The sequence below is a fragment of the Anastrepha obliqua genome, chromosome 3 (genome assembly GCF_027943255.1).
Source record: "Anastrepha obliqua isolate idAnaObli1 chromosome 3, idAnaObli1_1.0, whole genome shotgun sequence".
Lineage (NCBI taxonomy): Eukaryota > Metazoa > Arthropoda > Insecta > Diptera > Tephritidae > Anastrepha > Anastrepha obliqua.
The window spans coordinates 143,401,371-143,689,728 of record NC_072894.1 but is presented as its reverse complement, the minus strand read 5'-3'; the positions used below and the strand labels follow the sequence as shown (position 1 = coordinate 143,689,728).

At 37.4% G+C, this 288,358-nt stretch overlaps 2 protein-coding genes across 12 annotated transcripts; one reads left to right on the top strand and one right to left on the bottom strand.

The window, feature by feature from the left end:
• The first annotated feature begins 58,670 nt into the window (after nucleotides 1-58,670).
• LOC129240268 (transcription factor AP-2-epsilon) lies at nucleotides 58,671-175,311 on the top strand. 2 transcript variants are annotated; one of them, XM_054875962.1, is made up of 8 exons: nucleotides 58,671-58,727; nucleotides 136,274-136,504; nucleotides 139,360-139,527; nucleotides 148,167-148,374; nucleotides 168,249-168,438; nucleotides 168,513-168,777; nucleotides 174,924-175,091; nucleotides 175,156-175,311. In XM_054875962.1, exons 1-8 carry the CDS (start codon nucleotides 58,671-58,673, stop codon nucleotides 175,264-175,266), a joined length of 1,398 nt encoding a protein of 465 aa, XP_054731937.1. In that variant the 3' UTR covers nucleotides 175,267-175,311. The 2 variants fall into 2 exon arrangements, with proteins under 2 accessions (XP_054731937.1, XP_054731936.1); XM_054875961.1 differs by having other exon boundaries at nucleotides 139,342-139,527.
• On the bottom strand, nucleotides 121,409-279,301 carry LOC129240267 (IQ and AAA domain-containing protein 1-like). Of its 10 annotated transcripts, none has more exons than XR_008582055.1 (10): nucleotides 278,469-279,301; nucleotides 278,071-278,401; nucleotides 277,725-278,014; nucleotides 273,613-273,769; nucleotides 252,518-252,784; nucleotides 228,537-228,694; nucleotides 213,630-214,216; nucleotides 213,446-213,573; nucleotides 179,985-180,125; nucleotides 179,404-179,922 (listed from the first exon to the last, which is right to left on the bottom strand). XR_008582055.1 is itself a non-coding variant. In XM_054875959.1 (9 exons), exons 1-8 carry the CDS (start codon nucleotides 279,199-279,201, stop codon nucleotides 213,469-213,471), a joined length of 2,628 nt encoding a protein of 875 aa, XP_054731934.1. In that variant the 5' UTR covers nucleotides 279,202-279,301; the 3' UTR covers nucleotides 121,409-121,506; nucleotides 213,446-213,468. The 10 variants fall into 10 exon arrangements, 6 of the variants coding, with proteins under 6 accessions (XP_054731934.1, XP_054731930.1, XP_054731932.1 ...); XR_008582054.1 differs by having other exon boundaries at nucleotides 179,985-180,100; XM_054875959.1 differs by lacking the exons at nucleotides 179,404-179,922; nucleotides 179,985-180,125 and adding an exon at nucleotides 121,409-121,506.
• Nucleotides 279,302-288,358: the final 9,057 nt, after the last annotated feature.

The window sequence follows — 288,358 nt, the reverse complement described above, 5'->3', positions numbered from 1 at the left end:
CACGCGGGTAGTTTGATCACAAAACATATTTATATATTGGCATTAGAGTTGTGGAATTTTTCACACACACTCAATAAATCTTGAAATTAACGAGAAAATTATTCAGGCAAATTTTATATTCAACCTCTTCTTCTGGATTGGACACACCAATGCAAAAGATGTCTTCCCCTTTCTTTCCTACCTCCAGCAGATAACGCATCGAATATTTTCCGAGCTGGAGCTTTTGAATCCATTCGAACAACATGACCTAGATTATGCCCCATACAATAAGGCGGACAAGCTGAGAGACTTATTAAGTGTTAGTTGTGTCCATCGAGAGAGCACTTTACTACTCTATTGCCTGCTCAGTCCAAATTACAATAGCATTAGAAACTCACCGTTGGATTTCAAGGCTAACATAAATATCGGTGTTAATGTGGTTATAAGCGTAGTCACTTACTGACTCTGAGTCTAGGTACTTCGTATTGACCTAGGTTACCACCAGATCCATTCACTTTGCTTCTTTAACCAGCTTAGAAAAGGCAGAACTAAACGCACTGTAGTTAAGGTGCTGGAATTTCATTCCAGTATCTATCAGGGCTATTGTGAATAGAGGTAGCTACAGAAAAGTAATCCACAATTATTTTAGTTCCTGTGATTTGAATAGGACTGCGATTTAACTGTCTTGTTTTCTCGATCTACTAATTTATTTCTCTTCAAACACTTTAAGCCTTAAATGCAATTATAAGGAGATATGTATATTTATAGGCAGTAGGTCCACTAAAAAATTTGTGCTATTGCAAAGTACCTAACCCTGAATAGGTCTATATGTATCTGGCTATTAGTTTTTAAGGTACATTGTTTTGCACTACAATTTCTATTTCCATTCTGTATACTCTTTATAAAAGACTAAACGTCTTATATAAACACCTACATATCATAGATAACGCAGGTCTGCAAAACAATGGGTTCGGAATGTTCTATAAAAGTGTAGTGTCATTTCCGAAGTAATTTTTTGCGTAGAATCCGAGTCCGGGGTTTAAATTGCTCTATCACGTCAGGACTTTGAGATATCCTAACCTAAAAGTGCAAAAAACGCTGTTTTTGCCCATTTTTGAGGTTATGTAGCTACGAAGATTTTGCTCTTCATAAAAAAGTAGGCGTGATATTTTAAAGTCTTTCTCTTTTAAATGCCGTTGAGTTTGCTCAAATGTCTTAATTTTTCACTGAGATATCGCATTTTGAGGCTGTGCCAAACGAAAAATATGTATACGATTTTTGACTCGACAATTTTTTTGAAAAATATTTTCGATGAAATCAACCGAGGCATTTTTTCTTCAGCATGGAGAGAGTCCTTCTTCATTACTCTTTATAACAGCTATAGGTAGATCGAACGAATCTACAAAAATTACAAAAGTAAACGGGTAACTTACTCATTCGTTTGGATTGTCATTCGATCGCAAACTGGCAGTCGAAGCTTGTCGAATTGAAGGAAATTTTTAGATATGTAAGTAAATATATTATTGTATGTAAATCTGTGTATAATTAATATTTTAACTACTTTTATTAATAAAGGTCAAACAGCAATAAACTCAACTCCGCTCAAAAGAATGTACTGACGCAATCTATGAGCGAACATTCCGATTTAGCCAAAAATATGTCAAACTGCAAGCAGAGACAAACTACAGCAAACTAACTTTGGGAGGAGTTCGCAAGGCAATTGAATGCGATAGGAAAACCGATAGAGAACGCAAAGAAATTGTAAAAGGTGAGCTGTGATATATTTAATTAAAAACTTGGCGGCCGCGATAAACGAATGGATGTGTGACTACCATTCGGGAGTGCCCAGGCTTGAAACACAAATAATAGAAACAATATAACCGTTATAAAAATTTGCAAGCCCTTTACGCGTTTACGAACTGTCCGAGACATAATTGAATACTATCTCATACCTATCTGAACGTTTGTCCCCTCAGGCGGCGATGGCGCACACAGAATAGATTGTTTTTGTAAAGGGTGGTTACTTTTCAAGGGCCGATGTTGAATGTAAACCACATCTAAACATCAGGTTTTTTTCTGCATTTCATTTGACATTTTTCAATTTCAGACTAACTCAATTTGAACCATTGAAAGATACGTAATCGAGCAACGCGTTAAAGTTATTCAGGCTTATTATGAAAACGGGCCTTCAAATCAAAATGCATATCGCGCACTTCGTGATTTTTTTTGTCAATTTAATCGTCCAAATGTGCGTACAATCGGAAAAATTGTGCAAAAGTTTGAGCAAACCGGGTCTGTAGGAGATGTGAAAACACTAGTGCATGCTCGTACAGCTCGTACTACAGAAAATATTGCTGCTGTTCGCGATAGTGTGTTTGAAGAGCCGTCCACCTCAACTCGTCGTCGTTCCCAACAATTGCACCTCTCACGCTTGTAGTTGATGAACATTATGCATAAAGACTTGCATTTACACGGCCGGCGGCATCATTGGGCGGTATTTTTTCCAAAATGGGGCCGGTCAGGCAGTTACTGTGAATAATGTTCGCTTTCGTGAGATGAAAACGAACTTTTTATGGCCCGAATTGGAAGATATGGATGTGAACGATATGTGGTTTCAACAGGATGATGCCACTTGTCACACAGCTAACGAAACAATGGCTCTTCTGCGCGAAAAATTTGATGGTCGAATAATCTCACGTCGAGCCGATGTCCATTGGCCACCAAGATCATGTTAGTTGACACCGTTGGACTTCTTTCTTTGAGGTTATTTGAAAGAAAAGGTGTACGTCGATAAGCCAGCAACAATTCAAGAGCTAAAGGATGAGAATTTGGCACATTAACAGCATAGAACCTCAATTATGCCTCCGCGTCATCGAAAATTTGGACCATCGGATGGAAGTGTGACGCCGAAGCCGCGGCGACCATTTGGCCGATATTTTGTTTTATGCGTAATTGAGCCATATCAATATTGTCATAATAAAGAGAAATGACAATAATTTCTTAAAACAATTGTATCTTATTCAAAATCAACACCGGCCCTTGAAACTTAACCACCCTTTACAATATCCAATATCAAACAATGCGTCCACTTCCACGCAACGGTTTTGAAAAGGAGCACGATTATAAGAAAATTGGAATTGGGGCACACCTAAATCCTTTCACAAAATTTTCCACGTTGTTGAGTAACAGAGGCCCAATTACTGCGAACGGCGACGAATCGATAATTGATGGTCATCATTAACACACTCCACGTAAGCGTGTTGGTTGTTTGATGTCCAATAATGTAAATTTGGTTCTAAATTCAGTCACAATAGCTCGAATAGCCGCTTCAGTGGGTCGATTAAACTGACCATAAAATGAAAGAAACGCGCGATAAACTTTCTTAACAGAACACGCATTTTTATAATAAAATTCAATGATTTGCAAGCGTTGTTCGTTTGTAAGATGATTCATCGTTAAATTATAGACCAAACTGAAGATGTTTGACAGTGAAAGAAAACATGAAACGTACGTCAGCTGTTTAAACCAACTGTTTAAAAAGATAATAGCTAAAAAATCACCCGTTATATACAATCAGAAAGCTGGATAAAAGATGCAAAATTGCGTTTAACAAACCACAACCAGGCAAGGATGAATGTATACATACAAAAAGCCTTAAGTACTAGTGGATATATAAGGAATTAGATTGGTCATTTGTGGAGCAACATCAAAACGCACACCACAAATAGGAGGAGGAGTTCGACCAACCCCCAAAAAGGGTGTACGCGCGAATTATATATATATATATAGATTTGTCAAAAAGTCTAGTTTATTTAAAAAAATATGACTTAGAATCAAGCATGTGTATAATGAGGGCTAGAACAGATTTGACACAGAAAATAAAACTTGTTCAATGTGTAATTTAGGTGAGCTTGAAAATATAGCACAATTCCTTGCGCGCTGCCCAATATTAAGAGAATATAGAAAAGCCTTTTTCGGAAATTTTACCTTAAATGATTTACAACTGATTGAAATTCTCAATGGGGAAAATCACCATTGGGATAAACTTTTGCGTTTTATTAAATATGCCTTTAGATACAGAGATTACTTAATAAAAGAGTTTAACTGGTTTTAAAAACCGTTAACCGACTAATTGTTTTGCACGAAAAATAAATCGACAGACGACTCATGCCATTGTCGTTAAATTATTGTAAATATTTATTTTTCTTTATATTACAACAAGTAAATTTCAAATTTTGTATATTTTACTTTTACTTGCAATAAACTACCAGTAGTAGTTGTTTGTCCATTTAAAATTCGAAGAAAAGAAGAAAGTTTACGCGGATTTTGTCGACTTTAAAGTGGCGTTTGATAGAGTATCAAGAAACGCCTTGATATATAAGCTGTACCATATTGGCCTTGCAATGAAACTAATGAAGTTCATAGAGAATATATATAGCAATATAAAGAAAGTTATATGGAATGGCTCAGAAATCTTATATACATTCAAAACAAACTCAGGCGTCAAACAAGGATGCTTATTATCGCCTATACTATTTGCTCTTTACATAAACGACTTATAGTACATGAAAGCTTAGAGGCGGATTAAACATAGAAGGGAAAAATATTAGACTTCTAATGTATGCGGATGATATCATTTTGTTAGCGGATCACCCAGGTAAACTACAAGAGATGATTAATAACCCTGAAAGCTTCTGCAACCTGTGGAACCTTGAAGTAAACCGCTCAAAGTCTCAAATAATGGTGTTCAGAAAAGGTGGAAAACTTAGTAAGTCAAAAATACAGACTGTGTCTCGATATATTTGCTTAGGAGTGGAAATAACACCTCAGATGCATTTTAAAAAGCATGTTGAAAACAGAACAGCCGCAGTAAAAAATGGTATTAAAGCTTCGTGGACTTGTCTTTTAAAACGGAAAGAAATTTTAATTGAAGCTACATACATAAATAGAAACTTTTTCTTGATGTTTGTAATACGCAGCACAGATGTGGGGTTTTGCCTATGCCTACATCATACTTTTTTTGGAAACCGGCATGCAAGATAATCATTTGTTCACTTAAGAACCATTCCTTAAGTATATGGACAGAGTTTTGTTTCTGTACTCAGAAAATCGGCTGCCATATTCTTCTTCTTCTTAATTGGCGCGATAACCGCTTATGCGATTTTGGCCGAGTTCAACAGAGCGCCCCAGTCGATTCTTTCTCGTGCTAACCGGCGCCAGTTGGACACACCAAGTGAAGCCAAGTCCTTCTCCACCTGATCTTTCCAACGCAGAGGAGGCCTTCCTCTACTACGACCAGCTGGTACCGCTTCGAATACTTTCAGAGCCGGAGCGTTTGTATCCATTCGGACGACATGATCCAGCCAACGTAGCCGCTGGATCTTTATGGATCTCCAAGCTTCGCTTCATCGGCATGATGAGAGTCTTGTAAAGTGTTAGTTTTGTTCGTCGAGAGAGGACTTTACTACTCAATTGCCTACTTAGTTCAAAGTAGCACTTGTTGGCAAAAGAGATTCTACGTTGGATTTCTAGACTGACATTGTTATCGGTGTTAATGCTCTTTCCTAAGTATACCAATGCCTTTACAACCTCAAAATTATAACTATCAACAGTGACGTGAGTGCCGATACGTGAGTCCGCTTACTGTTTGTTTGATGACAGGAGGTACTTCGTTTTGTCCTCGTTCACCACCAGTCCCATTCGCTTTGCCTCTTTATCCAGTTTGGAGAAGGCAGAACTAACAGCGCGGTTGTTAAGGCCGATGATGTCGATATCATCGGCATACGCCAACAATTGTACGTTCTTATAAAAAATTGTGCCTGAGCGATTAAGTTCTGCGGCTCGTACGATGCTCTCCAACATCATGTTAAAGAAGTCACACGACAGCGAGTCACCCTGATTGAAACCTCCTTTGGTATCAAACGGCTCGGAGAGGTCCTTCCCAATTCTGACGGCGCTGCTCGTGTTGAGCAACGTCATCTTGCATAGCCGCATTCGTTTTGCGGGGATACGAAATTCAGGCATCGTGGCATACAGGAAAGTCCTTTTCGTACTGTCGAATGCACACTGATAAGGTCCAATCAGTTGATTGACGGTGGGCTTCAGCCTTTCACACAATACGCTCGCTAGAACCTTATAGGCGATATTTAGAAGACTAATCCCGCGGTAATTGGCACAGATTGCAGGATCGCCCTTCTTATGGATTGGGCAGAGCACACTTAAATTCCAATCAGCAGGCACGCTTTCATCCGTCCATATTTTGCATAGAAGCTGATGCATGCACCTTACCAGCACCTCACCGCCATGTTTGAATAGCTCAGCCGGCAGTCCGTCGGCGTCGGCGACCGCGGCTTTGTTGTTCTTTAGACGCGTTATCGCTATTCTCACCGCATCATGATCGGGTAGCGGAACGACAATTCCGTCGTCAACGATTGAGGTATCGGGATCTTCACATTCTCTGCCATATTAGCTGGCCAAAATTGTTATAGAGAAAGAAGTCTTCTGGATTAGAGGCTTAAAGAACTTGTTTAGTATTCTACTAAATAAAGGGTGGCGCAAAATTAAAAAAAAAATTGTTTTTGAATGACGGAAATCTTTATTTTGAACCTTAAGTGCTCCATTGCTTGTCTGTTTGTATGCTGCAGCTGTCTAGCTCACAAGAGTCAAATATGGTTGCCGTAGGACGATATTTGCAAATATTATATTATAAATCTTTCCATAATTGATTAATTTTGCGCCACCTGTTATTATTCCACATTTTCAGAACTCAAGAGGTAGAAATTCTTTCTTCTGATTGCATGCCAAAGAAGATTGGTTTCTTACAAGTGTAATTCCCAAATTGCTTAAAGGAGGATAATATCTGCAATACAAAATGATTAATAGGAAAAAAGGGTAATTTACTATGACAAAGAATCTAATTAAATTGTTTTTGTATGAATTTTTAATTAAGCACTTGCACAGATGTGTACGCCATATTTCAAATTAGAAATTGTCACGTACGAAACCGCACGCTGGTTTTTAACTCGCCGGGGCCTCTTGTTAGTGAACTATTCAATTGCAGCGTGACGCCAGGATAGCGAACAAGTAAAGAATACCTATTACATACATACATACATATATATCATGCCTACTTATATATACATATGTGTATGTACAGGGTGCGCCATTTACACCGTCGGTGTTTTAACATTGAATAGCTCCGACATGTTCCAACCGATATTCGCTATCATTTATTTCAGATTAGTTTTGAATAGAGCAACCCTTTTTCTTACTTACTACCCACAGAAAATATCTGGTATTGTTAAATCCGGTTTTAACATCGTTGGAGTGTGAACGCGATGGAATGGGATACTAGCAAGTGACAGCAGACGTGTACTCTAGGAAATTATTCACCCCACAGAAACTGTGTTGTTGGAAGACGCCGAATTCTTCCCATATTTCTACGATAAGCACGAACAACTTTCTAAATTGAACTACAATTTCGGCTCGTAATTTCGGCGTCTATTGATACGTAGCTAAAATAATACTGAATGCCATTTCAGAGGGCCTAAATGGCGCGTTCTTTACATCTACATATAAAGCACATACTCAATATGTATTATGTATGTAAATGATAACTACATATGTATAGCCATCTCAAGGTTTTGGAGATTCAAAATTAACTATACGAGGGGGGGGGGGGTTCAATTTGTATCCGTGTTAGAAAGGAAAACACCATTTTTTCAAACAAAAAATTTAGTTTTTAACATAGCCTCCTTTTAGAAAGATACACTTCTCCCAGCGCTCCGGCCATTTTTAACCCCTCAAAAAAAAAAAAGGATTTGTCGAACTCTCCAAAATACGCCTTTGTCTCAGCGATGACTTCCTCGTTTGAGGTAAATTTTTTCCCGCGAGCCATTTCTTCATATTAGAGAATAAGAAAAAGTCGCAGGGGGCCAGATTGGGTTAATACGGGGGTGCGGCAGCAGTTCATTACGCAATTCATGCAGTTTGGTGGCGGCAACTCCAGCGCTGGTGTGTTATCGTCATCATGACCTTTCCAGCCGATGGGACTGTCTTCACCTTCTTTGGAGCAGATTCACTGGGAGAAATCCATTGCTTTGATTGTTGCTTAGTTTCTGATGTGTAATGATGAATCCAGGTTTCATAAACGGATACAAATCGACTCAAAAATTCCTTCGGATCTCGCTTAAATTGCTCCAAAAACTGCCTTGAAGTTAACAGCCACATCCGCTTTTGTTGCTTGTGAGCATCACGGCACCCATCGGGCTGACAATTTTTTCATCGCCAACTTATTAATAATATGTAAAATATTAATTGACATTCCGGTCGACACACCAATGGCCTCTGTTACTTCGCGCACTTTTGTTCGTCGATTAGCGAGAACGATGTCATGGACTTTTTTAATGAGATCTGCGGCAACCACGTCCCCGGGCATCCTGATCGCTCCTCATCAAAAACGGATGTTCGACCATGTTTAAATTCGTTTAACTAATATCTAGCTGTGATCATATTTAGATGGCGAAGCATCTCCATCGACGGCATTTGCTTTTGCTTTTATCTCCTCGCATTTTTCCCATCTCAAAACAAAAAGCGAATTACCGAACGATACTGCTCTTTTTCCACCTTAGCGAAAATCACAAAACACGTTTTACTCAAATATCTGCCAAATCCAAACTAACTATCAATCAGTCTGAAATTTGTTTTGCCGTCGTTTGATAGATGGCAGCACACGATGCTAACACCAACTTCCCTCTGGAACGCCCTCTGCCATCAAACACGAGTACTTATTGAATCGCCCTCGTACATATACTTGTGTATTAGTTTGGAGAAAAAGAAATCCGTTATTTTCTCAGTAGATGGCTGTAGTGATCGATATCTCGTAAAGTATCGTTCAAAAAATCGAAAATTTAAAACATGCTTTTGCTGTTTCTTGTTTGTCCCATTCAGATGTGAGTTACAGGGTGTTAACAATGGAAATCAACAAAGAGAAAATTCGGTACATTTTACTTTTTTTTTTTTTGATAAAGGCGAAAATGCAAGTCAGGTCGCTGCAATTGTGAATGGCGTTTATAGTGCCGATACTGTAACAGCTAACTACGTGCAATTTTAGATTCGTTGATTCCGTTCAGGAACTATTGATTTAGTGTAGATAATTTAGGGCCGTTATCGATGGTACCCGCTTTTTATAGTTATCTGGTGAATCTAAAATTCTTCATAACACTTTCTCTCAAATAGATATTCGGAAGCTACCCAGAGGATACTTGGGCGAGCCCCGGAGTTGTGCGCTTCTTAGACCATATGCAGAAAAATCGAAAAAGAAAGCATTCCCCACTTGCGTGGACTTCTACACATGGAAACATCCTCCATCGCGTAAGTGGCTAAGCATCTAAATGTCATATCATACTTATTTCGCAGTGCTTATATCGACTTTAAACATTTTCCAAAAGATGGTGGAATAAGTTTTGATAGTGATTAAATAAATAGTATTAAATCAGGAAGTAATATCAATAAAAATAATAATAACAATATTTGTTAATAATAAAGATATAAATTAAAAAATAGACTTGCGTTCATTTACTTCATCTCTAAAATTAAGAGGTAAGAGAGAGTATTTATAAGACAAAAACTTAGCGTATAAATGGAACTTAGAGGCGAAGTCCTCACAATAAACGCTTAACTTTGTCAACTGAAATCATTCATTGCATTGTTTTCTCTCTACAAGAAGTATATATGTAAAAGACGTGTGCCAAAAGTTCGGACCAAATATGTTGTTAGTAAATGATTTATATTAATGGACGAATATCATGTTTCACGCGTATTCAAAGCTCGTTTTGACTGCAAAGCAAATTTGTCAGTGGGGGTCGGCACGCGCTGCAATTTCAGACAAGATTTCATACAAAAACCTTTAGTTCGCATGCACTGCTCTTCAGCTTCAGTTGGCTCAACGAAGATGGTGACGGCGACCAGCCGACGGTGCAACTAACCCATCGACAGACATGCGAAGTAGACTACATTAAAAGTAACAGCAATAAATCTTCAAGTTACGCTGAGAGTTAGTTCTTTATGCTTTAAATGTTGAGTACAATGCGAATTGAACTCGTAACTGACAATGCTCGGGCAAACAGAATAAACACGCGTAGAAGTAAGCTTACATTCATACTTGCGTATGTACATATGTACATATGGCACACATATGAACGTAGTCTTCTAGGTGGCAGCGCAACGAACCCCCATGGCTGGTGAATAACATCCCGCCGAGTACCACGCTCAGTATTTTTTAAAGATACCACAAAGTCAATGAAGTCTTTTAATTTCCTCTGCAGTGTTCGTATGCTCATTGATTGCTTGCTGAGATACCTAAACACTTGTTTAATAACAATATTAGCACAATAGTAACCAGCATCAGTCAAATATGCTTATATCACATACTTGATTTCTCAGCGCTGCTCATAAATATGAGTAGAAATAAGTTTGTACCTGTACATGCCTATGTATGTGTAATAAGTAGCGAATCAATCAACATATATACATACATACAGACATCTTCTTATAAACGACCATTAATACATATGTACACATGTATGTTAAACGGTTGTAATGATCACAAATAGATATTTTCTAGTGAAAACAAAGTACAAACATAGGAAATTTAGAAAGCCAGAGATATTGCAAATGAAATCCTTAGAATAAATCCTCTATTAATCATAATTAGCCGTTATGATGGGCCTTAGAGTTCGTTCCCATCTCCGATCGGCAGCTTATTTTTATGAGAAACTTTTTCAAGACATAAATACTTATAAGAGTCCTAGCTAATATCAATTCGTACCCTTATGCTTTCTTCTTATATATATACAAACACCCCTTTGCAAAATATATAAAACAGAATCAAATGTACCTGTAGTGTGGCACCTCAGCGAAAAAAAAATTTAAAAAAATCAGCGGTATTTTGTAGTCGCTCTTTATTGCTATATACTGAAATTCAATGGGCTAAATAACTGCAAAAGTTGACAAATTTGAAGAAATTTTAATTAATTTAGTACAAAGTCTGAAAATTTGGGCCATATGGTTTTTGCTGTAGTACATATAAGCTTTCTTCTTCTTCTTAAAAGAAGCCAGTCCCTTCCCCACTTCATCTTTCCAATGCAAAGGATTTCTTCCCCTTTCTTTGCTACCGCCAGCAGATAACGTATCGAATGCTTTCCGTTCAATCAAATTTGGCAAGTCATCGTTTAAAGTCAGAACAACGCTTCCAAATTGTCGAAATTTACTTTGAAAAAAAAAAGAAATAGATCTATTCGCGAAGTTCAAAGAGCACTGTGGGCATTAGCGTTCCTTATTTCTTTCGAAGTGAGGAAGGAGTTGCCGTTACGGTTAATGGCGAGCGTTATCGAGCCATGCTGATAGAATTTTCGTTTCCAAAAAAAAGTTTGCTTCGACGACATTTGGTTCCAACAAGACGGCGCAACTTGTCATACAGCACGTTTGACAATTGATTAATTACAACTTTCAAGCCACCATTAATGCCATACGGCCAGATATTGGAAAAAATAGTCAAAAATTAAACTAATCGAATGACCATTTAAGTCGTAGCCGCGCTGGACATAGGCCGTTTGCTGAGGTATTTCAACGAGCTGCTCCTGCGATTTGTTGTGTGCGTCTTAATGTTTTTTCACAAATGAAAGGACCTTTTATGAGGAGCTTTTTCATGTAAAGGACGAGCTCCAGTGGCAACTCAATGAGACTATTCAGCCCTAAGTGTGTCGGATGACAGCCACTCAACGTAACCCTACTTAACCTATCTTCTGAGATATCACAATATCAGTGTGGATTGCCAAACCAGATTAAACCAGCAAAAGTTTGCCTTAACTTTCTTCTAATTTTGTTGAAGAAGCTTAATAAGCTAATTGGTGTTTTGCTGAATTCCTGAATTTCTTGAAGGTAATATATGTCAAAATCGTTTGTTGGACCAGAAAAAATCCATGGTGCGCGTAAACTTCACTCGAAAAATTTATTCGCGTTACGTAAAGCATAATTTGAAAATCAACCGCTGTGTCTCAAGATCGTGACGGGCAACGATTTTTGGATCTGTGTTATGTACATATACGAGTATACTATACGCGTACATACGCGAGTTGTTGAACCAAAAAAAATACTGTATAGGTATTCCAAAGCGAGCCAAATCCAACAAAAGTTGTTTGACCGCAATACTCTTCGAATACGAGTTCCCAGTTTTTTTTTTGGAATACTTGCACCGTGCCACTAAACCAACCTACTTGGTGCTTTCCAATCCTAAGCTTACCTCAATTGGTGTGGAAAAGGGTTTCGACCTTCATAGACAATACTTTGGAAAAGAATACAACCATTTTCAGTTATAAACATTTCATAACATAAGTAGCAACCCTCGCATTGCCTTTTTGATTAGAGTAAATTCATTGTTCATCATTATACTCGTACACGTAATAAGACCAAACGATGGACATATAAACAAGATGCATTTCTGCATTCACAAAACAATGCCAATTAAATTCCAGAAAATTAATTGCATAATCGACACTAATTGCATAGAATCGCTAGAATAATGTTAATTGTACTGTACTATTGAACCATTTGACTATTTTATGAAATTTAAAAGGAATAAAATTAAAAATTATAAATTGTTAGAATTATTTTGCGTTTTAGGTTGGAGCGTGTGTAGCCAATATTTTTTATTTTTTAAATGTACAGAATACGAGACGTGACAAATAAAAAAACAGCGCTACGTGAGAATCTTCAAAGTTTTGGCCAATAAGGCGATTTATAACTGAGATGCTTACTCGGCTATAAAACCTTTACTGATTTATTTACAAAATCGAAGCGGCACTGCACTCGAAAGGGAATGCTGCATTCTAAACAGCTGGGTACTACGCATGCCTACTTCCTCTACATAACACATGGGCTGAAAAGTCCCATGCCTAACGTATAGATGGAACTAGTTTTACATTCACCTCTTTTCCAGTTACTTCTAACCCTAAAAACAGCTGTTAAAATGTCACGATATTCTATTAATAAGTTCGTGAGCTATTGTGCTAAGAGTGACGCTACTTTTGTTATTTTCAAAATAATGGATCGAAAAGAATTTGCAAAGTGTTATGGGGACTCCGCCCCATCAGAAACAACAACAAAACGATGGTTTGCTGACTTCAAACGTGGTCGTAGAGACACCGATGACGCACAACGCAGTGTGTTCAAAATCGTTTTGAATGATCGAAAAATGAAGTTGCGTGAGTTAGCTAACATCGTAAAGATATCAAAATAACGTGTTGCCTTTATATTGCATGAGCATTTGACTATAATAAAGCTCTGTTCAAAGTGGATGCCGCGTTCGCTCACTTTCCAGACAACGTACCGTACACAAGTCAATCAAAACAAATGCAAAACTACATGAAGTGAACTTCGAATTGCTCCCACATCCACCGTAATAGCCAGATTTGGCTTTCGCGAGTACTGGCTGTTCGCAGACCTGAGAAAAATGGTCGCCGGTAAGAAATTGCGCTCGGATGAAGAGGTTATCGCTGAAACTGAGGCAAAAGATAAATCGCTCTACGAAGTGGTATTGAAATGTTAGAGCGGCGCTGGAATGACTGCGTTGTTCTTGATAGAAATTACGTTAATGAGTAAAGCTAATTTTGGATAAAAATAAATGTGCTTCCTTTGTTAGGCACAACTTTTCAGCCCATGTGTTGTAGCAGTGTCCGTCTCGTTATTTAATAGCCACCCTTTGTATGTTAAGGAACTTCAATCTCTACCTTCTTTGCATTCCGGTTTTTAGTTGTATGTAATAAATCTTATTTTTGGAAAATATCCCCATCTTTACACAACTTATTCTTTTCTGTATATATCTAAAATAAGCTTAAAATCTAATATATATTAAGAGAAAAATGGCTTTCATTTCACAAAAGTCCATACAAGTTTCTTCAAGCTCGCTCAAAAAAAGTTATTTGAAATATTGCTCGCACCTAATCTTTAAATGATTTTTTTAAGTTTGATTTCATTTTCTTACACATTTTTTGCCAATCTTTTCATCTTAGGCCAGTTATGAATGCATGTATGTATTTATATAGTATAAATATGTACATACGAGTATACCTATATGGCGCTTACACACCGCATGGGCGACTTATGTAACGAAAATTACTGATTTGCTTTAAAATATTTATGAAATTACAATAAAATTCTAACTACAAATATCATCATCATCAGGTAGCGATTACAGCCTAGGGTGAGCATTAGCTTCATCGACAATCCTCTTCCAATCGGCACGGTTCATAACAATAGACCTCCAGCTCCTAACTTGTAGCTTTTTCAAGTCAGCTATGACTTGGTCAAGCCAGGTTAACCTTGGACGTCCTCGAGCCAAGGTCGTTAGAGTATTTGTTGTTAAAAAGAAATTTTTGAGGGTAGCTCTCCTCCATGCGCACATTATGTCCTAACCAACGAGGTCTTTGGGATTTAATGTATATAACGACATCTTCTCCCCAGCATAAGTTCAGCAACTCATCGTTGTAGCTTATTCGGCACGTTACATCGTTGCATCGGAGCATTTTTCGCTTCAACACTCATAGGCTTCTTTCGTCTTTGCTTGTCATTGTCCAGCACTCGCAGCCGTACGACAGCACAGGCAGTATTATTCACTGGTAGAGACGGAGTTTACATTCACGTGTTAGGAGCTTAGACTTCAGCAATTTTGCCGGTGCGTTATATGCTTTGTTCGCTGCCAATATTCTATCTTGTATCGCGTCATGACTTCTGTTGTAATTTTTTATTAACACTTCCAAATATTTGAACAGTTTAACTCCCTCAAAGGTAAATACCCCGATTTCGATGTTTTCAGGACTACTTTTGCACGGTTTTCAAAGCTGCAGAAGGTTTCAAATATACTTATATGTAATATATAAGTGTATATGTAGCTTTGTATATGTGGATATGTATAAGTAGATATCAAGCAACGTGGATAAAAACGAGCTCTTTCAGAATCGCAACCTAATTCTCTATTAATAATTGTTTTACATCGATGAGTACATATACACATACTTATGCAGAATTTCATTGAAGAATAATGATTAAAAATGTATTGCACATTTATAATATTTATATATATAAGTATACATGTAATATATTATATAAAATAGAACAATGAAATGTCATTTGAGCTCACCATTTACAATAAAAAAAAACATTATTCGGATAAGTAATTTGTAGTGTACATACTTATACTGCATATAAATTTGCATATCAAAGAAGATCAAGAGCTTACCGTCACTCTCCCTATTTACATATATACATAAGTATATGGCCAGTATATTTACTCTCTTCATGTTTGTATAAATACACACATATGTATTAATTTAGTTAGACTTTCGTATATGTAAGCTTAAGATTGTTAATTAATTATTTCCTCAGGGTCGCGTAAGTCTGATAAGTGTTAAGTTGTATTACATTTGCAAACTGTGCGTCCATGGAACTCCAAACGAGCGCCTGTTTTATGGGCATGTATGTAGGCACGTATAAATATTATGTATATGTGCGCCCACGCATAACTCTAGCTTTCAATCTTGATATCGCAGTACGTCCGCTTTGCCTTTGTTACTGTGGCAGATGCGTTGAAATTATAATGGTAAACGCATTTTTATGGGCGAACCAAGATTCACAGGTATTGAAATGACTTGATGTGAAAAGAAATATGCCCGGAAATACTATTTAGCGTTTTAAAAAATATTTCCGGAGATAAACACTTTTACGTTGATATATCCACATATGCATGTTTGAAAGCGCTAATTTGTAACATAAAACTGCATGAATACATATACTCATCCATTAAAAAAAGCAAGTTGAAGTGAATATGAACACTATGCTAGCTCTACGCTAACACTCGTGAAAAATATCTGCCGCTCGGAGTCGGCTTAAACTGTGGGTCCCTCCATTTGTGGAACTTCAAAACGCACGCCACAAATAGGAAGAAGAACAGCTCGGGCAAACACTTACAAAAGGATTGTAAGCGCCAATTATATATATACTCGTATATAGTTAAAGTGTTCACATTAATGCGTCATATCTGGTAAATATAATTTGAGTACGCTGATTGCAGTCGTAAGAACTGTCGTTATAACCGTAAGGGAATCGAGATACATATGTAGATATAGACATATATGTATGTATCAAGATGTTCTGAGTGATGAAAGAAGTCGATTTAGCCATCCGTTCTTTATCCAATGTATGCCAGTTTTGAAAAAGTCTGAAAGCGCCCACCGCCCATATAACGACAATTTTCAAAATTCAGAAAACGAGATATCTGAAATGATGAATCCTCAAAGTGAAATATAACGCAAGTGAACTTTGGAATGCTTGGCGGAGTCACTCCCACTTTTGGGTAAATGTGACCCAAGATTGGATCGCTGTAATTTTTCATGACCATATAACATCCGAGGATTATAACATATTGGGCGTAATGGAGCGTGAAACGAATATTTTTTCTCTGAAGGCTCCATTTAATGTCGTTATTGTCAATATGAATAAGGAGCGTTTGATTCGGCATGGAATCGTTTCCGGACTCAGAATGGAAATATTACTGAATGCTTTTATTGATATATAATAAGTTAATGTCGTGCTGCCGCAGAAAGAAAAGATCCTGCCTATAGAACCACACTGCGATCCGAAAGAAGAAACGGGAGGCCGAAATACGTGAGTGCGAGGAGATTGAGATGCTGACCAATAGGAACAACGCCCGAAAATTCTACCAGAAAGTTCAGCGGCTTACAGAAGGTTTTAAGACCGGGGCGTTTTCCTGTAAGAACAAAGACGGTGACCTAGTGACTGATATCGAGAGCATACTTAAATTGTGGAGGAAACACGTCTCGAACCTGCCAAATAGTGATAGCTGCGCATGTCACAGAGAATGTGAAGATCCCGATACACCAATCGTTGACGACGGAATTGTCGTTCCGCCAGCCGACCATGACGAGGTGAGAAAAGCGATAACGCGGCTAAAGAAAAACAACCGCGGCTGCTGACCGAGCACCGGTTGAGCTATTCAAACATGGCGGCGAGGAGCTGGTAAGGTGCATGCATTAGCTTCTATGCAAAATATGCTCGGATGAAAGAACACCTGCCTATTGGAATTTAAGTGTGTTCTGCCCAATCCATAACAAGGGTGGTCCTGCAATCTGTGCCAGTTACTCCGGGATTAGTCTTCTAAATATCGCCTATAAGGTTCTAGGGAGCGTATTGTGTGAAAGGCTGAAGCGTACCCTCAACCAACTGATTGGACCTTATCAGTGTGGCGTTAGACCTGGAAAGTCTACCATCGACCAAATATTCACAATACGCCAAATCTTGAAAAAGACCCATGAAAGGGAATCGACACACACAATCTTTTCGTCTGCATTCCACAGTACGAAAAGGAGTTACCTGTATGCCGCGATGTCTGAATTTGGTATCCCCACAAAACTAAAGCGGCTATGCAAAATGACTGGTAGTGAACGAGGACAAAACAAAGTACCTCGTGCTTTCAAACAAACAGTCGGCGCACTCGCGTATCGGCACTCACGTCACTGTTGATAGTTATAATTTTAAGGTTGTAAAGGCATTCGTGTATTTAGGAACCAGCATTAACACCGACAACAATGTCAGCCTAGAAATCCAACGCAGAATTTTTTTTGCCAACAAGTGCTACTTTGAACTAAGTAGGCAAATGAGTAGTAAAGTCCTCTCTCGACGTACAAAACTAACACTCTACAAGACTCTCATCATGTCTGTCCTAACGTATGGCACAGAAGCGGTACAACACCCGGTGAAGCGACGCTTGGAGTGTTTGAGAGAAAGATTCTGCGCAAGATTTTTGGACCTTTGCACGTTGGCAACGGCGAATATCGCAGGCGATGGAACGATGAGCTTTATGACGACACAGACATAGCGCAGCGAATAAAGATCCAGCGGCTACGTTGGCTGGGTCATGTCGTCCGAATGGATACAAACGCTCCGGCTCTGAAAGTACTCGATGCGGTACCAACTGGTGGTAGCAGAGGAAGATCAAGGCCTTCTCTGCGTTGGAAAGATCAGGTGGAGAAGGGCTTGGCTTCAACTGGGTGTCGGTTAGCACGAGAAAGGAACGACTGGCGCTTTCTTACACTCGGCCAAATCGCTTAAGCGGTTATCGCGCCAATTTAGAAGAAGAGAATAAGTTGATGTTGTGCAAAACATTCGTGAAGTTTCATTAAATTGTGTTCAAAATAAAAGCTAACTAGTCATACGCTCCCAGTATATACCTGGCTGTGCGCTTCTTCATGTACGAATCGAAAATATCGTATCGTTCATTCACCTGTTTTTTTCATTTCATACCAATCTAAAACAACAAAAAATATATTAATTTGTATGAACTGCAGAGATGATTATTATTATTATTGTTGGGGATAGAGCACTGCGACCGTGAAATCTATTGTGCCCTCTTCATTCTACGTCCGAGAGAAACTTTAGTGCAAATGATTTTTTTGCGTTTGTGCAATACATTAATACCAATTCCATGAAATTCTTCAATAACTGAACCATTCGTGTAAGTTGGTATCATAAATGGCATACACTCACCCAAATTTTTAAAGAGATAAACTCTGGTTGCATGCTGTCCCTTGGTATTGTGATTGCAGGATAGAAGATATTTTGCCACAAAAAGGATCATATTTTATTTCAAAATTTGTATTTTGATTTCTTTATTAAAATAATGAGATTTTATTTATAAACTTTAAGTTTTGTCTTACTTTTTTCCAATCTGTAATTAATCCTTATTTTCATTTCATTTGCTTTTCAACAATTTCAACAACTACCTCCTAGTTTTTACCATTTTCACTCTTTCGCCATGTTCGTCATATTCAGCTTATGATTGTAATTGAATTTTTCTGCATAGCAACATAGTTAGTGGATTTTTAAGGATATTCTCATTCTTGATTTGAAGTAAGCCGAAGTAATTTTTTATAACCACTTTAATAAAATTCCATGGCAGTCAGAGTAGCTTCAAAAATCTTCATTAAAATCCGAATATCCGGTTCATTTCGAGTTCTCATTCAGAACGTATTCAGAACTTTTATAAAATTGATTTACCATTGCTAATTGATCTTAACCGCATGCTTCTTGTACTCCACTACAAAAAAAAACTTGGTTGTTAACGTACTAGTGTAATTGGACGAAGTAAATGAGACAATGAGGATTGACCACATTTGAGGATTGTCCATATTTTCGATTCGGTCCGGACTTTTTAAGACGACTATTTATGTCATTTTCATTTAAAAGCCACATTCTTGTACGCATAAAATTCATTGGAAGCAAGCTTTTGTCCGTCCATATCATCGGGACGTAAGGCATACATTCAACTCTAATCATTTCAAACCAAGTTCAGTTAGTCAGGGGTTACATGAGTTTCGTACTTATAGATTAAAAAAACATATTTTCTGAAATTATGTATTGTAAATAATTGTATTCAAACATTTCAACTTATCGAAACCAAGTATTTGAAAATAATTTTATGAAATTTGCATTTAAAAATTTAGAAAATTTCGCTATTGAGACTCATTAAAATAATTCACGATAGTTTCGCCCGAAATTAAGCAAACAAAAATAATTCTTTAATAGATATTTAGTATATAATATTTTACTAATCTCAATCTACTTCATCTCTAATGGTCGAGAGCTATTAATTTATCTTGTCTTAGTTGTCTTGGTGGCCGCCGTAGATTTGAATCTCCATGAAACACCAAAATAAAGAAAAAATTTATTCTAATAGCGGTTGCCCCTCTGCAGGCAATGGCAAACCTCCGAGTGTATTTCTGCCATGTAAAAGCTCCTCATAAAAAAATATCTGTTGTTCGGAGTGGGCTTGAAATTGTACAATAGGTCCCTCCATTTGTGGAATAACCTAAAGACGCACACCACAAATAGGAGGAGGAGCTCGTTCAAACACCCAAAAAGGGTGCAAGCGCCAATTTTATATATATATACCTCACAGAAATATGTATATGTACAAGGGTATTTTCAAATGAAAAACTATAAAGAAGCAGCAGAAAGGTTCAACCAATAATTTTAATACATATTTAGGAAAAATAGGACCACAAAATTATACAACAAAAATTAAACTTGACTAAACTTATTATATTAAAAAAGAAATTAAAATAACTTCATATGAAATAAGTATACGTGCATTGGCCTTTCTTTACACATTTTTTCAACGTTTCTATAACTTTCGATTTTCTAATAATTAATATGTTTTCCATTTTGAGAAAGCATATCATTTATACGTTTAGGCATAGAGCCTGCCAAATTTTGAAGAGTGGAATTACCTATCTTATCCCACTTTTCCACTAAAGCAACCTTCAGGTCTTTGATTGTATCAAATTGCCGATCATTTTTATAGATACTGGCCGACAATATTCCCCAGAGGTCCTAAATTGGGTTTAAATCGGGACTTAGTGCTGGCCAATTCAGAACTGAAATTTTTCTTGACGATAGGAAGGCCTTAGTTAAACGAGCCTATGGATTGGGGCGTTGTCTTGCTGGATAACCCAGTCGCCTCCGTATATGTTTCCCGCAAACTCAATGAGAACATCCTCTTATATTTCAACATAGAATTATGCGTTGGTTCTTGTCGGAATAAAACAAATTGGAGACTTTCCACCATGTCCGAAAGCTGCCCAAATTATCAAAGACCTGCCATTGTGGTTCCGCTTATGGCGCGTTTGTGGTGGTTGCCTAAGGTCCCACCAATATTGAAAATATAAAAAGTTGAACTTTTTTTCGTCCGAAAATACAACGTTTCGGAATTCGTTAGCCCAAAATTTATATTTTCCGGCAAATGCTAAACGAGCCGTAATGTGGCGTGCTAATAGTCTTGGTACCAGCTCCGGCAAACAATATTTAAGTGCTCCATCCTCGACCAAAATTTGATGTATTCTTCTTCCTTGCAAGACATTTCTTTTTGAGCAGCAAGCCGACGAATTTCTCGTTTACATCTGCTGTCGATGTTAGTAGTCTGCCGCTTCGTTTGAGTTGACCATATGTTTCTGGATTTTTAGGAAAGTTGATGATGGTATTCCTATGCCGATTTACTCTAGCAGCAATTTCATTTGCCACTTTCATTTAGCCCTTTATTCAGACCACGCTCTTCATCGGATGTCTTCCACGTGGCATTCTACAGATTAACCCATCAATAAATCCATTATTATTTGTTCAAAAGAAGTAATCTATTTTACTTGCATTTTTCTTTATGATACCAATGTAAACAGTGGCGGATCCACGGGGGGGGGGGGGGGGGGGTTTTCGGGTCCGGACAATCCCCCCCCCCCCCCCCCCCCCCCTGGGGAATCATGCTCTAAAATTTTATGTTTCAATTCTGTATGAGTCAAGTTAAAAAAACAATATTTTTTTATATGCATTAGCAGTTTATTAGATTTTTCTTCCAGTTTTAATTTATTTTATAATAAAAACAATTATAATACGACGGACGCAATTCAAAATTTTGAATAATTACACAGGCCTGCGTAATTTCATTTTTGTCCAATTTCTAAAACAGCTACGAGTGTCTCTTGAAGTTTTTTTTGTGCTGAAAACGAATTTGATCCTGAAAATGCTCCAGCACGTCAGGACTTTTGGCAATTTGTGGTTAAATAGTCAAGAAATGCCGATTTTGAACATCTTTATGAATTTTTTTCGAGTAAGGTAAATTTTTTTTTTTTTTTCCACAACGGAATCGCAAAGTAATACTCTGTAGCTTTAAAATCCATTTTTTAAAAGACTTCTAGGATGAATGAAAAAAAAGTTATACTATTTTGAATTTAAGACTTTTAGACATGCAAATTCATTTTCTTAACGCCCTCTTTAATGGCGCAACAGATTCTTAGAAAACTATGTATGTTCGACATTGGTGTCGATGATTACAAATCTGATGTTAGTTTTTTAGCAACGGCTCTTTCTTGGTAACTTTCTTGCCGTTATATAGCAACACATGTTGTTAGAGAAAAGCGCAATTAACCGCCAATTATTCTTGTAATTTTGAATCAAAGTCCTTTACTATTTTTAGAATTTTTTTTACAAGATATCTAGAGCTATTAGTTTTTTCATCGGCTAGTCACGACATGCAGCGCGAATAATGCCATATTTTATTCACGAAATTGATTTTTAATAAAAACACCCCCCCCTTTATGAAATCCTGGATCCGCCACTGAATGTAAATAACACAAAATTTTTTGATAACTTGCTCTCTATGTTTGCCAAATGAATACTGATCTCTGATTGCACATATAGTTATTTCATATGAAAACCAAATCTCGCAACACAAATTTGTAATAACGATACTAAGAAGAATGACTAAAGAAGAATTTTGGAAGCGAATAGTTAAGTTGGACTGCAAATACAGACTTTGGCATATCAAGAAAGAGATCGGTATAAAAAACTGTTAACATATACTTATTTCTGTGAGGTATATGTAACCGACGTGTAATAAACTATCTTAACTCGATGAACCACTCAACATTGTAGTAATTCTTGGCTGGGTTTCATCTTATGTATCTTAACAAAATTCAAAATATTCAAAAAATTTAGTTGATACAGTTTAGGATTGTTTGGCAGTGGGGAGATATGATGAAAAACGCGTGCTTGGCTGAGTTAGACGGCTCTCGACAAGTTGAACAGGGATATCGATTTTAGACGACGGAAAAAAATTAAAATGTTTGGTATAATTTGCTACATTACCTGCTGAGAGGCGGTGGCTATTTGAAAAACCTTCGTAATCGGAATATGATGGTTTATTGTCGCAGTGTGTGCCGGGCCAGAGATCAACCGAATGCTAGTCAAGGACAAGCTCTCGCGGCTACTGCAGCATTCGACACTGTAGGTGCATTATTATATTTACGCATACGTATGTGAGAAGAGTTTTCGCAAATCGCTACAGGCTTCCATTTTAAAATTTGTTAGGCTTGCATATGGAGCAATAGTTTCATACGAGTATACATAGATTCCAATGTACATAAACTCACACTAATGTGGTACAAAGCACTGTTGGTTGGAGGGCTAATTTCAGCTTGGAATACATAAGTTACATACGGGCATACTAGATTTTGTAATCGTGATGAGAGCTAAACGAGAAAAGAGTTTTAAAGATGAATATATGCCGGGGGTGATAAGGAGCCAGCGAGACAACTGGTCGGAGCAAATGTAAAATTGTGCATCTGCAGCAGGCGGATGTTTGCTTTCTGTGCATGTGTTTGTAGTGCGGATAATGGTACGAATACTTGCATTTGTATATATGTATTTCATATGCGCCTGTATAGCATAAATGAAAAACAAAACATTTTGTGTTGCTGGTGTACGTTTTTAATCCGTTTGCTCTATCTGCGAATGCGAAAATGAAAAGTTAAGTTGAAGACGCAAACCAGTAGACGCATATTGCATTCTTACACAACTGTATATTAAGCAAAGTCTTATAGAAATACATAGCCAAATTTAAAAAACGGTGGCTTTTGCATTCTTTCAACTGATCGGTCTCTGTTGGGGTTCATGCCTCAGGCCTGAATGCGATCAGCGGAAACATCTGCATCTGCTCGTTATTAATGCGTACATACGTACGTATGTTGTATGAAGCCGACCAAAGCGGGGTTTGCATATTTTAATATCTTTTTACGTGCTATGTAATGTTTTAAAAATATAGAAACTAACTTTATTAATAAGCTTACACTTGTGCATTTATACATGTGCACGTAAACCATACTAGCTGAATTGAGGGCTTACTATACCTAGACTAAGTGGGCCTCGAAAAAATTACCACGATCAGTGACTCTACAGGATATAGTTCCCATTTTGCTGATATCTGATCATCCAGTAGTGTTGGAGATATATATCTCAGACTACCGAGATCGTCTATTTCTCTATTATGCATACTTTGTTCGATTATAAGCTGTCTAAATGAAGGAGTTATATTTCAAATCCATCTATCTGAACAACTATGTGATCTTATTTCACAGCCATTTTGGAAACAAGGTCAGATCGTATTTTAAGACTGCGATTTTAGCTACAAGTCAGGCCAACGTTTTCTGTAACATAATCTAACAAAAAGAGCAGTGTAATAAATAAGGATTTTTAAACAAACAAAAACTCCACAACACAAGATTTTAATTGATTAGCAGCGTAAAGCATCTCCATATTGCTACCACAAGATTTACAAGGGAAGCACAACGAAGGATTTTGGCAATTATTTTCGGAGACTTCGGCCAACTGTATATCTTCAGAGGGCGTTGCATTTCTTAAAAGCCCTTAAAAATTGTATGCACTGTAGTTAATATAAATTATTAGTTTAGTACATGAATATGACTCTAATAAAGTATGTACAGTAGAAGCCCGATAAGTGCAATACCGATAACTGCAATTTCGCGGAAAGTACAATTCGATTTTGAGTCCATAGAAAACTCGAAAAGAGCAATACAAAATTGCAATTTTCGGGCGCAAAAGAATTCTTGTTCGAAGAAATTTTTTACTTAATACGGCAATGTATTTGCGTTCATCACGCGCGAAGACACAGCTTTATAGCTATGCACAGTTATGGTTCTCGGAATTATTGCGACCAAAAACACTGTTCTCACGCTTTGTGATTTTTGATTTTTACAAATAACTGTAAAATTGTAGCGCTGATATCATAAAATATGGCATCGAATCGTTTGTGACATTCAACACGCGTTAGTTTCAAACTGGTTCTTGAGATTTAAACAATCGTTCGGAGTTTGAATCATTTTTTTTTTGCTTTCATCAAATAAAATCATGGGAAAAGTGAAAAAGAATCTACATTTTCTTACATTGAAAGAAAGAGATGAGATTCTCCAAAAAATTGAAAAAGGCGTTAAACAACGAGATCTTGCATTCGAATACAAAGTTGATTGCGCAACGATTTGCCGAATAAAAAAACAATCCCGTTCATTAAAAGAAAATGCATACAATTCATTTTCACTTGGAAATAAACGGAAAACTTTGCGGTTTGGCAATCATCCAGAGCTCGAGAAGCGTTTGTACCAGTTTTTCATGAATCAGCGGCGACGAAATGCTCCTGTTTCTAGCTTGATATTGAAAAGCAAAGCATTAAAAATATTTGATGAAATAAAAAAGGATGGAGAACAATTCAATGCAAGTGATGGATGGTTTTCGCGATTCAAGAAACGCTTCGGACTTCGCTATTTGACTGTTACTGATGAATCATTATCTTGTGATCCAGAAGCCATTGAGCTATTTAAGGAAAAATTGACGGCGAAAATCGCTGAAAAAGGATATGTAACATCACAAATATATAATGCTGATGAAACGGGGCTCTTTTGGAAACTTTTGCCAAATAAAACCTACGTTTCGAAAGATGAAAAGAGTGCTCCAGGCAACAAAGTTTCAAAAGATCGAATCAGTGTTCTTTTGCATGCAAATGGTGATGGCAGCCACAAAATAAAACCATTAACGACGGCAAATCTATGAATCCGCGTTGTTTTAAAAATTTTCGTCTACCGGTGAATTATGCTAGCAACAAGACTGCTTGGATGATGCGGGATATTTTCAAAAAGTGGTTCTTTTGATAATTTTGTCGAAGAAGTGAAAAAATTCGCCAAAGAAAATGATGTTCCACCCACAGCATTATTCTTGCTGGATCAAGCCCCATCTCATCCGCCCGAAGAAGAATTAGTTTGTGGTGAGATCGAAGTGATGTATTCTCCGGCCAATTGCACAGCGATTTTACAGCCAATGGATCAAGGTGTTATTAACTTGACAAAAATTCAATACAAAACATTGCTAATGGAAACCATAATTAGTGAAAAAGATTCTTCATTACATGAACTATTGAAGAAAATTGATTTGAAAACCGCCGTGATCATGTTGAGCCAAGCATGGGGGAAATTGCTCCCTGAAACGATCGCTAAATGCTGGAAAAGCGTATTGGGTACAAGCCCAACAGTTGACGCGATTATTGAATCTAATCCAGACGATATGCCATTGGATATCGAAATTGACGACCCCCTTCTTGTTGGAGGATTACAACGGTTAAATGAGATGGTCGAAAACTATGTGCGTGAAGCAGACACAGATGAAATCCGCAATTGGGTTTTGAATTAGGAATAGATGAAGGTGATAGTGAAGCCAATGAACCCGAAGATACTACTCAAGAAGAAACAACCGAAAAAGTCCAGCATGAATCGATTTTTGGCTGTGTCAATACAATTTTGAAATGGGGTGAACAGAACGATGTACTGTCATTCAATCAGATCGCTTGTTTGCATGATATCCGATCAAATGCACTTGAAAAGTGTTACGAGAAAACGCAATCGAAAATAACAAAGTTTTCCCAAAAAAAATAATTGAATTTTGGAGCACACACTCATATGTCCTTCCGCATTGATCTCTTTGTATTAATTTCAATAAATATGTGTTCATTTTTCTTGAATATCGACCTTTTGAGCTCATTAATTGCATTGAATAGAGTTAAAATATTTTTCCCTAGGTATTCCTCGATCCACAGGAGAAATTCGCAAAAGTGCAATTTTTCGCTAAGTGCACTCATTGCTGAAATTTTCCAATTGTACTTATCGGGCTTCTACTGTAATTTGATTTAAGGATGCTAAGGTAGTCTGTGCTGTATTAATGATATACAGTCCGAATTATGACAAAACGTCATGGAACATTTTGATATGCGAATGCCTTGCTGACAGTGGAGTCATGGTGGGAATTTAATAGACATAAAGTTTTATACATAAATGCTGAGATTAAAAAACACGTTGTAAGACAAAATAATTTAGACAATTTTGTTATGTTTTATATATAAAAGAAAATATGTGGTCTTATTGAAATACCCGATACTTGTGCTAGTATGAAAAATCAGGCTTATGATTCGAACCACCTGAAACCCGCATTGCCAAAGTATATATAAATGTGTCAGAATATATTCAAAAATCAGTTTAATGTTTAATAATTTTCTAAAGCTCTTCAATCCTTCTACTCTTGATAGTCGTAGAATAATGGTAAGAATAGTATTTATGTTCAAACTTTTTGCATTACTCGTCCTTTTTTTTCAAGTGGCTTTTTTTTCAGAGAATGCCTCATATGTAAGTGTTGGTATTTATAAATGAATAAATAAAAAAAAATACTCTTCACCATTTTCACACCTTTTTACCGGGCAGCACTGAACTTTTTGGTATAAAATGAAATTCCTTGCCTAAGTTCAATATTACATTAATTTATGTGCACACATATACTTACTATTGTATGTACAAAGCTGAGCTGTATTTAAAGCACATTCCTATTTATCATAAGAAAGTATATAAGACACCTTGGTATACCAAACGGCTTAGGCATCTAAAGAATCTGAAAAACAAATTTTCTAAACTGTATAAAAGGTCTGGCGACCCAATGCACTACTCAAAATTTCAACGCCATTTAAAAGAATTTAACTGTTTGAACAAGTTCTTATATAGAAATTACATCTTGGATTTCGAAAACAATATTATTTCGGATTCGAAGGCCTTTTGGCAATTCATCAAATCAAAAAAGTCTTGCTCAACGGTGCCAAACAATGTTTTTTATAATGGTACATGTGCAAATTCTGCCATAGAAACTGTCTCGCTGAGCCTCTTGCAATTATATTTAATAAATCGTTGTCCTCCGGTATCTTTGTTGATGACTGGAAATTTGCTTCCGTTTACTTCCGTGGAAATAAAAACGATGTTAGCAATTACAGACCGATTTCGAAGCTTTCGTCTGTCTCAAAACTTTTTGAGATAACAGTGAATGATAAGTTATATTTTGCTGTCAAAGGCCTAATATCCACCAACCAGCATGGTTTCGTTGCAAGTCGCTCCACTGTCACTAATTTGTCTATTTTCAATGATTGCTGCATTTCAGCCTTCCAGAACAGATCTAAAGTTGATACAATTTATACAGACTTCTCTAAAGCGTTTGACAAAGTATCGCACCGAATACTCTTGTCGAGGCTTGCATCATTGGGTATACACTCCACGTTTTTGTCGTGGATCAAATCATATTTGTCCAACAGGCACTGCGTTGTAGCCGTTGATAATACGACATCCCGTGCATTTACTGCGTCCTCTGGTGTCCCACAGGGAAGTATTCTATGACCCCTTCTCTTTATACTCTTTATTAACGATATTGGTTTTTGCTTTTCTTTTGCTGAACACTTGTTGTATGCTGATGATCTTAAAATATTTGAGGTGATTAACAGTGTTAGTGACTCTGAAAAGTTGCAAACCGACTTGCACAATGTCCGGAACTGGTGCTATTCAAACCGTTTGTCACTAAATAAATATAAGCAAATGCCTTCACGTAAAATATGCTAAATCAAACAAAACTTTGCATACTTCGTATAGTATTGCTGGCTTACCTTTGCAATCCGTTGAGGAAATTAAAGACTTAGGCGTTATTTTCGACTCTAAGCTGAATTTCACTAGCCATGTTAACCACGTCATAACACGATCATATTCGATGCTAGCATTCGCACGCCGAAATTGTTCTGCATTTACCAACCCACACACTCTCAAAACATTGTATTGTGATTTTGTTAGATCAACATTAGAGTATGCCGCTGTTATTTGGAGACTGTACCAAATAGGTCTGTCTAATCGGATTAAGAGAGTTCAGAAAGTCTTTCTTCGTTTTGCGCTCCGATCTTTAAACTTTTCTGAACCTTTACCATCGTACCGCTCACGATGTTTATTGATTGACTTAAAACCACTTGATAGCAGACGATCTATTCTATCGTGCTCATTTATCATTCGTATCATTTCTGGATCTATTGATTGTCCTTCCCTTTTAAGTAAAATTGAATTTAATATACCCAATATGAGGCTCCGACAGTACGAAACCTTTAAAATTGGCTTCTCGAGAACCAACTATGGAGTAAATGCTCCGATTCCTAGGGCATGTGCAGATTTAAATATGTTTTTCAATTCTTCTGGTGCTGATTTTACATGGCCGTATGGCATCTTAGTCACTCATCTGAAATCGTTTTTTTTCTTAGTAACAACTAAACTATTGTACATTAGCTTAATATAGTATGTAAGAATGTATCCATTCAAAGGCAATAAATAAATAAATAAATAAATATATTTAGCTGCTATATCCGATTTTTTTGCTGCGTGACTATCATTCGGATTGCATAGATTTGAATCCCCGTGAAGCACCAAAATGAAAGATAGGTTTATAGAAAGTGGTCGCCCATCGGCAAGCAATGGCAGGCCTCCGAGTGTATTTCTGCCATGAAAAAGCCAGAAAAATATCTGTCCTTCCTTTGTTTCGGATAAACACGTACATTTGTTTTTTTAATGCCGAATTTTTTTATTAAAATCTTTTGTTTCAGCACAGTTGGCGATTAAACACCGTCGCTTTGATATGATGATTGATTCGTGAATGAAGGACCTCAGGGTACATTGCTGCCCTGAAAGAGCATGTCATAAAATCTTACTTTGTGGAACTGAATCAAAAATAGGCCAAACGATGAGCAAAGTAGTGGCACATGTCAACAAAATAGCATTTGTTGAGAAAACTCAAACTGTGTGAATTGCAAAGCGATTGTTAGCGATTTATGTGAACAATTCATATACATCCATATCAATTTTTAATAGCTGCTAAGAATTCACAGTCACATACCTATCGCTTAAAAATTTTCATTTTATAATTTTAAGTGCCCTTTAAAAGCGGAAATTTATTAAATTCCATAATTTGCGTGTGATTTGTAGCCTTTTGTGAAGTGTTACTATTGAACAATTTGAGATCTCAGCTTAGGAGTCTTTGTATTTGAAAGAGCATTGTAAACGCTCGCAGTTCTAGACGTTAAGAACTTATTCACGCACTTACCTCTTGAAACATGGAACAAAACTGAGGACTACCTTTAAGGAAAAAGTTCAAAAGGAATTTACGCAATGCAACGGAAGGAGGAATAAAATTATTCGGAGCTTTTAATGCAATATTCAGCAAAAATTAGAAGGAAAACAGTTTATATTTCACAGAAAAACCATGTGTTAACAAGTTTACTTTAAGGCTGAGAAGAAACATAAATATATTTACAATTCCGTGTCCTATTTAGATCTTATACAGGGTGCGCCATCTTTTATGTCGGTATGTAAACGATGAATAACTTTGTCATTTACTAGACGATCGAGTTCAACATACATGTTTTCGTCAATTCAGTACATTTTCAACCATGGATCGCTTTACACCGAAACAACCGAAATCGACGCTATAAAACCCGAAATGCTTGACAAGGTGATGACAAACGCAGAAAAAAAATCGCAGTTTGTGATTGCTAATAAAGGTGGACACTTGATTGATATTATATTCAAAAAATAGTCTATGTAGATACTTCTCCATCTAGGACCACAGTTAGATATTGGTTAAACGAATTTAAACGTCATCCGCTTTTGATGAGGAGCGAACAGGACACCCGGCAGACGTGGTTACAGAGGAAATCATTCAAAAGGTCAACAACATGATTCTCACTAATCGACGAACAAAAGTGCGTGAAGTAACAGAAGCCATAGGTGTGTCCACCGAATGACATTTAATACTTTACATAATAAGTTGGCGCTGAAAAAATTGTCGGCCCGATTTAAGCGAGATCCGAACGAATTTTTGAGTCGAGTTGTCACCGTTGATCATTACACACCAGAAGCTAAGCAACAATCAAAGCAATGGATTTCTCCCAGTGAATCTGTTCCAAAGAAGGTGAAGACAGTCCCATCGGACGGAAAGGTCATGAGGAGATTCTTTATTTAAATTTGCTTTTCAAAAATGTTTGAAGAAAATGTGATAGATGCCATTGAAAACCGTAGATGAATATCATTCTTGAATTGTTCTTAAAGTACCCAAAAGTTTGGCGAAAAGAAAATAGAGAACAGAATGAAAAAAATCGTATCCCTACCGCTAAGCATGGAGAAGAAAATGCAATTGTTTGGGGGTGCATAGTTGCATCTGGAGTAGGAAAAATGGTTTTATTGATGATAAAATGGACAAACCTCTGTATTTAAACATTTTGAAGAATACTGTTTTTGTCGATCTAACTATACTTCGCGCATCCAAAATTTTCGTTAGCATGATTGGCGTTTTATTCTGTACATTTTTACTAATAAAAGAAAAAATCGCAATATGTTTCCACAGCTTCTAGTGGGTGCTTTTTTAAGAGCTACTGGAAAGTTGTTCAAAAAAAACACACGCAAAATTCAGAAAAATGCATGAAATTTTTATTTAAATCGATAGTACAGTCCATATAATTTAATGTTTGAAGATTATTTCATGCAAATGTTGACCGCCACTGCGCTTCAAATGGTTCATCCGCTTAGTCCAATTTTCCCATACTCTTTCCAATGTTTCGGCCGGTATCTCATATTTAAATGCTTTAATGTTGTCTTCCAATGCAATAATTGAAGTAGGCTTGTCTGAATAGACATGAGCTTTAGCATAGCCCTACAAAAAATAATCTAAAGGCGTTATATCGCACGATCTGGGTGGCCAATTGACAGGTCCCGAACGGGAAATAAAATGTTCACCGAACTCGCCTCTCAACAAGTCCATTATTACGCGTGCTGTGTGGCATGTGGCACCGTCTTGCTGAAACCACATGTCATGCAAGTCAAGCTCTTGCATTTTGGACAAAAAAAAGTTCGATATCAATTCACGGTAGCGCTCACGGTAGCCATTCACAGTTACGTTACGATTCGCAGCTTCTTTGAAGAAGTACGGTCCAATGATACCTCCAGCCCATAAACCGCACCAAACTGTGACCTTTTCTTGCAATTCTTCTGGCTGATCTTCACTCCAAAATCGACAATTCTAATTATTTACATTGATCCAAAAATGAGCTTCGTCGCTGAACACAATTTTTCGATAAAAAGAGCCCATTCACCAAAAATTCTGCGTTGCGGTAGGTCGTTCGACTTCAATTCTTGCACCAGCTGTATTTTGAAAGGCTTCACACCTAAATCCTTTCGCAAAATTTTCCACGTTGTTGAGTAACAGAGGCCTAATTGCTGCGAACGGCGACGAATCGATAATAGATGGTTTTTCAGTTCGCACTCTACGTAAGCGTGTTGGTGGTTTGATGTCCAATAATGTAAATTTGGTTATAAATTTAGTCACAATAGCTCGAATAGCCGCTTCAGTGGGTCGATTAAACTGACCATTAAATGGAAGAAGCGCGCGATAAACTTTCTTAACAGAATACGCATTTTTATAATAAAATTCAATGATTTGAAAGCGTTTGTAAGACGATTCATGGTTAAATTATTGATGATAATAGCTAAAAAATGACCCGTTAGTTGACATCATGGTTCAAAGATGTATTATGCATTATTGAGTATGGCTAATATCTCTGTTTCCTTTTCCTTTTACCAATCAGCTGATTGTTATGGCAGCGTTCAAAGCACCCATTTGGCCATACAGGTTTTCAAGCTTAAGCAAAGGAAACCTGCATTGCGTCAGCACCTCAAGATTAAAACCCATCTGTGTTTGTAAAATTTTGTTCAATTATTTGTAAGGTCATACTTTCTTTTATCTGAAGGCATGCTTTGGAAAAATATAAGTTTTTTCGCTAAAGCATCAAATGTATTAAAAATGTATTTAAATGTATAATATATTGTCTAGGCCAAAGCATAGCTAAATTTTCTCTTGTACCATTTCGAGGAAATTGAGATAATAGTTCATGACACAAAAAAGAAGGTTTTTTTTATTATAAAGCATATTTTAGCCTTTTCTCCCGGTGTAAACATTAAGCTAATACTGTAGTTTCCGGATATAAGGACCGCCTAAAATGCACAAGACTCGATGTTTATAAGCGGGAAGTGCTTGTATGAAAACTCTCGGTTACCGGTGTATCTGATTGAACAAAACGAACGATAACTTCTATTAAATTAAATAAATTTCCACTTAATACAAGAATAAATTAAAATTTCATGAATACATATAAACAATCTCAAGTGCACAGAAATTTTTGATCTCTGCCTCTGAGTTTCAGAGCTACCAGTCATGCTGAATTTTAGTTTTTACTTTTAAAAAAATGTGTTGGTTCTAAATAATGAAAAATAGTTATAAATTCGTTAGTTAAGTCTACTCAATATAAACCATATCATCATCTTAATCATAAATTTATTTGTAGGGATGAGTGCAAAATTAAATTTCACAGTTATACCCGTAAGCGCGAATATGCCCAATTTTTCGGTGCTTGTAGGAAAAACTGTATATGGGATTTAATACAATAATAAAATTTGCACACCGAAACAGGCTACACCAATTTTGAAGTTTTTCTCAAGCGCTTAGGATCCTTTAAAGATGATCGAAATGCAGACATGAGCAAATAAAATAAAATGGTGCTTAAAGCTTTTTAATTAATAAAGTATCAAATTGCATGGAGCAGTACTAAGTAAATGCCATTCACATTGATACAAATTAAAAAATTCTTTTAAAATTTCAAAAACTCTACACATGGTTTAAATAGGTCCCCTTTCAAAAAAAAAAGATATTCATACATATGTCAAATTTTGTGTGATTTCGTCGCATGTTTTGTACCCGCACTGCGCTGTAGATATGCAAACACGTACAAAATGGCAAAATTAATCACGCACTTTTGTTTTTGAGTAACTTTTTTATTTAATAAAAAAATGTTTTTGCGTGATGAAAATCTTTGTTTTTGACCCAGCTGTCTAGCTCACAAGTGTCAAATACGATTGACGTACGCTATTTGTAAAAATTATAAATCTTCCGATATATATGTATGTCCATATGAAGAATATTATAATTAAACGTCTATTATATATAAAGGGTCCTTCAAAAGTGGCGCCTAGATGTCAGTTGTGAATAATTCCTAGACGGTACCTTTTTTCATGTCATCTTTGGCATTTGTCAAGTAGATACAATTTTACGCCCGTTAAAATTATTTAAACTTATTATGAAAGCGGTCACTCTTTAGGAGCAACGTACAGCAAAATTCGTATTTGCTTTGGTGGAAATGATCATCCGGATGAGTCGACAATTTAACGGTTAGTGCAAAAATTTCAAGAAACTGATTCTGTCGAGGATAGGAAAAGAACTGGTAGAGCAAAAACTGGACGTTGTTACGGTGGACATTTAAATTATGCAATTTTTCACATATAATTGTAAAAAGCCGTATTTTGCATAGAAATAGTGAAACCTAAAAGAATCTAAATTTTTAAATAGTGTATTTGTTTTTCAAAGAAGCATTGAAAACATTGTACAAATAAATATCAAATGGGTTTATTGATAAGCGAGCTAATTAAACAACGAAAGGAAGCATATCGCTCCTGAAATGTATGAAAATTACAACCCCAAATACTAAAAGCAATGGCCCTTATTATGCGCAACATTCGATCTTCGACTGTAGTCGAAAGTGCTGATCGAACGAATTTTCATTTGGTATTATGGTGCTTATTCGTTGAAGAATAGGACTATTGTGAATTTCGATCGTTCGACGCATTTACAATAGATAATTTTTTCTCAGCTGATACAGCAAATCAAAATAAAAGAAAAACCGATTGTATTGAAATTCTTTGCTAACAACATTTTTAAAAGTAAAAAAAAGTATTTTTTGTGAAAATGAGTACAACGGAGTTGTGGTTCGACGATTTATCGGACGATGAAAGATTAGCGGAACTAGCTAGAAGTAGAAAACAGTTGAGGGGCGCATCCAACCCCCTAGAAATGGCTTCCACTGAGTATGTTTAGAATTTTCAAAATGTGTTGACGTACTTAATATTACACAAATTTTCTTACAGAATTTTAAAGAACTTTAGGTCATCTAAAGAGGCGTTTATGAACATACTGTCCAGTACAGAAAACCAGTTGCAGCAGTGCACCCAAGTCAAGAGCTCTTCACTATTCTCCAAAAAAAGCAACACAAATTATTAATGTGTGTGCAGCTTTGCACAACATTTGCTTGTTTTATAATGTTCAACTTCCGGATGAAGAGTTATCCGATGAGACCCTCAACGATGATGCTGAAGATATTGAAGTGGAACCAAATAACGGAGAATCAGAAAACATAAGAAATAAAATGCTTAGAATATTATAGAAAAATCTAAAAAGTATTAAATAGAAATCTTTACGCCACAGTTTCTGTTTTATTTTTGTTATAAATTTTCTTTATTCAATTATTCGTCATTCGAAAAAATATGTATTTCAGTTCCTCTACGTATTTCAGCCCAAACCTGCCAAGGGAAAATAAAAATGTATTTCTATAAACATCACAAAAAAAACCATTATTAACCTTAATCCATTTTGCTGCCGTTCTAACTGGTGCTCCCAAGCAATTCCCTTTTGCGAAATGTGGATTCTCTTCCATTAATGAAACTAGCCTTTCTAATTGCTGTTTGGTACTCACGACTTTCGACCTGCATAAAATTAACAAAATTAGTATATATTTATTATTTGGTTACTATAAAACCATAAATAATCGCAAACAACTTACATTTTAACAAGTTTACCCACAATACGCAACACAGTCGAAAGCAAAATTGCATTCGACTCTAAATTCGGTATTCAACGAAAATTTCGACAGGGCTGCACCGCTCATAATACCAAATTGACATTCGATTTTTGATCTTCGACAACCAACGAATATCGAAGATCGAATCTAACTCATAATAGGGGCCAATATCTCTATGTATCTTGCGTTTATTTTTTGCGTATATACTTATGTACAAACTCCTCAAAAGTGGTTCCAGCTAATTGACAAATATTTTGGAAAATTACAAACGGAATTTTGTTCTAAGTTTTAAATTCGCGAAAAAGGCTCTTAAAAGGAAATGGTAAAGAAGAGTACACTTTCTCACCAACTACAACAATTTAATAAACTAAATTTAGGACATTAGTTCAAAACTTTACTTTGAAGATTATTTGCAAAAGAAATTAACCAAGTAGCTCATACATATACTCACGAACATATGCTAAAAACTTTGTTTAAAAGTTTTTAACAAAAATTTGTAGAAGCAATCTAATAAATATATTACACTCCCAAAACGGACACTAAATATTAGATTAAAGAAACGAATTGTGGCAAACAGCGCAAAATGAACTCTTAGGCTTGCACAAAAATAAGTGCGTACTTTAGGTGCCAAGACAAATTAAAGAGGTAGCAGAAGTAGAGCAAAAACAGCAAAAACAACAATGACGAATGAAGAATGTCAAAATCTATGAACAAAGATTGACAGTTTAGAGGAATTTAAACAAAACTTTATGATTTAGAGACAATATAAATAAAAAAAAAAAAATTAAATCAGCTACTTTATTGTTACCACCTGTTTAATGTTTCTTGGGTAGGTATTCAATGCTTAGATTGTACTGGTTGTTGATGTTGATGCAACAGTGTAAAGCTTCCCTATAGAATTTTGAAGAATGCTGCTGTAATGAAAGGCTTTGGCCCAATATAAATCGAGGTCGTTCCGGTAACGTATAACCGACTTTTAACGGCATTAATTGGAGTCTTCAGAGAAGAAATCGTGTTATGAAGATACTTATTGCAGCGGATTAATGGCTAGGGAGTTAAGCGACTATAAGTTCAGTGTTATATGGTCATGGAAAATTACACCCATCCAATCTTGTGTCGTCATGGCTTTGTGTGAAAGAGCAGAGTCTTGTTGAAGGATATATAGGCTGTCACCGCGTACACTATCAGCTCAGTATTTTTTCTACTGTCTCTAGAACCTCGATACATGCAGCAGAATCCACTTGAAATCCTTGAGCAAAGAAGTGTGGTGGCATGATATGTCCTACACCTAAAACGATAAGAGGGGCTGGAAATTTCGTGTATTTAGTGCACAGTGGACGGAACAGTGGATTGTTCTTTCTGCGTTTGGTCTTGGTCGAAAAATTTTTCGTCAGAAAAAAAAAATAACCATAACTTCTGAGGCGCTTCAGTGTGTTTAATTTTGTTTAGAAGGCGGTTTCTCGAATTTGCTCCGACATAAGCTGTCTACTGTGCGTAACATAGGATTTATACCGGAGATCTTCATGGGCAATTGAACGGATAAGACCCTCAGAAACCTTAGGCTCCATCGCAAGTGCCCTTATTGTTTTGGAAGGGCCCTCGTCAATAATCGCTTTAACTTAATAAATAAATTCTATACATCGGATAGTACCAGAACCTTTATCGTGTTTTTTGAGCTTTGCAACAGATTCTGCATCGTTGTCTGATGCTTCCAATTCAAGACGAACAAGTGCCCATAGGTATTATAATTTTATTCACATAGCGGAATTATGTAACAATATATATTAAGGAATCGAGACGGATACACAAGATGCATACGGTAGCTAAGGACATGCATATGCATATGTGCCTATAACTTCCTGAAACCATTATTTTTCTTTTTGCTCTTTCTCAGATAAGTCCCCAATACCACTTAACTAAGGGGGAGTATTATATCAACTTCTTTGGCTATGTGTGATCAGCAAAATCTTAATAAAACTTAATGGAGGTGGGGTAAAAGTGGTGGCGTACGCTGATGATGTGGTGCTAATGGTGTCAGGACTGTGTCCAAATACGATCAGTGGGATCATCCAAAGGGCGTTAGGCGAGCTTAACTCTTGGGCCACAGGATGTGGCCTAAGTTTAAATCCGCGTAAAACAGAACTTATGCTTTTTACCACCAGATACAAGGTACCAAATTTTACCCTACCAAATATCAACGGACAAACTCTGTCACTATCAACCAGTGCAAAGTACTTAGGGGTAATTCTGGACTCCAAACTTAGCTGGAAGTTAAATGTCGAAGAACGCGTAAGGAAAGCAGAAATTGCTTTATATGCCTGCAAACGTATGCTTGGAAGAAGATGGGGTCTTCAACCTAAGCATACATTATGGCTGTATAAGGCGGTTATACGACCTATTTTATCGTATGGTTCGGTAGTTTGGTGGAAAGCTCTAGGGAGAGAGTACAATCCCAAATTACTCGGCAGAATACAAAGATCAGCCTGTGCAATAACGGTCGGTGCAATCAAATCATGTCCTAGAGAGGCTCTCAATGCACTGACACACGTTATTCCAATAGACCTACATATAAAGAAGACGGCAACCATGAGTGCATTTAGGTTAAATGAAGCAGGTCGCTGGAAATAAAAAACTTATGGTCACGCTACTCTATTATTGCAGCAAACTCAGTTAACCTCGGTGAGGACTGACTACATCGTCCCGACTGTAACATTCGATAGGAGTTTTGCCACACTCTTTCCATCTAAAAAAGAATGGAATAAGGGATTCTCTCTAAACAACTTCGATACGACAGTCTATACAGATGGCAGTAAAATGGATTGTGGTGTTGGAGCTGGTATATATTCTCATAGACTTGGAATTGAAAAATCTGTGCGTCTCCCTAATACCAGCAGCGTCGTCCAAGCGGAAGTACTAGCAATTGGGGAAGCCTGTAGGTTACTAATCGCAGATTTCTCTTTTAAGGGCAATATCGCTATTCTTTCGGATAGCCAAGCTGCAATCCAGGCGCTGGACGTGACTATACCAACCTCTAAAGTGGTGGAGCAAAAAAGGAATAGCCTCACCAACTTGAGTGAAAACCATAGAGTAAACTTAATTTGGGTCCCGGGACACCGGAACATAGAAGGTAACGAAAAAGCTGATGAACTGGCAAAGGGGGATCTGCCATGAATAGCGTTCTTGCAGTACCAATATTGACTCCACTAGGTGCGGTCAAGAATGCAATTCCCCCAAAATATCTTCGAATTGCAGATTGTAGATGGAGAGACCAGACGAAATGCAAAATCAGCAGAACGTTATGACCCACCTACAACCTCAAGCAATCGTCGACATTGATAAACATGAAACGACGGGACACCTGTAGACTTACGGCAGTCATAACTGGCTTCTGGTCTATCGGAGAACAAGCCGCCAAAATGGGCATCCCTCACACCACATACTGTCATAGTTGTAAACAACCGGAGAAAAGAGAAACAATCTTCCATTTCCTCTGTGAATGCCCTGCTCTATGGAAGGACAGAATGTTAACCCTGGGCAAACCGCTGTTCGAGAGTCTCGAGCAACTATCTGGCTTAGACGTCAACAACCTAATAAGGTTCCTAAGCCGCACAGACTGAATATATTCCTGCTGTAAATAACTGTTAAAGAGTTTGGTAACGAGGATGTGGCAACAAAATGGTGCAGAAGCGCTAGTTGGATTCTGGATGAATTACCACTCTAACCAACCAACCAACCAACCACTTAACTCAAGAAATGAAGTGACATACAGTTACCGTAGCTAGATGTGCAAATAAGACCAATTTAGATGGATCTGAAAGGAATACATTGCTTTCTACAACATTTTATGAGAGAAATGTGAAAATTAAGACATCAGTGGAAGTTTTGTTCAGCTAAGTTACAATTCGTTTGAAAACTTACGGGTACGACATCGAATGCTTTTGGAGCGGAAGCATTTGTATACATAGCAAGCAGATTTCACTAATTACCCTATATCCCGCTCACGTTAGAGCTCGTACTTCTCCCCGCACCGTCGCCTGCGATATTTCCCTTTCCTATTTCTAATTATAGCTGTTAAAAGCGGCATAAGTGCAGTTTTAAAGCTGCGTTGAGCGCCCGGAGAGCGTGAGCGGAATATGTTTCAAAAAGGAAAGAAAACAGAGGAAAATTATAAATAAAAACAAAAGAGAGTGCATCAAAAATAAAATAAAGGAGGTAGAACTAAATGCAAAGTGTAATACGGCTCAGTTCTATCCACAAATTTGTTAGGCACACAAACTGCTGTTTACCTTGCTGTGTTCATTGCATCAGCTTATCCAAATTTGTATTACAACTAATTCTCTCATTCATTTCCTATTTCTTATCTGAGACCGAAAAGTCGTGTATTTGATTCTATCCAACACCGTGTGAGAAGTAAAACTAAAATTGCTTGGAATATTGCGGCGTTTAAGATGGAAGAAATTAAAATCAACAAGCTTGAAGTTGCGGACGGTTGGATCTCATAGAAGTTCCAGATAAAGGTGGTACTCAGAGCTGGTGGCCTATGGGAACTTGTAAGTGGAGCTGTTAGGCAACCTGAAGCTGAAAGCAATAAAGATGATGCAAAGGCGCAGAAAATTCTGGTCGTTTGAATTGGCCTCTGATGCATGTTATAAGGTGTACGGGAAAATTCGAAATTGCTTAAGCTGTTATTGAAGGTTAACGACGTGGAAGCTGAGGCAAATTTTAGTGCGAAATCTAAGTCGCTGCAGCTTTGGCATGAACGCATGTGCAATCATGCTACAGACCATGTGAAGAGCGTACTAGCTCAACGAAGTATCATATTTCTTTTCATAGCAATGATTTTTTTTTTTTGAGGGATGTGTGTTCGGTAAACGGCCAGGTGCCATTTCATGAAAGCAAAAACAAAGCTTATTCGATAGGTGAGCTTGTCACACTGATTTATGTGGCCCTATGCAAGAAATTTCATACGGTGGTGTACGCTATATGTTGCTATTTCGAGAAGCAGAAACTGGAAAGCGAGTACAGTGCATCCGTTCCAATAACGGATTAGAGTTCGTCAACAAAAACGTGGCAGAAATATTTGATAGAAGAACAGTTGTTCATCAAAAATCAACACCATATACGGAAGCCGGGTTGCTAAGAGAAAGCAGTGTCTAGTAACAATTGTGAGCAGTGGAACCCAGTCATGGATGATAAGTTTACAAGTTTAATAACAAACCATACCTGGTCCCTATTAAGTTTACCTATAGGTAGAACAGCGATTTCTAACAGATGGGTCTGCAAAGTTAAGTGGAAAAGAAAGTGAATTTGAACGTTTTAAGGCACGTTTAGTCCCTCACGGGATCGAGATGTTCAAATCAGAAATTTACTCAGATGCTGGAGCATAGTAATCTAAAAGTCAGTGCAGAGGATCCATGCGTTTTTTTTTTGTTTTTTTTTTTTGAGAGTTTCAAAAGTGCGAAATTAGTTCTTGCTATTTACATTGAGGATGGCATCATAGCAGAGCAGTCAAATGACATTAAAGTTTTTGAATCGATCGATTACCTGGGTATGGAAATTGTCAACAAATCTGGGAAAATTTTTATTCGCCAACGATTGAAACGATTTGGAATGCTCAATGTCAAGCCTGTCACAACTCCCGCAGAAGGTGCAAATTTAAATACAGAGAGTAGTCAGTAAGTGCAGTACCCATGTCGAAAAGCTGTTGCATCTCTTATGTATTTGTCTACAGTGACACGGCCTGATCTTATTATGCGGTGTCGCATGCAAATCGTTTACTGGACACTTATGCCAGCGAACATATCGTCTTGATAAAGTGAATTTTCGGTATCTGCGAGGGAATCGCAGTGAAAGTATTTTATTGGAAAAAGTTAATAATTTGTATTTGACCTGCTTCAGTGATTCAGACTTTGCTGGTGATTTGGGGACAAGGCGATCAACTGGAAGTTATGCAGTCATGTTATGTGGCGGTCCTATTCCGTGGTCATCAAAAATTCAGCAAACGGTTGCATTCTCAACAACCGAAGCAGAGTACATGGCCGCTTGTGAGTCAGTAAAAGAACTAATTTGAGTTTGGCGAACTTTGTTTGGACAATCAAAGCGCAATTAAACTGGTGAAGAATCCACAATACTTCAAGAGGACCAAACATATTGAGTTCAAATTTCATTTCATCAAAGAGGTGTATGAGAAAAATGCCTTCACGCTCAAGTACGGGCCAACAAATACACACCTGGCGGATATTTTCACGAAGCCTCTAAAGAATTTAAATTGCAATAATTTAACTCACTCCTGAAAGTTTTTCATTTTTTGAAAGTGAATAATCTGATCAATGAAAGTGGAAGTATGATATTAGGCACACAAACAACTGTTTACCTCGCTGTGTTCATTGCATCAGCTTATTCAAATTTGTATTTCACACTCATATGTAGATAATAATAAATATTGTGTAATAAATTCTCCCATTCATTTTCTATTTCTCATTTGAAAGCGACAAGTCGTGTATTTGTCGGCTGGAAAGTGTAGGCCCCTCCATTTGTGGAACAATATCAAGACGCCCACCACAAATAGGAGGAGGAGCTCGGCCAAACACCCGAAAAGCGTGTACGCGCCAATTATATATGTATATATACAGGGTTGGCCATATTAAACTGACCCATGTGATTATTAAAAAAATATGGAAAAAGAAACATTTTTTTGTGTTTCATTGTGAAAAACAGTTAATTTAGTTCAAGGAGATTCGTTTACATCACTTTTTGAATATGATATCGCGCAAGTGGTCGCCCTTAGCACGTATTTGGATATGTACAGGGTTGGCCATATTAAACTGACCCATGTGATTATTAAAAAAATATGGAAAAAGAAACATTTTTTAGTGTTTCATTGTGAAAAACATTTAATTTAGTTCAAGGAGATTCGTTTACATCACTTTTTGAATATGATATCGCGCAAGTGGTCGCCCTTAGCTCGTATAGCGTAATGTGCCCGTTTTTCGGCGTTTTCCATAGTTTTGGCCAGCGTCTCGGCCGATATGGCGGCTATTTCCCGTCGGATATTGGCCTTAAGTGCGCCTAGTGTCTTTGGCTTGTTGACATAAACCTTAGATTTCAAATTACAGTAAAAAGTTATAGGGTTACTCAATGGGTCAGTTTAATATGGCCAACCCTGTATATATATTATATATTATTAATGACTACCAAAGCGGTTTTCGTAGAGTAAAATCAACAATCGACCAATGCTTTATTCTTAGCCAAATGTTTGTAAAACGTCCCTAATACGGGCTAGATATTCACTGCCTTTTCATTGATTTTAAATAAGCCTTCGGCAGAGTTAAAAGATATAGGATTCACCATGTTGTAATCGCAATGCTCACAAATACAAAAGCAAAAGTGATCATTCAAGGGAAGCTCACAGATTCTTTCTCTATTGACAAATGTAGGTGTAAAACAAGGTGAGGCTCTCTCAACTGTCATATTTAATTTGAAAGGAAGTCAACAAAGGAGGTACCTTGTTAATTAAAACAACCAAATATGTGCTTACGCAGATGACATTACTATTATCTCGAGGAATACGAACGATTTAAAAGAAACCTTTTTAAATAACGGGTGATTTTTTAGCTATTATCTTTTTAAACAGTTGGCTTAAACAGCTGACGCACGTTTCGTCTTTTGTCAAACATCTTCAGTTTGGTCTATAATTTAACCATGAATCGTCTCACAAACGAACAACGCTTGCCAATCATTGAATTTTATTATAAAAATGCGTGTTCTGTTAAGAAAGTTTAAGATCTACTTTTTCATCGAAAAATTGTGTTCAGCGACGAAGCTCATTTTTGGATTAATGGGTACGTAAATAAGCAGAATTGTCGATTTTGGAGTGAAGATCAGCCAGAAGTATTGCAAGAGCTACCAAGGTATCCAGAAAAGGTCACAGTTTGGTGCGGTTTATGGGCTGGAGGTATCATTGGACCGTACTTCTTCAAAGATGCTGCGAATCGTAACGTAACTGTGAATGGCTACCGTGAGCGCTACCGTGAGCGCTACCGTGAATTGATATCGAACTTTTTTTTGTCCAAAATGCAAGAGCTTGACTTGCATGACATGTGGTTTCAGCAAGACGGTGCCACATGCCACACAGCACGTGTAACAATGGACTTGTTGAGAGGCGAGTTCGGTGAACATTTTATTTCCCGTTCGGGACCTGTCAATTGGCCACCCAGTTCGTGCGATATAACGCCTTTAGATTAGTTTTTGTAGGGCTATGTTAAAGCTCATGTCTATTCAGACAAGCCTGCTTCAATTAACGCATTGGAAGACAACATTAAAGCATTTATATGTGAGATACCGACCGAAACATTGGAAAGAGTATGCCAAAATTGGACTAAGCGGATGAACCATTTGAAGCGCAGCACAGTGGTTCCGCCATGGGACATTGGATGAAAATAGTCATGTTAAAATTATGCAACAATATTTAGCTAAATGTTAGTTCATTAGTCATAGTAACTTAGAGTACAAAAGAAATTTCAACTGCACAAACAATTCACTTATAATTGTGCCTCCAAATTAAGAGAATTTTAAAAGTGATAGTTAGCGTGGTCTCCGCTCCGTACTTACGCAGTTCCGGGAAGTGTTATTTTTCTAAGCATTACTGTGTTTATGACCTGTTGTACAATGGAAATTCAAATTGAAGGTTTGTACGACATGTTAAACGTTTTGTTATCTTTTTTAATTATTATCTAATAGGTTTTCAGAACGTACTTTAAAATTAGCCGTTTATTTTTTATTATAAGAAGTTTGTAAAGTTTTAACTAAGTTCGCACGAATCTGCACAAATGAAACATACATTAAAATATTCTTACGTATGTCCTTTTTAAGGAAAAATAATTTCCAGCTGCGATGACCTGCGATTGCGCTTGATATAGGGTATAATCTGTACCTATGTGTAGGATTTTGAAAAATGTGATTCTACCAAGATTGCTAATAAAGATTTTTTTTGTTTTAGGTGTAAATTTGAAGTGTTCATTTACGCGCATGCATATTCTGGGCACGCGGTTATGTTACAATAGCATTAAAAATGATGTTGATAGATGTCGCCACGTACTGAAGAACATAATTCAAGCTTTACCAAACTCTGAGAATTTAACCTTAGAAGACGTTGAAAATCGTGTTTCTTGGACCTGTTCACGGATTTCTCGATACTGGAAAAAAGTGCAAAGATCAAAGACAAGGCTGTCTGCCAAGTACAGTAATTGGTTAACTGAAACCAAATTATGTGTGTTGAAAAAGCGGGAGTCGGGCGAGGTGACAAACTCTACGAATCCTTCTCCGAGCGAACACAGGCAGAGACCCAGAAAAGATTTTGACGATTGCAGCAAGAGGACAAAGCGTCGCAGGTTATCCGATCTAGCTAATGTTGATAGTTCCGTTATTCATGCAATACTAAGTAATTCAAAGCAATAAAATTCAAATTCTTTAGAATTCAATACGGACGAAGTTTTGTCTCTATTTATAGAAGCAAAACTCACCAAGCATCAGTATTTGTTATTAAGAGACTTTATTCATTCAAAATTGCCGCTTTACCATCTTATAAAAAAGTTCTTGACGCAAAAAAACGGTGTTACCCAACAGGAATTGGCGTTACAGAATCATCTGCCGAAATTAATTTACAATGTTTGTTGGACGTCACTTGCTCTCGAATTCTCGCATCTCAAAAACCAGTATTGGTGAATATATCTGCATCAAGTTGCACTGAGTATGAATTAGTAGGTAAATGGGGTTTCGATGGCAGCACTGGACAGCTGACCCAGATAAGATAATTTGAAAAAACCCTCGCCCATCCTCCACAAGGTTTTGTCGGCCTATACATTTTCAATTTGCTAAAGAAACTAAAGCTCTAGTTTTTTTGAATACTTTATTCATGTTTCTTATAGAATCGAATTTAAAAGGTGGCAAGCACGTTCATCTGAGGAAAAAGCACTTTTAGCTAAGAGAAAAGAATTCGTTCAGAGGGAGTTTAGAGAACAATTAGGCTTGATAGTTGACAAACCGCGAAGTGGAGGAAGTGGCACCTCTAATGATGGAAATACAGCACGAAAAGTTTTCCTTCATTCAACCATATCATCCGAAATCACAGGAATAGACAAACACGTTATAGACAGATGTAGTTATCTCCTACAATGCCTTTCATCTGGTTTTAAAATTAATTCGAATAAATTCAAAATATACGCACTAGACACTGCTAAAATTCTGGTTAGTAAATATTCATGGTATAATTTACCTGCATCAGTTCATAAAGTGCTCATTCATGGGTCGGCGGAGGTGATCGATCATTGATTATTATCAATTTGAGAATTATCAGAGGAGGCAGCTGAATCATGTAATAAATTAGTGAAACAATTCAGACGTGACAATACCAGAAAGCACTCAAGAACTGTAACTAACACGGATCTTTTGCACAGGCTTCTTCTTAATTCCGATCCATTTATATCTAGTCTACGAAAATGTAGAAAGAAATCTATGATGTCAAGAGAAGTGTTAGATTTATTGAGTTAAAAGTTTTATATTTCTAAGAACATTAACTTTTTTGGAAGTGAATATTTTATTGTTTTCATAAATAAGAATAAGTTAACTGGCATCAAAGTATACTTCATGCTCATCCTTTCGGAATTTAATGTTTTTTTTTCTATTATTGTTTATAATTTAAGATGCAAAACTTTAAACGAAACAAAAAAAATTTATATAAAAAATGTGTGTACTTAATTTTCCTTTGACTTTTTATATTTATTATATATTACTTTATTATATATTATTATTATTATTATATCTTATATATATTCTTATTATATATATATTACATGTAGTGGTGATTGAACTTTTGCAGTCAGGGATTGCATCAACGCCGCCAACAAAACGTATTATATCCACCTAAAATTGTCTCCAGCTCTTGTATAAAAGTATGGATGTGAGGTATGGACTCTTAAAGTTGCTGACTCCGCGCTGATTGCTGGTTGGTTAGTTAAAGTGGTAATTCATCCAGAATCCAACTAGCGCTTCCGAACCATTTTGTTGCCGCATCCTCTTGTTACCAACTTGTTTACCAGTTGTTTATAGCGTGATTATATCCCGTCTGTGCGGTTTAAGAAGCTTACCTTCAAGACGTCAACAACCTACGTCTAGGCCAAACAGTTGTTCGAGACTCGATCGATTACTTGAGGTTTGAATTAAACGATCTCACTTAGAACGAGATAGCTATGCGTTTTGTCATGTTACCCGTATGCCTGCTGACTGTGCCGTAGAAGAAAGCCATGACAGGAAAAGCACAGTGGAAAACGATCTCAAGGGTTTGAGAATACATAACTACGAAGCAAAAGCTCGAGATCGACCACTTTGGGGGAGCATTGTGAAGGAAGCTTTGATGCACGATGCTTTGAAAGAAGGGGAAGAAGGGGCCACACCCCGAATTTCGTACTTGGCTTCGAACACTACCAATCCTATTTCGGCGTCTCCCACTTGGATTTCAAAATCTCCAATAATTCGGATGTTTTGAGCATTTGCAACATTGAAGAAATGATAATTCTTATCCTTAACGTAATTAAGCGCCAACGCTTCTTGCTGGTACTACTCTTCCCATGTCTTTTGCAACTACGGGTAATCGAGTTCGGAATTTTCTTGAACATAATGAAATTATTGGCAAAAACAATATTTTTTTGTTGTGACGGCTGAAAGAAATTTTACACACAAAAAATGGGAAATATTTGGTCAGGATAAGTAAGAGGAAGTATGTTCAAGAAGTACGATGTCACATGAGCAATTAAATGTTTGTAAAATTTTATATGAGAACAAAGTAATGTAATATCATATATATATGTGCATATGTTCCTATTTATAAATCAGAATTAGGTAGATATCACCCTTGGTCAAAAGATAATTTTATAAACAATATTTGCATATTTTTCGCAATTTTCCAAGATATTAGTGCGTAAAGCAATTTTTACAAATTTGTCGCTACCCAAAAATTTGCTCCGCAATTATTTAATACAAAATTTGCAACTTATGGATGTGAAAAAATTGTAGTTAAATGTTATGAAAATCCTTAAAATAAAGTTTTTCTGCATATTAAGTTTTTCCGATAATTTTTAAAAATCTAGTTGAGTTTTAGGAATGTATTAGATATTTAGAAATCTACAGCTAATATTTTAAATTAAATTCGAATAACAATAAATCAACATCATAACGATTTTATATATGTATATATATAGGTGTGAATATGCGGTTTCAAGAAGCAGCAGTTGAATGTTTTTTGTACGAACGAAGTTATTTTATGAAGACGCATACACATGTACGTACATACATATGTATTATTGACCGTACATATTGTAGTTATATAAGCATACATACCTGTACCTCACGATGATGGTAATTGCCATACGTGGAACATACATTTGAATTTCATGTATGGGTGTAGTTAAATTTTTTGAAATAGCCAGGAGTAGAATTTTTATTGGCGTAAACTGTCAGGATTGCTTCGATTGTTCGTGCCAAAACCAGTTTAATACGCTTTTAAGTATATTGTTGTGCTACCCGGCAGCTAAACTCGTGATGTGCCGCGAGACTTCGTAGCTCCCACTAAAAGTGTGCATCAACGTGGTATTTGAATATTCGGACTCAATGTGAACTTTTCAGCCAAGATTACAGGCAGCGCTCATTCAGGTATTTATATCGTGATTATTGAAAGAGAGATATTCAATCTTCTCTACCAAGGCTCAAATTAGTGTGATTTCTCAAATTAGTTTCTCAATAATGCACTGTGATATTTTTTACAATACAGAATTGAAAGAAGTTGGTTTGCACTATATATATAATACGTGTACATAGGAAATTTGAACTTATGTTTGTATGTATGCATATCAATTGTATGTGCCAATCAAATCGTTTCTCCCCGATTCAATTGTTCTCTTTCAATTGCTTCTGCACGATAAAAGAAAAACATACTTGAGTATTGCAATCAGGCTTATGAGCACATTCATGTGAATGTATGTATGTAAATGTGTGGATACAAATGTATAAATGTGTGCAAGAAATGTTTCCAATTTAGAGTATTTCAGCCAAATTTGCAAAAGAGATTTTTTAGGAATTACTAATAAAGAAAGTACAAACACATATACATATGTAATAAGATGTTTCGCAGATTTCAAAATTTACTCTCCTATACAATACTTAATTTTTTCTTGTATCATGCCATAAGAGATTCAAAAATATTTTTTTGAGTTGAATATTGTAGAAGAATCATTTAAAGTGTAATGAATTGAGCGATACTGAGGCAAACGGTCGTTGCTATATACATATGTATATGTACCGAACGAATCACGAGAACAGGGAGTTTTTGAAATTCAAATTTTATTTTATGATTTGACTCTGAGCAGAAGAATCACTAACTCTCAAAAACTTAATCTTGAAGTTAACAAACTGGAGAACGCAATAACGGCAGCATTCGAAAACAGTTGCGAACTAGTTATGAAGAAGCGTGCCAGGATTGCTCCTTGGTGGAGTAAGGAGTTGAAAGTTCTTCAGAGGAAAGCCCGTCAGCTCTTCAATAGTGCTAAAGCAACCGGAGACTGGGACTCTTATAGAAGTGCCTTAACGGCGTACAATAAGGGGCTGAGAAAATCAAAGAGAGACTCATGGAGGAAGCACTGAAAGGAGATTGATCCCCTACCAGTGGCTACCAAACTTCAAAAGTCACTCAGCAAAGATCACTCAAATGGCCTTTCTACTCTCAAGTCCAGGTGTTGATAACATACACCCGCAAATATTCTCAGGATAAGCCTGGAATTAGGCATACTGCCTAAAAATTGGAGTAAAGGGTAGCTTTCATTCAGAAAGTAGGTCAAAAGTCTTTCGACCCATAAGCCTAACTTCTTTCCTGCTCAAAGCTACGGAAAAAATAATTGATCAATATGTTAGAGCTGCTTATCTTTGGGATTCGCCTCTCTATGCTGAACAATACGCTTACCAATCAGGCAAATCGACAAAAACTGCCATACATAGCTTAACGACCAAGGTCGAAAAGGCATTGGCTGGTAAGGAGATTGCCCTCTGTACATCGGCCTTCTGTACATTGCCCTCTACATCAGGGCTTTGCTGATGATTTAGTCATCATGGTAAGAGGCAAATTTAACTCTACTATAACTGATCGCATGCAACTAGCACTCGTCATTACGCAAAACTGGTGTCGGGAGAAAGGACTTTCGTTAAATCCGAACAAAACTTGTGTGGGACCCTTAACCCGAAGAAGGAAATTAAGTCTAGTGACCCTTAAACTAGGGAACGCCGACTTAGCTCTATTTGGGGACATGAAATATCTAGGAGTAATCCTTGATAAAACCTTGACCTGGAAAAATCACTTATCGTACATCACAAACAAAGCCTTGAGAGCAATATACGTATGCCAAAGGATTTATGGTAAAACATGGGATCTGCGGCCAAAGATGATGGTATGGTCTTATAAGACAATCATAGTGCCAATGATCACCTATGCCTCTCTGGTATGGTGGACAAAAGTAGACCAAACTAAGACTCAGATAACACTTAACAAGGTATACAGAATAGCTTGTCTGAGCGTAATAGGAGCAATGCGAACATTCTCCACAGTGGCTTTAGGAATGGTCATTGGACTCATTCCACTATATCTTGTAGCCAAAGAGATGGCAATCAGTTCAGCTCGAAGGCTTCCTAATCTATTCTATCGCAAAGAAGGCAATCTTACAGGACATGTAAGGATTCTGGGTTCAATCCTGAACTCTCCGTGTCTGACACTTCACGACAAGATGGAAAGGAAACTAGAATTCTCCAAAAAATTCAAACTGGTTATTAGTAACCGATCAGCGTGGAGGAACATTGAAATATTCCTAAAACAGGGCGCACAGTGGTTTACTAAGGGGTTCAAAATGGAAGACGGTAGTGCTGGGACTGGAATTGTCGGATCACATTCCAAAAAAACAATTGCAATGGGAAAAACCACTTCCATTTTCCAAGCGGAGGTCCACGCCTTAGAGGTGTGGGTCAGGGAATGTCTACGAAGCGCGGTGCCAGGATAAACATTCTCTCTGACAGTCAAGCAGCTCTAAAATCGCTTTATAGCTTCTCATTCAAATCAAGGTTGGTCTGGGAATGTTTTAAAATACCTCATCACCCTAGCATCAAGAAACTTTGTTCCCTTGATGTGGGTTCCGGGACATGAGGGGCACGAAGGGAATGAAATTGCGGACACTTTAGCGAAAAAGGGGGCAAACACTCCCTTCATAGGTCCTGAACCTTTCTGCGGAGTAAATAACAGCTTCAAAAGTGCTGTTCTACGTGAGCAGGAACAACGAGGCAATCGATTACTGAAGAGCCCAATAGGGCACGCGGCAATCGAAAAGACTCATAGATCTAGAACGGATAAAGGCAGAAGAAATCCTTAACTTAAGCAGAAAGGACATACAACTTTATACAGAACTACTAACAGGACACTGTAAACTTAGTTATCACATGAAAAAGATAAGTGTGATAGAAAACGATTCCTCTTCCAGCAGAACACGATCTAAGTGACAGTCCAGCAGTGGCACGACGCAGACTTAATAACCTGGGAAATGGGGCTATAAATCCAATCCTCCTGGTAGAAATTAAGCCTAAAGAAGTTTTAGGATTTATTAATAGCCTAAAACTGTTCTAGTAGGCTACATGGCTGCTCAATAGATCTATTCAGGTCGCAGTGCACAAACCAAACAACGGAAGATAGTTTTTTTTTTTATTTTTATGAGGAGCTTTTTCATGGCAGAAATACACTCGGAGGCTTGCCATTACCTGCCGAGGGGTGACCGCTATAAGAAAAAACGTTTTCTTCTTTTTGATCTTTCACCGAGATTCGAACCTCCGTTCTCTCTGAATTCTGAATGGTAGTCACGCACCAACCCATTTGGCTACGGCGGCCCCGTATCCATATACATATATGTCTTATATATATATATGCACATATATATTTACTTACATGTACCTTTGTATATAAGTGTATACAGACGTATAATATCCGTATGAATGATATGTAAATGGGCTTCAACTTACATATATGAAATTAAGTTAAGCTTTCCCATCCCTAACAGTATGGACAACACTGCAATCACTATGCTGTGTTGATTCGCTGCCGAAAGCCTGCAAAAGATGAAGCTCACGAACAACGTTGCTCTATAGACATCGTTCAAAATAAACGAAACAAAACGAAGAATAACGCCCAAGTTGCTTGCCTGATGCTTCAACCCTGGCCAGTAGCGCGAGCCAATGCCACCACCTCCCTTAAGGGCAAAATCGCTGTTACACTATGCCTGCAGTGCCCATACATTTGTGTGCAATGCAGACGCACACAACGATGTGCGTTTGTACTTAGGTGAACACAAGTCTTTATATATATACATATATGCTGTTTGAATGCATACACATACAGTAAGCAAGCAAGTTTGCTTATTTTTACGAAGGTATGGATGTGAATCTCTATTTGGGTATGTACCTCACGTTCGGCTTCGGTTCATGCTGATCGGTAGCCGGCGCGAAATATCTCGTAGCCGTGGCCGTGAGTGTTTTAGCCAAACTCCCTTGCATGTGTGTATGAGTTGTGCAGCTCCGTAGGCCTTCAATGTTTTAAATGCTGCAAGCATACTCAACTAACAATGCGAACGACCAGCCTTCTTTAACAGTAAGCAGCAGAGGGGCGTGGCTTGAGATCAAACTCTAACCGCTGTAGAATAACTAAGATTTTTGTTTATGCTACTAGCTGCTCATCATATATGCATCTGGAGAGGTCAATAATAAGAGATATATTAAGTTTTCTCTTTCGTTATTGCGCTATGATGTTACTCTTAAATTACATAGGTTGTGTGGGCAGCATTGTCGCGTTAAAGCGACAAAATTAACAATAAATTTAATAATATAGTATATCTAACTAATTTTCTTACATAAAACATATGTCTCTCTTTTTAAAGCTTAAAAAGACGTTCCCGTAATTTAGAAACATATCAGTGGCATGAAGGTAATTTTTGCTCTAAAGAGATGTTTTTAAAAATCATCGAAGTAGAAGGTCGCACCAAACCATTCACGGTTGAATCATCCACACTACGTATTACTAATTATGACTTTATAACACCTCATTTTAAATTAAAGTGTGAAACTTCAAATACAATTAAAACGATTTGAATTCAAATTTTGAATGACTTCGGAACCCAGAAATATGACGAGGGAGTGCAAACAAATATTAAAAGTCTCAGGAAAATTTTTATAAGAGTATTTTTAATTCTTTTAGTCAACAATTTTGGGAATGTAAGTACATATTGAGAAAGCATTGCTTTCATTTATAATAGATATCGTTCCCTTAATATAGAACAGTTCTAACTCATATTTTTGTTACTTTAAAAGATAAGGAGAAAATTTAATGTAAATTAGACCGTAACAAGGATACTTCTTTTAAGTATTTTTCAATATTTGTTTTACAATTAGTCGCAATATGAGTTAGGTTCTTCCTTTATTTATTTTTTCTTAATAAATCTGGAAATACATGATTTCTTACAGACTGCGACAAAAAAATGACGATAATAGTTCATATATTTCAGCAGCATATATGTATAACTTAGAGTGCAAGTGAGGTATGTAAAGAGTGATCAGATTGTACATAGGTACATTTTCCAATAGGGTTTTTTTGACAGATCACGCGTGACTACTGTCAAACTGACAAAATACATAATTTCTTTCAATATTCATTGGCATTTCATCATGAAAAAACTTACACCTCAACCACGTTTACAAATCGTAAACGTGTTACGAAAGTCGACGCCCTGTGAAAAGTGTTCATCGCACGCTCACGGCAACTTATGGTGTTCAGCGATGAGGCCCATGTTTGGCTAAATTGCTACGTCAATAACCAAATTGCCGTATTTAGGCTGAAGAGCAACCCGAAGACATTGAGAAACAGCCATTGCATCCATTGAAAACAACCGTTTGATGCGGCCTATGGGCTGGAGGAAACCTCTGCCGGTATTTCTTCAATGACGAGGCTGTCGCTAATGTAGAAGTTGATTGAGAATGTAGAAGTTGATTGATAAACGACTTTTTGATGCCGGAAATTCAAGCCCGTAATCTCCACAAGACGACGCTACTTTCAATACTGCCTGTGAAGCAATTTATCTACCGCCTCGGACCAGTGGATTGGCGACCAAAATTATGTGGTATCACACTTTTGGACTTTTAACAGCTCCGATTGAGGTATTGGAAGCCAACATTACTAAAGTTATTCGCAAGGTACCGACCGAAGGTGTTTACGGATGGACTAATTACGGCCGACATTTAAAAGGAGTTTTCATTGCTTTATTTTAATTTAAAATCTGAAACGTCTAAGTTGATCACCATTTACATAATACATTTAGGGTATATGAATTAATAAAGGCTGAACCAAAGCGCCGGATAAAGGCAAGTGTAAATAATCACTCCGAAATTATATATTTAATTTAAATGATTCAGACATTTTGTACGAAAAATTACATGCAGATCCGAAACGTCATTCAATTTCATGTGGTAGGGTATAACTGACTAGACTGTGATGGTTGCGCGTTTCCACGCAATGCGTATAAACGGTGATTTTTTAAGAGCTGTAGGAAAGTTTTTCAAAAAAACACACGTAAAGTTCAGAAAAATGCATGAAATTTTTATTTAAATCGATAGTAGAGTACATATAATTTAATTTTTGAAGATTATTTCATGCAAATTTTGACCGCGACTGCGCTTCAAATGGTCCATCCGCTTAGTCCAATTTTGGCATACTCTTTGTAATGTTTCGGCCAGTATCTCACATATAAATGCTGTAATGTTGTCTTCCAATGCGTTAATTGAAGCAGGCTTGTCTGAATAGACACGACCTTTAACATAGCCCCACAAAAATAATCTAAAGGCATTATATCGCACGATCTGGGTGGCCAATTGACAGGTCCCGAACGGGAAATAAAATATTCACCGAACTCGCATCTCAACAAGTCCATTGTTACGCGTGCTGTGTGGCATGTGGCACCGTCTAGCTGAACCTAGATGTCATGCAAGTCAAGCTCTACCATTTTGGGCAAAAAAAAGTTGAATATCATTTCACGGTAGCGCTCACGGCAGCCATTCACAGTTACGTTACCATTCGCAGCATCTTTAAAGAAGTACGGTCCAATGATACCTCCAGCCCATAAACCGCACCAAACTGTGACCTTTTCTTGCAATTCTTCTGGCTGATCTTCACTCCAAAATCGACAATTCTAATTATTTACGTACACATTGATCCAAAAATGAGCTTCGTCGCTGAACACAATTTTTCGATAAAAAAGTGGATCTTCAGCCAACTTTCCAAGAGCCCATTCACCAAAAGTTCTGCGTTGCGGTAGGTCGTTCGGCTTCAATTCTTGTACCAGCTGTATTTTGAAAGGCTTCTACCTAAATCCTTTCGCAAAATTTTCCACGTTGTTGAGTAACAGAGGCCCAATTGCTGCGAACGGCGACGAATCGATAATTGATGGTCATCATTAACACTGGCCGATACAGCTGCGATATTTTCTTCAGTTCGCACTCTACGTAAGCGTGTTGGTGGTTTGATGTCCAATAATGTAAATTCGGTTCTAAATTCAGTCACAATAGCTCGAATAGCCGCTTAGGTCGATTAAACTGACCATAAAATGGAAGAAGCGCGCGATAAACTTTCTTAACAGAATACGCATTTTTATAATAAAATTCAATGATTTGCAAGCGTTGTTCGTTTGTAAGACGATTCATGGATAAATTATAGACCAAACTGAAGATGTTTGACAGTGAAACAAAATGTTGACTTCGCACATGATTTTTTCGAGTAGCTGATTGTATAGCCATTTCATGTGTAAATATATTTCTGCTTCGTTGACGTTATTTGTTGTTATTTTGTAAAAGTTAATTTTTAAAGATGCACTTAGGAAAAAATGTATAGAAATTGCAGAAAAATTACTGACTCATTAAGTTTTTCATTAAAGTTTAAAATGTTTTAGTATTTCTTTAAAATGCATTTATTAATATGTTGCTTTCATTTCTTTATGTACGGATATTTTTTCTGGCTAGTGTCCATACTTAGGTCTTTTTTATTCGGTATATGTGTTCCTCAGAATTCGCATAAAAAAGTTCTTTTCTTCCATACAATGACAGGGGATGCGTTCCAGCATGTTCAAAAATCCCAATAAATTGCATAAAAATTCCAACGAGGCAATATTATGCAAAACAAATGATTTAATCTGCACTTCAACTCTTACTATTCCATTTCAAACTAAGAAAAATGATATTTGAAAATGATTTGATATAAGCATAAATTAATGAAATAAATTCGGAATACCAAAATAAATGTGGGAATTATGTCAGGATATTGAAGCAAATTAATTAATCACTGCTAATAAAGGGTGATCAATTTAGAGGTATCGAATTTTAAATTGAAATAAAACAACGAAAATACAAATTGATTCGGCAATCTTTATTATTTTTGTGTTCAACCATTCATGGCATTTATTTTTAAAGATAATCTCTTTCAAATGTTGGCCGCAACTGTGCCAATAGCAATCGATGCTTGAATAGTTTGTTTTGTATTTAGGGCTGTTCTTGATTCCGTTTGAGCTTGTGACCCTGGTGGATCTAAGAGACCGGCGGGAAATATTTTCCCATCAGCTTGCAGCAAGTCCTATACTTTTACTTTACTTTACTTCCTCAGCACTCTATTTGTAGTATATAATGTCAGAGACCTTAATAACTTCACAATGACAAATAGTGCTTCGACAACCATTTTTTCCTTAGTACTTTGAAAAAATACAAAAATTCTTAGCCGTGGCAGTTAACGCCTTTTGATTAGATTTCCATTTATCTCAATGAATGTGGAAATACAGTATTCATTAATTAAGAGCTTCTTAAGGCCTAAATAACATCCACCAGAGCCATAATCTTAAAGCTTATTGCGATTAGTCGTGACATATTTTCCTTACACATACGGATACTTTTCCACACCAATCAATTTTTCGTCTTCAAGAGGTTAAATTAGAATTAAATCATAACCAAAACCACATAAATCTGCTGATCAAATCAACGTATGGGCATTACTGTAATCGATTAGAATCGGCATGCCATAATGTCACGGCCATAACCGTAACCATTCAGACCAATTGAATTTTTGGTTTTCGCCGTAACCATAAACAGCTGATTGTTGATTTGCTGCATTGTGACATACATACATATAATGCCATTATAAATATAAATGAATTACAAATTTCCTCTTCACTGCTCATGTCGTTATCTTTTCTTTAATTTCTGCACTTTCGAAATGAGCAATGACCATTGAGTTATGGTTAAGGCCACGGTTAAGGTTATGGCGTTATGGAATGGCACCTCTAATTTAACATAGGATTCGACAGATATGGTTATGGCAATAGCGTTTGGTATGGCACCACTAATCAGAACAGTTGATTACTAGGCCTACCTGTTTTATACTGGGTGATAATTATTGTATTTACATACATACATACATATATAAGAGTACATGTTGTGAATGTGTTTAATTTAATTTCATAAGACAAAAGCTGCAATATCAATTAAATTTTATTACATTAAATTTTCATACGCCCCGCCCTGGGAAAGAACTTTCGGAAAATGTGTACTTAAAAAAAATGTTTTTAAACTATTGTTTTAATATTGCATGCACATTCCTTTATCAGGCGAAGGACATGTTATTATTTAAGCTTTCACTTTCCTCTCTGCATTACGGAATATGGTATTCTCTTTTATCAGCTGTATAAGAGATTACACGTCTCGCTCACTCTTCGCTTACAGAGCAGCAAAAGTTGTGATTCAAAACGCACCTGGAAAGGCATGCCAACAAACATATACTGCTTACCATATGTATGCATGTGTGTATATACGAAAGTGTGTATGAATTTAGGTAGTTGTATAATTGTACGATAAGTGAAACGAGGTAAAGAGATGGTTTCAACAAATGAGATTTTGCCTTGGGCAGAACGATACTGTCGAAAGAGCGAATACGGTTTCAGGCTACAGTTGCACACTTACTGGAAACGGCCACAAGCGAGACAACTGTTCTCGTGCCTTATCTTACTTATTGTACGTAGGTTTGTAGCAGCTACAAAAATGCCACGCGAATTAATGCTCACCCCGGTGCCTTGACTTGGCTCCCTTACATGAAGTAGACGGTTGGTAACTTTGTTGATGGAAGGGGCCAGCAAAACAATATGGAAACAACAATCGACAAAATGCAGCCAAGAGCTAGGCAACAGCATCTGCGTTCTCTGCTCGGCAGCCACTAAAGCAATAACAACGGCATCAGCAGCAGCCGGGACAGTAGTAGTAGTTGTTTACCTACATACCCTGAAGGTCTGTACGTCCAACCAGAAAATTTAGTTTCAGTCGAAAACTACCGTCTCTGGCTGCACAAGGGTAAATGTCGTTTTCGGGTTACTTCTGATATTCAACGCCAACCCATTGAAGTGCGGTGTGTTTTGTTTTTGTTTTAGTTTGCTTTTCCAAAAAGGACGCATAAAAAATGTTTCGATTGAAAATATGTTACATAAACAAAACATGCGACTAAAAAAATCAAAGCGCGTTAATTATTTAATTGCCTATGCATTTGTACATGAAATAAGCGATTAAAGCCCTCGCCGTAAATTGATCCAGTTTCAACAGTTCTCAAAGTCCAGTCGCCTACGGATAATACTTGTGTTTTTATAAATTTGTGTGGATGTCCCTTGACAAGTAGAATGCGGCATGCCAAAAGTATATTTTCATTTATATTTCGTCATAAATCAAAAAACCTATTCTGTAAAAGATAATACTAACTGAGTAATCTCCAACGGAGGATGTGTAATCTCAATATACATATGTATGTATATGTACTTATGTACATATGTATGCATGTATAATTGCCAATATGAATGATCGTACAGTTGCCTTTATAAGTGCCATTAGTGTATTGTAAAACTTAATAGAGGATAATATTCTTTGTACCTGTAAACAATATTTATATAACTGCAAAAGTGCTTAATTGTGTGTTCATTTGTTGTTTGTTAAAATTAAAATTTGGTTACAAATGCATATCCTACATCGAACCAGTGACCACCAGTTCGAGGACCAGAAATTCATGATGGTGAGTTTAAAAACATATAAAATCATTTGATAACTTTGCCTGCATGCCTACAAGCCTAGATTAATTGAGATTTCTTTGAAAAATACCCAGTTGTATTTTAGTCATTCCAATACCCAATGCTTCAAACCATGTATCAGGCACAAATGCAGATTTTTAATAAAGTTATGGCGGTTGTCGTAACCCAATGGATTTTTGCGCGCCCATTATTCGCTAGGCCCCGGGGTCGAAAAAACGGTGAGCATAAAACTATAGGTCCCTCCATTTGTGCAACAACATCACGATGACACCGTAAATTGGAGAACGGGTTCATTCCATCCAAGGCTGTCGGCTCCAGAACTGCAAAGTAATAGACACGAACACATACATAAATTTATTGTAAACAATTGTAAAACAAAGATATGGGCAGAAATTTGTGATATTTAATTTATGTTAACTACGATATAACTTCTTTTGTTTTTATACCTATATTAGCTGCTCAAACCCGGTGTCACCCACGCAAATTATAACATTAACTATAAGGATGAATTTCCAAATACTTTTATTGCAACACTTAATGATAAACTATACCCTTTGTCTTTCCGTCCAGAGATAAACCAAAACCGACTCTCGAGCACGCCATGGGCAAACAGGGCATTTCTAGGATTACTTCACACTCTTCTAACGATAGGTTTTGCGTTTTATTAATCGTCATAACGAACCGGAAACTGTACACGTATAAATGGATATGCCGAATTGTTTGGAATTCTCGGGATTAAAACATTTTCTTCTTCTTTCCGCCAATCCTTCCTATAAGGTTGTTCATTAATTCCTATTCAATTACACTATTTTGGCTGATTCAGGTTGCGCAATATGAGCTTTAAATCGTGTGGTGACATTCCGGCCTTAGCTGAATGAAACGAGTATGAAACGCCAAATTATAGAAAAAGTTCTTTCTAATACCGGTCGCCCACGGCGTTTCCAGGCAAACTTCCGAGTGTTTATCCGAAATGCTTTTTGGAAGGTTTTCATGAAGATATTTTTCGTAGAGAATGAGATTCGGAGGTTTGCCATTGCCATTCATTTTTCAAATGTTCATTTCTTCCTCCTTTGGCTAAATTTTCTTGTGGTTATGCTCGTCGTTTGTTCCTATAGGCTATAGCAACCATCCTTATGTCAACCGTGCTGAAATTAGGTAGAATATATGAATTAGCCACCCCCGTAGTCTCCCTCCTTAACGTGAGTAGAACTTCAGGTGTGGGCTGTTTAGAGCGGTGGAGATTTATTTGGAGGCCTTACACCCCATTAGGAACATTAGTGTGACCTTGGTTACTATTTCCACTCCCATGTTATTCTCTGCCTTCTTATTTATTTGGAAGGATCAGTTCATAACCATTAGCGTCAAGCTTCGTGCTCGTTTGAAACACTTCCCAATAAGGTATTTGTGTGATGTGAGGACAACTTTTCATGCTCTTGCCTGTCGTCATAGTTTCGGTCCCCAATATCACATGCTCTCGTTCGTTAGATACAGTTGGACCTTAATTGCTGCTCTGTACAGGTCGAGAACTTTTTGTCCAATTTTGATAGGCCTGGAAACTCTAGTAGTATAACAAAATCAAATCACTGAGCGGGCGGAGCGATGACATCGGGTAATATTCGTCGCAAAATTGTAACTTATTATTAATTAAGTTATAAGTATATGGTATTTCCCGAATATAAGTACCACCTAAAATACACATGGTTCGATGTTTATAAAAAGGAAGTGCTTATATGAAACTCCTCGGTTATAAGCATTACCGGCACATCTAATTGAACAATAACATTTCTTAAATTAAATAAATTTCCATTTAAAACAAGAATAAATTGAGATTTCATTAATATAAATATATGTCTTCGCAACAAATATCAAGTGCCCAGAGTTTATTGATCTCTGTCTTTGAGTTTCAGAGCTACCAGTTATACTGAATTTTGGTTCATTCGTTAGTTCTACATATTTACACTATGTATGAATTCGTTAGTTAGTAGCTTTAAAAGAGCCTGCCATTTTCGACTGAGTGTTTAATGCAGCGAGGAAGATAAACTCTACTCAATATTAACCATATCAACATCTTCACCATAAAATTATTTATAGGGATAAGTGCAAAATTAAATTTCAGTGCTATAAGCGGAACTTTGACCAATTTTTCGTTGCTTGTAATCGAGAAATAAAATACCATATATGTATTGATTTTCGCAAATAAATTGTGTTTGAATATTGACATGGCTTTCTCAAATTAAGAACAAAAAATAATACAGAAAAATGTGTTTAATAATTAAAGATAACGCTGCTCTTAAATTGTTTGCTTTTAAGTCGAATACTTGATAAAAATGTACTGAGTCGATGAGTCGGCGAAGATGCCTCAAAAACCCCGAACCTTCGAAAGAAATCTGCCGAAAATTTTATGAATGGCTCTTTTCCGTGCCTGAAAAACTTTCGAGGTAGATTAGTCGCGAAAACAAACTCGAAAACTCGTTCGTAAATTTCAGTTCTGTCTTTATATACGAATCTTCTTCGAACTACTTAAAAGAAACGGTAGCAAGATCTGGGTCCTTGGAAATTTCAGTTTACTTATTGTATAAAAATTTATTGGAGCGGGCGCCCAATGCAGTGATATCTTACGAGCAAAAAAGTGATTTCTTGTCGATAACAACTAATTGGCACGGGAATCTTTTCCAAGTACAAAATTACAATAATCGATGGAGAATTCGAATAGGACTTTTTGTGTGTTCTTCGTAAGGCAATTATCTGTCAACAGAACTCAATGCACACATCACTTGCAGAAGATTACAATGCAAATTAACCAGATATGAACGTTACTGCCAATGATTGACACCTTTGCGTATAATAGATATGTATGCACGAGTATGTAAACCACTATAAACGACCTATCAGCTGAATTCACGCAAAAACAATTACTGTCTGTTTGCAGGACTCATTTAAATGTATGTATATATGGATGTAAATAAATTTGTACACTTGAGTGTACGCTTCCTCTTGTGTGTATATGCTTAGGAAAAATTTTACATATTAATCTTACGAAAAAAAAAAACAAAAAACGTAGGAAGGCTAAATTTGGTCCGGACCGAACTTGATAAGCCCGCGCTTATTTTCCTAAAATTCAGTTTAGCATGGATGTTTATTTTTGGAATCCGGCAAACTAATAGGCAGAGAGATTTATAGTTTGTAGCATCAGAGGGATGGGCGGAAATTTATCCGATCTCTATAATAATTATGCCGAATTTAAATGAAATAGGATGCAATACTTGCACCAACTTAGGGAGAGTTTTATTAAGTCGATATCGGGCATTTAACCAAATATGTCGTGACACCAGCCATTTTTTCAACTTCTAATTAGGACGTATTTGTTTTCTATGATTTATTATTTGTATCCCATTTGAATAATTTTGGTTTTTTATAACAGAGATGTTATTCTTTTCTGAAAATTACCGTTATATGGGAATTGGACTTCGTTATTGGCCTATTGAGCTTGGATAAATAGCACTATGTGTACCAAGTTTCCTTGAAATATATGAATTTTTGCTCGAGTTTTCGTGCGCACGGATGGACGGACAGACATTGCCAAATCGACCCCACGATTATGAGAATTTCGGTATATATATGTCTTTGTCTGTATCTATCTCGATATCTTTATTATTTCCCCTTCCTAAGCTTGGAACACCTTTGAGCACAACTGTGTAATAAAATAAAGTGATGCTAGTCAAGTGGTGTTTGTTGGTATGACAATTATGCTCATTTTATCTTCATAACAACCAGATTAAGAATTGCTTTGAAATCAAGACATGTTCGAAACACTGTTACACTTGTCCCCGCTCTTTGCAGTTTTCATTTAATTTAATTTAAAGTTCCATTATTTAAAACAAATTCAATAATAAGTGCAATATCCATATATTCTGAGATTATGTGGAATATATATTAAATAACGGAAATAATCCTAACAAAGTAGTATGAAAATGCCTCCACTTGATCTCTTTTATGCCTAGAAAAAATTCTACGGAAAAGGAGGCGGCAAACAGCTCGCGATCATGTGTTAGAAAAAATATGGGCTGCTCCAATTCGTAATCTGTAGCATAAATTTGCAGTGCTAGAAAGCTGTAGGTGACGCGAAGGCAATTATTAATACCCGTGCGACGCTGTGTATACAATTTTGGGAAGTCTTTGTTGCTTCTAAGTCCATTAGCCATATTCTATAGTTAAGTTTGTGGTAAACGGAACTCGAATCTCTGTTGCAATAATTTCAAACTTTGGACAGGTTCTTAAAAACCTTTTCATCAGGAATATATCCATGCTGACTAACGGACACCCAGACATTTGCCAAAATTATTTTTTAAATTGTAATTTTTAATCGATTGCTTTGAGGATGAAACTGAATGCAAGTGGTATTTCAAAAGCTAGGAGTTCCCAGAAATTCCAGTTTTTTACTGCAGTTTTGATACTACACTACAAGAATGTGAAAAAATCCCGTGCAGATAAGTAATGTGGTGATATGATTGGCTTAATTCACCTACTATACGCCTGACCTCCAAATTCGCGATGGCGCCGACAATTTCAACAGATCTAATTTGCAGCTAATGCGTGAATAGAAAATTTACTGCTTACTTTATTAGGATTAGGAGCTCATGCTTCTGCTGACAATTCGCGAAGGTTTGCAATTAAGTTGCTTAGATCTGCTTTCAACTGTCTCATAATTTTTTGTTCTAAGGGATAGCGAACGTAACTATCGAGAGACATGACTGTTGCCGCATTGTAGTCCTCCATAGTAGTCTAGTCATTATAGTAAGTTCACCTCGGAATTACTTACTTTGAAATTTAATATTTGCGTACACCCTACCATATGTAGGTTTTGAGACAACTATTATAGTGTCAATATACAAGTATTTACGACTTACAGCTGGGTATCTCGAATTCCGAGATTCTTACCTAGTTTAAGCTTAAATGACTGAACTATAGCAGCTGATCAAACCTAGCGCCTTGGCTATGGTTGGTTAGAGTGGTGATTCAGCCAGAATCCAACTAGCGCTTCCGCACCATTTTGTTGCCACATCCTCGTTACCAAATTGTTTAACAGTTATTTGCAGCAGGACTATATCCAGTCTGTGCGGTTTAGGAACCTTATTAGGTTGTTGACGTCTAAGCCAGACAGTTGCTCGAGACTATCGAACAGCGGTTTGCCCAGGGTTAACATTCTGTCCTTCCATAGGGCAGGGCCTTGACTATACTTATACAAAAAAATTTGTGTATTGACTGGTAACAGAGCGAGTGCTCTCAAATACGCGGATCTCAGCTAAAGATCTCGTGTAGAAATTGCGGGGGCCATTTGCTTTCCAGCTCTAAGTCAGTTAGCAGTTTATCGAACCGAAGATCGGTACTATCAGAGATCCGCGCCAAAAATTGAGTTTTGAGGTTTTACTCTTAAAACGTCGGCAAGGCATCATGGAGAGGACAATATTATACTTTCCAACATTGGATGTGGTCTCGAACGATTAAAAAATTGCTTCGACTTGTGATATCTCAGTTCAGAAAGGGTGCATCTTACATTGCGATACAAGCTTGACCTCTGTTGTTAGCAACCCGAAATAAATTAGAATACTCATAAGGTATTTTCAGTGGCTTGTGATGTATCTATAGTTGTCTTGATTTAAAACTGAGAGATGCTAAAGAGGCTCGACTTAGTGAGGCTAAAATAAAAAAAGGGTTATAGAATTGTTTGTATTCAAACTTTTAGTTTTGCGCCCTTGTACGGCTTTTGTTTTACATAAATTAAGTGCACACCATGTTGTATAGTTTCAAATGCCGTCGAAAACACTATCATCGCCATTTTGGCGGAAACTACGGGAACGTCATATTCTGAATTTTGCTCACTGCTTTCTAAATCATTTTATGCAATATCACTTCACTTCACTTTCACTTAAATAACTTGTAGTCCCTAGTTCATAATCAAAATTAATAAATTCCCTGAATGCATGGAGTTAATTTGGCTTTTAAAGAATCGTATACAATGCTGGTATGCTTATTAATTCGAAGCTACTTACATATCACTGGTATACTTGGCGAAGTCAGGAAAAGCAAGAAAATACTTTTAGATAGTAGACTTAGCAATGTTTCGCCAAGCCATACTCGTATTCATTGCAACATTCATTTTGTTTTCCTCATTTTTCACTGCGCTTATTAGATAAGCTTATACAATAATGTAAATTGTAGCAAAAACACAAAACATCCATCGAGGATGACTGAATGAAAACATCAATAAAGTGAGAGAAAAGTTAATCAATAACCGTAAATTAACCATCAGAGAGCTGGCAGAGGGCTTGAACATTGCTTCGGGAGATTGTAGTTAATGATTTGGGTTTGCGCCGAGTTGCTGCAAAGTTGGTTCCAAAAGATCTGAATTTCTTGCAAAAAAGAGACCGAGTTGATACGAGTATCGCCAAGACATGATTTCCAAGGCTGAATCCGACCCAACGTTCATCAAACGCATGAGTACAATACGCAATCGAGACATCAGGTGAGTGAATGGAGAGCTCCGAATAAACCAAGCCCAAAAAAATTACGTCGTCTTTAGTCAAAAAAGAAAGCGTTGCGCACAATTTTTATGGATTACAACGGTATTATACACCAGGTATTACATGGCAAATTTCAGCGTGATATGTCCCATAGTTTGTGACTTTTTCCTGTTTCCCAAGCTCAAGTTGCCGCTCCGTGGAAAACATTTTGAGACAATTGAAGTCATAAAAGGGAATTCGAAGAACACACTCGAGCTTGACTTGTTTACAGTAGCACAGAAAACAAACTATGTGACATATCAAGCTGAAATTTGCCATGTAAGCTTATAACAGTCCTACCAAAAAACAAAAAATTTATTTTTGCCATATGTCATTCGCGGACCGTTTTATTGATACCGTCTCGTTCATATTTGAGCAGAAGTTACATTGTGACGAGCCTATTAGTTGTGTGCAATGTTATAGACTGCAGTGCGTTTTACTTTTGACAACGCACATTTCTCCGATTTGATTCTCTTTATACTATAACTCAACTTGACCTAAAAACAAATTTTTAGCATTATTTTCTTACATTTTGCGTACTGCTCCGTCACACTTTGCTGGCGGGAAATTAATTTCAAAATTTCATCGCATTCTTCCTTTCTCAATAATTTTTTCCAACAAATCACAAAACAAATTTTTGTAAACGTTTACAAAAATCTTCTACGTACTCATAAAACAATGGGTTTCTTCTATTCGCCATTTCCCCGCTCGCTATCTCTATGCTTAATTAACTTGACGAAAAATTTGCATACGAAAGCGACAGTAAAGTTATCGAGTAAGATCCGCCGCTGGCGAGTATGGTTATACCTCATTTGACTGGAAAAACGTACTGCCTTATGGTGCTCACAGTCACCAAGGTAAACGCAGGCCCGTGTCAGATGACACGATGAAACTAATGAAAGCCCCATGTAAATGAATTTTCACCATCCTTCCGTTCCGTAGTATTGTAGGATTTTGGATAGTTTCCATAGAATCGTGTCAGCTGATTGGCCTCTCATCACATAGTGTTGCCAAACAGTACATTTCGAAACCATTGACAAAATAAACTTAGAAAACTTATAATTTTTATTAAAATAACTTAAAAACAATGTGAATAATGTTAATTATATGTGACTGAACTATTTGCATTTGGTGGTTTTTGACTTTGGCATATTATGCAATGAAAAAATTTAACTGATAATGAAAAATTGTAACTGATAACGCCATTGCCTGCCGAGGTGCGACTGTTATTAGAAAAAACTTTTTCTTCATTTTGGTGTTGTACCGTGGTACATGTGCACATTTTTCTTATCTTCTATTTTCTATCCTCCTTAGAAACACTGGTATGTATTTTACGTGCAAATTAAACACAGCGAGAAAATGTCCCACCCGATCATGATCACAATACCAAAAGTAGTGAAAGTTTCCGTTTTGGCTATCCAGTTTAAGCCCAGCCGACGTTTTTTCATTCACTACAAAACCATCGAGGCGTGCACAAGTTTAAAAATTATAATGCGCTAAAACAAGTCAATGCGACAATAAGTATATATAGGGTGGGCCATGTAAAATTTGCTTTTTGAATCGGCTATAAAAAAAAACTAATCAAATTTTTTCAATCTTTTTTTTTAGTTTGAAGGCTGAACATTGTCATTTATGAATGCTTGAAAAATAAATTATAAATAATATGAATAACTAGTTTAGACAATATTTTATGAGCTCATTTTCGTGGTTTGTGATCTCGCTTAATATTAATAATTCTTTCTTTTTAGTGACTAGCAACATTAAAGAAATACATCGGAAAAAATAACTCAAGCCATATAAAAACTAATGCTCAATAAAATTTGAAACTGAAAATTAAATGGTTTGAAAAATAGCTGCTATGCAATTTTAAAATATCAAATAATATTTTCAATTAATCCATGTGTGCTTGAGAATGCCTTATTATATTATTATTAATTTTCGTAACCTAAAGTGTCGATTTCCAGCCATGCTGAGCGGTTCTCTTAAAATTAAAAACCATGGACTTCAAATAAATCGGTGCTGGGTTAAGAATTTTATGTGTAAAAAAGCATTTCCATCAAAAACACTCATCTTCGCAGTAGAAAAGTATTAGAATACATCAATCAAAGTAAGAATAAAATTCTGATTAAAATGCTTTTAGGAGTCGCGAATATAGTTATACGTATATAATTGTGTTCTTACCATATACTTGTACCGTAAACAAATAAACGTCGTTATACTAAAAGTCGGTAAGCAAAATTTTAATAGTTAAATTTACCAATTAGTTGGCGACTTAGTTGGCATTTAATTAGGAACATATGTACACATTTAATGTTATCATACAAATAGCAAATAAATTGAAACAAAATAATTAAAAAAATGAAAAATTTGGTCATGACATAACTTTATATACCTGGGAACATTTTGGTGAAATTCCATTTGGACCGGCTATTAATTTTTGGGAGCAAAAAAACTCTAGACAATGGGAGTTATAGCTTGTAGCATTAGAAGCACGGACGGATATTTTGCTCTAACATACAAAAAGTGGTCGTGGTTTTTATCCGATCTCAATACTATTAATGCCGAATCTATAAGTAAATAAACTAAAGAGCGATTTGTGTAGCAGGTTTAGGCGAGTTTTATTAAGTCGAAAATATAGTTTGCAGATTTCATAACCTATTGCAATATTACCTAACAATGTGAAAATTTGAACTTCAAAAACTTACAACCATAAACGATAAGAATATGTGTGTGTAAAAGATATATACAGCCAGCTCTGCTTTTATACGGTAGAAACGTTCGTTAGAAATGCGCGCAAAAAAATCGTGTAAAGAAATACATGCAACAGAGGTAAATTTGGAGATATGTTAGGTTCCACAACTTTGAAAAATCGTGTAAGATTAATAAAATTGTAAATATTTTCCCAAAAAGCCATGTAAAAGAAGAAATACTGCAATATGTATTCCATAATTATTTTTAAAACAAAACCAATTTAATTTTATTATAAAAACAACTTAAATTAGTGTACAGTGAAAATTCAATCCATAAGCACAAAATATAAAAATTCATATTCAAATAAGGGGGAAAAATCAAGTCTGCAGCTATTCATCCCTACTATATAACAAGCGTCCGCGTTTATTACGGACTGTACCAAAAATGATATCATCAGTAGGTACCATATGTCAGATGCTATGTCAGATATTTCCAACCCATCTGTATTCAAATTATCATTTTTTCGTTGTAAGTCTATTATAAGCCATTGTTTTGTACTTTCTTCCGTTGGGAATACAAGGTGGCGCAAAATTAATCAGCCTAGGTCAATCACATTTGACACTTGTGAACTAGACAGTTCAGTATACAAACAGAAAAGCAATGGAGAGTGTAAAGGTCACTTAATGATTTCCATCCCTAAAAATTATTTATTTTATTCAGTAAAAAAATTATTCATAAACAAAATTGGATGATTAATTTCGCGCCACATTGTACAATACTTGTTGTCCAGCTAGACGCGACCTAAAGATCACATTGAAATTTTGAGGCTCAGTTGGACTTGGTTAGTTCCAAAATGTACTTATTGCTAATATCTAACACGGAAAATGTTAAACGTAATAAAACATCCTTTTGGAATTATGTTTTGTTTAGAAAAACATTTTGCATTTAGAAATTCGTGCATGAACAAAAATTTCGTGTAAAAAATATTTGTAATAACAGTATTATAATAACATAAAATTTATAATATATGATAACAGTGTTATTTCAAAACGATGTTAAGAGAGAGTTGTGTGTACAATTAAAAGCAAGTCTAGAAGAGTTAATCTATTTGAAAATGTACATATTTATTACAAAATAAGCAAAAAACTCAAGGTATAATTGTTTTAAATCAAAAGGTTAAAATTCACAGCGTAGCGAAATTTTTTAGGCTTTCGATCAATTAATATGTCAGACCATACACAGATGTAATTTGAATAATTTTGCATATTTGTCCGATGTTGGAGGACTTTATGGGAAAATTGCAGCACCAAGCAAAACAGGGTATTTTTTACTACGCAACTTCTGCTCTGTTTTTTACCAAATTGCGTTTGCATCCCACATAATGCCACTGCACGCAAACCGCTCAATTCCCATAAATTATATTCGGCAACGCATCACGCGACTCAATCTTTTGATTGCCACTTTTTATATTTACTAACTGCTTGTTTATTACGTTTGTGGGCGATGACTTTTGCTTTGTTGCTTAAGTTATTTTTTCTTTCTTTTATACGTTTATGGCAAAATTACCTACATAGAATGAATTCTTGATGCTGGAGACTTACGGCGTGCAGTTTAAATTCCTAACAATTTTTCTGAGAACCGAAAAGGGATACCGTATAATTTGACTAATTGAATGGGGGTGGATTTTATTCGCACACATGCAAGTGCCCTGTTAACCGTATGAGTGTCTACACAACAACAAAACATAGAGCACATGTGTGTGTATGAAAGTAACAATTTATAAAGGATGGGATTGCACGCATTTGACTTAGAAAGCAAAACAATATGCAACAGTATTTTCAGTTAAGTTAAACAATTAAAGAAGTGTCTAAATTGGGCTGAATCGAACTTTTTGCTTTTTCAGTAAACTTGGGATAGACCTTTAAACTTTTAAAGACCTTTTACTTTTACTGCAAATGAGTAGTAAAGTCCTCTCTCGACGAAAAAAACGAACACTCTATAAAGCTCTCATCATGCCCGTCCTAACGTATGGCGTCACTTGGAATGTTTGAGAGAAAGATTCTGCGAAAGATTTTTGAACCTTTGCACGTTGGGGACGGCGAGTATCGCAGGCGATGGAACCACATAGAGATAGCGAATAAAGATCCAGCAGCTACGTAGTCTGGGTCATATCGTCCGAATGGAAACAAACGCTCCGGCTCTGAAAGTATTCGACGCGGTACCAACTGGTGGTTGCAGAGGAAGAGGAAGGCTTACTCTACGTTGAAAAGATCAAGTGGAGAAGGGCATGTCTTAATTTGGTGTTTCCAACTGGCGCCGGTTAGCAAAAGAAAGAACCGCTGCCGCGCACCCGATCAAATCGTGTAAGCGGTTATCGCACCAATCAAGAAGAAGAAAAACTTTGGTAAAAATATACTCATTTTTTATATTTATACAGTTCGCTTTGAAAAACTCAATGAAATTTGTGATGTGGTATAAGCAAGGTTGGACATTTTTGCACTACCACTAAATTCCATTACCACTGTCTATTCAGTGGTAGTTAAAATGCTAAATCCATTATAACTGAAAATTTAGTGATAATCAAACAAAAATTAACTATCACTAAGCTTTCAGTGATGCATTTTCAATAAACTTTGAGTGGTACATACATCCATATATATGTATATGGGCAATATCACTGGCTTATAAGGAAAAGCTGCCAAGTCCAATTCTCAGCAAACGTTAAGACGTGTCATTTTTTTTAGAATTTGCCGCGGTAACGGATGCCCGTCGTAAGAGGCGGCTAAAATCTACACCTCAGCCTGTTATATACTATATACAGTAGAAGCCCGATAAGTACAATTGGAAAATTTCAGCAATGATTGCACTTAGCGAAAAATTGCACTTTTGCGAATTTCTCCTGTGGATCGAGGAATACCTAGGGAAAAATATTTTAACTCTATTCAATGCAATTAATGAGCTCAAAAGGTCGATATTCAAGAAAAATGAACACATATTTATTGAAATTAATACGAAGAGATCAATGCGGAAGGGCATATGAGTGTGTGCTCCAAAATTCAATTATTTTTTTTGGAAAAGCTTTGTTATTTTCGATTGCGTTTTCTCGTAACACTTTTCAAGTGCTTTTGATCGGATATCATGCAAACAAGCGATCTGATTGAATGACAGTACATCGTTCTGTTCACCCCATTTCAAAATTGTATTGACACAGCCAAAAATCGATTCATGCTGGACTTTTTCGGTTGTTTCTTCTTGAGTAGTATCTTCGGGTTCATTGGCTTCACTATCACCTTCATCTATTCCTAATTCCAAAACCCAATTGCGGATTTCATCTGTGTCTGCTTCACCCACATAGTTTTCGACCATCTCATTTAACCGTTGTAATCCTCCAACAAGAAGGGGGTCGTCAATTTCGATATCCAATGGCATATCGTCTGGATTAGATTCAATAATCGCGTCAACTGTTGGGCTTGTACCCAATACGCTTTTCCAGCATTTAGCGATCGTTTCAGGGAGCAATTTCCCCCATGCTTGGCTCAACATGATCACGGCGGTTTTCAAATCAATTTTCTTCAATAGTTCATGTAATGAAGAATCTTTTTCACTAATTATGGTTTCCATTAGCAATGTTTTGTATTGAATTTTTGTCAAGTTAATAACACCAATTGGCCGGAAAAAAACATCACTTCCATCTCACCACAAACTAATTCTTCTTCGGGCGGATGAGATGGGGCTTGATCCAGCAAGAGTAATGCTGTGGGTGGAACATCATTTTCTTTGGCGAATTTTTTCACTTCTTCGACAAAATTATCAAAAGAACCACTTTTTGAAAATATCCCGCATCATCCAAGCAGTCTTGTTGCTAGCATAATTCACCGGTAGACGAAAATTTTTAAAACAACGCAGATTCATAGATTTGCCGATCGTTAATGGTTTTATTTTTGGCTGCCATCACCATTTGCACACAAAAGAACACTGATTCGATCTTTTGAAACTTTGTTGCCTGGAGCACTCTTTTCATCTTTCGAAGCGTAGGTTTTATTTGGCAAAAGTTTCCAAAAGAGCCCCGTTTCATCAGCATTATATATTTGTGATGTTACATATCCTTTTTCAGCGATTTTCGCCGTCAATTTTTCCTTAAATGGCTCAATGGTTTCTGGATCACAAGATAATGATTCACCAGTCACAGTCAAATAGCGAAGTCCGAAGCGTTTCTTGAATCGCGAAAACCATCCATCACTTGCATTGAATTATTCTCCATCCTTTTTATTTCATCAAATATTTTTAATGCTTTGCTTTTCAATATCAAGCTAGAAACAGGAGCATTTCGTCGCCGCTGATTCATGAAAAACTGGTACAAACGCTTCTCGAGCTCTGGATGATGCAAGATCTCGTTGTTTAACGCCTTTTTCAATTTTTTGGAGAATCTCATCTCTTTCTTTCAATGTAAGAAAATGTAGATTCTTTTTCACTTTTCCCATGATTTTATTTGATGAAAGCAAAAAAAAAATGATTCAAACTCCGAACGATTGTTTAAATCTCAAGAACCAGTTTGAAACTAACGCGTGTTGAATGTCACAAACGATTCGATGCCATATTTTATGATATCAGCGCTACAATCTTACAGTTATTTGTAAAAATCAAAAATCACAAAGCCTGAGAACAGTGTTTTTGGTCGCAATAATTCCGAGAACTATAACTGTGCATAGCTATAAAGCTGTGTCTTCGCGCGTGATGAACGCAAATACATTGCCGTATTAAGTAAAAAATTTCTTCGAACAAGAATTCTTTTGCGCCCGAAAATTGCAATTTTTTATTGCTCTTTTCGAGTTTTCTATGGACTCAAAATCGAATTGTACTTTCCGCGAAATTGCAGTTATCGGTATTGCACTTATCGGGCTTCTACTGTATCTATATAATTGGCGCGTACACCCTTGTTTGGGTGTTTGGCCGAGCTCGTCCTCCTATTTGTGGTGTGCGTCTTGATGTTGTTCCACAGCCTGTTAGTTATGAGTTAATCTCAGCGATAACAGACTGAGCGAAAAAATTACAGAAACGGTCGTCATTGGCGCGTCCAACTACCTGGCGGTGCATCAGAATATGTTCATGAGTTTGAATTCTGATGATTTCAAATTTACTTGCTGTGCTTGTGTGTCATTCCGCATTTGTGATTTAGTCCCACGTGTAAGTGATTGTGATATAACAGAGACTCGATCTGCTTGCGTGCATATTCTTTTGATAGTCCCCTCCTATACCCAGGCAAGGTCGGTTGTAGCAAGTAACTTACCGCGGTATGCTGCTGCCGTACCTCTCTTCCACTCGGGAGATATCCGCCGCGGGTGTAGGGTGATAAAGTCTGCCGATGAGTTCTCTAAGGGTGAGTTCTCAATGCCTGGGAGGGGCTCTCGCTTGAGCTCATCCCTGCTGCGGAGATCCCTAGGAGACCAGCTTCCTCCAGCCTAAAGCTTCAGGATGGCCAAACTTAAGATCTTTCCCACGTCTGGTGCTCCGGATGGCAACATGACCTCTAGAGTAGACACTACGATCTTTTTTATGTCCAGTCGGAAGGTAAGTCTAGGGCTTGTATTCGCGTTAGGAATGCTATAAATGCCTTTCTGATCTCGTTTGGGAGGAGGTTCATGATATCACACTTTCAACTAATTCGCCTGCCATTAGGGTGATAATTGGAAAGTTTCCCGAGAAATTCCTCTTCGGAACACAGGTTGATCCTTTTCGAAATCAATTTCGCACGGGAAATCATATCTCTCTACAAGAACCCTAAAAGAACTGACTGGTCTCTGTTTGAAGAGGTGTACTTTTTCCTACTCATCCATTGGTCAACTGGACAAGCAAGTGAGACACTTAGAGCGATCTTATCAGATGGCCTTCAAAGTGGCTTGTCCAGTATCTTTTGGCAAGAAGGACTTTCCTCCCTGGGGTGGAGCCAGACGCTGACCGACTTGAAAGAGAAGGTTAGGAGGGTTTTCAATGAATGCTACCAAACTAAAAACTTTTAAACTTACCGTGTAATTTGGAATGAATACAAAAAAGCCATTAAATATGCGAAACCTAACTAATGGACGGAATCCGTGAAGCATTGTGCCAAACTAAGCAAGATCCTTTCAAGGGGCCACTCCTGCAGAACTCTTGTGAAAAGGGAAGATAGGGAGTGGGCTAAATCAGCCGAAGAATCATTGAATATCCTGGTAAGCAATCATTTCCCGGAAAATTCTATTACCCCACGTGCCACTGTCGACTCGACTCGACTGGTAGGGCTACTCGATGTTACCCTGAAATATATCTTGTCGGCTGACAGAATCATGTGGGCAATCAATAGTTTCTCTCCTTTTAAATCTCCTGCCACAAGTCGTGCTGTGGATATGCAACGTAGTGGTTCTGCCAATTTTGACGTATGAATGCCTGGTTTAGTGGGAAGCTCTTCGGAAGGGCTATAGTATCACTAAACTTGTGAGGGTGCAAAGGAATGCATGTATTGGCATCATTGGAGCATGTAAAACTTGTCCAATTATTGCCTTGAATGCCGTTTTGTACTTACTTCCCATCGACTTTTATGTTCTTTCCATCGCAGCTTAAAGTGCAATCAGGTTGAAGGAGATTGGTCTCTGGAGGAAATCTCTCAAGGGACATAGTAGCATTTTTGGGCAGTTAACACCGTATTTCTCCAAACTTCGGACAGATCTCTCCATCCGCAAACTGAAGTTTGAGGGTCGTGCTAGGGCAATCTTCCCAAATAGGTAAGATAGGATAGAAGGGGAAATCTGCGCCGAAGCTTGCATCTCTGTCTTCACTGACGACTTGGGAGTCGGAGCGGGGGTTTTCTCTAAATCTGCCAATTTATCTATGCCTTATACTGCCGAATATCCCTTAAACTGCCGAATACTGCTAGTGTTTTTCAAGCAGAAGGCTTTGCGATCGCGGGAGATATCAACATTTTCTACGAAAGTCAAGCCGCGATCAAGGTTTTAACGAACAAGCTTTTAACAAACTAGTAAACTCCTGTAAGAAGAATATCAAATCTCTTGGGTATGCATGTAACATTTCTCTAATCTGGATTCCAGGACATAGGAACATCGGGGAAATAAAATTGCTGATGAGCTTGCCAGGAAGGGGACTGAATTGGCCTCACGGCCCTCGTACCCGGTCATCGGCATGCCCCTGACAGTTGTTAAAGGGGAAATGCATATATTATTTCTCAGGAAAGCACAGGAAAAATGGACCTCCACTTCTTCATGCGCTATTTGAAAAACCCATTGGCCCCAGTACAATATATGAACGGCTCAAAAAGTCTTAGGGATTACACGCCATTCAATTTCCAAACTCGTAGCTGTGTTTACCGATCACTGGACGATCGGCACACGCGCAGAAAAGCTAGGTTTGCCATTTAACCCCCATTGCAGAAGCTGTGGGGGCCTTTCAGAGAAGGAGTCTGTTGAGCACTTTCGCTGTAAATATCCGATTTTGGCAGCTAGACGATTAAGTTTACTTGGTGCACCTTTCTTCGACAGCCTGGGGCAGTGCGCCAACCTAAATCCCATCAATCTTCCCGATTACATCAATGATACTAAAATAGATTATGGAAGTGACAATTCATTGACTGATTCTTCGAGTCTAAACCTGGTTCGAGTAAAATAATTCGAGTTAATGCAACGACGGAAATGACCAAGTGTGTACGTACAATCAGTGTTTTTAAAATACAACACACCTCTGCCTTTCCCTACGCCAGTGGAAAGGCTTTTTCCCCTTGTCGGAATTGTCAAAACGTCGACAAAACTAAATCTCACTGACACTACTCAAAATTATGGCTTATTTTGAAAACATTTTCTTTCTGCTTTACTTCATATAGTCTTACTTTTATTCTTCAAGAAGGTGTGTTATGTTATTGAAAAATGTTAATTATCACTAAAGATTGTCACTGTCACTAAGTATTTAGTGGTAGTGCATTTTTTTTCACTATCACTAAATATTCAGTGATAATAAAATTCGTGTTTTAACTACCACTGCATTTATTTTTTAGTGCATTTTGCCCAACCTTGGGCATAGGTGATACGTGCAAAAGTTTCAAATATTTCAAATCGTTCTTAAATAAACGCTAAATATTTTCTATATTTTTTGTTCCATTTGAGCTGAAACAGCCTAACAAGTTTCAAAACAATTTTTCGTTGCGCTAAAATTTTGCTTAATTTTGTATATTGTCAAGTATTATTTTTCACAACCACATAATAAAGATTGAATCGAAAAAACTAATAAACGAAATGAAAGAATATCCAGGAAATTTGTATAAAAGTTTTATTGATTACACTAGTTTACAATTTTTCACTTTCAAAAATGGTCCTCGACCAAAAGGCATTTTTTAAACTAATTTGAGGTCGCTGAAACCAAAAATGAATTTTATTTTTTTTTTCAAAGAAAGGTTTTCGAGATATTCGCAAAAACCCTGTTTTTTGGGCAATAGTGTAGTTAGTACCTGCAATCTCGAAAATAGTGCGCACCATTTCTTTGAAGTGCATAAATTTCGAAAGGCACACATATAACCTACATGGCAATATATAATTCGTGTCAATGGAAGTCGTAGTTTTTGCAAAACAGGTGGTGAAAGTAAAAAAAAGGCATTTTTGTCGTTTTTTACTAAATTATCAAAGTTTATTAACTTTTTTCTGAAACAAACAATTTTTTTATATCGACATAAGATAGGTTTTCTGAATTTGAAGTCTAAGTTTGTCTGAATCGACGAAAAATTGTAGAAGTTATGACCCATAAAGTCAACACGTGTGATTTTGCAGCTTTTGACTTGGCTATGTTTGAAAAAAAAAAAAAATTCATTTTTGGTTTCAGCGACCTCAAATTATTATAGTTTAAAAAACGCCTTTTGGTCGAGGACCATTTTTGGTGTAAACTAGTGTTATTTAAGTCGAAGAATTTAAAGTGTTTGAATGGGTGTTCCTTCTTTCAATACCTTCTTGGTATGAAGTACCTACGAGCTAATTTAATGTTTGTATTGGGAAACAGGAGAGATCTAAGTATCAATGGCAGTGCTGAGTTTGATGAACTAACTTGCGTTAAAGTATAGGTCTCTTAGAATCGAATAAGATAGTGGTTAAATAGTCAGAAATTAGCTGAAGAAAGATGGGTACGGATTTTTAAGCATTTTACATAGAATAACATAACTTGTAAAAATAGGAAATTGAAATGAGTATTTGCTTACTACGGTCAAATGCTTCAACAGAAAGAATTTTATCTTATCTAATACTAATGTTTGGGCACAAGAAAAGATGCAGGTGTATTAAAAAAATCCATAATCTGATAAAAAAAATTATGTTCTGAATTATTGGATACTACTTTGTAACATGAATTTCAATTAAATATGTGTTTGTATAAGCTGAATATGTGATATGATCTCATACTCATATATGTATGTTTGAATTACATTTATGTATAAAATGCAACAAAATTCTTCAATTTAAATTTTGAAAATAGTTAAAAATAAATAGTTAAAACTAAAAAATAGTTAATAATTTTAGAAAAATCAACGTAGAAGAACTATTTAAACCAATTGCCAGGAGTTTGGCAATACTGTACTCTAGGCCCTGTATCGTATGTAAGAAGCAAAAGGAAGACTTATCCTCAAAAAAATCCAGTAACTGCAGCGGTAATTATACTGCAAACTGTAGAGTTAATCAAATCACAGCAATCAATAATGATGCCCCAAATATTCCCAATCCAACCGCAAACGTATTCTAAACGCGAATAGTCTAAATGCTAAGACAGCATAACTTCCTGTAAGGGAAATCCCACAATGTATCTAGAGAGGAGGAGCTCGGCCAAACATCCAACAAAATACCTGACATATGCTGCATCCAGATACCTGACATATGCTATGACATCTGTGTGCTCGCATACAAGCTGTTCGACCTCAAATTGCTGACACAAGCCATGCAGGAGAAATTGAGACCAACCGGCCTCAAAGTCAACGTCGGAAAAACGAAAGCGATGCATCTCAATGACACCATATCTAAATCGTTGACAAATTATAATACCTTGGCATCCCCGTTCCACTGTGGCAAAACAAAACTATCAGCCTTCACACCAAGCTGCGCATCTTTTTCTCTAACGTCAAATACATTCTATTATACAGATATACTCTACAGTTCCACCACCAGGAAGTAACTGTGAAGATCAGGAAGCATCTGCCAACGTTCATAAATCGCTGCCTTCGTCGAATTTTGCGAATTTTCTGCCTCCGAACAATAACCAACGCCGATTTGTTGGCGTAACCTTACCAGGTCGACGCATCATCAGAAATCAAAAAAGGGAAATGGCTAAAGAAAAATGACAATATCGCTAAACAAGCGTTGCGTTGGAATTCATTTCAACAAACTAGTACAGCAATTCGCAGACCACGTACTACCTGGCGGCGCTCAACGGAAGCTGAAATGAAATATCTTGAATTATCATGGAACGAACTAAGATCCCTAGCACAAAACAGAAAAAAACCACAGATCAGCAAGGTCAACCAAACGAAGCGTCTTTCCTTCGCAAAAAAGCATTTAAGCAAGGGAATAGATTTCTGGGAAAAAGTTATCTTCTCTGATGAAAGAAAATTTTTCATATATGTATAAATCAGACGGACGTGTTTTAACGTGGAGAAAGCAGGGCGATGCATTAGCAGAGAAGCATATACAAACAACTGTGAAACTCGGTGGTGCTGGAGTCATGGTATGGGGATGCATGTCGGCGGCTGGTGTCGGAGAGCTCGTCTTTATCGATGAAATAATGGACAAAGGACTTTATTTGAATATCTTCAAAGAAAATCTCCAAAAAAAGTGCTCAAAAGCTTGGCATTGAATCAGACTATTATTTTCAATATGACAATGACCCCAAGCACACCGCAGAAATAGTTCGCTTGTGGGTCTTGTACAACACTCCCCATACCTTGAAAACTCCGCCACAGTCACCCAACCTGAATCCAATAGAACATTTATGGGACCATTTAGATCGGCGCATTCGGGAGCATCACGTTACCTAAAAAAATATGCTTAAGCAAACGCTGCTACAGGAATGGCAGAAAATAAGCCCAGATGTTACCAGAAAACTGGCTCATTCAAGGCAGAAACGATTGCAACCTGTCACCAAAAATAACGGCAAACACACATCATACTAAAATAATATAAGCACTTAAATTGATTAAGTACTTTATTAAATGACGGTGACTTTTGTCCACCAGAAATGCACACAGAAATCGAAACAGAATTTAAATAAATAATAGTTTTCGTTAAATATACTACACTATATACTATTATGTTCTGGGCGCGGGAGATGTTATAATCTTCTAGATACTAACTGACGGTGACTTTTGTCCATCAGTGTATATACCTATAAAATGAGACTTTTTTTAATTTCAAACGTTTATTAACAAAAAATGGTTACAATTTTAATCTTCAAAATAATAGCCATCGCTAGCGACACATTTTTCCCATCTCTCAGGCAATTTGTGGATGCCGCGCCAAAAAATTGACCGTCTTTGGCCGCAAACCAATCATCGAGCCATTTTTTGGTTTCTTCGTGAGAATTGAAGCGCTGCTCGGAAAGTGCGTGGCACATCGATGCAAACAAATGATAATCAGAAGGCGTCAAGTCTGGTGAGTAAGCCGCATGCACCAGCGGTGCCCAATTGTACGTCTCCACCAATTCCCGGGTCGCACTTGTTCGATGTGGCGGTGCATTGTCATCAAGAAAAATTACTTTGTGACGTCGATCGGCATATTCTGGGCGTTTTCGGTGTATTGCACTGTTCAAATCGGCCAATTGTTGTTGGTAGCGTGCACCGTCAACTATTTCACCTGGTTTTAATAGCTCGTACCAAATCATACCACGCTGGTCCCAGAAAACACACGGCATTGCCTTGCGGCCGAAGCGATTTGGTTTGGCCGTTGTTTTTGGCTTGGCGATGCAAAAAATACTTCCTTTTGAACCGGGAAAGCAGCATTTCACAAGTGGTTTTTTGATGTCCGCAAATCGTAGTTTGAAGGCACGAAATTTTTAAGAGCGACAAAAATGCATTATTGAACTGAATATTGTTGACAGATGACAGACGAAAAAAACAAGACATTTGGGAAGGTTTAAAAATACTCCTAGCAACATCTATGGACTAATAGCTGAATATATATATGTATATAGGTCCCTCCATTTGTGGAACAACATCAAGACGCATACCACAAATAGGAGGGGGAGCTCGGCCAAACACCGAAGAAGGATGTACGCGCTAATTATATACATATATATGTGTATATATATAATATATATATATTTATACGAGTATGTCCAACCTAAGTTGGTCGAATAACTTTTCTAAGATCTCTGTTACAAATCTTCCTTACGTCAATATGTTTTCGGATTAAGCCACTTTTTGGAGTTAATACCTTTAATATTATTGTTATATAAATATCCCGTGGGTTGTAATTGCCAATGCTCGCATTGTTCAAATTCTTTAATGAATATTTGCTCCACCTTAACCGTTTCTTTTATTTTATTCATTTTATTTAAAGGAATTAATTTATTTTTGTGACATGTAAATATTTAATACGTTTATTTTGCATATCAAAAGAATGAATTCAATTCAGAAATAAAGATCCAAACACTTGGATTTTGACAATCCAATTCTATAAACTGAATTGTAATTTCCTGCCTTCATAAAGAATTGTGTTTTAGAATCGGCTCTAATTACAAAAATAAATTTGGTTTTTGAAGGAGCCTTGGTATCTCGAATCAGCTAAATACAACTACAGGAATGAAAATTAATTAATCGCAGTGAAAACAGGAACGTGCGTTAGGCTCGTGCCTTTCGTACGCATTTTCGTCCGCGATTGCACAAAAAACATCCCTGCAAGAAAAAGGCAAGCTAAATTTTGCATATACAAAATTCACTACTTTCCAAAAAATACGCGTACGCCCAAATTAAATAGGTTTGATGAACATGCACTCTTACTGTTTATTCATTTGTAATAACCTACAAGAATCTCCCGATTCCAACATTTCGATGGAAGCTTAGGATTTACATATGTAACGAAGTACCGCCTGGGACATATTATATGTATGTTTGAATCTTTATAAGAGCATTACTGGCCATACGTATATATGTATATGCGTATGTATAGATGAGAATTTGCCCTTACGATTTTTAGTCAGACACGAGTTCGAAGGGAGAGGCTCACTGCAATAGCATTGGTTTGAATACACACATGTGCACGCGTTCGTATTTTTGTGCAAAAGTATCTTAAAGAGTACGAAAATATAGAATGTAATGGCCGTACTGGGCTTTTAACTGAAAGTTTACACGCAGTAGGCATTCATGTTGGCTTTGGCATTTTGGTGGTGAAGTCATTGAATGCATTTATGAATGAATTTTACTACTTCATTAAAAGTTGTTCATGTTGCATCATCTGACTGAAAAGAAATCGTGAAGACTGCCCGGTGAAATCACAATAAACAAAAATCGATTATCATCTTCTTAGTTATTCTCGCTTTAATTCTGGCTTTCTGTTATGACTATTGTATAGTTAGTCTGAAATATTTCTGTAGATGCATGCACGCGTACATACATATGTATGTGTGTAGCTTTGGGTATACGTTCAAACGCGTACATGCACTTAAACGAGTATACACATATCCATGTAAGGGTGTGCGTACATACTAAATGCATATATGTACATACATCTTTGTATGAATATTGCAGATTGGTAAAATTTGTGCAGTATGCAAAGCTTGCAAGGCATCTCGACAAGAGCCCAAGAGTTAATTTATAGCCAGATATGAAAGTATCCTTTGAAATCAACTGCCTAGGAAACGGGACTCGGCAATTGCGGAACTAACATCCAAACACTGCAACTTAGTAAAGAGAATGAAAAATAAGAATAAAACACATATCATACATACATATGTAAGCAGGTACCTTTTGCTAATATGAATGAGTTCGATTTCCTGCTCAGCAGAACGAAATAATCAAAAATGAGAATCCATATCTATCAAAGATGTGGGTGCATACTTACGCTATTTCGGCCGGAAGTAATTTGTTGGCCAAAATTCATTTATGTACAACTGCATTTTTACCTTTTAGAACGTGGAATAAATTCAGTTAAATATAAGTTTGAAATATATTCGAAGTGCCATAACCAAACCCACTTATGTACATATGTATATAATATATTACTTATATATTCATATTTCGACTGGTTTATATGCACGGAAGAGTAAATTCTCATCACCGTTAATAAAGTATTCAATAAAGTGTAAAAGCTAAAAATAAATTTCATGTGACCACATTTGCAGCGATCGATTCTTTTGAGCCTTTTTTTCCTCACATCGGCCGGGCTATTGGTAATTTTGCCCACGATATTTTTCTTTAGCCCTTCTAACTAAATATCGGTAATTTAAATCATCACTTCTTAAGTAAATTTGCAAAATTAGGAGGTGGTTTTTCATATTAATGTGAACGGTCATACAGAAATTAAGGGTGCATTTAAAATACAAAATTCTTATGGTTCTATTGAAAACGCTTCTACTTTGAAACAAATAATTTTTTATTAATATTTACAATAAATGTGGTTTTTGTGTCAAAAAAGCACATAATGAAATAATAGAGTCGATTGAACTTTTCTACGAAATGAACAAAAGATATAAAACATCCCACAATATGTGTGTAAATAATCGAAACATCATATTTCAATTACAAGAGGATTACTGATTCAAAAGGAGCGCTAAAGTAAAATAATGTGTGTACTTTTAATATTGAACTAATAAATCAGCTTGGCATGAAACATCTCGTGTAATTTAGGCAACTACATGTACCATAGACAGGTGCGCTCTATAATAACTATTAGGCGCCTTCGATTCGCCATGCGTTTAGTAGCCCACACACGACGAACATGCGTCTGTTCACCATCTGTGGGCATGTTCGCCAAAAATCAAAAAAATTTGATTTCCACCGAGCGCCCCGCGCACATGTTCATCGTTTCTGGTGTGGTGCGTGAACATTTATTAAAAACAAAACCAACTTTCTCATTTTGCGTTGATGCTTGAAATGTGCACATCGACGGTAAAAAATGAGCTTGAGCCAGAAGTTAATAGTTCAGTTAGTTGAGTGCCAAATAAAAAATGAAGAATATAAAAAAATCGAAGAAATCAGAGTATGGCTTTAGTGCAGAAATCATTGCTGAATATGTTTCTACTAATATTAAGCCGAGGCAGTAAGGTGAAATATTTATCAAGAATTTCAAGTCCTCGTAACTTTGTCCTGAGGCACCGAATCTTAACGTAACCTCCGTTGAAGTAATCGTGTCTCGCATTAATGTATTTTTTACAGTAGCGGGCGTTACCAAATCGAGAATGTAGTTATAACATAACTCTCCGCGTACATGCACAAAACATTTATATAATTTCTAAGACATGGTATGTTTCTTCGTTTGCTCGTTTTGCTTTCGCTCCGCTTTCGCGAGCATGTTCGTCGTCTGCAGCCTACTTTAAAGAAGATGGCAATAGTAAGAGATATGTTTATGGTAGGCCTCTTCTTTTTGCCAAGCGCTAATAAGTGGCGCATAAATGAAGCAACTGGTATAACTGAAGATCTATTGGCAACTCGGGAATAGAGCTGCCATAAATTACATGTGTTTGTAAGGCAGTGCGTTATACCAGTTTAATGAGCTATAGCCATACTCGCTAGCGGCGAATCTTGCTCGATAACTTTGTTGTTACTTTCACATGCAAATTTTTCGTGAAGTGAGAGAGAGTCCAGAGATAGCGAGCAGGTAATATGCGAATCAAAGACGCCTATAGTTACTTTACAACACTGGTGTAATTTGTTTGGTCTGTTTGTATGCTTTACTTCGAAATAAAATCTTTGATAAATACAGTACCTCCTCGATAAACGCGGAACCCTAATTTTCTCGAAGTCATCAATTGTAACTTTGGGTGCGTTTCTAACACATACATAACTGTTGTACAACGCTCCGGCTGAGATGCGGTACCAGCTGGTGGTAGCAGAGGAAGAGGAAAGCCTCCTCTGCGTTGAAAAAATCAGGTGGAGAAGGTCTTGGCTTCACTTGGTGTGTCCAACTGGCCGGTTAGCACGGTAGATAAACGACTGGCGCGCTTTGTTAAACTCGGCCAAAATCGCATAAGCGGTTATCGTGCCAATTAAGAAGAAGAAGTTCGTGGGAACATATGTAGCATGAACGGCGTACTATTTTTCTTTCAGCTGATGAAGCTATTGCCAACATGTCAAGTTTGCTAGAATATTTTATGATAGAAAAATTGCATGAAATCTACAACCGTTGAGCTGAGCCGAACTACACAACTGTGCGTTGCACAACAGTCATGTGTTAGAAACGCACCCAATGGGTCAATTGATGATTTCGAGAAAATTATGGTTTCGCATTTATCGAGGAGGTACTGCATTTATCAAAGATTTTATCTATAGTATATTATTATTTTAAAACATGGCGCTTATTCTGACTAAACTACAATATGTACAGATATGAAATATATAGCAAAAGAAAGGTTTTGATGAGCATATTTCCCGAAAATTATAAAAATTAAAATTGGTTAATTTGTTCATGAAATATTTGCGTGTAAAGTTATCAAAATTTTCATATTGATAACAGCGATGTCTATGCAAAGCGGGATGACACACAAATATACGCATATATATGAGTACATTTGCTTTGTTTCGCTCTCTTTCTAATGAGCACAGCATTGTATACATTTGGATTCTCAATAATTGTTTTATTTTTTTCTCTTTACTAATAAATATGTATTCATGAACATAGTCCCAACGGGTGCTGCGATTTTTTTTCAAAATTTTGTTGTGATGGCAATAATTGGTATGAATTGACAATTGACTTGAAATTTGTCAATTCACTTAAAACAACGGTAACAGTGCAAATTAGAAAGAGTTTTGGACAGATGCGAAATAGAATTTATTTTAAGAAAAAAGTACATCCATATTTAATTTTAAAATATGCCTAGAGGACGACCAAGAAGAGTTCGTAGAAGAGTTCCTACTTTAAGTGGAGGAATAGAGCAGGTAAGTAAGTGATAAATGTTTGAATGTCACGTATTGGATATGATTGGTAGAAGCATCCGCTTTTGTTTTCGTTCATATATGGTACAATTGAACTACAATATATTGCAAAACTCAAAATTTTAAATAGTTTTAAAAGATGAGGAGAGAAGGACAAATTAGTTATTTATTTGATACTATTTCTAAGGTAAACTGTATTTGGGCTATCCTAGACAAATTTTATAGTAATAGACGATGCCCAACATCATTTAAAAGAACACTATTACCCATCAAATCGACGAACTTTTTGACGCAGATATACATTTTTAAGTGTTTTTTTTTTCTTTGTATGGTACTCTATGTGTGTACATGTATGTATATTTTTATGTATGCAGCCATTATCAAATCATATATGAATATGAGCTTTGAAAATTTTTTTTACCATTCTTCTAAAATTTTTTAAAACGTAAAGATATGTGAAAAAAATTTTTACTTTTGCAAATCCAAGAAATTTTACGAATGGCAAAAAAAAATTGTATAATTGTGTTGGTGAATGGCACACGACTTATCATAAAACAAATGCATCCGAATTGTTTGCACACGGAAGTGTTATGCGGAGAGGCTCAGGGAAGGCGATTTCGATTGCCTCGTATAAATTTGCAGCCGAGCGAAACCATACTTCCTTTTACGTTGAAACGCCGCCAATTTCCCATTAGAATAGCCTTCGCCATAACAATGAATAAGGCCCAGGGGCAAACATTATCAAGGGTGGGGCTTCATTTAAAGGAGGATTGCTTTGCTCACGGCCAACTTTATGTTGCGTTAAGCCGGGTTAAATCCTGGGAAAATATTGTATACGAGTTCAAATGGGCAATAACGAAAACTTGACGTTGAATGTAGTTTATAATGAAGTATTTAACTGAAAAAAATTGTAAAAATGTTATATGCATAAGTTCTTACATATTACATACGAATAAAAATATACACTTTTCTAATCATCAAACTTTTAATATATAAAAGTGTCACATATGCTGTTTACTTTCCGTGGGAAAAAAGCCCACCCGATTTTCGGGGGTTACATACTAGTTTCGAATTATATAAAAACAGACCACACAAATGACACAGTGCCGTGAAGTAACTATAGGCGTCTTTGATTTGCCTATTACCTGCTCGCTATCTCTGGACTCTGCTCACTTTATGATAAATTTGCATGTAAAAGTAACAACAAAGTTATCGAGCAAGATTAGCCGCGATCGAGTAATGCTGAAAACAGTGACCGACGTACGCAATCCCTTACCGCAGCCCCTAACGAGCACAAAACTGAGTAAATCTCATTTCGTGGGGAACAACTGCGTTCTTTTAGTTACATATTTACACAATACATCGGTTTGTGTGTGTATGTGTTTGGTTGTATCTACACAATGTTGCCAAAGATATTTTTGCTTACACACTTTTTCACACATCCGCGTTATCAATTACAATTTTTCATTGTTTAATGAACCAAAGCCAAAAACCAACAAATGCAAATAGTTCATTTACCCGACTTTGGTTAAGGTCTGTGGTGCTTCTATTCTTGATGTAATTTTTATCTTTTCGGTATAGTGAATGGCTTGAGCGTCATTGTTTAGGAGTTATCTGAAAACAAGAACTCTCCAGAACGTAGTCGAAAATGCAGTTCAAGTGACTAGGGCGCTATCTAGCGATCACAATGAAGAACCGCAGTGGTGGCATCTGGTGGGAAAATTTGTCACTGGTAAAAAGAACGTAAATTCACAACAAACTATAAAAATCTTAGATGATCCAAGGCCGTACATTAATAGCAAATAATCCAAATGGAATTACAAATTGGCTTAAAGGGCAAGGGTGCAGCTCCCAGATGCCTCACATTCTTATTTAATTGCTTAAATCATGTTCATACATATGTTGTAAATACGCAGGTATGTGAACGTATGCGAAGTAAAGGGTTTTTCAATAAGGGCGGGTAGATGTTGAAATGGAATAAAACATTCTGTGTGTGAGTTATTGACAAAATTATTTTTTTATTTGAAAGGCGCATATATGTATGCCATTAAGTGTGGAATATGACATCATTCAAATGCCCGCCTCGGCTTCTTACGGTGGAACGGATCCGGGTGGTCCAATTTTCAATGACTCTTCCGCATAGATCCGGCTGAATTTGAGCGATGGCCTATGTTATGTTCACCTTTAGATTCGATCGATCCGGTCGATTGTGGTTTATTTGCATAGACCTGAGACTTCAAGAAACCCCACAGGAAAAAGTCTAGCGGGGTCAAATCGCATGACCTTGGTGGCCAATTCACATCACCCCTGCGAGAGATAACCTTACCCTCAAATCGTTCATGCAGAATGTCAATCGTGGCGTTTGCTGTGTGGCACGTAGCGCCGTCCTGCTGGAACCACATGTCTAGATCCATATGGTTCAATATGGGCCATAAGAAATTGGTTATCATCGTTGTGTAGCGCTCGCTGTTGACGGTGACCGCCTCACCAACGTCGTTTTCAAAAAAGTACGGACCAATGACGCCGCCGGTCCAAAATCCACACCAAACGGTAACTTTTTGAGGATACATTATCACCTGATGAACCTCGTGTGGATTGGTGTCGTCCCATATACGGCAATTTTGTTTGTTAACACAGCCATTCATCCAAAAATGCGCCTCGTCACTAAAGATGATTTTTCGCCCAAAACTGGGGTTCTCTTCCAAACGTGAACGTGCTTTCAATCGTGTAACTTGCCATGATGATTTGGCATAAACAACTGAATAATAAACAAAAGATTTGACAGATGTCACCAAAACAAAATGGCTGCCACAGGGAGCCAAAATCGACTCGCGCCAATTGAAAAACCCTTTAGTTAACCATTTAATGCTCGAAACTGCGTAAAAGGGGTGAAAAGCCGTAACGTTTGATTATTTGAGCTTTATTTTGTAGAATTTTTTGAAATTTGCACATTGCCTAAAGTTGGGGTCGCCCGTCTCGAAAATAAACCGCAAAAATTGAATTCCTCAAAATACTACTAAATATTCAAATAAAAAAATCGTTTGTGACTTACCACATCTAAATTTTAATCAAAATATTATAAATGGTATGTTTGTTTTTAAAAATATAATACTTTTGTCCAATATATTAAATTAGCTTGGGGAAAAATAAATCCATTATCTTCTCGGTAGATGGCCGAGTGGTCGATACCTTACGAGATATGCAATTTAAAGTTTATGCCCGTTATCAAGGTGATATTCCACACCAAAAACAATATTTTGCTGTTTTTTGTGAGTTACAAGGTGTTAACAATGAAAGTCAACAAAGAGAAAATTCGGTACATTTTACAGTTTTTCTTTGATAAAAGTGAAAATGCAAACCAACTCACTGAAATTGTCAATATTGCCGATACTGTAACGTTCAATTTTGGTTTCATCGATTCCGTTCAGACATTTTTGATGCTAAGGAAAACGCCGATAAAATCACAGAAGTAATCGAAATTGACCGGCATCTTAGTAGTCGTAGCATCGCCTAAGAGCTAAAGATCAACTATGTATAGTATAAAACAGTTTTAAACCATTTGCTCATTTTTTCCCCCAAAGTTGATGTCAATTCATATTTACTGTACAGGTCAAAACTATTTATTTTAGATCTCTTTACTTGAACATCATCTCAGCACTCGTCTGCTGTTGCATGTGCTGTTTCTATCACAACCTTTCTGACTTTGGCAGATTTTACTTTTAATTCAGAAATTAAAGTTCTCTCAAAAAAGCTACCACTGTAAAGAGCGTTTCCTCAAATAGACGGATTACTTCCGTATTTAAGAAATTTCGTCGCCTTCAGTGATTGCCTTTACAAGTTCTTTGAGTTGAGTGATTCAGCGAAGTTGGTTGAATGAGAAATTTGGTAAATTTATTTCGAAAGCATTACAATAAATATGTTTCTTTGTTCAAAATAAATATGCAATATTTGTGAGAATTCGGGTACATTCCATCTAAAAAGTACATAATTATTATAGTTTTATAATTTAGAGTGAGACTATTTTTTATAATTCGTTAATTAAGAAAAGTGCAATAATATTTTCCTAATATATACATAGAACCTGTGAAGTATAGCCTTAGTCTATAGACCACCTTTAAGGTCATTGCTGTATGTTCTTTATTTATTTGTTTAAAAATCTCATTTTTTAGTCTGTAAGCAAATATTGTGAACTTCTTCTATATTATTCTTATACATATGTAGATGTTTCTTTGACAGACAGAATCATTATATTTCAAATGTAGAAGTCGCTAAGAGTAATTTACCTACTTGCGAGGGGAAACTACTCCAAAAGCATACTAGTATTATTAAAAATAAACTTCATTAAACTGAAACGAACCACAGTTAATTCGTTACATATAATATATGTAATTAAGCACGCCATACCCCATCAATAATTTTGCGGGATATAGAAGTGAAGAAAGAGGATAGTAAATGGATATGAAAAATTAAAAGTTTTCAATATTAATATACATATACATATTTTGTTTCTATTAATCAAATTAATTATCAATTAACATATTTCCATTTTCGTCGCCTCAGTCATCAGCTTTAAAAACGTTGTGTGTCCTTTGCACAAATGGGGGAATAGCTCTGGACTTTTTTTTCAAAAAGTCGTGGAACCCTGTACAGGAAATGTGAAATTACATTTCACCTGAGAATCGCTTCTACTGATCGAAAGATGCATCTGCTTATTGAAGAGTGAGTTTCGTTGGCATGCGAAATAAACAGTTTTACTCTATGAGCATTCGAAAGTAACGGAAATTATATACCCTTGCATAATAATCCACAATAAACTTGTGAAGTATTGCAAGTGGAACATTTTTTCGATGCTGATGATATCCAAAGTCCTGCACAACTATGCCGAATGATCTCTTATCCCTTGGTGAAATTGCACGAAAGCCTTTGGGTAAACACTGTAAAGAACTACAGAGGAAATTCGTTAAATACTTATAAATAACAACTTTTTTACTGGAGTATTGCAACAAGCGTGAATTTTTAATTCATATCTTTTTGCACCTTTAGGATGTATGTTATTTTATTCCGCTTTGGATTCCTTTTCCTTTGAAATATTAAATTTAAAGCGTACACTGCGTGCATACGCATATGTGCCGAATACACCACTGCGTTGCATCAAAAATCTTTTCCCAATAAGAACAAGACATATTGTCAGTGCCCATCACTATAAACCTTCGAACAATACTCATTACAAAAGTCCCACGAACCAAATGGCTCAATAAATTAATCAAAAGACGTTTAGCCACTTCACGCTATTGCGAGCTAACAAAATTTACGAGCTCATATAAATAAATATGTAACTAGCTCACCCAGAATCTCGTTATTCTTGCTTACTTACTCTCTCTAGGCCAATCAACGATGTTTAAACTTTTTTATAACCCATTCATTTATTTATGAATTAGAAAATAAGCTTGCTGACCTCAAGATTAAGTTAGGTTGCCCCATATGTCAACTAGGAGACACATATGTATGTATATGCTCAAAGCCCATTAGGATACTGCGTGAGGAACTTGAACTTATCTCTCCTAAAACCAGTGCGAACCGTTCAGACGGCCGTTGATATATCGTGTTGAGATCTTCCAACTCATTGTCGACCCAAAATGGTAAATATGGGTCTGTATTCCTCATCTAGACACCCTCTGCAGAAGCAATGCTCTCCGTTATTTTGGCTCAACAAAGATTCTGTGCGTTTAGCACTCAAAGTCGGCTAGATGCAGGTGCAGGTCCGTTAACTCCATTTTTCTTCGCTTTCCTTATAACTTTTTCAAAAATAAATAGCGTGCATACCTGTAAAGGTATCCCTATATCATAGCCTGTATACTCATCAGTTATTTGGTGCCGAGTTTCGCTACTTCATCTACCCTACCGTTCCCCCTAGATGTCATAATAACCAGGAACCTATGTTACTTGTGGGTGAAATGATTCAGCTATCATGTTAAGAGATATGCAGCTTCCAATGATATAGAGGTTGTCGACAGCTTTATGAGAGATTTTTCCGCTGATTTTTATTTCTTAAAAGTGATATTATCGCCTTCAGGGTGCTGCCTGTGAGTGTTTGATCCGGATCTTGAAGTATTTCTTCGATTTTTCATTATTTCCTTTCAGCTATTGAATCTGGTTTCCCTAGAAAAAAATCAAATCGCAGGGACCCATATAAGGAGAATTCGATGGCTGTTGGATGGTATTCGTTTTGTTCATGGTCAAAAATTCACGGATAATTATAGCCGAGTGCGACAGTGCGTTATCATGGTGCAAAATCCATGAACTGTTTTCCCATAAATCTTTTCTTTTTTGGCGAATTACTTCATGTAAACGTATCCTAATGCCCAACTAATAGTCCTTATTAAAGATGAGACCTTCTGGCAAAAAATCAGGATGTACAATAACGTAAGCATCGCTTTCTTTTTTTAATGAAAACCTCACCTCAATCACATGATGACTGGATTGCGTGTCGTACTCATTGCTGTTATAATATCATCAGCGTATGTAATTCCTCCAATATGTTCAAGTTCCTGGCTGCCAGCGCAGAAGTGGTCAGATTACTTCGCCCTAAGGTGTAAGACCGGACATTTCTTTATTAATGTTTCGCCTAATATTGCGATAATCATTCGCCCGATTGGCCGACTAGCGCACTGTTCACTCCCATCTTCGTAAGAAATGTTGTAATTGTCTCAGGGGATAAGTTATTGAATGAAAGCTCAGTGTCTTAAAAGACAGGACGGGTATACGAGTATTCTGGGATTACAGTGAGGTGATTTCTCAATTGTGTCATGCTGTGGATGCTGGGAAGGTTATAACTTGCTGCTAATCCTTCTTCTGATATGCGCGTTCAACAATCACTCCAGCGTTTTTAGTGGGAAATATTAGAGACTAATCCGCCTGAAGTCTTTCGGTATCGTATGTGTGGATTTTCCTCCTTTACAAATAAAACCCACTCTTATCTCAACCCATATCTTGGGGCTTGACTAAGTTGGATTGCTGCCTTAAAAATAGACGTGAGTCTAGGTGCAATCATATCTATAGTATGTTACAGATCAGCGGAAATAATTTTATCTGCCTATGGCGATTTGTAAGATTGAAAGCTGTTAGAAAGTCTATTGGGGTTGGTTGGTTTAAGTGGTGATTCGTCCAGAATCCAACTAGCGCTGCCGCGCCATTTTGCTGCCACATCCTCGTTACCAACCTGGTTACCAGTTTTTATAGCATGACTATATCCAGACTGTGCGTTATCAGGTTGTTGACATCTAAGCCAGAGAGTTGTTCGAGACTCCCGAATAATGGTTTGGCCAGGGTTAACATTCTGTCCTTCCATAGGGCAGGGCATTCACAGAGGAAATGGAAGGTTGTTTCCTGTTATGACTGCCGTTAGTCTCCAGGTGTCTCGTCGTTTCATGTTTATCAATGTTGACGATTCCTTAAGGTTGCAGGTGGGCCATAACATTCTGCTAATTTTGCATTTCGTTTGGTCTCTCCATCGCGATTCGGAGATATTTTAAGGAAATTGTATTATGGACTACACCTAACGGTGTGAATACCGATTCTGCCAGATCGTTATTCATGGCAGATCCCCTTCTTGCCAGTTCATCAGCTTTTGTCCCGGGAAGCAGATTAAGGGAACTTTATGGTTTTCACTCAAGGTGGTAAGGCTATTCCTGCTTTGCTCCACCAATTTAGAAGTTGTTGTCGCTATCCGAAAGAAAGCGATATTGCCCTTAAAAGAGAAATCTGCGACTGGTAACCTACAATTGGGGAATTGCCACTACTTCCGCCTGAAAGACACTGCAGGCATTAGGCAGACGGACAGATTTTTCAATTTTCAGTCTATGAGAATATATACCAGCTCCAACACCACAATTCATTTTACTATCATCTGTATAGACTGTAGTTTCGAAGTTGTTTATTGAGAATCCCCTATTCCATTCCTCCCTAGATGGAAAGAGAGTGGCAAAACTCCTATGAATGTTTCCGTCGGGACGATGTAGTCAGTCCTCATGGAGCTATACTGGGTTTGCCGCAGTAATATACTTTTATTAGGGGAATTCCCATTGAAATCTTTAAAAAAGTGTTCTGCTGTCTCCGTTTCAAAAGCAACTATAAAAATGATATAGCTCTCCTTCATAAGATAGCCAGGGTTACTAGGTCTCATTAATAATACTTTCCCGAGTCTGCTGGAACCCGAAGTACTTTCTACCTTTTGACAGAAGAGGATATTTTAGCCGCCTTTATGGCATTCTTAAATCTGTGTTGGCAGTCCTTATACGCATCCCAGGACCTCCTAACTCTATTATATTTAGTTCTGCGTTGCCTTCTCAGGTTTGCTATATTTGTTTTCACCGACCGCTGAAATGCTACAGTTGAGTTGAGCTGTAGCTCTGTGTTAGTTTGGTATGTCGCAACAGAGAAGTTTTTGGCTAATATTGTTTGAAACACTCTCCAGTTTTCGTTTGCGGCTTACAAACGGCTTGCACAGCTTTAAGCAGAATATGCCCAAACGCAATTCATAAAATCGTCAATCGATTATGAATACATTCCGTCAAAAAAGTACCGCGAATTGTTCAATAAAACGCAAAATAATTATTTAATCATCAAAATTTATAGTGTCGCCTTTAAAATAGGCTCCATTCGAAGCAATACACATTAGTGCAGTCATCGAATCACCTTTTAAACGCGTTGAAAGAGATCTTCTTCAGCTCCTTCAGTGAATGCTCTTTAATGCCCACTATCGACTCAACTCGGCGTCCGCGAACGCAATTTAAGTTTTGGGAGGAGGAAAAAGTCACAGGGGGCTAAATCCGGTGAATTTGTCGAGTTTTAGGTCAAAAAAGTGTTCACAATATGAATCTTATGAGACGGTGCGTTATCATAGTGCAAGATCCATGAGTTTTCTTTCCACAAATTGGGCCGTTTCCTACACACATTCTCTCTCAAACGTTACATAGCTTCCAAATAATATTCTCTATATACCGTAGAACCATTTGGAACGAATTTCGAGTGTACAATACGAGCAGCTCATGTGGGTGGCGCCATTTAGCCGGCTGTTGACTGGTTTGCATCTCAAACTCATATACCCACGTGTCATCATCTCTTATGATGCGCTGGATAAACGCTGGGTCCGAATTCACTTTCTCAAGCATGTCTTCAGCCACCTTCTTCCGATGAATTTTTTGAAAGAAATTCAACTCTCTTGGAACGAGTCGATCAGCCATGCGTCTCATGTCCAATTGATGGTATAGAAGTATTCAGTAGCGAAGCTAATTGACGCTTCACACCTTCCGGCAGCAGTAATATTTAAAGCCTAGAAAAATCAGGCTTTCTGTTTGATACTTATCACTAATTAATTGCCGCAAGAAAGTTTGTTTCTTGGGTATAATTTCATCAGAGGCTCAATAAAACTAGCTTCATATATGTATGCTAATATCTTATTTGGAATATATATTTTTCGAAAATATTTTAACTAATACCAAATCTGAAATTTCAAAATTTTAAGGATTATATCGGAATATAAGCATATTTGTATTTCCAAACTTCAAAAATTATTTGAAACTGCATGCATCTACTATTTATGCTTTCATAAACATAGATATGTACGTACTTGTACAATATAACTTTTACATTAGAATTTGCTTGAAATCCTTTGTATTTAAACGTGAATACATATGAATATGTTCGATATTAGACTTAAACATAATAAATAAACAGCTTCAAGTACTCACTTCTGTTTATGCATAATCATATGTACCCACACTTGTACATACTTACGTACATACAATGGATGTGTGTAAAAATACCCAAGTTTGGAGTCAAAGCACTTTTAATGACAATTGATCATAGGCAAGTGGATAAAATTTCATTTGAATGCCAAATAAAATGACATGTACATGCATACATAAATGCGTATGTAATAGATAAGTAAAGTATTTGTGGGTTAAAACTGGATTCGCGCAATTAAGCTGAGCCGGCGAAATAGAAAAAATCTCGTAGTGCCACCTCAAAACCTTTTCTTCCAATATAAATTACGGGAGTATTGACCAGTGTTAATTTCATTCGGAATTTCAGCATATTCATGCCGAACAATAGAAACCTAACGTACGAATACTTGTCGGTAAAAAACAGTTGGCAAAAAAAAACATATTTACACACATATGTATGCATACATGCGTAAAAATAATGAAATGGGCGTTAAAGAAAAGAAATCTTAAGTGGAAGGGTCAAGCTAAATAAACTGAAATTTCGCTTTAGCATTACAAAACTTATAGCTAAAAAGATAACAACACAACTCTTTATTGGATTCTATTAAGCTATTTCTAATGGCTGCGTATGGCGAAAATAAATTGCTATATTCTAGTTGTACCTGATCGTATCCCATATCACACACCAAAACTGCGACGGCGACGTATTATGCACATACACACAATTAGGTACCTAAGTTATGTAATTCGAATGCTGCCAATTCGTAAGGTTAGCGAAAATAACCAACTCAGAGTCTGAGAGAATGTATGTGTTTTATTTAAAAGTCCAAAAAATAAACAGGTTTACGCTAATAAATATTCCATTTGATGTTAGTGAATGACAAGATAATCCAAAGTAATCAATCAAAATTATTTTAATTTGTGAACCACAGTAAATTCAAAGAAAATACAACATCACACATGTGCAAACGTAATTATGTAGATATATTTATTAGGTCTGGCCTACTTATGTGTGTTTATCAGCAAGATAATATATTATAATATATTCTTATACGGACAAATAATGAAACGATTTGAGAGAATAATCAAAAATCGGTTTTCAGCGAGCAAATTAAAAAAAATTATAAATAAGGTGTTCAAAATATTTTGAAATCCAACGTAAATGCAACCTTAAATTGAACTTAGATAGACGAGGTAGAAAAGTGTTATTAATTTTATATTTGAACGGTTATAATAAATACTTTTGGCCTTCAACTTTTTCAACGAAGATGACTTGAATGCTGTGCATGTATATATGTATGTATGAAGGTTCAAATACTTAATTACTCAAAAATAAATATATAGTACTCTTATTTGCATCACTTTTACATGAACCTCAAAAATGAATTGACCATTTTATAAAGTGTATCACAAAAAGGAAAAACATAAACATCTAATCAAGTAATGCAATAAGAAATAACAGTGAATAAATGAGGTAAAAAAAAAATAGAAAAATCAGACTGCTTTGGTTAATTATTGTTATGATTCAAAATTCAGTAAGCAAGATAATATTTCACAACATTGCTCGCGAGTAATGGCCTTCGCACACGGGTCGTATCGTCATGGGCATTACGTTATTTTTTAATGTAGCGACGATGTCCGCACACAATACAACTAGCTATCGTAAAAGTACGAGGTTTCAATATGTCGAGCGATGAGAGGAATTTATTTTTTGGTATTATCTTCTTCATCGGAGGAGAAATAAATGACAAAGGAGGCACTGGGTGCATCCATACATTAGGAATAACTCAAACAGCAGATTATTCATTGCCAGAAGGGAGTTACAAGAGGATGATTACACATTTCAGACTTTTGCTAACACAAATGATTACAATGATTATAAATTTCAGACATTTTTCAGAATTTTTAAGGAGCTTGTAAAAATTTTGTAGCCGACTGTTCAAAAACAAAATACTAACACTGAAAATCAAAAACAAACTACAAACGTATAGGATATTTGACGAATCCGCTGTACGATAAGCGTCATGCTGCATACGACGAGTACGCATAGCTGACGACTCGTGAGCGGTTTGCCATTTGAACCGAAGTGTGCGGCAACGAAGCGAATGCCTCGCGTACATTTCGTCGCCTACGTTACGCTGACGATACAACCCGTGTGCGAAGGCCTTAAAGCGACTTATTTCATCCTCGGAGGTACTGAATGTAGTTGTTTAAACTTGCTTTCAACTGCTATAGAATTAAAAAAACTATCTTTTAGATTTATAAAAGCTCTAGACTCCCACGTATGGGTTATGGCCATTCTGGTCCAGCATAGTTCGTTGAAATATAGACAGATCGGTTTGCCCTAATGTTTATATACATATATGCATACATACACATACAAGTATTTATGTATGTATTGTATATTCGCCTTAAATTTAAACCTTTGCGATAACTGTCTACTGGTATTAAAAACTCTAGAGAGTTAAATCAATTAACTTAGTTTTTCTACGGTTGGTTACACAATATTCTTTTGTAAATAAGAAAACAAAAACAATAAATTTACATATTAGTTTACCAGTAGAGATCGCTCATTAAGAGGTTAATAATCTAAAACTATTCGTTCTGTGTTTGAATTTAATAAAATACGTTTTTTACACAATTTATTTTAGAGTTTCACATTTGGCTATATGATAAAGTCCACTGCCTAATATAATAAATTTAAAATAGAATAAAATTAAAATAATGTATTGAAAAAACTGAATTGAAATCAAATAATTCTTGGACCATTAATTTTTGTTAACGAAAACAATTAAGGGTAATTATGATTGAGCTCGTAAAGGTGGAAATTCTTTATTGGCAATTTTTATTTTGTAAAAGTTTTCAAATAACGTACTATGATAATAACGGCCTTAATCGAAATAGCCTTCAATATTTTAGACTACAGCTTTGTAGCTAAAAATAGCACAAACAATTCCTGGAATTATACAAATACAAACGATTACATATAAGCAAGCACACAAATATGTATATATATGCTCTTTAATGGTATCAACTCGGAAAGGAATAAGATTAATAAGATATCTACTCAATGCTTACTTACATTATAGCCGCCAAATAAGACAAGAGCACGTATCTTTTCAATAGTTATTTAGATTTAGAAAATGCAACTATATATATACAATTTACAATTGACAACATTATCAATGAACAGTTAGCAGGCGGCATGTTTTTGTACCACCAGCGAAAGGCACAGGAATCGATGCTGAACTGAGCTGCTTCACAAAAATGCACCACTACATTTTTATGCACAAACATACTCGTATAAGCTTTCTGAAGAGTTTCACGTTTGAAAATAGTTAAATTGAATATGTTGCTTTGTATGTATGAATCCCTCCATAATTCTAAATTAAAATTTACAACTTTGGAATTTTGATAAAATTTTGCTTTAACTTTTTTGTTTTTAATTAGTACAGTAAAGCGTATTTTTATCACAGTTAAATAAAATACAATACGCATTGGTTGAGTTCCAATAATAATTTTACACTCATCAAAGGATTTCGAGCCGGATAAGAATCAGCTTCTATTTGTGATGGATATATTCAATGTCACTTTTAGCTAGGTATAACGGACATTTTGTTATGGGTAACTCTAAACATTAGACGGAAAACATTTAAAATCACGTATACATTTACATATTGTTAGTTCAGGTGCTGATGTCTGTTCTGTTTCTATGCCGTGCTACCAAGTTCTTAAGCGGATTTATGTACGTACATTGTTTGGAGATCGAACATAACATAAACTGACTCTTTTCGACAGCCATTATGGAAGTAGCGACTGTGATGATAATTTTAAAACGATTGAACTGAAAATTTAATTTTTAAACGAAAGCCTCTGGTAGTACCCAAACTTTAATATCTTCGAAAATGGTCAAGATTAACAAGATTTTATTCTTATTAAAATGCAAAGTTACTCAATTGGATATGATTTTTTAAAGACTTTTCAAAGTGCTGATAAATACTCGTGCATCTATAGTTCGAGGGAGAATCATAAATATTGCTTTTAGGAATCGGAATAATATTAGCAATTTTCATTGGTTTGGAAAAGTAGAAGAAGTTACGGCAAAATTGATGATACGTATAAATTAGGGAAGAACGTACGGGAGAGATTAGTTTTAATTTTAAGTATGGGTATTTTATTTTTCGTACACTAACCTGGACAGGGCGTTTCACAGAATCCAAAATCTGCAGGAACGCATTGACAACCACTCCCAGTAAAATTGGTAAACAACGGCTATGAAGGCGATGCATAAGTCTCAAATGAATATATTGAATGTTAAAATAATTCATATTTATTGTAAAAAGCAAACAATTTTATGGAAATTAACACACATAATATTTCCAGTCTTCTTCGACATGCGATGAGTTTGGTTGTCAGAATTATTGTCCACAATTAGAGGTTAAGTTATGTAAGCTATGACCGTCAGCACACAGCAACAATTATATTTGCTAAATTTAGCAGGCAACCACTATCTGCCCAAAACAGTGAGAGAAGTGAAATTTTGACAAGGTTTCTTACTATTTGTTGAAAAGCTTATACAGTTTAGAGTTCCAATATAGTATGACACGTTTACCTAATCCTTTTAGACTGCATTTTATTGCTCTCTATGCGATGCATCTCGTATAACTGGCATTTTTCACTGCTTTTAAAATGTTTCCATTTCTTTTATTTGCTGACGACGCTCAGATTTATTTTTCACGCCCTATTTACCTTGGCGAAGACTTAGTTTGCAGACAGAATGAAAATCTGAGCCACAACAAATTGTATTTACTTAATCGTGACCAAAGCACAAGTACTAACTATGTCGCACGACTTTTTTAAGCTGAGTAATTTATCTCTAATTGTGTTGAATGAGACAGAGATCAAATTGCATTCAATAGTGACTAACCTTGAATTAATGAATGAACTCACTCTAAGAAATATATGGCACACTGTCTACCGATCAATTTAAAACATAACTTAGTAAAACACCTCATGGTTCCTCATATTCCTTGACTAATAATCTATATTGTGAATCTAAAAGTAAATAAATCTTACCCAACTAGCAGCTTCATCACACTTCGTTTTATACGAAATCATTCTTCAAAATCCTTGATTATTCGTAATATTTTACTCCTATTTAAAATAACAAGATATCTTTAACCAGGCCATCTTTTTAGGAAAATGAACTTTGTACCATCATCTCTCATCCATAATATCATTGTCGAAAAATATAAATCACCAACGGCCTCCAGATAGAGCTTTAAAATAAAAAGTATTAAATTAAGGTGATTCAAAGAGTCAGTTACATATCTACACATCTCGTAAAATTTTGCAAATTTTGGTTTTGTCGATTCCGTTCAGGCATTTAGGATGTTAAAAAAATGTCGATAAAATGACAGAAATAATCGAAGTGTACCGGCATGTTAGTTGCAATGCCCAGGAGCAAAAGATCAACCATAAAACAGTTTTAAACCATTTACGCAAAAATAATGGATTTCTTTTTCCCCAAACTAATATATAACATGTTTCATAAACCATGCACCTTTCTCTCTTTATTTCCCTCTTTTATATTAGTTCCTATTAATATTGTATCTAATGCTTGTAATATATATATATATATAATATATATAATATTATATATATATATATATATATATATATATATAATATATATATAATTGGCGCGTACACCCTTTTTGGGTGTTTGACCGAGCTCCTCCTCCTATTTGTGGTGTGCGTCATGATGTTGTTCCACATATGGAGGGACCTACAGTTTCAAGCCGACTCCGAACGGCAGATATTTTTATGAGGAGCTTTTTCATGGCAGAAATACACTCGGAGGGTTTGCCATTGCCTGCCGAGTGGCGATCGCTATTAGAAAAATGTTTTTATTAATTTTGGTTTCTCCGAGATTCGAACCAACGTTCTCTCTGTGCATTCCGAATGGTAATCACGCACCAACCCATTCGGCTACGGCGGCCGCTTGTAATACAATACATAAAATCCACTTTTTAATATAAATTTAAGATTTTTTATTTTAATTTTTAAATCTGTGCAATGAAAATACATAAAAGTGCGTTAATTTTTGAGACAAATAATAGAATACAGGAAGACATAAAATAATTTAATGTTAGACACTTTTGTGGAGTATTAAAATTAATAATAATTTATTTGTATTTTTATTCTCCTGTAGAAGGCTCAACTGTGATGATTAGAATAGATCTAGTTCGTACACATGTTCGACTTTTTATTTTTGATTCTCAAGTACATATTTTTTACCAATCCAATCAAGCTAGCCCAATCTAACCTATTCTGCTCTTTAATCCTGATACTGAGTCGGATGTCACGAGAACTCAGCCACCTGCTATATCTAGTCAAATAATTATTTATTTATTCGTCTTATGATGTTTTATACGTCCATGCATATATTCATATATTCATTCATACACACATGTTTATGCAGATATACTTTCACATTCATAAAAGTATTGCAACATCCCAAACGCCTTATTAGGAGCACAATGCTAGTCCCCGGCGAGTTCTTTAAACGAACTTGTTTTTCTGCATACACGATTCGTGAAGGCAAAACTATATTGTCAAATTACTGTCAATCCTATTTTCATATAAACCACGTATACAAATGTATGTATGTATGTACATATATAATATAACATTTATGTAGAATTACTATGCATAAATAAAATCAGAGTGTACATTCTGTCAAAAAAGTACCGGGAATTGTTCAATAAAACGCAAAATAGTTGTATAAATAACAAAATTTATTTTGTCGCCTTTAAAATAGGCTCCATTCGAAGCAATATACATATGCCACCGATTAGTCCAGTCAACAAAGCACCTTTTAAACGCGTTTGAAGAGATCTTTTTCAGCTCCTTCAGCGAATGCTATTTAATGGCCTCTATCGATCAAATCGGCGTCCGCGGAGTGGGGTAAGGAAAAAGTCCAAGGGAGCTAAATCCGGTGAATACGGTGGTCGTTCGATGATATTTGTCAAGTTCTTGGTCAGAAAAGTGTTCACAATATGAGCCTTGTGAGACGATGGTTTATCATGGTGCAAGATCCATGATTTTTTTTCCACAAATTGGGCCTTTCTTACGCACATTCTCTCTCAAACTTCGCATAACTTCCAAATAATATTCTTTATTTACCGTATAACCATTTGGAACGAATTCCGAGCGCATAACACGAGTCGCATGACTTTCACTTTTGACCGACTTTGACGTAGTTTTTTGGGTTTCGGTTCATGTGAATAGCGCCATTCAGCCGTCTGTTGACTGGTTTGCATGTCAAACTCATATACCCACGTCTCATCATTCGTGAGACACGCCAAGGTTACGAGCTACCCCCTGAAACTTAAATGATGGTTTTCCATTTCACCATTTTTCCTTGATTTTGTCGACGTTTTCATCCGTTGAGGACGTTGATGAACGACCAGATCGGAGCTAATCTTCCATGACTTCTGGGCCCTCTACAAAAGCCATATACCACTCGTAGACTAGTGTTTTTGGTAAATCACACATTTTCAACGAGACAAATTCTTTGTTCGATATTTCTATCCATAGAGAAAATCGCAGAGCACACATGCGGTTGACGGATATAATTAAATCCCAAAAACAAGCCAATTGACAGATCACGTTCAAACTCTGCGACACTATAGAGGACAATTGTACCAACATTCCAGCAAAAAAAATTTAGACATATGTGTAATGCGCGCTTTTTAAATGAACGGTTTTTTATTATTTTGACAGAATGTATGCTGGTGAATTGTTTGGTGCAAGCTTATGATTTTTTGTGCGTTTTATTAGGTCTGAACTATTTTAAGGATTACCGTTAATATATCTTCTTGATTGGCTCGGTAATCGCTTAAGCGATTTTGACCAAAATTAAGAAATCGCGTCAAGTGAAGCGAAGCTCTTCATCATATTATTTCACAGCCCCTCGACGCCATAAATGAGTAGTCGGTTCCCGCGGTTTTGTTGTTCTTTAGTCTCGCTGTTGCTATTGGCACTTCGTCATCGTCGGGCAGCGGAGCAACTTGGGAACGATTTGGCAATAGTGGTACTAACCTTTTCTCTAAGATCCTCTGGTGTTATCATTTAGTAGATGAAAGAAGTGTTTTCTGATTGTTATTACAGGAAATCGAAACCGAATTTTCTAGAGCATTTTCGGACGTTTTTCCCATCAGAAAGCACGTGAGTAACGCCAGCTCACGCTAATGTATTTCGGTTGCCCGTTGTTAATTCCGATAATATGTTTATCTTTTTTTCACAACAGCCGGTAGTACTTATTCTGGGCTCTCGTTGCGCTTGATCCCTGTGTGGCCTTATAGGCAGCGTCTGTTCTTTCTACGGTAGCGTGGCTTTCCTCTTCGTACCAGTTGATTTTCTGGATCTTCGAAATCCGATTTATTTTCATGTGACGCTTTGCAGAGAGCTTGCATGTCGGCTTGTTACTGTTAGAATATCTACTCGTATATGTTTTTCCCGACCGCTAAATTGATAGAGATGCTCGTAACTTAATATTATATTGATATTTTTTACACAACTCTGTTCTAACTCTCTAAATTTAACTTACCATGGAACAATTTCCCATATGCCACAGATGCTCTGTTTCCAAAACTTACTCCTTCAGTATTTTTTTTTTTTTTTTTTGCTTAGAAGTCGTGGTGTGTGTCTTTATATATGTATATTTATGCATCTTAACCTACATTTCACATTACTCCGTTTATGATTAGTTAAGAAAATTTTAGTTCTAAAATTTTTTTACTCATTCATTCATACTATCGTCATAATTGTAGTTTGAAGCTTTTCTAAATTAAGGTGACCATACTTACGGATAGCCATTCTGCAATCCACGTACTGGATTCGGCTACTACAACCTCTAAACTGGTGGAACAAAGTAGGAATAGCCTTACCACCTTGAGTGAAAACCATAAAGTTACCTTAATCTAGGTCCCGGGACATCGGAACATTGAAGGCAACGAAAAAGCAAATGAACTGACAAGAGGGGGATTTGCCATGAATAACGTTCTTGCAGAATCGGTATTCACACCGTTGGATGCAATCAAGAATACAATTTCCTCAAAATGCGTCCGAATCGCGGTTCGAAAATGGAGAGACCAGACGATATGCAAAATTAGCAAAACGTTATGGCCCACCCACAACCTTAAGCAATCGTCAACATTGATAAACATGAAACGACGGGACGCCTGGAGACTCACGGCAGTCATAACTGGCTTTTGGTCTGTCGGGGAACAAGCAGCCAAAATGGGCATACCTCACAACACACACTGTCACAGTTGTAAACAACCAGAGAAAAAGGAAACGATTTTCCATTTCCGATGTGAATGCCCTGCCATATGGAAGGAGCGAATGTCAACCATGAGCAAACCACTATTCGAGAGTCTCGAACCACTGTCTATCAACCACATAATAAGGTTCCTAAGCCGCACGGACTGGATGTAGTCAGGCCGTAATTACCCATTAAACAAGTTGGTAGCGAGGATTTTGGATTCTAGAGGAATCACTACTTTAACCACTACTATAATTGTAACTCAAGGCTAATTCAAATGCCGATTAAAATAATGCTAATTTAACATTTTTTTAACTTACGACGCATGTAATTCTTGTCGCCTGACTACATATTGTCATTGTACTTGTTGGGCTATGCAAATTACCTGGGTTTTGCTTATCAATTTTGCTTGTCAATTATCTTCTAAAATTATTTATTTTATTGGTGCTTTCTCCAGAAAAGGAGAAGGATTAATAAATAAGTTTTTAGTTTCATATTATTTAAAGCCGTAATTCCGAAAATTGTAATATCTTTTAAGTATCTTAAATAGTTTATTAACATCTTGAATTTCATTTAAACAAACTTATGTGGAAAAAAACGTTATGACGGTTCACAAATGTATACGTACATAAGTATGTATACACCCATATGTAAACAAGAATTCCAAATAAGGAATGTAAGCACACAATCGGTGTGGGGGAGCCATGAGTTCCGTATCAGTTTCCTGGATTTGGGCGAGTTTAAAGAAAACGGTTCATAATGGTTTCCTACAGGATGCAAAATGCCATTTTGATAATACATATTATCACTGTTCGTTTTAAGTGCGTATGTTTGCGCTGAGATTGTTTGGCTATTGTTAAATAAAAATGCATTGAATTTTACCAAATTCCTTTTGTTAAGTATTGGTAATGTTCATACATATGTAGATCTCCTTTATGGGCGAAATCTTGTTTTTTAAATTACTTCAAACCAAATAAATATGTATATCAATATTTACTTTGCAACATTCCCAAAGCGGCGTTTGAAAGTGGGATTTACTAAGGATTACAAAGGATCACTAAATATGCATATACAACATCATAACTGTCAACTTTAATAAGTGTATTTTACATTTTAGTTTTTTATTGTATAATTTTATTATATATTTATGTATGTAAATCTCTATTGTGACAGACAAACTGGTACATATCTACAACTTGTATTTCTCTGACGTCCATTAAGTTCAACTAATCTTCCTGCTTATAAATTTATTTTTTTCTTTTCTAAATTCCATCATGATTATGTCCACGAGTGTGCCATCGGATTTCCCAAAACTTCAGCAGCTTAAAAAATCTTATAAATGTACATACGAGGGCGCTTCAATAAGTACCCGTGTTAGAGATTTTTTCAACAATTTTTTGTTTTTATTTTTCAACATAGTTCCCTTTCAGAAAGATAACTTCTCCCAACTCTCCGGCCATTTTTTAACCCCTCCAAAAAATAGGGTTTGCCAAACTCTCCAAAATATGCCTCTGCCTCGGCGGTGACTTCCTCGTTTCCCGCGAGCCATTCTTTCATGTTAGGGAATAAGAAAAAGTCGCACAGAGCCAGATCGGGTGAATACGGGGGGTGCAGCAGCAATTCATTACCTGATTCATACAACTTGGCAGCGACCACTCCGGATGAATGTGCACCTTCTTTTCCGCCAAATGCGCCCGTGTCTCCTTCAATTTTTTGTGAAAACGGTCCAATAACTCACTGCAGTATTATCCAGTGATCGTTCTTCCCTTTTCTAAAAAATCCATGAGAATGACGCCGTTCGCATCCAAAAAAAATCGTCGCCATGACCTTCTGAAGCAGATTCACTAGGAGAAATCCATTGCTTTGATTGTTGCTTAGTTTGTGGTGTGTAACGATGAATCCAGGTTTCATCAACAGAGACAACTCGACGCAAAAATTCCACATCCGCTTGTAGCCCCATGCGGCCGACAATTTTTTTATCTCTAACTTATTATGAAAAATATTAATTGCCGTTCCGGTCGAAACACCTATGCCCTCTGTTACTTCGCGCACATTCGTTCGTCAATCAGCGAGATTCATGTCGTGGAATTTTTGAATGATTTATTCGGTAATTTGTTTTACCGTCGTTTGTTAGATGGCAGCACACGATGCTAACACCAACTTCCCGCAGGAACGCCCTGTGTCATCAAACACTGGTACTTATTGAACCGCTCTCGTATGTATATATTTTTCTTTTAACTCTTATTAGAGCATAAGGCGGCAACTACGCCTCTTCGCCAATGTACACGATTTTGAGGTACATACATATATATCCCAAATCGTTCCCCGTAAGACCAAGAGAGTTCATTTCAGCTTCAGCGTCTCAAGGTGTACGTGGACTACCCATTCCTCGGTCAGCTTGTTGGAAGGGGTTGAAACACAGGGCCTGCCTAGCGACATTGTCAACACTTTTTCTAAGCGTATGGCCTACCCATTGCCATTTCCACAAAGACGTGAGGATGCCAAAAGGTGAAATAACTTTGCTAATCCTACACTCAACATTTACCTCAAAGTAGTCTTCGAAGGTGGCCATACAGCCAAGGTTGAAAAATTTCTCTACACTTTCATACTGTTGTGCGCCTACTACAACTACCTCATTGAGCCCCTCTGTTTTTACAGCGTTAATCTAGGCCGGTAAGCTAAGCTTTTCCTGCGCAGCTTGAGTAAGCAGTTTCAGGTCGCAAAGTTCATAAGCAGATATGATCCCCAGGTACCGGAGAAAGTCCCTGCGGAGCAGCTTGCCGCCCATCGGACGCTTGCCCAGGTGGCGGATCGGGTAATGCCCTGTAGATATGCGATGTAGGTGGGAAATAAAATATCACCCGCACACACCTACTTGGAGGTACAGACAAACATCCTTTCACCAAATCTGAAATTGACTTATCGAAATATTTTCTATAGTACATATTTATGTATGTTACAACAACTCCTCTACTCGCTATATGTATGTAGATTAATCGGTTTTGCTCACAGACCTACACATATGGGCATATTACATAAATTTGTCTTTCTATTTCTATTGGCATAATTACATACTTATTTCTGTTTTCTTTGTCAATATAATATAAAATATAAAATATACTTATATATATTTACTGTACACTCGTATACATACATGCAGCCATGGACAGATAAATAGCACAAATGTGAACCTTATATGTTAAGTTAAGTTTTTAGTACGAACTCTACTTTGATCAAATAAATTTGTTTGTTTACATTTATTACCGTTATTAAGCTCACATTTATAGGAGGAATTTACCGCTTTTTTTCGATGGAGTTTTTTGCGTTCTATTTTATTTATGCTTATTGCTGTTTTGAAGTGGACACAAAAATAGCACATTTTAACTTGTGCAGCGGAGAGTAAAACTTTAATATTGTTTCAGCGATTTTTAGTATAATTTTTTGTTTCTTAAATAAAATTGTAAAGTAATTACTAAAAATGGGACTTGCAAAACATTGCACGCCGAAGAAAAGAGCTCTTATATACCTCAAGAGTCAAAACACAAAAAGCTATGCAGAAATAGCTGAAATGATGATGTGCTCTCTGAAAATGGTTTATAATGCTCTTAATTTAGTTAAGAAAGATTCATCCTATCCAAGCAAAAAAACGGAAAGAAAACCAAAGCGGCGAAAAACTGATGTTAATGTGGATAGAGCTATAATATGCAAGAGCAAAGCAGATCCTTTTAAGTCGGCACGGCAAATAATGCTTGAAATAAACCAAGAATCTGGTCTACAGGTGTCCAAGCTTGTAGGAAGGCGACTTAACGAAGCCCAGCTGTTTGGCCGCATAAGCAGGAAAAAACCACTCCTTTCAAAAAGACATATCAAATACCGACTTGCCTTTGCAAAAGCCCACAAAGACAAATCTATTCAGTTTTGAAAAAACATACTTTGGACCGACGAAACCAAAATAAATAGGATGGAACTAGATGAGAAAACTATTATACGGCGTCCAAAAATCAAACCCTAAATTCTAGGTCCACAAAAAAGACGATTAAACACGGCGTCGGACACATCATGGTTTGGGGAGCTTTTTCCTGGCATGGTCTTGGACCAATTGTTCGCGTGGTTGGTAAAATGGATAGATTTCAGTATCTGGATGTACTCCAGAATAAGATGGATCCATTTGTGTTTGAGTTTAAATTGGACATTTATGCAGGACAATGATCCAAAGCATACTGCAAAGACAGTGAAGCAATGGCTCAGAAGAGAAAAATTACAATAATGTACTGGATTGGCCAGCGCGGAACCCTGATCTTAATCTTATAGAAAATTTGGAATGAAGTTAAGGTCAAAATCCCTAAAAAAAATTTTAAAATGTTGATGATTTGTGGGCCGCAGTTGAGGAGGCTTGGTACTCGATTCCAAAGGAAAGATGCCACAAGCTAGTAAAAAGCATGGATCGACGGCTTGAAGAAGTAATCAAAATCGGTGGATATAGTGCAAAATACTAATCTGGTAAAACTATATTATTATTTAACTATCTGATTTGTTTACTATTTTTTTCTTTTATTTGCATTTTTTTTTGGATGTATATACTATTTATGTGTCCAGGAGGTTTCGTAAGTTTTTAACGTCTCGTAAATTAAATCAGGACTGAAATTCTTTTTGACCATTTTTTTTTGTTTTAAAGTGGCAGTAAATAAGTTTATTTATGTTGCATTTTTCCCAATAAAAAATAATTACTTAAAAACATATTCAACTCTTTGCTTTCAAAGTCTAAATTTGCTATTTATGATATATGACCATGGTTGTATATATAATTGGCGCGTACACCCTTTTTGGGTGTTTGGCCGAGCTCCACCTCCTATTTGTGGTTTGCGTCTTGATGTTGTTCCACAAATGGAGGGACCTACAGTTTTAAGCCGACTCAAAACGGCAGATATTTTTTATGAAGAGCTTTTTTATGGCAGAAATACTTTGTCGCTACCTACCGGGAGGCGACCGCTATTAAAAAAACTTTTTGTCATATTAGTGTTTCATGTATTGAGATTCGAACCTACGCACTTCCAAATGACAGTGCCAGATGATGATACCAACTGCTAGTGTAGGTATATTGATGAGCTATTTATATTCATTCGTTCTAGACCAATATTGTCGAGTTATCTCACAAATGGGCTCCATGGACCATCTACTGTATGTGATGCAGGCCGACTTGATCCAGGGCTTGTTTGAGAATAAAGGGGGTGCCCACATATTAGGCAACGTTAACCGATTTAAAATCAGTTTGCTTCCTGCCAGCTCGTCCACGATGCAATTTTTAGGAATGTATCTATGTCTAGGGATCACGACAATACTTGTTGTATAGCGTTTAGCCAGCTCATTTAGAATAGCTCTAAATTCAAATACTACTTTAAATTTGATTAATAATGTAAAGTCTCTAGCAGCTTGAATGTCAGAGTAAAAAGGGATCGGTTGTCTTGAAACGGATCAGTCCCTAATCAAAACCGGTGCCTCTTTATAACTTTTAACTCAGCTTTAAAGGCGCTACAGTAGTCTGGTTGTCATAGGATTCAGCATCAGAACTTCCCGACTGATTATTTAGTATTAAGCCGTCAGTGAAGATAGCCAGATAGCTGGTTTAAGGTGCTTACCGTTTTCCAATTCACACCTTTCTGGAATTCGTGTGGAAACTAATTTTCAAAACATAATTTGGGACCAGTGTAATCAATTTCGACTCTTCAAACCTGAAATATTTTCCAGGCATTAATTCGGTATGCGTTAAAATTAACCCGGAATTCGCCATAGATACATATACATGAGAGAATATCTAATAGGAACCTTCGTAGGGGTAGAAAGCAGCGCTCCCGTGTTAAGCATGCATATTGCCTTTGTCCTTTGACCCTGTAAATGAACATGGGCCTTACAACCCCAGTGTATGTACAACCCCGCCCGCAGTTTTAAGCAGTTATTTCATATTTGAAAAGCAAGTATTTTATATTTGTTTCGGAACAGCATAATTTTTTGTTTTGAGGGGTTGATATTAATTCACCATCTGGTACAAACTCACTCAGAACATGGAGAAGCTTACAATCGGAGCAGAGCACATCACACTCGGCAAATTTTTTGAAGAATATATAAAGGATACGGATACTAAGCTAAAAGCAAAGCTAGAATCACTGACGTCTAATTTATCATTTATATAAAAAAAATTATCGATATAACTTAAAAAAAATTAAGCTAATTCCACCTAGATTTATTGATTCTTCCACTGTGTAATGTACTAAGGTGGTAAGGTTAGTTAAAGATTTGATTCGATGTCGGCTCAGAAAATTCGCACAAATAAGAAATAATACAAGTATGACACTAATACATATATATTCTTTTTTACATTATGCTTAACTATATTTCATTTTATATCCACATCTGAAAAGTTTAGTCTCTGAATTCTCTGAACTAAAGCATATGGTTTATTTACTGAGTCCCTTATAATTAACTTAAGTTTAACAGTAAGTTTAAAAAACAAGACTTGACAGCCTCTTGATTGGCCCGTCATAGCGCATGAGAATTTTTACGCGCCATGGCGCTGCTGATAAGTATCTTGCATTGTACTCTTTGTGTGATATCCATGTTAGTATAACAGGTAGTTATCCAAAGATGTCTAGTTGTACAGCAATATTTTTAGTAGCCGTAGTGGCATTTAAGGTCAGACGGCCACTAAGTTGGTTGTCTTGAGCACAGAAAATCAAGTCTGTTTTGTATGGCGATAATGGTATTATAATTTTTCGGCGGCCCCCGTAGCCGAATGGGAGCGATCGCTATTAGAAAAAACTTGTTCTATTATTTTATATTCATGCACGGAGATTCGAACTTACGCACTTTCGAATCGAGGCGGTGGAACACAACATGTTTCACATCTTCGAGCAATATGGTTAAGCTGCCAGCCCGATAATGGTGAAAGCATCCATGTCCAGTCAGCAACTGTGTTAGGTAAAAGTCAACCTCTCCAAATCTAAGTCGCAAGCTCAAAGTCGGGATGAGCTCGTGTGTCCAGTGACCAGTGGAGGATGAGTCCCATCTTCGTTGCCATAAATAAAGCGTTGAGCTTCGTTGCTTTAGTTTCTGCTCCCTTGAAGGTATTGCGCCTGGTCTGTCAAACAGGTGAAGTAATTCGCGTGCACGTATGCCCATAGGAATTCTCCCAGCTGTATTCGCGTTTTCGGATTGGGTGGCTTGTCTTGTACTTACATACTTGTTTGTGAGATGTGGTTTTGTTTTTTTATAAAATCATTAAATAGTCATCGGGTTCTGTAAAAATCTTTTAAGATCTAATCTTTGTTGGTTAACACCATAAGCCTATTAAGTTTTAAATTACATACTTTTTTTATTAGTTACTGATTGCGTACTGATTTAGTAATGAAGTTCTGGATCATACCTTGCATTTTTCAAATTTCATTGTGTGAGATTACGAGTCATTAATTCTACTCCCTTATTGGAAGTTATGCTTGTGTTAGCATACTATATAGAGTATAGTATGAATGCATTTTTAATGCAATTTATTGCTGCTGATATTTTTTGTGAATCGGTGAAGCAAGTAGGTTGTAAATATTTAAATGCTTGTAAAACATCGGCAAATATTTAGGCAAGATTAAAAATTAGAAGATAAGAATGAAAGAAAATGAAAATCCTAGGAACGTATTTCTATAAATGGACTAAAAAGTAGAAAATAATTTTTTCTAGATGCATAGAATTAGCCATTTTTGATATTTATAAAAATTTATGATATTGATCAAATTAAAAACGTGAAAAAAACACTCAAACAGATTTGGCTCACAGCATGTGCTCAGAAAGGAAAATTCAATAAATTGACTGCTAAAAAATTTAAATAATTTTGCTCCTACCAACCGTTTCAACTACAGTAGCAAATTCATATATTCGTACACATATGCATGTACGAGAAAGTCTGTGCTATTCATAGTTGCCGTTCTGTCAAATTACAAGAAGCAGCGCGCGCGGTTGTAGCTAATGGCAGTTTGCTTTCAGCACAAAATACCCGAATATACGAGTCGATGAACGCCACGAACTATTAACGAGACGGGATTATTGGTCGTTTGCAAGCCAACATAGGCGGGATAAGCGGACAAGCTGTCATGTACTTACCGTCGCGCGCGTACTCACAATTCTTCCATAGTTTTTCTTCCACCTTGTTATAGAATTGGTAGCTTTTTCAAATTGCAAAATACGCGTTTGCGTCATTTGCGCACCTATGGCTCTTTCTCGTAACTGAACGGTGTAAGAAGACAAATCTTTTTAAAGCACTTTTATTCACAGTTGCCGCGTAACTCGTGATGGTAGAATCGTGTCGCATATTTCCTCTTTGTGAGATGATTTAGATCTGTGCGATATTTACAAATATTAAATGGTGGTGGTTACTTGTGTGTTAAAAGATTAATGTGAACACTAAATGTTTCCATAAGTGATCGAATAACAATTATCCATCATAAAGTGCGTTAGATATAAAAAATACGTACATACGTGCATACATGTATGTAAATGTGGGCAATCATTGTTTGAGTCAATTTTTTGTGTAAAATTACATATTAAAGGTGAATTAAAAATACAGATTTTAGTATTTGTAACAAAAAATGTGAATATGACCTTAGCCTATATCGATATGCCAACAGTAATAGATGCTCAGGTAACAACTTAAAATTAATAACCTATTAATAAATATGTACATGTTTTAATTGTGTATACATATATGTGTTAATAGATGTTCCAAGTGGCATGACCTGCCCCTTATTTCTGATACATATGCACATACAGTGGCTCAATACACTTTTGTACATTTACAATACATTTTTGTAAGAAATGCAAGTTAAATGTTTTTATTTTTATATTTTTCTATGGGGTATTCAAATAGGATTTTAAAAATAGTAATGATAATTTCCTAAGTTTAGGACTGGTAGCGGTAGACTAATCACCTCCCCTGTCAGAAATCAAATAGATTAACGTAACCAACGCAAGACAAACGTCTTGTCGAGGCCCTAAGCTCACGAGAGGAGTGAACAAGGAAAAATGATAATAATAATTTACAAATCCATTACCTCCCTGCAATAAAAAATTAATCATGCAGCATTCGCAAAATTGGTGTCAAAAAATAAATCGGGCATCTGGCATTATTGCCATTGTTTGGCACTTTAAAACGGGGAATCGCACAATTAATTTGCTCTGGGTAGAACAGTGCAAAGAAAGGACCAAACGTAATAAGTTAAAATAAAATTTCATTCGTGTTTTGTTGAATAAAAGTCCAAATTATAAACATGGGTAAACAGCGTGGACAAAACTCAATTGAAGTCAGAAATTATTAGTAATCGTGAAAAAACCGCGTTCGGCTGTATACGACGTTACAAAGAAACAAAATCCGTAGGAAATAAGAAGAAATCGAGACGAACAAAACTGTTCTCGAATGCAGATGAACGGTGAAGAGTGCAACAAATTAAGAAAAACCCAAATTTGAGCGCTCCTAAGCTAGCAACAGAAGTCGCCCAACACCTTAATATTAATTAACTGCAACCCCAAAAGTATACGTAAACACCTCTACAATCTAAAGTACTTGAAACACTTCTACAAGCTCCAAACATCAATGTATTGTAATTGAACATCTGTGGGCTCATTTCGAAAACCAAGTGAAAAAGCTTTATTATTAGAAACAAGAAAGACCTAGAAGATGCTTTTAAAGAAGAGTGTATGCAAGAAAGCTGGTCGAATCCATCCAAGAAGAGTGAATGCTGTGAGAAAAAATAAAGGCCTATCGCAGGCCCGTACGCACGGGGGAGGGGGAGGGGCTTTGCGGGGTTCAACACGAAACCAAAATTGCACCTTACAGTATCGTTGGCTGTTATAGTATCGGCACCATAAACACCATTTACAATATCAAAGAAAAACTGTAAAATTTACTGTATTTTCTCTTTGTGGACCGCCATTGTTAACACCCTGTAACTCACAACTAAATCGAACAAACAGCAAACGAATTTTTTAGTGTGAAATGTCCTTGACGGCGAGCATAAACTTTAAATTATTCGATCGATGCTTTACGAGATATCGATCACTACAGCCATCTGAGCACAATTTTTCGCCGTCAAGGACATTTCACACTAAAAAATTCGTTTGTTGTTTTTCTTTTACCAGCAACGATATTTAATTTCGACATTATAAAAAGTAACAAATTTTCACAAAGTTAGTAATTTTATGCAAATATATAATTATATGTACGATCAAGTGTCTGCAATCCCCTGTCAGCTGTTACGATCAAACTAATGAGAAGCCCATGTCACATAAATGAAAAATTCCTTCCTTCCGTATCGTAGATTTTATTTCACGATATTTCAAAAATCCCGTAATACCCTGTCAGCTGATTGCTCTCTCACCACACAATGTTGCCAAGCAGTACATTTCGAAATCATTTACAAAATAAACTTCGAAAAATTATAATTTTTGTTAAAATAAAATTAACTAAAAACACTGTAGAATAATGTTAATTGTAGATAAATGAACTATTTGCATTTGTTGGTTTTTGGCTTTGGTTTATTAAACAATGAAAAATTGTAACTGATAACACGGATGTGTGAAAAAGTGTGTAAGCAAAAATATTAATGGCAACATTGTGTAGATACAACCAAACACATACACACACAAACCGATGTATTGTGTAAATATGTAATTAAAAGAACGCAGTTGTTCTCAGGGGATGAGTTTTTGTGTTCGTTAGGGGCTGCGGTAAGGGACTGCGTACGGTGTTCACTGTTTTCAGCATTAGGCTACATCATTCTTCGCTTCAGTCCTCTGTTCGTTCTTATAATCCTGTGTTCGTCAGTTCGCAGTGTTACATTTCGTTACGTTAAATTGTTAAAAGGTGTGTCCGCTCCTCGTTGTCTTACGTCTGTGTCACTCCTACATACGGGCTTCCTGACTCAGGATTCGACCCGAATTCTGGGTGCCATGGTTTGATGTATTTTGCCGCCGTTGAGGTTAAATTGGCCCTCTACTTCATCAAGTTTCTGCACTTTATAACGTCCATGCGGTAACTTTTCTATAATTTTATATTGTCCCAAATGTTTCTTTTTCAATTTTAGGTTTGTACCGAATTGGGTGCGTTTTATGACCACTAAGTCGTTGACGTTATAATTCACACCTTCTTGTCGTTTACGGTTATAACTTCGACGGTTTTCTTCTTGAATGGCAGAAATGTTTTGCTTAGCTAGTCGTCGAATTTCTTTGCGGTCAAACTCGACCGATTCAATGGCTTCACTTTCCATTATTTCGTCTAATCGTGGTGATTCTGCACGTCTCATGTCACAACCTGTCAAGAGTTTAAACGGCGCTATCTTAGTGCCTCTCGAGGCCGAATTGTTGATATATTGTTTAATTTTACCAATGTGCCTATACCACTGGTGCGGATTGTTTCTGACAGCTTTTCTGGCATGGGTATCACGATTATGTGTATTCGCTCTACCTGACCATTTCCTCTTGGCACTCCCGTTGTAGTGAGTAAATGCTAAACTTGATTTTGCTTGCAGTAATCCTCAAAGGCGTGCGTAGTAAAGGTGCAGCCTCTGTCGGTTACGATCCTCTTCGGATTTCCAAACGTGGCTTCCTGCTTTTATAATCGATCTATTACCGCATCTGCACCTGCATCCTTTGTGGGATAAAGCCACACAAATTGTGAAAAAGCATCTGCGACTACGAGGATATAATTATATAGCTTGCGCGTCATCGTGAGTGGGCCAACATGGTCTATATGAAACGTTAACAGTGGCTTATCTTCCTTATCAATAGGTACTAGTAAGCCATTTTTTTTACCGGTTTTCGAATTCACTAAAATGCAAGCGATGCAACTATTCACCGTTTCTGCAACCTTAGCTTCCAGACGAGGTTCGTAGAATCCTTCTCAACTAAGTATTTAATCGATTTCACAGAGAAGTGTCCCTGCCGATGTGCAATCTCAATTATTTCTCTCTCCATTTGTGACGGTACCACGATGAGCTGTCGAGTTGTCTTTGTAGAGAATGTCATTATGAATGTAAAAATCGTCGTGGATGCTTGCTTCTAAAATTTTCCTGACGGCCTTCGTCCACATGTCTTTCATCTGCGCTTCTGTAAGCCGATGCTTCAACGAATCTTCCATCATCATACACGAAATTCTCTACGGGCGTCCACGTGCCTCATCTGCATTCCTCGTCGATGTTGAATTCTATAGCTATATTCCTGAAGATACATCGCCCATCGTGCTATTCGCAAAGGTACATCTCGCTTCTGTAATCGTGAAAGCGTTACAGTCAGTAACAATTTTAAACTGCGTACATAGCACATACACACGCCACTTTTTAAGCCCTTCTACTATGGCGAGTACCTCCAGCTCGTAAGAATGGTATTTTTTTTGGAGTCCTTTTGGAGAAGAATACCTCGTAACCGAACATAAAGGCATCGGTATGAATTTCAGTCAGTGGTTTTGGATTAAACATTGCGAGCGCTGGTGCTTTAATAAGGGCTGACTTCAGCTCTTGGACCACAAGTAAATGTTCGTCGCCCATTCGAAACTCCGCGTCCTTCTTCAGCATATCCGATAAGGGTTTTGTAATCAAAGCATAGTTTCCAATAAAGCGACAGAAATAGGACATCAGACCCAAAAATCTTTGTAGTGCCTTCTTTGTCTGCGGTACGGGAATATTCTTTACGGCTCTTTTTTTTTCTTCACTGGGGCTAATAGTTCCATTCTCTACCGTATATCCTAAAAACTGTATCTTCTTCCGAAGAAATTGACATTTTCCCCATTTTATCATCAAACCCTTGTCGGCCGCTAGCCGTAGTACCTTTTCAAGCTTCTCTAAACTCTCTTTCTCAGTTTTCGCTGGGATTACCAAGTCGTCTATATAAGCAACAACTGTTCCATCTTATATACTCTTTCAATATAGCGGAAAAATACAGCGGGTGAATTGCATATGCCGAAAGGTACGTATTGAAATTCGAATTGTCCGATATGAGTCACGAATGCCTTGTATTTAGGAGAACTTTCATCTACGGGCACATGGAGAAACCTGTTGGCCAAGTCCAAGGTCGTAAATACATTTGCTTCCCTAAGCTTTTCAAGGGCGTCGTCGATTAAAGTCAAGGGAAATTTTCGCGAACGATTTTCTGGTTTAATCTACGATAGTCGCAGCAAAGTCTTTTCGTACCATTTTTCTTAGATGCGAGTTCTACAGGCAATGCATAGACCGAACAACTAGGACGTATTATGCCCTCATCTAACCACTGTGCTACTTGCATTTGACAAACCATCATTACGGGGGGACGCCTCCGACGCATAATCACTAACCTGCATATTAACTTGTTTTTAAACTCGACACCGCCATCACGCACTAAGATATCGAAATGTTTGAAAATTGAAGTACCTAGAATTACTTCGTAGCTAATGTCGTTTGTTTGCACCACACCGTTAGCTTAACAACACTTTTGTCTACTTGTACCTCTATCTCAAAACTACCCATCCTTGATATTTTTGCTGCACCGATCCCAAATAGTTGCCGTCGCTCCGGAGTTAGCTATAGGGATTTACCCAATTTGTTGAATGTGTCGCATCGCATAAGACACAAGCTACAAGAGCTTGTATTTCGATATTGCAAATTGTGACCTTCTTTAGTTTCAACTTTGAACTTAAAACTTCACCAATTGAATTTACGTGACCCGCCTCCCGCTTTGTTCTGCTGCCCATTGCTACTTTACACTCAAAATATCTATGACCCATCTGTTGGCACTTAAAACAATTGAATTGTTAATGTGGACAATATTTTGGTAAGTGCGAATATTCGCTACATTTGAAACATCTTTTCCCGTTTTTTGATGACGCCGAGGAACTACTAGTTTCTGGTTTAGTTTTATTGAGCACCTCTTTGTTTTTAGGGTTGTCAGCTTTTGGGTCCTGTCTTATCTTCTCGTAAATTACTAATTGCTCTTTAATTTCCCTTACGGTTTTTGCTTGATAGAGTACAGACTTGCTAAATTTAGATCCAGGGATCCCATCTATAAAATATTCGAGCAAACATTCTTCATCTAAACAAATCGCTTTTCCTATCTAGATTAAGGCAAATAAGTATTCACAATACGATTCGCTATGCTTCTTATGTCTTTTCCCCAATGTCTTATGCACGTCTGCTGGCGACGACTTACTACCACACTCGTTAGCGAGGGCCAATTTTAAAGAATTCCAATCACGCAACCAAAAGTTACAAAAAGTTTGGCTGCAAATCTTAACAAATGTTTAGCGTAAATGAATTTATGTATTTCATTCCAATTAACTATTTCTGCATTTTTTTCTATCTGCTCAATCCATTTCTTTACGTCGGACATAGCAGCCCCATCAAACGTTGAAAGACTTTCTTCTATATATCTGAATGTAAAATACGCACAGCTTACATGAGAAAATTCCCGGACCGTTTGATTTGATTGTATATCAGCATCTTCGTCCTCATCGTCGTCACCGCCGTCAATCAGGCCTAGATGTTGGAGAAGTCTTTCCCTAAGTTCGTGTTTGCGTCCGACTACTCCTAGTCCCATCTCTCTTACATTTTTAAAATAGCGTCAGCGTCGAGGTCACTCATTCTAATAATTTTTAAATAAATGATATTGAATACGAATAACAATTTTAAATTGAATCTTATAAAATTGAAGTGAAATATGTGAATGGTAAATATGCAAGTATAGTAAGTACATCAACAATCGATTTAAACCTACACGCTTATTTATAAACAAAACATTTGTATCGAATTATGCTTTTTGACAGGTAAGAGACAAATTAAAATTTTCGCTCAATAGTGCACACGTATTTGGATATACATATGTAAAAGCGTTTGTATACGCATTTGTATAAATTTACATTAATCAAAGTAAATGTTTGGCCTTCTTTCGACTTACACGCTGTTTGTTTTGGTCGCTGACACAACTTATTTGTCTCGCTTTTACCTTCTTCTCTCTGCTTATCGCCTCGAACTCCGTCAACCTTTCTTCTTCTAGTTTACCTTCTCTTCGTCTTTCTTCTTAAACGCCTTCCTTCCTGAACTTCGTCTTCGTTCGTTAAAATTTGAAAATGGTTTTGTCGCTGCTGAAGTTAGCCGCACTGGCGTTGCTTTGAAATCGCTGCCAATAGGAACCGCTATCCTTATTGTTGAGCTCTGTTGGTACAAGCCGGTACCTGTCATATGCGCAATTACGCGACGAATACTGCTTTATCCAAGAACGATGCTTGCCACTTACCGCCAATTTCAGCACAAATACGGCAATTAATTTCGGCTGAGCCAGCAATGAATTTTGTTGTTGCAGTAGTTCTTAGCCTTTCAGCAGCCCGAATTAACGTTTTATGTCGTCAAGACACTCCGAATGAATTGTGTTGAAAAATATAATATTTGCTCGTCTCTAAAGCCGTTACTATCCCGGACGAGCCCCCAAATGTAAGATTTTTCTTTTACCAGCAACGATATTTATTTTCGATATTATAAAAAGTAACAAATTTTCACAAAGTTAGTAATTTTATGCAAATATAAATATAATTATATGCACGATCAAGTGTCTGCAATGGTTGGTACCAATTTACCGATTGACTCTTAGGCTACATCATTCTTCGCTTCAGTCCTCTGTTCGTTCTTATACTCCTGTGCTCGTCAGTTCGCAGTGTTGCATTTCGTTACTTTAAATTGTTAAAAAGTGTGTCCGCTCCTCGTTCTCTTACGTACGTCTGTCACTCCTACATATATATATTATATATATATGTATATAAATACATATATATATAATTGGCGCGTACACCCTTTTTGGGTGTTTAGCCGAGCTCCTCCTCCTATTTGTGGTGTACGTCTTGATGTTGTTCCACAAATGGAGGGACCTACAGTTTTAAGCCGACCCCGAACGGCAGATATTTTTCTGAGGAGCTTTTTTATGTTAGAAATACACTCGAAGGTTTGCCATTGCCTACCGAGGGGTGACCGCTATTAGAAAAAGCTTTTTCTTTATTTTGGTGTTTCACGGAGATTCGAGCCTACGTTCCCTCCGAATTCCGAATGGTAGTCACGCACCAATTCATTCGGCTACGACGGCTACATATATAATATATAGTATGATTGACGCTTTCATCCTTTGTTCGCTGTTTGACCGAGTTTCTCCTCCTATTTTGCTTGATTTTCTTCCTCAAAATAGAGGGGCCAACAGTTTTATGCAGCCACCGAACGGTAGATGGTTTCTTATAAGGAGCTGTTTTCTAAATTTATGAGCTTTAACTATCTCAAGGCATCTCTCACTTCACACTTTGGTTTACGTAGGCAATGCATTACCTTTCAAAATTATTTCCCTAGGCGCATTGTCTTCCCTCTAAAAATTTTCCATAAACATTTTGTCTACCTATATTTACATCTAAAAAACCAGAATACCCTCATGCTTCAAGCGTTATTCTGCAAGCGGTAAATTCTCAAGAACTCCCATATCTTTTAACCCCGCTTTCTACAACGTCGGGTATGCAGCATTTGCAAAATTGGCCAAAAAATGCTCTCTTTTACTCGTTTTTCTCTTTTTTATCTTTCCTTACTGAAAACAATTTCAGATTTTAACCTTTGGTCAAAAAGAACAATATAAGATTACCTCCGCTTAATATAATATAAAACGTAAGCCAATTAAAAACTCTATCAAAGGATGCCTTTCCGATGCTAAAATTAAAGAGACAATCTTTGTGGGACTACAAATTCTTTGATTTTGAGCTTAAAAATTATTGGAGAGCTATTGAATCTGCTGCTTATACCCATGTACTTCTTTTCGCATGATGCTAACTGAGATCTCTGGCAATAAAAAGCGCAAAGTAAACTTGAGGAAAAATTATTATTTTTGGGATATGAAGTAAAATCAGTGTTATATGTTTATTTATATTGCGAGAGAAAATATATCTTTATCTCTTCTTATCTTCGCATTTGGATTTCTTCGCTGAAAATCTCGAAGCTTAAAGTGATTACATCGTAAAAGATTCCATCGACAACTGAAAAGAAGGTGCGAAAAGAATGATGTGCGAGTATTGTTGTTTTTCACGAGAGCGAAAAGTTCTGTAACTAACCAAAGAAAAAGAGAATTTTTAGATTTATATTATAAAATTACATATGTAGTTTTATTGACATTTGCGTTTATGTATCTGTATAAGTTTTCGGTTAATGCCGTATATCTTTTAAATATATTTGGTTTTTATAAATAAAAAATAATAAAACATTTAAATAGATTTGTATTGTTCTTTTTAGAACTTTGAAGGGATGTTGACATTTGATCTTTCAAGTTTGATACTTGCATTTTTATGTCCTAGAAACAATTTTGAAAAGATGTTATTAATATGTAGTTTCGTAATTCAAATTTATTACTATAAGTAATTTGTTACTAGGAAAACCAAGTATTATTAGTGTTCCCATTGGAGGATTTCTATTTGTATCTTAAATTTTTTCTATTATAGATATGTTAGTTTTATGAAATGAGTACAAAAATGTTGCAAAGTCAGTTGCGAATATATTCCTAAAATGCAAGTCGGACAATTTTAATATTTTTACAGTTTTAATTTTTTTTTTTTAACTTTGTAAGTACATATGTATATTGAAAACGCTTAATTTTTTTTTTAATGGAAGTGAAAACTAAAGGCAGAAAATTTGGTTGCCTTAAATTTGATATATCACTTGGTTGGATCGGTTGACGGATTATCCAAGTATGATCTAACGTTTTTTCTTTATTCAAACACCGTTAGTTAACGATATTTCGAAAACTACATGATAGAAGAAAAGTACTCTGCGAGCATTGCGCCGCCCAAACAGACTAATATATGTACTTTACATATTGTTGAATGACTGTTGCTTCGATCAAATTCTGTATTAATTTTTTGATGGTCGGTCTGGTGCCCACCACATTTTTTGTGGATTTAAAATTCGTAATAGCACCACGGGGATGATCAAATTTTTGATGTCAATTTGTACGGTTGCATTCCTGAAAGCTCCATCGAATTCCGAATCTCGGTTCATCTTTACCCAATTAAAAGTCCACTTAGCGTTAGCATAAAATTTGTTAGATCATTTGCATCAGATTACTGTCCTTGCACCAAGTCTCTGTTTTGCATGGCGTTTCTATCTCTTAACGATGCCGCCATACTAAGTTGATAAAGATCTTTAGTATTGATTGATATGCACACGTTCTCAATCAATGTCAGAGCTTAATTGAAAATTGCATGCGAGTATTTCTGATTTGGATCGGATGCTCGTTCCTGCTTTGCAAATGCGATGCGGTTCCCACAGTTCTTTAGGATTTGAAGGTGTGCATATTGTTAAAATGATCTCAAACGGAGCTCGTATTTGCTTTGACTGAGTGAGTGTTGCGTCAGCGTTGTAATCCTTAATATATAATAATACTTGTATCTGGTGACTGAAGTAAACACTTCCCTAAGTATTTAACAATACATGTGGCGGTAGTAGACGCTACAAGATTCCCTTCAGACTCATCCCAAATATAATTATCAGACTCGTGAGTAATGATATTATAAATAGTGAAATTATGCACCTGTAATTTCATTTTATAATATGAGGCACTAGCATTTGTTTGGGGAATCAGTTTCACTGCTTGCATATCCATGCATAAGCACACTTCTTGGCACTTGGCACTTTCGATATCGTTTTCTTTGTCTTTTCTCATTTCATTGATTTGTGATCTATGACTATTATATTGTTCCTCAGTTATGTTTTTTGCCTCAAATGATACACAAATATCACACATATCGTTCCTTGGTTTAAACAATGAAATATTTTGTTGTTTTATGGTAAGCATAAATTTTGGATACGATACTGGTAAAATTTCATCGTCATTATTACCATCGCATTCTTCACAATATAGTTTATAAAGTTGGTTGTATGATTTAATATCTGTTTGTAAATAATTTTTTGTACTGTATTGTCTTCGGTAATGGGATTCAAGTTTTGGAATACTGTTTAACCATTTATTTAAAAAGTTAAGGCGCTTTTCGTATTTTTTAGCATTTTTCGACGTTCCTTTTGGCGGAGCAATATCTAATTGCGTGTGTTTTAAAATGTTCGAATCTACCCAATTTCTTATCATTTTTTCATTTATTCCAAGAGTTGACATAGGCATTTGCCGGCAAAATTGGATACGAGTAGCTTTTGCTTTCAAATAATACCGTTTAGATAGCGATCGCCTCGAAAATGTGTTACGGTTTCGTACTTTTTCTTCTAATTCTACTTGACTTATTACATAAATCTTTTTTCTTTCTACGACATGTTTCAAAATCTATCAAATATTTCTTGGCATATGTTTTCATCATATTGGGAGCAATGACCCAATGTGCTTTTTTCACAATATTTAGACTGACATCTTAAGCCCATTTTTCGAGGATTCTTTTCACACACAATTCCCTTATTAAGACGGTCATTTCAGATTTTGCCGGTCATTCGGTTATTGTAATTTAAATATGTTTTATTCACCGTTTTTTTAACACTGACTTATCAAATTTAGTTTCGTTAATCATTTTTAGAGATTTTTAGTTTAAATTATTGTAAATAAACTCCAACTCAGTAAAGCCTCTTAGAAACATACACAAGAAAAACTAACTGTTAATACAGAGTTGCAAAAAACCTTATCGTCAATACTTTTCGTCAGCAACTGATAAACAAAAAAAACTTATCAATAAGAACACACACAATGGCATGGCATGCTATGCCTATTGTGTTTGTTGTTTATTATTTCTCTAAAGGCATAAGTTACAGTTTTGGTTGGCAAATTTGTTACGCTTGCACTTAGGGCTTTTCGAACTTTGTTTATACCACCGTCATTATTGGTTGTTGGATTATAAAATTTTAAAGGAACATGTATTATGATACGGTACATGATAATCAACTAAAAAGTCGATTTTGAATTTTTTGTAACTTAGGGCTTTTTTGAATTCATATGACGTTTTGTACAACTATCTTCACGAACTTGTGCCCAAAGATAAACAAAAATCAGCTGAATAACGCTCGTCCTTACTTTTTGTAGACCGTAGAAAATGCCATACATTTGCTTGTTCTTTTCAGTGATGTGTGGTCAGTTTGAGCAAAGAAAACGAAAATTTGACAGCTCTAGCACAAAGCGGAATGAAGGCGATATTATTGCAAGAAAAGAAAACGACATTAATTTAAATACGTATGTATGTAATGAAACTGAATGTCTTTTATTAATAAATCATAATCAGCATGCGCAACTACGGCATTATTATGACTTCTAACTAAGTCGGCAACGGCAGCATCTTTTGTGGCTTAAAAATAAAACATGACGGACCTTTTCATGTGGAAATTTGTCCAACTGCATTCATATGTATATATACTTAATATTTATATATTTTTTGTAATAAGAGTCAATGTTTTTTGACATACCTACATACATATGTAAATATGTATCAATGTAATATGAGTTTGTGTTTCTAAAGTACTGTACTTTTAATAAACTGATAACAGATGTGATAAACTTAAAGAATTCGCGTTGTAAAATTGATACGTAAAGGTTTATCTACCTTTAAAAAAATTTACATTACGCACACTGCACAGATGTCTTTATTGCGAGCATTGGCGATCAGTGTCCTTTAATAGGTCGCCATCAAGTCCAACCGGTATAGTATAAAACGATAAATTACGAAAACAACATGTTTTTCATGTCTACTCAATTTAATCACTTATAAAGAATTATATTTACATTTGAAATTTTTCGTTGCTCAAGTGTGTAGAGTTCCATGATGAAATGTATACTAATGAAGTTTACAAATGACAAGCGAAAAATAAAAAATATTGCGTCGTTCGCCCTCCCTATCGGAAAAAAGTTGAAGCGCACCTATTGAACAACCCTATATTATACATATTTCATCCGAAAAATTTTTGGACAAACATACGTATGGGCTTGTTTAGGAAGCCCGCGTATAGACGGTATCCAAAAATCATGGGACACTGAAAGCTTACACCATTTCTTATTTATTCATATATTAATCCATCGCCTTTACCGCAAATATCTATTGCAGAGACAGTCTCCTTTGATGATGAAGGTCCCACTTGGAACTACTTTGCAAACAGTGCAATCCATTCTCAGATAATGATGAAGATTAGAAAATGTAAAACTTTAATTCTTTTCAATAGAATAAAATTAATTAAGTTTGCATAAGAATTTTTTTTTTAAGATACGAAGTAATTCATCAAGCAGCCTAGTTCTTTTAATTTCTGCAAACCTTTTTATGCGGGTTTAATTTAATTTTAACTCGTTGTTTTAGTTTTATGTGATTTTAAAAAACTACGGAACGCATCCTTATTTTTCAAGGCAAATGAAGTCTTTTTTATATGAGTTTTTTTATGTGCATTTTCTGTAGAACGTATCCAAACAATTGCAAATAAAAGCCGCCTAGACCAAGGGAAGAAACGAAGTTGAAAAAATCCTTTTGCATTAGACTTAATAAAACGCTAGAGGAAAGTACTAATAAAGTGTTTCGTTCGAAATATGTTGGAAAAACATAACCATGGGCGACTTGCGCGAAGAAGCCCTTTATTAGGAACAAAAGCGCCCGCATGAAATTTGCCCCTGAATATACATAAGTGTAGTACACATACGGACATTGAATTTGGTGTGTGTTCGAAATTAATTGATTTAACGAATATTTCGATATTTTAATTCAAATAAATCTTGACAGTAGTAGGCAATGCATTTGAAATGTCAAAATATCACCGCTCGTACATATAACTTTACTAACGAAAACCCGCCCGTTCCGCTGGTCGTCTTTAAAAAAATCTAGATTAATTAATTAAATTAAGCCGAAAAATACTGTGTGTATTTTATAAAAATTCTCGCGCATGAATAGTAATGAAAGAAGTTTTAAATAGTAATAGCAATTAAAAAACGTTTGATGTGATTTACTTTATTACTTTTTTTATTGTAATGCTCTTTGGTATACAATATTCTTCGTTTTTCCATGCGTTGTTGAATAAATGAACAATACCGATGGCTTACCAACTCTTGAGCATGAAACATAAAGTTGGCCATGAGAAAAACATGGGTATTCTAAATCAATACCACAAATTGATAAAATTTGGCCTTGTGACTTATTAATAGTAATCGCGAATGCAAGGCGAACAGGAAATTGAAGACGTTTGAATTCAAATGGCATATCCGATGGTATCATTGGTATTCGCGGTATTAAAACGTCTTCACCAGAGTATTTTCCTTTCAAAATTGTTGCTTCAATGACGTTATTCATCAATCTCTTAACTGTTAATAGAGTGCCATTACATAGTCGTGGTTGATTTATGTTCCTCAACATAATAATCAGTTCTAATATTTTCAAGTTTAGCATGTGTGGCGGTAATCCAGGTAAATCAAAGGAATTCAAAAATTCAGTGGGATAATTTACAATATCATCTTGATTTATAACAGCGTCAACGGATCGATATGTTTGTTCTGGACTTGGTATGTTAGCCAAAATAGCCGCATTCATTTCATTCACATCTTTATTTTTGCCAGCCATGATGGCTCGTTCACTAAGCCAATCATGATTTTTGTAATTCTGAGGCAAATTTGATAAAAATACTTTGAATTAACTGTTCTTTCGTTTGACTTATTTGACAAAAGTTTGGTTGTAAAGTCATTAAGCCAGTTAAATTATCGACATTATCCCTGCGAAAAAGCAGAGAAGGAGAAGAGAACTGTTCTATTCCCCCCCGCTTTAACCCAGCTATGTGTTCAGGTGCAAATTACTTTTTTGCGTGAAGTCTGATATAAAATAAGTTCTATTTACTCTTCTTAAATTTATATAAACTTTTCCAGGCGAAGTAAAAAAACTGACATATATTTGCTTCACCGTATATTTGTGAGTACACAGGTAATACGTAAATATATGAATGATATAGGTAATATCTCATATTAGCATAACCTTTCTGCAAAAAATTAAGGAAACGATCACCAATCACGCCGGCAATGATACAATGAATTTTTCACTATAGCTGACTTCAGATTAACGTTTATATAATAAGCGTATATGTAGCATTTTAAAATTTGTTTACAATTTTTTTTTTAATTGTTAATAATAAGTGGTCTTCCTCTTCCTCTTCCTCTTCCTGTAGCTATTCCTTTTCCTCTTCCATCTCCAGCTCCATCTCCTTTCTTTATCCCGGAAACGGGCAGTAAAAATTACTTCACTTAAAAGCTTTCATCAACAGCTTCCATCTGATACCCATATTGTACAAACACATCCAAGGGTACCTTGGTCCACCTTTTCGGCTATATCTCGAGACCCTGGTAACTCAGAGATCTAAAAACTGCTCTGTATTAAAGCACTCATCAGTAGCTTTGATTTGATACCCACAATGTAAAAACACATCCTAGGGTTACCCGGGTCCTCGTTTTGGCCTTCGGCAGCGCCACCTGGTAGTGAGTGGAATCAATAAACATATTATACTAACCTTCACCGTGGAAAAATATATATATATACCAAATTTCATAATAATCGGTCCAGACACACACGACCAAAATGTATTCAATTCTAATGAATGCTATGTGCGGTACAAAAAATACGTGCGGCAAATAGCAAAAACACACTCAGTTAACTGGCGCACCGCACACACACGCGTTATCGGATTTCAACCAAACTTCACAGAAACCTTTGCCAAAGCAACACCAACAATGTGTGAAACTTTCATTCTTTTCCTTACACGCGTTGCTGAGATTACCGGAGACAAATGCACACTTTTTTCGGCTTAATTTTTATATATAACTAGCGTACCCTCGCCCGCTTCGCTAGGCGATAAATTCAATGATTTGCTGAAAGAGAATAAAATTAATACGAAACAAAGCAAATTCTTTGATACAATTTCATTTGAACTTTATTGTAACACTTTTTGGTAGACAACGTTTTTGGTTTTTTCATCTTTCGCGTGAATAATGACGATGGTTTGCCAACTCGTGAGCAAGCTACATACAATTGTCCATGAGAAAAAATTGGGTATTCTAAATTAATACCGCACATTTGTAGAGACTGTCCTTGCGCCTTATTAATTCGGCGAATAGGGAACTGCAAACGTTTGAAATCGAATGGTAAATCCACCGGAATCAGTGGAATTCAGGGTATCAAATTGTCTTCTCCTTTGTACTTCCCTTTCAAAATTGTTGCTTCGATAACGTTACCCATTAGCTTCTTCACAGCGAGTCTGGTACCGTTGCAAAGTCGGGGCACATTACTATTAAAAAAAAAAAATAAATAAATAATTGGCGCGTACACTTCTGTTAGGTGTTTGGCCGAGCTCCTCCTCCTATTTGTGGTGTGCGTCTTGATGTTGTTCCACAAATGATGTTGTTCCACAGTTTCAAGCCGACTCCGAACGGCAGATATTTTTATGAGGAGCTTTTTCATGGTAGAGATACACTCGGAGGTTTGCCATTGCCTGCCGAGGGGCGACCGCTATTAGAAAAATGTTTTTATTAATTTTGCTTTCACCGAGATTCGAACTAACGACCTCTCTGTGAATTCCGAATGGTAATCACGCACCAACTCATTTGGCTACGGCGGCCGCGCCATTATTGCGCAGCATAATAATCGGTGCTCCAATTTTTAATCGTAAATTATGAGGTGGTAAGCCTGGCAAATCGAGTGAGTTTAAGAATTCAGTTGGATAATTTACGACCTCATCTTGATCAGTAATAGTGTCCATTGACTTATACGCAACTATGTCACCAGGTATTTGATCTACAATAGCTGAATTTATATCATTGACGTCCTTATTTTTCCCAGCTAAAATTGCTCTTTCGCTGAGTCAATCATGGTTTTTGTAATGTTGAACTATGTTTGGAAATACACTCTGTATCAATGCCTCTTTAGACTGTGCAAAAGTGCAGAAATTGTTAGGCAATGTTATCATTCCTGTTGTTTTTGAAAAAAGGTTTATTTTTTTTTGGTTAAAAAGTGTTTTTTGAAGTTTTGAAAAACACTTCGCTCTAACAAATTTCTTCTCAGTTAATTGCTGAAAATTAAATATTTTGAAAAAACTATTTTTTTTAATTTAACGTTTTTGAGAAAATTTTGTTCTTGAAAAAATTTCATACTTTTGTAAAAGTTTAAATTGATTTGTTAAAAAAGATTTTTTTACGCTTTGAAAAACACCCCCTCGAAAAAATGTATTCTCTATTAATAGTGGAATATGAAATGCTTTGAAAACACCTTTTTTTTTTTTAATTTTGTTTGGTATTCAGAAAATTTTGTTTTGAAAAAGTTTCATACCCTTGAAAAAGTTTTATTTTATTTTCTTTGTTTAAAATTTTAGAAAATTTTTTTTTTGTAATTTTAGAAAAACACCTCTTCGAAGAAATTTCTTTTATCTTTTTGAGGAAAATTTGGTTTTGAAAAAATTTCATGCTTTCGAAATTTTTTTATTTTACTTTATTTCTTCAAAATTTTTGAAAACAATTTTTTTTATAATTTTCGAAAAACACCCCTTTGAAAAAATGTTTTCTATGTGTCATAGTGGTATTCCATTAACTTTTAGGATTATAGTCAAATACTTACAAATATCTGCGCTTTCACAAATAGCAACAATAAACAAATTTCCTCAAAACCAAAAAATGTACTTTTTTTCTAAAAAAAATTCTAAACAAACAACGTAATAAATTTAGAATTTTGTGTTCACGAAAAAACAGTATTGTTTTTATTGTATTAACTGAAAACCAAAATGTTGCAAAAAATCAAAACAAAACAAAATTATATTTTTGTGTTCATTTGGTCCATATGTTCCATAAAAAGTTGATATGGTAAATAATATGCAGGGCCTGATACACGCAAATTTCCATTGACCATTATAGTGACAAAATTATCGATCACCAATTCCAACAGGATTTCAAAATCAGAGTTGGAATGAGTTGTTGTGTGGTGTACTTCTGAAAAAATGAGAAATAAACAAAATAAATCTAAAAATTCGAATTCTAACTTTATCTTGTGTATGTTCTTATTACCTTTGAATTTTTCCAATGAAGCACCATTCATTTTAAATTTTCCAAGCATTTTTTTTATAATTTCGCGTTTCTTTCCTTTTTCATTCGATTCCAACATTTGTTCATAGCCGAAAACATCGTTTGCAAACGCATTCATTTCCATATAGAATTGGTCAAAGAAAGCATTGCTCAATTGAATTGAAACATTATTTTCATAAATACTTAGGACCTTAACTAATGCACCTTGGTACATACCTAACGCAGATATTCATCGCGACCTTGACATCGATACTATTGATGAAACAATACAAAGCGCTAGCAGAAGACACATAAATAGACTATTAACGCATACAAATCCTATGATGAGAAGACTACCAAATAAAGAAAAATCTACCCAAAGTCGGCTTAACCGTCAAACACCAATCAATTGTCAACTAATCGTATATGTCATTGTTTGTTAACCACTTGTTTTTAAATAATATGTATATATTTCTTCTAAATGAGCTTGGGGGCATTGGCCCTTCAATATCACTCTCATTCCATCTTTTTGTAAATCAAATTACTTATTGTCTAACGACAGGTGTAATATTTTATGGAAGAAATAAAAAAAAAAAAAAATTCATTCGAATCATTTGAAATTTCTGTATACAATAACGAAAAATTCAAAAAAAAGTTGTACACATAAAATGAATGTCGATTCGAAACTTACTTTAATCTAAGAATCGAGCAAGTTTTGTTTTGTACAATATTTTGATTTTTTCTTTTTTTATATGAAGAAAATATTTAAAAGAAATTTTTTTTTTGCTAAAAACCTTCCCCTAGTGGATCCCTATAATATGAAAAAAAGAATGAATAAAATTGGCCTCGTATCGGCCCAAAAAAATGCGTACAAACGAACATCATTTCATTTTTATATATATAGATATATAGATAGATGAAGCAAAAATCATGATTCAATTATACAAGGTTAAGTAAAGTTTGACAACTGATTTCGGATGCTACTTAATCCATTGATTCAATTTGGAAGCAAGGGAAAAAAGGGCATAAGTTTATCCCCTTTCTGAAAATGTAGTAAAAAGTTAAAAAAGGTCGTTGTAAGCCATAGAATAATTTTATGTTATTTTATAAGTGGTACCTAATTATTTATATTATTAACTTAACTATTCCCATGGATTTGTGTCATATATGTATGTATTTTGACCATGCATCGGATTGGAATCTATATGTGCCATTCGTAAACCTACACTGAAGTAATAAATAAAAGAACTTGAGAATAGTGGAAACTCTTAACAAGGAAAAACCACTTTTATTTCGTCACGTCCGCTAATCATACATTTGATTTTTTAACGAGATTACCTGCAAAGTTAGAAGTATAAAATCTGTGTTAAAAAAAGATAAATTTATATACAGTCACTCACATTCAAAGTCAGGCAGATGCATACGAAAACTTCTAGACATAATATCTATGTTTTGATGAAAGAAAACACGTTCTACCTTTTTCTGTTTTTTCACAAAAATTGTTTTATTTAAAAACAACAAAAAAAATATATTCCAAGTTGCTTTATAAAATGTTAATGTATAAAAAACTGAAAAAGGCCACTTCTCTGTCTCACATTTAAAGTCGGGCAAACCATGTTTTGCAAATGTGCATACCGTTATTTCTAAATTTTCTATACTTGTATTAAAAGTTATTGTTCATTGTTGCCTTGTCAATCATTGGGTGAGTTTATAAAAGTATTTTGCAAAATGCCGCGTAATGGTAAACAGTCTACATTGGAGGAACGCAAAATAGTAATTCAACTGCACTTAGACGGAAAATCTGAGCGAGCAATATCGAAATTGATAAAAAAAAGCAAGTCAACAGTGCAAGATATTATTGCTAGATACAATGAAAATGGTTTCATTGCAAATAAGCATCGTGGAACCCGTCCAAAGAAGCTTTCCTCCAAAGATGAGAGCATGGTGCTAAGGGAAGTGAAGAAAAATCCATTCATTTCTGCTCCAAAATTAACTGCGCTGGTTAAAGAAGCTTCTGGGGTGGAGGTAAATCCCGAAACAATAAGAAGACTTCTTATTGTTTCGGGATTTTCACGGCCGAGTTGCGCGGAAGAAGCCCCTAATAAGCAAGAAAAACCAAAATGACCGGCTTGTTTTTACTCGCCAATATATGGCTAAGGATTTCGATTTTTGGAGCACTGTAAGTGGGGGAAAAAATAACAATTTCATGATTTTAATATTCATTCTTTAGGTATTATTTACTGACGAAAGTAAATTTAATTTATTTGGATGTGATGGAAGGGGTAAAGTGTGGCGCAAACCGAACAAGGAGCTGGAAGGCAAGAATTTAAGAAAAAACGGTTAAACACGGTGGTGGATCTGTAATGGTTTGGGGATGCATGGCGGCGTCAGGAGTTGGAAAATTGCATTTCATTGATGGAATAATGAATAAACACGTTTATTTAACAATTTTGAAACAAAATTTTAAAGAAAGCGTGAGAAAACTAGGCATCGAAAGTAGTTTTCAATTCTACCAGGACACCGATCACAAACATTCCTCATATTATATGACGTCAAGAGCTGGTTGTTATATAACTGTCCCCTGCACAAAGTCCCGACCTAAATGCCATTGAGCATTTGTGGGATGAATTAGGTCGCCGGATGCAGGAAAGGCAGTGTACATCAATTCAACTCTTGAAAATTGCTCTGCAGGAAGAATGGAATAAAATAAGCCCTGATGTTTGCAAAAAGTTAGTCGAATCGATGCCAAGCCGGCTACAAGCTGTTGAAAAGCAAAAAGGTGGAGCAACGAAGTATTAATTTTGCGTTGTGTACAAATTTTTCCACACCTGTGTATATAAATTTTAAGCAGTTATTAACAAAAAATCAGATTGATAATCTGCAACAAAAGACTTACCTAAATGTGGCTATGTAGCAGCTATTAATCAATGTAATTTTCACAGAACTTTCAATAGAATTGAAAGATGCGAAAGTCTAAGCGAAATGGAATAGGCAAAACAATATTGCCTGCTAACTTTTTCAGCAAAAATTTTAATTTCTACGCTTTTGAGTACTTTTTCTTTAGAATTTGCTCTGAAATAAAAAGTAGCTTTTCCAAGAGGACAACACGGATTTATTAAGTAGCTTCAAGATGGCTAACACAGGGTGAAAATTAGGCTACTTACATCACCTTTAATTATTGCTTCATGAGCAAAAATATACTTCAATTTATTTGTGGGCGAAACAAGTCGGCGATGCCATTGAAATAGGTGTAACTGGCATAATATTCAAATCATATAACTGATTTTGATGGGTGAGAAATGCAAATTTAAAGAAGAGGAAAAAAGTTTCACTCTTTCGTGCATCATGGCGAGGACCGGAAGGTGAACGGAAGGGGCGAAATATTCTTTCGAGCGATGAAACCAAAATAAATTTGTTTGGAAATGATGCCAGCAGAAACGAGGATGTGGCAACAAAATGGTGCGGAACACTTTAACCACGACTTTAACCAACCAACCGATGCCAACAGAACTAGGTTGTTCAATAATTTTTATGTTCGTTTTGTTTTTGTTTTGTGATGTTTCATTTCAATCTGCCAATTCATTCTTTGTTTACAACCCATTTAGAATTGACGCGTCACAATATTTTCAGTAGAAAAAAAAATCAAGTATCGTTCGTCCAGAGGTAAATTGCATGTTTTAGCATCCACGGGTAGACATTTTTTTCAGTATTTCTCCATACCAATGAGTAATTTCTAGGCCACTATCGTTTTCGTTAACTAATTTACATCTGGTCGTCCTCCAAAGAAAATAAAGATTTGTTAATGGGTTTCCTTATGTCGTATAGAAAATAAGCACAAAGCGAGCTATGTTATGCTGCTTGGCAATGACAATAAAAATAAAGTGTGCTGTTGGTTGTCAATTTGGTTGACGTTTGTGTAGCAAAACATCGAAACTAAGTTGCCAACCATATTTGTCGTCTATACCTAACTTTAAAAACGTTTTCCATATACATACATACATACAGGGCCGTAGAGAGCATATCCGGGCCCCGGGGGAAAATTGCAAATGCGGGCCCTTTCCAATTATGTCTAATTCAGTATACGGCGCACGGTCGATAACGTGAACGCTCTAAAGCGTGAACACCCCAAAACGTGAACAGACATTTTTGTGCATTGACTACTCTAAAACGTGAACAAACCCGAAAGGCTCTATAACATGAACAATAAACGTTAAAATTATTAGAATGTAGTTTACATTGATCTCAAATAATTCTGGAATTGGGAATCCCATATACTGTTGCTATTGGGAAGAAATATACTGTTGCTAAATCAACAATTTGTAACATTAAAGCGAAAAAGCATGTGATTTTAAAATGTGTAAGCAAAACGTATTGTGGACCTAGAAATAGAAAAACACTGCGTTCTTCAGAGTTGCCCAAAATGGAGAGAGCTCTTTATCGTTGGTTTATCCGAATGCGAGATAAAAACTGGCCAGTAAGTGCTCTAATGTTGAAAGAAAAGGCAAAAACACTGCATGCAAAATTTAAAGAAAATAAAGCAAAGTTCTTCGCTAGGGATGGATGGCTCCAAGGATTCAAGAAGAGGTACGGTATTCGTCTTCCTAAAATATCAGGCGAAAAACGGTCTTCGCAACCTCAGCTAGTAGATCCGTTAAAAAAAAAACTTAAAGCTTAAATGGCCGAATTGGAGTTGTGCAACGATGAGTAATATAATGCTGATGAGTCGGGGTTATTCTGGAGACTTTTGCCAGAGAAAACGTACGCGTCAAGTTTGGAAAAGAGAGCCCCAGGGGTAAAGTCCGAGAAGCGAATCACGTTTTTATGCTGTTCAAATGCCACTGGATCTCACAAGCTTAAGCTTTTGGTAATTGGAAAGACGAAGAATCCACGCTGCTTTAAAAACTTTCAGTGTCCCAACGACTATAAGAGCTCGAAATCCGTCTGGATGACGTTGGCGATTTTCAAGCAATGGTTTTATGAGTCATTTGTTCCACAGGTGAATATTCCTTTTAAGTTTTGTCCGATTTTTAAGGTTAACTGGTTGTTTTTTAAGGTTACATCGTTTTTAAAGGAGAAAGCCTTATCAATTAAAGCTCTCCTCATAATCGACAATGCTCCTTCTCGCCCAAATGAAGCTGAACTAACAACGGAGAATGGGCAAATTTCGACAATGTTTATGCCACCAAACGTTACTCCCCTCATTCAACCGGTGGATCAGAATGCAATAAAAATCACTAAGTTGCATTACAGAAACAGCCTTCTATATAATTTCAATAGCAGCGACAAAGTCTGATTTGCTCGAGTCGTTGAAAAAAATTAACTTAAAAACAGCTATAAATCTTTTGGATGCGGCTTGGTTTCGTGTTGGTGATGCAACATTAGCTAAGTGCTGTAACAGTATTTTAAATTTTGCGGTAAACAATAATGATCTCGAAGATAATGTTCCGTTGGCGTTTTTAAAAGAAAAATGGGAAGCTGAACTTCGCACCTTGATGAGCAACACCGTCGATCTCCTTAGTAGTTTAAATCCTGAGGTTCATTCGTGTTCGCAGATATGCTCAAAGATATATGTATGTGGGTTACTGAAAAAACTTTTTTATTAAAAATTTCAGATTAAATTCACGTTACCAGCCATTCATGAATGGAACGAAGATATCGAGGAGGGCAATGCAGATGACGATCATCAACAATAAGACGGTTAAGGGAGAAAGCTTCAAGTTTTAGAAAAACCGAAGATACAAAAAAGGATGACTGATTTTTTTAAATACAACCATCGTATGACTTAATTTTCAATTAATATGTAACGAAAAGAAGAATAAAATGTGAATTTAAATGTGAAAAAATATATTTACCTAGTCTTTTTGGGCATTCCAAAACGAGAACACTTTTGTTAACGGACCCGGGGTAAAAAGCCCTCGATCCCCCCGCCCTCTCGTCGGGCCTGCATACATATATATATATATATCTCGATTTTGGACGAAAGGACCAACATTATAAATTAATGCAAACAGTTTTTATTCTTATACTATAATAATTATAATAAAATTTCTAACTATATTAACTTCTATTCCAGGAACGCCTGACTAGTCATGGCAGCTTGGGATTGTCAAGCAGTAGCCCAGCATATACTACACACACAGGCGGCCACAGTGGACGTGGAGGGCCTTCTTCTGGGCATGGCAGTCATGGCAGCACCCATGGGTCCGCAGCAACAATGCATCATCAATCATTACAATCAGATTTCCAACCGCCCTATTTTCCTCCACCCTTCCATCATACAACTCAAAGTCCGCCCCAACAACAGGTAATACAAGTACTTATTATTTGTTATATAACAGATATGAATTTATCTTTTCCTCGGGCAACAGTATATGAAAATAAGCTGCTAAAAACACACAAGTATTTAAAATTGCAGTATTACGAAAACTCCTACAAACGCGATTGAAAAGAAACTTTTACGATAGGTTTAGGTTTAAACATTTCAGCAAACTTTAAAGTATGTGAGTCCTGAATGTTCTCAACATGGCTTTACTTAAACCTAATTTACTAGCTCAAAAAAAAATAAATTTAGTATCCACAATTTAGGCATTTTTGATATTTTGGGAAAATCGCAACTATTTGGAAAATCGTAACGAAAAAATTTGAAAATTCGTAAAAAATATTAAATAGCTTTTTATTTAATTATATTCGTTAGTTGTGTGCGGTGGTTGGCATATATTTAGTATGATATCATATTCTTTAAAAACAAAGTTCACTTGCATTGCTGGTATGTTGTTCAAAGGTATCAGAACTTATAGCGTATTCGTTCCAACAAAATGCCGATTTTCCTACTCTTCTAAATAAAGCTCGATCTGTGTGATAGTCGCTGGTTTTTTACTTCGTGCACTTGGTACTTGGTACTTTTCCATACAAAAAACTCAATTTCTTGCTGCATATATGCTATAGTACTGTGTCCGGCATTCGAAGTGTAACTAATTACAAAGGCAATAAATTTATTTTGGCAAATTACTTTTATTCAATTCGAAGTAAAACATGTGTGAAAATAATAAAAAATTAAGAATCAATTTACTTTTGCTCGATCTGACCACCTTATGCCTTGACTACGACCTTGAGACGGTCCAGAAAGGAATCGCAAGCTGCCCGAATGTGACTTGCAGGTATTTTGGCCAACTCCCGGACAATGGTTTTTTTTAGCGCCTCGAGGCTGGTGAATCTTTTAGTTCGAACCTTGCTCGAAGTGCATCAAAAAGGTCATAAATTTAGTTTGGAAAAATACTTTTATTCAATTGAAACTAAAAAATGTTTGAAAATAATACAAAATTAAGAATTAATTTACTTTTGTTCGATATGACCACCTTTTGCCTGGACTATGGCCTTGAATGTGATTTGCTGGTATTTTAGCCCACTCGCGGACAATGGCCTTTTTCAGCGCCTCGAGAGTTATGAATCTTCTAGTTCGGACCGTGCTCTCCAAAATGGCCCAACGACAATAATCCATCGGATTCACGTCTGGTGAATTTGACAGCTATTGTGTGGACGTTATGCTTTTTACCCATTCTTGGTTCACTCGACCTTTATGACACGATGTCGTGTCCTGTTGAAACGTCCATGGTCTGCCACCGAAATGTTTGTCTGCCCACGGCTTCAAAACAACCTCCAGAAGACTTTCCGGATAATATTTCGCATTTACCTTGACGCCAGGCTCGATGACAACGATTGGAGAGTGCCCATCTGCGGATACAGCGGCCCAAACCATTATCTGTGGCGGGTGCTGCCTCCTGGTGGTCAATCGATGGCTCAAATTCTCGTATGAACGGTCGGTCAAATAAACCCTATCGTTTTTGGAGTTTACGAATTGCTCAATTTGAAAACACAATGTTCGGAAATTGACTGCTTTCGGTCAAGCGAAGCAACTCCTTCGCTCTCTCAAGTCTGACTTGTATCTGCTTTGGTGTGAGATCATACACTTTTTGGATCTTGAAGACTTTTGATGACCACCTCAATGACGTTTCGCAATACTATCAGTATCATTGTAACGAGTAATGGTGCGATTAGCAAAAACTTTAGCCAAATATGATGCAAACTCACTATTACGTTTGAAACCCATTACTGATTTTCTTTTTTCGCGTTTCTACGGCAAAATGCTTCCACGCGCTTTTAGACAATACTCTGGACTGTCATTTATCCAATTAACAGTGCATATGCTCGTGCTTCAGCTACGGGAGCGCTACATATGTATGTAATATAGTAAGGCTCCTTGGCACGTAAGGCCCGCTGGTAAAGCACTTTCTTGGTTTCATATAATTTTTGCCTAGGCGGTTACTAAAAACTTACAATTTTACATAATTTGAACTCAGTGGATTGGAGCTGTTTTGGTGTTTGTGCTTTATATTGGTGTTTGGCCGAGCTCCTCCTCCTATTTGTGGCGCGCGATTCGATATTATTCCGTTTGAAACCGATTCCAAACGGCAGATTATTTTTATGAAAATAATAATAGGTATATGTATTTAGGAGCAGCCGTATGTGGAAATGTTCAAAGTATATGAGATTTCCTGAAAATAAAATCTGGGCAAAATGTTCCATAGTTTCATACGTTAAATAATCTTTTTTCTAACTTTAAAAAATGCAATATACAAAAGTTTCCATTTTTTTTTAAATGGAATATAATGGTAGTATTAAAAATACCTTCACGATCGTTTTTAATTAAATTAAGAATCACAAATTATTTATATATTAATGGAATTTCAGTAAAACTTTATATGCAACGTTTGCATTCGCCTCCAAATACGCGCTCAATAAAAACCCACTCACTTATGTATGTAATTGTATATTATACCAATCTGAAATATCTTGCAAACCAAATTACAGCGTACTGAGGTGGCCGCTAAAAGTATTCTTTTTGATTTATAGAACTTTTTGCTATTATAAAACTTTGTTTTGTCTCGCGGGATGATCCAATTTTAGTATAATGGAAACAATTTCGTTGTAATGACTGTATTAAAAACATTTTCGTAAATTAATTTCTGAAACAACACAAGAGATTAAGCGCGGAAGGTAAAAATGGGTAGTACCACTGTTAATTCAACTACTTTTATATTTAAAAATAAATCGACATTACATAAATAATCTAATATAGATTAGGTACCTGCATATTTACAGAACCATGGAGCTTTAGAATATTTGGGTACAGATCCCTATGGGCAGCCGTTATCATCATTACACCACGCTCCGCTGCATCATTATAATCAACTTGCGGGCTTGCGATCAACTCAAGATCAGCTTGGTATACACAGATCTCATAGAGAAGCAGAACTTCAAGGGCATGTGGTAAGTAAAGATGATAATTATTATGAGAAGATTTAATACTGCGCCATGAAAGATCACCTGCGGTCCCTTCATGGATTCAACCTACAGTGCCCTGTTAGATTTTCTGTGTTGTAAAATTATTTTTATATAATTCCATATATACATATATAGTTGGCGTTTTTGGGTGTTTCGCCGAGCTCCTCCTCTTATTTGTGGTACGTGTTGATGTTTTCAACAAATAAGGGGAACTACCGTTTTACGCCGCCTCCGAACGGCAGATATTTTTTGGTTTTTTTATGTGGAGAATTTCGATGGTAGAAATACCTATACTCAGAGGTTTATCATTATTTGCCGAGGAGCGACCGCTATTAAAAAAAACTTTTTCTATCAATTGGTGTTTCGTGCGAGCGGTTTCGAATCTGTGCATTTCCGAATGGTAGCACGCATCAACCCAGTAATTCCTGTGGGCATATGACACAATAATGACAAATATTACATAAAAACAACTTCCGTATAAGAGTTATTTTTGAAGCGTAGTTATTGACGTGGCCTCTTCTCCTGATCAAGAGTTATTTTCCAACTTTAATTGTATACTTTCCTCCATAACTAGTATGAGTGATGAAAATCTAATATAGTATTTCGTCGTCGAATAGTTATTTTCTATATTTTATTTTTCATGCTGTCCCGTAATTGTTATATGGTCTATTCATAACAGTTTTAACTGATTTCCCTTTACGATGATTCAATCAGGCATTTTTTGCTACTTGTGAATTTATAAGGGGGATTCACCATTTGTTGCAAAATACAATAACAAGAAATGCAAAAATGCTATACTAAAATATGAAAGCGTTCGACAGCACTCTAGTTGCAAAAACCCGCTAAAATACGTATAGAAATAATTGGCAAAATCGCTTATGAATCTTCTCTCGGTTTCGCAATTTGTGTCACAGCAGTAAATCCAATCATTTGGTGTAATTGGTAGCAGAAATAAATAACAGTCAAATTGCGCAACGGAGTGGCACTTTCTCTGTTTTTTTTAAATTCTGATAAATGTAAGGAAATAATCTTTCAGTTAGCTGAGGCTTAATCGCACGTGATTTTAATCCGGAGACAAAACGTTTGAATAGAATTTCCTACAAACTTCTTACCCTTCTTCTCTAATTTAAAATTTAAAAATATTTATTCTAACGTTTTTAGAACAACGCCAAAATTTTTCGTTGATAAGTTAAGAGTCAGCTCACTTAAAACAGTTATAACTGACCTGCAAAATTATACTAGGCAATTGAACGAATTACGTGGAAAGCAACAACAGAAAATAACTAGAAGATAACTTTAAACGAAATTTTGGAAGGTAGTTTGTAAATTCTAGTTAAACGTTAAGCTGCTGGAAACACAAATAAAATGAAGCAACTAAGTAGAATCGGCCGCCGCAGCCGAATGGGTTGGTGCGTGACTCCGATTCGATATTCGAAGAGAACCAAGGTTCGAATCTGGGCGAAACACCAAAATAAAAAAAAAAAACGTTTTTTCTAATAGCGGTCGCCGCTCGGCAGACGATGGCAAACCTCCGAATGTATTTCTTCTTTGAAAAAGCTCCTCATAAAAAATATCTGCCGTAGAATAAAAAAATAAATATTTTCCAAAGAATCTTCAGAAGACTAATTTTGTTTTGTTCTTCGTTCAGGAATTTTACCAACAGATCATATATTTTGAGAGATAACACCAGTCAAATACATAAAATACAATACAAGTACTTTTTTACTAAATAAAAATAAATTATTTTGAGTGACGGAAATCTGTGGGAACGGGTTTTCACTCCATTGCTTGTTTATTTGTATACGACAGCTGTCCAGTTCACAAGTGTCAAATATGATTGACGTACGATGCTATTTTCAAAAAATATAGATTCTCCGATAGAGTAATTAATTTTGTGCCACCTTGTGCAAACCGTTTTGAACACACCTAGTGTAATAGTTATGAACAAAGTAAAAAATTTAAATTTGATCGCGGACAAGTTGTTCTTAACATTCTCTATTAAGATACCACGTTTTGTTTAAATTCTAAAAACCCAGCAAATTATTCAGTTCTATTTTCAGCCCCTGTCATCTACTTTGTTAAAGATAAGTGTTGGTGCGCAGTGTTAGATGCAAGCTAATTGTTTTTAGTCCGACCACTCCAATTCCAATTTATAGCCTTATAGACTTAGAGCAGTACTTACGACACATTGATTTCCCATAGTCTCTATGGGTGTACTATTTGAGATCATGTTCATTGGCTCAGTGGATGTTGTGTAAAGAGCTCTACTGATGGAAGCCCTTGGTTCCATTACCTTAAACAAGCTGCCTTTTTTAACGACTTGCAACGTGCCTAGTCCTTTAGCTCCTTCACCCTCAAACTTCGTCCAAAGCGCATATTCATACAATATTTCTCCAATACCATGTGCCCTTCAAAGAATACAATTTCCTCTTCATTCTTAATAATTGGAAATAAGAAATAGTGCAAGAGTAGGTTAAGTGAGGAAATGATGCAAAAAAAATTGCTGTCGTGAATGAAACAAAGACATCCTACTATGTAAAGGGTGTTTTTTTAGAGGTTAGGTTTTCAAGTTCGTAGATGGTCTTTTAGACAGCTGTCACTTGATTTATGCTCAGTTTGGTTTGCCTTACTTATGGTTGAATGGGTATGTCAATAAGCAAAATTGTCGCATTTGGAGTGAACATAATCCACAAGCCATTGCTGAGACGCCGTTACATCCTCAAAAAGTCACTGTTTGGTGTGCTCTATGGGCAGAGGGAATCATTGGTCCATATTTCTTTAAAAATGAAGCCGGCCATAATGTTACAGTCAAAGGAGAGCGCTATAGAGCCATGATTAATGACTTTTTCGTGCCTGAATTGGACGATGTTGATGTGGACGACCTTTGATTCCAACAAGACGGCGCTACATGCCATACAGCCAACGCAACAATCGATTTATTGAAGGAAACTTTTGGTGAGCGCATTATCTCGCGCCGTGGACCTGTGGCGTGGCCTCCAAGATCGTGCGATATAACACCGCTGGACTATTTCTTGTGGGGCTATGTGAAGTCGCTTGTCTACGCAGATAAGCCCGAGACGATTGATGTCTTGGAAGAGAATATTCGGCGCGTTATTGCTGACATACGGCCCCAATTGCTGTAAAAAGTGGTCGAAAATTGGGCCTCTCGGCTGGAATTTATTCGAGCCAGCCGCGGCGGCCACTTGCCCGAAATCATTTTTAAAACATAATGGCAAACCCTTATCTTTATAATAAAGCTAAATTCTTGGCCATAAAACCTAACCTCTAAAAAAACACCCTTTATTTAATGCTAATTAGATGTTATAAATAAAAGCAAACTTTCTTTAAAAAGCTTTTACCGATAACTCATTACGTAATTCAACAAAACAAACGTAAAACTTTAATTGTAATTGCCAGTAGAATAACAGCAAAAGAATTCAAGCGAGCACGTGTAAATATTGATCTCATAATGTTTAATTGTAGATGTTACATTCTTTTGATACGGAAAAACTTGTCAAAAATCACTACCTGAGCAGATAAAATATTTTAGCAGGTCGAATATGGTAAATACGGAGATGTCTACAAATTTATACTTTTTGTTAACAAAATCGTATGAATAATTATTTCAAAGCAGAAACGGTGGTAAGAGCATAGATTTTTTAAAAGCAAAATTGCAGGCCTCAAACAAAGGAGCAATCAGGTGGTAGGCAATTATATACGCGGGAAAAAATATGGATACCGCAGTAAATACGTAACTTTCGTAAGAACGAGACAAACTGTTTATGTTTCTTCTTCTTTGTACTGCCAAAACAGTAGTTTACGAGTATTTAGTTTATTTCTGCTGCTAATACTGCTATAGCCATAAAAATGGTCGAGATACTGAGCTGGCTTACCAAAGGAAACACGCTAAGCGATCGGTGATTTTTTTGCTGTGATGCTTTCGTAAATTTCAATGACCATTTTCCCTCTGTGCACTCTAGTTGTGAATTTGATCTTGTCCAAGTTTCATGTGAAATGTTATGGTTGACGATTCATTAATTTTTTTAACATCTAACATTTTTTTATAATTTTTCGGTAAACTTTTAAACGTACGCTTTCGAAATGACAGCAAATAAAAAAAATAAAAAATAAAATAAAATGAAATGTAGCGGCGTAGGCAAATAAATAATATTCATACTTAGTAATACTGGGCCATAGGTTGTGGATAATGATACGACCTTCAGATATGAAGGGAGCTGTGAGTGGGCAAGAATAATGGGAGTGTGGTCTTGCCTTAAAATATAATAAGTACTTCAAAAAATCCACAACGCCCGATAATCCTACCGACAAGGCGAACAAATGCCGCTTTCAAATAAGCATTCTGCCTGATTCCCCATCACAGCGTGGAAAATGCTACTCCTCCCGAGCTATACCTAAGGTGGCAGCCCCTATTTACGAGGGTAAGGATTCTTGCCAAACAACTTATTAATCCGAAATGACATTATTACTGAAACCAATAAATCGTATAATTTAAAAAATCACACGTTAAATCGACAACCCACTGTAGAACTTCTGAAAATAGAGATACGTCCTTACTTATTTTTAACACACTTTTATTACGTCGGGTTGTATGTATGTATGTATGTATGTATGTATGTATGTAACGGAATCTTTGAGTTTAATTTTCACTGGCTTCTAAAAATCTGATCGACTTGAAATTTTGCACACCTATCAAGGACCGATGACAATGCAATAATTTGATAAAAGTTTTCCATTATCCTTATTAGGATTGCCAGGATTAATATTTTCTTTTTTTACCTGTGGGCAAAAAGTAAGGTGAATTTGGTTGTAAAATGAAAAATCTTTATTTATTCTTGTAAATCAGTTTCATCCCCTTCAAAACAATCCCCTCTCGATGAAATACACTTATGCCAACGATTTTTCCAATCCCCGAAACCATTTCCGGTATAGCCATCAGCACCTTCTTCGATTCAGCTTTTATCTCCTCAATCGAGTCGAAACGCGTTCCCCGGAGTGGTCTCTTGAGTTTTGGGAATAGCCAGAAGTCACACGGAGCCAAATCAGGCGAATACGGTGGTTGCGGAACGATATGCGTGGAATTTTTGGCGAAATGGTCACGAAGAACGAGTGCAGTGTGAGACGGTGCATTATCGTGATGCAAAAACCAAGAGTTGTTTGCCTATAATTCTGGTTTTTTTAGATGAATTGCTTCACGTAAACGACGCATAACGCATTTTTGTTAATCGAACTAAAAAGTAGAAAATAAAAAATAGTTTAAAAAAACTAAAAAACACGCTTTTATTGCCAATCGAACTAAAAAGTATAAAATAAATTTTAATGACAAAGAGACCTATAATGAAGTAATAGCATATCGAATGATCAGTCATAGTCAACTACCTCAGAACAGAATTATAACAAAAATTAAGATACAAATAGAATAATTCAAATTAGAGTTAAAAGCGTGGGATGCTTGATATAGTAAATATTACAATCATTCTATTGGCAACTACCTATGTACAGAAGGTTATGAAAGTGAAGCAAAATGCATCCCACGCTTTTAATTCTAATTTGAATTATTCTATTTGTATCTTAATTTTTGTTATAATTCTGTTCTGAGGTAGTTGACTATGACTGATCATTCGATATGCTATTACTTCATTATAGGTCTCTTTGTCATTAAAATTTATTTTATACTTTTTAGTTCGATTGGCAATAAAAGCGTGTTTTTTAGTTTTTTTAAGCTATTTTTTATTGTATTACAGAAGCAAAGAAATGTGCGACCTTTCAATACGAATGTAACTTTTTTATTTTACACACAGCAAATGGGAACGGGTATTTCAAATAAATATACGATATAGTTTTTCCAGGGGCAGGTAGGTTTATATTTTCTAAAGTTCTTCCCCTATGGAAATTTATAAACAGCGATCACTAAGATCAGGTGGAGAAGGACTTGGCTTCACTTGGTGCGTCCAACTGGTGCCGGTTAGCACGAGAAAGAAACGACTGGCGCGCGTTGTTAAACTCGGCCAAAATCGCGTAAGCGGTTATCACGCCAATTAAGAAGAAGAAGATCACCACAGCATTCAAAAATCATGGTGATTAAAAAATCGCAATCGCTTAGTTCACTGATAGTGGAAAATCAGTTTATCGCTCATTACTAGTATTTTATGTGTAGTAGGAATACACTCGAAGATTTGTCATTGCCTGCCTGGTGCTCACGTATTGCATAAGTGCGCTAATTATAAGTGAGAATTTAAAGTAATTAAGAAATGTTTTTCTTGTCCCTGCTAAATATAAGAGAAGAGATATTTCCAATATAATTTCGCTACCAAGAAGTTACGTTGGTGTGAGAACACGCCTTACATCGTGAATACCGCTATCTTTGTTTGGCAGTCGCATTTTATGCTGCAAGAAAACATTCCAACCAAAATACTTGCAATATTTTTACCTACTCCATTTTAAGGATCATACTTATTAACAAGTTATTTACGGAATTTCCTTTGGGGTAAGTAACTTTGCCTAATTCGAGGCAGAACCACTTCGTTGTATCGCCGCTTATAATACCAAAACAGTTAGCTACTTAAGCGGGATTGGTTGATAAAGCACTTTTAGCAACCCTTAATCTTAAGCACAAGTTTGTTATTACTATTTTTTAGTAAAATTCCTCCACCGAATATTACAAAAGTAGGTATTTACTTCCACAAACGTTCATATATATATATTATATAAATATGTATGTTAAAACTCATAAGCGAAAATGTGTGTATGTATGTATGTATGTTATGCACAATACGTATTTATGAATGCGAGCTTTATTTAAGAAAATACAGAAACGAAACAAAGAAACAGGGGTTAAAAATTGCAAATTTACCTTAAATATGAAAAATTGTTATGCGAAAATTATAAGATTTCAGTATACATATGTATAGTATTTAAAAATTAATACTTTTTTTTTGGTGGGTGAGTTAGGGTTCAAAATCCATTCGCACTTACAGTGACCGTCGTCTACTGCGTCGAAGGATGTGGCCACTAAAACAATCCCTTTTTTCCTTCTGGGGAAACACTCTTCCCGGGACTACTTTCTGCATTACTTGAAGACCCATCTCTGGGTTCACCGTATCTGTAGCCAGCTTTCGAACCTTATCCTCAATAGGATCCTGCTTCGTTCTAAATTGTTCAATACCGTAAGATAGCAGCTCAGCATTGTAAAGCGTTTATTTCGAACATACATGCATACTCGTATATGTAGCAACGGTCGGCCGCGTGCTGTGTGATGACAACTGTACTTACCACTTGGTAACTAGAATGCCGAAGCTTCTGCGTCGTCCTCAAACCAGCTTCCTTTGGCGATTTGCCCGTACTGCTCGCTGATGTTGATCGCATCTAGCTCTCTCTCGACAGCTATCTGTTCGAGCAGAACGTCTGCTGTGCGACTTTTATGCATGTTTGCCTGGAGTACTCTCGTCACTTCTTAGCTAGAGGGCATCTCCTTGACCCTGGCAGGTGGTCGGTGAGGTCGCGTTTCCAGTCTATGCAATTAGTGGCTGCTCTGCAGTCTTTTATTTTTTACCCTGGTTTCCCGCATCTGATGCAGGTTTACCTTCTACCAGGGCCAGTGCAGTTTGCTTGTGTTTGCCCTATCCCAAAGCAACAATAACATCTCTTTATTTCTTCGCATACTCGCAAATTTCGGAAAATAAACTTTTGGTTAGAGTTTTGATGATAAGATAAACAATTTCCAGGGTGTTCGGTGCAGAATTAGGAATTAAAAGTTAAATTGAAAAGTATTATGCTACAAATTACTATTGCAAAAATTATTTCCTTTAAATTTTGATCGGTACGCCGGATAAACTCTTGGAATCTGGCTTCCTTACTCTGTGCCTTTCGCTGGAGAAGTGATGTCGAAATGACATTAACCTCGCGACGATATTTTCTTTTAGTGCTAAGATAGTCGCTGAATTTGATTAATAGCCTTTACTTTTGAAGTACTCCCACAGAAAAAAGTCCATAGGGCTAAGATATGGCGACCAGAATATGTAACCAAAACGGCTTATTTGTTTGTTGGAAAAGAAATCACGCAGCACCTCCATGAGTTCTCTGGCTTTGTAAGGCGTGGCGTCACCTTGGTGAAACCATGTTGGTGTACTGAAGAAAGGATGTTCTCGCATTATTGGCAGAAAATAATCGTTCAGCATGGGCGTTGGACGGCCATTGTAGCCGAATGGGTTGGGCGGGACTATCTTGCGATAGTGCACAAGTTCGAAACGCCGGGAACCAACAGGACTTGTCCCGGAACTCACCTTGAAACGTTTTTAATATGAACGAAATTCAATACGGAAGCTTTTTAAATATACCATGAAATAAAACCATTTAAAATTTAAGATAAACGGATTTTAGAAAACACAATTCACTAATACTAATGCGATCAAATGAAAGACAGTGCACACAAACCCGAAAAAGAAATCGTTCTTTCATTTGATACCCATATTTCAGAAATGTATGACATTGGCTTCTAAACCCCTATTAGGGATTCGCAGGCATCCGATTAAACCGCAATTTCGACATAACCTAATATTTATATATCAAATTACAAAAATAATTATAATATATTCAATTGGTTTCAGGCACAGCTGTCTCATGGCTTTCCATATACAGACAGAAGAGCTGAATATGGGAGCACAATATCAGGAGGAGCCACACATGGCGGTCGGTTAGCTCATGAGCATGATCCCTTAGCCTTACATCAAGCACTTCAAAATGCTGTTGATGATGTCCAAAATCCCGGCATAGATGACAACGTTGCATTTATGGCGGACCTACCTCTAATCAAAAGTAAGTAATATGTAAAATAATATAATTTTTTTCCTGGAACTTCTACGTATTAGAATTTGCTTGAATTTTTTCCTATTTTTAAAACACAATATAAATATACTCATGCACGAAGTACTTTGGATCTAAATACTTATAAAGGGGTTAAAGAGTTGTTTAAAGATGTAGAACTTTTTCCAACTTAAACGCAAGAAACGGAACATCTAATGAAATAAGAATTATTATTATACCACGTTTCTATAACTGGTCTAGAAAGTAGAACATAGTTTCTGTTATACTCATAGAATTAGTCTGATAAGTTTTGATTTTAAATGTTAACAATAGTCATTATAAACAATTTATGAGATTTAAAATGAAAAAGTTGGGCGCTCGGAATTGGGTGATGTAATTCATCAACACTTTAATTGGATTTAAATAAATCATTCAAGATTCAAACTAAGTATATATACAGTCTGTGTCAGAAGAAAAGAACAAGTTTTTTTCATGTAACTTCAAGATATTTTCGTTCTGCTTTTTACATAATAGTCCCACTCAAGGGCTACGACGCCAGTGCTAACTCAGGTTAGTGTCGTGCGAAACTTTCCCGTAAACGCAACCAAACAAAAATGAGTGAGAAGGCGGTATTTTTATACAAAAAATTATGCAAAGTGATTAAAAAATCAAAAAAGTTTGTTGTGATGTGGAATCAGCGGTATAAGGTGTACAAAATATTGATGACTTTTCCGAGCGCGGCTTGAGCGAGGGACGACAAAAAACGGGATAAAGTGATCGTCCAAATGTTAAATACGAGTATATATATTTTATACTGTATGAATAATCGCGGTTTCTTTTTTCTGACACAGACTATAAGTGGTATAACGCGCATCGACTACCAACTTGCGATCGATATTAAGCGGTGAGCTTTGGGTATACCTAAGACTTTGTTATTGCTTTCATTGGCGACAATCACATATCCTGGGATGCCTCGCCTTCTCACATTAGCTCGCTCTTCAACGGGCGTTTGGGAGCTACCTAGAGGATACTTGGGTAAAGCAAGGAAGTTGTGAGCTGCTTGGAAGAATCGATCTGACCACACCCAAGTGAATGGCAATCAAAAGCTTTCCACACTTGCGTGGACTTCTTACACACGGAACCATTCTCCTCTGGTGGTAAAAGAGGACAAAACGAAGTACCTCCTGTCATCAAACAAACAATCAGCGCACTCGCGTATCGATCCATACCGCAACCTCCTTAGGAACCAGCGTTAATACCGATAATAATGCCAGCCTTAGGTAAGATAGATTACCAACAAGTGCTACTTTGGACTAAGTAGGCAATTGAGTAGTAAATTCCTTTCTCGAACAAAACTAACCCTGTACAAGTCTCTAATCATGCCCGTCCTATTGTATGGCGCAGAAATTTGGACGATCACAACATCCGATGAGACGTCCCTTAGAATGTTTGAGAGGAAATTCTGCGGAAGATTTTTGCACCTTTGCACGCTAGCAGCGGCGAGTATCGCAGGCAATGGAATGATGAGCTGTATGAACTTTACGACGATATAGACATAGTGCAACGAATAAAAATCGAGCGGCTACGTTGGCTGGGTCATGTCGTTCGAATGGATATAAAAACTCCGGCTCTGAAAGTATTTAACGCGATATCAGCTGGTGGTTGCAGAGGAAGAGGATGGCCTCCTCTACTTTGGAAAGATCAGGTGGAGAAGGACTGGGTTTCACTTGGTTATAGATATATCACATTTCATATAATTTTCTACTTTCTAGTCTTATCTTACATTTACCTATGTTTTACGTGCATGGAAATAGTTATGTACCGACTTGCTTCACCAATTCACGAAAATATGAGCAGCATTTACGGTTGACATTATTAGAACGCTTAAAATCAAGTTTAAGTAATAGTGATGCGGAAATTGAGTATAGGTAGGTAGGTGGAAGTGGCAGTTGGTCTTTTAATCAACCTATACTTAGACCGTTAGCGATCCATTGGGATACAACAGTAGCAGGTTACCACTACTACTCGTCCATCCATTTTGTTTTAAGAGCGAACCCATTGATCTGACTGAGACTTATACCCCTAATTTCATAGGAATCATTCAAAAAAGATGACCCAAAGTATCTAAACCACCTGGTAGGCCACGTAGGGCAGTGACAAAGAAGATATCTGACAGACTTCTCTCCATTTTTGTAGCTTCTGCAATAGTCGAAATGAGGTACATTCAATTTTTGAGCATGTCGACCTAGGAGACAGTGGCCTGTGATGAAACTGAGCATTGCGCCATTCAGCAGTGGAACGAGAAATTATCAAAAAATGCGTAAATTGTGTTTGCGTCAAATCACTGTACAACCATATTCGCTCACCAATTGCAAGCCTTATCTATGTGTATATTATAATTTATGATTTTACGAATTTATTCGATGAAGCCTAAAACCAACAAATATTGAATTGCAGCCTGGGTTCAAACTAAATGCGTTGTTGGTGCTCTACAATAAAAAGTTTCAACTGGTATATTGTCAGTGCGAGCGAGAGTGCTTAACATTTCATATGTATTATCTAAGGCCCTCCAAAAGGGAGACTTCGTTTGGCTGAAATAAAGAAAACCTGGGGAGACTCACGGCCATAGCGAAATCTGTAAACAAACAAGTGCACTATGTAAAACGATGTGAAATTCAAAATCAGACATATGTACGATAGATACTCGTAAATTCACCATTAACAAAAAATACTTCACTACCTTATTAATGTACTCCATGCAATGCTCTCCTTTTCTTTATAAAGGTAATAGTGTAAAGTTTCGCGTGTTCAAATATAAGAAAACACAGAAATTAAAATACAACCCGGTTAAAAAATGTCCACAAAGGCACATTCGATATCTTTTCTTTGTAAATTTTTGTTTAGAATCAATGGTGTTATTTTTCCACAAAATTGGCTGATACTTTGATATCTGGAGGAAGGAGGAGGGGAAAACACACCTGGTGTTTTCGAGGTACGATTTGTGCATCATATTTCACAGGTATTGTTTAAGAGAACCCCTAGCGATCTTCGCACATTTCTAATTGGCATAATTATGTTTAAACAAACGCCCCAAAAATATTTCGTTTGTTCATATTCATATAACAAGGCTCGTGTTCATTGGTACATTCATCCCTGTGCCTAATGTTTCATCATATCGTTACAGCAGCTATGTTGGAATGCACAGCCATACTAATATACAAAACATGCATACATATGTATATGTTTTGCACAAGTAGGTATTTATACGCTTATTACTTGTGCAATACTCATATAATTACAGCAAATCAGAATTTTGTCAAAAAATGTTCTCAGCAAGAGCCTGATTGATATTTTTCATAAAAAATGAAATTGAGTTCATTTAGTATAAATTGTATCTATATTAAGTGTATAAATGCGTATTTCTCTTTTTCCGAAATCCTAAAACAGAGATTTATTGAAATCGGCAACTAGATCCATACATATACCATACACAAGTATATGCACCTAAAACCAATGCACACAAAACTTGTCATCGCGATATCTTATTTGCAACTAACGTTGTTATACGAGTACGGCTGTGAACTCTACGCTAAAACTGATCGTGAATGAATAAATAAAAAACTCAATGTGATGTATAATAACATTGCCAGGTATATACGTACATATGTGTAACCTCGATATCAGTCGACAATATATTGAAGTTCAAGTGTCTTATAATGATTCACAAAATCATAGTCTCTGAAAAGTAACCGCATTTCAAAAATTGACTTCATATTTCTCAATCATCACGATTACAACAACTTTGCACTGCAATATCTGAACGTCAGTTTAACGTCTATATTGTTCGCATATTAGAACAAACTACCCCTTAAACTCAGGGCTACTAAAGATACATTGCACTTTAAAATAACAGTACTTATAGACTATGCACAGTAAAGGATAATTGGTACTGGGTAAGGCTTTCTCAAGTGGGCCACATAATTACCAAAGTGAATGTTTTGCGATGGAATTCAGCCAGCACTGAGTTCTATCATCCAGAAGCATAAGGGAAACTGCACTTCCGCTGAAGCAAGCAATTATCGCCAGTAAAAAGGCAAAATGGGAGGAACTTCGAAGAGATCTAAATAGCAACCCTTGGGGTCTGGGCTATAAAATTGTAATGGGGAAACTAAACGCCAACTCCACAGCCGTATATCTAGACAGTGATGTTATCATCAAAATAGTGGGCAGACTGTTCCCCACGAACCCTATGATGTGTGGGAACCGAGACCCCCAAGGCGACGAGATGCTTCCACCCTTCACCGAGGAAAAACTTAAAACCGCGGGAAGAAGCCTCAAAAGAAACAAAGCTCCAAGCCCAGATGGCATCCCAGCTGAGGCTCTCAAACTTGTGGCTGAAAGCCGACCAGATGTGATGCTCGATGTTTACAATGCATGCATCGCTCAAGGCATCTTCCCTAAGCTGTGGAAAAAACAGAAACTGATGCTGATCAGTGAGGGTAAGGGTAATCCAGCGCAACCGTCAGCTTGGTCCGCTTGTCCGCTTTGCATGCTGGACAGCGCCGGCAAATTGCTTGAGAAACTCATACAGCGCAGGCTTGCAGAGTATGTTGAGAGTGCAGGAGAATTATCAGCAAGGCAATACGGTTTCCGACGTGGGAAATCAACCCTTGGCGCAATAGAGGAGGTGGTAAGCAGCGCTCAAGGCAGACGCCACTTCCCGAACCGCATCACCGTCCTGGCAACGTTTGATGTACGAAACGCCTTTAACAGCCTACGATGGATAGACATTACTACGAGAAAGGTTTCGAATACCTGCATACCTGCTAAGGATTCTCCAGAGCTACCTGAGTGAGCGTGAACTGCTGTACGACACACCAGATGGACAGAAAACAAAAGCGATAACGTCTGGCGCAGCTCAAGGATCTATTCTCGGCCCCATTCTCTGGAATCTGAGCTATGATGAGATATTGAGCATAGAAATGCTAGAAGATACATATCTAGTGGGATACGCGGACGATGTAGCGGCAGCCATACCAGCTCGGGACACTGAGGACGCTAGAAGGAAGCTGAATCAAGTCATGATAACGACGCAAATACGGCTTGATTACCACGGCCTGGAACTCGCCAAACATTAGACCGAAGTCATCTTAATGACACGAAGTCACATGCCACTCGAGGTCAGCATGCAAATAAGCAACACGTCCTTAGTGACCCAAAAAGTAGTGAAATACTTAGGTATTCAACTTGACTGCAGGCTTACTTTCTAGGCCCAGATACGGCATGTGGCTACCAAAGCAGCAAAGATTACGGTTATGCTAAGTAAATTAATGGCAAGCATCGGTGGGCCAACACAGAGCAAAAGAAAGCTAATTATGTCGCCCACAAGCTCAATTCTCCTGTACGGCAGGGAAGTATGGGGAATTGCGCTAAACTGCAAAGCGATGCGCAATGTACTAGAGGCTGTGCAACGAACAGCTGCACTTAGAGTTGCCTCAGCCTACCGCACTGTCTCAGGCGCAGCAATTTTCGTGATCAGAGGGCAGATACCCGTCGACCTCATGGTCCGGGAAGGAATGGATTCGTGGGACTCCAAGAAGAAACACGTCATCACTAGCTTCTCAGAACGGAGAGGCCAAACTATACTGCGGTAGCCACTGGGACACTGGGACACTGAACCGAGAGCAGATGGATGGCGAAACTTATTCCATCAATTGACAAATGGGTCCAAAGGAACTTCGGCGAAGTGAACTACTTCTTAACTCAGTTCCTCTCGGGCCACGGCTACTTCCGAAGATAAATATACCGCATGGGCAAGGTAACCGATTCCAAGTGCTTATACTGCGAAGCGGTGACGCTGAACACACATTTTTTAGTTGTAATAGATGGCTCGCGGAAAGAAATACTCTGAGGGAGCAGATTGATGACATCGCACCGAGCAACATAATCAGCAAAATGCTCGAACGCGAGGACAGCTGGAACGCGGTAAAGAAATACATCGAGAACATACAACGGAAAGAAAGATCGACCTCGACACAGTGCAACAAAGTGAAGCCGCACAGATAGAGACACAAGAAGACGAGCCTATAGCATAAAACCTGGCTTTCTTATAGACCTAAAATCCACAAATCCAAATCTGACAAATTGAACCCTATTGTGCTCAAACTTTACTAGAACATCTGTAAAAAATTTGGGTACACACCATCGTTTCATCGATACGAAAGCAGCTTTAGAAAAAAACCGTCGGTAACTCACTAAACGGCTGTGTGAAATTTTCTTATCTTTTCTAAACTAGTTAAAGATGGGAAGTGCATGAAAAGAAGGCGAAACATTTTATGTCAATTCACGGTTTAAAATGTAATTTCGGGGAAATAAACGAATCCGTTTACCAGCCCTCAAATACAAAAGATAACACCGTTCAGCTTCTATTCTCAGTACATTATTTTATAAAACTGCAAGCAAAAATTTTCTTATATATAAACACGAACGTACACTTTCTGGTACATTCAACTAAAAAAAATATTTCCTTCTTCTTCATTGGCGCGCGATTTTGGCCGAGTGTAACAAAGAGCGCGTTCCTTTCTCGTGCTAACTGGCGCCAGTTGGACACACCAAGTGAAACCAAGTCCAGCCAGTCACCTTGTCTAAGGGTTCTACTTAATTCCCATCTGTTGTTTTGAGTGCTCAAATTTTCGTTAGAGTAGCGGGAATGTAAAAACATTCGTAACTTTGTACATTATTTGCCAAAAGACATAGTGAATAGCACAGTAAATATTATTATATTGAAGCGAATTTTCTTGATAACCTATAAATAATTTTAATTTGATTGCCACGAGGTTTATCTTTGAAATTAACATCCGCATTTTGTGGCAAAGAAAGGGAATACTCTTACCCTTAGCCATCTTCTAACGATTCGTTGATTAATCCAATTACTTTTCTTATCAGAATTTCTTAAACAAAATAATAGCTCGGCATCTTTGTTATTACCAATGTTGCAAAATTTAATACTTCATAATTTTTTGTTTAAAAGAATTGATGTTATACAGGGTGGGCCATATAGACATGTCAAATGTGTTCATAATTTACTTAAAGGTTTGACATTTACGAAAGTCTGAGTCTTATTCTGCATTTCTGATTTTCACACCGGTGGCTACGTCAATAAGCAAAATTGTCGCATTTGGGGCTCAGAAAATCCAAACGTTACTGTAGAGGAGCAAATGCATCCACAACGAGTCACTGTTTGGTGCGGTTTTTGGTCTGGCGGCATCATCGGGCCATTTTTTTTTCGAAAATGAGCGCGGAGCCGCGGTTAAGGTAAATGGCGAGCGTTACCGTGACATGCTCAACGAGTGGTTTCCGTTGGACTATTTTTTGTGGAGAGCCGTTAAGGACAAATGCTATACGAACCATCCAGAGACGATTGATGCTTTAAAACACGAAATCGAAGTTGCCATTCATGAAATTGGAGCCCAGACAATTGAAAATCTGCTTAAAAATTGGGTTGATCGAATGGCCTACTGCAAAGCCAGTCGTGGCAATCATTGGAACGATATTATTTTTCATTAATAAATGACAATATTCAATCTTCAAAAACGAAAAAGTTTGAAAAAATATTGATTAGTTTTTTTTTATAGCCTAAAAAAAAGCAAATTATACATGGTCTACCCTGTATTATAATATATTAACATATCAAAATTTCTATTAAATATTGCTTTGAATCTTATAATACGTTCACATATAAGTAGATGATCTACTTTTTCGCGCTTACCTCAAAATACGTAATTAAAAAGCCCGATTCCCCACACAAAATTTTTTTCCCCAAAATCTGAGATTATAAAATAATCCTAGTTAATAACAATACTTTTCGACATACAACAATGTGTTTTCTGTGTTATCGATAATTATTATCACGAATGTAAGGAGAAACATCAAAATAAAAACTAAATGAAATAGATGCCGGCAAAGAGGACGTAAGTTGGCCGTGGTTATGTTTTAAAAAAGTACTCCTCATCAACTGCAACGCACTTATACCAATATTTGATCCAGCTCTCGAATCATTTATGGAGCTCTATTTTCGGTATAGCCATCAGAGTCGTCATCGATTTTCCCATTATTTCCTTTCAATTGTTAAAATTGGTTCCCCGTAGTAGTTTTTTCACTCGATAAAACAGAAAGAAAATTGCAGCGAGTCATATCAGGTGAATTCGATGGCTGTTGGATGGTGTTCGTTTTGTTCTTGGTCAGAAATTCAAAATAATGATAGCCGAGTGCGGCAGTGCGTCATCATGGTGCAAAATCCACAAGTCCTTTCTTAATCGGCAAATTGCTTCACGTAAACATCTTATAACGTCCAAATAATAGCACTTAACTGTCTGATCTTTAGGCAAAAATTCGGGTGTAGAATACCTTTATAATCCATAAAAACCGTGAGCATCGCTCTCTTTTTTGACTGAAAAGCACGTGATTTTTTTGGTCTTGGTTCATTCGGAGCTCTTCATTCACTCGCCTGATGTCTGGATTGTGTGTCGTATTCATAAGCCCACGTCTCGTTTCCAGTAATGATGCGTTTGATTTTGGGTCGGATTCAGCCTCGGAAATCATACATTTGGCGATATCAACGCGGTCGTATTTTTACATGAAATTCAGCATGTAGCATGCAGCAACACGGTGCAAACCCAAATCATTAATTACAATGTCTTAAATGGATCCATAAGTATTGTTCAAGATCTCTGCAAGCTCTCTGGTGGTTAATTCCATTTTATTAATGTTTTCATTAGTTTTCGATGTCGGCAGCCTGCTACTACGTTCATCATCCTCAATGGACTCTCCATCTCTTCTGAAGCGGTTATGCCACTTGTAAACGGGTTTTTTTTTAGAGCATCGTTACCGAAACAGTTTCCCAATATTTCACTTTTTACGAAAAATGTAATATTTTGGTTATTCCGGGAACTTTAGTACGCGTCTTAATGTTTTTCCACAAATGGAGGTACTTTCAGTTTTATGCCGCTTTCGAACGGCACATGGTTTTCTATGAAAAGCTTTTTCATGGTAGAAATACATTACCCTGCCGAGTGGTGTTTCGTGCCTAGAATTTCAAACAGAGCACTACCGAGTGGGAGTCACGCACTAAAGCATTCGGCCACAAGCAGAAATCAACAAACTTTCTGAAAGGAAAACTAAAATAAGTCTAAGGGATCTCGACCAAGCGGTCTATTGCGGTCACTATCTCATCGATCCACTCTTGTGACTGATTTTTGACGTGATAACGTCTTATAATTCGATTTAACAGGCTGCACGCACGAAAAAATGTGTCGTTACCTTGCTCATTAGTGTTACCTTGCTCATGTGTCGTTACCTTGCTCATTGCATTGAATGAACTGCAAGCGAAAGCGCGGAGAGAACGACAAAGCAAACAAAGCAAACGAACGTCAACGTTCGACATCTTGCTCTCTCCTACTTAAGTGAGCGTATATGTGTATGTATATGCGCATATGTACATATATAATATAATCTATACTAATATTATAAAGAGGAAAACTTTGTTTGTTTGGGCTCAAAAACTACTGGACCGATTTTAAAAATTCTTTCACCATTCGAAAACTACATTATCCAAGAGTAACATGGATTACATTTTATTTTGGAAAAAAATAGGGTTCCGCAAGATATTTGGATTTTTCGGACACAAACTGAAAAAAATCTTATGTATAAAAAAAAGTCAACTTTTTGTGTGTGTTCGCTAACCGGCCGTGTCTGCACCGAATTAAACCAAACTTCCACACATTGCTAAGAAGGTATTGAAGATGGTTTCCGTATAGTTTGGATACCTATTGATGACTAGGGTCTCGAAATATATGCCAAAACGTGGACCCGCCGTGTCTTTGCACCGAATTAAACCAAACTTACACACATTGTTAAGGAGGTATTGAAGATGGTTTCCGTATAGTTTGGATACCTATTGGTAGATAGGGTCTCGAGATATAGGTCAAAACGTGGACCCGGGTAACCTTCGGATGTGTATGTACAATATGGGTATCAAATGGAAGCTGTTCGTGAATGCTTTAGTTCAGAGTATTTCCATCCGCTCCGTGACTAGGGTCTCGAGATAGAGACCAAAACGTGGACCCTAGAATGTGTTTGTACAATATGGATATCAAATGAAAGCTGTTGATAAGTGCTTTAATACGGGGTCATTTTCATACCTATTGATGACTAGGGTCTCGAAATATATGCCGAAACGTGGACCCGCCGTGTCTTTGAACCGAATTAAACCAAACTTACACACATTGTTAAGTAAGTATTGAAGATGATTTCCGTATAGTTTGAATACCTATTGGTAGATAGGGTCTCGAGATATAGGTCAAAACGTGGACCCGGGTAACCTTCGGACGTGTATGTACAATATGGGTATCAAATGAAAGCTGTTGGTGAATGCTTTAGTTCAGAGTATTTTTCATGCCGCTCCGTGACTAGGGTCTCAAGATAGAGACCAAAACGTGGACCCTAGAATGTGTTTGTACAATATGGATATCAAATGAAAGCTGTTGATAAGTGCTTTAATACGGGGTAATTTTCATACCTATTGATGACTAGGGTCTCGAAATATATGCCAAAACGTGGACCCGCCGTGTCTTTGAACCGAATTAAACCAAACTTACACACATTGTTAAGTAGGTATTGAAGATGATTTCCGTATAGTTTGAATACCTATTGGTAGATAGGGTCTCGAGATATAGGTCAAAACGTGGACCCGGGTAACCTTCGGACGTGTATGTACAATATGGATATCAAATTGAAGCTGTTGGTGAATGCCTTAGTACAGAGTATTTTTCATGCCGCTACGTGACTGGGATCTCGAGATATAGGTCAAAACGTGGACCCGGGTAACCTTTGGTTGTGTATGTACAATATGGGTATCAAATGAAAGCTGTTGATAAGTGCTTTAATACGGGGTAATTTTCATACCTATTGATGACTAGGGTCTCGAAATATATGCCAAAACGTGGACCCGCCGTGTCTTTGCACCGAATTAAACCAAACTTATTCACATTGTTAAGTAAGTATTGAAAATGGGTTTCGTAAAGTTTGGTTGTAATTCGGAGCAGTGGCAACGGGTACAGCGTTCTTTTGAGCCAGCCATAATGTCGCTTACTTTTTTAACGCTTGGGGCGGAACTGAACTGTCAAATTGACAGTGTGAGTTACAATGTGTCAATATTTCTTTCTGATTTGGATGCCATAAGGAAAAAACGTAAGTGCAACATGTAAAAATTGTTTGTGAATTTTTTTGGAGTGGATTTTGGAACAGTGAATAATTTCTTACGAAATTTGAGAATTTAATGTGAAATCCGAATGAAATTATGTGTTCGTGGAAAAAACAATTTTTTTCGTTTTTTTTTTTGAAAAATATAAATGGATAATGGTTAAAAAAGCTCCAATGCTTAATAAAACATATAAATTGAAACGAAAAATTCATGGATGATCAGGAAAAAAGACGATTGTTTATTCATATGCGTTGATTTGAAATTTAAAAACAATCTTCTTTTTTCCTGATTTTCAATTTATATTTTATATTTACTCAAAAACAAATAGAAAAACAAAAAATATTGTTTATGCCAAAGCGCTTGAATAAAGAATAAAGAAATAAATAATATGAAAATCATATATTTTCTGTTCTAAACCATATCTATTCTATTTTAGTGTGCCCAGCGAAGGGGGCCGGGTTTGCTAGTATATAATATAAATTCACGTATTTGTATTTGCATATGCCTTCTTATTGATTATTATTAATTTGATTTACTTGAAGAATTTAAAATAAAACCAAGTTTGTTAATAATACCTGTTGTTTTAATGTTATTATTATTTTTTGACGTGATAACGTCTTATAATTCTATGTAGCCGGCTGCACGCACCAAAAAATGCGTCGTTACCTTGCTTGAACAGCATGTTACCTTATGTTATGTTATGTTATGTTATGTTATGTTATGTTATGTTATGTTATGTTATGTTATGTTATGTTATGTTATGTTATGTTATGTTATGTTATGTTATGTTATGTTATGTTAAAGTATATTATGTTATGTTAATGTTAACTCATTCTCTATATCCATACAAAATATCTATCAAACAAATAAAATTAAAATTTTCTTTTGAAAAATGCAACCATTCAATCAGTATTTTCTTATGACGTTATCACGTTAAACTATCGTCAGTAAACCGACTTTACAGACAACCTCTTTTTTTTTGACTAGAAATCGCATTTTAACCATCAATCACTCACCGTATTCTCCTGATATGGCTCCTTGTGACTTCTAAAAGTTTTGCGTCCGTAGAGGCCATCCAAAAGGCTTGTACCGGCATCCTAAAGGACATTCCGGTCAATGGCCTGAAAAACTCTTTCGAAAAGCTTTTAGATCGAGCAGAACAGTGTATCGAGGCCAGGGGGGACTATTTTGAATAAATCAACTCGAAGTTATCAGAACCAAGCTCCTGTCGTTTCTTTTTTAGCTGAGTCTTGTTTATTTTGGACTTCACCTTGTATATAAATTCCTTGCCAAATTGTTAAATAGCATACTTAATGCCAACAGACAGATGAATAAAATAAATGGGAGAAAAAACAATTATCTGTAAGAATTGTAAAATTATAAAATTAGGAAGATGGTGCGTGTGCGTTTCAACAACTGACCAAGTTTTCTTGCTTAAAACAAGAGGTCGATAAAGTCCACCGCTCTAAAATCCCTACAGTTTTAGCAAAACTGAGCATCAGCGGCAAACAGACTAATTTGGTTAGCGCCACCCTGACAAACACTACAGGAAAAGTAGTAGTCCACCAGTCCGTCTCGCTTCCCTTTGACATTTCCTGTGAAGTTAAACAAGGCGATTCTCTCTCTCTACAACTGTTTTCAACTTGCTACTGCATTATGCAATTAAAGATGAGGTAAAATGTGGAAATCTCTTTAACCATATGGGCTAACCATTGCATATACTGCTGACATCGTGATAATCGTGCGAACTAATAAATACCTGGCCGAACTTTGTCGCAACATCGAGAAAGGTGTTGAAACCGTAGGACTAGAAATAAATCCAGAAAAAAGCAAATATCATAAGATTCCACGCAAGCTGCAGGGAATACAGCCAGAAACATGCTAATCGGCACTTACCGCTTCTAGGGTAACGACACAATACAAAGCAGGATTGGAGCAGGAAACAGAGCATACTATATTTGGCTCATACCAAACTATTAAAATCTAAACTTCTTACAAGAGATTGCAAATTACGTCTATACCATTCTACAATACGACCAGTTCATGCGTACGGCTACGAAGGCTGAAAATGACTTCTAAAAATGAATCGTGTCTAAGAGTATTCGAACGAAAAGTGCTGCGAAGGGTGTTTGGTCCGTTACGACTACAAGACGGCATCTACCGGATGCGCTACAATGAAGAATTTCTGCAGCTATGTAATGGCGAAAACATCGTGAAATGCGTCAAGTCCCAAAGACTGCGATGGTTGAGTCATATTACTTGCATGAGAGATGACTGCCCCCAGAAATCAATGGTGTCATACAATCCCGTAGCGCCTAAAGTGCGAGCACGTCCAAAACTAATGGAAACAAATCTTTAATGAAGACATGGAAACGAATTTTTAACGAAGCTAAAGCTCACCTTTAGCTGTAAAGCTTCCCAATGATGATGATGATGATGATGATGATGATAATGATGCTTATGCATATTCAGGGGCTCTGAATTTCTACTTCACATTTGGCTCTGTTGTTGCGTATCGAAGAGGCAATGTGCTCTCAACGTAGTCAATAGTCTTGCCCTTACCTCTCCTGTCACTCAGCAAACGGATTGTTTAATTTTCTTTACACTTGCACTCTGGCACGAATACTAAGGTACAACTACAGACTGCGCTAGTTGAATTACAATACTTCGGATGAATACAGATGCTTGCTTGGGTTTTACAAACAACTGTAAAGCCTCATATAAATAACGTATGTGATGAGAAATCATAAGTACTCCCACACACAAGGCCACGATAATGCTAGATTGAATGTCTAAAAAATTGTATGATCACATTACCCCAAATATTTGGCTTCCTAGCTCTCACGATGTCAACCCTTTGGATTATTACGTGTGAGGCGTTGTTGAAAGGGAGACAAGCAAACATCCTTGCAACACAATAACATATCTACTGTATCTACAACCACAGTAATAACAAATATAGACGAAGGCCACGTAATGCAATGAATCCATTCGTGCCGCTTTATGTATAATCTTTCCCTCTCGACTGACTTGTTTATATAAGTAGGTCGTTGGACGTTTGCATCCCTTATTTCAGTAGGGGTAGGAGTGAAATGAAAATTATAGGCGAATCTCTAAGTCGACATTGCTTCAAACTTTTCCAGATAATTATTAGAGAAAAGCTTAATTACGCTACTAAATTAATTTCTGTGCGTGTTCTGTTAAGAAAGTTTATCGCGCGCTCTTTCCATTTTATGGTAAGTTTAATCGACCCACTGATGGGGCTATTCGAACTATTGTGACTAAATTTAGAACTAAATTTACATTATTGGACATCGAACCACCAACACGCTTACGTAGAGTGCGAACTGAATAAAATATCGCAGCTGTATCGACCAGTGTTAATGATGACCATCAATTATCGATTCGTCGCCGTTCGCAGCAATTGGGCCTCTGTTACTCAACAACGTGGACAATTTTGCGAAAGGATTTGGGTGTGAGGGCCTTTCAAAATACAGCTGGTGCAAGAATTGAAGCCGAAGAATTGACCTACCGCAACGCAGAATTTTTGGTGAATAGGCTCTTGGAAAGTTGACCGAAGATCCAATTTTTTATCGAAAAATTGTGTTCAGCGACGAAGCTCATTTTGGATCAAAGGGTACGTAAATAAGCAGAATTGTCGATTTTGGAGTGAAGATCAGGCAGAAGAATTGCAAGAGCTACCAATGTATCCAGAAAAGGTCACAGTTTGGTGCGGTTTATGGGCTGGAGGTATCATTGGACCGTACTTCTTCAAAGATGCTGCGAATCGTAACGTAACTGTGAATGGCTACCGTGAGCGCTACCGTGAATTGATATCGAACTTTTTTTTGCCCAAAATGCAAGAGCTTGACTTGCATGACATGTGGTTTCAGCAAGACGGTGCCACATGCCTCACAGCACGCGTAACAATGGACTTGTTGAGAGGCGAGGTCGGTGAACATTTTATTTCACGTTAGGGACCTGTCAATTGGCCACCCAGATCGTGCGATATAACGCCTTTAGATTATTTTTTGTGGGGCTATGTTAAAGCTCATGTCTATTCAGACAAGCCTGCTTCAATTAACGCATTGGAAGACAACATTAAAGCATTTATATATGAGATACTGGCCGAAACGTTGGAAAGAGTATGCGAAAATTGGACTAAGCGGATGAACCATTTGAAACGCAGTCGCGGTCAACATTTGCATGAAATAATCTTCAAACATTAAATTATATGGACTGTACTATCGATTTAAATAAAAATTTCATAAATTTTTCTGAATTTTTCGTGTGTTTTTTTTGAAAAAATTTCCTATAGCTCTTAAAAAATCACCCGTTCGTTAAACAAAGATGTTTCAAAGTCAACAAGAGAGTACTGTGTTTCCAACCTATTTGTATCTTCATTCAATTAAAGCAATCTATTGTGGTCTTCCACCGACCATATGCGAGCATAACATTCGTCCTTCACGGCACTTCACAAAAAAGTGGAACGGTGTCAAATCGCAGCTCTGAGGTGGCTAATTGAAAGCACCGAGATGGCGATAACACGGTTATTGAACTTGGTGCAAAAAAGAGCAATTGTGCTGTCTGACATGCACCTGCTAGAACTGCCAACAAAAAATTGGTTTTCATTTCGCTTTGTCAGAATATAGTATATGAATTTGACTTCTTTTTAATAAACGCATTGTTTGGTCTACGCTAACAATGACTCTGGAAATAAGTTTGCAATATCTCCCAATCTTGTGCAAGCGTGAAACGATTCATTTCGCTCCGCGGGGGTTTAGGGGTTACATTTAATAGAACATTGACATGGAGCAACCACATCTTTATTGCCATAGGCAGAGTTTATGGTATGCTCCGAAATTTATGGACTATTCAACAATTTACACTGGTAAATATTCGACTGCTACTAGCTAAAACGTACTTGTTACCAACGTTACTGTATGGTTGTGAGTTATATACTATAGGTACTCTTTGTGATGGTGTGTGCTGTAGTAAGCTTAATGTTTTGTATAACAACATTGCAAGATGCGTTTACTGTAAAAAACATTATGACCACTTTTCTGTTTTTGCTTCCGTATCTTTTGAAGATTTGATCGGGTTTCAATGTTTGTTTTACTCCAGAAAATCATAAACACTCAGGAACCCAGATAACTCAAAGATCGACTTATGTTTTCAAAGTCTTGCCGATCGTTAAACTTAGTTCCGGTGAAATACGGTTGTTTGGTGACTGAACGTCAATACTTTGTGGTCTCTGTCCATCTTTGGAATATTTTACCTCATAAAATTAAACGTATCAAAGAAAGCTCGTGCTTCAAACATAAATTGCTTCGCTACCTTGCGAAAAATTCTTGATTGTACTGAAATGACTCATTATTCCAATCTATTCTAATTAATCCCTACTCCTACTACTATTATTTTTACCTTACTTTCCGTTTTTAATACATTCTCCAACTCCAACTTCTTTACCACTAACTGTAATTTTAATTTTAATTTTGATTTTATTGTAAAATCTTTTATCTGCGATTTCTTAAGGGGTAACAACACTGTACACGCGTAAAATAAACACGATTTTTAAAGAATTTTTTTGTACAGAAGGAAAGGGAAAGGAATCACTTTGATTTGGGAAGTTATTACTTATATACTAAAATACAAAACTACAAAGTTTGATCGAAAAATTTTACAAAATGGCGGCATTGGAGGCATTTTTGTAATGTGGTTTCTCTTGAAGGAGCTCCGCGGCACGCAGCACAGAGGGTGCAAATTTTAATCTGGAACAAATAAACATTTTTTTTCTTAATCTAGATAAAAATAGCTAGAGAAACACGTAGGGAATTTAAAAAATATTTATTTTTGTGGAATTAGCAAGCATTTGAAGGAAAAAACTCTATTTTGGACTAAAAAAACGGCACTTAAATAATTATAACAATCGTTTAAATTAATCTATCGAAAAACCCCTACGCTCTTCTCTTAAGAAGGTTATTATACAGACGTAGTGAAAAACCTGATTAAAAATATTAAAAATTGTTTGAGTTATGCTGCGTGCCAATTTCAGAAAACGTGTTTTGAGAAAAACGCATTTGAAGTACGGAAATTTGGAAAAGTCGTTAGGTAGCAGTCACTAACGCTTGGTTAAAAGCTTAAAATATTTATGAAATAAACTTCGGTAACGTATAAAACTTTTTGTTCTGTATTTTAAAAGGTTCAAAGAATTTTTTAAGCTTATAAAAAAAAATCAATTTTTTGAAATTTCTACAGTGGTGTTACCCCTTAAGGTCAATCATTGTAAAAATCACCCATAATTGTATGTTTGACTTTAATACTAAATAAGTAAATAAATAAGTACCTAACAAAATCGATAAATATTTCTGTTATGCTTATAAGGATCTAAAAAATCTGAACTGTTTCGACGTACAAATACTAACATGTAGTAGAGGTTTAACATTACTATATACAGGGCCCGGCATTCGAAGTGTAACCAACTTCAGACCGCTCGCGCATGCCAGTGTATCAGCAGTCTCTTGATTAGCTAAATGACAGTCCAGAGTATTATTTACAAGCGCTCGGAAGCATTATGCCGAGGGTAAACGCGAAAAAAACAAATCAGTAATGGATTTCAAACGTAATAGTGTGATTGCATTATATTTGGCTGGAAAATCAACACCAGCGATTGTTCGTGAGCTCGAGCATCTTAAAGTGAACCAATTAAAAAGGCCATAAATTTAGTTTCTAAAATTACTTTTATTCAATTCAAAGTAAAAGATGTGTGAAAATAATACAAAATTAAGAATCAATTTACTTTTGTTCGATATGAGAACCTTTTGACATGACTAAGGCCTTGAGACGGTCCAAAAACGAGTCGCAATCTGCCCGAATGTGACATGCAGGTATTTTGGCCCATTCGCAGACAATGGCTTTTAGTTCGGACCTTGCTCTCCAAAATGGCTCAAAGAGAATAAACCATGGGATTCGCGTCTGGTGAATTTGAGTGCCATTTTGTGGACGTTATGAAATTCGGAATGTTGTTTTTTAGCCATTATTGGTTCACTCGACCTTTGTGAGATGGTGCTGAGTCCTATTGAAATGTCAATGGTGTGCTACCGAAATGTTTGTCTGCCCACGGCTTCAAAGTAACCTCCAGAATACTTTCGCGATAACATTTCTCATTTACCTTGACGCCAAGTTAGATTAATACGATTGGAGAGCGCCCATCTGCGGTTACAGGCCCAAACCATTATCTGTAGCGGGTGCTGTCTCCTGGTGGTCAATCGATGGCTCAAATTCTCGTATGAACGGTCGGTCAAATAAACCCTATCGTTTTGGGAGTTTACGAATTGGTCGCACCATTACTCGTTGATACTGGCAGCATCACGAAACGTCATGGAGGTGGTCAAAAAGTGAAGAAGCGACTTGAGCGAAATCCCCGACGAAGTACCAATCAAATGGCGACAGAACTGAAAATATCGAGCGTAGCATCCGCCACATACTGAAAAATGATCTCAAAGTCAAGCCGTACAAGACCCAAAAGGTGCATGGTTTCACACCAAAGCAGGTACAAGTCAGACTTGAGAGAGCGAAGGAGTTGCTTCGCTTGACCGAAAGCAGTCAATTTCCGAACATTGTGTTTTCTGACGAGAAAATTTTTCAAATTGAGCAATTCGTAAACTCCCAAAATGATACGGTTTATTTGACCGACCGTTCATACGAGAATTTGAGCCATCGATTGACCACCAGGAGGCAGCACCCGCTACAGATAATGGTTTGGGCCGCTGTATCCGCAGATGGGCACTCTCCAATCGTATTCATCGAACTTGGCGTCAAGGTAAATGAGAAATGTTATCGCGAAAGTATTCTGGAGGTTACTTTGAAGCCGTGGGCAGTCAAACATTTCGGTAGCACACCATTGCCATTTCAATAGGACTCAGCACCATCTCACAAAGGTCGAGTGAACCAAGAATGGCTAGAAAACAACATTCCGAATTTCATAACGTCCACAAAATGGCACTCAAATTCACCAGACGCGAATCCCATGGATTATTCTCTTTGAGCCAATTTGGAGAGCAAGGTCCGAACTAAAAGCCATTGTCTGCGAGTGGGCCAAAATACCTGCATGTCACATTCGGGCAGATTGCGACTCGTTTTTGGACCGTCTCAAGGCCATAGTCATGTCAAAAGGTTCTCATATCGAACAAAAGTAAATTGATTCTTAATTTTGTATTATTTTCACACATCTTTTACTTTGAATTGAATAAAAGTAATTTTAGAAACTAAATTTATGGCCTTTTTAATTGGTTACACTTCGAGTGGCGGACCCTGTAAATTGTGTGGGTTGCAAACGTGAATTTTTAATCGAAAAATACTCCTAAATCTTTAGCTTTGTTAACAAACTTCAGAAATTTTATAAGTTGCACTTAAATTATTAAACTGGGAAAAGTTTTTTCGAAACACCATTTAGAAACTAATAGAAACTCTGCCATACAGGCTAACTAATATTTCTATAAACAAGCTATTTAACCAATAGTGATTTAAGTTGTGGTTTTCTTGCAAGGGAGCTCGCATATATAGATACACATATATTTATGTAAGTGAGTACTTTAAATCAAACCTTTATTTACCTTCTGCCTAGGCATTAAAAGTGGGAAAGAAATTGGAAGCATTGGATCTGGTTCGCCCAGTGAAGTATTCTGCGCCGTTCCAGGACGACTTAGCCTCCTTTCCAGCACGTCCAAGTACAAAGTAACCATTGCCGAGGTTCAAAGAAGGTTATCTCCTCCAGAATGTTTAAATGCTTCTCTATTAGGAGGAGTTCTTCGAAGGTTACTAATATAAATTAAAATTTAATAATATAACAAAATTGGCATATAAATATTTATGTTATATTATTTAACAGGGCTAAGAGTAAGAACGGTGGACGACTACTAAGAGAAAAACTGGAAAAAATTGGTTTGAATTTGCCTGCGGGAAGACGAAAGGCCGCCAATGTTACGCTACTTACGTCGTTAGTAGAAGGAGAGGCAACTCACTTGGCGAAAGATTTTCATTTTGTTTGCGAAACTGAATTTCCAGCCCGCCAGCTTGCCGAATATGTTATAAGGCATCAAACAGAACCGCAGGATTCATATCGCAGAAAAGAACTTCTTATACATTCGCAACAGGTAAATCTATGTATAAATAGAATTTAATGCCCGAAAACTTGCATATCGAGATATATTCTTGCTTATTGCTTACACGATCAAGTTTTCGGGCAATTTGTCTTTCAATTCCCAATTCACTCACACTTTTTTTATCAATTCGTTCAAGAAAATAGAGGGTTTTTCGCAAATTTTTACACAAGCACAACTTCAGCGAAGCGAGACTTTCCAATTGAACTAACTAAATAGTCCAATCATCTGGTAGTTTGACCTGGAAAGTTTTGCCGGAGTTTCGAAAATGGAGTTTGGGATGCTCCTTTCGAATTTCAACTTTGCCACCTCCTATCTGCGAAACAGTTTTTTTACAATATCTCCATTCCGACGCATTTTATGAGAAAAACATATGTACACAAAATTAAACCAGGAAAGATTTCCTACATTTTATGTTATTACGATTTTAACATGATAACGTCTTATAATTCGATTTAGCCGGCTGCAAAAAATGCAAAAAATGCGTCGTTATCTTGCTCATTCGTCGTAATATCGCTCAATCGTCGTTATCTTGCTCATTCCTCGTTATCTTGCTCATGCGTCGTTACCTTGCTTGAACTGCAAGCGAGAGCGCGGAACGAACGACCAAGAGCACAATCGGCCCCCGCGTTCGGCAACGTTCGACATCTGGCTCTCTCCTAAATTCACATATTTGGATTTGCATATGCCTTCTTCCTGTGTGCATGGTAATGAACCATTTCTCTGTTGAGAATAGGAGATGATATGAAAAGTAGAGAATGGAAGGGGGTGTTTCGAGTGTAATGTGTCTTGAAAAAGGTAAATCGATGATGTTGCCTCTTAGTGTTGTTGACTTATTAACGTCTGATGCACATATCTTTCATGAATTTGATAAAAGTTTCGTCATTTTTCACCTTTGTGTAAATGTAATTTGACCTATTCCATTGCGATTCCATTTACCTCCTCTATATCCATACAAAATATCTATCAAACAAATAAAATTAAAATTTTGTTTTGAAAATTGCAACCATTACATCATTATTTTCTTATGACGTTGTCACGTTAAAGTATCGTCAGTAAACCGACTTTACAGACAACCTCTTTTTTTGTAAAATCAATAGTTTTTGGCGTATCAGCGCCACAAAGTACATTTTAATATGCGTTTTCGAAAAAAAACTCATTTCCACACCACCTGTAGGTAGAGTAAGCGGCGCGTTTTTTTTTTATCGTGGTGTCCCCTGTAGGCATAACTACTTCCGAAGCCACACGAATGCTACCGAGGTCTTGAATCTTTTTGGTTTTCAAGCCCGTATAGTTTTTTTTTTCACAAATGTTTTTAATGCAATGGTACCTAAACTACCAACGACTACTGCAGACGGCATTTGTTTTAATCGTGGAATTATAGGTGTTATAGGTGTTACACAATGGATGCCGCCCATGGCATGGAAAGTGTTGTTACCATGTAATGTTTGCGTATTGAAATCAGCGTTGTCAAAAACAAATTGAGAAAATGCGTTATCATCAATGTTTAACGGTGCGCGCATAATAGCTGAAACTTCGAACAATATTGCTTCGGTGTATGAAGAGCAAAATCCAAGATATGATAATACATGTATTAATCGCCAAGATCCATACTTATGAAATAAAAATGCAGCTAGTCCAATCTGAACTCTTGATATAAAAGATTTTGACCTTACTGCTGCAATTATAAAATGGGCGAGAGCTTTTTTTCTTCCATTTCTCAAGGGACTCTCGTTTGTTTTTTAAAATCACTCTATCTAAGAAAATGCGTAGAGTTTCACGTATATCGGACTCAGAGTCTTGAAAAAAATTATCTGATGGAGGATAATGCTTTGTCGCATAGATTGTAGAGTGAATATCTTTTCGGCTGCTGTCATCAATTTAGGCTGCTGTCTTTACAATACGCCTTCTGCTTTGTCATCACTTTTTTGATTGTACCAGGCTTCCATTAATAGCTTAAGTCCTGTATTTCGGAAACAAACCACCTACAGGTGAAAACAACATCCCATCACCAGCATTGAACGAAATCATCGTGGCTCTCAAAAAGCTGCGAAATGGAAAGGCAAGCGGTGAAGACTCTACAGGGTTTAATTGAAAAGTAATGACCCTTATTTTTTTTAAGCAGTTTTATTAAACATTTTGGCATATACAACTATCAAAATAGGACCCTTGAGCGTCAATACACCGCTGGTAGCGGTCCTTCCACTGCAGGAAACATTTTTTAAATTCATCCGCCGGAATCGCGTTCAATTCGGTTGTCACAGTTTTTTGGATCGCCTCGATGGAGTCGAAACGCCTCCCCTTCAGCTTTCTTTTCAGGCGCGGAAACAAGAAGAAGTCCGGAGGGGACAGGTCTGGGCTGTAGGGAGGATGGGGAAGCACCGGAACCCCCATCTTGACCAATGCAGAGGTGCAGAGGGAGGCGGTGTGCGCCGGCGCATTGTCGTGTTGACGAGGTCGGGCCGAACCCGGGCAACGCTGTTTTTCAACCGAAGGAGCACTGACTCCTTGTGGACGATGCCTCGAGAGTCGAAAAAGATCATCAAAGATCAGCTGCATTTTCGACACCGCAAAATACTAACACACTTTTAAAATAGCTTTCACATGTGGGAGCTTATACTTTTGAAGCACTGCGGCATTTTAAGTATTTCACAGTTATGTTCACATGTAGCGGTGGTTCAACTTTTGCAGTCAGGGATCGCATCAACGCTGCTAACAAAACGTATTATGTCCACCTTAACTTGTTCCAGTCCCGGCTCTTGTCTTAAGATAGCTATGAACAAGACCCTCATCCGACCAATCTTAGCATATGAATGTGAGGTATGGACTCTTAAAGTTGCTGACTGCGCGCTGATTGCTGGCATGGAAAGAAAAATTTTAAGAAAATGTTTTGGCCCTTTAAAAATAGACGATGAACGATTCGAACAAAACGATCTCACTCACAACGAAATATCTGTGCGTTTTGTTAAGACGAAGTGCATAAGATGGCTAGGTCATGTTACCTGTATGACAGGAAAGCTAATGGGCGTAAAGACCAAAGGCAGACCGAGGAACCGATGGATAGACGCAGTGGACTATGATCCCAAGAATTCGGGAATACGAAACTACGAAGCAAAAGCTCAAGATCGCTCGCGTTGTATTGCTGTGAAGAAAGAAGTATATGTATAATATAAAGTTCGGTTCTGTCTGAACTTGAACTAAGTGGAAATTTCTCCATGCTCAAGATATTATGACTCATGCCACCGACAAATGTTTTCTTAAAAAATGTATTGGACATTTTGTAGGGTGCATTATACAACGGATTTTTAAATAGGATAAAGATTTTGTGTTTAAATACAAACGATCCCCTAATTTTTTGCATGATCAGCCTTTCGAGTGGAAGGTTATTTAAAGCTTCATGTTGCGAACTCTAGTAGAAAAGATGGAGGGGGACCCTTTGCTTAAAACATGCAAGATAAACTACATAGTTCGACCTAATCCATTCAAATGTTGCCAGACGAAAACAACGCATAGGCCAAGGTCCGCGGTGATGAAATAACGAAAGTCCAGAGGATTTTCTATCTGCCGGTCAGCTTGGGTACTAAACTTGGAGTACACACTACCTGATGGCCGCGCGCTAGATTGCTTGTAAGATCTCTGAAGGTTATTTAAAAGTTAAAAAAAGGAATGACACAATTGAAGTTACTTAAAAGCTGGGTTAATTCTGTGAAAGAATAGTGGATAACACGTTAATAGAATTAAGTGCAGTATTTGATAACAATATTAGATTTTCTAAAATTGAGAAATGCAAATTTACAATTAAAGCGCGCACATCCTACAAAATTAATTTTGTGGTGAAATGCCTATAGACACAAGCCTCCGTGCGGAAATAAAATCATTTACTCATGAACCAATCTGCAGTAAAAGGTATACATACCTAGCGTACATAAGGGATCATGTTGAAAATCAAGTTAATGCATTTTTTTACTTACTGAAGAGGTTATGCGACTATCTAAAGGTCCTTATATATTTAGATGACACCCATGGTTGAAAGGGATAAGGTTGTGACAAAGTTCGTCTAGCTCACATACTCAAGGATGGTCAAAAGAACAACCATAATGCCTGCCAAGAAAGCCAGGTAAAACGCCTAAACGTCTGAATGGCTTCCACATAATGTTCAATTCGACAACGTAAACATAACAAACTATAACCAATCCTACTGAAATACGAGTGACTCCAGAACTGTAGAAGACTGCTAGTAGTGCAATCGTTTTTTGATTGCAATTAACATTGACTGCATATATGTACGAGGTGTGTTCAAAACGTTTCGCGAACTTTGAATTTTCACAAGTTACGTATATTCGAACTTCAATTTTTTTGTGGCGATATGTTTGTACTCATGTCTCTCACTCTCGCCGACGAGTTCGGTCATTTTGAATGTTTAGTTAATTGTTGACAGCTGCTTTGCTTGCACGTGTTTCGGCTCCTCTTCGATTTTTACCTATTCGAAAAGATGGATCAAAAAACCTATATCAAAAATGAGATTAAGTGCGTGGATGCATTCCGAATGTTGACTGTGTCATGCGGAGAAGCTACTTTGGTACAAAGCAATGTTTATCGGTGGTACAAAATGTTCTCAGAAGGCCGAGAAGATGCGAACGACGAAAAGCGTGCCGGACGCCCGAACACTTTAACAACAAACGAAAAAATTTATGAAGTGAAGAAAATGGTATTGGCCAATCGTCGAATCACCCTTAGAGAAGTTGCTCAGGACTTAGATATATCGATTGACTCGTGCCATTCCATTTTTTCAATGATTTGAACATGAGACGAGTTGCCGCAAAGTTCGTACCAAAACTGATCAATTTCGACCAAAAGCAGCATCGCATTGCTAATGAGATGTTGAACTCTGTCCACGACAACCCAAATTTGCTCCAGAGGGTCATAACTGGTGACGAATCGTGAGTTTATGGTTATGACGTGGAAACCAAAGCTCAATCATCTCAATGGAAGCTGCCGCACGAACCAAGACCGAAAAAAGCGCGCCAAGTTCGGTCGAATGTAAAAGTTTTGCTTACCGTTTTCTTCGATTGCAGGGGCGTTGTGAGTTGCCATGAGTTCTTGCCACAGGGTAAAACGGTCAACAAGGAATAAAACCTACAATTTATGCACAATTTGCGCGAAGCAGTCCGCCAGAAACGCCCGGATTTGTGGAAGAACAAAAACTGGCTCTTGCATCACGATAACGCCCCTGCTCACACATCGTTGCTTGTGCACGACTTTTTGGCAAAAAAAAAACACTCTAATGATGCCACAGCCACCGTACTCCCCGATCTGGCCCCTGTGACTTTTTCTTGTTCCCAAAACTGAAGAAGCCCATGAAAGGACGACGCTACGCTACGATTGACGAGATAAAGACGGCATCGAAGGAGGAGCTGAACAAAATAAAAAAAATATCTTTTCAAGTGCTTCGAAGATTGAAAAAAACGTTGGCACAAGTGTATAATATCTCATGGGGACTACTTTGAAAGGAAAAAATAGATATTAATGAATAAATAAATAATTTTTGAAGAAACACATAATTCGCGATACTTTTTGAACGCACCTCGTATATAGATTTTAAAAATTACTTTTTGACATTGATTTTGTAAGTGTATGAAAATGAATAAATGTATGATAATTTGTTTTTGTTTTACTTATTGAAATAAAAAAGGAAGATATTTCTGTTCAGTAAGCTTTTGAAAATACTCCCGATACTTTATGAAGATAGATTTTAACCGTGCGAATTTATATATTCATGACTGCCTATCACACGAGTCGTAATGTCATTATTGTTTTAATTACATGCAACAGTGCACCTCTGGGAAGCGAATGTGGGGTGGTAAACATTTTATGCAAATATTCAATCTTTGAGACCACGGCGGTGGTGAGAGAGTTTAATTCAGAACTGTCGGAACCTTTTATAATACAATAAAATACAAATAAAATATAAAATCATCGACTCTTATTTAAAATCTAAGGCCTTTGTTTTTTCAATGCATTACAATAAATATCCTTTAGCTTTCATATCACATGGCCACTTAATGTTGTTTTCACATGGAATTTAACATAGTATTCGCTTATTTATTATGTGTACTATAAAAATCCATTATAACTTACAGATAACAAAAGAACTAATGCAAATACTCAGCCAAGACCGCACAACCCATTACGGTACTAGATCACAACATTTGCTAGAACCATCAATGCAGCGCCACCTTACGCACTTCTCTTTAATTACTCATGGATTTGGGTCACCAGCCATAATGGCCGTACTGCACGCTCTCCAGGTAAGTCATAATGTTGGAAAATAGTTTAGCAAGACTTCTAAAAAAATTTCTCTCTTATTTTCAGGCCTTTCTTAACGAATCACTAAATTATTTAGATAAATTGTACCCTGCAAACAGTGGAGGCATGGTATCTTCCTCTCTTGATAAAAATAAAATTGATAGTGATAAGAAATGATAGGATGGGCTTGCTTTATTTTATTAAACACAAAAAAAAAACGTTTTAAACGAAGCTAAATATGTAAGTTTATATATATAAATATATAAGTTTTTATTAGGCATAGAAAAAAGTATATGCCTCATTGAGAAATATAAATAACCTACATAGTTTGTATTCGAAGCCTAATTTTAATCTATGTATATATCTATGTTTATTTGCGTATAACAGGTATGTGTGTAAGCAATTAGCTTTATGTATGTTTGTACATGGATATGCGATTGAGTGTGTATGAATGTATCTGCATTAGACTTGTCGTCAGTATTCCAGGTTTTCGATTTTAATTTCAAATGCTATGTGTTTTTTCGTGCCATGTAATTATGAAGGGGTTTTCAGTAACAACGACATATTTTCAATATTAAAGAACGAAACAAAATATGTGAGATAACAGCAAATGTAGTGTGATGCATAGAACGTTGCTATTATTGGATTGACTTTTTCCTACAATTTGATTTATCCTACCAGATTTTGGATCGAAATTGGCTGCAAGACTTTCAGCGGGCAGAAATTCTGTAAAAAAAACTTGCCTATCAATTTTAAGACATGATTATAGAACGCCGAAAAACGAGGTACTCATAAAAAATGGTATAGGTTTTATTTTAATGTAATCCTCAAACCTCAATTTGAATATATAATAACAAAATACGAGTATTGCTTAGTCTATTTCGACACCGTATGAATCTATATAATAGTTAGCAAAATCCGCTGTTTAATGAATGCCGAGTCAAAATTGGGCACTACTTCACTGCTATTAACTTCAAATTGCGCACTTTTTCCATCCGTGGTTTCTTTTTTCCGGTTATAAATCTAAAATGGATAAAATAGATACTAAACAAATTTGTTTTAAAAAATATTTAATCCTCTCCAGCCCATAAGTTAGATATTATATAATATCCCCACAGGTACAATAATATTTCACCCATTCAATGCTCCACGACGAAAGTTCGAGTTTTATTGTTATTTTTTTCACATATTTAAAGAGTTTAAAATTTTACAAGTAACATAAAAACATAAGTTATTTAAAAGTAATAGGAGTTAAGTATTTGCAAATTTAGCAGTAATAGTTTTGTTCTCACCGCTGATGAAATTTTCGCAAGATTTGCATGAAGAATATGCATCTAGCTCTAGATGGCAGTACTCGTTTTCTTCAACCAAAATTTTTAGCGAGACTTTAGTTGCGAATACTAATTGTGCAGGTGAGCTGGCAGAAAGCGTCTCCTCTATCTAATCATTTTCTACGTATTATCTCCAACAAGAACGCATTATCTCCTCTTATACATTTTATGGGCTTGCCACAATGGGTCTATTGCGTCCGTTGCGGCAACGAATTTGACTGACAGCAGAATAGATTATATGTATTTGAGTCGAAAGCGCCACATACGTGCCGTACGCCATGACGGATTGCTCAAAAACTGGCAACATTCTATTTCTGTTTAAAAAAGAACAATTTCAAGTAATTGCAATATCAAAGTAATAGCAGAAAATAAATGCAATTCAAATTAATTGAGCTAATTGAAATGCACTCTTTTCTTTTCGATACAAGCTTGAAAGAGTAGAGAAAATGCTAGGCTTAACCAAATTGTCCTGAAAAATGAATGATGAATGTGCGTCCCTATCTTGAAGTTATAGTCGCACCCACCGTCTAGGACTACCATCAACCATCGTTATCGGAGTCCAAACACCACCTATTGCAGACGAAGAACTCCAGCTTCCTCGAGAGTCCCGCGTAATCTTGGCACAATTACGTTCTGGATATTGTAGTAGGTTAAATTCCTATGTATCGAGAATCGACCCCGACATACCCAATATATGTTCAGCATATGAAGGCACACCGCACAACACTAACCACCTATTCACATGCCCCATCAAACCTACTCACCTAGCACCCCTCTCCCTCTGGACCCAACCTGTCGAAACAGCACATTTTCTAGGCCTGGCAGGGTTTAGTAAACTTCTACAACAACAACCATTCATTTTATCAAAACCCTCGTTCCATAAGCATTAGGGTGTCCGTTATTTACCAATTTCTACAACAAAAAGTGATGAATTTTTTCAGAAATATTAGTTGATTAGATACTGTCAATGGACAAATGTTTGAATAATTTTTACTTGGCTCTGGTCCATTGATTATTTTTTTATATAAACGTGAGAAGTTTACTACAACAATAATAATTTTGCTGCAAAAGTGAAAATGTCTGAAATTTACACACAGTTCAACTTTAACTTCGATTAACTTTTAAAGGAGTAAAGTTATCGAAAAATTTTAAGAGATCTGTTTTGTAGAGAGTTAAAATTGCCATCAGAATATGTGTTTTTCATAGCTGTAAATTAGCATACTAGAGAAAAAAAAAGTTTATTCCAAAAAGTAGAAAAATCCCATGTAATTTATATGGGAAATATATCGTGTTTGGGGCAAGGTTTATTCTGAATATTAAGAGCTGATTTTGATCTGATAATTTTTCTTAGACGGAAAACTACAATAAAAGTTTAGGGGGCGTCGCAAAAAAAATAATTAAATTGGTAAATAACGGACACCCTAATAAGCATTAACTTTAAAATTTATTTCATTCCAACAAAAACCTGCTTACACACACACTTTCACGATAAGAACATCTGTTTATATGCGGCAATACTTTCATTGTGGCACCACGGTCGTTTTAGACGTCACGTCAGTCAAATGCGTTGCCGCAACGGACGCATTGTGACAGACCTATTAGTTGCATTCCAGCAATCGGTAGCTTTTCTTTTGAAGCAGTAATTTGCAAATAACTGATCTTAGATGTAAACATCTACTTTTGTTTTATTTAAAAATGAATCTGCCGGCAATTTTCTTTCGCCAAGTAATACTTTTTGTCGTGGTGGAAGTTCCTGAATTAAACTGGGCGCTGTAATCTTTTAAATTAGGCAAACATGTTTTATTTGTTCACTGTCCCAATCAAAGTATACTGATTCCTATTCTGAATTCCTATCCTAAGTTAACTTCTGTGTAAGTTCAAACGTGGTAAAGAGCCTGTTATTTTTATGAATGTTGTTTGAAACATTGTAAAGCAACAAATGGGTTTCTCTTTTATGTCATTCTATAGATTTGCAAGAGATTCCCCATTCCCATAAAATCATAAGTCCAATATAGCGCTAACCTTCTTTATTGGTTTTATCGGTAATCCTTTGTAGCAATGATGAAATGAGGTGTCATTCAGGTGTCGAATGCTACGTATTGTTATATGACAAATTTCACCTAAAGACTATTTGTGTAAATTTTAAAACAGCTGTCATGTTGATGTACATGAAATTGTGAGGTTATTATAAAAAGAGGAGTCCAATTAAAACAAATACAATGGATTTCAGCTGTTTTTAGAAAGGTGTACAGAAATTATACTGTCCCAAGCTCCAAAATGGGTGCAAAATTACCGGGTTGAGAATTAAAATATTTTTCATCGATACCATTTTTAATACATATTATCATATAACTAAGCCTACTGGAAATTATTGATTTCAACCAAATAATTCATTTCATTATGTATGCAGTTCGTACCTAACGTGAACAACTGTTCCCTCTTCACTTATTTTCTTTTTTCACTCCTAATATGCGCATATGCCCAGATTAAATATGAAGTAAAATTGAATCACAATTCAGTCTCTGGCGTAACAAGAATTTGCAGCTTTTTCAGGATTACCTACCACGTGTTTACTTTTTTGATATACACTTTTTGAAATACACTTGTATTGTTTTTATCAACAGTGATTAATTTTCATTTTTATTTCTTGCTGATAAGTTTGATTTTATCTCGAAGAAATATTGTTTTTTCTACCTCTGTTACGAGGGGAGGTCAAACAGTTCACGGAAGATTTGAAATAACCTTTCCTGTTCAATATAATTTTCTTCTTACCTAAATACACACCTATTATCTTTTCAGCTATTTCAATAAGTTATTTATTCCAAAAAAATATTTTAGGACTCCAAATTTGGTTCTTCGGAGTTCTTTTTCTTTTTTCAAAGAAATGATTATCTAACGGGGCAGCCGCAACATGATTATATAATAGTAAACCGGTATATTGGCGTGCACAAAAAACAAAAAAAAAAACCTTGAAGGAATTATAAGCTTATTATTTCTTTAATGACATTTTTTAGTTTCTCTTAACGAACAGCGTAGTGTTCTACATGGTTTTAACACCCTCTTCTTTGTAATCGACGAATAAGATGCCATCTAATTCGGACATTTGCAATTACAATACATAAATTTACTCCTCTTCAAACTAGAGTTTGGTAGCATTAATACAATTTTTTTTTAAATAAATACTTTACTATCGCATAACACTACTTAAATTTTATCTGTCAAATGGTCTGAAGGGATTTTTCAGCTTGAATTGATTTCTCATAAAATTTCAGAAAGCGATAAAGAAGTAAACTAATATCTCAAATTCAACCAAAAGCGGCACAAATATCCCAGCCCACAAGTAGGGTAGCACTTTTAATGTAAATTTAAATGTTCGTGTGGTTTTGATGCATAAAAACGGTTTATATGATACCAGGAACAGCATCAGTAAGTGATACAAGGAAAGGTTTAAAATGATTGCGTTCTTTGATCTGTTGCTTGGATCTTTGGAGATGAACCATATCTGAAAAAAGTTGCAAGTTGCTTTATTAATTGTAAGTTCTGAATAATGAACAATCATCTTACCAGAAGTGTTTTGTACAGAGAAAAGAAAACCCACTTGGCATACAAATTCTCCTTTTAATTCTTTGCGGTTATCTGAATTCGAATAGGGGAACTATGTATTACGAAAACTGCAGAAACTGGAAATCAGTAAAGCCCATTTTGCTGATGAATAGTCATTTTGTTCTCAATGAGTAAAAAATAAATTGTAACTTTCATATTCATAGTGGGTTCTAGCAAAGTTTGTGAAAATATATTATATTATATTATATATTGTATAGGTATATGCATATGATGATGAGAACGCAATTGAGATATGGAACTTCAGACTTCTAAATTTGTATATTGAACAATCAATCTAACGTGTGAACATATGTATTATATGTAAAAGCAAGCACACGTTTTATGTGCAAATATGTATGTTTGTATACATATATATTATATATTTTCTTAACTACATTCATAAATTCTCATGTGCATGCGCTCTTACACATAGTATTGTATAATATTTATAAGTTGTACATGCGGTTTCTAGTGTAAGTACGTACATACATATTATATAATATGCAGTTTTTATTTATGCTCATTAGCGAAAATTCTTTAAATTATAAGTATCATAAATACTATATGTCCATGTGAATGCATAGCTAAATTCTAAATTACAAATTTTCAAATAGTTTGATAAGTAGTAAATATGGAATATATCGTACTTAATGTATCTTATAATAAGAAATCACAGTTGGAACACTGGCCTAGCATGCTATATTTCAAATTATTGCATATTTATCATAGTGATCTATATAGGAATTTTTAGATATAAATTATCTTCAATTACATTTTACAAACAAATAAATATATTAATGTTTTCAAACGAATTTGTAGTTTAATATCAAAAATGGAATGAATGAAACAGCAAGAGAGGAAATTATTGGTCGTCACTTAGTCAAAAGTCATGTAGCTCAAAACCTTCTGGCCTTTGGTCAAGTATCTTCTATTGATTCTTCACTGATTGTGAGGTTTTAGTACAGGTTATTAATACTTGAGGGTAAAAAACAAAGTTTCAAAGAGTTGCTAACAAACGCTTCGGCTGTAACTTATTTATAGATTAGAATCAAATGTGAGGACTCTCAGAAACAACAAGTTCAAAGAAAAATATCAAACTAAAACCTAGACTTAGGTGGAATACATTAACACAACAGTGCTGATACGTAACCGTCGCATCGTTACCGTTTTCTATTCCTTGGCAATGCCTCACTCATAATAAACGGAGTTAGCCTAATTCTATCATTACAAGCAAATCGAACTTTAAACTATTGGATTCAATATCAGATCCCTTTCATACCGTGGCATTAAACTGTGCATCGCTGATTTTAATGCTGAAAATGGCAATAATAACATAAATTTGGACTCTTTCACGAACTGACAAGTATAAAAATGGTGGCAAATTGGTTGACACAGAAACTACTATTTAGTAGGGGAATTCAAATTAATACACAAAAAATCACAAATATACTTTGAAGTCCCCGATGGATTTTATTCTAAGCATTGTTATCATTTTGTTGATCCAAGGCTCCTAATTGATTTCAGAACGAATCCTGGTACATATGTAAACAGCGGTCGTATAGGACTTATTCGGTAAGATAAAATTGTGACGTATTTGTAAACCATGATTTTTGAAAGTAAATTAGGCTGTGGTTATGCAAGCGGACATTTGTTCAGCGAAAACGAAATGTTTTTACTATGTTTATCGAGTTTTGCTATAGTTTAGTTTCAGCATTGCTTTTCTTTCCTTATGGCGACACTAATTGTATATACCCGTATACTAGTCACAAAACAAGTAAAAGTGAATAACAAAAAATTCAGTATTAACCGCGCGGTAAGCGAATATGCAAAAAATGTTGTATTTTGATCAGAAGATCACAGATCTCCCTCCTCGTGTTCGGTGCAATAACAATTGCCCAGTGTTAATGAAATAAAATTTAAGCATGGCACGGCCTTATTCGTAAGAGCAAGCATAGTCACTCTTGTTCCGCAAAAACGTGCAAATTCAACTTAATTACATTTTTTGTGAATGAATTTAACAGGTCAGGCGAAGAAGATTTTGCTTTAGGATATTTGAAACTGTTTGTAAGAATCTGGTTAGACATGGAACAGCAATTCACTGCCGGGCGCAAAACAAAATATTTTCTCTGGGGCAAATGTGTAGAAGAGACCCCGAAAGGGAAGCCCTACTTTACCATGAGAAAATGGCAAGTGTTCAGGTAATCACATATAAGCACATCAATCAAAAAAAAACCTATTAAGCAGACTCAACTGAAAAGTGTGGGTATTCTTTGATGATTTCAACGAGATTTCTGGTATCCGCTATTCAATTAATCCATCTCAAGAGAATATGAAATCTTCCTTGGAACACCATAAACGGAGAAAGTACACACTAAAATTGAGTGATGATTCATTTGAAGTGGTTGGTATAAAAAGGCGTAAGGTAAACTCCGCTACTGAGATGTTGAAATTTCTAAAGTCGAAGAACAAAATGAGCAAGTTCGTCATTAGCAGTTGATGGCATTAGAGCGCGAAAAACTATAAACGGATGTTCTGGACAAATTTGTTTTTATTATTTTTAGTATTAAAAACTGTATCTCATTTTTTGTTTTGTGCTTCTGTTTTCAGTTTTACACAAGTCTGTATATACACTGTAAATGTATAAATGACTACAACTTCTAAGAAGCAAATCACGTTGTCAAATTATTACGCATGTGTACACCAACGGAATCGTTATAGGGTCATCAGCCCTATTACACGGCAGTTTACATATTACTTCCATCATCAAAAGTTTATTCAAGGCTTAAAAGGATATCCTCAGTATTTCTAATATTGTATAGGCTAGTATTATATTTGACATGTTTTTTTAATACTTACATACATTATAATATAAAAAAGTATATAATTAAGGATTTTAAACTTTGCTGTTAAAATCCTAAAAGCATGTTCCATATGAGTTCCAGTTGAACGCATGCATCATATGTAGTAATTAAATTATCTTTGTGGACAGCTGAGATTAGCATTTTACCTATCTATGGAGTCATGATAGATATCGGGTAGGTAGAATGACAATTTTAAATTTACTTGACTAGCCATGTTCGCTTAAAATATGTGGCTGTTCTTCCAGACATTCACATCATGACAACTTACTGGATAACCGGGGAATACATCCAGGAGACGAAGTTTACTATCACAATTTACGTAGGTATATAAATATAAATTTGCATAATTGGTATAAACCATTTAAGTGAGTGGCTGTTCGGAAGTACATGCATTAAATCTCAATTTTATTTCGCTTTTCAAACAACAACAAACGGTATCAACGATTTTAAAAAATATTTTGTGTGCTGTTCTCCTGGACATATTGAAACGATCGCAGAGTCGTCGAAACGTTATGTTGGTGTTTATTCTATTATATAATAATCTCAAACTTTGAAAATAACTCTTTTAAATTATATATATTATTCGCGAACTTATTTAACTATGTTTATAATAAATTTATTCGCTATTTTTTTATCCGAAAACGCAATTATTTATTGCACATAGTCAAAAAAAGTATCACTCAACTCAATAGCAAAGTTTCGTATTGAAATATGTTGTAAACCTTTACATTTTAGTAGGCCGAAAAATTTAAAAATTGATTGGTGAAGCCCATGATAAAAACATAGTAAGATAGAACCGTATTCTCAGTTCGTCGACTATAACTCAATTTTTGGAGTTTGCCAGCATTATAAGGTCTTTCACATTGGTATATGAGATAACCATTTTCGATTTTTCATAAAAACCCTTTCATTGTGTTTGGCAACAATAGCAATCAACGGCACTATTCGTTGGTTCATTTCACACCGTGGCATTTCCCCATATGACCCAACTATTCAAATTTGTATAGTACGCTAAAACAGCGCACTGTAGGCAAAATAAGCTAAATAAAACTGTTTGATGAAGTCAGAAAATGGCGTAAACTGAGCCCAAGTATAATAAAATAAATTAAATTATGAGTAATTGTTAAAATTATAATTGTAAGCTCATGTACATATGGCAATGCTTCTTTCATCAATCTGTATTCAACCCTGCGTGGCTTCTCCGCGCTTTTATGTAAACTAGTAGTTAAGTTACTGCGAATAAACCAACACCATCGGTTCATTGCGACTAAAATAAACCAACAAATGGTTATGGGCCCAGTCCATCGCGATCGGTGTTAATAATTGCTTGGGGACTAGAAAACGTCCGTGTGAAAAAATTCGAAGTGACTAAAAAATTAAAAGTTTGAAAAAATTAAAAGTGACTAAAACTTAATTTGTGCTACATATATTTTTGTAAATTTTGCAAAGCAAAATGAGTGTCGTCCACCAAATTGAGAAGCTTGGTGAAGACAATTACGACGTGTGGTGCATGACCATGCGCAGTGTGCTGATAACGGCTGATTTGTGGCAAGTGATCACCGAGGCAAAGCCTGTGGCAGCAAATGATGCAGAATCCGCGAAGTGGGACACGGCAGTCCAAAAGGCGTTAGCGTGCCTTATATTAAACATAAAACCGACGCAGTTGATGCACATAAAAGCGTGTACAACTGCAGCCGACGCATGGAAAAAATTGCGTGAGGTCCATTTGCCAACGAGACCAGTGCGAAAAGTACAGCTTTACCAAAAGCTCCTACGGGTAAGGATGCAGGAAGGAGATGACGTAACACAGTACGTCAAAACATTTGTCGATATAGTAGACAAATTGGCTGAGTTGGATATTAAAATAAGTGATGAACTCAAAGTAATTATGCTTTTGTCAAGCCTACCAAATTCCTTTGAAAATTTTGTTGTTGCTATTGAAACACGCGATAGTTTGCCGCTATTCGAAACGGTAAAATTTAAATTGCTAGAAGAAGGGGTGCGAAAGGCAGACATGTATGAACGCGAAAGTTCGGTCGCTTCGGTATATGCACATACGCCAGCGCCCACGCCAGCGCAAACGCAAACGCCAACGCAGCAAAGCAGGCTTCGAAAAGCAAACGGTTCTTATAACGAATGTGAAAAACGGAACAGTAAGCAACAATTCAGGGGCAAGTGTTTTTATTGTAACAGGGTAGGGCATCGCGCAAGTGAGTGTCGCAAGAAAGCGACAGCGCAAGTTGAACATTCCAGAAAAATAGAACAGTCAAATTGTTTGATGCATGTGAGTGTCGCGAAAATAAGAAAACATACCTGGTGTATCGATAGTGGCGCAACGATGCATATGTGTTGTAACAAAGACTTATTCGCATCATTTAGTGAAAAATATACTTCAGTTAAATTGGCAGCTGATAAATATGTCGAATCACCCGGTATAGGTACGGTTATATTAAAGACAAATAATGCAAAAGTCGAAATGCATGACGTTTTGTATGTGCCTTCGCTGCAAATGAATTTCGTGTCGGTCAGTAAAGCAGCACAAAAAGAAAATTTTATTACATTTAGTGATAAAGAAGCGCAAATAAAAAACAAATACGGCAAAATAGTGTTACGGGCAGCGCAGGAACGAAATTTGTATTTGTATACAAATCACTTAGAAAATAGTGCGGTTCACATGTTAAGTGATTTAACAAACGTAAAAAAATGGCATACTCGTTTTGGCCACTTAAATTTTCAAAGTTTAAAACTATTAAGTAAAAAACAACTTGTACAAGGTATGGACATAGAGAGTGTGCCTGTGGATATTAACTGTGACACGTGCAATCAGGCAAAAATCTGTGCGTTACCATTTCCTACCATAGGAAAGCGTGTAACAAAAAGTGTACTTGAACTTGTGCATAGTGATGTTTGTGGACCAATGAATGTAAAATCAATAGGCGGAAATCGCTATTTCGTCACATTTATTGATGACTATTCACGAAAAATTTACGTTTATTTTATGCGTGCCAAGAGTGAAGTGTTCGAAAAATTTAAACTTTTCAAAAGCTATGTTGAACTGCAAACGGGCCAAAAAATAAAATGTTTGCGTAGTGATAATGGCACCGAATATATGAACAATAACTTTAAAATTTTTTTGAACAATTGTGGAATAAAGAAACAAAATACTGTTCCGTACACACCTCAGCAAAACGGTGTTGCTGAACGCGCAAATCGAACCATAGTAGAAATGGCTAAAAGTTTACTAATTCATGCTAAACTGGAAGAGTTTTTATGGGCTGAAGCCGTGCTTACAGCCGCATATATACGCAACAGGTGTCCAACAAAGGTATTAAATCAGTGCACACCTTTCGAAATGTGGAAGGGTCGCAAAGCGTCGGTGAAGCATCTTCGAGTTTTTGGTTCACGTGTGTTTGCCCTAGACAAAAACAGAACGGGCAAATTCAATGCTAAGGGAAAGGAGTATATTTTCGTAGGCTACTCCATTGCAGCAAAAGCTTATCGCTTGTACGATCGAGAAAAACGTCTAGTGATAGAGCGCAGGGATGTCAAATTTGTTGAAGGTGAGTTCGAAAATACAACTACTAAAAAATGCAACATATTAGACAGAAATGATGATTTCGTGACAAACATTATTCGTCTTGAGTCACAAACGCCTTCAGAAGAGCAAACAACATCCATTCAAGATACACCCGATGATGAGCTGAGTGTTGAGACACATAACGAGTACGGCGACTCCGACGAAGAGAGGGAGGAGTTTGCTAGCGCGAACGATGATGATCAAAACAATGTTGGTCGACGTGGTCCAGGGCGACCTAAAATATTGCGTAAGGGTACACTAGGGAGACCCAAAAAGGTGTACAATATGCTAAATAATCTAAACTGTGCAGATGACATAGAGACACCACAAACATTAGCAGAAGCATTGCAGAGCCAATATTCGAATAATTGGCAAGAGTCGATGCAGTCGGAGTACAACGCACTTCTAGCAAACGACACGTGGGATTTAGTCGACCTACCTGCCGGGGAAAAAGCAATTGGTTCGAAATGGGTATTTCGAATCAAGAGAAACAAGGATGGTGAAATCGAAAGATTTAAGTCTAGATTGGTCGCGAAAGGTTGCGGGCAACAATTAGGTGTAAACTACTGGGAAACATTCTCTCCTGTTATACGCTATGAAACCATCCGAATGCTGTTCGCTATAGCTGCAGAAAAACAGTTATACATGCACCAGATTGACATCTCTAACGCATATTTGAACAGCAGACTAGTTGAAGACGTCTACATGAAGCAACCACAAAATTTTGTCAGTGCGGTACATCCTAATAAGGTTCTTAAGCTAAACAAAGCCATTTATGGGCTTAAGCAATCTGGCCGCGCGTGGAACAGCACTCTAGATGAAGTTTTGCAAAGCATAGGCTTCAAAAGGTGCAAACTCGAGGCGTGTCTATACGTTAAGTTCAGTCAGCAGCAAAGCAGCTACATCGCAGTTTACGTCGACGATTTGATAATCATCTCACCAAGCGAAAACGAAATCAGCGCGATTAAGAAGAAGATATCATCCAAATTTGAAATGCACGATGGCGGTCCTATCTCGTATTTCCTTGGGTTAGAAATACAACGAGACAGCAAACGAGGTTCTGTGTCACTATGCCAGAAAACGTATATCAGAAACCTTTTAGACACATATGGCATGCAAAACTGTCGAGCTGTTGCAACACCGCTCGATCCCGGTTTCCATGTTGGTTGTAATGATGATAGCTGTGTTAAGGTAAATGTTACGCAATATCAATCATTAATTGGTTCTCTCATCTATTTAGCAATTTTGAGTCGACCTGACATTTTGCACGCAGTTAGCAAATTGTCGCAGCGCAACACAAATCCACACGCTGAGCACGAGGCTGCAGCGAAACACATCTTACGATACCTATCCGGTACTATAAATCTGAACATCGTTTATTGCAAAACAGGCGAACCAGCGCGAGGTTTCGCAGACGCCGATTGGGCAAATGATCAGCTGGATAGAAAATCCTACTCTGGCTACGCTTTCTTTCTTGGAGGCAGCGCGTTTTCCTGGTCTTCAGCAAAGCAAAGTGTTGTTGCATTGAGCAGCACAGAAGCAGAATACGTTGCCCTCTCCGTAGCCGCAAAAGAAGCGGTGTACCTACGCAGATTGTTAGCTGAAATAAGATGGTCACAAGAAGAGCCAATGGTCATCTATGGCGACAACATAAGTGCACAGCATATTTCTACAAATCCTGTTCACCATAAACGTACAAAGCACATAGACATTAAGTATCATTTTATAAGAGAAAAAGTTGCAAATAACGAAATTGAATTAAAATATGTTTCCACAAATAAAAATGTTGCAGATGTATTAACTAAGAACTTATGTAAACAAAAGCATTGTTGCTTCGTAAAATTACTTGGTTTAAATTAAAATGTACCTAAAAAGTTATGTAAACAAAAGCATTGCAGACTACTTGATTCGAATTGAAATGTATTTTTAGTTCACGTACATATTAGCTTAAGAAGAAGTGTTAAAATTATAATTGTAAGCTCATGTACATCTGGCAATGCTTCTTTCATCAATCTGTATTCAACCCTGCGTGGCTTCTCCGCGCTTTTATGTAAACTAGTAGTTAAGTTACTGCGAATAAACCAACACCATCGGTTCATTGCGGCTAAAATAAACCAACAGTAATGTATACGATATTTTAGTTTGCAATAAAACAATCTACCCACATTTTATCAATCGTACGTAAAAAATTAGAAGTCATGCGAGGTTTTTTTTTAAGTAAGGTGAATTTTCAAATTCGACTTTCGATTGGATTTCAGCGAAGTTTGTCCCACATTGCTGAATTTTGACCAAAAATAACATCACATGAGCATTGCTCAGGAATTGTTGAAGGACGTCAACGATGATCCATATTTGCTTTAAAGGGTCATAACTGGTGACAAATCATGGGTATATGGTCATGAAATCGAAAAAAAGCCCAATCGTCCGAATGGAAGAGTCCATGAGAGCCAAGAGTCGATAGCAGAAAATCACTGAACACGCAAAACACTTGTCTTATTTATGCGTCTCACAAACAAACTAAACATGCTAAAACCGTGAACATACATATCTTCTAGACGAGAGTATATATCTATACTAATATTATAAAGAGGAAAACTTTGTTTGTTTGTTTGTTTGTTTGTAACGAATAGGCTCAAAAACTACTGGACCGATTTTAAAAATTCTTTCACCATTCGAAAACTACATTATCCACGAGTAACATGGATTACATTTTATTTTGGAAAAAAATAGGGTTCCGTAAGATATTTCGATTTTTCGGACACAAACTGAAAAAAATCTTATATACAAAATAAAGTCAACTTTTTGTGTGTGTTCGCTAACCGGCCGTGTCTACACCGAATTAAACCAAACTTCCACACATTGTTAAGAAGGTATTGAAGATGGTTTCCGTATAGTTTGGATACCTATTGGTGGATAGGGCTCGAGATATAGGTCAAAACGTGGACCCGGGTAACCTTCGGATGTGTATGTACAATATGGGTATCAAATGGAAGCTGTTGGTGAATGCTTTAGTACAGAGTATTTTTCATGCCGCTCCGTGACTGGGGTCTCGAGACATAGGTCAAAACGTGGACCCGGGTAACCTTCGGATGTGTATGTACAATATGGGTATCAAATGGAAGCTGTTGGTGAATGCTTTAGTTCAGAGTATTTCCATCCGCTCCGTGACTAGGGTCTCGAGATAGAGACCAAAACGTGGACCCTAGAATGTGTTTGTACAATATGGATATCAAATGAAAGCTGTTGATAAGTGCTTTAATACGGGGTAATTTTCATACCTATTGATGACTAGGGTCTGGAAATATATGCCAAAACGTGGACCCGCCGTGTCTTTGAACCGAATTAAACCAAACTTACACACATTGTTAAGTAGGTATTGAAGATGATTTCCGTATAGTTTGAATACCTATTGGTAGATAGGGTCTCGAGATATAGATCAAAACGTGGACCCGGGTAACCTTCGGACGTGTATGTACAATATGGGTATCAAATGGAAGCTATTAGTGAATGCTTTAGTTCAGAGTATTTTTCATGCCGCTCCGTGACTAGGGTCTCGAGATAGAGACCAAAACGTGGAGCCTAGAATGTGTTTGTACAATATGGATATCAAATTGAAGCTGTTGGTGAATGCCTTAGTACAGAGTATTTTTCATGCCGCTACGTGACTGGGGTCTCGAGATATAGGTCAAAACGTGGACCCGGGTAACCTTTGGTTGTGTATCTACAATATGGTGAACGTGCACAGACTACATGACTCCGTACTTTAGTTGGGAAAGAAGGCATGAAGTCTGTCCATAGAACTTTTTACATTTATACAGACGGCTCTAAAACTTCAGATGGAGTGGGAGCGGGTATTTACTGCTCAAAACTAGGGATAATGCAGGCTATCAAGCTGCCAGACCACAGCAGTATTTTCCAAGCGGAACTTTTTGCTGTGGGGAAAGCGGCGGAGCTAGCCTACACTAGAACAAGAAAGAACTCAACAATTAATATATCCGTGGACAGTCAAGCAGCAATAAAAGCAATAAGCTCATATTGTATTAACTCCAAAAATGTTCGACGGAGCAGCGAGGCCATAGAAAGGCTAGCCGCAAACAGTAGGCTGCATATCTATTGGGTACCTGGTCACAAAGGCATTATGGGGAACGAAATAGTAGATGAGATAGCAAAAAGTGCTGTTGGACTACATGAAAATGCGAGTGGAACCTAGGTGGACTAATCTGACCACATGCAAAACAGCAAAAGTCATGTGTAGAACTAACGAAAAAAACTGACTCAATTCGTACTTACGCTCTCGCGAAAGGACTGCAGAACTATCATAGGTATGCTTACAGGTCATAATCTATTGGCTGCACATGCGTACAAGATAGGGACTGCTAACACGGACAAATGCAGGAAATGCAGGAAATGCAGAGAGGATGTTAAGAAAATTTTAGAACACCTTCCATGCGTTTGCCGGCATTATTAAAAACGCGTTTAAAATGCCTGGGAGCCCCATTGTTTGAGGGTCTGGAGGACGTCTCAAAAGCGGATCTCCCAGCGCTGCTTAGATTAGCCAACAGCGCTGACATCCTGCATGATGTCTACTTTCGGTATTCATAGAGGTCGGTCTCCATCTGGTATCGCTAGAGACGAAAAGGTCTATGCGACCTTTAGCTTAGCTTGTATGTATATATATACATATATAAAGGGTCCGCCATATAGTATAACTTTACGGAATTAAAAATGCTATAAAAAAGAAACTACTCAATATTTTACCAAATTGTATTTTTTATTTTGAAGTACAATCCTTCCGGTGAATGATGGAACACAACTGCATCAGCTGCCAAACCAATTGGACTTTGTACGGCGTCATACCAAGGTCTTTACGCAAAATTCGTCTCAATGATGTCTCCGAAATGTCCAATTGTTGAGAACGACGGTGAACTGATGTTCCTGGTGATTCACGAACACTCTCGGCCACAGCAGCAATATTTTCGGGTGTACGCACGGTTTTTGGTCGGTCACGCGTTGGTTTGTCAATAAGCAACCCAGTTTCTCTTACTTTTTTCGCAAAGTAACGCACATACGCTTCATTCAGTGCTTTTCTTCTTCCCATTGTCGTACGTAATTTTCGTACACATTCTGCAAAATTACCATGATTTTCAAAGTAATGTCGCAATATTTCCCAGCGTTCTTTGAGCGTATACACAACCGTTCAGCGGAAGAATAAAACTAATTTTCTGTCAAATCAGATGACAGCTAAGTGTTACCATTCTTCACATAATACCTAGTTCAAATCCGTAACGATAGATGGCGGGCCCAGTATATATAATTGACGCGTACACCCTTTTTGGGTGTTTGGTCGAGCTCCTCCTCCTATTTGTGGTGTGCGTCTTAATGTTGTTCCACAAATGGGGGGACTACAGTTTGTAGCTGACTCCGAACGGCAGATATTTTCATGAGGAGCAGAAATACACTCGGAGGTTTGCCATTGCCTGCCGAAGGGCGACCGCTATTAGAAAAATGTTTTTCTTAATTTTGGTGTTTCACCGAGACTCGAACCAACGTTCTCTCTGTGAACTCCGAATGGTTATTACGCACCAACCCATTCGGCTGCAGCGGCCGCCGAGAGTACCAACATAAAAAAAACTAACCGAAAGTCGAATTTACGTAGCCACCGAAATTTGAAAATTCACCTTACTTCTTGAACAAACCTCGTATGATATGGTATACCGCTGACCGCTTGTATGTATTTATTGCTCAGATAATTCTTTAAATTCTTCATTAATAACCTGAACTGTGATTGCAAAACAAAATAAGAATAGATGGAAAATATTATATATCAACGAAGTTCCATCCAATACTCTTCAATACAATAATGGACCAAATAATAAAAGAAGTCAAGTCATTAGATGGGTATCGTCTTAATAACATGAGCATACCAATTTTATGTAATGCAGATGATGCCATATTAATTGCGGACTCTGAAGACAATTTGCAAAGATTACTACATAAGTTTGTAGTTACAACCAAACAGTTTAATATTGAGGTCTCCAGAGAAAAAAACAAAAAAGTTTAGTACAATAGTTGCCAAGAATGCGATCAGATGCCAACTTGAAATAGAAAGGACGATAATAGAGCAAGTTATGAAATTTAAATACCTGGGGATATAAATATCTAGTGACCGCGACATTATTAAGGAAGTCAGAGAGAAATGTATGCAGGGCGCAAGTATTGCAGGTTGCATTAGGGATTTTGTATGGTGGAACAAATATATGACCACTGAAAGCAAGACGCGTATATACAAGACTGTAGTAAGACCAATCCTGACCTATGGAGCCGAAGCACGAGCTGAAAACGCAAAAACAAAATAGCTACTGCGTACAGCTGAAATGTAAGTTTTACGATCCATCGTAGGAAAAACACGTCTTGACTGCATTAGAAACGAGGTCATTCGTGACGAAACTGGCGTAAATGACGTAGTGAAGTTTATAAGAACAAGAAGACAAGCTTGGAATGATCACGTTTCTAGAGCTAGATGGCACGAAAGCTGGATTTCGACATCAGCGGAATGACAATAACATTTCGTCATTTTGAATTTTAATAATACTTTTTAATTTATAACTATGTAATTGTGTGTAGAAAAACAGGTGAAAACCTATAATAAAAGAATAAGAAGAAGAAAATAATTCTTTAATGTAGAGTAGTGTTATCATAGATAACTTGTAAGCGGTTCCCGGGTTTGAAATTCCGTTATTATGTTACGTGATGGAAAAGCATAATGAGCCTTTTGGATGGCTTCTTATCTTCTTGAGGGTACTGCTGGCGGTATGGTTCGTCTTATGCATGTAGTGTGACAATACGTTGCGCACAACTTATGCCGAAGGTCATTGCGCGCATGACGTACACAAGGACCTATTGCTGGCTTTGTTTTACCATAAGAATCGTTGTGTATGCATGTCCTCCGCTCGGATGTTCAATCTGTGAAATACTTCGGGGATTTCGAAGTCCACCACCAAGCCAAACTTAATATAACAGCGGTAAGCAGAAAGTCATTTAAACACACTCCGAGAGATTTTATTGCTGCATCTCAAACGAGTTTATTTTATTGGCAAGTACTAAGTGAGTTAGGAATGATTTCATTCACAAATAATATATTAAATACAAATAGTTAAGTAAATTCTACGTATAATCGTGCAGGGTTGAACAAATCCAAACATATTTTAAGAATACCAAAAGATAAACATATTTAAAAAAAAAACAAAAGATAAACATATGTATTTTAAGAATAACAAAAAATAAACATATTTTAAGAAAAACAAGAGATAAACATGTTTTTCCTAAACAGCAAAAAAGAAACTAATATATAGGGTGGGCCATGTAAAATTTGCTTTTTGAATCGGCTATAAAAAAAAACTAATCAATATTTTTTCAAACTTTTTTTTTATTTTGAACATTGAACATTTTCATTTATGAATGAAAAATAATATCGTTCAAATGACTGCTACGACGGGCTTTACAGTAGGCCATTCGATCAACCCAATGTTTAAGCACATTTTCGATTGTTTGGGCTCCAATTTCATGAATGACAACTTCGATTTCGTGTTTTAAAGCATCAATCGTCTCTAGATGGTTGGCATAGCATTTTTCCTTAACGGCTCCCCACAAAAAATAGTCCAACGCGCTTAAATCACAGCTCCGAGGCGGCCAATTGATATCGGAATTCACAAACGGTAGCCAAAAGTTCGAGTGTAACTTTGGCAGTGTGACAAGTTGCACCGTCGTGTTGAAACCAAATGTCGTCCATGTCATCCTATTCAATTTTTGGAAACAAAAACTCGTTGAGCATGTCACGGTAACGCTCGCCATTTACTGCAACCGCGGAAGAAGAAGAAGACTCACCACTTTGGAAATAGGTTTTCAATATTTCCCAATTTTGTTCAAGAGTATAGCGTCCCATTACGTAAATGTCAAACCTTTAAGTAAATTATGAACACATTTGACATTTCATTTGTGTTACCATTCTCAAAAAAATAGGTGGTTCAAAAAGCAAACGCTATATGGCCCACCCTGTACCAGTACTGTACCTAAAACAGTAAGATGAGGTATAAGTATAAATACGACTGTCAAACATGTTGGCAGTCAGTTCAGTATTAAGATAGTGTTAAGAACTACCCTAAAATTAAGTTCATAAAAATAAATTTTTATATTTTTCCAAAGACACGCAAGTCTTTAACTATCTTCCAAGTCTTTAACTGGCGATCCTGCCAGGAATATCATATACATTGATGCTCCAGTGAGCGGACCAAAAAAAATAGTCATCCTTGTCGCAGCAAGGGCATACATACATAATCCTTCATAATAAAGGACAAAATCTTGTGTAAAAAAATAAAGGCTGTAAGGAAAATAAGTGAAAATACAGTGAACAAAGAAATAAAAAATTTAGTGATAGAAAAACTATTCGTGTTTCTTCCATTAAAAAAATAAAAACAGTGATCTAATTCTCATAGAAAGAAGCAGATGAGAAAATCTTTGGAGAAACATAATAAACTTAATACACGAAGAAATTTGGATACCATTGACGTTATGGAATAAATCGACGTGAACACCATGATTCAGCAGATGGCAAATTTGCAAGTAATGCTCCAGAGTATCCAAGCAGAAAATACAACATTAAGAGCCCGGATAGATCAAATCCAAGTGAAACCAGCGATGATTCCACAAACAGTAGAACGATTGGAACCAGTCAACATAACTTATACCAATCCAACCGATGTCAACCGGGATGTTTTTAAAGCACTACCGGTATTTGACGGCAACATTTCCAAATTCCACTTATGGATGGAATTAGTAATGATAGGGATCCCAACAGATACGTAGTAGCTCTATCAATTATAGAAACTAAAATACAAGGTGCAGCAGCTGACGTGTTGACCAACCATAACACAATCTTTAATTTTGTTGCAATCAGGAATAGATTGGAATATGCCTATGCTGATCAACGACCTTTATATGTGTTGCAGGACGAGATGAAGAGACTCACACAAGGTAAGAAGCGGTAAGAGTGTTTAAGGATGGAATGAATAACTCATATATTCGTTCCACCCTATACGGAAATCCTATAAGGGATTTAGAGCATGCATTTGCAGTAGCCCGTACCATAGAGCACGATGACGAACATCGAAAGTTATGTCTACGCTATGCACAACAGAGCATTCATTCAACCAACAATAAACACTACTATGAGAAACAACATCACCAAAGACGTCCCATGTATCAGCAGAAATACAACTATAACCAGCCGCCATCACAATTACCAAAACCAGAACCCATGGACACAACGTCTGGAAACACATCATTCAAGCAACCAACTCAGCATCAAACCATTACTACGACATGAATAGAAACAATACAAATTGGAAAAGACCACGAGGTAACAGTGGCCAGTCCACCAATCAATACCAACAACCAAAACTCATGTGGAACAACAACTTAACATCCGAAGAAGACAACTCTAGCACAATTGTAGAGACAGGTAGACAAAATCATTTAATAATTAGGTATTTAAACTAATAAACGGGTTGCCCACTATAGTAATGAATGATGGGAAAGTAAATTATAGATACAGATGCAACCCATAACTAGGTTCAGAAAACTTTAAAATTTAATATAATGCATGGTAATTCTATAATTGATACGAAATAAACTATTAAGTTTATGAATGAAGATTTAGATTTTTTTGAGGTAGATAAGATAAATGGATTTGATTTGATACTAGGATGGAACGGAATAGAGAAATTGAATGTGGTTATACATTTGAACTAGATGGCATTGGAGGTGTTAAGAAAGTCGGAAATTAGGTAAAAAAATATGCAAATTACACTATAGGGATAGACACGTATAGAGCAGAAATCGATAGGTTAATGAAGGACAATAATGTCATAGGACCGTTACCCTTCACAACAAGGATTGAAGCTAGCATACGGACAGATACAAAGGAGCCTATCTGGACCAAACAATATACAAGTAATATAAATGACGTAGAATTTGTAAATAAGGAAATTGACAAATTATTGAAAGAGGGAATAATACGAAAAAGCTACAACCCATACAATTCACCCATGCTAACCGTACATAAGAAAGGTATAGATGAGAGCGGAAACCCCAAAAGACGTGTGGTTATAGATTTTAGATTTAATTAAATTTAAAAAAAATAAAATAAATAATTGGCGCGTACACTTCTGTTAGGTGTTTGGCCGAGCTCCTCCTCCTATTTGTGGTGTGCGTCTTGATGTTGTTCCACAAATGGAGGGACCTACAGTTTCAAGCCGACTCCGAACGGCAGATATTTTTATGAGGAGCTTTTTCATGGCAGAAATACACTCGGAGGTTTGCCATTGCCTGCCGAGGGGCGACCGCTATTAGAAAAATGTTTTTATTAATTATGCTTTCACCGAGATTCGAACCAACGACCTCTCTGTGAATTCCGAATGGTAATCACGCACCAACCCATTCGGCTACGGCGGCCGCCAAACGGCCATAGAAGCCATAAATAAACTGAAAAACTGCTTAAAGGAGCAGGTGGAATTATATCAGCCAAATTATGAGAAAGCTTTTGAGCTCACTACAAACGTCTCCAATATAGCCATTGGAGCTGTATTGAGTCAAAATAAAAATCCAATTTATTTTTTATCACGAAAACTCAGTACCACAGAACAAAATTATAGTACCAACGCTATTATATGGTCGCTACAAAAATTACGAAATTACATATACGGCAAGCCGACTTAACCATATATACCGACCATCAATCGCTTACTTACGTCATATCGTATAGGAATCCGAATCATAAACTAAGGAGATGGAATAAAAAATAGTTTAAAAAAACTAAAAAACACGCTTTTATTGCTAATCGAACTAAAAAGAAAATAAATTTTAATGACAAAGAGACCTATAATGAAGTAATAGCATATCGAACGATCAGTCATAGTCAACTACCTCAGAACAGAATTATAACAAAAATTAAGATACAAATAGAATAATTCAAATTAGAATTAAAAGCGTGGGGTGCATTTTGCTTCACTTTCATAACCTTCTGTACATAGGTAGTTGCCAATAGAATGATTGTAATATTTACTATATCAAGCATCCCACGCTTTTAACTCTAATTTGAATTATTCTATTTGTACCTTAATTTTTGTTATAATTCTGTTCTGAGGTAGTTGACTATGACTGATCGTTCGATATGCTATTACTTCATTATAGGTCTCTTTGTCATTAAAATTTATTTTCTACTTTTTAGTTCGATTAGCAAAAAAGCGTGTTTTTTAGTTTCTTTAAACTATTTTTTGTTTATTATGAATGAAAATTATTGTTATCATTGCAGTCAGTGAATAAATGATTCGATATATTCGTGTTATATTTAATTCCTTTCTTATCGACTGTGAGTCTAAAGCTATGCAGTTATCGGCCGTGATAAAGAAGTAATCGGGATGAAGAACTTATTTCGTGGAGGGAGCTTGAGAAACTGATTTACAAGAATAAAAAAAGATTTTTCATTTTACAACCAAATTCACCTTACTTTTTGCTCACAGGTAAAAAAAAGAAAATATTAATCCTGGCAATCCTAATAAGGATAATGGAAAACTTTTATCGAATTATTGCATTGTCATCGGTCCTTGATAGGTGTGCAAAATTTCAAGTCGATCAGATTTTTAGAAGCCAGTGAAAATTAAACTCAAAGATTCCGTTACATGCATACATACATACATACATACACACATACATACATACATACATACATACATACATACAACCCGACCTAATAAAAGTGTGTTAAAAATATTATCGAAGATTATGGAGCAAAAGTCGTGTATAAACCAGGCGCACAGAATGTTATAGCTGACGCCTTATCACGACAAATAATTATCACATCTTCTATAGGTACTGTACACTCATCTGACCGCCAACCGCAAAATGCGTACGGTATCCAAATAGAATTGATACCAAACGCACAAAAGAATGAGACAAGTTCGCGTATCATATTTCAAAGTAAAATATGTCAAACAATAACCTTTACTGACGAAAATTATCTGATATCCGAATTAAAAAGGTTTTTGCAGCCGAAAAAAATTGCAGCAATACATACAACAGATGAGGATTTATTTAGATACGGACAAATTATAAAAAACACGTTCACAGATATAAAATTCGTATATACACCAAATAAACTCGAAGACATAACACAACCAGATAGACAGTTAGAATTAGTTAAACAAACACACGAGCGAGCACACAGTGGATACAAAAATAATGTAAATAATGTTGTATTGTATGTATTAGAACAATACTATTGGCCGAACATAAAACAACAATGCAAAGCATAAGTGGTAAAAAGTGCACAGCTTGTCTTTACGGCAAATACGAACGGAATCCCACAAGAGAACCATTAAAAGAATCAGACGTACCATCACAACCAGGGGAATACATACATTTAGATATTTATTTTAATAAACACAAAACATATTTAGTAGCAATAGATAAATTCTCAAAATACATACCTATCAGACAATTAAACTCAAAAACCGAAATGGACAAAAGAGTAGAAGAAATTCTTATCAACAATTTTCCGAACTGTAAACGACTCATGACAGATAACGAAAGTTTTCTGAATACACCAATGTTAAAACAAATGTGTATAAAATACAATATCAACAAAATACAGACACCAATAAATAGATCAAAGGCAAACGGTCAGGTAGAATGAACGCACTATTCCATATCAGAGTTGGCAAGAATAGTAAAACTAAAGAATTCAACATCAGCAACCGAGGAGCTATTTGTAGCTGTAAAGGAATTGTACAACACAACCCATACCGTCACAGAAAAAAAAACCAAAAAACCATTTTAACCTAATAACATACAGCAAGGAAGACATGGTAAACAAATTAAAAGACGCATAGGAGAAAACATTACAACGTCTAAACCAGGGAACTAGACACCGAACTTTCAAATCAGGAGACCGGATATTGGTGTTAAGGACTAACATCAGAAGTAAAAGCGACAGTCGTTACAAAAAGTACGTAGTGCAGGAAGATCGTGAGGACTCGATTTTGACTAAGGAGGGAAAAGTTATTCACAAAGACAACGGAAAAAATTACACAGTTACAGAAGACGACAATGAATTACTTGATATTACTAGCCATGTTCATCATAATCGCAATTCAAGCAGAAGAAGGCATCTAAATAATAACCATAACTAACAAGAAATATACTCTAACTAGAACCGACGACGCATATTTATTTGACGAATTCACATTTTTATTCTACGTAACTAACACCGCGTTACACACATTTTGTCCTATGAACCAAATATACTTTTTCGGAAAGGGGATAAAAAATAAAAATACACGTGTATCGGCGATTTTCATGTACACGTCACAATTTTTTTTTTGTATTTTATAACTTTAAACGAGCAATTCTTGTATGCATATCTGTATAGCCACACGATCTTAGGATTAGCTTAACGGATTTGAATGAAATTGGGCACACAGATAGTGTATTACATTTCTAGACTTTTCACCTAGGTGTTGCCACTGACAATGTTTCACAGGGTTGCCACCTGTTCGACATAAAAAAAAAAATTGCATGAGATATGCCGATGTGGGTATCAAAACAAAGGTATTTCCCTCCGCATTACAATAGAGATATAAAACCCCGAATTTTTTTATTAATTTTATTATATTAAAATTAAAAATTGTTACATTAAAAATTTTAATGCTTTTAAAGAAACTTAGGCCTTTTATTTTTGCGTATGTAAGCATTTGTGTCAGTATCGCGACAAATAGACCAACAGTATTCGCCAAGCATATGCGTAATGTCTTGTCCTTTAAAGCGCTTTTCAATAGCCGCAATGTCCTGATGGAACCTTTCGCCTAGTTCATCGCTACAAGCTCCTAAATCACCAGGGAAACAATCTAAATGATGGAAATGGATCTTTAGCGACATTAATATGCCCATTTCGCCATATGCCGAAATCATTTCTGCAACAATATTTTTATAATTGTCAGCTCGTTTGTTGTCAAGAAACTGCTCAATAACGGCAACTGTGCCTTTCCATGCACGTTGTTCAAAATTCATAACTTGCAACTATTTTTTTTATCTGCGGACTACTGAAAACACCTTAAATTATACACATCATTAAAAAAATAAAATTACTAAAAGCCTTCGTAAAAAAAATACCTGCATTCTCTTTGCGCCGCTCAGTTTTGGAAAAATATTACGCAAACTTGCAATCGCCTCGCCCTCACGATCCAGTTTTTTAACAAAATTTGATACGACACCAAGCTTAAGGTGTAGTGATGGCAAAATGATTTGAGATGGCTGCACTAATAGTAGATTTTCTATACTTTCTACGCCTACTTTGTAGCATGTTCGCGGCTTCCACTTAAATTCAGTGTAATGCTAATCTCTTTTGCGACCTTCCCCTGTACACAAAAAGCACTGGTGGATTGGAAATCCACGCTTAACACCCATGAGTAATCCGACCACTTTTAGATCGCAGCATATTTTCCAATTATGCTCTTGGTAGTTCATCAGCTGTAATATTAATTTCATGCCTTCGTATGTTTCTTTTTTTAGAAAAAAAACAATTCAAGAAAATCTGAGAATTGATAAAAAAAATTTTAACATAATAAAAACATTTCCACGAGTCTGCCTGCAGAAATTCAGCGCGATTGGATTACGGAAAAAGGGTTAAAAATTGATCCAAAGTTTTTCACACTGGCGGACTACGAGCTCTATATTTTATACATAAAAAAAAATTCTGACGTGTACATGAAAATCGCCGATACACGTGTTATTTTTTCTCCCCTTTCCGAAAAAGTATATTTGGTTCATAGGACAGAAAAAAAGTTCGTTTTTGTAACGCAGTGTAATTGACAAAAAATTACCACATCATACGAACAAATATTTAATAAGAACTAAAAATCCTAACATTGCTATTTACAAATATCCTATCATAAATAATCATTGTAGACTATTTAAATTCACACCACTTAGAACTAAGCAGGTAAAAATTTTCACCGATAAGGAAATTGCCCTTTGCAATAATATTTACACTATAATGAAAACTGTAAAAATTATTGAGGTAAGAACAAGGAACAAACATTAATGCGGTATAAATCCGGACGATTTAATATAGGAAGAGGAGAGTTAAGGAATGATTTCCTTCACAAATAATAAATTAATCATGCAAGGCTGAACAATTCCAAACACATTTTAAGAATAACAAAAGATAAACATATTTTAAGAAAAATAAGTGGTTTTTTCTAAACAGCAAACAAAGAAACTAATATACAAGTCGTGTACCTAGAACAGTGAGATGGCGTATAAGTATAAATACGACTGTCAAATATGTTGGCAGTCAGTTCAGTATTAACCCTAGAACACACACCCGGGTACAAATGTATCCACTTCAACTTTGAACTTTTGACTACTTATACTAATGTTAATTACTTTGTTTCTTTCACAAATTTTTATAACATTGTATTTCGTACATTTATCTTTAATACCATATACATACTATATACCATTTTTGTCTTGCAATATTTCTTCAAAATCATGTTTGATTATTTCTTTGTTTCTCTTAACTTACTCTTATTAAAATATTCTTAAAAGTAATGTTACTCGTTAGTGGTATTTTTCTTCTTCTTCTTAATTGGCGCTATAACCGCTTACACGATTTTGGCCGAGTTTAACAAAGCGCGCCAGTCGTTTCTTTCTCGTGCTAACCGGCGCCAGTTGGACACACCAAGTGAAGCCAAGTCCTTCTCCACCTGATCTTTCCAACGCAGTGGAGGCCTTCCTCTTCCTCTGCTACCACCAGCTGGTACCGCATCGAATACTTTCAAAGCCGGAGCGTTTGTATCCATTCGGACGACATGACCCAGCCAACGTAGCCGCTGGATCTTTATTCGCTGCGCTATGTCTATGTCGTCGTAAAGCTCATACAGCTCATCGTTCCATCGTCTGCGATATTCGCCGTTGCCAACGTGCAAAGGTCCAAAAATCTTACGCAGAATCTTTCTCTCGAACACTCCAAGCGTCGCTTCATCGGATGTTGTCATCGTCCAAGCTTCTGCGCCATACGTTAGGACGGGCATGATGAGAGTCTTGTAGAGTGTTAGTTTTGTTCGTCGAGAGAGGACTTTACTACTCAATTGCCTACTTAGTCCAAAGTAGCACTTGTTGGCAAGAGAGATTCTACGTTGGATTTCAAGGCTGACATTGTTATCGGTGTTAATGCTGGTTCCTAAATACACGAAGTCTTTTACAACCTCGAAATTATAACTGTCTACAGTGACGTGGGTGCCGATACGCGAGTGCGCCGACTGTTTGTTTGAAGACAGGAGGTACTTCGTTTTGTCCTCGTTCACCACCAAACCCATTCGCTTTGCCTCTTTATCCAGTTTGGAGAAGGCAGAACTAACAGCGCGGTTGTTAAGGCCGATGATGTCAATATCATCGGCATACGCCAACAATTGTACGCTCTTATAAAAAATTGTGCCTGAGCGATTAAGTTCTGCGGCTCGTACGATGCTCTCCAACATCAGGTTAAAGAAGTCACACGACAGCGAGTCACCCTGTCTGAAACCTCGTTTGGTATCAAACGGCTCGGAGAGGTCCTTCCCAATTCTGACGGCGCTACTGGTGTTGAGCAACGTCATCTTACATAGCCGTATTAGTTTTGCGGGGATACCAAATTCAGACATAGCGGCATACAGGTAACTCCTTTCCGTACTGTCGAATGCAGCTTTGAAATCGACGAAAAGGTGGTGTGTGTCGATTCTCCTTTCATGGGTCTTTTCCAAGATTTGGCGTATTGAGAATATTTGGTCGATGGTAGACTTTCCAGGTCTGAAGCCACACTGATAAGGTCCAATCAGTTGGTTGACGGTCGGCTTCAGCCTTTCACACAATACGCTCGCTAGAACCTTATAGGCGATATTTAGAAGACTAATCCCGCGGTAATTGGCACAAATTGCAGGATCGCCCTTCTTATGGATTGGGCAGAGCACACTTAAATTCCAATCGGCAGGCATGCTTTCATCCGACCATATTTTGCATAGGAGCTGATGCATGCACCTTACCAGCTCCTCGCCGCCATGTTTGAATAGCTCAGCCGGCAGTCCGTCGGCGCCAGCGGCTTTGTTGTTCTTTAGCCGTGATATTGCTATTCTCACCTCGTCATGGTCGGGTAACGGAACGACAATTCCGTCGTCAACGATTGGGGTATCGGGATCTTCACTTTCTCGGTGACATGCGCAGCTGTCACTGTTCAATAGGTTCGAGAAGTGTTCCCTCCATAATTTAAGATTGCTCTGTACGTCAGTCACCAGTTCGCCGTCTTTGTTCTTACAGGAAAACGCCCCGGTCTTGAAACCTTCTGTAAGCCGCCGAACTTTCTGGTAGAATTTTCGGGCGTTGTTCCTGTTGGCCAGCATCTCAAGCTCTTCGCACTCACGTATTTCGGCCTCTCGTTTCTTCTTTCGGATAATACGTCTCTCTTCCTTTTTCAGCTCTCTGTAGCGATCCCACATGGCTCGCGTTGCGCCCGATCGCAGCGTGGCTCTATAGGCGGCATCCTTTCTTTCTGCGGCAGCATGACATTCCTCGTCGTACCAATTGTTTTTTCGGGCTCGCCGGAATCCGATTTCTTCTTCGGCGGCGGTACGTAGAGAACGAGAAATGTTGCTCCATTGTTCGTGGATGCCGGTTTGTTGGGCAGTGCTCTCCGAGAGCAGGAGTGAAAGTCGAGTGACGAATCTTCTGGCTGTCTGTTGTGATTGCAGCTTTTCGATGTCGAACATTCTTTGCGTAGGTATATATACGTTTTTTGCTGCACAGAGGCGGGTGCGCAGTTTGGCTGCAACAAGGTAGTGATCCGAGTCAATGTTGGGTCCTCGGATCGTACGTACATCTAATACACTAGAAGCGTGTCTTCCATCTATCACAACATGATCGATCTGGTTTCGTGTTTTTCGATCAGGAGACAGCCAGGTGGCTTGGTGAATCTTCTTATGCTGGAATCTGGTGCTGCAGACTACCATGTTTCGAGCCCCGGCGAAGTCGATCAGCCTCTGTCCGTTACCGGATGTTTCGTTGTGCAGGCTGAATTTTCCGACTGTGGGACCAAAAATTCCCTCCTTGCCCACCCTGGCGTTGAAGTCGCCAAGCACGATTTTTATGTCGTGGCGGGGGCAGCGCTCATAGGAACGTTCCAGGCGCTCATAGAAAGAATCTTTGGTCGCATCGTCCTTCTCTTCCGTCGGGGCGTGGGCGCAAATTAGCGATATGTTAAAAAAAAAAAACGTGCTTTGATGCGGATTGTTGCGAGACGCTCGTCCACCGGAGTGAACGACAGTACTTGGCGACGAAGTCTCTCTCCCACAACAAATCCGACACCGAATTTGCGCTCCTTTACATGGCAGCTGTAGTAGACGTCGCAAGGTCCTATGGTTTTCTTTCCTTGCCCCGTCCATCGCATCTCTTGGATGGCAGTGATGTCAGCCTTTACTCTCACGAGGACATCAACCAGCCGGGCAGAGGCACCTTCCCCATTAAGGGACCGGACATTCCAGGTGCATGCCCTCAAATCATAGTCCTTAGTTCGTTTGCAGGGGTCGTCATCAGTATAGGGAGGTCTCATCCGAGGCTTTTTTAAAGTTTTCATTGGGGGGGATTTTTAAGTGGCGGGTCCCAAACCCAACGCACAACCAGCTATCCTGGAATGTTTCGCCTTCTCACTTTAGCTCACTCCCGAACGGGTGTTCGGAAGCTACCCAGAGGATACGTGGGCTAATCCCGGCCGTTGTGAGCTGCTTGAACCATATGCAGAAGAATCGTCCTGGCCATTCCCAAGTGAATGGCGATCAGTAACTTTCCCCACTTGCGTGGACTTCTACACATGGAACCATCCTCCAAGTGGTATTTTTACCAAGTACAAAATTCTTGATTCTTTACTTATTACATTAACTTTTGCATAGTCGAATGCTTCTTCAATTGATGCGAATCGCATTTTTTCTTCTTTTAATTTCGTAATTGCTATTTCAATTTCTCTTTTATTCAATAATGTTGTATTAATGATTCCAATTTTTGCCCATTGAATGGCATACTTTATATTTATTAATTCTTCTTTGATAATTCTTATTATACTTTCGAGATTCAGTGTTATTTTACTTATTACATAAGTATCTCTTCTTATCGAGTTTAGTAACTGATTTCATAGCTTGGTTAAATTGTTAATTCTTGCGTTAAAAACTTCATTAATTATTACTTGTTCATTATTGTACATTTAAATCATTATTTAAAATTTGTGGTGAAACATGGCACATTGACTATGCCAATGGAGAGCCGAGTGAGTTTGAGCGATACACCGTCATCGAAACGATCCGAAACAACTGAATAAGTTGTGGAGGATGTGGAGATGGCGGACAATCCCTCAGTAGACTCAGATGGATCTCTGGTACCGAGTAAGTCTTTGACAACGGTCAAACCTGGTGCGAATTAGGTAAGTACCGGTAAAAAGACTGAAGTTATTGGAGATTCGAACGCAGGAGTTGATCTAATCTGCAAGGCAGATCAAACGAAGAAAACAGAAGGCGAAGAAAACCGAGGCATTAGCTAAGGTAAGTACTCAAGCTCCGTCAACTTCGACACCTGTAATGGAAACGGGAAAGCGTGGCAGAATAGAGGGTTCCTCTGTAACGTTGCATTCTTCCGGAAACGAAACGGAGTCTGTCCCAACGACCGGGAAGAGGAGAAAGGCAAAGAAGAGGAAATTCGAGAAGCGGAATTCAGAAATGCCTGCATCCTCGACCCAATCCAAGGCAGACAAACGTTTGCCTGACAAGGCGAAGGCTAAGGGGCCTCAAATGTCTAATGACATTCTTCTGTCAACGTCTGGCGAATTATTCGCGAGAATGGCAGCAAAGGCAATGACGGTGCAGATACATACCGACAAACAAGACGGTCTACTGTCCAAAGGGCAACAAGACTATCTTAACAGCTATCTTTGGAAAACTATCAGTGAGTCGAAAGACGCGCCGACTTTCGAGGGGAAAAGCGTGGTGGACGGCATCGTAAAGGTGCACTGTTCCAATGCTTTTTCCCGAGAATGGCTAGAAAAAGAGATAGCAAAGATTCCAGCCTGCGAAAACAGCAAGTTTATTCTTGTTGAGAGTAGCAAAGAAAGGCTGGTACGAGCGAGTGTCTGGATTCCGGGTCCTTCCTGTAGTTCAGCAGAACTCCTCACACGCATCCGTGTTCAGAACAAAGATCTTGACACGACTCTCTGGAGAGTATACTGCTGAAGTCGAAGTACGGGTGCCGTCCTAACCTACATCTGTGGCGAATCCATTTCCGTTTCCAGGATAAGGTGGAGGACAAAGCGTCAATATACTCTGTCTCATGACTGAAGTAATATTTACGCAGCATAGCAAAGCGTCTACGGCTCTCTTGTGCCGTAGGCATGCAAAACTACAAACAAACCCACACATAATACTAATACAAGAACCATGCGTATGTCACAAACGTATCTGTGGTCTAGGTGCTATGTCGTGGGGACAAATACTTCATTGTGAAGGAAATGTGAGACCGCGAGCATGTATTATCATGCCGAGGTTGATCGAACACACGATGTTAAAAGAGCTATGTTCCGGAGATATCGTTGTTGCAAATATAAAGTACTTGAAAAGTGGGAACCGTGTCGAAGCTATCATAGTTTCGGCCTACCTACCCTACGACTCTTTACAGCCAAAGAGGTGGCTAGAGAAGTGGTCAAGTATGCAGAATGTAATACTCTGGGGCTAATAGTGGGATGTGATGCAAATTCACAGAACATTGTATGGGGAAGCAGCAAATGCAACCCTAGAGATCTCAAGTTACTGGATTTTATCCTGTCATCCGATTTGGTCATTCAAAACACTGGTAACAAACCAACTTTTGTGACCACAAGGAGACAAGAGGTGATTGATTTAACACTTACCAATAGGTCAGTTGGAAATCAAATCAACCGATGGCGAGTTTCGGAAGAGGACTCTCTCTCTGATTATCGTCATATCGAATTCTGACTGGGAATTGATACAATATCAATACCTTCCGGTAGGAATCCCCGAAATGTGGACTGGGACAGGTACGGTGAGCTTGTAACCGAGCGATTACCAAACCTGAAAAAACTCAAATCAGCAGAAATGATTGAAGATGCTACTAAGAAATTCGAAGGTACTTTAATCAATTGCTTTGAGGAACTGTGCCCACTCAGGCAAATCAGACAAGGGAAAGCGGTTCCTTGGTGGAACCCTGAACTGTCGAAGCTTCGTGTACGGTCCAGAAAACTTCTTAATAAGGCCTTAAAGACCCTAACAGAAGAGGACTGGGTTACTCATCGACTTACACAGAGAGAATATAAGAAAATAGTACGAAAGCCAAACTCGAATCCTATAGAAATTTCTGCAGTAACGTCGAAGAAATGAAGGAAACAGTGACACTTTGGAAGGTCCTTCATCTAGATCGCTCAGTAAGGCTGGATTCCATTCGAAAACCTGATGGTTCGCACACCATTTCCAAATCGGAAACGTTTAATGCTCTACTCGAAACCCATTTTCCGGGTAGTCGAACTCTCTCTGAAGTAGCATGAACAATAACGGTAGCAATGGTGGGACCTCTAGGTACAGCTGGTATATTGGTAGTCGGATAGTGACAAAAGAATCGATAAGGTCTTCCTTGCCTTCCTTTGAGGACTTTAAGTCACCTGGACCTGACGGAATATATCCAGCAATGCTTAAAAAAGGAGGAGACAGGCTGATTGAGGCCCTGAAAAGGATCTTCACAGCCTGTCTTGCATTTGGTTATATACCATCCCAATGGTGACGCGTAAGAGTAGTATTTATTCCGAAACCAGGAAAAGATGACTATTCCCTAGCAAAAAGTTTTAGACCAATCAGTTTGACACCGTTCGTGTTGAAAAGTCTAGAACGAGTGGTGGAGAAACATATATTCGAGTGGGGGTATTGCCGAGAAGTTCACTTAGTAGAAATCAACACGCTTACCAGAGTGGAAAATCATGTGAATCTGCCTTACACGATCTTGTTAGCAAGATTGAAGCCGGGCTGGAAGCTGACGAATACACAATGGGCGTGTTCGTGGACATTGAGGGGGCTTTTGATAATGCCACTTTCGGCTCGATATGTTCTTCTGCCGAACGACACGGAGTTAATCAAACCATTGTAAAATGGATGTATTCCATGCTCTCTGAGAGGCTGTTAACCGCTGGTGAAAGCAGTGACGAACTAATCACAGTCAGGGCTGCTGTGGCCTTTCGTCGTAAACTCTCTGCAGGAACTCGGTTTTCATGTCCAAGCATATGCGGACGATGTCTGTGCGCTAACATCGGATAAATCCCTAACGAGGCTTTGCACGAAAGTGCAGAGGATTCTTGACAAAATCGATTACTGGTGCATGAGACAAGGTCTTTCCGTTAATACAAACAAAACAACCATAGCCTTGTTTACGAGAAAACGGAAATTGGAATGGGCTCAGTCTTCCAACACTGAAAGGTGTGACACTTGGTCTTTCCGATGAAGTTAAATATCTAGGAGTAATCTTGGATAAGAAGCTGACTTGGGAGACACACGTTTCACTGAAGGTGAATCGTGCATTGAAGATTTTTCAGCAATGCCGTAGAGCCTTTGGCAAAACTTGGGGTCTGAAACCTGCTGTGATCCTATATATACATAGCACTTATCAGACCAATCACCACTTACGCTTCTGTGGTCTGGTGGCGACGGAGCATGGTTAAGTCCACAATCCGGGAACTATACAGCCTACAAAGATGTGTATGTTTATGCATCACGGGTGCCATGAGTACAACCTCTGGTGATGCCCTAAATGTCTGAAGATACAACAGGAAGCAACAAATGTGATGTGTAGATTCCATAAATATGGTTTCTGGCACGAAGACGGAACTTCGGGACACAGAGAAATCTTTAAGTTTCTATCTGAGCAGTATCCACTGTTTTTGGCACCTAAAGACGACCTGATACCCACAGTTTCATTTGGAAGGTAATTTAATGTCAGATGAGCAATGAAGCAATCCAGAATGCATGCAGGGGGGTTTGACGGATAATTTCTTTACCGATGGGTTCATGAATAAAATAGGGTCTGGAGTCGGATGGTACTTAAACGATAGTAATAAGTATCACTATGCTATGGGGGAAACAGCAACTGTTTTCTGAAGGCCCTGGAGAACGCGAAGCCAACCTCAAAGATTGTTCAAGAATGTAAGAAGAAGCTTAATTCTGTCGCAAGACAAAAAAGGCTTGTACTTATTAGGGTTCCAGGACACTCCGGTGTTCAAGGAAACGATGAATTGGCCAACGGTGGATCAGCGGTGCCTCCACAGGGGACAGAGTCAATAATCGGAATCAGTTCCGCTGGAATCATGAAGTGGATCAGCGATTATGCAGGCAATCTACATAAAAAGCGAACAGAAAACTGTCAAACTTTCTACTGAAACTTAGAAGAAAAGTCGTTCGGTTGATGGTCGGTATCATTACAGGACACAACCCATGAGGTCAGCATATGACCACCATTGGAATCACTGAGGAGCCAGCCTGTCATGCTTGGAGGAGGCGGATAGCACTGAGCACTTTCTCTGCAAGTTCCCTGCCTTTGCTAGAGCACGGCTACGAGTTTTGGGTTCCGATGTCATGAGAATGAGTAATATTCAATGTCTAAAACTGGAGGATATTTACAGATTTGCCAAAGAATCTGGAGAATTCTCACAGGACTAACTATCTCTATCTCTGTCTCTATTCTTTCCTATCTCTTTCTCTGATACTTTTCTCCTTCCCTCCTTGACTATCTACACCCTTTCCAGAGCTTTAAATACAATGGGCTCTTTAGCCTGAGTGTTTAAGGAGCCATCAAATCTCCTGGCGCTCCTTGGCTCGACCTTTTCAAATTTCAATTTCAAACTCTTTTCCTCCATGCTCTTTTCCACGAATCAGCGAGTGTAAAGCAGTTTCTGTAGATTTGCCTTTTATGAAGGCGTATTGTGCCGGGGAGAACCTGCTGATTGGTATGACGCCCAGTAAACACTCATCGATAATCCTTTATAGAATTTTTAGGAGGAGAAACGTGAGGCTTATATGTCTGAAGACTTTAGGACTAGTGTGTGAGTATCTGCCTGCCTTAGGTATGAAGGAGACTTTCGTCTCCCTCCAACTTAGCGGAATGTACCCTCTATTCAAGATGCTTCTAACAATGGCAGTAATGAACGGAAAGTTTACAACCAATGATTGCTGTAACTCTTCTGGATAAATACGATCTAGTCCTGGTGATTTATACGGGCCAAAATACCAGTAGCCCATTCAGTTTTCTCATTTGAAACCATTAGATTTCCTACATTTGTGCGTGTAGGGGGAGACCTAAAGATTTCTTACTTGACGAGCTCCATGTATTTCCAGGACCCTTGAAATAGCCCAGGCTACATGATGTCTTTGCAAGTATTCTTCTTAATCTAGCTGCTTCTGTAGTTTCTTCAATTCTCTTAGTTTTGTCAGAATTGGCGTTGCGAAGTTCCAACTGGTTTTTTGAGGATTTTTAAGTCAAGCTTTGTAGGCTAACCAGTCTTCGGACCTTCTTGTGGCCTTGGCCAAATTGAAAAGAGTCCTATCGGATTTTCGTAACAAGGTTATTTGTTTTGTCCACCTAAATGGTTTTGTCTTTCTTCTTTGGGGTACAACCGGGCACCCAGCTTCTAGAGAACAATTCATGGCTTTTGTTACCTGATTAACCAATCCGACCAGTTCACCGACCAGTTCACCGTACGTGGTGGTTGGATATCTCTGGCAATAAAGCCCTTAATTTGATATTGTATAGTTAGTCTAATACTAAAAAGATAAAGCCGACTTTACTCTTAAGTACATCATAGTCGGTTTAGCGAATCGTTCTTCCAATAGCCAACTTTGCTCGAATTTCTATTATTTTCAAAAAATATAATATATTACTCAATACTGCCGGGTACGCGTTTTGACAATTACCCAGCTTATTGTAAACTGCAATCCGAACAGTTCCATGTCTTATTTTATGGTAAATTCAAATAGAAGAACTCAACCAAAACTGAAATTACTGTGCACATACATTCTGTCAAAAATGTACCGGGAATCGTTCAATTAAACGCATAATAATTGTTTAATCATCAAAATTTATTTTGTCGCCTTCAAAATAGGCTCTATTCATCCACATATGCCAACGATCAGGAAAGTCATCAAAGCACTTTTAAACGCGTTTGAAGAGAACTCCTTCAGCTCCTTCACCGAATTCTTCTTAATGTCCTCTATTGACTCAAAGCGGGGCCCGTGGAGTGGCAATTTAAATTTTGGGAAAAGGAAAAGTCACAGGGGGCTAAACCTGGTGAATACGGTGGTTGTTCGATGATATTTGTCAAGTTTTTGAGTAAAAAACTGTTCACAATATGAATCTTGTGAGACGGTGCGTTATCGTGGTGCAAGACCCATGTGCTTTCTTTCCACAAATTGGGCCTTCCTACACACATTCTCTCTCAAACGTCGCATAACTTCCAAATAATATTCTCTATGTACCGCAGAACCATTTGGAACGAATTCCGAGTGCACAACACCATGATAATCAAAGAAAACGACTTTGACGTGGTTTTTTGGATTTCGGCTCATGTGGATACCCCCAATCAAGCGCCTGTTGACTGGTTTGCATGTCAAACTCATACACTCATGTCTCATTACCTGTTATGATGCGATGGATAAACGTTGGATCCGAATTCACTTGCTCAAGCATGTCTTCAGCCACCTTCTCCCGATGAATGTTTTGAAAGAAATTCAACAAATTCCCTTAAACTTAAATGATGGTTTTCCAGCACCATTTCCTTGACTTTGTCGACGTTTTCATGCGTTGAAGACGTTAATGGGCCACCAGATCGGGGCAAATCTTCCACGACTTCTCGACCCTCGGCAAAGGCCTTAACCACTCGTAGACCCGTGTTTTTGACAAGGCCTACTCGCCATGAACTTTCTGCAACATTTTCATCGATTCAGAACACGAAATCCCGTTCAAAAAAGAAAATTTTAAGACAAATTCTTTGCATAGTGAAAATCACAGAGCACACCTGTAGTTGACTGATGTAGTTAAATGCCAAAAATAAGCTAATTCACTGATCACGCTGAAACTCTGGGACACTATATAAGACAGTTGTACCATCATTCCAGCAAAAAAAATTTAGACATAGTATTTGTAACGCGCGCTTTTTAACCGAACAATGCCCGATATTTTTTTGACAGCATGTATATATTGTAAACTAGTTTTAACCCGCGGCCCCGCTCGCGTAGAAGTAGTTTTGAGGGATTTAGGATATTTATATAAAAGAATTATAAACAATAATTTCACAGAAAATAATTTTTCATTAATAACCATAATATTACAATACCCGGCATTCGTTGCTATGCCTCGTTGAATAAAATCAAAACAACCAGTCAGAAAAATATCAATCAAAATTATTTGTATTAATTTTCTATCTCAAACCGTTTTTGAACTTTGCATTTGGGTCATAGTTGAACAGCTTATGCGGATTATGAAGTCTAGAGTGTGCTATAAATAGTGGGAAATAGGAAAAACTAAGATTTTTTAGATTAAATTTAAGCACATATTCGATTATTAGTGACGAATGAGAGTGGTGGCGCGGCCTGGGAGCTGTGGGAAGGGAATTCCATCATATAATAACCTTCATTGGGTGAAAGTATGAATGCATAAAAATTTTTACGTCATTTGGTGTTGTCGTTTCGTAGTGATAATTTGTTTTAATCTAATTAAACAAGCGTTCTTAATTTTATCTTCCACGGAATTTTTTAAAAGCTCCTCACCACATGAATAACTTAATTCTTGATCGTAGCATACTTATCCTTATGTACCTATATTTATGTGCGCATGAAAATCATCTTCGCTTCTGATTTTTTTGTTCTTTTTTCTTCAAAAACTTCCTTCTTACAATACATAGCTTGTTGGCTCTTTGATACCATTTCAGAAACTTCTCCAGTAACTAGAAAAAAGTCAATCTTGAACTCTGTTATACCAAACAAATACGTATGCACGTACCTTCTCTTCAGGAGGGAATATTGGTGGGTTTCTACCAATAAAATGTTCTATGAATTCGAAAGGATTTAAAGGTGCTGATTTCAATTTCATGCGCCGTCGGACATTTAAAGTTTCAGCTACATTATCCGTTATATCGCCAGAGTTGTAATTTTGCAAAACTTTTGCCAGTGCAGAATAAACATAATCATCGACGGAATCTTCGCCAGCGAAATTTGTTAAAAGTTCTAGCCAAAGCAAAAGACTGGTGCCATAATCACATTTAGGTATCAATAAAACCTTTTGAAAAATTCGTTTCATTTTTGGTTTTGCAGACCAAGGGGCATCAGTCGTACCCAAAAGCAATATCTTATCCTCTTTTTTTATTGGTTTTAATATCTTAGTGGATATTGCTTTTTGAAGTAATCGAGGATTTAAATATTCTTGATCTTTTGGGACCTTTTTCCAAAATATTCTGTGTACATCTTGTATGAAAATTATAGTTGGCTGGAAAGCTTTAGCAACTTTCATAATTACGTGCATTAAGTAATTCAAGTCTTTATTGCCAAAAGCCTGGGTTTTTTCTGGACTAAGATTCATAAACACCGCATCTGCATCATATAAAAATATATTATATGTGTATTTATATATGAGTAAATAAATAAATATTATATATATATATATATAATTGGTGCGTACACCCTTTTTGTGTGTTTGGCGAAGCTCCTCCTCCTATTTGTGGGGTGCGTCTTGATGTTGTTCCACAAATGGAGGGACCTACAGTTTCAAGCCGATTCTGAACAGCATATATTTTTCTGAGGAGCTTTTGCAGGGCTGAAATACACTCGGAGGTTTGCCATTGCCTGCCGAGGGTCAACCGCTTTTAGAAAAAAATTTTCCTGCATTTTGGTCTTTCACCGAGATTCGAACCAACGTTCTCTCCCTCAAATCCGAATCCGAACCCATTCGGTTACGGCGGGTCAAAATACATATCGAAGTTGAGCTTGTGCTTAACTACTACATTGCGTAACTTACCTTACCATGAAAAAGTTTATCATAAGCCATCTTCCATTCAATATACACACACAAATACATATGCATGCTTATAGAAGTGCCTATGTCCAGTTTGAAACACCTATTTAGCACAACCGCTTAATTTTAGGATTACCACATCACAGGAACTGAGAAGGGATATCTAGGTTTCTAGGTGAATGTAAACTTTTCTCGCCACCAAGGCAAATTAACGTCCGATTACTTATGAGTTCCCAAGGTTTCTTTCACTTATTTGCCTTCAAAGATTTTGAAACTAACACATGGGCTGAATAGTCCCGGGCCTAACACATAGAAGGCACTAGTTTTATTATTCACCTCTTTTCCAGTTAATTCTAACCCTAAAGACAGCTGTTAAAATTTTATGATATTCTATACATAAGTTCGTGAATTATTGGCTAAGAGAGAACCCATTTTTGTTATTTTATTGTTATTTATTTGTTATTAATTCTTGTTATTAATTCTACAATGCTTCTTGATGGGTAAAAATACCGTTCAAGCGAAGCCATGGCTTGAAAAGTGTTATGGGGACTCCGCTCCATCAGAAACAGCAACAAAACGATGGTTTGCTGACTTCAAACGTTGTCGTAGAGACACCGATGATGCACAACGCAGTGGGTGTCCAAAGACGTCGGTAAGACCAGAAAACATTAAACAAAAGGTACAAAATCGTTTTGAATCATCGAAAAGTTAAGTTGCGTGGGTTAGCTGACATCGTAAGGATATCAAAAGAACGTGTTGACTTTATATTGCATAATCATTTTACTATGAGATAGCTCTGTTCAAAATGGGTGCGGCATTTGCTTACTGTTTTGTTTCATCAAGACAACGTGTAACTAGCCAATCAAAACAATGGCAAAGCTACATGAATTGAACTTCGAATTGCTTCCACATCCACCGTATTCACCAGATTTGGCTCCTAATGACTACTCGCTAATCGCAGACCTAATAAATGCTCGCCGATAAGAAATTTTGCTCGAATGAAGAGGCTTTCGCTGAAACTGAGGCCAATTTCGAGGCAAAAGATAAATTGTTCTACAAAAGTAATATTGAAATTTTAGAGTGGCGCTGGAATGATTGCGCTGTTCTTGATGGAAATTACGTTGATGAGAAAAGCTAATTTTGAAAAGCAAAACGTGGTTTCTTTGTTCGTGTCATTTTTTGTCGGGTAGTTTTTAGCTGCATGAGAACTATCGCATTCGATATCTATGGTTTGGCAGCTGATAATGGCAAACTGTGTTAACATTACTGTTCAGTAAGGTTTGCCAAGCCCTCATGAATCGTTTAACGCCAGAACAACGCCTCCAAATTGTGGAAATTTACTTTGAAGAAAAAAAAAAAATCTGTTCGCGAAGTTCGTAGAGCACGTAGGGCGGCAACATTGGTCTTTATTTCTTTCGAAATGAGGAAGGAGCTGCTCACAGTTAGCAGTTAGCAGACGAACGCTATCGAGCCATGCTGACTAAATTTTTGTTTCCAATAATTAACTAGCTAAACTTCGACCACATTTGATTCGAACAAGACGGCACATCTTGCCATAGATCGCGCTTAACAATCGATTTATTGCATTTTTCAAGTCACCATTAATGCCATTATGCCAGATTTATTGGAGAAAGTAGTAAAAAATTGGACTCCAAGAATGTATAGTAGCTCGTAATCGCGGCGGACAAACGCCGGATATCATATTCAAAAAATAAATGCCATGAAATTATCCACTAGATTATAATAAAAAGATTATTCGCTATGTTTTATGCGTATAACTAGAACGCGTAAAATGAAGAGTGTGACCGCCCAAAAGTCGATTTTAGAGAATTGGCGTTATAAAAGGGAAGTACCATTGTATGATATGTAATAAAAATGTAATTCATAAACGATGAACGACTAAAGCTGCACTATTATTATTATATGTTTAAGGTTTGTAATTTAAAATTTTTTTTTTCAATAATTTGAATGCACTATAGTAATTTTGATCTACCATTAAATGACTTAAAGGTATGGTGTACATATACATGCTCACGAGTATATATGGGCTTTTGTTATGTATTAGCATTAATAAGAAAAACGTGGTGGAATTTTACATCCGTGGTAGTCACATTCAATACACGCAAAGGAGCTGACTATAATATATATGTATGTATACATGTATAAATTGTATATGAAAATAGGTACCCAGCGTGAACAGTAATAATAATAGTTCACATATACACATAAGTATCTAGATGATCTATTTTTTCGCGTTTAACTCAAAATCCGTAATTAAAAAGCGCGATTTCCCATACAAAATTTCCCTCCCAAAATCTGAGATTGTGCCCATTTACACACGAAAACATTTGGAAGGGAAACATTTTGTTCGGTGGTGAAGGACGTCCGCGGAAGAGAGAAGGGAATTTGTCTCCTGTACTGGCGACACTCTTTGGTCTTCTTATTCGTAATTCTTATCTTAAAGGAATTTTTGACAGTTGCTTCATTCGTTTTCTTCTTTTGTGGAAGAAAGTTCTAAGTTATGTGTTGGTTTTCAATCAAACGGAAGATAACAACGATGGCAAAGATCCGAACGCTGCTTGGGAAATGCACGATTATTTTTGCTAGGAAAGTAGGTATAATTTAAAATAGTTATGGGACATGTTTATGTTGATTTCTAATTTTTCCCCGCATTTCTAGATACTGCAGTTAATTTTAAGTTAATTATTTACATATGAAGTATTTTTAATTTAATTTTTTTTATTCAAATACAGGAATTTATAAATATATTTCAATAAAAAAAAACAACAAATTATTTATTATTTAACCAGTTTCAATTTTTCATTCATATATTTAATATATTTAATGGAATATGAAACACTCTCAAAACAAAAGAGCACTTCCAATGTTTGTCGTAGAAATGGTGCAAAATCCCAACAATAAATCAATCTATGATATTAGAAACTTACTCCACAGTCGCATTACTTTTGAACCCCCTCGGCCAAAACGCGACCTGCCACAGTGTTCGCGATGCCAAAACTATGGCCATACAAAATCTGGTTGTCGAAGACAGGCCAAATGCGTTAAGTGCGCAGGCGATCATTTAACATCTGAATGCGAACGAAAGACGAGATCCAAAGACGTCAAATGTGCACTGTGTGAGGGTAATCACCCGGCGAACTATAAAGGATGCACCGTATATAAAAAGCTGCAAGCAACCTCCTTTCCTGCACTAAGGAAGAAGATAATGCCATCTCAGAACGCCCAAAATGATCCAAGCCACCAACAAGTACAACTAAATTTTAACCAACAGAAGCTATCGTATGCACAAGTTGCTAGTAATGAAATAAACCAAAACACCAACGAAAACAACGCCTTGATCAGCGAAATCCGGGAAATGATGGAGCTATTAAGAGATGTAATGAGCCAAATGACTGCCATGACAAACCTTTTAGTAAGTCTTGTCCAAAAGCCCCATATTCCATGCCCTTAAACCTTTCTGTGTGGAATGCAAATGGGCTGTCACAACACTCAAATGAGTTAAAAATTTTCTTGCAAAAACACGATATAGACATCTTCTTAGTATCAGAAACCCATTTCACCAAAAAGAGTTTTTTCAATATTCCCTTCTACAGCTTCTATCACACAATGCATCCTGACGGATCTGCCCACGGAGGCTCTGCTATTCTTATAAAGAAATCAATCAAGCACTATGAATCTACACATTATAGAACAGAAGAAATTCAAGCAACAAATGTCATAGTACAAGACTCAATTGGTGCATTACTTATTTCTGCAATATACAGTCCACCTAAACACAAAATTAAAAATAAAGAATATGTTAAGTTTTTTAAAACCCTGGGAGCACGCTTTATAGCAGGAGGTGACTATAATGCAAAAAATACACTATGGGGTTCTCGGCTTACGACAACAAAGGGACGCGAATTGTACAACGCAACAACATCAATGAACTTGAAAGTTTTCTCAACGGGAGAGCCAACTTATTGGCCTTCAGACCCAAAAAAGATTCCTGACCTTGTTGATTTTTGTGTCATCAAAGGTCTATCGTACCTGCAGATAACCTGTAAATCCTGCCTGGATCTTTCTTCTGACCATTCGCCAGTGATAATCACAATAAATGATAAACTCGAAAATAGGCCCCAAAACTGCCAACTTACCAACAACCGTACAAATTGGACTCAATTTAAAACCATTTTGACGTCGACACTTGGCATAAAAGTTGCTCTAAAAAACGAGGAAGATATAATCGAGGCTACCGAATATCTTACAAAATGCATCCAGGATGCAGCGTGGTCATCCACCATTCATGTGAGTCCTCATATTCGTACACAAAGAAATTCAAGCATCGGTATCTTCCTAAGAAACAAACTGAAAGAGAACGCCAGGCAAGAAAAATATGGCAACAAACAAGATTTCCTGAATATAAAAGCCGTTTTAATACATTATCAAAAGAAATAAATTTATTATTGAAAGAGCAACACGACAAAGAAATGAGGCAGTTTCTATGGGGTTTGGAACCAACACACCTCACCAATTATTCCCTGTGGAAAGTCAGCAAAAAAGTAAGTACCACAAAAGAGCACCGTCCACCACTTCGTAAAAAAGATGGTTCATGGGCGAAAACCGCAATCGAGAAATCTGAGTTTTTTTCTAAATTTCTAAAAGATATTTTTACACCAAACGATACTGAAGCTGATCTTTGTTTTGACAGCACTGTTGCTGCCTTTTTAAACGAACCCTACCAAATGGAGCTACCGATGAAGAAGTTCACCAAAAGTGAAATAGTTAGCACTATTAAAAAGCTAAAAGATCACAAGGCACCAGGATATGATCGCATCACGGCCGAAATTCTCAAAAAACTACCTCCTGAACCCTATAATTTCATTACCCATTTGTTTAATGCGAGCTTAACCAGAAACATTTTCCCAGCTCAATGGAAAGTAGCAGAAATTAAAATGGTGCTCAAGGCAGGAAAACCAGGCGATCAAGTGAAATCCTATCGCCCTATCAGTCTTCTACCAATACTGTCAAAAGTTTTTGAAAAGATCTTCCTTAAACGTTTAATGGTTTTTATCGAACGCGAACAAATAATTCCGAAACATCAGTTTGGTTTCAGGAATGAGCATTCGACAATTGAGCAAGTCCATAGACTTGTCGAAAAAATACAAGCAGCGCTCGACCGAAAACAAATCTGTTCAGCAGTTTTCCTAGACATATCACAAGCCTTCGACCGAGTGTGGCACCAAGGCCTACTCTTTAAAATAAAAAAGAAATTACCACTAAATGCCTATTTGCTCATTAAATCTTATCTAAACCAACGAATGTTCTACGTAAATTACGAAAATGAAATTTCCAATTTCCAACAAATTAAAGCTGGGGTCCCACAAGGCAGTATATTAGGTCCAATCCTGTACTTAATTTTTACACACGATCTGCCAACCACAAAAGGTGTACTAACTGGCACTTTTGCCGATGACACCGCTATTATGGCGACAGCAGCGGATCCCGTGGAAGCCTCTTATATGCTCCAAATAAGCATAAATAAAATCTCCAAATAGCTCCGGAGCTGGCGGTTGAAAGTAAACGAACATAAATCTCAACACGTCACCTTTACCACAAAAAGAACCACCTGCTCACAAATCAACTTAAACCGTATTCCAATTCCGCAATGTGATAGTGCTAAATATCTAGGCATTCGTTTGGATAAACGGCTTACGTGGAAAACGCATATCTTTACAAAAAGGAAAGCTCTAGGTTTAATATTTCGTAATATGTACTGGCTGCTAAACCGCAAATCCACCCTCTCAATGGACAACAAACTTATCCTCTACAAATCTGTGATAAAACCAGTCTGGACTTACGGAATCCAACTGTGGGGTACTGCGTCAAATTCAAACTTGGAAATCCTGCATCGTTTCCAGTCCAAGACTCTACGCACCCTAGTCAACGCTCCGTGGTACGTGACAAATGCCCAAATTCATCGGGACTTAGACATCCCTTCAATAAAAGAGGAAATACAAAATGTAGCCAGTAAATACCGAAATCGACTTCAATCGCACCCAAATGAGCTGGCCTCTACCCTCATGTCACCATCATGTGTCTTTTTAAGGTTGAAAAGAAAAACACCAATTCAGCTCGTCCAAGAGACATCTATAAAATATTGAATTTATTTATTTATTATTATATTTAATTATCGATAAGTTCGTGCGGTTTTACAACAGATGGCGTAACTTGATTATTATTCCATCGATCCACATTTCCAAACATTCATTGGAGAGCTACTGTCGTAAGGCACAAACGTCAGTATAAGTTTTTTATTTGAAGCGTAAACAACAATATTTTTACCACACTTGAAAATGTCGAATTTCGTGCCAAATAATGTGTTTTTGCGGGGAATTCTTCTTCATTATTTTAATATGAAGAAAAAAGCAGCCGAAAGTCATCGTATCTTTGTGGAAGTTTATGGTGAGCATGCTCTAGCTGTGCGAACGTGCCAGAAGTGGTTTGCACGCTTTAAAAGTGGTGATTTTGGCTTGGAAGACGAAGAACGCGAGGGTGCGCCGCCAAAGTTCATGGATACCGAATTGGAGGAATTGCTCGATCAAGATCCGGCTCAAACGCAAGAAGAGGTTGCAAAAACTTTGGGAGTTGATCAATCAATCATTTCCAAACGTTTAAAAGCCATGGGAATGATCCGAAAGGTAGGCCATTGGGTGCCGTATGAATTGAAGCCAAGAGACGTTGAACGCCGTTTTATGGCATGCGAACAACTGCTTCAACGGCACAAAAGAAAGGGTTTTTTGCATTGAATTGTGACTGGCGATGAAAAGTGGGTCCATTACGACAATCCAAAACGTCGGGCAACGTATGGATACCCTGGCCATGCTTCAACATCGACGTCGGCGCAGAATATTCATGGCCTGAAGGTTATGCTGTGTATCTGGTGGGACCAGCTGGGTGTTGTGTATTATGAGCTACTGAAACCGAATGAAACGATTACGGGGGATGTCTACCGACGACAATTGATGCGTTTGAGCCGAGCACTGCGAGAAAAACGGCCGCAATACGCCGATAGACACGACAAAGTTATTTTGCAACATGACAATGCTCGGCCACATGTTGCACAAGTGGTCAAAACATACTTAGAAACGCTCAAATGGGATGTCCTACCCCACCCGCCGTATAGTCCAGACCTTGCGCCATCCGATTACTATCTCTTCCGATCGATGCAACATGGCCTGGCTGACCAGCACTTCCGTAATTACGATGAAGTCAAAAAATGGATCGATTCGTGGATTGCGGCAAAACCGACCGAATTTTTCACAAAGGGAATCCGTGAATTGCCAGAAAGATGGGAAAAAGTAGTAGTAAGCGATGGACAATACTTTGAATATTAAATTTGTAACCATTTTACGTCAATAAAGTTTCAAATTTCGAAAAAAAACCGCACGAACTTAAACATAGTCCTATTATTAGAAAGGATATTTCACTGGAAATATTCCTTTAATACTAAAATCAAAGCCACGCTTAAATGTAACCAAATATTTGTAAAATGTCTTCTAAGAACTGTAAGTATAGACAGAATACAAAATAAAGTTTTAAATAAATAAAAAAAAAAAAACAAACAAAAAAAAAAATATATATATATAATTATTTAAGAAATTGTTGTCGAACGTTTTTCCCTTTACATGCCAGCGGGTTGTAGAATATATTCGAACCAGAAGATGCTAAAGTAGTAAACGTCAAAATGTTGCCGAAAACAATTTTGCCCGTGTGGCCGCGAATGAGACATGAAAAGAGAATTTCCAGTGTCTCCCTTCCAGATGTCTCCGTGTGTAAATCCGGTGATTATAAAATAATCCTAGATAATAACGATACTTATCGACATACAGCAATGTGTTTTCTGTGTTATCGATAATTATTATTACGAATGTAAGGAGAAGCATAAAAAAAACCTGTGTCTATAAACGTTTTATCCTCTTATTACTTATTATAAAATGTAATATTAAATATCCCATGCGCATTGCTGCCAAAATTTTTTGCAACCTCAGTAAACGTCGCATACGAATTTCGTCCAACTGTTTATTATTAGCAGCCAATTAATTGCGCAATTAAATTAGCTATTCCTTCTCCTTGTATTTACTTCATATCGTTAATAATAATTAAAGAAACCAAAAACACCGAAATATTCCACCAAAATAATTTCTATGAAGAAAAACCTCTCAAAACAGTATTGACAGCTGATTGTAGATTTTGCAGGTAATCTGCCACATGTGAACAGGTAGATTAATTTGGTGGATATATAGGTGATTAATGCATATGTGAACGTATTATAACAGTTATATGACCAATCATATGGCAATCACTGTTGGAAATATTCGAGAATGCTCAGAGCAAAGTTTCTATCACATTCTTAATGTCAATGTGAAAAAGCTGATGAAAACATTTTTATACGTGGGATTCGGCTTATTCTAAAAACTCGTTTGTTTTCTCTTTGTTCCATGTTTGTGCCATTCAGTTTTGAGTTCAGTACATTTTACAGCTTTTCTTCGAAAATGCAATCCAAGTCGATGAAACTGTGAATGGTGTTTATGGTGCTGATACTGTAACGTTCAATTTTGTTTCGTCGATTCCGTTCAGTAATTTTTGATGTTAAATCCAATAATGTCGATAAAATAACAGAAATAATCGAAGTTGACTGGCATGTTAATAGTTGTAGCAACGCCCAGGAGCTAAAGATCGACCATAAAACAATTTTATGCAAAAATAATGGATTTCTTTTTCCCCGAACTATAAGTAATATATGTGTAATTGGCGCTTAGATCCTTTATGGGTGTTGGCCGGCTTGTCTGAATAGACATGAGCTTTAACATAGCCCCACAAAAAATAATCTAAAGGCATTATATCGCACGGTCTGTCCGCTGAAACCACATGTCATGCAAGTCAAGCTCTCTTTTGGGCAAAAAAAAAGTTGGATATCATTTCACGGTAGCGCTCATCATTCACAGTTACGTTACGATTCGCAGCATCTTTGAAGAAGTACGGTCCAATGATACCTCAAGCCCATAAACCGCACCAAACTGTGACTTTTTCTGGATACATTGGTAGCTCTTGCAATTTTTCTGGGTGATCTTCACTCCAAAATCGACAATTTTGCTTATTTACGTACACATTGATCCAAAAATTAACTTCGACTTTAAAGTTTCTTAACAGAACACGTATTTTTATAATAAAATTCAATGATTTGCAAGCGTTGTTCGTTTGTAAGACGATTCGTGGTTAAATTATAAACCAAACTGAAGATGTTTGACGGTGAAACAAAACACGAAACGTGCGTCAGCTGTTTAAGCCAACTGTTTAAAAAGATAATAGCTAAAAAATCACCCTTTATATGTAGAAAGGCAGCTCCCAAGCAACCGCTCGATATTTTTTCCTTGGCCTAATTATCATGGTGTACATCCATTTCAGAATTTTTGACCTATAAGCACAGGATTTCTCTGATAATCGTTTGCGCACTGTGAAGCTTTAATTGCTTTGGGCATTTCTGTTTCAGTTAAGCTTGGCGTCCAGGATAAAGCCATTTCAATAGCCACTCCGTTCATATTGAAATCTCTCATTCTTGGTAAAGATATTTTTCTGGTGAAGGGAAAGATGGCGGAGTGATCTATATTCTAACCCACCTCATCATACCATCTCTTTGTCAGGCTTACATATATAATTATATCGCAAATGATACCATCGAAGCACTATCAGATTTTCTAAGATCCAGCTCCTCCAATAGCTTCTACGTCGTGGGTATCTATGCCGCTCCCAGTTATTTTCCCGAATGAGTCTTGGGAATTATACCTTGACAGGTTCCCCTTTTTATGTCCAGTTGCAGGATTGCTTTTTGGCAGCACTGCCAGACGAATGCCTTTGAGAGCGTCCGAGTAATTCATGTGCTGTCGGTGGACGATGGTGGATGTGCCGCTTACATCTTGGAGTTGAATACCTGTTGCTTCTGCTTTGTAACGGGTATGGAATCCGCTGATTGTTTACTAGCTGGTTCTGGAGTTATATATATATACATATACATATATACATATATATATATATATATATATGTATATAATTGGTGTTTGGCCGAGCTTCTTCTGCTAGTATATATATATATATATATAATTGGCGCGTACATCCCATTCCACTACGGCGGCAGCCTTAGGTTTTACCACACCCAAATAACGCAGGATCTATTTTACCCCGCGCCACTCAACCCAGCCCTCTTCAGATCATCCTCGCCACTGAGGTGTCCGAATGGCGCTAGAATTGTGAGTTTGATCCTCCCGCAGTCGGTTGACTCCTCAGTCTCAGAGTGTCCGAGGGTTCTGCGACTATAGCCCGTTGTAATTGGTGACCGCTGATCCTGCCGGAAGTTGGATCGCTCTGACCGGCAACTACCAAGTATCAGACGCTATACTCCTCTGTGCTGTATGGCACCTGCCTAATTGTGACAGCTATCGCAATTCGAAGCTGCCCGATAGGTGGTAAACCCGACCACTAATAGCAATTGTTTTTTTTTGGAAAAATTGTCGTAGACATGAAAAAGCGTCAAAGCGAAAATAAAGGCAAAGCACACAAAATATTGCAAACATGAACGATCGAAAATACCATATGCTGGTGCAATTGTGATGACGTGCAGAATAACAAGCTCTAAATTTCTATGAAAACTAAGTTAAGTCTAAGTCTTGGTTACCTTCAAATCGTCACTCAATTTTATATTGGGTAGTCGAAAAAATCTTTTCGTATTTCTAATCAAACTTCAACTCATTTTTTTATATTTATGAACTTTATTAAATCAAATATGTACCATTTTGGTCGACCACCTTTTGCCATTTTTCTTCTAGAGACATTATTCCATCAGTGTAAAACTTTTGTGGTTTCTTGGCGAAAAACTGGAGATAGATGATTACAACGACATCTATGACCGTATTTTGACGTTTCGACTACCAATATTATACCAAATAGAATTTTAAAGCTGAAATCTTATATATATGTTATATATATATAAAAATGAATGTTTGTCTGTATGTCACCGATGAACTCAAAAATTACTGGACAGATTATTATAAAAATTGGTATATATAATATATATAATATATGTAGTTTTCCACGGAGAAGGTTTGTAGAATATGTTCATTGATGCCACATACTTCTGCCCCGTTCAACCGATATTAGCAGTCAAAAACATCGATGTCAATACCATCAACTTCACCATTCAGCATGGAATACCCAGTGAAACGACAACATATAAGTCCATCGATACTGTGGAGAATCAAGACGAGGTTGTCAACATTGTACACATCATTCTTCTTCGAAACATAAATACACCACGACTTTGCAACGGAACCAGACTCTCAGTCAAGAAAATGATGAACAATGTTATCGAGGCAACAATTTTGACTGGAAAATTAAAAGGTGAAGACGTACTGTTGCCACGTATCCCAATGATCCCGACAGAAATGCCATTCGAATTCAAACGTTTACAGTTCCCGGTGCGACTTTCTTTCGCAATGACTATTAACAAAGCACAAGAACAATCGTTACAAGTGTGTGGATTAAATTTGGAGAATACATGCTTCTCCCATGGACAGCTCTATGTGGCTTGCTCACGTGTCGCAAAACCTTCTGCATTATTCGTCTACGCACCAGATGGAAAAACAAGAAATATTGTGTATCCCACAGAACTTCAATAAACATCAAATTGAATCTAAACTTTGTAATGTCACATTTTTTTCGAAATAAACAAAATCAATAAAATGGTTTAGAATGTATTTGTGTACTGATTTTTCTTTAAAGTTATTTTTCTTAAATTTATTTAAGTTGTTGGCGTAGCAACGCGCACCGGGTAGAGCTAGTTATAAAGGATGGTTAAGTTTTAAGGGCCGGTGTTGATTTTGAATAAAATACAATTTTTTTTATCTTTTTGGCACTTCTCTTTACTATGATAATACTGGTATGGCTCAATTACGTATGGAACAAAATATCGGCCAAATGGCCGCCGCGGCATCGGCGGCACACCTCCATCCGACGGTTCAAATTTTCGATGACGCTGTGGCATAATTGAGGTTCTATGCCGTTAATGTGCCGAATTATCTCATCCTTTAGCTCTGGAATTGTTGCTGGCTTATCGACGTACACCTTTTATTTCAAATAACCTCAAAGAAAGAAGTCCAACGGTGTCAAATCACATGCTCTTGGCGGCCAATTGGCATCGGCGCGACGTGAGATTATTCGGTCATCAAATTTTTAGCGCAAAAGAGACATTGTTTCGTTAGCTGTGTGACAAGTGGCACCGTCCTGTTGAAACCACATATCGTCCACATCAATATCTTCCAATGTGGGCCATAAAAAGTTCGTTATCATCTTACGATAGCAAACACTATTCACAGTAACTGTCTGACCGGCCTCATTTTGAAAAAAATACGGCTCAATGATGCCGCCGGCCCATAAACCGCACCAAACAGTCACTCTTTGTGGGTGCATTGGTTTTTCGGCAATCACTCTTGGATTATCATTCGCCCCAAATGCGGCAATTCTGCTTATTGACAAATCCACTGAGGAGAAAATGTGCCTCATCACTAAAGATGATTTTCTTCGAAAATTGGTCATTCATTGATGGCATTCCCTGCCACCATTCTGACCATTACTCGATTATGTATCTTTCCATGGTTCAAATTGAGTTAGTCTGAAATTGAAAAATGCCAAATGAAATGCAGAAAAAACTTGACGTTTAGGTGTGGTTCACATTCAACATCGACCCTTGAAATTCAACCACCCTTTATAATAAAAAAGCAATTTTAAAAAACCGAACATCTTCACATTGCAAATATTTTCGTGCGATGATTTATTACTTCGACTTTTGGCGTTGAAAAACAGTTAGCCATTGTGAAATACTGGTACAACGAGTTCCAAAGTTGCCGTCGATCCTTGCAGGATGAATTTCGTGAATACCGTCAAAAAACGGTTGTTGTGTCAGAAGCAATCGATTGATAACGCAAGATTGTCATGTGACATATCGCAAACTAAAGCGCATTAGTGGAATCAGCATGCGTTCGATATTGCTTGAACATTTGGTCATCAATAAGATTTGTTCTCGTTGGATACCGCATAATTTGGCAATTGCCCAAAAAAAGAGCTCGAGTCGATTGATGTAAAGAAATGTTGAAGAACTTCAGCCGCGGTGATTCAAAGCATGTCTATGACATAGAAATAGGTAACGAATCTTGAATCACTGATTTAAATTCACCGCAGTCCGACCAGCATTTATCGCTTAAATTAATTATTTAAATATAGACATCCTTGAAGTCTATATGCTTGAAGTCTATATTTAATCGATTAATTTCTGAAAGTTTGTTGGTTAGTTTTCCAGCCTCATAGAGACTGCGGACGTTCCAGGTATCAATATTGAGATGTTTGTTTGTTTTACCTCCGGGGATTCTTATCACCATATATTTGCCGGAGACTGAGGGCCGTTGTTGTGGTTGTACTTTCATTATTTGTTCAATTGCATGATTTTAATGGGGTAATAGGCACTCCAGGGGTTTCCCGTTGCCCTCTGAAGAGTTTGACAGTTTTCCCATCTGTTTGTGCAGCCGCCCATTCTAAGTCAGTCACCTACTGTTCGGTCTTCCTTCATTTCTAACGAACAATTACATACTGAAACTCTGAAATTATCTCTAATATGTAACCGCCTTCGGCAGTGCCAGTACCTTTTTATAGTTCAGAAATGCTTTAATACATTTGTACATTCATATATGTACATATACACGTATTCATTTACATAAATATCTTATTATATCGGCAACTAAACGGTAGTCACACATAAGCGGACATGTTGTAGTTTTTTGCATCATAACTTACCAGTTTCAAATGCTATAATTTGTGAAAGTAATTTTTTTCCGTTATTCAAAGGTCCTGCCAAACAAAGTGATTTGGGTTTATCCACAGCAAATTCTCCCAAGCCAAGCATACATTCTTGAACAACCATTTTAATATCAGCTTTAGCCGGGCCCAAGGTACTGAAATAATATACAATTTTTCAAATTTCAATGTAAGTACAATTCAAACGACATTTTTTCGAAATTTACTTTTTTATACAAATTTGTTTTAAACTCAAAAAAACCTCGCCTGTTAAAATATCACGAATCGTCGACGCTTGCATTATTGCGTTAACGAAAAAATAACTCAATGGTAACAATAAATGCAATAAAAGCAAGAACACCAAAACTAGAACTTTTATTGAAATTCAGATTTAGCCATAAGTTTTAATTTAAAAAAGGTCTGAATAAAACTTGTTGTATATATGTAGTAAGAACACACATGAACACACAAACAAAACGTTTTAAAAAAATAAACAAAAATATTTTCTAATAAAGCTCTTTCACGTTAAAGTAAACAACTCCTCCTATGGGAATGGCAAAAGCAGCAGAGTATCGAGCGGCAGCGGCTACATTTAGATATAAGTAGGGTAGAAATAGTTAAGAACTTCAGTTGGTTAATAGCAGCTCAATAAAGGAGCATAGCTCCCCAAAAAATTATTATTTTTTTACTCTTTCCCAGAGTAAAGAGTTTAACTGGCTCCCGAGCAGGGACCAGCGCGCGCAAAGTTCTCAAAGCCCGAAAATCAAAAAGTACGGCTACGCGAAACGTCGTGAGTGATAAACTAGATCAAAAAGTGAAAAAAAACACGACAAATAGCGTGAGACGAAGTGGAAAAGCAGAGACGCCGAAGGACCCCAGTACAAAAGGAAAAGGAAGTTACCAAAGAGCCCAATAACATCCACATGCAGCACTGGACATTAATGTAAGATGACTTTAAAATTAATTAATTACAAAAAAATATTGTGAAATAAAAATTAGTTTTTTTTTTTAAAGGAGTGAAAAGAATATTCGTCAAATTTGAATAAAAGAGTGGAAAAAAATATTTTGTAAAATTTGAGGGGAAAAAAATAGATATTTTTAAAGAATTAAAGAGTGAAAAGAATATTTTGTAAAATTTGAATTTCTTAAAGAATAAAAGAGTGAAAAAAATGTTTTGTAAAATTTGAGGAAAAGAAAAATAGTTATTTTTAAAGAACTAAAGAGTGAAATGAATATTTTGTAAAATTTGAATTTCTTAAACAATAAAAGAGTGGAAAAAACATATTTTGTAAAATTTGAGGAAAGAAAAAATAGATATTTTTAAAGAATTAAAGACTGAAAAGAATATTTTGGAAAATTTTGAGAAAAGAAAAAAATAGATTTTTAATACTGAAGAAAAAGTTAAAAAGTAGAAAAAAAAATTTGTAGAATTTGGAAAAAATATATTTTTTTTTTAAATTTAACAAAAACAAAACAAAAATAGAAAATGCCAGGGATCGCAGACGAATTAGTAGAGCAATTAAAACAGCTCAGGACAGATTATGGAGATTCTAACCCAGACAACCCGTCCACCTCCAACCATACTGGTATCGAAAGAATGAGTACTCCAAAACTTAGGGATTTTATTAAATGTGACCGAATTAGACAGAATCCCGGACATGGTAAAATGTCTTAGGGAATTCTCCGGACGAACAGGAGAATTCAGCTCCTGGCGAAAAAGGGTAGATAGGATTTTTAAAGCCTACGAGGAGTTGAAAGACACCTAGGTACTTTGCCATCTTGCATACCATACGGTACAAAATTATTGGCGATGCCGATACCGCCTTAGAATCTTATAGCACTCCTCTGGACTGGACACAAATACCAAAAATGTCTGATGGTGCACTACTCAGTCAAAAGAGACATTGGTACACTCGAATACCAAATGACCACTTTGGCGCAACGACACGACGACATACCAACATTTTACCAAAAAATGTACCAACACCTATCCCTGATCCTGGACAAAATATCTTGTCTAGACTTGAGCGACGAGTCCATTAGAGCCATGACAAACTCATACAGAGATAAAGCTCTTGACACTTTCATCCGCGGACTTAACGGAGATTTACCTAGGCACCTCAGTATTCGCGAGCCAATCACTTTACCACAAGCATGGCATTTGTGTCAGAAATTGGACAATATGAACTACGCGCATACTGTGAACAGATCTTTTAATAACACGCCTTCACGTCCTCTTCGGCATACTATGAACCACTATAACAACCGACCTTTCTATCCCGAATTAACTTATTTCGCAACGCCCATGACGAATTTGACACCAAGGCAACAAACAACCAATCGACAACCAAGTAAATATCCACAGAACTCGTTCGCACCACAAACTTTTCGGCCTCACCAATCATTTGCTCAACCGAACCGATATAACTATCCCCAATATAATCAAGGATTTCGAACAAATGGAATAGGATTTAATTATCAAGCAAACCAAGCTAATAGGCCCAATTTACCACCAAAACAACCTGTCCCTATGGACGTGCAAACCAAGCTAATAGGCCCAATTTACCACCAAAACCACCTGTCCCTATGGACGTGGACCTGTTAATAACCAAAATAATTTCGCAGCAAAACGTCCCCTCTCGACCCAACGAGCACATCCACCTAATAAGTTGTAAAGAACATATCACACCTATACGGTAGCTCCAATGGCGCTTAAGGAAAAAATCGAACGACAAATAGAAGAACTTCTTGATGATGGTATAATTAGAAGATCAAAATCTCCTTACAACTCATCCGTTTGGATCGTTGACAAAAAGACAGATGCATCCGGAAAAAAGAAATACCGAATGGTGATCGATTATCGAAAACTCAAAGCAATCACCATTCCCGGCAAATACCCTATACCAGAAATTAACGAGGTCCTAGCAAACCTCGGAAATAATAAGCTGTTTACGGTTATCGACCTTAAAAGCGGTTTTCATCAGATACCACTTCGAGAGTCTGACATAGAAAAGACAGCATTTTCTGTGAATAACGGGAAACACGAATTTCTGCGACTACCATTCGGACTAAAGAATGCTCCGTCGATATTCCAAAGAGCTCTGAACGATATCCTCCGGCAACACATTGGCATCAGGTGCTATGTTTACATCGACGATGTGATTATATTCGGGAAAACTGAAGAAGAACATCTGAATAATATCGACTTAGTATTTAGATCGTTAGAAAAAGCTAACATGAAAGTACAGTTGGATAAGTGCGAATTTGCAAAAGAAGAAGTTGAATTCCTAGGATACGTCATTACTCCCACAGGAAAAAATCGCAAAAAGGTAGAAGCTGTAGCACAATTTCCGGTTCTCCGTAATTTAAAAGAACTAAGGTCCTTTTTAGGAATGTCCGGGTACTACAGGAGATTCATAAGGGATTATTCACAGATAGCTAAGCCCCTGACCGTACTCCTCCGAGGCGAGCCGGCCATGTATCAAAAAGACAAATTTCAAACAAATTCTTTGAATTTCCATCGTTAAATTTGAAGAACACACTCGAGCTTGACTTATTTACAGTAGCACAGAAAACAAACTATGTGACATATCACGCTGAAATTTGCCATGTAAGCTTATTACAGTCCTACCAAAAAACAAAAAATTTATAAAAAATTATTTTCTATGAAATTGTTGTTTGTAATTCTTTTACATACATATCCTAAATCCCTCAAAATTACTCCTACGCGAGCGGGGCCGCGGGTTAAAGCTGGTACAAAATAAAAACAATTTAAAAATTCAATTTTTTCGTACCTTAAAATTGTTTTTAAACATGTAGATATTTTCAATCGACTTTTTTAGTGTTATATGAGCCGGTTTTAAAGGGTATGTGAAAAGGTGGCTAGTGTCGTACGGGGTGCCTTCACATGCCGGACATATGTTTGTTATGTCGGAGAATTGACTCCGACAAGTAGAAGTTTAACCTGCTACAATATCCAGAACGTTATTGAAGCTGAAGCTTTTATTCTGCTATGGGTGGTGGTTGGACTCCGATCGCGGCATTCACTGGAAGCTTATGAAGGTGGTAACAGTCGTGAATGTCGTTTAATGTCTGTCCAAACACTGTCTGGTCCAGTAGATGTCTGCTTGTTTTGTTCTTGATCTCGTCGGCTTAGTGTAGTAGGTGTCTCCTGACTTGCCTGGGAGGCGGCTCTGTGGTAGCACCCTAACAGGAACTGCTTGCTGAGCAGTTTGTTATGCTCCTTAACAGGAAGCATATTGGCCTCGTCGTGAAGGTGTTGTATTGAGGACATAAGGAGGCAACGCGACGCTGTCCGAATGGCAGCGTTTTGGCATGTTTGGAGCTTTATCCTCTGCGTGTCACTGGTTCCAGGCGACCAGAGAGGCGAACCATAGTTTAGAACCGGCAGGCCAATTGCCTTTAATATCGATAGCAACAATTCTTTGTCTTTGCCCCAAGTGCTACCGGCGAGTTATTTGAGGACCCTGTTGCGACTTTAGCGGCAATTGCGGTTGGGTGCGCAGAGAAAGAGAGCAAACTGTCGAAGGTTACACCCAAAATTTTGGGATTGTTTACCGTCGGAATTGTTGTACCATCGACTTTTAACTTGAGGGCCAGTTTAACCTCCTTTGTCCAGGTGGTGGACTTAGTGGGGGAAAATTGAAGATTTCTCGCAGTGGAAAAGCGAGAAAGGTCGGTGAGGTAGTTGTTCACTTTTGAGCACAGGCCATCGATGTCATTACCCGACGGCATTATCGTACAGTCGTCAGCGTATGAGACCAGGGAGACTCCCTCTGCTGGCTGGGGAGTTTCGAGATGTGGAAATTGAACAGCAAGGGTGAAAGAACACCACTCTGCGGAACAACTTGATTGATCTTCCTCTGCTTAGATGTCAAGGATTGTCACCAAAAATACTGACAAGTTGGCGGACCACCTCTTCAGCCCTGGCGGGAGTGTCGACTGCTAAATATCATCTAGTAACGGTGAATGGCTGACTGTATCGAAAGCCTTCTTCAAGTCCAACTTTACTAGGGCAGTCCTCTCGCAGGGGCGGTTTTGGTTAAGCCCGCGGTTTATCTGGGCGTTTATGACGGTGAGTGCAGTGGTAGGGCCATACACTCGTCGGAAACCATGCTGATGTGGGGCCCCAAGTGTCTTCACTACGATTTTCCCAGGTTTCAGTAGTGGGACCACTCTCCCTGCTTTCCACTTGTCAGGGATGATGAGAGTGGCCAAGGACATATTGAAGAGCCTTGTGAGAAATCCTACTCCCAATGGACCCAGGTGCTTCAGCATCAGCGTGTTCAGTCCGTCAGGGCCAATGGCTTTTGATGATTTGGATTTGTTGATGGCCCCCTGAACCTCATCACTGGAGAAAGCAAGCGGCGCACTGTCGTTCGTCAATTTGTGCAGCCTTCTGGTAGCACGACGCTTGGTTCTGTCGGCCGGAGGATGCAGTATAAAAAGTCGGCTAAAGTAGCTCGCACATCTCTTCGGTTCCGACGAAGTGCAACCATTGAGGATGATAGCGACTTTGTCGTTGTGCTTCGTCGGGTTCGACAGGGACATAACGGTGGACCAGAACTTACTCACCCCAGAGGTGAGGTTACAGGTCTTCAAGTGCCCAACCCATTTAGTCCGCTTATGCTGATCTACCAGTTGCAGGATCTCCAAATTGAGATCCCTTATGCGGGGATCCCCGGGATCGACCTGGCGTAGGTGGTCACGCTCGTTTGCTAAACTGGCTGCTTCGGCAGGGAAATGGGGACGAATGTCCATGAACCTTCCAGCAGGAATGAAGAGAGCCGCAGCAGCTGTGAGCACTTTGGGGAATGCGCATTCGCCTGCGCGCACATCGGTGGGGATGGGAAGAGCGGCGAAGGTGCCTTCAGTGAATTCCGCGAAGCCGGCCCAATTAGCATTTTTAAAGTTAAAATAGGAGCGGTGGTTCGCGGAAACGAAGTCGGCAGGTCTCTCAATCGAGACGATAATGTGCAAATGGTCTGATGCAAGCGATAGCATAGGTCGCCACGTTATGCTATTTATCAGACCCGCGCTAGCTATTGTTAGATGAGGCGAGCTGCTGCAATTGCCCACTACCCTGGTGAGGGCGTCGTCGTTCACAGTTTCGGATCATCGTCGATATCGCTTTCGGACGAAGAAAAAATTCCTTGATTTAATCAAAATTACATTAATCAACATTACATAACATTGAGTGAATTAAATTAATTAAACATCAAATTAAATACTCATTGTTAATACCTTGAAAACTGATTCCTATTAACTTATTACTTTCATCAATATGATTTCGCTTCCGGCTTTCTTCTACATTCAATCGATGTAATTTTTGTTTATCTTTTTGAATTGCTGTTTTATTAATCCCAAGCATACATCATCGACGCCCTTTCTCACGTTGTCAAAAAAGAAAAGATTTATTAGTTCCATCCTTCATCATAGATAGAGCATCCATGTGTGCGATATCGAAAGGATCATCCAGTTCATTAACAAACTCCATTTTCTCCAAATTTTAATTTTTATTATTTTGAAGAATTTGCCATTCATGATAATGCTTTTCCACTTTTTCTATACAATGTTGTTCTTTTGGAACAGGATATTCACACTTCTTTTACAGCTAAATTTGCACTTGCACGAATAGTTAATTTTACAGTACGATGATTGAAGGAAAAACAGACAATGTTTATTTTTTTGATGGCAATTTGGGGCCAAGTATTTGTGGAGTCTCAAATCCCAATAAATAAATTTCCGAAGTAGAACGTAACTTCGCCATTTAATAATTATAAAGGGTGGTTAAATATCAATTTCAGACTAACTCAATTTTAACCATGGAAAGATACACAATCGAGCAACGCGTTAAAGTTATTCAGGCTTATTATGAAAACGGGCGTTCAAATCAAAATGCATATCGCGCACTTCGTAATTTTTTTGGTCAATTTAATCGTCCAAATGTGCATACAATCGGAAAATTTGTGCAAAAGTTTGAGAAAACCGGGTCTGTAGGAGATGTGAAAACACCAGTGCATGCTTGTACAGCTCGTACTGCAGAAAATATTGCTGCTGTTCGCGATAGTGTGGTTGAAGAGCCGTCCACCTCAACTCGTCGTCGTGCCCAACAATTGCACCTCTCACTCTCGTCGTTGATGAACATTATGGATAAAGACTTGCATTTACACGCTTACAAGGTGCAATTGACTCAAGAACTAAAGCCGCTTGACCATTTCAAGCGTCGTCAATGGTCAACATATTGGCAGGAAATGGCAACAGTGAATGACCAATTTTCGAAAAAAATCATCTTCAGTGATGAGGCACATTTTCAGCTTAGTGGATTCGTCAATAAGCAGAGATTGCCGAAAAACCAATGCACACACAAAGGGTGACTGGTGCGGTTTATGGGCCGGCGACATCATTGAGCCGTATTTTTTCCAAAATGAGGCCGGTCAGGCAATTACTGTGAATAGTGTTCGCTATTGTGAGATGATAACGAACTTTTTATGGCCCGAATTGGAAGATATGGATGTGGACGATATGTGATTTCAACAAGACGGTGCCACTTGTCACACAGCTAACGAAACAATGTCTCTTTTGCGCGAAAAATTTGATGACCGAATAATCTCACGTCGCGCCGATGTCAATTGGCCGCCAAGATCAGATGAGATAATCTGTGCATTAACGGCATAGAACCTCAATTATGCCTCAGCTTCACCGAAAATTTGGACCATCGGATGGAGGTGTGCCGCCGAGGCCGCGGCGGCCATTTGGCCGATATTTTATTCCATACGTAATTGAGCTATACCAATATTATCATAATAGAGAAAAATGACAATAGTTTCCTAAAAAAATTGTATTTTATTCAACATCAACACCGGCCCTTGAAACTTAACCACCCTTTATTTTCCGCTTTAAGTGGAACACAAGAAACATTAGAACGTAAATTGCACTTTATAATAGTTTGACGATCACACACGCGCACTAAATTCAATCAGTCAGTGGAAAAGGTCGAATAGAAGTTTCGAGATGCAAGAAAAAAGGAATGAACGATTCCACGAACGTGAAAACACGGGCAGTGTTTACAAATGTTATGTTTGCAGACGATACCCGAAAACTACAACCACAAAAATCCTGAAAGTATAATCAAAATCGAACATTCATTAAGAAATTAACTTAAAATATTATAAAATGAAACGATCAAGTAGCCGACCAATGATAGAATTTCAGAAGCATTCAGCTATTCGGCTTAGTGATATCAATGTAACCAGCGTACAGCAAAAGATAGAAATTACAACACTAAATGCTAAGAGAGATGCCAAAAAAAAAAGAAGTTTATTTTGAACTTCATTTTTTTAAGAATAATCACAACAATAAGATTCTTTTTTGAGTGCGCAAGTGCACTCTGCAAAAAAAAAATTGAAAACCTAGTTAGATCATCAGAATATCAGAAAACTAAATCATTGCAAGAAGTTATATAAGCACTTACTGAAGTGTTTACACTTACATATTTTTTAAATGTAGGATACTGATTTTTAGAGAATTAAAGTTTAGCTCCTTTTTGCTTAATTTTTTAAATATTAACCTTCACTTTCCTTTAACCTTCATTTTCAAGCGATTCTGATCATCAGTAGAGTGGAAACACTTAAATCTAATCGAATGATTGCAATGATGATTGAAATGAAGAAAAAAATTATATTTATCTAACTCACTTTTTTACATTATGTGATTGTACTTTTTGAAAATCGATGATTTTCTTAAGTTTAGGCTCAAGTCGGAACTTCTAAATCAACTCAGATTGGCTTGGAATTTAATATTTGGTGGTTTTTAAGGTATTTTTACATTTGTAGAGGGTGTCCCGAAAGATATCAATTTTTTTTTTTTTTTTTTTTAACTTTTTATTTGTTTATTGAATCTGCCTTTTCAAAGGCCTCACAATAAGTATTCAAATCTTAGAACTAAAAAGAAAAATTTTATTTTATCTCATTTTCTACAATAAAGAATTATCAAATGGCCCTCTACTCATCGGGGTGGTAGGTCATTTCTTCGAAGCCTGGTCGTATGTTGCGTACTCAGGAGTTGACGTGCGAACGGGTTCGGGTGATCTTGCAATTTCAACTGATAGTTTTCACGAACTTTTTTGAATACTTCCTTCACCATCGGTACATCTAGGTCCCTATGGATGTTGTCGTTTCTTATATACCACGGCGCTCCAGTTATGGTTCTTAAAATTTTCGACTGTGCTCTCTGTATAAGATCGATACTGGAACTGCTGGCCGTTCCCCACAATTGGATTCCATAAGTCCAAATTGGTTTCAAAATTGCCTTGTACAAGAGGACTTTACAGTCAAGGCTCAATCTTGATTGCTCATTAATTAGCCAGTGAAGGTTTGAAGCTTTGATTCTCATATTAAGCCGCTTTGCCTCGATGTGGCGTCTCCATGTTAAACGCCTATCTAGGTGAACGCCAAGGTATGTGACGTGATCAGACTGTGGTATGCGTACGTTGTTAAGGGTAACCGAGGGACAGTCTCCTCTTCTAAGCGAAAATGTGACGTGTTTACTTTTTATTTCGTTCACTTTTATTCTCCATTTTTTCAGCCACTTTTCTAAAAGTCTGAGATATTTATTTAGCTCTCTAGATGCCAGAGACGGATCATTTTGAGAACTAAGCACAGCGGTGTCGTCAGCGAATGTAGATATAGTCAAACTATCGCACTCGGGCAGATCAGAAGTATAAATTAAATACAAAATTGGGCCTAGTACACTGCCTTGAGGGACACCAGCTTCAATTTCATATTCATGAGTCACATAATCGTTGCATTTTACTCTGAATTGTCTGTTTGTTAAGTACGATTCCAGAACTTTGTGTGTAATAGGTGGCAAACAGCGTTTTATTTTATGTATGAGACCCTCATGCCAAACTTTGTCAAATGCCTGTGCCACATCTATAAAAATTGCTGAACAGTATTTTTTAAGTTCAAAACATTTTCTTATTTCCGCAGTTAACCGATTTACTTGCTCGATTGTCCCATGTTGTTCTCGAAAACCAAACTGATGTGGAGGGATTATATTACGTTCGTTTAAAAACGGCATCATTTTGTTTCTCAAAACTTTTTCAAATAATTTTGACAAACACGGCAACAAACTGATTGGTCGATAGGACGATGGCACATTTAAGTCTTTGCCCGGCTTAGGAATCATTATTATTAAAGACGTTTTCCAGCTCTTTGGAAAAATGCCTACCTCGATGATTGCATTAAATATTACAGACAGCACAATTATAGCGACTTGCGGTAGATTTTTTATCATTAATGGTGTTATTGCGTCATAACCTGGCGCCTTTTTCACCTTAAGATTCTTGTTAATAACTGCCTGAATATCTTCAGGAGCTATGTTGATTGGTTCTGAGTTTAACGATGCGTTGCCACTACTTTCTTCTAGTATTTGTTCATTTGCAGAAGAATTGGGTTGGAAAACATTACTCAGATGATCGGCGAATATCGACGCTTTATCTTCAGCGCTACGAGCCCATGTACCGTCAGGTTTTCTTAGGGGGCTTTGTACTTCTACTGGCGTCTTAATGGTCTTAGCTGCTTTCCATATAGAAAAATTTGTGTGCTTTGTATTGGATAAGCTCTCAATATAGTTTTTGTTTTTACGATCTTCGTCCAAGTGAAGTGCACTTCGCAGTTTTCTATTTGCAGCAGACAGCCTTTGCTTAGCACCAGGGGATCTGTTTTGTTGCCATTCTCTTCTTAACCTTCTTTTTTCTAGTAGTAGTCCTTCAATTTCAGAGTTGGAGACATTTGTGGCAAATTTTGGACTTAATTGGTATTTAGAGTGCTCTAAAGCTGATGTCATCACAAACGTGAAGTCATCAACAGATTTTTCAATTTCAGCCTCGCTATGAACTACAGGATTTGTGTTAATGTGGCTGCTAATAAATTTTTTGTACTTCAACCAGTTTGTTTTATATTTAGAGTCAGTTGCAGAGCCAGGTATATTAGCGTAATAGGTTAATATTACTGGGGAATGATCTGATGATAAATCATACGACGTTTCTGTAGTGACTGAGTTTCGATTTATATTTCTCGATATAGCAAAATCTATGAGGTCAGGAACTTTTTTAGGATCAGAGGGCCAATAGGTGGGATGTCCAGGAGATATGACATCCAATTCGTTTTTTCGATCAACTAAAGTCTTATATAACTGCCTACCTTTGGGATTCACTAATCGAGAGCCCCAATACGTGTGTTTTGCATTATAGTCTCCACAAGCTAGAAAACGTTTCCCCAATCTGCTAAAATATTCCTCAAACTGCTCTTTTGTAACAGCAAATCTTGGTGGACAATAAACTGAGCTAATTGTTAAATCACCATATCCGACCTCAAGGTGAATGGATATTGCCTGCAGATAGTCTTTTGCAAATGCATCTAAAACGTAGTGTCGTATTCTATTCTTTATTAGGATGCCTGTACCGCCATGTGCTTTACCATCGGGGTGATTTGTAAAATGGAACATATATCCAGGAATATTAAAATTGTATCTATTTGTGAGATGAGTCTCAGATATCAACATTATGTCAATACAATTTTTTTGTAAAAAATGGCAAACTTCTATTTTATTTTGGTTTAAACCATTTGCGTTCCAAAAAGCCATTTTTAAATAACTCATTTCTTTGCCAATAGTATTTGGAGCATTTGGTTCTGCGTTCTCACAAGCTCTTGAAGAGTATTTTGCATGGAAGACATAATGCTGGTAATATTCTGGTTAAAAGCGTTCATATTTTGGGTAAGTGTATACATTATACCCTCCAAACCTCCAAAATTCTGGGGAGCACTAGCTTGTTGGGTACCTGATTTTACAATATTGGCATATGAGATGGCTCCTGACTGGAGTGGAATTTCTTGATTTTGTTGTTGAATTTTTCCTCCGATACCAGAAACTGTAACGCTTGTAGGTCTGGTAGATGTTGCTACTTCTGTGTTTCTAAATTCAACAATTTCTCCTCTAGCTTGCTGCTTTCTCTCGTTTAACCTTTTCAACAAGTCTTTATAAACGGGGCACCCTCGATAGTTTGCAGTGTGATCACCACCGCAGTTTCCGCATTTTCTACTTAGATACGAAAGATATCAATAATTTTAATAATAACGGCCACCCTAATATACATATGTACACACATTTATATGTATGTACATTTATATGTACATATGTATATATACATATATATAAGCTCATTTAAATATAAACGCGAAATATGGAATGCTTGTATTCAAATAAATTTCCTTGAAATTTGAAAGTTGCTTTCTCTGTGAATAGACCAACAGTACTCTCTTAGCATGTGAGAGACGTTCATCTATTAATGTCTCCATGGGACCTTTCCATAGAGATCTTGATCATAATCCCATGAATATTTTCTAGGATATTAATCGCGTTTTTACCTCGTAGTTTTCACGATGTCAAATCCTTCACAATCTTTGTGCGGAAAATGGAATTTCATATCGACAGCTCGCGAAGCGCTACAAATTCAATGCAAGTGCAACAAAGATTATCCAAAAAAAAAAAAAATTATCCAAACGACAACAATCTGAAAACAAAGATACTAATCAAAATAAATCAGTGTCAGTGCGCGATTTGGTTAAATAAGCTAAAACCAGTCCAACGACGAGGGAGAGAAACCTCATAAAAGAAACGAAAAATTAACTAATTCATTTGTTTCAAAAAATGAACACCCTTAAGTATTATTATTATATATATTCATTAGAGCAGTATGAAATATTACACTAATTAATAGAGCTCACTAGCTACTTAGGCCTACGATGCTCTTAAGTATATACACATGTAAAGGAATGAGTGCATACCCAACAATCGTTTTTATTCGATCTCAAGTTGCAAGCATTTAATAACATTGCTATACAAAATGGAGGTTTATGTCTCTATATTTGATGAAATCAAAAATAAATAACAGCTTCCATTTCCGATTAGAAAGTCCCAAACGAATTATTATACCTATGTACCTATATAAAGTTTGCCATACTAAAGTATTCATGTTATTTGCAGTTCTTTAACTAAAATCATCGCTTCTTATTGAATTTTGAGCGCCTTTTTGAGAGTTATTCAATACGGCCAAATGGGACCAAATACTGATGACACTTCGGAGTATGAATGTGCCGAATTTCTGATAAAGCTAATTGCTTCATACTTTGATAACGGAACCCTATGGTATGATACAGACGTAGGCCACAAAAGCTATAAGGTAACTGGAGGAGTTCCTCAAAACTTTGTACTAGGCCCGGCACTGTGGAATATCATGGAGTGCTACGCATTGAACAACACGAACAAGCCAGCATTGTTGGGTACGCAGATGACCTAGCTGTGGTAGTTGTAGGGAAAACGCTAAAAGAGGTCTCTCGAAGGGTAGAGGACACCATCAATAAAATTAAACATGGTTACAATTGTCTGGGCTAAGACTAGCAGACCATAAGACCGAACTGGTTCTCATAAGTTCTAGGCAAAAAGTTGAAAATATTCAAATACGAACCTTTAGTCACAATATAACATCAACAGATACCAAAAAATATTTAGGGGTAATGATCGACAAAAGGCTCAGTTTTAAAAAGCATCTGGAATACGCAAGCTCCAACGCTGCGCGGCTTTATCGCGACTGATGCCCAATGTGGGGGGACCAAGGCAATAAGTGAGAGCATTGTTAGCAAGCGTCTGCAACTTGATCCTGTTTTACGCTGTGGAAGTGTGGGGCGACGTAGTGAAATATCCCAGCTATTTGAGACAGGCTAAACGGGTGTACAGATTATGCAATCTCAGAATCATTAGAGGCTATAGGACCATATCTGACGAAGCAACAGGGGTAACAGCAGGCAGAATCCCCCTCGATATAAAGGTAAAATGCATGAAACAAAAATACCAGCATGCAAAAAACGCGTGGGTATCTGGTAACAAAGCCTCACTGAGAGACGCCCTAAAGAGGATCGATGATACCGCTCTGCAAAACTGGCAGACCAAATGGAACGATAGTGGGAAGGAAAGAACCACTTTCACTATGATCCCCGACATATAGAAATGGATCCGGAGAACATATGGAAACGTTACCTTCATGCTGACACAGTTTTTAACGGGGCAAATCACACAGACTCCTCATTCTGCATATACCTCCCAGAAAAATATGAGACGCCTGAGCATGCCCTTTTGGAGTGCTCTAGATTTGAGGGGGCAAATATCGGCGAGAGCATGACGGCTGCTAGCCTAGTACAATATATGCTAGAATCTGATGAAACGTGGAACTATGGTTGTAACGTAGCCTCAACAATTATGCGAAGGCTGAGACATGATGATAATGAACGCAGACAAATGAGTGAATAAACACGTCCTGTCCCCTCGAAGGCATATCTTAACTGGTAATACCGAGAAAAAAGCAGAACAGCGAGGCGATGGGGTGATTTAGTCCGCTGGCACTACAAAGCTCAGTTCAAAAGAGCCGGGGAATATCGCATGTGAATCGGGCATACGAATGAGTCGGCTCATGCGTATCTTTAGAAGATTCCGCCTCCAAGGTTCGCATACCAAAAAAAAAAAAAAACAAACAGAAGACTCGCCACTCGACTCACACTCCTGTTCTCAAAGACTACAACCCAAAAATCCGGCATGGACGAGCAATGGAACAACATTTCTCGTTCTTCACGTACCTCCGGCTTTCGGCGAGCCCGAAAAAACAATTGGTACAACGAAGTTATTCTCTCATGCTGCCGCGGAAATAAAGGACGCTGCTTATAGGGGGCGAACGCAAGCCATGTGGTAGCAAAACCTGGAGCTGAAAAAGGAGAGAGACGCATTATCAGAAGGAAGAAACGAAACCCGATTTATGTGAATGCGTGGAGCTTGAGATGCTGGCCAATAGAAAAAACGCTCGAAAAATCTTCGAGAAATTTCGGCGGCTTACAGAAGGTTTCAAAACTCGTTGCGTTTTTCTATAAGAACAAAGACGGGGATATGGATAAAGTGCTTCTATTATTGAGGGAACACTTCTCGAACTTGATAACAGTGCATGTCACAGATACCCCAATCGTTGACGACGGGACTGTCCTTCCGCTACCCGACCATGACGAGGTGAGAATAGCGATTAGACTGCTAAAGAACAACAGAGCCGCAGGAACTGACGGGATGAGCTATTCAAACATGACGGCGAGGTGCTGGTAAGGTACATGCATCAGCTCCTACGTAAAAAGTGACCGAATAAAAGCATGCCTACCGATTGGAATTTAAGTGTGCTCTTCCCAATCCATAAGAAGGGCGAATCTGCAATCTGTTACAATTACGGCGGAATTAGTCTTCTAAATATCACGTATAAGTTCCTAGCGAGCGTATTGTGTGAAAAACTGAAGCCCACCATTGAAAATCCACCACGGATCAGATATTCATAATTCGTAAAGTCTTAGAAAAGACTCATGGAAGGAGATTCGAAACAAACAGGTTTTTACCTGATTGTTTATAAAAAAACTCTTGGGTTTTAGTTTGGTTGAGTTCATCACCGATAACTGAAAACTTTATTTCTTTAAACTTCCTTATTTATAACAAATATTTGATTACTTGACAATATTTAATTTAATTATTTCAACTTACAATTCTTGGAAAAATGGTTCATTGGTCTTTTTAATATCGTAATTGTTTAATAGTTCGTTAGTCTTACTTGACAATATTTACAATATTCAATTTACAATTCTTGGAAAAATGGTTCATTAAAGTTTAAATAAAGGAAGTGTGAAAAAATACTTATGTATGTTTGTGGACGGTTCCATATGTAGAAGTCCACGCAAGTGGATACTGCAACATTTCTACAGCAGTTATCTACATACAGCCACCGAAGAAAAACTCGGATTCCGGCGAGCTCAAAACAACAGTTGGTACGACGAGGAATGTCATGCTGCCACCGAAAGAAAAGATCCCGCCTATAGAGCCACGCTGCGATCGGGCGCAACGCGAGCCATGTGGGATCGCTACCGAGAGGTAAGAAAGGAAGAGAGACGTATTATCCGAAAGAAGAAACGAGAGGCCGAAATGCGTGAGTGCGAGGAGCTTGAGATGTTGGCCAATAGGAACAACGCCCGAAAACTCTACCAAAAAGTTCGGTGGCTTACAGAAGGATTTAAGACCGGGGCGTTTTCCTGTAAGAACAAAGACGGCGATCTGGTGACTGATATCCAGGGTATTCTTAAAATATGAAGGGAACACTTTACGAACTTATTAAATAGTGACAGCTGCGCATGTCACAGAGAATGTGAAGATCCCAATACCCCAATCGTTGACGACGGGATTGTCGTTCCGCTACCCGACCATGACGAGGTGAGAATAGCGATAACGCATCTAAGGAACAACAAAGTCGCGGGCGCCGACGGACTGCCGGCTGAGCTATTCAAACATGGCGGCGAGGTGCTGGTAAGGTGCATGCATCAGCTTCTATGCAAAATATGGTCGGATGAAAGCATGCCTGCCGATTGGAATTTAAGTGTGCTTTGCCCAATCCATAAGGGCGATCCTGCAATCTGTGCCAATCACCGCGAGTTTAGTCTTCTAAACATCGCCTATAAGGTTCTAGCGAGCGTATTGTGGAAAAGGCTGAAGACCACCATCAACCAACTGATTGGACCTTATCTGTGTGGCTTTAGACCTGGAAAGTCTACCATCGTCCAAATATTCACAATACGCCAAATTTTGGAAAAGACCGATGAAAGGAGAATCGACACACACCATCTTTTCGTCGACTTCAAAGTTGCATTCGACAGTACGAAAAGGATTTTCCTGTATGCCGCGATGTCTGAATTTGATATCTTCGCAAAACTAATACAGCTGTGCAAAATGACGTTGCTCAACACCAGCAGCGGCGTCAGAATTGGGAAGGACCTCTCCGAGCCATTTGATACTAAACGAGGTTTCAGACAGGGTGACTCGCTGTCGTGTGACTTCTTTAACCTGATGTTGGAGAGGATCGTACGAGCCGCAGAACTTAATCGCTCAGGCACAATTTTTTATAAGAGCGTACAATTGTTGGCGCATGCCGATGATATTGACATCATAGACCTTAGCAACCGCGCTGGATGAAGAGGCAAAGCGAATGGGTCTGGGATACAAACGCTCCGGCTTTTAAGTATTTGATGCGGTACCAGCTGATGGTAGCAGAGGAAGAGGAAGGCCTCCTCTGCGTTGGAAAGATCAGGTGGAGAAGGACTTGGCTTCACTTGGTGTGTCCAATTGGCGCCGGTTAGCACGATAAAGAAACGACTGGCGCGCTTTGTTAAACTCAGCCAAAATCGCGTAAGCGGTTATCGCGCCAATTAAGAAGAAGAAGAAGTTATAGTAAGTAGGACCTTGGCTTTAAATTCAGTCCATGATCGGCCATTAATATGAAAAGCTAGCGCATATTTGGTAAATTTATCTATCATTGTCAAGAATTGTTTGTTTTCAAGTGTGTAAAATAATACATAATAAATAATTTCACTAGGTTTTTTCGGTATCTCTGTTATTTGGAAAGGTATTTTTGGTGGGTTTCGAACATATTTCTCTATGTTGCACACTTCGCAATTATTAATATATTGGGTAATTCTAATTTTTAAGTTTAGGTTGTATATTCTGGTTTTCAATTCTTCGAAAACGGCATTTATATCCCTGTGGTTTTTATCAAGGTGTTATTTTCCTATAATATTGGTCAGTTTGCTTTCGTCTTCAACATTTTCGAGCTCTCTTTGACATCTTATTATTTTGAACTTTTCACTATTGCCGAAAAGCTCATTGTATGTTCCCTCGAAGGCTTCATAAAAATTGTTTTCAATAATAATAGCACTTATTTCGTTAGGATTAAAATGTGTTTTTAATAATGTTATAATTGTTGCTTGATCTAGTTCCTTGAACCGAAAAATTTTATTTGTGTTCTTAAATACTTTTACTATTTTAAACTTTGTAGAACCTGAGTTAATTTTCTTAATTATTATCTGATTTTTATAGAAATTTATAGGACAATTAGTTTGTCAAATTCCCATCTTTCAATATGGTTTACCTGTGGATATATTCGGGATAATGCGTCTGCATTGCCATTTTTACTCCTTTTTTATATTTGATTGTCAAATTCAGACAGTTTTAGCCTCCAACGAACAAATTTGGAATTTGGCTCTTTGATGGAGAACAGCCAAGTTAATGGTTTATGGTCAGTCTCAATTATGAATTTTCTTCCAAAAAAAAAGCCTAAAATATTTTGTCGTCCATACAATCGCAAATATCAAAGTTCCTTTTCGATTGTATTATAATTTAGTTCGTGTTCATTCAAAGTTCGGCTGGCGTAGCATATTGGTTTGTTACTCTGTGAAAGCACTACTCCAAGTGCTACTGCATTTGCATCTGTATTTAGGGTAAATGTTTTGTTAAAATCTGGGTAGACTAATATTGGGTCGTTAGTAAGTATTCTTTTTAGTGTTTCAAAACTTTGTTTATATGAGTGGTCATGAATATTAATTTTAGCGTCTTTCTTAAGACACTGTGTCATTGGCTTTGCTAAACGGGAATAGTCTTGAATGCATTTTCTATAATAACCGGTTAATCCGAGAAATTGTTTAATTTGTTTCTGGGTATTAGGAATTCAGAGATTAAGAACACACTCAGTTTTTGAAGGGTTTGGTTTTACGCCTTCCTGGGTAACTATATGTCCTAAAAACTCAGTTTCGCTCTTGCAAAATTCAGGCTTGTCCAATTGTATTTTAAGGTTGGCATCTTGTTTTAATTTAATGTTTAAAAATTGTTTTAATTGACTGCACATGTTCCTGTAATGAAGTGGAAAAAATGATAATACCGCCTAGATATATAGGGTGTGCCTTGTAAAATTTGCTTTTTGAATCGGCTATAAAAGAAAAACTAATCAATATTTTTTCAAACTTTTTTTTTTATTTTGAAGATTGAACATTGTCATTTATGAATGAAAAATAATATCGTTCAAATGACTGCCACGACTGGCTTTACAGTAGGCCATTCGATCAACCCAATGTTTAAGCACATTTTCGATTGTTTGGGCTCCAATTTCATGAATGACAACTTCGATTTCGTGTTTTAAAGCATCAATCGTCTCTGGATGGTTCGCATAGCATTTGTCCTTAACGGCTCCCCACAAAAAATAGTCCAACGCGCTTAAATCACAGCTCCGAGGCGGCCAATTGATATCGGAATTCACAAACGGTAGCCAAAAGTTCGAGTGTAACAAATGTCGCCTATGTGATCTTATTCAATTTTTGGAAACAAAAACTCGTTGAGCATGTCACGGTAACGCTCGCCATTTACTGTAACCGCGGAAGAAGAAGAAAACTCACCACTTTGGAAATAGGTTTTCAATATTTCCCAATTTTGTTCAAGCGTATAGCATCCCATTTCGTAAATGTCAAACCTTTAAATAAATTATGAACACATTTGACATGTCATTTATGTTACCATTCTCAAAAAATAGGTGGTTTAAAAAGCAAACGCTATATGGCCCACCCGTTACTAGACAAATTTTCCCAATGTATTCTTTTAATAAATTGTTCATTAGTCGTTGGAAGGTTGCAAATGCAGTTTTCAATCCGAAAGGCATACTTAGAAATTCGTAATGTCCTCCTTCGACTGAAAATGCGGTTTTATGATTGTCTTCTTCACTGATTTCTATCTGATAGACTCCTTTTGCAAGATCCAAAGCCGTGAAGTGCATACCTTTGCCTAGTTTATCCAAGATTTCCTCGACATTCGGTATTGGATATCGATCGTCTATTGTTACTTCGTTCAACTGTCTATAATCGGCCACTAGCTCCACTTTCTGTTACCAATGCATATTGGCGCTGAATATGGTGAGTTACCAGGTGTATAAGCTTAAATCCGCTGATTGCTCGTAGATGGCGTTAGTGAGCATATCAAGTTACCATAGAAATGCCATATTTTTTTTTGCATGGGTTCGACACCTGTTTACATCAATCACTGCACATCATCAGTGATTTCATACAGCAACACACTTTTTTCCTTGCGTAATTATATCTAATTTTGTGCCAAAAAAAGAGCATATGCGGGAAGCTCTACTTTTTTGCTTTAATTTGAAGAAATCGGCTGCCGAATCGCATCGAATGCTTGTGGAGGCCTATGGTGACAGTGCATTATCGGAAACAACTTGCAGAGACTGGTTTCAGTTCAAAGACGGCCATTTTGACTTGAGTGACAAGAAGCGTGAAAATCGGCCCAGAAAAGTTGAGGACCATGAATTGCAGGCTCTTTTGGATGAGGACGATACCCAATCGCAAAAAATGCTTGCCGAGCAGTTAGGTGTCACTCAACCAGCCATTTCCATGCGTTTACGTGCCATGGGAAAGGTCAAAAAAGTCGGAAAATGGGTACCCCATGAATTGAACGATAGACAGATGGAGCGACGCCAAAACACATGCGAAATCTTGCTGGCTAGGCATAAAAGAAAGTCGTTCCTGCATCTTGTGGTGACTAGCGATGAAAAGTGGATATACTTTGAGAATCCTAAACGAAAAAAATCATGGGTCGATCCCGGCTAACCATCAACTTCTTCATCAAGACCTAATCGCTTTGGACGCAAGACGATGCTGTGCGTTTGGTGGGATCAGCAGGGTGTCGTTTACTATGAGCTGTTGAAACCTGGTGAAACTGTTAATTCTCATCGCTACCACCAACAACTCATCAAATTGCGCCGTGCTTTGCGTGAAAAAAGCCCTCGTTATGAACAAAGGCATGAGAAGCTGATTTTCCTCCACGACAACACCCCATCGCACACGTCAAGAATGGTCCAAAACTACTTGGAGACAATCAATTGGGAGGTGCTACCTCATCCCGCTTATTCACCAGACCTGGCCCCTTCGGACTATCATCTATTTTCATCGATGGGTCACGCGCTCGCCGAACAGCACTTCGATTCGTACGAAGACGTCCGGAAATGGCTTGACGAGTGGTTCGCCTCGAAAGATGAAGAATTCTTTTGGCGTGGTATACACAAATTGCCCGAGAGATGGGAAAAATGTATAGCTAGCGAGGGCAAATACTTTGAATAAATTATTTTTTTGCTTTCTATAAAAACATGGACTTTTTTTTACTAAAAAACAGCGGGTTTAAGCTTATACACCTGGTACTGTGGCGGATGATTCCAGATTCCAGCATTTCTTGTATTTGGTTTTTTACCTCGCTTTTATGTATATACGGGTAACAATAGGACTCAATGAAAATCGGGACGTCATTTATTATTGTTTTTATTCTGTGTTTTATAGCATTTGTAAAAGTTAGATCAGAATAAGGCTGATTAAATATATTTTTATATTCTTTTACGATTTTATATACTATATTTCCGTTTTTTCTTCTAAATTAATATGTGACGTCCGAATTTGTCCAATTGTACAGCCACTGTTGTGTTCTGTCACATTAATGGAATTACTACGGTTTTCACCATAAAAAAGGGGAAATTTTCTATTATTTATTATTAATGTATTATTTCCTAAATTTACAATAGCTTTATATAATATTTGTGCAAAATATTATTTCCAATTATTCCATCCTATTCTTCGTGGAACTGACATTCTATTAAATGTATTTTGTTTTGGGGGTCTCCTAATTCTTCAATTCAATGGAACTTGATAAATTATATTAGTTGAAACTGTATTTTGTAATGTATTCAAAGTCAATGTATTTGAATTATTCTTTTTTTTTTTTGATTACATATTCCGGGGTTTACAATTGAATGCGGGGCACCGTACCAATTATAAATCTAAGGTGATTTTTGACTATTATATATGGTAGTGCTCCGTAGAGGCCGGTAAAGGAAAATGTAGAGGATTGTTTGCTTAAATATTTATTATCGTGTATCATATTGACATCTATGGGTTCAGGCTAATTTCTATTTTGAAAGTTATTTCCGTTTGAGGAATTGTGGATAATTGTGTCTATTAGCAAAAATATTTCTATTTTGGGAATTCTTTATATTTTGAAAATTGTTTCCATTTTGGGAGATTATTTCTGTTTTGTGAGTAGTCTATATTTTGAAAGTTTAAATTGTTTCTATTTTGGAAACTATTTCTGTTTTGCGAATGGTCTAAACTTTGAAAATTTAAATTGTTTCTTCCTTGGGGACTATTCCTGTTTTGAACATTGTTTAGGATCGGATGAAATTGTTTATTATATAATATTTATTGCGAAGTATCTGCGCATTTTAACTCCCCATGTGGGCGTACCCTGCTTGGAACAATATGTACATAGCTTCTTCCAGGTCTGTGGGATTTCTGCAAAACAAAATGTTTTTCATTGGTTTTGGAATCTTATTTTTGAAAATGCTGAGGGCAGTCTGCATATTATTCGTGGCACTGACTTTGGTTGCTTCTGTTTCGCCTAAGATATCTACTAACTTACTATGTAGTTTATTTTTTATCTCATTGTAAAAATCTAAGGTATTAGTTTTAAATGTTGCACCTCTTAATTCGTCAAACAATTCGTCACATGAACGCCTATCGCCGAAATTATTTTGGAGAATACTTTTTATCTCTGGCCAGGTTGTGGCGTGACAATTTATTTCAATGGTCTGTCTTGCTTTACCCTTTAGTCTTGATTTGATCATGTCTGAGAAGAGAAGTTGGAGCAATTGGTCATATGTTCTTAGATGTGGATGAGTCCTGTCCACGAGTGTAGTAAAAGTCGACATAAAATTCAGGTAAGTTCTGCAGATATTTCAAGGGGTCTATTACCACTTGGTTTTGAGGTTGGTAAACCATTTTTATTAATGGTTTTTCTTTTCTTTGGTAAAAAAAAATTTAGTTACTTCTCAAATACCGTCTTAATTTTTCTTTTAAAATTCTTCTATTCCTAACGGTTAACTCAATTCTATATAAGCAGGATTTTTGTTGCTGGTAACTTTTGTTGTTTATTCTTATTGTAACTGCTGATGCCTACTTTCTTTTTCTTCGTTTTAATTTTTAGTCCTGTTTGCAGGATCTGTTTTGTTTATTTATCCTGTTTGCAGGAGTTTTTAATTTTTAGTTCTGTTTTTTTTTTTATTGCAATTCGCGATTAAACGTTAAAACGTTTATGTATAACTAACTATATTTTAGTTATATAGCGATCCTACAGACTGCGCCAAAAACAGGTTTTTACCTGATTGTTTATAAAAAAAACACTTGGGTTTTAGTTTGGTTGAGTTCATCACTGATAACTGATAACTTTATTTCTGCAAACTTCCTTATTTATAATAAATATTTGATTACTTGACAATATTTAATTTAATTATTTCAATTTACAATTCTTTGAAAAATGGTTCATTGGTATTTTTAATATCGTAATTGCTTAATAGTTCGTTAGTCTTTTATTAATTTTGTTTACAACAAAATTTTGATTACTTCACAATATTTACAATTGTCAATTTACAATTTTTGGAAAAATGGTTCGTTGGTCTTTTTAAAGTTTAAATAAAGGAAGTGTGAAAAAATACTTATGTATGTTCTTATGAACAAACATATAAGTTTTTTTTTATATTTCGAATACTATTCCATCTCTTGGGAAGGACCTTTCGCGGTGTGATCAAACTGGGAAAAGAAATATAATTTTTTTTCGACCACACCAGCGTTGGTATGACAAATAATCCAAATATGGTATAAATACGGTGAAAGAAGAGTAGAACATGCGTATATAGAAGGTGCACGTAAAAGTTTGATAATATACAAGGTGATGCAAAATTAATCATGCAATTTTGTTTTTAATTACTTGTACACTAGATAAATAAAAAATAATAATCTTAATCTTTACGCGCTCCATTGCTTGTATGTTTGTATACTGCAGCTGTCTAGCCCACAAGTATTCAATATAATTGACGTACTATTTGCAAAAATTATAAATCTTCCTATAGAGTGAATAATTTTTTGCCACCTTATAAAGGTAAGTAATATTTTAGTAAAACTCACGTTAAATTATCTTCGTCACGAGTGTCATCGGCGATGAAATTGAAATCCGATATAAATGCCTCGAATGTTTTCTTCTCACACTTTTCTATTATTCCTGTAGCCTTCAGTTCCTCATACAATGACTCAAGTGAACGATCCGCCGTTATATCTTTAATTTTTTTTTGTTTTTTCCCTTTTTTTTTACTTTTCACTTTTTTCTTTCTCTGAGGTTTGTATTTTTTCTTTAAGTCCATACATAGAGCGTTCCGTAGCATCTCATATTCCAAGCTAAATAATAAAATAAATTAATATATATATTTTAAATGAGTTGAATGGAGCATCAAAACATTAGCTGTCGTTACGAGGTGACAGAAATCTGTTGGACAGCATTGGGGTAAGCTTAACTTAACCCAATAATGAGGTAATTGCTTAATAGTTCGTTAGTTATATGTAGGTATCTAATTTGGATACCAATAATGAGGTAAGTTATTGAAGTTTTCAGCATATATAAATGTACATATTTGGATTGATATTAGTCGGTGAATTCTGAAGTTTAAAAAAGAAATATGACAAGGGATGTGGACGTAGTGAAACCTATGATATCCCAGCCTTCTTTTATTATCGGGAAAGTAACGAAAAATTTACTTAAAGAAGTTGAATTTCATGGCGAAATTATCGCTTCTTCTTACTGTCCTCCTTCAGGGAAAACTGTTCCTGTTATACACATATGTACATCTTTTATTTTTCGTTTGGCTTAGCGCCTCCTCCAATTTGAGGTGTACGTATTGATGTTGTTTTACTTTCTTTAGCTTTGTCATGGCAGAAATGCACGATAAAAAGTTAGTACACAATAGTGTATTTTTTGTTTGTTTTGTAAAATATGAATTATTTTTTACTAACGTTTAGAAATGCTTTATGCGTTCCTTTTTCGAAATAGACGCGCAAACGCTCTCCCAAATACTGGCGGGGATATCATACATAAGCGCGTACGGAGTGGCTGGGCTTGTATGGAGATAAACTTACTATACCAATATACTTATATGTATAATATGTGCATATTTAAGTTGTGGATTTGATTCAATTCAGACGAAAATACCCAGAGCAAAAAAACTCCTCCTAAAAAGTTAACATGATACCAGATGAAAATGAAGAGGTTTTTAATGAAATTATTCTTGTTTAAGTGTTGAAAATATTATTAAATTTATTAAAAAGAGAAACAGTTGTGAATGAGTAGATACCCCAATTATTTTCAACTTTTTTTTAAAATGAATCCCGTCTTCATTCCAACAGAAAACTAATTTTATTTCATACTCCTTATTTTTACACGAACCTTAATTAAGATTTGTTTCTTCTAAAAACTACTATTTATATCACGCATTTTTTACTGTTTCTGTTGTTTTTAGCAGGTATTTTGCGCATATATTTTGTTTTTTTATTTTTTTATTTTTGCTTAACTTATATAAACCTCATCATGTTGGTCTCCTTGCCGCGGGGATGAGGCTTAAGTGGTGATTTAACCCTCATATCATGAAGGCTAACTCACCACGAACTAAGAGGGAAGCTCTATATGGGGATTGGATTGCCAGTTCGGCACTGAATGGCTAGTCAATCCCTATGAGGAGATCACCGCACCGACTTTCCCATCGCCCCTAACCCTGGTATCCCATCTTATCCTTTCCCTACTCCCCCCTAATCCAGGGTGTTATGCGTTACCGTGCCCACTGGATGGTTTGCAGCCTTGCCATGGCAGAGGGGACTGCCATGGTCGACGTTTCCCCTTTCCCCCCTAAAAAGCTTAGTCCGCCACGCTTGCCACGTCGAGCAGCGCGGACGATAATGAATATGGAATATGCACAAAAAAACCGTAGCCTCGGATAAAGGCACACACAAAACTAGACCCAACCCTACAGGAAGGTCAGGTCTTTCGTCAGGAAAGACCACGCATACGAGCGGTGCCAAGCCTGTGGCTAAGCCAGGGCTTGGCTCTCACTCCGTCCCTTCAGGGATCGCCTCCACGGCAGCGAGGCCTATTACTGGTAGCCATCCCAACCCTGTCTCAAGACAAGTTGGTGATGACATCCCATCTACATCTGGGGCCAGGAGTAGACCCTCCCTCGCAACAAAACCTTCGGGAATCAGGGACGGCCCTGTCCCAAGACAAGCCGAGCTTGCTGTCTTCGTCACTCCAGGCGACACGGGAACTCCAGAAGGAGCAACACCCAAATCAACGTCGGTGGCACCAGACCACATGGCTCAGCCAATGGTTTCTGGAGCTCGCCCTTCTGACACAATCACTGCCCCGGGTAGTACCCACCCCCGGAAGCAAATTAGTGGTTCAGAAAGGTACTACCGTACCAAGCGTTCAGCCTTCAGGATCCTGGAGAGACTGGAGGACACTAAACTAGAGGATCTGACGGAGGAGCAGTCAGACTCCAAAGCGTGGGCTGAAGCCTTCATAGCCGAACACCGGGAGAAGGCTAAAATGGACTCTGCGCAAGGTAAGCGCAAAAGGTCGAGTGAGGGGACATCGGCAGAAGCCAAAAGATCCAAGGTGTCCGCCACTCAAACAACCAATGTTCACAAAAACTCTTTTGCGGAAGTAGCGAAAGGAAGTCATATAAGGGCGGTGATTGATCGCAGTTCCCATGACGGTGCGATCACGCAAGCAAACTGGGATCTGATAAGCAGGAGTCTGTGGAAAGTCTACAGGGACATCCTGCAAGAAAATCCAGGACCCCCACCCAGCTGCTCCGACGCGGGTTGGTTCCAATCACGCGTCAAATTAACCAGGTGCGCTGATCAACGATCGGTCGATCTGTACACTCTGGCAATCAAACGCATAGGGGAGCCTTGGCCAGGGGCCCGCCTCGACGTGGTCCTCCGTGAAGACATCCCCAATCGGCCAAGATCAAGAGCCTGGATACCAGAGTTCCACACCGACCCAGAGGAAGTGTTGGAACTGCTCAAACTAGGCAACCCCGAGCTACCTACCAGCGATTGGAAAGTAGCAAAGATTGGCGAAGTGGATGGCAAGAGGAGACTGGCGGTGATCATCCTAAATGAGGAATCACTGGATCCACTCGCTAACCTGAAATGGAAGGTGAACTACGGCTTCCAATCACTGACACTCCATGTCTACAGACAGGATGTAGCCAGTAAAGGCAGCTCCGCAGATAACTTGACGTCATCCGCGGAGGAGACGACGGTTGCGTTAGACAACCTAACGGACGACGAGGTGGCATCCAATTCCGGTATGGTAGGCGAACTCTTCCGAAGGGTTACCCTAGAGGATATGGGGGAATATTCCGATCTCTCAGACGCTCTGGAGGACGAGGAATATATTCCCACTTCCTCTGACGAGGAGATCGCTGACCAAACCGTGGTTGGCTGTCATCTAACAACGCACACCAACGATGGTGGGGGTTGTACAGATCAACCTCCACCACAGTAAGGCGGCCTCAACCGCACTCATCCTCCGTCTCGCTGAAAGAGAAGAGGAAATCGCTCTCATCCAAGAACCATGGGTCATAAAAGATCGGGTTTGCGGGTTGAGTAACAAAGATTTTAAACTGGTCTATGTCACCGACAAAGGTAAACCCAGGTCGTGTATACTAGTGAAAAAACATATTAATGTATTCTTATTGATGCAATTTAGCGATGCGGACAACGCAGTAATATCAGTGGAGTCCTGCGGAAGGACAATATGGCTTGCCGCGTCCTATATGGCACATGACGCGGTACAACCACCACCATCTCCACTCCTAAGAGGTGCAACAGAGGAAGCCGCGAGACGTGGCATACCACTAATCCTGGGCGCAGATGCAAATGCTCACCATCATGTCTGGGGTAGTACAGACACTAACGAACGCGGTGAGTACATTTTTGAATTCATCATGTGTAACTATCTTCATATTAGCAATATAGGTGACTCCCCTACCTTCGTAACAGCTACTAGAAGGGAAGTTCTGGACATTACGTGTGTCAATGAACGGGGGTCACAAATTATAAGAGACTGGAGAGTGTCTAAAGACAACTCCTTCTCAGACCACAGGTACTTAACGTATAGCATTGAATTACCAATTAAACTGTGTAAACCGGTCGTGAACCGCAAACGCACAAACTGGGGTATGTTCGAAAACATTGTAGCCAACAACCTTACGGGCATGACATACCAAATTAACTCCGAGCTACAACTCGACTCTACTGTTGATGAACTGACTTCAGCATTTCAACAGGCTGCGAAAGCAGCCTGCCCTCCGAGGACGAAAAGAGGCAAACCGAAACCTCTATGGTGGTCCACAGACATAGCAGACCTAAGAAGAGAATGCAGAACCAAGTATAACGAAGCGAGAAGAACTAACTCGTGGGATGGATACAAAGACTGTCAACGCAGATTTAAGTATGCCATTAGGGCAGCTAAAACGGCGTCTTGGAGAGATTTCTGTCAAAAGATAGATAGTACCTCTGAGACAAGTAGACTCAGGAAAGTTATATCAATGAGCCACAGCAACCCTAGTTACCTCATCAAAGAGGACGGCAATTGGACAACTAATAGTGAAGAAACACTAGAATTACTATTGCAGACACACTTCCCAGGTTGTCTATGCAATGAAGATGGTAGAACTCATCCTACAGTTCTCAATGGGGGTCCTCCAATAGACTTTATTACGGAGGACAATATAAAATCTGCCATTGGCAGTTTCAAACCTTATAAATCGCCGGGACCAGATGGAATCATTCCCGCCGACCTGCAACACACAATTAGTATGATTGCACCTAGACTCGTCTCAATTTTTGAGGCAGTAGTACGACTTAGTTATATCCCCAAGAAATGGGCGGAAGTAAAAGTGGTCTTCATTCCCAAAGCAGGAAAAACCACACATACGAGACCGAAGGACTACAGGCCGATCAGCCTATCATCCTTCCTGTTAAAAACTTTAGAGCGATTGCTAGATGGGCACATCAAGGGGAAGATTGGCAACAAGCTATCACCTTCCCAACATGCATACAGCAAAGGCAAATCAGTAGAGACGGCGCTTCACTCGCTGGTAGATACGATTGAGAAATCACTTCACTATAAGGAATACACCCTTGCTGTCTTTCTAGACATCGAGGGTGCTTTCAATAACATACACCCGGAAGCAATTACCAAATCGCTAACAGAAATGGGAGTTAACAGAGCGCTCGTCTCGCTCATAGAGCGAATGCTAGTCGGGCGGACGATTCGCGCAGATTTGGGTGAAACATCCATCAAGAAATTTCCGATCAGGGGCACACCGCAGGGTGGGGTAATCTCTCCACTTCTATGGAACCTGACCGTCAATAATCTCCTTCAGGAGCTAGAAAAAATGGGAGGTAAGGTAATCTCATACGCAGATGATATTGTAATAGCAATCTCTGGCAAACCCCTTCCAACTATGTGTGATCTTCAACAAAGAGCTCTCAACAGACTATCACTATGGTGCAAGAGTCGAGCTTGACTTGTTTACAGTAGCACAGAAAACAAACTATGTGACATATTACGTTAAAATTTGCCATGTAAGCTTATAACAGTCCTACCAAAAAACAAAAAATTTATTTTTGCCATATGTCATCCGCGGGCCGTTTTATTGATACCGTCTCATTCATATTTGAGTAGAAGAATATCTGGTTCTATTTGTTTTGCAGCCGTTCATAGGAGGTATGAGAATGAGAAGCTACTATTAAGAGCTGCAACTTTTTCATTACGGAAATATCGGCTGGGTAAAATAGCACTCTGTTTGAAGAGTTAATATGCGAAAAGGTTGAAATTCGCGGACAACCAGTTAACATTTTTATGTCCCCCTATATTTTTTTCGGGCTTGTGGTAGGGTTAATGTTTGAAGTCAGATCTTCAAATAAGTCAGATCGCGAAAACTAAGTCACATCGCAAGATTTTAGCGATATTTGTGGACTTTTGATTTACATTGTGAGATGTCTGCCAGTTATTACTCAGATGTGTGCATTTTAAACGAAATATTTCCCAATCAGCTGCATCAGAATTAAATTTTAATACAGGTTTGAAAGTGATCTGAGGTCTCAGGCAGTTAAGTTGGGTGATTATTGGATAGTGAGCACTACTATGCATGAGTGGAAAAATGTGTTGCTGATCCATCATTAAGGCAAATGAGGTCTGAGTGCAAAACCGCATCTTCAACCTTTTCCCCTCTTGAATTTGTATGTGAGGAACCCCAATTGGTACTCCAAGCATTTAGATCACCACCAAAAATAAATTGGGAGGAGAAATTACAAAAGATGCGTGTGATTTCCGCTGAGGAAAATTCTTGGGTGGGAGGAATGTACATGGTCATGGCTACAAACTTTAGCGGAATATCCACTATGACTGCTAATGTTGAAATACTGGACTGGATTTGAAATAATTTGTGTGGAATATTTTTCCGAACAAGTATCGCTACTCCCTGTTTATTTGCAGTTATATGGTCTAGGTTATGGAAATATCCAACATACATTTTGGGAGTATAAGAGGATTGGCTATGAGAGAGGTGAGTTACATTAAGTAGAATAATTGCGGGTATTAAGTAATATTTCGAGTTAAATGTAGTTGTTGTAGTATCCATTCATATTCCGTTGCAAAACGGAAAAACGAAACAAATGAAAAAATAAAAACAAAATAGAATTGGTAATATGATGAATTGAATTAGACTGCTTCCTCCATCTGCATGACAGAGCGAGCCGAGTCTATATTTATATTCGTTTTGAATCGTTGAATGTCGAATAAATGTCATCTGGAATAACGTTAATTAGACCAGGGACAGTTGCTCATCGCTGTTAGAAGAAGATGAAGAAGAAAGAGAGGAAAGCATTGAGTTATTATGAGAACTAGTGAGAGAATTGAGGTGAGAATAATAAATGATTGGCGTAAAATTTGAGTTTGGTTTCGAAGTGAGAGAAGTGGAATGGCTAATTTGTTGTGTATTTACTAAGTTTATTTCTTTGTCTTTTGTCGAACTGTCAATATTGCTTTTGTTAACTAGATAATAATTTGAGAGTAAGTTTGCGGGAAAAAGTTTTGTAGAGCTCTTGCTTTGCACTTTTTTGTTGCTTCGCGAATGCTGCATTTGTCATTACTTTGATTTTAAGAATTTCTTTGGCTTGAAGCATTCGGTGTTCATATGAGGAGGCAGATTACAGGTTATGGAAGTTGGAAGATTTTTGCAATGCTTCATCGTATGCCCAAGAATTTGACATGACCTACAACGCATGGGGTTGATTACGTCGATTTTTTCGGGGAGAAAGTATGAGTCAAAAGTAAGCAATAAGGCTGTGTTGCACATACGTTGTCGTTTATTAACACACTTTTATTAGGTCGGGTTGTATGTATGTATGTATGTATGTATGTATGTATGTATATATGTATGTATGTAACGGAATCTTTGAGCTTAATTTTCACTGACTTCTAAAAATCTGATCGACTTGAAATTTTGCATACCTATCAAGGACCGATGACAATGCAATAATCTGATAAAAGTTTTCCATTATCCTTATTAGGATTGCCAGGATTAATATTTTCTTTGTTTTACTGTGGGCAAAAAGTAAGGTGAATTTGGTTGTAAAATGAAAAATCTTTATTTATTCTTGTAAATCAGTTTCTCAGGCTCCCTCTACGAAATAAGTTCTTCATCCCGATTACTTCTTTATCATGGCCGATAACTGAATAGCTTTAGACTCACAGTCGATAAGAAAGGAATTAAATATAACACGAATATATCGAATCATTTATTCACTGACTGCAATGATAACAATAATTTTCATTCATAATAAAAAAAAATAGTTTAAAGAAACTAAAAAATACGCTTTTTTACTAATCGAACTAAAAAGTAGAAAATAAAAAATAGTTTAAAAAAACTAAAAAACACGCTTTTATTGCTAGTCGAACTAAAAAGTAGAAAATAAATTTTAATGACAAAGAGGCCTATAATGAAGTAATAGCAAATCGAACGATCAGTCATAGTCAACTACCTCAGAACAAAATGATAACAAAAATTAAGAGATTACTCTATGTGGCTTTAAACCTTCAACGATTTCAGTTTCTGTCATATCCTTGAGAAAATGCGCAAATATTGTATCTTTGACACAATTCAAATTGACATGATATGAACATTCAATGTGGCAAATGCCAAGAAGATTTTTAGCGTCAAAATTTTTTTCTGCAATTCTATGCTTGTTTGTAAGAACTTATCAAAGACTTCCATCGTGGAGTTCAGCAATGGAATTTATTTCTTTGCTTATGGCTAATATGGCTTTAAGCACAGAGAAACATGAGTATTTAGACAACGGGTTTTCTTTGTCGACAGATTTAATAACTATATATTTCGAGTCATCGCATTTGGTTATGTTAACGTAGGGTAAATTAAGAAAAGATTCTTGGGATTTATTAGTTTTTTTCCTTTTTTATTGCGGACTAGAAGATAGAAGTGCTAACCTATTCTCCTCTAGGTAAGTAGCCCCAGAGGGCATTTTGAAAATTCACACTTATCACAATATGAGGTATATTTATGGACTAACACTTGTGAAAAGAAAGACACGTGTAGCGTTAAGTTGGATGTTAGCAAATAATTAGCTCAGAGAGAATTAGCGACCGCACTAGAAAAAACTACGAATGACCGTAAGCAGAAAGAGTTAGTTGGAGACTTACTTATATGGAAATATATTTACAATTATATAACATTACGAAAGGCACTAGTAGATAAGACTATGGGCCTGCCTTAATAAATGTTTTGCTTACTGTTGTCATTTGTCCGCTCATGTGCACACTTCAAAAGAAGTGAGAAAAATCGTGAACTTCGGGTCACACACACACAAGCAATTGCAAAACCCGAAGGGAAATCGTCAAATCGTTGAAATTTCAATCGATTGTTTGGATTTGTTTTCCGTCTGTGCCTAGCTTTAGGGTAATCAGTCGTAAGGTGAACGTACACATTTAAAGTAAAGCAGTTAAGTGATGGAAATAAAGTAAAGCAAGTTGTGTTGCCATTAATTTGTGACTTTTATCGCACAAAAAAAATTTTTTGTATTATCCATTTATTTATTGCGATCTGTTTAATAACATTAAACAATATTTATACTTAAAACTAAGACATTCATGGAAAGCACCCAGTGGTGCAAACTTTTCTCAATTTTTGCCTATTTTGCTTTTTAGCACATGAGATTTATTGTTGATTTCCTATTTAACCTGTTAAAGGAAACGCATTTTATATATGAGTGAGAAAAAATATTCCTTCTGCTGGGAGTTGCTCCAGTGATGAGATCGTTCCGTATCGTTTTTTGAAACTTTTTTTATGGGTGGGCCCATCTGGTGGATGAGCTCCAGGGTGTCTTTAACTTTTTGAACAATACTTAGAGAGGCTTCGATATCATGGGTGGTAAAAACTCGGAACAAGTGACGAGCAAATGTTTGAACTTTTTCAAGATCCGACTTAGCCCATTTGTTATTTTCCATTTTAATGGCTGATTGTGCTAAGGCTGGCCTTTTGAACTTTTTTGCTGCTTTCCAAAGGGAGTAATTTGAGACAGAGGATGCATCGAGGTTACTCAGAGAGTTTTGTAGTTGAGAGTTACGTTCATTTTTGAGAAGTTCCTTGAGATCTTGTGTAAGCGAGTTGAGAGTTTTTTTGCCTACAGGGTGTCGGGTTTGTTGCCAATGCTTTCTCACCCGGCGTTTTTCTATCCCTTTTTTTTCAACTACGCGAGATATCTGTGAGCGTTGTCGCTTTGTTACGGGAAGTGTGGATTTCCAAACTGCTTGTTGGACGCAGCTATTAAAATGCTCTACAGCATTATGCTGAAAACAGTGAAGCCCGTAAACGCAATTCCGACCCAGCTGTTTCAATCAAACTAATGAGAACCCCATGTAAACGAAAAGTTCCTTCCTTCCGTATCGTAGTACCGTAGATTTTATTTCACGATTATTAAAAAAATTCCGTTATTTCGACCCAGCTGATTGCTCTCTCACCACACAGTGTTGCCAAGCAGTACATTTCGAAATCATTTACAAAATAAACTTAGAAAAATGATAATTTTTCTTAAAATAGCTTAAAAATACTGTTGAATATTGTTAATTATAGATAAATGAACTATTTGCATTTGTTAGTTTTTGGCTTTGGTTTATTAAACAATGAAAAATTGTAACTGATAACGCGGATGTGTGAAAAAGTGTGTAAGCAAAAATATCAATGGCAACATTGTGTAGATAAAACCAAACACAAACACACACAAACCGATGTATTGTGTAAATATGTAATTAAAAGAACGCAGTTGTTCTCGGGGGTGAGTTTTTGTGCACGGTAAGGGCATGCGGTAAGGGATTCCGTGCGGTCTTCACTGTTTTCAGCATTAGTTATATCTTCGTTGGTCTTGAGAGAGCGCTTCACATCAATTGCTGAGGATAAAAGCGTCCGGAAGTACTTCCAATCAGTTTTACTGTTGTAAAGGCAGCATGTAACAAGTGAGTCAACTGAGTAATTACTCAACGTGAATTCGAGATCCCAACTTCGTGTGTTTGGCGTTATAGTCTCCCCCTGCAAGGAATCTGTTGCCGAGGGTTGAGAAAAATTTTTCATATTCCTCAGATTTTATAGCATGCTTGAGTGGGCTGTAAACTGATGACATTGCTAAGAGACTTTGCGGGTTTTCCACAACTATGTTCGTGGCTTGGATAGCTTCTGTGCAATAATAGTTAATGTTGTAGTAGTTGATGGTGTAGTAGCATGTGCTTTTTTATTGTGTAGTAGCATGCGCTTTTCGTTAAACTTTTCGATTGAACAGACGTGCTTTTATTAGCTCTTGTTTCGTGAAAGTTTCGTAGTGAATCTACCAATCGTAAAATATATAAAAACATACCGCGATATAGACGCTTTAATACTGCAACACAATACATCTTGTGCTATCTTAGCCCAACATTTGTTTTGCAAATATAAAAACATAAAAATAATAAAAACAACTAGTGAAAATGTTCAACATTTAAAATGCCTGTGGGGTGCTCTCGTCCCAAAGAGAGGCTCCGCTCACCAGCGCAAAAGCAACTAACAAGTACTAACTCCAGCTACAATGTTCTGTTCTCGGAAAGTGAAATAAAGAGTGAGTCATCAGCTGTACAACCTCACCTCGCAACCGCCGTTAACTCTATACCCACAACTCCTCTCTCATGGCATGCGCAATGCCAAACTCCAATTGATCTAATCAGCATGGTAGCTCTCACAAGCGCAACAACAATCACAACAGTTGCAACATCAGCATCAACTAGCAGAACCGCTACTACAAACTCTTCAATTTTCTCATACTCGCCAATCATGTCTACATGGCCAAACATAGTTATGCAGGCAAAAGCAGGTGAGAACAACAAAAAACTTTCTCTTCCAAAGAGAATACGTAATTCTCCAGATAAGAATACAGAAACAACAAAAACCACCAAAAAACATAATATAAAACATTAGCAAACCAAAAAACAATTACAACCTACTGGTTAAGTAAACCAACAAATAACAAATCAATCCCGCATACTCTGACATCAAACAGATTTGATATACTCTCTCTTGATGATGAAAAAAAAAAAGTAACACAAAGCAGTGGGGCAAACAACACTAATGAGCAGCAAAAAACTAAAACTCCAAAACCACCACCTATATTTGTAACAAGGGAATTTAAAGTGATGATGTAACAAAGGGAATTTAAAGTGATACTGAGGAACTTGCACAACTCCACAGATAAAGGTGAAATTGTAAAAGAATTAGGTGAACTTGGACATGAGGTTACAAATATTCATAATATCTTACACGCTACTACCAAAGCACCTTTGCCACTGTTTACACTTGAATTAAAAACCAAACCCAACAACAAAGATATATACACTATTACACATCTACTACATTGCAAATTGAATTGGAGCCTCCACATCGAAAACGCACTTTGTCTCAATGCACAAACTATCAAAAATACGATCACACAAAAAATTTTTGTTTCAAAACACCTGCGTGTGTCAAATGTGCTGGAAGTCCTAAAGACATAGAATGTCCAGTAAAGGACATTAACGAAATAAAATGTGGTCTCTGTGATAAAAACCACACAGCCAATTACAAGGGCTGTATGATTTATAAACCATTAAAAATACAGCAATTTTCAAGTCTCAGACAGAAAAATCCCACCACAACTACAAACACAGAAGAAAAAGTTGCATCACAAACTACACTAGACAATATGACAACCCAACACAGTACTACAACACCAAATTTATCTTACGCCCAAGTAACAGCCATAAACGCTAAAAATGATGCTCAATCTACTGGAGCAACTATAACGGAAAGCAAATAAATTTCAGAGATGAAAGATATGATAAAACAATTAATCTCACAAATGTCTGCAATGATAAACATGATCACGTTACTTTTCGCTAAACTTAATGAACAAACAAGATAAATTAAGAATTGTCCTTTGGAATGGTCTAAGCCAACATGCACTGGAACTAAAAGCATTCCTAAAAAACAATAACATAGACGCAGCTCTAATATCTGAAGCAAATTACTTAAACATTCCTAACTATACTATTTATCACACCAATCACCCTGATGACAAGACACATGGTGGAACGGCAGTAATTATAAATAAAGACATTAAATGCATTGATGTGAACCATTATAGACAGGACCACTTGCAAGCGACATCTATACAAATTGAGGACTTTAGGGGACATTTAACCCTTTCTGCTATATATTGCCGTCCTAAACATAAAAATTCTATACTCTGACTTTCTTCTCTCTCTTGAAGGGCGTTTTATTGCAGGCGGAGATTTCAATGCAAAGAATACTTTATGGGGATCCAGAATAACAAACACGAAAGGAAAAAATCTTTACGATGCAATAATAGAAAATAAAAGTAACTTTTTAAGCTCTGGAGAACCAACTTATTGGCCAACTGATATGCAGAAGCGACCTGATTTGACTGACTTTTATATTACGAAAGATATTACAAGTGAGCAACTGAAAATAACTCCAAGCTTTGACCTCTCATCTGACTATTCTCCAATATTATAAAGCTATGAAACCAGTCCTATCCTAAACTACAAGACACATAAATTTTACAATAATTATACGAACTGGAACTATTTCCGTGAAATTATGGAGCAAAGCCTTAACAGTAAAGGCCCGCTAAAGAGCGAAAAAGAAATTGACTCCGCAATCGTATACTTCACTGACAGTATACTGTATGCAACAACAACTTCTACACCTATAGTCAAGATGAATAACAACAAACACAAATTACCCCATAAAATCTTGGAAAAATGGCAATTGGCAACAATGGCAATCTACACGTTCACCAGATATTAAAAAAAGGCTGAATATAGCAACAAAAGAAATTAAAGATATATTAAAAGTAGACAAGGACGAAAAATTTGAAAAATATATCGCATCACTGGGAGCTAGTAGAGCTACAAACTATACACTATGGAAGGCTTGCAAAAAAAATCGACAACGCAGTTATGCACCAACCCCCCTTAAGGACAAGGACAAATTCTTGGGCGAAAACACCAAAAGAAAAAGCAAAAACACTCGTTGATCATTTTAAAAAAACATTTACAAATCAACATAATAACCAAGACATTGACAATTCTGAATTTCATGCCCACCTCACAAATAACATAAATATATCAATCAAGAAAATAACTTCGAAAGAAATACGAATAGCAATTGAGACAAAAATTTACGTAAATAAAACCCCAGGATATGACGGAATCACAGGGGGGATTCTAAAGGAGTTACCTGACAAAGCCACTCTCTACTTAAGAAATATATTTGACTCAGCATTACGAATGAAGTATTTTCCTCTGCCTTGGAAGGCTAAACTTTTTGAGAAGCTCATACTTGACCGCCTTGACCCCATACTACAGGTGCGAATCTTATTTCCTTCACACCAATTCGGATTTCGTAGAAAACATTCAACAATAGAACAGGTACATAGAGTAACAAATAAAATATTGTCAGAAATTGATAAAAGAAATACATGCGTTGCTGTCTATCTTGATGTAGCGAAAGCTTTCGACAGCGTATGGCACAAGGGTTTAATATTTAAACTTAAACAGTATCTTCCACGCGACTACTATTTGTTAATGAAAAGCTGTTTAGCAAACAGATTAGATGCTTTCCATTGCAATTCAACCGGGCTATTCGGGTCATGTTCTTCGATTTCGATGTAACTGAAATATGTTGCTCTCTGGTAAAAATAATGAGACACGTAATATTTTGTTCGCCCGAAAAAAATTTTTTTCAAGAGTTATCGGCAATTTTGTTTTTCGGCTCAAACTCGATTTTTTTTTAATTATATAAGAAATATTTTTTTTAAATGCCCATAACTTAGTCAAAAATGAACCGATTTTAATAATTCTGGGTTGAAAATGATCGTAATTACTTACACGAGCGACTTCATGTAGAAACAATTGCAAAAAAGCAATTTGAACAGTGGATCTGGTGGAATTTATTTCCTCGATGCTCGCAGAGGAACCGAAAAAATGTTTTTAATTTCATTGCGTTTGGCGAGGATCAGATCGCGAAATGATATTGCTCTAGCGTTGGCTTCATCTGCAATAGCTGCGACTCTGCTAGAAGGCGGGGCAAACTGCACATTCTGCCTTGATATTACCATTGAACATGCAAATCACCGAAACACCAATTTGCAACATCGACAAAAATAGCGCAATGGCCAAGATCCTACAGGTATGCAAATTGATTGTTTGGGATGAATGCACAATGGCCCATAAGAGGTCACTGAAGGCACTGGACAGAACGTTGAAAGATCTTCCTGACAACAAAAATACCTAGCGCAAAACTTCAATAATCATAGTTGGCTGGGTGAACGAGCAATATTGACAGCGAAAAATAAAGCTGGCGGGCATCGCAATGCGACCATTCAGAATTTTCTTCCAGGACAGTTCTTCTTCCTTGGCCGAGTTCAACAAAGCGCACCAGTCGTTTCTTTCTCGTGCTTACCGGCGCCAATTGGACACACCAAGTGAAGTCAAGTCCTTCTCCACCTGATCTTTCCAACGCAGAGGAGACCCTTCTCTTTCTCTAATACCACCAGCTAGTACCGCATCGAATACTTTCAGAGCCGGAGCGTTTGTATCCATTCGGACGACATGACCCAGTCAACGTAGCAGTTGGATCTTTATTCGCTGCGTTATGTCTATGTCGTCATAAAACTCATACAGCTCATCGTTCCATCGTCTGCGATATTCGCCGTTGCCAATGTGCAAAGGTCCAAAAATATTACGCAGAATCTTTCTCTCAAACACTCCAAGCGTCGCTTCATCGGATGTTGTCATCGTCCAAACTTCTACGCCATACGTTAGGACGGGCATGATGAGAGTCTTATAGAGTGTTAGTTTTGTTCGTCGAGAGAGGACTTTACTACTCAATTGCCTACTTAGTTCAAAGTAGCACTTGTTGGCAAGAGAGATTCTGCGTTGGATTTCTAGGCTGACATTGTTATCGGTGTTAATGCTGGTTCCTAAGTATACGAAGGCCTTTACAACCTCAAAATTATACCTGCAACAGTGACGTGGGTGCCGATACGCGAGTGCGCCGACTGTTTGTTTGAAAACAGGAGGTACTTCGTTTTGTCCTCGTTCACTATCAGGCCCATTCGCTTTGCAACTTCATCCAGTTTGGAGAAGGTAGAACTAACAGCGCGCTTGTTAAGACCGATAATGTCAACATCATCGGCATACGTCAACAATTTTACGCTCTTATAAAATATTGATTAAGTTCTGCGGCTCGTACGATCCTCTCCAACATGAGGTTAAAGAAGTCACACGACAGCGAGTCACCCTGTCTAAAACCTTGTTTGGTATCAAACGGCTCGGAGAGGTCCTTTCCCAATTCTGACGGCGCTGCTGGTGTTGAGCATCGTCGTATTGCATGCCGTATTAGTTTTGGGGGGATACCAAATTCAGACATCGCGGTGTATGCGTACAGTCGAATGCATCTTTGAAATCGACGAAAAGATGGTGTGTGTCGATTCTCGTTTCATGGGGCTTTTCTAAAATTTGGCGTATTATGAATATTTGGTCGATGATAGACTTTCCAGGTCTAACGCCACACTGATAAGGTCCAATCAGTTGGTTGACGCTGGGCTTCAGCCTTTCACACAATACGCTCGCTAGAACCTTATAGGCGATATTTAAAAGACTAGTCCCGCGGCCGCCGTAGCCGAATGGGTTGGTGCGTGATTACCATTCGGAATTCACAGAGAGGTCGTTAGTTCGAATCTCGGTGAAAGCAAAATTAATAAAAACATTTTTCTAATAGCGGTCGCCCCTCGGCAGGCAATGGCAAACCTCCGAGTGTATTTCTACCATGAAAAAGCTCCTCATAAAAATATCTGCCGTTCGGAGTCGGCTTGAAACTGTAGGTCCCTCCATTTGTGGAACAACATCAAAACGCACACCACAAATAGGAGGAGGAGCTCGGCCAAACACCTAACAGAAGTGTACGCGCCAATTATTTATTTATTTATTTTAATCCCACGGTAATGGGCACAGATTTTAGGATCACCCTTCTTATGGATTGGGCAGAGCTCACTTAAATGCCAATCGGCAGGTATACTTCCATCCGACCATATTTTGCATAGAAGCTGATGCATGCACCTTACCAGCTCCTCGCTGCCATGTTTATCGCTATTCCCACCTCGCCATGGTCGGGTAGCGGAAAGACAATTCCATCGTCAACGATTGGGGTATCATGATCTTCACATTCTCTGTGACATGCGCAGCTATCAGCATTTAGCAGGTTCGAGAAGTGTTCCCTCCATAATTTACGTATGCTCTGGATGTCACTCACCAGGTCGCCGTCTCTGTTCTTACAGGAAAACGCCTCGGTCTTAAAACCTTCTGTAAGCCACCGAACTTTCTGGTAGAATTTTCGGGCGTTGTTCCTATTGGCCAGCATCTCAAGCTCCTCCCACTCACGTATTTCGGCCTCTCGATTCTTCTGTCGGATATATGCCTCTCTTCCTTTCTTAGCTCTCGGTAGCGATGCCACATGGCTCTATAGGCAGCATCTTTTCTTTCTGCGGCATCAAGACATTCCTCGTCGCACCAACTGTTTTTTCGGGCTCGCCGGACTCCGATTTCTTCTTCGGCGGCGGTGCGTAGAGAACGAGAAATGTTGCTCCATTGCTCGTGTATGCCGGTTTGTGGGGCAGTACTTTCTGAGAGCAGGAGGGAGAGTCGAGTGGCGAATCTTTTTGCTGTCTGTTGTGATTGCAGCTTTTCAATGTCGAACATTCTTTGCGTAGGTAGATGTACATTTTTTGGCTGCAACGAGGTAAATATCCGAGTCGATGTTGGGTCCACGGATCGTACGTACATCTAATACACTAGAAGCGTGTCTTCCATCTATCACAACATGATGGATTTGGTTTCGCGTTTTTCGATCAGGAGACAGCCAGGTAGCTTGGTATATCTTCTTATGCAGGAATCTGGTGCTGCAGACTACCATGTTTCGGGCCCCGGCGAAGTCGATCAGCCTCTGTCCGTTTCCGGATGTTTCGTTGAGCAAGCTGAATTTTCCGATTGTAGGACAAAAAATTCCCTTCTTGCCCACCCTGGCGTTGAAGTCACCAAGCACGATTTTTATGTCGTGGCGTGGGCAGCACTCATATAAACGTTCCAAGGGACCGGACATTCCAAATGCATGCCCTCAAATAATATTTCTTATTTCGTTTGCAGGGGTCGTCATCAGTAAAGGTAGTTCTCATCCGAGGCTTTGTATATCTTTTCATTGGAGGGGATTTTTAAGTGGCGGGTCCCCAACCCAGCGCACAACCAATCCTAGACTCCCAAGTGAATGGCGATCAGTAACTTTCCCCACTTGCGTGGACTGCTACACATAGAACCATCCGACGTATATATACTAAAACGCGTAAATATATACAATTCACATATTGGCAAACTGGCAAATAGTTCTAAGTTATAAGAAATATTTGCATGTTGGCTATTTTCGAGTGGTGTGAGTAATTTGTTTAATTTTAGATTTAGAATTTTTTCTACGCCTATGAATGTACACGTATCCCTCGAGATATAAGGTAATTAAGTTAGACCGTTGTTTACCAATTTTCATAAAAAGGACAAAATATAGGGTGGGCCATGTAAAATTTGCTTTTTGAATCGGCTATGAAAAACAAACTAATCTATAATTTTTCAATCTTTTTTTTTTTATTTTGAAGATTGAAAATTGTCATTTATGAATAAAAAATAGTATCGTTCAAATGACTGCCACGACTGGCTTTACAGTAGGCTATTTGATCAACCCAATTTTTAAGCACATTTTCGATTGTTTGGGCTCCAATTTCATGAATGGCAACTTCGATTTCGTGTTTTAAAGCATCAATCGTCTCTGGATGGTTCGCATAGCATTTTTCCTTAACGGCTCCCCACAAAAAATAGTCCAACGGGCTTAAATCACAGCTCCGAGGCGGCCACTTGATATCGGAATTCAACGGTAGCCAAAAGTTCGAGTGTAACTTTGGCAGTGTGACAAGTTGCACCGTCCTGTTGAAACCAAATGTCGTCCGAGTCATCCTATTCAATTTTTGGAAACAAAAACTCGTTGAGCATGTCATTTACTGTAACCGCGGAAGAAGAAGAAGACTCACTACTTTGGAAATAGGTTTTCAATATTCCCCAATTTTGTTCAAGAGTATAGCGTCCCATTTCGTAAATGTCAAACCTTTAAGTAAATTATGAACACATTTGACATGTCATTTGTGTAACCATTCTCACAAAAATAGGTGGTTCAAAAAGCAAACGCTATATGGCCCACCCTGTATCTATCTATATTTATTTATCAAATATTTATTAACATAACTAAGTTATCTGTAGAAACCTTTTGCTTTCTACTCTTAAAAATTGAAAATACATATATAAGATTTTAAATCAGATTTTCCACTTACACGGAACCAATTAATCGTGTAACTCGAAGGCACGTTCTATATAATATGTTGTATGTAACAGTGGTTGGCTGAGCGTGTACTAGTACAGCATATAGTAAGTTGTTAAGTAGCCGCGCAGTAAAGAAGTCGTTAAGCAGTCGTTAAGCCGCCGCGTCGTGAAGCAGTCGAGTGTCAAGAATAATGAAATAAATCTACCTAAAATCTTTTTATATTGTACTCATACAATTAAAATTACCAATACTAAGTGCTACCTTGTTAAAAAATATAAAATAAATGAACTTAAATCTTTTTATATTACAAATAAATATATTATATTACATATATACATTTGTGTATACTAATTAGCATAGTTTTGTTGGAAGCTTGGAATAGAAGCATATGTACAGGGTTGGCCATATTAAACTGACCCATGTGATTATTAAAAAAATATGGAAAAAGAAACATTTTTTTGTGTTTCATTGTGAAAAACATTTAATTTAGTTCAAGGAGATTCGTTTACATCACTTTTTGAATATGATATCGCGCAAGTGGTCGCCCTTAGCTCGTATAGCGTAATGTGCCCGTTTTTCGGCGTTTTCCATAGTTTTGGCCAGCGTCTCGGCCGATATGGCGGCTATTTCCCGTCGGATATTGGCCTTAAGTGCGCCTAGTGTCTTTGGCTTGTTGACGTAAACCTTAGATTTCAAATAGCCCCAAAGAAAAAAGTCCGGTGGCGTCAAATCCGGTGATCGTGGCGGCCAGTCAAAATCGCCGCTTTTTGATATCAAACGGCCAGGGAACAAAGTCTTCAATAAGTTGACGGTGGCTCGTGCTGTGTGTGGTGGTGCGCCATCTTGCTGAAACCAGAAGTGCTCCATACCATTTTCACGAACAATCGGCATCACAAAATCGGTTATCATGGCCCGATAACGCTCTTGATTGACGGTCAATGGTTGGTGTTGACCATTTTCAAAGAAGAACGGCCCAATGACCATATCAGCGCAAATGCCACACCAGACTGTAACTTTTTGGTGGTGGAGAGGTACCTCTTCAATAATTTGAGGGTTTTCAGTGGCGTAGAAACGGCAATTTTGCTTATTTACGGTTCCGTTCAAGGAGAAATGGGCCTCATCACTCATAATGATTTGATGCCTAAAATCCTCATCAGTTTGGGCCATTCGGACGACAAAATTGGCATATTCCAAGCGACGAGGCTTGTCGGCCGGCAACAGTTGTTGATTTAGTTGTATTTTGTACGGGAATATCCCCAAATCCAAACGAATGATACGTCGTAGAGTGGTCCGAGGGATGTCCAACTGAGCAGAACGACGATTACCTGACGTTCGCGGCGATGACTCGATACTAGCTCGTACGGCCGCGATATTTTCGTTAGATCGTCTTGGCCGCTTTTTATTTCGACGTCGGGTATTAGCCACAGTGCCGGAAGACAAAAATCTTTTGTGCATTTGCTTGATTGCGTTCTTTGACGGCGCACTTTTCACTTTATTTTTTTTTCTCCACGCACGTTGCGTTTTTACAATCGAGAAGGAATTTTGAATGTACAGCTGAACAATTTCAGCGCGTTCTATTGGGGTGTACTGTTTCATGGTATAAATCTCCTTCGACTGACGCTTCCAACGCGGTATGTCATTAGCTGATCTGAAATTACAGTAAAAAGTTATAGGGTTACTCAATGGGTCAGTTTAATATGGCCAACCATGTATATGTATGTACATACATACATATGTTAAGACATCAAGTGGCATTATTTGCCTAATTTATCATCAACACTCGTTTTGTGTTTAATTTTTTGATATCAAATTATTGAAATAATTAACAATGTTCCGCAAAATGTCTTGTTAAAAATGTTACGAATATGTTGCAATCTGGTAATGCGCCAACTTTAACGAATTTTTTTTCTGTTAATAACTTTAGCCAATTTTGGGTCCCATGCCATAAACAAGATATCATAATTATAATTATTATTATACTGCAAAATATTAAATAATCGGTTTTCTTCTGTTTCTTCAATTTGTTTCATTTAAAAATCTAAGCACAGAACCTTAGGAGTTCTGTATTCATCCCCTTAGGTCGTCAACGTAAATGTAAACACACGAAGATAAAAAAGTTATATGAAAATAGAAAAACAATTTACTCACCACATATATTCATCTACCAAAGCTCTTAGCTCCCTATGCAGAATTGCCAGCTCTCCCTCTGTAACCCATTCCTTTATTGCTTCATGATTTTTATTTAGATATTCATCAATTAATTTCCAGTCAATAGAGTATTGTTTTATTGTTTTTTCAATGTTTACTGCAAGAGATAAGCCAATTACATATTTGCCTTCAAATTGACCACAAGAAAGGTCTACATAAATCGAATGACTGGATTCAGAAAGCAGTCACTAAACACTAGTGACTATTACAATAGACACTAGTCCTGAATCGTCAGTGTTAAATAAAATCTTTAAATCCTCTAAAATATTAAATATGTATATATTTTTTCTTATTTTTAGAGCGGTCGACTTAGCCGAATGGGTTGGCGCAGGACTGCAATTAGTAGTGCCCTGGTTGGAATCTCTGCGCATGAAACTCCAGATTATAGAAAATCGTCGAACGCGCAAAACACTTGTCTATTTTATGCCCCGAAATTTGAAGCCTTCATCTTATTTTTTTAACAAATCTCTTATAGTACTCGTATATGTTGTTACGGTTTTTTATAATCTTATCCAAATCTTTCAGAAATCAAAAACTATTTTAAGTAGGTAAACCTATTCGCCTAAAAATTTGTTCTTCAGAAACGACTACACACTCTTAACTTAACTCATAAAAATTGCGGTGCCAATCACGCCAGGCTGGAAAAGCTTTCTTACGCAGAGCCAAGGCGAATCAATTAAAGCTGACGGCACTAGACTAACAACAACGTTTTGTACAAAGTACAGATGTCACGACAAAAGAAAGTAGAGTACTAGTAAAAGATAACGGTTTTTCGTCATTTCATTTCCTGCTCACCTCCCAACATTCAAGACGAAAAAAAATATATCTACTGGTGTAGTGATATCACCATGAATAGATGCGCCTCGCGCAGAGCCAAGTTCTTCTTCTTGATTTGCGCGATAACCGCTTACGCGATTTTGGCCGAGTTGAACAAAGCGCGCCAGTCGTTTCTTTCTTATGCTAACCGGAGACCGTTGGGCACACCAAGTGAAGCCAAGTCCTTGTCCACCTGATCTCTTCAACGCAGAGCATTCCTTTCTCTTCCTCTGCTACCCCCAGCAGGTACCGCATCGAATACTTTCAGAGCCGGAGCGTTTGTATCCATTCGGACGACATGACCCAGCCAACGTAGCCGCTGGATCTTTATTCGCTTCGCTACGTCTGTGCCGTCGTAAATCTCATACAGCTGGTCATTCCATCGCCCGCGACCTTCGCCATCGCCAACGTTCAAAGATCTAAAAATCTTCCGCAGAATCTTTCTCTATCAGATTCTGCATCGCTGTCTGATGCTTCCAATTGACGGCGAACCTTATAACCGGACACACTTAAGAAAATTTAAGGTTTCTAAATCAGTATGATTTGCACATACATATAGGGTTTTTCAGTAAGAGCGCTTCAACTTTTGAACTTTTTTGAATAAAACACAAACGGTTTGACTTTTTTAACTATTTTTTTTTATTATCGGGTTTGAACATATACACTTAAGTATGAAATTCGATTTCTTTTGCATGACCACCACGTGCACGTTTTACAAAGTCCAATCGTTGAACCCAATTTTCGACCACTCTTTTGCATAAATCGTCCGAAATTCCAGCAATTTCGCGTTCAATATTGGCTCTGAGCTCACAAATCGTCGCCGGCTTGTTACTGTAGACCAATGACTTTACATAACCCCAAAACGGGACGGCTTGTTAAATGGACCGTAAAATGGCCGTAATGCTCTTAAAGTAGCAGCAACAGAACGATTATTTTCATAAAAAATTTGCACGATTTGCAATCGTTGCTCAAGTGTGTAGCGTTCCATGATGAAATGTATACTAATGAAGTTTACAAATAACAAGCGAAAAATAAAAAATATTGCGTCGTTCGCCCTCCCTATCGGAAAAAAGTTGAAGCGCACCTATTGAATAACCCTATATAGCGGCGATAACTGCATGTCTCTTCATTTTTGAGTTAAGTTGGAGTCTTCCATGTCTTATCTGAAAAAAAAGCAAAAAGAACAATAAAGGTTTCGGGAAGTTATAGCCTCATATCTGGATGACCTCAAATACCGCATGCATTCAGTATATGGTATATATATATTTGATGATTTAAATATTGAAATTACCCACAACGAAGGCCATGAAAATTTGCTGGAATATAAGACCCTTGAAGGCAATCAGCATGCAAATGGTAATATGAGTGATGTATTGTTTGGATATTGCAAGAGAATAATAAGATTTAAGAAACCAAAACAAAAAATGCATGCATTATATATCACAAAGATCTAATTTTATTAAGCTATATAAACAAATCATATTCATTATAAAAATAAAAAATAACGTCTTGAATTAAGTAAAACTTGAAATAAAGTTAAATATGTAACATACATACATAAAAATATATTATTTTTGAAGAGAGTTTTTTAGCACCTCTATACGTGCACCTAGCACGTGATATATCTTTTTTTCTTCATACTTTCTCTTTTTCGGTTCAAATTTATCCTCATAACATCTTTATCGGGCTGTTTTCCTGCAAACTCTTGGGTCTGATTGTGGAGACTCAATTTGAGAGGATAGTGGTGATGGATGTGTGGCTGATGCGGTGGTGGAGATGTAGCTGCTTAGGAAGATAGTGGAGGGGGTTGTAGGGATACTGCTGTAGGTAAGAATGCTGTTAGGAGTAGGTATGATGATTGCTGTGAAGATGTCGATAGATGGTTAAACCCTGAGTAACTGTGTGCAGATGAACTGATTTTTGTGGATAAGGCAAGCGTGTACGAAGAAGTTTTGTAATGTATCTGTGATGGATATAAGGACGGTGGTGTTCGTGCTGACTTCGTGGGCACTTTACTTTTTTTTTTGGTTATTATATGTTGGTGATGTTAAATGGTGGGATGATACGAGGTGTTGAGTTGCTGCTAGTAGCGAAACGTATGACTCTAACAGTGCTTTTACTTGCACAGTGCTCCCATTAAGGGACGCTATTGCCAAATATCTCTTCAATTTTCTCCATATAAGATTCATGGATAAGATCCAGTTCTTCCACCGTGGACCTACGCACACTTGAAGGCAAACACCAAAGTTCGCATTTTGCTTTCCAATGCAAGCGGAGTTGTGGAAGGACCTACTATAGATAAAATATTTAAACAATTTACAAAAATCACTTAACTTAAGGCGAAGTCATGTGCTATTATGTCCTCCAAAATATGAGAGTAAAAATTTCTTTTCTTGGTTGCATGAACAAACTCCTCTTTCCGTGCCAAGTAGCAGGTCAGCCAACATTTGGTTTCGATAAAGAAAAATATACATTTCTGATGACAAATTATAATAGTAAAAAGGAAAATTAAATACTCACCCTTAATCATCTCTTGTCATTTCGCTATCGAGTAGAAGCGGCATGCACCAACCGGCCGCATTGAATATGGTGAGGTAAATACTCGCTAGTGACGAATCTTGCTCCATAACTTTGTTTTTGCTTTCACATGTAAATTTGTCATCAAGGGAGCAGAGCCCAAACATAGCGAGTAGAAAAGTGGCGAACCGAAGACGCCAATTGTTACACTAACTCAATTTAAGTTTTAAAACGTCAAGAGAAATAATTGTTATACTTCGGTAATTACGAACAAATTGGTTAGGCAAGATTCTACAGCAGGGTGGAGCAAAAACCGTGTTTACCACCGCTGTGGAACATAAAAATTTCTATGCCGCTTTTTTGGATATACATTATAATACAATAGTTAATGTATTTTTAGTGTTTAGTTCACTTTTTGAATGTTCAACCAATTTGAATCGAAGGAAATCGATGTTCTTTTTATTTTAGCTGGTCTAAACTATTTATTTTAGAGACATGTTGGACTAGAATTTTTTTGGCTAGTTCGTAGCACATCGCCGTATTAAAAATACCGTTTGCTAACATGGAAAAAAGATAAAACACAAACTGTTTGAGCTGAAAGTGAACTGGTACCTAGTAGTTTAGCTCACAAGTTTTATTCCTGCAGGGATTTATGTGTGATATGTGTGGTATATATAAGAGTCAGAAGCATGTGTGTTTTAGAAAATACTTAGTCTTACTTATATTTTTATTAGTCTTTAAATTATCCGCTATGTCGTAAATGCCCGCCTCCTTCATTTTTTTACGCCGTTTAGCCTCTTTAATTTTTTCTTTTCTAATTTTGTCCTTTTCCTTTTTTCTTTGCTGTTTAGCTTTCTCAGCTCTTTTTTTCTTCTCCTCTTTAGACAAATTCATTTCATTCAACTTTTCCTTGAATTCCTCAGGAGTAAATGTTTCGTCTATCAGTACCAATACAGTACCCGACTTTAAAGCATCTGGGTACGGATGAAAATCACCAACTTTATCATAGCTACAATAATATATCACATTAAATTTATTCTTGCAAGTAAATAATATATCTATTACAATTCCCGAAACCATCCACGTATGTGATCAGATATGTCCTCCATTATCCAGGGAGACCTTTCTTGCAATAGCCTAGTTCTCTCATCAGACATTAATCTAATAAAATCTTCATCGAGTCTTTTCTTATACAGCTCATTTTTATATGTTTCGAGAACGGAGTCAAAGTACTGGTTTGTTTTTATCAATTTCTTTTTAGTCCTCATACCATACAATGTTTGTTTAAAAATATGTCTTTTCTTCAGTATTTTCTTACTTCTGTGAGCCCTCCACGCTAATTGAATTTTCAATGCTGCTTCATTGCGTAGCCTGTTAAACTCATCTTCGTCGATCTCTAAGGCCGAAATTATTTTTTTATTATAAAAGCCATAAAACGTGATGTATCTATAAAACGAGCTTACCATTTTCCAATTTCCTCACCAAATTGTCTGCTTGCAGCAAATATTGACAATCTTCATTTTGCTTTACAAAGTTTCCGCTAAACATTGTTCTTTTTACAGGTATGCTCATTGGTTGGTCAAATTTATGTGTAAAGGTATAATTCGGTTTTTTTCTTTGAATAACTTTGAGTTTGTTCTTATCATATTTTACAGCTGATTTGTAAACTCGAGCACTTCTAGCCCTTTCATGAGCTTGTATTAGGGTAACTGCTCCACCCAAAAATATCTTACTCTTAATTTCAGCATCAATTTTCTCGTCTTCAGTCATAAAAATTCTCCTTTCATACACGATATTTTGTATTTCGGGCGGACGGCGATACAGGAATTGTGGAGAACGCCATATAACCAAGTCATATGGATTCAATTTTCGAGCAATTAAAGCTTTATCAGTGTAAACATATTCACTTAGTTCCAAGTTCTTCAGCTCGTTTTTTAACTCAATTAATCGCCGAGCAGCTGATTGAACTAAAGATCTAACAACTTCGCGCTTCTGTACTTGAAATGTGTAATTGTAGACATAGCTCAGCTTATTAACAAGTTCTACGTACAAAACGTATAGTTCAGAAAATATTCTATATGTAACCAATGGATTGGTAATGGGGCTCTTCTTCTTCAGCACATTTTGTCTCTTTACAATATCCTCAACATCCTTTTTAGTATCAATCCAGAATTTGTAATTAAAATCAAATGACATTTTTCTAGTATAAAATACACAAAAAATTTTGACGAGAACGCTGTCGCTTCATTAAAAATTTTACGGATTTATTTTCAATGAATTAGATAACTATGTACAAACATAACAATGTTGCATACTTTATTGCTATTTAAAAAAATTTTACTAAGTTAATTTTCAAAACCGTATTATATATATATATACACTTGACTGGTTCATAAAATGGAATATAGGAATTAATGGCGACAAAACAACTCAAGTCAATTACACGAACAGAAAGGTAACCGTAGACTCATTAAAGATTGGAAACTCTGACGCGATTACTGATACGAAAGCTAAATACTTAGGCATTACAATTGACTCTAAACTAAACGGAAGAACCATATAATAGAAAAAGAACCGAAATTAAAAATCGTTTTCGACAACTCTACTCTCTGCTAGGACCTCAGCCAAAGCTCTCGCTGCATATAATTGGCGCGTACACCCTTTTTAGGTGTTTGGCCGAGCCACTCCTCCTATTTGTGGTGTGCGACTTTATGTTGTTTCACAAACGGAGGGACCTACAGTTTCAAGCCGACTCCGAACGGCAGATATTTTTATGAGGAGCTTTTTCATGGCAGAAATACAATCGGAGGTTCGCCATTGGGCGGCCGAAGGGCGACCGCTATTAGAAAAATGTTTTTCTTGATTTTGGTGTCTCACCGAGATTCGAACCTACGTTCTTTCTGTGAATTCCGAATGGTAGTCGCGCACCAACCCACGGCGGTCGCCATCTCGATAACGTCTTAATAAAACTCACCCAAACTTTTTTTTATTGCTTCCAAAAAAATATTACACCTGTCTATATTAACAGTAAGGAATTTGTTTTAGAGATTTTTTGATAGTTAAGTGATGCTGTAAGGCCATTGCACTTCAGGATCATTTAGAAATATGTAGCATATTTGTAAAAGATGTACTATAATAATTTAGGTAATTACATAAGCATATTTCTTATTATTATATTACAAGAGGTATATTGAAGTTTTTCGTTTTAGTCTCTTCTTATTGAATTTTCCTTCAGCAGGAAGCTTCCTCATCGTCGGATTTGTGTGCGTCAGAAGCCGCTTATGTGCCTGCTGCTCGCAATTTGTATTGCTTCGTCAACTGTGTCGATGCTTAAGTCGCGGTGAATGTCAGCGTTTGGTATATACCTTGGTGCATTAGTTATTGTCCGAAGTATCTTCGACTGAGCACTTTGCACTATTGTCAAATTGGATTTAGAAGCTGTGCCCCAAACTTCTATACCATACAATTTAGTACTTCCAAATTGGTGCAATTGTCGTTTTGTAAATTAAGGTTTTGTTTTGCAGCGAGAGCTTTAACTGAGGTCCTAGCAGAGAGTAGAGTTGTCGAAAACGATTTTTAATTTCGGTTCTTTTTTTATTATATGGTTCTTCCGTTTAGTTTAGAGTCAATTGTAATGCCTAAGTATTTAGCTTTCGTATCAGTAATCGCGTCAGAGTTTCCAATCTTTAATGAGTCTACGGTTACCTTTCTGTTCGTGTAATTGACTTGAGTTGTTTTGTCGCCATTAATTTCTACTATATATTCCATTTCATGAACCAGTCAAGTGTTTTGTTGAGGTCGTTTTGTAAACTTGTTTGTGCTATTTTCGGGTCTCTATGAGATGCCATTAGTACAGTGTCATCTGCAACTGTCGCAATAATGCTATTTCCTGAAGACGGTTCCGGTAAGTCTGCGGTGTAGATATGATACAGAGTGGGTCCTAGTACACTGCCTTGGGGACTTCCTGCGTTGATAGGATCAATGTATGAACATGCGTCGTTATATTTAATATAAAATTTTCTATCTTGGATGTAACTTTTTAGCATTAGAAAGTAGTCATATGGCAACCAAGATTGGAGTTTGTGCAGTAATCCAGGGTGCCATACTTTGTCAAAGGCTTTAGCTACGTCGAGATATACAGCCACGCATACTTGTTCATTGTTGAAGTCTTTATTAATTTTGTGAGTGACTCTGTGCACTTGCTGGATTGTCGAATGTTTTCCCTTAAATCCGAACTGATGTTGAGGAATTAAATTTATTTTTGTTATAATGGGCTCTATGCGATCAAAGAGTAGCTTCTCAAATATTTTTGATATTATCGGCAGTCGACTTATTGGTCGGCACGACGATGAAAACGTCGCGTCTTTATTGGTTTTTGGGATCGCAATGATTTCGGCAATTTTCCATGTCTTTGGGAAGTATTTGAATTTAACACGTTCGCGGCAATAAAAATTTCAGGGAGCTGCAAAAATAGATAGGTAAATATTTTTGAAACTAGTTGTAATATCCAAAATCTGATTATACATAATATATATTATAAGAGTAGTCAGAACATCGTACTTTAACTGTTATATGAAATGAATGTTATAGCATCCACGACAATATAGGTCTTATTTTTCATTTAGGATGACGTGAATGCTATAGCATTCATTCATAGAATACATGAGAAAAAAAGGTTTATTATAGTTTCATTACATTTTTTATTTAACAGTAGATCTTTATTCGTCGGCATATAAAAAAAATTAATAAATTAAATCCACAACTTCATGGTATGTAAGTATATGTGATAACAAAACTAAATATTTCTGTTCCTCATTGTGATTGAATGTTTTCAGGATTCCATATCCGAATTGGAGCTGTTGTGATCTTCAGGAGGTAAGCGCCATTGCCGGAAGCACTCTCCAGGACAAAGTGGAGGTTTATTTACACAGTTCTGACATCGATATGATATAAATTCTATTATTTTTTTGCTTGCAACAATATTTGCACTTCAGGAAATGATGATTTGCACTTGAAAATGTCTTGGCGGAGTGTATATAACGTGCGTTTGTGAGTTTCCATCTCACCTCATGTGTTACTTTGCCTTTATATATGTCTATATTGAGAGCATGGCCAACATCTGTACAAAGCTCATAGAATTTAATTCCGTACTTATTTTTCTTTGATTTTATAAATTGCCGAAAACTTAGTCTCCCTAGATGCATCATCATAGATTCATCTAACGATAAAATTTTTCCAGGTTTGTATACCGTTTGAAAAGAACTATTTACAAGTTTCAAAAGTTCGGAAATTTTAAATAGCCTGCCATTATTCGGTACGGATTCACAATAGCAGCAACGCAATAGCTGTTCAAATCTGCGCCCGGTCATAGATGCCCCGAAAATTGGATGATAATATAGGGTCTTTCAGTAAGAGCGCTTCAACTTTTGAACTTTTTTGAATAAAACACAGACGGTTTGACTTTTTTAACTAATTTTTTTTTTATTATCGGGTTTGAACATATACATTTAAGTATGAAATTCGATTTCTTTTGCATGACCACCACGTGCACGTTTTACGAAGTCCAATCGTTGAACCCAATTTTCGACCACTCTTTTGCATAAATCGTCCGAAATTCCAGCAATTTCGCGTTCAATATTGGCTCTGAGCTCACAAATCGTCGCCGGCTTGTTACTGTAGGCCAATGACTTCACATAACCCCAAAACGGGACGGCCTGTTAAATGGACCGTAAAATGGCCGTAATGCTCTTAAAGTAGCAGCAACAGAACGATTATTTTCATAAAAAATTTGCACGATTTGCAATCGTTGCTCAAGTGTGTAGCGTTCCATGATGAAATGTATACTAATGAAGTTCACAAATGAGAAGCGAAAAATAAAAAATATTGCGTCGTTCGCCCTCCCTATCGGAAAAAAGTTGAAGCGCACCTATTGAATAACCCTATATTAGGGATTGTTAGACCAATTTGAACGAATTTTAGGTGTCTTTATTTGAGCCTGAAACAAACAATGGCCAAAGAATATCTCCATTTATTGAAAATTGGTTTCTGTGAAACTCTTTATCCGGCAATTTCTCGTATGTGGACGTGATAATGACATCAAATTTGTCCCATATTCATTTGTGCAATTAACATTTAAATGCATTATTTCTTTCGGAGTTTTACAATTTTTTAGATCATCAGCTATACCCATTGAAGACCAATCAAAGTGAAAGTTTTGTATTTCTGCAGTATCTTCATTCCACAAGGTAGTTGTCTCATCTATCCCATTTGAGATATTTATGCCGTTAGAATCTTCTGAATCAGAAGATGATGTTGATAAATCCATATTGTTTGATGAAAATATATTAGGGGTATATTCTCTTGAGTTTTCGCTGAATTGTCCATATTCTATCAAAAAAGTCTCCATAAATTTATGGATTTTATTTCCAATTATTTCCGCAATACACTTACGTATATCTTGATCTGAATCAGAATCATCAAATAATCTCACAATTCGCGTAGGCTTCTTACGTGAATTCATTTTTCAAAAAAGGTGTACGATAATTCAAAAAACTGATGTTTTCACTTTAAACTCAAATGTCTAACTGAAGCAGATAATGAAATGTCTAAGCATTTACAATCCACATTGTTGAAAGTAAGGGAAATTTTCAGAAAAAAATGTGTCAGCTCTCTCGGAGAATTCTACGAAATATATGTAGATGCTATAGCATTCACCCCAATTATTACACTTCTAGTTTACTCAATGTGCCGGGTTAAGGAAATTGGTAAATACACGGAGAAAAAATAAAATAATATGAAAGTTCTTAATGAATCAATTGGTCGGACATATGATTTAAAAATTTTCCCGAGATGAGGTCATGTTCTGGGGATTTGATGTTTTTTAATGTCGAAATTAATTGCTTTATCTCTGTTAGTGAGGTTTTTTTTGATGATTTGCTCGTTTTTATTGGTCGTTGTATAAGTCAAATCGAATTTGGTGTTATTTTCATTATGAAATATATTTTTAAAATTTTGAGCTAAATAAGTCGCTTTTTCCGATGATATTCGGGCCCATTGTCCGTTTGTGGGAGGTGTACTCGTATTGTAGCTCCCACCATCTTTTTTGTCACCTTCCACAATGAATAGTTTGTAGATTTTGTTGCGTCAATATTTTTAAAGTAATTGTTTAGTTTTTTGTCTTTTTCATGTTTCAATAGTTCTTTAATTTCTTTAGTTAATTTGTTAAGTTGTTTTTTGTCATCCGGAAATCTTGTAGTCTGCGATTTTTTTCTTAGTTTTCTGTTGTTGTTGTTGTTGTTGTTTTTAACAGCGTAGTTAGCCCTGTCAGTGTAGGTATATCATCTGTCATCTTCGTCTAGCTCATCTAGGGGTAGGCCCAGGAAACATGCTGTTTCGACAGGTTGGGTCCAGAGGGAGAGGGGGGTTAGATGAGTCTGATTGAGGGGGCATGTGAAGAGGTGGTTAGTGTCGTGCGGGGTCCCTTCACATGCCGGACATGTGTTTGGTATGTCGGGGTCAATTCTGGATAGGTAGGAGTTTAACCTGCTACAATATCCAGAACGTAATTGTGCCAATGTTACACGAGTCTCACGGGGAAGCTGGAGCTCTTCATCTGCAATGGGTGGTGGTTGGACTCCGATTACGGCATTCACAGGACGGGAGTTCATGAAGGTGGTAACGGTCTCCCGGTGAATGTCGTTTATTGACTGTCTGAATACTGTCCTGTCCAGTAGGTCTCGGTTAGTTTTGTCCTGGAGTTCGTCAGCGTAGTCGAGGAGATGTCTCCTGACGTGTCTGGGAGGCGGCTCGGGCTCAAGCAGGTGTCTGCAGGGGTGAAACCTGCGGTAACACCCCAGCAGGAACTGCTTGCTGAGCAATTTGTTGTGCTCCGCAACTGGGAGCATTTGTGCCTCGTTGTGCAGGTGTTGTATGGGCGACATCAGGAGGCACCCGGTCGCTGTCCGAATGGCGGTATTCTGCGAATCACTAGTACCAGGCGACCAGACAGGCGCAGCATAGTTTAGAACCGGCCGGCCAATTGCCTTAAATGTCGAAAGCAACAGTTCTTTGTCCTTGCCCCAAGTGCTGCCGGCCAGCGATTTGAGGACCTTGTTGCGATTTTGGACCTTAGTGGCAATTGCGGTTGTATGCGCAGAGAAGGAGAGCAAGCTGTCGAAGGTTACACCCAAAATTTTGGGGTTATTCACAGTCGGAATTGGTGTGTCATCGACTTTTACCTTAAGGGACAGCTTGACCTCCTTTGTCCAGGTGGTGAAAAGGGTCGCCGTGGACTTGGTGGGGGAAAGTTGGAGATTCCTCGCAGTGAAAAAGCGAGAAAGGTCGGCGAGGTAGTTGTTCACTTTGGAACACAGGCCATCGATGTCATTGCCCGACGCCATTATCGTGCAATCGTCAGCGTATGAGATCAGGGAAACTCCCGCTGGTGGTTGGGGGAGCTTCGAGATGTAGAAGTTAAAAAGCAAGGGTGAAAGGACACCACCCTGCGGTACGCCTTGCTTAATCTTCCTCTGCTTTGACATTTGATCTCGAAAAATCACTGACGAGTGCCGACCGCTCAGGTAGTTCGCGGACCATCTCTTCAGCCCTGGCGGGAGTGTCGACTGATAAATATCATCTAGTAGCGTGGAATGGCTGACTGTATCGAAAGCCTTCTTTAGGTCCAACGCTACTAGGACAGTCCTCTCGCAGGGGCGGTTTTGGTTAAGCCCGCGATTTATCTGGGCGTTTATGGCGGTGAGTGCCGTGGTGGTGCTGTGCACTCGTCGGAATCCGTGCTGATGTGGGGCTGGGGCCAGGTGTGTCGTGAAGAGTGGGAGTAGGAGGGCCTCAAGTGTCTTCACTACTGGGGAAAGGAGAGTTATCGGCCGATAAGACTCCCCTTGGTTGGCGGGTTTCCCAGGTTTCAATAGTGGGACCACTCTCCCTGCTTTCCACTTGTCAGGGATGATGAGAGTGGCCAGAGACAAATTGAAGACCCTTGTGAGATATCCTACTCCCAGGGGTCCCAGATGCTTCAGCATCAGCGCGTTAAGTCCGTCAGGGCCAATGGCTTTCGATGTCTTCGTTTTGTTGATGGCCCCCTGAACCTCATCACCGGAGAAGGTAAGTGGCGCACTGTCGTTCGTCAGTTTGTGCAGCCTTCTGGTAACACGACGTTTGGTTCTGTCGCCCGGAGGATGCAGTGTGAACAGCCGGCTAAAATAGCTCGCGCATCGCTTCGGGTCCGACGAAGTACAACCGTTGAAGGTGATTGCCACCTTGTCGTTGTGTTTCGTCGGGTTCGACAGGGACCTAACGGTGGACCAGAGTTTACCCACTCCGGAGGTGAGGTTACAAGTCTTCAGGTGCTCAACCCATTTAGTCCGCTTGTGTTGATTTGCCAGTTGCCGGATCTCCAAATTAAGATCCCTTATGCGGGGATCCCCGGGATCGGCCTGGCGTAGGTGGTCACGCTCGGTTGCTAAACTGGCTGCTTCTGCTGGGAAATGAGGACGTATGTCCTTATAACATCCAGCTGGGATGAAGCGAGCCGCAGCAGCTGTGAGCACCTTGCGGAATGCGCGTTCGCCAACGCGCACATCAGTGGGGATGGGAAGAGCGGCGAAGGTGTCCTCGGTGAATTCCGTGAAGCCGGCCCAATTAGCTTTTTTAAAGTTAAAATAGGACCGGTGATTCGCGGAAACGAAGTCGGCAGGTCTCTCGATCGAGACGATAATGGGCAAGTGGTCTGATGCAAGCGATAGCATAGGTCGCCACGTTATGCTATTTATCAGACCAGCGCTAGCAATTGTTAGGTCAGGCGAGCTGCTGCAATTGCCCACTACCCTGGTGGGGGCGTCGTCGTTTACTGTGCTGAATGTCGAGTCGTCTATCTGCTCTGCCAGTTGTTGTCCCCTACGATCATTTGGCAGGCTTGAATGCCAGAGATCGTGATGCGCATTGAAGTCACCTACAACCAATCGGTTTTCACCTCTGAGGAGCGCACCTATATCAGGGTGATATCCAGCCGGGCAGCAGGTGACAGGGGGTATATATATATTAAATATTTCGAGCTCGGAATCGCCTGACCGGACAGCTATGCCTTGACATTCTAAGGTGCTGTCCCTGCGGTCGATTCCTTCATCGATAAGACGATACTGCACAGTGTGGTGGACTATAAACGCTAGGCCACCACCATTGTCTCGCTCGCGATCACGTCTGTGCACGTTGTAGCCATCCCTGGTGATCAGAGATGACCTAGCGTGCAACTTTGTTTCTTGGACCGCAGCTATCTTGATACTGTGCCTGCTCATAAAGTCGACTATCTCGTCGACCTTACTCGTAAGTCCGTTGCAGTTTAGCTGGAGAAGCTTAAAGCTTCTCGGTGAGGTCAGTGTAATCCGGGGGGTGAGGGACGCGTGGTGTTGTCTGCGTTGGGCCTGCTGCGCAATCCACTGTGGCTGTTGCGGCCTGATGGTGGTGGGCGGCCGCGCCTCCGAGGGCGGTTGTGGGTGCAGAGCTCTGCAGCAGGGGGCAACGTAGGCAGTTGTCCACTCACGGGTGGTGCGCAGGCCGGAACATCTCCGAAAGTGGCACCAGCCATTGCAGGAATTGCATTGGACTGTTACCAGATTCCGAGGTATTACGACCTGACACACGGAACAGACTGTGCGGGGGACCAGGAGCTGCTGGTTTGTCCCCGCACTGGGGTTGGAGCTGGAAGGGAGGGGAGGGGTTGAAGGGGAGTTGTGTTGCTCCGATAGGCTCCTCACCGTGGAGGTGTGGGTTGTGGTGGCGGTTGGTATTGCCGGCCTATCAGGGGGTATGCTAGCCGTGGAGGCATCAGACGCTTGTTGGCGGGAGCAACACGTGGCCACATACCGTGTGGTCCACTCCCTGTGCGACTTAAGGCCTGAGCAGGTCTTAAGGTGGCTCCACCCGTTGCACTTGTTGCACCTAACCGAGGTGGAGCTCGGGTGGAGCCGTTGATGGCAGACGCAGCAGTAGAATACTTCTGGCCCAGGGTTGGATTCAACTCCAGCCCTGAGGAGAAGTATTTGGAGCAGGTTTGCTGCGAGAGTTTGCTCCTGTGACGTAAGGGTTTGGTTGATATACGGTACACTAGACAGGGCTAGTGTACTGGGGCGGCAGCCCTTGGTCGGGAAAAACCCGAGTCATTCCGGTAACGTAGAACCGGCTGCCATGGGAATGTTCTTAGTTTTCTCTTTTGTTTTAGTTTCTTTTTTATTGCGTCAGGAATGTTATATTTTGTAGATTGACGTTGAAGAGTTGGTGTGGATCGGCTTAGTGACATAATAGTCGTGTCATTAAAAAAACTACAGCAAGCTCAGAT

Excerpts from the sequence above, each read along its gene's own strand:
- LOC129240267 (XM_054875959.1), bottom strand. The coding sequence starts at position 279,201 with ATGTCATTTGATTTTAATTACAAATTCTGGATTGATACTAAAAAGGAT. Across the intron at positions 278,402-278,468 it reads GGTGAGGAAATTGGAAAATG|AGATCGACGAAGATGAGTTT; the intron begins GTAAGCTCGTTT and ends TTTCGGCCTTAG. Across the intron at positions 273,770-277,724 it reads AAAGACTAATAAAAATATAA|TAAACATTGAAAAAACAATA; the intron begins GTAAGACTAAGT and ends TATCTCTTGCAG.
- LOC129240268 (XM_054875961.1), top strand. The coding sequence starts at position 58,671 with ATGCATATCCTACATCGAACCAGTGACCACCAGTTCGAGGACCAGAAA. Across the intron at positions 136,505-139,341 it reads AAAGTCCGCCCCAACAACAG|GTACCTGCATATTTACAGAA; the intron begins GTAATACAAGTA and ends AATATAGATTAG. Across the intron at positions 168,778-174,923 it reads TTCTTATACATTCGCAACAG|ATAACAAAAGAACTAATGCA; the intron begins GTAAATCTATGT and ends TATAACTTACAG.